Source organism: Saccostrea echinata, unplaced genomic scaffold (assembly GCF_033153115.1).
Source record: "Saccostrea echinata isolate AGI-Se365-2 ecotype Australia unplaced genomic scaffold, CSIRO_AGI_Sech_v1 ptg000042l, whole genome shotgun sequence".
In the NCBI taxonomy this organism is placed as follows: Eukaryota; Metazoa; Mollusca; class Bivalvia; order Ostreida; family Ostreidae; genus Saccostrea; species Saccostrea echinata.
The window spans coordinates 4,463,818-4,742,500 of NW_026889791.1; the positions used below are offsets into that span (position 1 = coordinate 4,463,818).

At 34.0% G+C, this 278,683-nt stretch overlaps 7 protein-coding genes and 1 pseudogene across 8 annotated transcripts in view; 4 read left to right on the forward strand and 4 right to left on the reverse strand.

Annotated features, from left to right (window-relative positions):
* The first annotated feature begins 1,544 nt into the window (after window positions 1-1,544).
* On the forward strand, window positions 1,545-50,041 carry LOC133201200 (dynein axonemal heavy chain 2-like). Its single transcript, XM_061336996.1, has 79 exons — window positions 1,545-1,631; window positions 2,122-2,332; window positions 2,553-2,677; window positions 3,866-4,214; window positions 4,373-4,537; window positions 5,042-5,280; window positions 5,554-5,745; window positions 5,950-6,087; window positions 6,325-6,638; window positions 7,066-7,195; window positions 10,145-10,327; window positions 10,735-10,869; window positions 11,130-11,209; window positions 11,383-11,529; window positions 12,959-13,250; window positions 13,790-13,894; window positions 14,360-14,530; window positions 14,738-14,866; window positions 14,967-15,178; window positions 15,649-15,849; window positions 17,312-17,558; window positions 17,931-18,179; window positions 19,200-19,361; window positions 19,482-19,604; window positions 19,789-19,926; window positions 20,014-20,096; window positions 20,963-21,143; window positions 21,606-21,744; window positions 22,279-22,496; window positions 22,602-22,694; window positions 22,922-23,353; window positions 23,503-23,799; window positions 23,981-24,161; window positions 24,491-24,618; window positions 24,747-24,899; window positions 26,592-26,717; window positions 27,264-27,479; window positions 27,776-27,893; window positions 27,976-28,256; window positions 28,757-28,915; window positions 29,904-30,148; window positions 30,340-30,538; window positions 30,668-30,892; window positions 30,984-31,088; window positions 31,768-31,956; window positions 32,069-32,154; window positions 32,303-32,433; window positions 32,659-32,808; window positions 33,645-33,812; window positions 34,194-34,354; window positions 36,068-36,207; window positions 36,400-36,532; window positions 37,308-37,453; window positions 37,883-38,093; window positions 38,642-38,758; window positions 38,910-39,051; window positions 39,141-39,427; window positions 39,838-40,002; window positions 40,205-40,330; window positions 40,457-40,672; window positions 40,769-40,919; window positions 41,048-41,197; window positions 41,839-41,971; window positions 42,132-42,276; window positions 42,370-42,569; window positions 42,935-43,061; window positions 43,250-43,436; window positions 43,657-43,862; window positions 45,296-45,421; window positions 45,534-45,725; window positions 46,633-46,824; window positions 47,125-47,309; window positions 47,511-47,736; window positions 47,890-48,006; window positions 48,093-48,242; window positions 48,346-48,522; window positions 49,059-49,133; window positions 49,351-49,501; window positions 49,582-50,041. Exons 2-79 carry the CDS (start codon window positions 2,146-2,148, stop codon window positions 49,734-49,736), a joined length of 13,605 nt encoding a protein of 4,534 aa, XP_061192980.1. The 5' UTR covers window positions 1,545-1,631; window positions 2,122-2,145; the 3' UTR covers window positions 49,737-50,041.
* A 5,526-nt stretch (window positions 50,042-55,567) lies between these two features.
* Window positions 55,568-62,814, reverse strand: LOC133201048 (serine/threonine-protein kinase Nek3-like). Its single transcript, XM_061336851.1, has 9 exons — window positions 62,521-62,814; window positions 61,338-61,390; window positions 60,955-61,027; window positions 60,215-60,368; window positions 59,232-59,369; window positions 58,710-58,959; window positions 58,503-58,625; window positions 57,530-58,346; window positions 55,568-55,896 (listed from the first exon to the last, which is right to left on the reverse strand). Exons 1-9 carry the CDS (start codon window positions 62,777-62,779, stop codon window positions 55,610-55,612), a joined length of 2,154 nt encoding a protein of 717 aa, XP_061192835.1. The 5' UTR covers window positions 62,780-62,814; the 3' UTR covers window positions 55,568-55,609.
* Window positions 62,815-67,962: 5,148 nt separating this feature from the next.
* LOC133201202 (uveal autoantigen with coiled-coil domains and ankyrin repeats-like) lies at window positions 67,963-87,004 on the forward strand. Of its 2 annotated transcripts, none has more exons than XM_061336997.1 (13): window positions 67,963-68,059; window positions 72,749-72,944; window positions 73,284-73,322; window positions 73,578-73,694; window positions 74,441-74,505; window positions 77,732-77,812; window positions 78,305-78,902; window positions 80,647-80,826; window positions 81,774-81,908; window positions 82,468-82,539; window positions 83,818-83,935; window positions 84,905-84,998; window positions 86,684-87,004. In XM_061336997.1, the coding sequence occupies exons 2-13, from the start codon at window positions 72,798-72,800 to the stop codon at window positions 86,712-86,714; spliced, it is 1,677 nt and encodes a 558-aa protein (XP_061192981.1). In that variant the 5' UTR covers window positions 67,963-68,059; window positions 72,749-72,797; the 3' UTR covers window positions 86,715-87,004. The 2 variants fall into 2 exon arrangements, with proteins under 2 accessions (XP_061192981.1, XP_061192982.1); XM_061336998.1 differs by having other exon boundaries at window positions 81,792-81,908.
* Window positions 71,156-72,074, reverse strand: LOC133201049 (uncharacterized; annotated as a pseudogene).
* An 11,470-nt stretch (window positions 87,005-98,474) lies between the features above and the next one.
* Window positions 98,475-142,139, forward strand: LOC133201203 (myosin-VIIa-like). Its single transcript, XM_061336999.1, has 45 exons — window positions 98,475-98,626; window positions 101,665-101,708; window positions 101,956-102,216; window positions 102,779-102,963; window positions 104,368-104,489; window positions 104,725-104,981; window positions 105,590-105,743; window positions 106,227-106,303; window positions 108,189-108,445; window positions 109,644-109,722; window positions 109,949-110,080; window positions 112,027-112,162; window positions 113,022-113,128; window positions 113,990-114,127; window positions 119,501-119,746; window positions 120,129-120,308; window positions 120,497-120,592; window positions 123,979-124,101; window positions 125,290-125,397; window positions 125,550-125,681; window positions 125,937-126,008; window positions 126,158-126,370; window positions 126,608-126,694; window positions 127,889-127,984; window positions 128,444-128,685; window positions 129,092-129,209; window positions 129,499-129,801; window positions 129,914-130,141; window positions 130,316-130,731; window positions 131,835-132,004; window positions 132,085-132,272; window positions 132,879-132,994; window positions 133,146-133,306; window positions 133,501-133,592; window positions 133,726-133,787; window positions 133,945-134,097; window positions 135,487-135,592; window positions 135,963-136,077; window positions 136,914-137,000; window positions 137,584-137,690; window positions 138,229-138,347; window positions 138,604-138,670; window positions 138,775-138,975; window positions 139,157-139,276; window positions 141,052-142,139. The coding sequence occupies exons 2-45, from the start codon at window positions 101,691-101,693 to the stop codon at window positions 141,133-141,135; spliced, it is 6,531 nt and encodes a 2,176-aa protein (XP_061192983.1). The 5' UTR covers window positions 98,475-98,626; window positions 101,665-101,690; the 3' UTR covers window positions 141,136-142,139.
* Window positions 142,140-147,146: 5,007 nt separating this feature from the next.
* LOC133201204 (kidney mitochondrial carrier protein 1-like) lies at window positions 147,147-158,596 on the forward strand. Its single transcript, XM_061337002.1, has 11 exons — window positions 147,147-147,221; window positions 149,193-149,315; window positions 149,901-150,048; window positions 150,930-151,024; window positions 151,456-151,541; window positions 151,785-151,883; window positions 152,092-152,213; window positions 152,471-152,531; window positions 156,648-156,746; window positions 156,907-156,987; window positions 157,779-158,596. Exons 2-11 carry the CDS (start codon window positions 149,258-149,260, stop codon window positions 157,815-157,817), a joined length of 888 nt encoding a protein of 295 aa, XP_061192986.1. The 5' UTR covers window positions 147,147-147,221; window positions 149,193-149,257; the 3' UTR covers window positions 157,818-158,596.
* A 4,481-nt stretch (window positions 158,597-163,077) lies between these two features.
* Window positions 163,078-220,189, reverse strand: LOC133200985 (adhesion G protein-coupled receptor A3-like). The gene is made up of 17 exons (XM_061336791.1): window positions 219,433-220,189; window positions 211,047-211,118; window positions 203,251-203,322; window positions 201,524-201,595; window positions 196,397-196,468; window positions 187,396-187,559; window positions 186,182-186,732; window positions 185,710-185,859; window positions 183,601-183,692; window positions 183,272-183,449; window positions 173,870-174,074; window positions 170,229-170,330; window positions 168,362-168,465; window positions 167,933-168,060; window positions 167,119-167,304; window positions 166,722-166,901; window positions 163,078-166,282 (listed from the first exon to the last, which is right to left on the reverse strand). Exons 1-17 carry the CDS (start codon window positions 219,732-219,734, stop codon window positions 164,011-164,013), a joined length of 4,902 nt encoding a protein of 1,633 aa, XP_061192775.1. The 5' UTR covers window positions 219,735-220,189; the 3' UTR covers window positions 163,078-164,010.
* Window positions 220,190-236,157: 15,968 nt separating this feature from the next.
* The window catches only part of LOC133200987 (ankyrin repeat and MYND domain-containing protein 1-like), a 64,874-nt gene continuing 22,348 nt past the window's right edge, over window positions 236,158-278,683 (reverse strand). Inside the window, exons 4-18 of the mRNA XM_061336794.1 lie at window positions 275,634-276,311; window positions 275,248-275,375; window positions 274,253-274,744; window positions 273,293-273,464; window positions 271,485-271,625; window positions 266,580-266,681; window positions 265,973-266,080; window positions 263,021-263,155; window positions 262,799-262,906; window positions 262,038-262,203; window positions 258,503-258,692; window positions 249,880-250,034; window positions 246,101-246,193; window positions 242,812-242,936; window positions 236,158-236,434 (exon numbers count right to left, since the gene is read on the reverse strand). Of these exons, the coding sequence (XP_061192778.1) occupies window positions 236,291-236,434; window positions 242,812-242,936; window positions 246,101-246,193; window positions 249,880-250,034; window positions 258,503-258,692; window positions 262,038-262,203; window positions 262,799-262,906; window positions 263,021-263,155; window positions 265,973-266,080; window positions 266,580-266,681; window positions 271,485-271,625; window positions 273,293-273,464; window positions 274,253-274,744; window positions 275,248-275,375; window positions 275,634-276,311 (2,937 nt within the window). The 3' untranslated portion in view covers window positions 236,158-236,290. The remainder of the gene's footprint in view (window positions 236,435-242,811; window positions 242,937-246,100; window positions 246,194-249,879; window positions 250,035-258,502; window positions 258,693-262,037; window positions 262,204-262,798; window positions 262,907-263,020; window positions 263,156-265,972; window positions 266,081-266,579; window positions 266,682-271,484; window positions 271,626-273,292; window positions 273,465-274,252; window positions 274,745-275,247; window positions 275,376-275,633; window positions 276,312-278,683) is intronic.

A 278,683-nucleotide genomic window follows, 5' to 3' on the forward strand; every position in this document is an offset into this window, starting at 1 on the left:
ATGATTTTCTGTGAAGTTGATACATCTATGGATCAACCTCATGAGAGGCCTATATTTGTACAATATATTAGGAAATACCTTGAAAATGTGGGATACGAGACATTTTTAAAATCAGTTTTAATAGATAAATGTATTTGCAATATCATGGGAGAAATGGTTTCCTTAATTGTTGATTTCACAATAACTATAAAAACCTGCCATTGGCTACTTAATACTATAATTTTTTTTTTTTTTTTTTTTTTTTTTTTTTACATTTTAGTAATTTGTCAGTATAATTGTCTCCGAATTTTTTTTTAATGCCTTCATTTTTTTGAATGCTCATATATTTAAATAATTAAACCGTTCTTTTTCAATGCTGCTTTCATTTTTATGTGTAAAGCGCAATGATTTTATCAACTTTTCTAATATGACTCCACGGGCGAATAAAACGGGGCGTGGGAATACCCCCTTAAAATAATTTTTGTATACTTGTAAAGAACGAGGAAAGACTTAATGCTTTAGGTCTAGATACCAATGACCTTTGAACAGCTGTTGAAATTAAATTTTAAATTGTGCTTCCCGAGGGTAGGGAACGTCTACCCTAGAGAACCGCCTCAGTCATGTGTGTTTCAGTCATTCTGAAGACCCTGCTAAATTTATAGTGTCTGTTTCCCCATATTTTCGCAGCGTTTTTCAAACTATTTTCTCTAACATCAAAAGGAAGGACCTAGCTTGTACTTTTTGTTGAAAATAAACTGAGTAAACGTTTATCGACTTCGTGTAAAAAAAAATTAATAAAAACGTATAAGAGAGATCATAATCAGATAATTTAAACATTTAATTCACACTAATGCAGCTATACTTTGCTAATTACAATTAAAATCCTTTTTAAAGAACGAAGGGACCTCCAAGGTCTTTGAGGGGATGGACTCACTGGGCCTCGAGGCGGTCCAAGATACATTTTGTATACACTGAAAATTTTCACCTGCCTCTGACCTTCACAATCCTAAAAGGAAAAAGATATAACAAGATAAAAACGGATGAAAAGGAAAATTATCCAAGCTGGAAAATCTTGTTATTTCGTAGGGGGAGGGGATGAATACATTAATATTCGAGGTTTTGTCTAGACTGCAATACTGGGGGGGGGGGGGGGGCTTTTCAATGAACATGTTGTTCTTTATCCTCTGAATATGCGAAATCTATAAGCAGAATTTCTTTGTTTTGAAATCCTAAGCGATAGCACATTTTGATATTATTCACTATAGTGGCACATTTTTTCCATTTACAAAACCAAACGCTTCTATTCATAGTTTGTGGTACTCGGTTCTATCAGGGACCTATATACTCCGTATATAGGTCGCTGGTTCTATATTCACATTTTTTCTCTTAATTACGAGATAATTATCTCATTATAATTTTCTCGTATTTACGAGATAGTGGGACGTATTTTTTTTAATTGATACTAATGGGCTTTCGTAATTTCTGGTAATTAATAGATATAATATTTTTTCTATCGATAGGAATGGCATTGGTGAATGAAAAAATATTCGGAATGTTTATATCTTCGTTTCTGCTGTCTGACTTTTACAGTATGCCGTTGCTCTATCACGTGACCTCAGAAAACGCTAAAACAGGAGCAGGTGGTCGCTAAGGTAAACGGTGCAGATATATCTGGATATTTTGAACTGTTTTAAGGCTTTGTTGTTGTCAAATTTCAGTGAATTGAATCTTTATGGAATTTGTCTGTACTGTAGGCTAATTTACTGGAATTTGTATTTTAAATTACACATAACCTTTCTGCCTACATGAAGCAACAAACACCGCCATTAAATATGAGAATCAACTTACATTATTCGAATCTATTGGTCAAGTTTGCGTAGCTACACAATATTATATGTAGAAACTTGTTTTAGATCTATCACACGAGTAGAATGGTGTGTGAGTCAAACAAAGCTTAGAATATAACTTTAAGGCAAAGAAGTCAAAGCATTAGCTATATAGTCAGAGACATATAAACGTACCATGGTTTTTATGCCTCTGCTAGAGTTCTTTTAAAATCATATGCATATAAACTTGTAAGACTTCCACATCAGAGTCACTGGCTTTTAGTTTTTAATTCATTAACCGTTTTTATTTCAACAGACTTGCTGATGCTCTGGATGTAAAATGTCAGATAAAGGTTCTCGAACAGGAACCCCAAAAGGGGGTTCTAGGAAAAGCTCAAAAGCTGGGACCCCACGTGGTTCTAAAAGTGGAACGCCAAAAGGCTCTAAAAGCAATACTCCATTGCCAACAGATCCTCCACCTGTAACTCAGGAAATCACAGAGGAGGAATCCCAGGCTGCTGGTGCTTGTAAGTCTGTGTCTCAGTGTGTCATTGCCACATTTAAGTTTACTTTGTACATATACTATATATTTTATTCATCAACCTACAGAAAAAAAAAAATGATAACAAAATTACAAATCTAATGAAAACTAAAATAACTTTTAAATAAAATCTAGCCAAAATAGAAATCTAAATTTCTGACTACTTTCACAATAGTATTCACTTTATATACACTACATTTCACCAGCAAATGGTGCCTTACAACCAACTGAAGTTGATATAACAGCTGCAGGTACATCTAATGGGACAGTAGAAACCGAGCCAGAGACTGAACAAGAAGAAGTAGAGGAAGAAGACAAGGGACCCAGTGTGGTGAGTCTAAAACAGAAAGTTTACAGTAACAGAGAATGTAAAGTACAATAACACACAAATATACAGTAACACAGAGTATAGTATCAGAGAGTATATAGTAACACAGAGTGTACTATAACACAGAATGTACAGTAATATGGAGTAGAGTAATGGCACAGAATGTACAGTAAAATTGAGTACAGTAACACTGAGTACTACGTCAGTAACATAAAGTGTACAGAAACACAGAGAACAGTAACACAGAATGTACAGTATCACAGAGAACAGTAACACACACTGTACAGTAACACAGAGTACAGAAACAAAGAATGTACAGTAACACAGAGTGTACAGTAACAATAGAGTATAGTAACACAGGTGAATACTAAGACAGAAAGTAAAGTGACACAGAATGTACAGTAACACAGAGTACAATAACATAGTGCATACAGTAATACCTAGCATACAGTAACAAAAAAGTGCACATTGAATAGCACAGTGCAGACAGTAATACCTAGCATACAGTAACAAAAAAGTGCACAATAGCACAGTGCAGATAGTAATACCTAGCAAAGAGTAACAAAAAGTGCACAATAGCACAGTGCAGACAGTAATATCTAGCATACAGTAACAAAAAAGTGCACAATAGCACAGTGCAGACAGTAATACTTAGCATAAAGTAACAAAAAAGTGCACAATAGTGCAGTGCAGACAGTCATACATGTACCTAGCATACAGTAACAAAAAAGTGCCCAATAGCGCAGTGCAGACAGTAATACCTAGCATACAGTAACAAAAAAGTGCACAATAGCACAGTGCAGACAGTAATACCTAGCAGTAACAGAGAGAGTATATAAATCATAGAGAGGGTTGTAAAACATAATATACAGACTCAGTACAATAGAAAGGGCACTATAGCAATACAGTATGAAATATAAATGTAAAAGCAACTGCACAGTAACAAATTGACTTTGTAACAACTTATGATGTATAGAGGAATATTTCTTTAAGTGAAATTGTTATCAAGGAAAAATAATTATTTTAAACTTTTTTATGTGCTTAATGATAATGTTAGAGATTGTACTAGGTGTAATTTCCTTAAAGAATTTGTTATGTTACAGTATTGACACTTCTGCAGAAATTGATGGTGATATAAGGTCATTCATAACATTTTCCAAATGATCAAAATATTTCTTTCCCTTTTTTCAGCTTTCATTGATCAAAGAAAGAATCACAGTTCAAGGCTTGACAGAGGAGTTATGGAAGGAAATTCATGATGATGCAATAAATCAATTCATCAATGACCCGGGTACTAAAATGATGGTAGCTTACATGGACCCATACAAAGGATTTCTGATAGAACATGCAATCCCAGCCTATTTAGTAGACCAGCTGACTTATTTCATCAAAGCCAGCAGCATTAAAGAACTCAATGCAGAAACCTTTCTCAACAAAGTACAGTATGGCACTATCAAAGGAAATCAGATTGAGAGCTTGCTCAGAATGATGATGGGCATCTATGCTCCAATTTTCTTTGAGAACACAACATGGCCAGACAGTATCCTTTACAAAATATATTTTTTTTTATTAAAATACCGTCTTTGTAGATCAGGTGGATGGAACAAGTAGACTTATTTGTACAACCATATTAATTGTGCTCAGATTTTTATTCAGCTTTTAATCTGTGATATGTTTTGATCCTTAACAGAATCTAAGGTATAAAAAATGATTTCTCAGCACAGCTGCATAAGTTTCTGGCAAATCTGACCGACACCAGGTGGAAGTTGGAGGGGAAGACTGTTCTGTACATCCCCACAGAGGGTCTGAAACTCCCCGCTGAGGAAGCGGCCAAGAATAAAGACCTCGTACAGAGACTGGAGAGTAAGCCAGTAGCCTCTGTTTAATTTCAAAGATTGGAGCTCAGAAAAAAATGTAGAATGTAATATTGTATGCTTGAATATGGTATTATACTGGTGTAGGTGTCTCTTGCATAAATTGTGGTGAAGATGCCAGTGACTCTTTGTATATTATTTAAATTATGGAGGACTGTTTAGTCTTGAAGCTGTAGAATAAATCTTTTGGAGCTCAATTGCAACTCTATGTTTGCATAATTTAAAAGCAATAGTTAAGCAAAAATTTATAATTTTTTTTCTATCATAGAGAGGATGCCAAGGTGCTTGTCTCTTTGACAAATTGATTAGATTATGCAGTACAGTTTTCATACCTAATTCATCTGAATAGTTGTTTGCTGTTATAGAGTTCAATTAAGTGCAAATGTTCATGGGGAACTTCGTGCATGTTGTTTGTAGTTCTTAAATATGGAATGATATGTTCATTGTTGTGGATAAAAAATACTTTTGTTATATTGTAAATTATTCTCTGCAGCTGCAATGATACACTGGGCCAGACAGATAAAAGAAGTTCTCAGTAATCAGGACGCTTTTGAAATGGCGGAAAACTCAGGTCCATTAGATGAGATCGAATTCTGGAAAAATCGCTGTGCAGATTTGACTGGCATTAGTACTCAGCTGGACAAACCAGGTGTCAAAAAAATCACGGAGATCCTGACTCTGGCTAAATCCTCTTATGTAGGACCCTTCCTTAAACTGTCCAGTGAAATCAAGGTAAGGTCACAGAGACACTGGAGAAGAAATCACAAAGCACATAGACAGATCCATTCAGATAGGTGTTGCATAATCAATAACAGAATTAAAATATCCACATGTACAGTAGTTTATATGTTTGACTTCTACTAGTTATGGTTAAATTGCAATTACAGGAAAACAGAGTTATACTGTTTGTATACCTTAAAGTATATGGATTAAAACTATCTTTACTTTTGCTTATTTTATTTTACTTTTACTTTAAGTTATAAAGATGTCTGTTGTCTTTAACAGGAGGGGTCTCGCCAGGCAGAAAGCAATCTGAAATTTCTTTTGGTTCTCAAAGATCCTTGTTATGAATTGTCTGAAGCCAAACCAAAGGATATACCAGCTATGTTACCCAAAATTTTGAATACCATCAGATTTATCTGGGTGAATTCTGAATTCTACAAAACAAGGGAGAGACTTACAGGAATTCTAAAAAAGGTAAATTTTGAGTCAGTAAAAAACACTCTCTGCAATTTAAGACACCAATCTACAGTGTATGTGATGACTTTATGCCAGCATTATGCAATGATATATTCAATGAAATTTAATACTTTTAATTCGTTACTATATATGCATGTATTACATTACATGAAGACAGGATTCAGATGCAGATAAGAATTATTATAATTTGTGTTTATACAGATCAGCAATGAAGTAATCCGGAGGTGTTGTAGGGACATCAATCTAGATAAAATATTTGATGGTTATGTCCAAACAGGACTTAAGTCACTCAATGACAGCATTGACTGCTGTGAACAGTGGAAGGAAATCTACAGAAAAGTAAGATAAATCAGAATGGACTTCACAAGCAGGCTTCATGTAAATCTCATGAGTAATTTCACATTTGAAAAATTATTATTTCATAGTAGTGTAATGTTTCTTTGAAATTATGTCTGATGTTAGAGTCAAATTCTACTTGTTTGTTGTTATATATTTTGTGTGTTGTACAAGAATTTTTTTTTTAATTATTATTTACTACACGTGATATATCAGTGTTACTTAATTGTTATATTCCAGACAGCCAGATTGCATCACAAATTCTCTCCTGTTGGATGGGTGTTGGACAAAAGCAGCATTTTTGCACAAATTGATGCATTCATTCAAAGATGCAAAGACTTGATTGAAGTTTGTGAGGCTCAAATTCATTTTGCTCGTCGTGAAGATGGTGAGAAAATGGAAATGCCCCATTTTGCTGGACAGAAGGGACCAGAGATTGCACGAGGCCTGATGGAGATCGAGGCAGCTTTTGAGCGAAACCTCAACCAGTTGAGATCAGTAAAGAGTACAATACTGGATGTAAAGGCAACATCCTGGCATGATGACTATAACAGGTAAATTTACTATTATCATTACAAATTTACCAGAAATTGTTAACTCGTAGTCACTTAAATTGTTATATACATGATATACTTGTATTTCACAATATTTACAGAAATCAAACTTAGCTAAGATTTTAAGAGAATTTTACAGGTTTATAAAACTTTGAGTAAGACTTACTGGGTATTTATGATATAGTTAATGTAAAGTTACTGTAATGAAAACTTATTTTTACTTATTCAAATTTTAATGTAAATACAGGTCATGAACTGTTTGGCACATACATGTACATACATGATTAACCACATCAGTTTTACTATTTATTTTTATATTTAAGTAAAAAAAAAAAATTGGTAGTATTCAACTTATGATTTTGTGAAAACATCCAAAACATGATCCTTTATTATCCATATACAGACATTGAATGAATTGTTTCAATAGGTTCCGAGCCGGAATAAAGGATCTAGAGGTGATGATGACTAATGTGATCACATCTGCATTTGACACTGTCACGACTGTGGAACAAGGAGTTGAGTTACTGGACATCTTCATGCATTTATCTTCACGAGAGGTAATGTCTTTTAAAAGTAGATTGATTGTTAGGTTTTTTGCTATCTGTAAATTAATCAAACTTAGAACTGTATTGGACCTTTGTCTATTTTTGATCTCAGAATCTTCAAAATCTGCACTATCAATTATCTGATAAAGCAGTACTGTTCCTGGTCACAGATTTTCTAGGGCTAGATCTTTAAAATTTTGTAAACAAGCAGGTGTCGAAAGGTTGATGATAGCTTTCTTGAGATCTGCTTGGACCAACCTCCAGATCTGCACTCCATATTAACACTGAATTCCACAATGCTATTGTAGATTTTTATTTTGGTGTCACGGCTGCGTTTCCATATATATTGCTTTGCTTACTTGTATGTACATATTCCATGTTACTTATACATTGCAGTGATGTTCTTGTCCTCTTCAATGTTGCTTCTCCTTGTTATTTCCTGTATATGGCATTGCTGATAACTGTCATAACTCTTGTTTTCTCCTTTATTGATGTGTAGGCCAATGCTTGGTGCTACTTTATAAAGTTTGTCTGATTTTCTTTGCCTACACTTTCTGTTACTTGATATTAGGCAGATGTCATTTATTTTGATGTTGAAGTTAAAAATGTAAGTATGATATGAATTGTTTCTGTGGAATGACAGAATATTAATAAAATATGCAAGCTCACTCATGAGATTGTGAACAATTTTTATTAGCTAATGCTCTATGTGCTATATTAAGTTTCCTTTTTTCCCCCAAGAAAATTAGAATAGGTTTAAAAACTGTTAATATACCAAGAAAGTAATGCTCTCACTAATGGAAAAATTGACAAGCAAATATGTGTTGTGAATCAATCAAGGTAATGCTTTAATCAATAAAAGTAGAATTATTTCATTTTTTTAAAGGAAGTATTTTAATGTTTCATATAAAATGTACTGAAAATTCATTCTGAAAATATTAAGAAATTTTAAAGCTAACAAGCTCAAGCAGAACTGTGTGCTGAATTCTAATGGTCTAATACATAAAGTTCTTCTGTTTACATGTATTTGAACTTTAATGAAATAAATTTGATGAAAATTCCTATTGCATGGTACAAAAGATGAAAGGCTTAGAAACATGCATGCGTGTGCTATTAAATCTGGTTGATTCTTCAATGAGAATAACTTTATTTTTTGCCAGATTGCAGAGTTGTCCACCTTTTTGTTCATATGAACCCTTTAAGATTGACCAGGATTTTAATATTTGATCTTGAAATCGATGAATTATAAGTGAAGAGTTCTTTTTTGTGACCTTTTATGATGATTAACTTAATCATCATTTCTATAAAGTAAAAAAGTTAAAATGTAATCAGTACCATCCACATTGTAACATTCTCGGATAAATATCGTGTACTGTTTAAATGACTTGTATTTTTAAAAAAAAAATTTGCATTTAGCTCACCTGAGCTGAAAGCTCGAGTGAGCTTTTCTGATCACCCATTGTCAGGCATCTATCTGTTTGTCCATAAAGCTGTACATCAGTCCAAATGTATAGATTTTACACATTTTATAACTTCTCCTTAAGAACCAATAAGCCAATTTTAACCAAAGTTGGCATAAAGTATCCTTAGGTAAAGGGGATTCAGAATTATTCAAATGAAGGGTCAAACCTTTTTTCAAAGGGAGGTAATCAAGAAAATGTAAAAATAGGGTGGGGTCATAAAAAATCTAAAGTACCACTGAGTGAGAAGAAAAGATAAAACCTTAGATTCAGTTTTTAAAGTCATCTTAAAATTTCATGTAAGTAAATTACAGTCCAATTTTAACTTCATTTGGAATTTGAATGGGACTTTGGCAATGACCTAGGTGACTGGCAGAGCTTTTTTTCATTTCATTAAATAGAACTGCATGATCATAAAGAACTTAATCAATTCTATCTGTTTTATTCAAGAATACTTTGCAGTCTGACCATATCATCTCTAAATGCTTATTATTCCATTTATATATGCATTGAATTTCAAAATACTGTAGTTATAAATCACTGCCTGTTTTAGAACCAATATATTTGAAAGTGTGCCAAACATTAATTCTATCTATGGACATGTTCCAATTGCCAAATTCTGACTAAATCAAATCTTTAAATGACTTTAATTTTCAGTTCGATATCTATATTAAGTTCTTTACAATGAATTCATTACAATGAATCATTACTGAAATCCTCCTAAGAATTAAGTTTTGAAATTATTTGAAAATTTTATAGTACTTTTTTCATTCCTCCATTATTCAATTGCATGCAGTATCTAACATTAGGAACTTTGAGATTTAATAAAAGAAATAGTTGTTTCATGATACAAAGCATAAAAATCTTAAATGATTAACTGATTTAATTTTCACATTTATCAGTTCTAGTGTACACATCAATATATCTTTGTGAAATTGTCACTGTGACATTAAATTTGAACCAGGTGTTTATTAAGTTTTGAATTAAAATTTACAACAGAATTGGAATACTGGTAATCAGACAAGCTAGAGTATATGTTGTGATTTTCAATTGTCTAAATGTGGATTCCACTTTTCCCAGGCAATACCATTAATATCTATAACTATCTTCTAATAGTACGACCTACCCCTCACCCAGGGGATGATGAAGCCACAAAAGAGTATAAATAAAATTGAAAGAACTATAAATGGAAATCTTAAATCTGAAAATTCTTTCCATATTGCAATGATAATGAATTTTTTTTTATAAGGAACATAAAAGTATGAGTAGATAATGTATTTTGTAATATCTAAATTTGTACCTTTGTCTGACTTTGAGGCTAAAAGATGATCAAACAGTTAAGAATAGAAAATTATCTCAGGTTAACTGTGTGGTCCACAGGCCTCTTGTTGATGTATATTTTGCACAAAACATTTTTTTCCTTTGATCCCAGTGTTTGTAGGGTTTTTATATTTCAGAAAAGCACTGTTTTTAAGGACACTTTTTAATTTGTTTTGGACAGGCTATAAGGAGAACCATTGATAAGAAGAATGTAGATGTCTACCTGATGTTTAACGATGAACTGAATGCTGTGAAGAAGGAACTCACCAACAAAGCCAAGTCTGCCATTCCCTGGCATCCAAAGTTTGCCGGACAAGCTCTGTGGGCCAGGCAGCTAAAGAGGAGGATTGAGAGGGTCATGATGGTTCGTAATGTTCTCCTGAAATCTGTCATGTTTTAATGACTTTGCTCGACTAGAATGATTGTTGAGATCTGATTACATTTTTTATGGTCCTGTTCTGATACTGTAAACATGGAAACTTTGACGATATAGAAACATCAGTATTCTAAATCTCTTCCAGTTTCTCATCATCAATAAAAAGATATTTTTATTTAATACTAGAAATTAACAAGTTTTCAGCCCATCATTTAATCATGTTGAAAGAATATTTTCCTCTTAAACTTTTTGTTTTGCCGTATAGGGTACAATGATGAGCTATATAATTCAAGTAAATATATTAATACCGTAATACATGTACCCTTGAATAACAGAATACTTTGCTGACATGACAGGTAAAGTTAACAGCTCTAATGAGTGATGTTTTGTTACAGGTTCTGGACAGAGCATTCTTTCTACCTCCCACAGGGAAGAGTGAAGAAGTGAGGACCCAGTACCAGCAGCTATGTCAGGCTCTGGACGAGTACATCAGAAAAACATTCCACGAGTGGACGCTGACTGTCGACAAGGTGCAGTACTGGATCATTGTTTAGTTAAATATCAAAGATCATTTGAACAAAAGAGTAAATAAATATTCATCTTTAATGTGAGTTTTTTTAAGCCAACAAATTTAATTGTGCTCAAATATAAATAATATAAATTGTAATGAAATATTATTTGGTATTGTTGGTAGCAATTCTATATGCTTGGTGTACAAACATATTACTTTGCAGTATATGTAGAAAAAGTCAATTGAATAAAAAAAAAACATTGGGTAAACTTATTGCAGGAGCCTGAGAAGTTATTGGAAGTACCGCTAATGTGTAGAAGCTCTGAGAGACCCCCAATGTTGGATATCAACTTTAATAGGTAAGTGTTAGCAGATTGGATGAATAACTTTAGTACTTTGCTAGGAAGCATAGATGTTAGACTTATTTAAAATCATTATCATAAGTGTTCAAAACTAAAATGTATCAAACACAAAAATATACAAATCCCACTGAAGATGCCTATATTTAGGGTGTATGTTTTGTGTTTGATAGAGGCTTGCTGAAGATGTTCCAGGAGATCCACTACTGGGAGAGGCTGATGTTTGAGATTCCTCATTATGCTACAAATGTGTACAACAAACGGGAGGATCTAAGATCTCTCCGAGAACATGTCCTCCTTGTTGTAAGGGACTACAACAGGTCAGTATGAGAATGCACAAGACATCTTAAAAATTGTACTCCTGAAAAATCAAATTTTCATGGTAAAGTAAGGGTGTGGTAGATATAGCTTCACTACTTATTCCTTTAGTCTGTGACCTGTAGGGGATTTTTGTCCTTTTTGGGCATAATGACTCATAGTACTCATTATGATTAAAAAGGAACTTATAAACAATTGCTTCTTATTCATTTTTAGCTCACCTGAGCCGAAGGCTCAAGTGAGCTTTTCTGATTGAAATTTGTCCATTGTCTGTCGTCGTTGTCATAAACTTTTCACATTTTCATCTTCTTCTCAAGAACCATTGGGCCAATTTCAACCAAACTTGCCACAAAGTATCCTTGGGTAAAGGGGATTCAAGTTTGTAAAAATGAAGGGCCACACCTTCTTCCAAGGGGAGATAATTATGAATTCATGAAAAATTAATGGCATCATTTAAAAATCTTCTTCTCAAAAACCACTGTGCTTGAAAATATGAAACTTATATGGAAGCATCCTCAGGAAGTGGAGATTCAAGTTTGTTCAAATCATGACCCCTGGGGGTAGGGTGGGGCCACAATGGGGGATCAAAGTTTTACATAGGAATACATAGGAAAAATCTTTAAAAATCTTCTTCTCAAGAACAGCAAAGCCATGATGGGTCATATTTATATGGAAGCCTCCTCAGGTAGTGTAGATTCAAGTTTGTTCCAGTCATGACCTCCAGGGGTAGGGTGGGGCCACAATGGGTGATCAAAATTTTACATAGGAATATATAGGAAAAATCTTTAAAAATCTTCTTCTTAAGAACAGCAAACCCATGATGGGTCATATTTATAGGAAAGCATCCTCAGGTAGTGTAGATTAAAGTTTGTTCCAGTCATGACCCCCGGGGGTAGGGTGGGGCCACAATGGGCGATCAAAGTTTTACATAAGAAAATGTAGGAAAAATCTGTAAAGATCTTCTTCTCAAGAAAAGCAAAGCCATGATTGGTCATATTTATATGGAAGCATCCTCAGGTAGTATAGATTCAAGTTTGTTCAAATCATGACCCCCAGGGGTAGGGTGGGGCCACAATGGGTGATCAAAGTTTTATATAGGAATATATAGGGAACATCTTTAAAAATCTTCTTCTCAAGAACGGCAAAGCCATGATTAGTCATATTTAAATGGAAGCATCATCAGGTAATGTAGATTCAAATTTGTGCAAAATGATCCCCCCCCCCCCAAACCAGTTTTATATTTGAACTTTTCCTGACTGAACTGATTTCTGCTTTTTCCTAGCCAGAGTGCTCAGGTGAGTGATGTGGCCCCTGGGCCTCTTGTTGAATAAATACAACAATAAAAAAATCTCCATTGATTTTAATGGTAGTCATTTCTTATCCAAAGTGCCATATCTTATATGACATCCTGCAATCTTTTGTTTCTTTTAGGATCATAGCTGCATTATCCTTGGAAGAAAGAGGATTATTCAGAGAGAGAATCCGATTCCTGGACAAGAAAATACACCCAGGACTTACAAAATTGACTTGGGCTTCCAAGGGAATTTCGGACTATTTTGTGACAGATTGTCGGATTAATGCAGCCAAAATCCAAGCAATGGTGGATGACTACAAGGGAGCTAACCAGGAGATCTCTACAATGTGTGTCAAAATTAGTGAACTGTCCCTGATCAAGATTGACAACAGAAAAGTCTATGAGAATCTGGAGTTTGATGAGGAACAGGTGAGAACTGAGAATCAGTAATCAGGTCAAAGAAATCATAAAATATAAATCAGGGGAACTTTTTTTCTTGATTTGTATCAAGGTATAGTAATAAAAATGTAAAATTGATGAAAGAAGATTTGTTAGTATGGCTTTTAGTTCTGTCAGTTTGTCCAGATGCACACAGAGGGTGGACATCAATAAATGTAAATTGTCAAAGACAGAGGTTCCAAACCCAGAGTCTTCAAGTGTTTTAGTTGTAGATTTTATTTACCTTTTAGTTTATATGATAAAATGTATATTTGGTCTGTTTCTTGCATATGAAGTAATTTTCTATTTGAACAGAAACTTGCTGCAATCTGGTTTGAATCAAACCCTGAAATTTCATTGTAGAAATAAATTATTTCTACCTTTATTATTTCTGCCTTATATCACAGATGACAAGGGTGATAACGAGGATCTTCATATTAATTCTTTTTGTGGCCTGAAGTGTGCAGAAGAATTGTTTTATGATATTACAGTATTTCTTATAATATTATTTCATGTTTTATGTAATTAAGGCAAAACATCGAGAATTCACCACTGAAAAGCTGAAGACTATGCATATGGAAATAGTTCGAGTCATGAAGAAAACATTTGAAATCTTCAAAACAGATGGACAAGAGGTAAGACAAACTCAATGAGAGTAGATTATAATGTAATTATTTTCATGAGATAATTCAAACTCAATAAGAGTGGGTGATATTAAACTATATTTATTTAAGGGAGATAATTCAAACTCAATGAGATAAGATTATTAATGTACAGTGAAATGTACTGTAAGGGAGATAACTCAACAATTGATAGTAGATTTAAATGTATTTTATGGAGAACAACTCTGTGCTCACTAAAATGCCTTTTCTTTTGGTAATTAGGACAATTTTCTTGCAGAGGATGGCAACAAAAAATTAGCAAACATCAAGGGATTAAATTTGAGATGAATGTTAAAACTTTAAAAAGAAATTAGTGATTTTAAAATTTTTGAGTTGCCTTCGGTATTTCATTGTTGTATTTCCTTAATTCACAATATCCATTGTAGAAGTCTGAAGTATTTTAGAATAGATAGCATTATGTTTTGTGTATATGTTAAGGTACAACAACATTGGGTGCGGTACTTGGAGAAGATGGACAGAATGGTAGAGGAGGCATTTAGACTGAATGTGAAATGGTCGCTACAAGAATTATCCAAGGCAATCAATGGTGACGGCAAGTCAGCTCCCAACCCGCTGTTCCGTGTGAAAGTCTGCTTGCAGGGAGACAAGGTAACGTTTTGCATAACTATCAAGTACGTTTTTCTTCAATAATCAGATACATTTTTCTTCTGTAATCAAGTACATTTTTCTTCTATAATCAAGTGCATTTTTCTTCAATAATCAAGTTTGTTTTTCTTCAACACTTGTTTAAGCATTTCTAAGTGCTACTTCTTATGTGTGTATTTGTGTGATTGAATTATTATCTGTATGTTGTAGGTTGAGTTTCAGCCCACACTAAAGCAGTTGGCCGCTGTGATTGGAGGAATTGGCAGTCAGCTGACTAATTCTATCAAAGGAATCAACAGACTCCCACTAATACTGGCCAAAAAGAAGTCAACAAAGGAGGTATGTTATCTAGTGACAATTGTTTGGTCTGTTTGCTTATTTAACACATCTCTTTCTTTGCAAATATAAAAACAAATCATGCTTTATATGTTACTTGCAGCCTATATTTGCGGTAATAGCATCTGATGAAGAAACCAAAAAGATACAAACTGTCATCAATCAAGGTATGGCAACAAATGCTCAGAACCTGCAGAATTACCTCAGCACTTGGGACAACTACAGAGAGATTTGGGAGATCAATAAAGATGCCTTCATTAGGAGATATCAGAACCTCAACCCACAGGTGGCTTCCTTTGATGCTGATATTGCTAGGTCAGTCACTTTATATAGTCCTTTTTGTGTCAGTTAAAAATTGTTTGGCTAGGTTCCAAAATTGTCTGGCCAGGTTCCAGGCAAAGACTGGTGAACAAAAAGTGTGTGAAGAAATTCTTTTTGTTTTATTGACTTCTTTAGTTATTTTATTGTCAGAGTGCTACTTTTCACATATATGCCCAAGGGCCTGTTCAGGTCATCTGATACACTCTGTCAACATCACTGTTCATCTATACATTTGTCACAAACTTTGTTGTAACTTGAATAGAAAGGTGTAAGCAATGCTTACACTTAATGCAATAATGTTTTTTTAACTGAAGGTCTGTGGACAAGATTAGCATAAACAGGTGGAAAATTCATAAGTTCGTAAATTGTTTGATTTATGCTACATTAAATAAGCTTTTTATTAGCTAACCTGAGCCAAGTCAGTTTTTATTTTTGTAACAATATACACTTTTGGATTGGATTAGGTATGATGAGGTGGCCAATAATGTCCAGACCCAGGAGACCATTTTAAACATACAGTTTGTTCTTCTGGACTGCTCTCCTTTGAAGTATGCCATTCTTAGTCACTGCACTGAGTGGCAAAACAAATTTACCACTTTACTCAGTACCATCGCCACTACTCGACTCAAGGAGCTACACACATTCCTTAAAGAAAATGGAGAGAAGTAAGATATTTTATCATTAATCAATATTCTTAAATCTGATTAATAATGACTTTTAATTAGATTTCATACTGAGTAGGTGCAAAGTTCTGTATAATCGCATTTTATTCGCTCACCTGAGCTGAAAGCTCAATTGAGCTTTTCCGATCACCAATTGTCCGACTTTCTTACCAGAATTGGTGCAATGCATCCCTGGGTAAAGAGGATTCTAAATTATTAAAATCAAGGGGCATACCTCCTTCCAAGGGGAGATAATCAAGAAAAGGCAAAAAGTAGGAAGGTATCATTAAAAATTCTTCTGAAGACCCACTGGACCAGAAGAGCTGAAACTTATATGAAAGTTTCCTGAGGTAGGGTAGATTGTACGTTGTTCAAATCATGCCACTTGGGGGTAGGGTGGGGGCACAATAGGGAATTAAAGTTTTACATTGAAATACATGTAATTATATAGGAAAAATCTTTAAAAATCTTCTCAAGAACCACTGGACCAGTAAAGCTGAAACTTATATAGAAGCTTCCTGAGGTAGTGTAGATTGTAAATTGTTCAGATCATGATCCCTGGAGGGTAAGGTGGGGCCACAATGGGGATTATATGGGGGAAAATGTTTAAAACTCCTCAAGTACAGGAAAGCCATGATGAATCATATTAAGGCCATAATAAAATAATCCTAGATTCTTAACCAAATTTTTTTTTAAAAATTAAGGCGGGCAGAATTTATTTTATATTTTTATTTTCTCCAATGTCCAAATTTTTTGTTGACCTGATCAATCCATGCAGATTTATCTATATTATGCCGATTAAAAGTCATAGTAGAGGTCCATTTAAATATGCATATCTCTTTACTACACAACATCACCAATCTTTACAACCAATGATCCTTATTAAATGCATATTACAGCAATTACCATCTGTCAGCTGTCCCAATCACACTGACAATCATGGGATTTAAAAAGAAAGCTGAACGGTAGTTGAATAATCCCAATCAGAATCAAGACAAAGAAAAAAAAAAAAATAAAGGCAAGGGTAAAAAAAAATCAGGGTGGGCGGGGACGAGAATCTAGGATTTTTTAAATTATGGCCTAATATAGAAGCATCCTCTGGTAATGTAGATTCATTTTTGTTCAAATCAGGGCCCCTTTGTATAGGATGGGGCCACAAAAGGTGATCAAAATTTTACATAGAAATACATGTATTGGGAAAAAATTTGATGCAGAACTGGGTGCCAAAGTAAGTCAGGTAAGCATTTTGGCCCATGGGCCTCTTGTTTGTGAAATCTTTCGATATTTCATGATATTATCTGAATATGTAAATAAAGTTCTGGTATGTAATAGTAAAAACTGACTCTTTTTACTGACTATAAAGTGGAGATCAGAAAATTACCTTTTAAAATAAATGCAAAAAAAATAAAGTCGCACAAAGCTTTAATAGTGATTTGCAGTATTTAAAGGGTGTCTGTCAATTTAGTGTCAGCAAACCACCACAGACATTGGATGAGCTAGGAGAAAGTCTTACCTTGTGGGAGAAGTTGAATGGTGGTTTAGCAGAGACAGAGGCCAAATTCCCACCTCTTCATGATCAATTCAGCATCCTGGAAAAATATGAAGTTGCAATCAAAGAGGATGTGACAACTATGTTATCTGAGCTCAGCAATGATTGGGTAGAATTCCAGCAGAAATTAATTGATTCTGAACAGATGCTTAAAAAACACAAGGTGAGGTTGCTATTCTTCATAATATACAAAATCAATATTTTATGAATCTAATTCATTAACTGAGGAAGTATAGAAGAAAAATTTATTAACAGAAGGTTAATTTATTTTGCCAGCTAGGCTGTAGTACAATGTTAAATGTAATGTTTTGAAATTCATTACAATACAAAAATTTGAAATAAAGCACAGTCAAACCTCGTTATCTCGAACTTAATGGAACCGAGAAAAAACTTAGAGATATCTGAGGATTCGAGATATCGAGGGTAAAATACTTAAAGGATAAGTGGATAAGTGGACTTCCAAGTCACTTCAACATATCAATGGTATTCAAGATACCAAAGTTCAACTGTTATTTCATAAATTCTTTGTCTTCAGGAAAAATTCAGAAGTGGATTGCTGGCCCAGTCTGAAGAATTCAAGAAACAAGTTCACAATTTGGTTGATGAATTCCAAACCAAAGGACCATTCACCAGTAGCATCGCCACAGCAGAGGCTCTGGAGAACATCAACAACATCCGATCTCAGATGGAGGCTCTAAAGAAACAAGAACAAGAGATTCGGAAAGGACTTAACATCTTCAAGATTGATCAACCACCATCAAAGGAGATTGCAAATCTAGAGAAAGTAAGAATGCCTAGTAAAAGAGGTTAACCCTTGACAGTACATGGAAGATTGGAACATAATTATAATGTGAGAAGGAGAAGTGTTTTACAGAATAGTGATGGGAAATTAGGAATTGGTACAGTGTTGATTGGAAAATTTGTTGCTTGTTTGTTTTTATGTCCCTTTTCTTGAATTTTTCACTCATAACTTGAGACACCACCTTTTACCAATGAAGGGCTGTAAAATTTAGGCCTTTACTCTGCACTCAGGGTCATTGAGCAATGAGGGATCTTTTTCGTGACAGCACATACTGTGACACGGGACCTCTGTTTATACAGTTTCATCCAAAGGACCGGTCTCCATGTCCTGCAGTGGGATTCGAACACGCGATGTAAGGATCAACTCCTTACTCTGCGACTCTAGAGCAAATGCTCTAACCACTGTGCCATGCGGGTGACGGAAATTTGTTGTACAGAGTGATGATGGGGAGTTGTTGTATAGAGTGTTGATGGGGAAATTTGTTGTACAGAGTGATGATGGGGAGTTGTTGTACAGAGTGATGATGGGAAGTTGTTGTTGTATAGAGTGGTGATGGGAGATGGGGAGAAGTTATTATAAATAGAAGATGGGGGGTGGGGAAGAGTGATCATGGAAAGTGGAGATAAGTTGTTATACAGAGTGGTGATAGGAAGTTGGAGAAGCTGTTGAAAGGAGTGAATCTGCATGGATAGGTGAATGATCCAATTGTTGGTTTTTGGCAATTGGAATATATATTACTTGAAATTCATGTAACTAAGTTGTGCTCTTTTTGGCTTTTTGGTTATAAATCCAAGGTTGAATTGTAAAAGCAGATCCAAAAGAGTTTAAAGAAGTCAAAATGAAGTTTTGAGGGATGTTTTAATATGTATTCATACAACCTTTCATTATATTGATATGATTACACTTCTCTCACATTTTAATGTAAAATATATAGAGTTGACCATGGATTAAGAATTGAAATACTATTATGTCAAATTGATTGTTATAACTGCTGTATTGAAGGATCTGGAGGTAATTGAGACTATTTGGAACCTGAACAAAGAATGGGAAGGCCTCTGGGGAGATTGGAAAGGGAATCAGTTTACTCAGCTTCAGACTGAAAATATGGAGACTTCCTCACAGACAATATACAAGAAACTGAACAGGATGAGCAAAGAATTAAAGGTAAACCTATCACTTATAGAATGGGGCTTAGTTTACCTATGGATGACTGTTTTTTGTGATAACCCTTTTAATGGTAAAAAAAAATGTGATGGAAACAACGCATTTTTCCTTCTCCTGTAGGATAAGAATTGGGAAGTTGTGGAAACAAGCAGGAACCGTGTGGATCAGTTTAAGAGAACAATGCCACTGATTACTGATCTAAAGAACAAAGCTATGCGGCCACGTCACTGGGACAAAATCCAGGTAAATCACATTCAATTGTACACAACATGAAGGAATAATATGTGTGTAATCAATTTATGATGCCTTTTTAAATAGAAAAAGACTTCCTCAAGATTTTTTTTTTTAAATTAAGTTTCAATTCTTGTAGGTTCTAATCCACCTATATTAATATTGATTATTGTATGTTAATTATTTCTTCTTTCAGACTGAGATGCAGCGTCAATTTGATCACAAATCAGAAGACTTCACTTTGGAAAAGATCATAGAATTTGGATTTGATCAGTATGCTGAAACCATTGGTGACATATCTGGTGCTGCAACCAAGGAATTGGCAATTGAACAGGTGAAAATATCATCTGCTTTGAAAATCGTATCTTTTAAGGTAATTGAGATGTTTTTCAATCAGAATTCCATCGTTTTTTATCTTTAGGGTCTGGAAGCTATTGCCAGAACATGGGAGAGTACAGAACTGGATATAACATCGTACAAAGACAGGGGTCATTTCAAAGTCAGGTGAGGGTTGTTTGTATATTCTACTGATTATGATTCCTCTACTACACATATTACCTGGCTCCTACTTCCACATGTAGAATTACTGTGATCATTTTTATACCCTACCATGAATATGTATGTATATAATGGTACTTTGTATTTGTCATTTCCATCTTCAGTCCTTCTGTCTGTCCTTCCTTCACACTTTGCATTTAGCTCAGTTTCAAAGAAACTATACAAGATATTTTATCAAACTTCATTTGCTGATACATATTGATGAGAGCTATTCAAGTGCATCAACATTTTTTTACCTTGACCTTTTCTTTGACCATGACCTTTTCTTTGACCTTGACCCACTTTCTCAAATTTGTGTATAGCTCAGTTTTAAAGACACTTTTCTAGATATTTTTTTATGTAAGCTTATGCATTGATACATTATTTGGTGAAAATTTATCAGTTGTCCAATTTTTTTTTTACCTTAACCTTCCCAATGACCTTTGACTCTACTATTCATTGTGTATTAAACTCTGTTTTAAAGAAACTATTCAAGGTATTTTCATAAAACTTTATACACATAGTCTAATACAAATTTTTATGTTGCTTTACTAATGAACCCTGGTGGGGCATTCATGTCCTATGGACATATTTCTAGTTTTAATTATGAGAATCTATGGGTAGGTATACCCCTGATTTTTTTTTTTTTTTTTTTTTTTGTTCTTTCTGAGTTTTTAAATCTGAGAAATTTATAATATTTTTGAGTAAATTCTGTAAATTATAATTGCAAAGTCAGTAAAATATGTTAGTGCCTTTTGAGTGAGGGGTCTAATTTATTTTTTGCTGGGAAATATCAGTACAGAAAAATAATGGCCACAAACTTTGATTTACAGGAGTACAGATGATGTGTTCACAGCTCTGGAGGACAATCAAGTCCAACTCTCCACAATGAAAGCCTCAAGATTTGTCAAGGCCTTTGAACAGGAAGTTGATAAATGGGAAAGGACTCTGTCTCACATCCTGGAAGTAGTAGAGATGCTGCTTACTGTTCAGCGACAATGGATGTATCTCGAGGTATGTTAAACGGTTCACTGGGATTGTATATGTCTTAAAGAGTTCATAGGTAATACATGTATATCTATCTTAAGGTATGTTAAGTGGCTCATAGGTATTATATTATGTATTATATTAAATGATTCCTTCAGAGGTATATGAAAGATCTTAAGTTGAGGTGGTTAAAGAGGTTCATAGGCATTAATGTATCTTGATTATATTTTCATGGTTCATAAGCTTTGAATGTATCTTGACATTTATTAAGTGATTCATTTCATACATTTTTAAATTATTCATAGTCGATGAATGTATTAAGAAATACATTATCTTATGTTCAGTGAAATCAGCTGTAATATTCCGTGTGTCTTTTGAAATGTGTAGTTTTATAGTCAGATGTAGTCAAGGCATAATTCATCACTATTTTTTTTGTTTGTTTTAATGTTCATTTTATAAAATGTTTCTACCATATTTAAATAATTACAGAATATCTTCCTGGGAGAAGACATCAGGAAACAGTTACCACGGGAGTCGGCAGACTTTGATGACGTTAATGCCAAGTGGAAAGTCATTATGACTAGGCTGAACAAGGACCGGAATGCCCTGAGAGGAACTCATCATGAAGGTAAAAAAATCACCAAGATTCTAGTAGAAATGTCAAGTACTAGTTGTATAATTTCCCTGTTTCTGCCCTCATTTTCAGAATTATTGTAGAAACTCACATTTAATGTATATTTTAGTTAAATCAGGAAATGTCTGTAAGTCTTGTATAAAGGAAAACAAATTGATAATTAATCTAGACACCTCTATCCCAAACAAATATATAATTAATTTAGACACCTCTGTCCCAAACGAATTCTTTTGAATAAATGAATCTCTTCAGGAAGTCTCAAAATGTACACATAAAACAACCACACATACAGAGAAAAACAAACATCTTGGAAACTGTAGATAACAAAGTTTGATTTGCCATTGCCTTCATGCTACATTTTATATTTATGATAGATCACCAGAAATCTTTCATTATCATTCCTGATCTTCACCTTGACAAAATTTAAATTCTCTATCTTAAAAATTTGAAAAGCTATATGGATATATTGAAAGTTGTGTCAGCACCCACATGTTTTTGTAACTGTTATTTTGTGTTATTTTGGGACAGGTTTGCTTGAGGAACTGAATGACATGAATGTGAAGCTGGAGGAGATTCAGAAATCACTGGACATGTATCTGGAAACCAAGCGTCAGATCTTCCCACGATTCTACTTCCTGTCTAACGATGACTTATTAGAAATTCTAGGACAGTCCAAAAATCCCAAAGCAGTTCAGCCTCACCTCAAAAAATGCTTTGACAACATCAAGAGCTTAGATATGAACAAGGTAAAGCTGACTAAGTTTGTAGAGACAATGTAGTCACAGATTTATAATTTGTATCACAGATATAGATATAAATTTGATCTGACAAAGTGTTGCTTTGTATTATAGCCTGGACTGAAATGGGAGGCTAATGCTATGATATCCTCAGATGGAGAAGTGGTGCCCTATGAGAGGCCTGTTTACTTGGATGGCCCGGTTGAGGTAGGAAAAAAGTCTTCAGTGGCATCAAAGCAGTGTCTCAATTGTATTGTGCATTCTTTAAGGGAATGTATCTACTGAAGGCAGTACTGGAAATAAACAACATTTTTGCTATACCCACTTAATGCTATCTTTCCAATCAGTTTTAGGTGATTGCTATTATATTTCACTCCATTCAATGTCTATCAGGTATTTAACAACATATCAGTGTTTACCGGTATTTGTTTTAGTCTTGGTTATGTGACGTGGAGAAGACAATGAGATGGACTTTACAAGATGAACTTAAGAAATGTAAAGGAAATTTAAAACAAAAGCATGGAATGACAAAGAGAGACAAGTGGATTAAGGACCATCCTGGTCAGTTGTGTATTACAGCCAGTCAGATTCAGTGGACAGCTGATGTCGAGAAAGCCCTGAGGCTGACCAAAGACAGAGGAGACAAGAAAGCACTCAAAACCATGAAAAAGAAACAAGTAGCCATGTTGAACAAGCTGTCTGAAGCCATCCGAGGAAAACTTGAAAAAATGCAGCGTTTGAAAATTGTGGCTCTTGTGACCATTGAGATTCATGCTAGAGACATTATTGAGAAACTAATTAAAGGGGGTGTGTCTGATGAAAATGCCTTTGAATGGCTGAGCCAGCTGAGACTTTACTGGGAAAAGGTGATTATTGCCGATATGGCAAACATGCAAAGTATTGATGTATCATTCGTGTAAGCACTGGTTGTGGTAGCTTTAACATTAGAGAGCAAAGAGCATACAAATCAAGGGTACCTTGTTCATTTACTATCTATTTCTATATTTTGTTATAGCCCCCAATCGATAACTGTGTTGTGAAGCAGACTAATACACAGTTCCCTTATGGCTATGAGTACCTGGGAAATTCTGGTCGTCTAGTCATCACCCCACTCACTGACAGATGTTACGTTACCCTGACAACAGCACTTCACCTCCATCGAGGAGGGAGTCCTAAAGGCCCCGCAGGAACAGGAAAAACAGAGACTGTCAAAGATTTGGGCAAATCCCTGGGCATGTACGTCATTGTTGTCAACTGCTCCGAGGGTTTGGATTACAAATCTATGGGCAAAATGTTCTCAGGTCTAGCCCAGGTATGTTTATGTGAATGTGTACTTTGTGATACACAGATTGACTTTTTTAAGATCTCCATCAAAGCCATTATATATCTGGTTGTCAGTTGCTAATTGGTGACAAGACTTTTCTTTAAGTAACCATTCATCATTTATGTTCAAGTTATTTTAGAAATAGATTGAATGAACATATTTCTTACAGACTGGTGCATGGGGTTGCTTTGACGAGTTTAACAGAATCAATATTGAGGTGCTGTCTGTAGTTGCCCAGCAGATCCTGGCCATTTTACTGGCCTTGTCAACTGGACAAGCCAGATTTGTGTTTGAGGGAAGAGAAATTGATCTGGTGTGGTCTTGTGGAATCTTCATCACAATGAATCCAGGTGAGACACCTATTTATATGATATACAGCATCACTGGTCATTTTTGCGGGTTTCCTGTTTTTACAGAATTTTGAACTTTTATCAAAATTACAACAACAACAAAAAAAATAAAATTGCAAAATATTCAAATCTATCTTTCTGGTATTCCATTTTGAATGAAATCGCATAAAGTGCAAACTTGAAAATTAGAATGGTAAATTTGAATTATTGAGAATTGCAAAAAAAATTGAACCCCAGCCATGATTCATTAAACCGATTTTTCTACAGTGTGTTTTGATATGACATGTTGTGACACTGGCTGATTGACCTGACTAATCTGTGTTTTCTAGGATATGCCGGTAGAACAGAATTACCAGACAACTTGAAATCCATGTTCCGTCCCATTGCTATGGTTGTTCCAGACTCTGCCATGATCTCTGAAATCATTCTGTTTGGAGAAGGCTTTGGAAATACCAGGGTACAAGATATTCTCTTATGTTGAATAAAAAAGAAATTGAATTTCCTTCCCTCTGATTTCAAAAATAATTCTCTATGCAATAGTAGAGCACAAGGAAATACACAAATCCTTAAAATTTTTCTTTGCAGGTTCTTGCCAAGAAAGTGTACACTCTGTATTCCTTGGCCGAGCAGCAGTTGTCCAAACAGGATCACTATGACTTTGGTTTACGTGCCTTAGTGTCCGTGTTGAGATACGCAGGTGCCAAGAAGAGGTCCAATCCCAACATGCCTGATGAAGAGGTTTGTTAATGAAATTTGGAACATTTTGGAACATAGTTCGAAATTTTTTAGCTCACCAGAGCTGAAAGCTCAAGTGAGCTTTTCTGATCACCCGTTGTCCGTCGTCCGTCCGTCTGTCCGTCTGTCCGTCCGTCTGTAAACTTTTCACATTTTCAACTTCTTCTCAAGAACCACTGGGCCAATTTTAACCAAACTTGGTACAAAGTATCCTTGGGGGAAGGGGAGTTTAAATTGTTAAAATAAAGGGCCAAGTCCCCTTACAAGGGGAGATAATCAAGAAAAGACAAAAATAGGGTGGGGTCATAAAAAAATCTTCTTCTCAAGAACCACTGGGCCAGAAAAGCTGAAACTTATATGGAAGCATCCTGGGATAGTGTAGATTCTAAATTGTTAAAATCATGACCCCCGGGGGTAGGGCGGGGCCACAATAGGGAATCCAAGTTTTACATTGAAATATATAGGAGAAATCTTTAAAAATCTTCTTCTCAAGAACCACTGGGCCAGAAAAGCTGAAACTTATGTGGAAGCATCCTGGGGTAGTGTAGATTCTAAATTGTTCAAATCATGACCCCCGGGGGTAGGGCGGGGCCACAATAGGGAATCCAAGTTTTACATTGAAATATATAGGAGAAATCTTTAAAAATCTTCTTCTCAAGAACCACTGGGCCAGAAAAGCTGAAACTTATGTGGAAGCATCCTGGGGTAATGTAGATTCTAAATTGTAAAAATCATGACCCCCGGGGGTAGGGCGGGGCCACAATAGGGAATCCAAGTTTTACATTGAAATATATAGGAGAAATCTTTAAAAATCTTCTTCTCAAGAACCACTGGGCCAGAGAAGCTGAAACTTATGTGGAAGCATCCTTGTGTAGTGTAGATTCTAAATTGTTCAAATCGTGACCCTCGGGGGTAGGGTGGGGCCACAATAGGGAATCCAAGTTTTACATTGAAATATATAGGAGAAATCTTTAAAAATCTTCTTCTCAAGAACCACTGAGCCAGAAAAGCTGAAACTTATGTGGAAGCATCCTGAGGTAGTGTAAATTCTAATTTTTTCAAATCATGACCCCCGGGGTTAGGGCGGGGCCATAATAGGGAATACAAGTTTTACATTGAAATATATAGGAAAAATCTTTAAAAATCTTCTTTTCAAGAACCACTGAGCCAGAAAAGCTGAAACTTACGTGGAAACATCCTCAAGTAGTGTACACTCTAAATTGTTCAAATCATGACCCCGGGGATGGGGGGGGGGGCACAACAGGGAAACAGGGAATCCCAAGTTTTACATTGAAATATATAGGAAAAATCTTTAAAAACCTTCTCAAGAACCACTGGACCAGAAAAACTGAAACTTATGTGGAAGCATCCTGGGGTAGTGTAGATTCTAAATTGTTCAAATCATGGCCCCTGGGGGTAGGGCGGGGCCACAATAGGTATTACATGGGGGGAAGTCTGGTAATAAACAGCATGGCCAAAGTTACTCAGGTGAGCGATGTGGCCCATGGGCCTCTTGTTAAACAAATTAGTTTAGTGCTTTTGTTTTCTTTGTGTGTTTGAATTAATAAAGATTAGCTTTACTTCAAACTTTACTGCAGATATGAAAATTTAGAATTTTTTCATTGAATGGAATACTCTGATTAGCTGCAAAAAGGAATGTAGCACTTTAAACAAAGTACGTGGCATGTTTTACAGATCTTACTCCTGTCCATGAAGGATATGAATGTGGCTAAGCTTACATCCACAGATCTGCCACTGTTTAATGGCATTATGTCGGACCTTTTCCCAGGAATAGAAACTCCCACCATTGACTACTCGGAGGTAACCTACTTCGTTTCAACAAGAAGATAGTTCAATTTTCAACATAGAACTGTGTTAATTCAACTTTCAAAAATTGCATATGTATGGAATTCAGAGCCTTCTGTCTCCAGTGTGAGATCTACATATATAATTTCATTGTTTCTTATGTTTTAAATGATTTTCTTCCTGCAAATTTTTGACAAGTCTCAAGACATTTTCTTAAATTTTAACGATGGATCAAAAACATGTCTTGATCTAGATTGGTGATTATTCTTACCTGATAGTTTGGGAATTTTTTGTGAATTGGTTTAAATTTCACTATTAAATAAAATCAAATACTGGTAGTGAATAAAGTTATCAGATCATAGAGTAAAATATCTGTCAGAAGGCTCACATCTATAATGTGAAACTAAAACCATTGTGATTGATACCCTAATGTAACAAATCATGAAATTTTGGACCCTGGAATAATATTGATGTACAGCATATCATGTGACATCCCCCCCCCCCCCCCCCCCCCCAAAAAAAAGGAAAAAAATTCTTATCGTGTTTACATTATGACTTCAGATGAAGAAAGCTATTCAGGCGGAGCTAAAGAATAACAGTCTGCAGGTCAACACCCATACAGTAACAAAGATCATACAGCTGTACGAGACAAAGAGCTCTCGTCACTCTGTGATGATTGTGGGTGGTACCCAGTCAGGAAAAACAGTTAGCTGGCGAATGTTACAGTCGGCCATGACAAGACTGAACAAAGAGGGAGCGGCTTATCAGGCAGTCAAGGTAAATCTTACTCTAGGCCTGTAGAAAGGGGGAAGTTCAGAAGGGGGGAGGGAGAGGCATTCTGTCTCGGAAGTTACTGATACTTTGGTAATGGACTATCCTATAGAAAGCTCAGAATTTTGCATTGTGCCACTTGAATAGTTTAAAGGTTGAAGTTTATGAAATTTGATTGAGTCTAAATATCTCTTTTATTTTTGATTTAATTCAGCATATGATTAGATGAGCATTGAAGATTCATTTATGTTTTTTTTTAAATGTTAATTCATTTATCCTTATATAGAGGTTAATTATTTCAGGACTTTCCTCTGAATCCCAAGTCTCTGTCTCTAGGAGAGCTTTATGGTGAATTTGACATCAATACAAATGAGTGGACAGACGGTGTACTGTCAAGTGTGATGAGGCAGACCTGTGCAGGTTAATATCTAACATTCACAGATTTCACTGTATACGGCTGGCATTTTAAAGTAATTTTAATAATTAAGTGTTTGTTGATTAGATGAGAAGCCAGATGAGAAGTGGCTGGTCTTTGATGGACCAGTGGACACTCTTTGGATAGAAAGCATGAACTCAGTGATGGACGACAATAAAATTCTGACCCTGATCAATGGCGAGCGCATTGCTATGCCTGAACAAGTGTCTCTTCTGTTCGAGGTGGAGGATCTAGCAGTGGCTTCCCCTGCCACCGTGTCTCGATGTGGTATGGTGTACGCAGATTACCAAGACATAGGCTGGCAGCCATATGTAGAATCCTGGTTGGAAAAGAAAAAGGAGAATAAGGTAATAGACTATTTAGAAAAGATTTTCTTCCTCCTTATAAAATTTTTGGCCCTTATCAAAGTAATATTACCTTATATTTACATTTCCAAATATTTTTCCTTAAGATTCTTTGCAAATTAGAAAAAGTTCATATTCTCATGAACTACTGTTGGATAAGTAAGAAAATTACCATTGTGATGTGATTGAAGACAAAAAAGAGTGCAAACTTTTTCAAAAGTGATCATTGAATGACAAAAATATGTGGCAAGTCATCAGAAAAATAATGTAAATAAATATAAGATATGAATTTAATTTTTGAGACTTCATGAGGTGCATGAACTACAACGCTTCACATCCTGCATATTTATCATGAAGCGCTAATGCGCTTCATGAAATATGCAGGCGTGAAGTGTCGTAGTTCATGTCCTCATGAATTCTCAAAAATAAAATTCATCTCTTAAATTAGCAATGTAAGTAACAAGAAATGAATATTAATGGATTTTTTTTTTTACTATTATCAGCCTTTGGTGGAAGAACTCCGTAGACTGTTTGATAAGTACCTGGTTAAGATCCTGGAATTCAAGCGTGCAAACTGCAAGGAGTTGATTCCAATTGCACAGCTTAATGGTGTCTCATCTCTCTGTAAATTATTTGATGCCCTTGGAACAGTAGAAAATGGGGTAAGTTTGCTGTTCATCTTATTTTCCTCTTTCAAATTAACTTTTATGCTTCTTGTATACAAGCTGATATGGAACATTGTATGATTTTAAAAAAAAAACATGAGTTGACTGTATGCATCTTGTCATATTTTTATAAAGCAATTATTACATTTCCAATGGGACTTCTGATGGGAAAGTTTCACATTCATGTTTCAACTGAAGACTGCAGGGTCATATGTTGTATTTATATTTTAAAAAGTAAACAGCTAAAATCATGTTAAATGTTAGATTTCTTATGTGGTTAAGCTTTCAGCTTTGTTCCAGATCTAGGTCAAGGTCATACTAAGATACCAAGTTTCTTATATTTTAAAGTAAAATGGTAGTTTAAAGTTGGAATATAAATTATTTGTCACTGAATGCTAAAGTGAATGTTTCAAATATTTTATTTTAATAATAATAATGCAAGCTTAGTTTGCTTTATGTTTTTTTTTTTTATGAACTTGTGTTTGATTGCATTTGTACCTCTTATAAAAAAATCAGTACAGTAAAACTTGGTTATAGCAAAGTCCTTGGGACCTGTGAATTTACTTTGCTATATCTGTAATTCATTATATCCGTATAACGAATTTGTTAAAGTATATATATAACAAATTCGCAATATGCATCTTTTCCTTCAAGTAAGACTACCAAATATGTACTGGATGGTATTAAATAAAAATTTTCCTTGGGGTACTAAAGATTTCTGATGAATTGAATTTCAAATCTATATGGTTATGAAAAATAATGTCAGTCTAATTTTTCTGAATTTTAAGATTTTGATAATTCGCTTTAAGAGTTTGATTTTCTTTATTTTTAATCTCTATGTGACACAAAATCAGTTCGCTTTATTCGCAATTCGTTATATCAGAGTTCATTATAACGGTAATATTTTCCTAGGATTTGTTAAGAATTTGCTGGGGATTCCAAAAAACTTCGCTTTTACTGTATTTTCTAATCATTCCTCCTTCAGGTGGACCCCAATGACAGTGAAAATTTTGTCAGGATGGTGGAGCTGTGGTTCCAGTTCTGCATGATCTGGTCTATCTGTGGCTCTGTTGATGAAGATGGACGTAAAAAAATTGACAATTACATTCGTGAAATGGAGGGGACATTCCCCAACAAAGACATGATTTATGAATACTTTGTTGATCCTAAGGGCAAGACCTGGGTCCACTGGGAAGATAAGTTAAAGGCAGGGTGGAAATACCAGCCAAAGTAAGAAATTTAGGCTTCTGTATGGTGTTGAGAAGTTATTTCAATGCATGTTCAGAAAGGCATATTTCAAATCTAGCTTGTAGCAAACCATATTAAGTTTTTGTAACATATTGAATTTTTCAGATTGAGTGTTACTCAGAGGGATAATGTCTGCTGTAATCCACAGTGACAATTTCTTTTTTTTATTTCAGTGTGCCTTTCTTCAAATTGATAGTACCTACTGTAGACACAGTGCGTTATCAGTACTTGGTGTCCACACTTGTGCGCTCCTTTAACCCAGTCATGGTAGTAGGACCCGTGGGAACAGGAAAGACTTCCATGGTAGAAAACACTCTCTCCAAACTTGATCCAAAGACCTACAGCTTCCTTACAGTCAACATGTCTGCTCAGGTATAAAGCTTACCTTTTAATCAGGGATCCTGTTTTTATTGGATATTCTCAGAATTGTGAATGGAATGATCAATCTCAGACATCACATAGTTGTTATCAGTTTTGCTATGATCCTTTTGTTGTGTTTAGACCTCCTCCAACAATGTACAAGACATCATTGAGAGTCGTGTAGAGAAGAGAACTAAGGGTGTGTATGTCCCCATTGGTGGAAAGAAACTGTTGACTTTTATGGATGACTTCAACATGCCAGCTAAGGACACATTTGGCTCTCAGCCACCTCTAGAACTGATGAGACTTTGGTTAGATTATGGCTTCTGGTATGACAGAGAAAAACAAACCCAGAAATACATCAAGGTAAATTATTATTGTTAGATCTGAAAATTTTCATGCATAAAAGATTTCAGAATAATGTGCCTGAGAGTCTATTTTTATACTTGCTTTCTAGGACATGTTCCTATTGGCTGGTATGGGACCCCCCGGGGGTGGCAGAATGGTCATCTCAAGACGACTCCAGAGTCGCTTCAATCTCATCAACATGACATTCCCACATGTAAGTTAGACTGTTTACATTGACATTCCCACATGTAAGTTAGACTGTTTACATTGACATTCCCACATGTAAGTTAGATTGTTTACATTGACATTCCCACATGTAAGTTAGATTGTTTACAATGATGTTTCCACATGTACGTTAGATTGTTTCCAATGACATTCCCACATTAAGTTAGATTGTTTCCAATGACATTCCCACATGTAAGTTAGATTGCTTACAATGACTCTCCCATATGTAAGTTAGATTACAAGTTAGTTTTATTTAATATTACTGGGATATTTTTACTCTGCAATTTTTTCACTCTATTTACCTGTTGATATGGTGGATAGGCAAACACAATCTGGTCCTGACCAATATATCAAACCCAAGAATCTAAGGGAGCAAAAATTGCTCCAGACAAATTTTCAATAGGAAGATTTATAATATGATTGGAGAAAATTTCCTGATGCACACTTGTGGAATTGATGTAAATGGAATATTTTGCAGTTAGTAAAAAAAAAAACAATATTTGTAATAATGCATTGTCGCAAGCCACGGGTTTTGTGTCCATTCTATTTCCACAAACCCGTGGGTTTGTGGAAATAGAATGGACACAAAACCTGTGGCTTGCAACGATGGTAATAATGACCTGTGATTAAATAGCGATTTACTGTATCCTAATGGATTTTGTTATTAGGAGTCCCAGATCAAGAGAATTTTTGGAAGCATGATAAACCAAAAGCTGCAGGACTTTGAGGAGGAGGTGAAGCCTATTGGGGACATAATGACCCAGGCCACCATTGAGATGTACGAGGCAGTGGTTCAGAAGTTCCTCCCCACTCCAACAAAGATTCACTACCTCTTCAACTTACGGGATATATCCAAGGTTGCCTTGTCCTTCTATGGATTAGAGAACTTTTAAAACTATACATATACTTTTTCATTCATTTTGCTAATACTGTGATGAAAGCAAATAAATAAGACCATTTGAATTTCAGATTTTCCAAGGGCTTCTCAGAGCTCATAAGGATTTCCATGACACGAAACATGCCATGACGAGACTTTGGATTCATGAATGCTTCAGGTAATGTTCAAGGTGGTATCACATTGACCCAGCATGTTTTACAAAGATACTAATCCCCCCCCCCCCCCCCAAATAAATAAATTTCAATCTTCATTCTTCAATCTTCATTTAAGAAAGTATTTGTAATACTTGTGATTGTATTTTACAGGGTGTTTTCTGATCGTCTGGTAGAAGAGAGGGACACTGAGACATTTGTTAACTTGATGACAGAGAAGCTGGGAACACTGTTTGATCAGACTTACCATAATATATGTCCCAACAAGCAACCACCTATTTTTGGTGGGTGATATTTGAATTACTTATTCCAATTCAATTAAAATTGAAAAATTTGCAAAGAAAACAATTCCAGCTCATAAATATTTTTAGTTACAAAACAGGTTACAGACTTTTAAAGGTGTATTAAACAGGAAACCTTATGTTACTGGTTTCTTTTGTATGTAGGAGGTTACTTGAATCCAGACAATATCAGTCATTACTGAGTTTCCTGGATTATTTTGTTTGTAGGGGATTACATGAATCCAGACAATGTGTATGAAGACATTCAGGATATAAATCAGCTGAAGAAACAGATGACGGACTTTCTGGAGGAATATAACAGTACCCCCGGAGTGGTCAACATGGATCTGGTGCTCTTCAGGGATGCTATAGAACATGGTAAGGAGCTCTGTTTCATTTGTTTATAAATGATTGGGAATTATAGTATTCTTTAATTGGTCAAGTTTATCTTTACTATGGTGCATCTCAAAGTGAATTTGCCCCATTAATCATTAATCTGGTTTTGATTAATTGATATTGACTGGAGATATGGGTGTTCTCAAACAATATGTTTCAAATCTATGAAACTGAGTAGCATTTCACAAGCCCATATAGGGGAGAGGGTCATTTCCTATCAGCTTATTGTAGAAAATGATGATGGAAATTCTACAAAAAAAAAAAAACATTCTTACGCGGTAATAGCAATGCACATTTGCTTTAAAAAATATATTTATATGTATTCTAACTGCCACAGGATTTATAGTTGATTAAAATTTTGCCTGATTGTTTAAAGTAGATGGTACTGAGTTTTGATTTTGGTCTACTTGTAACATAATGGACCTTAACAGACATTGCTCAACCCTGGCCTTTGGTCTAACAGACCAGGGCCATATTGTCACAAGTAGATCAAAGTCAGTAGTAATATGTATAAAGTACTAGTTTCAAAAACAAGTTTCTTTTTATGGAAATGCCAATAAAGATGTTTCAAGATATATGAAATTTAACCTAGATGCTGGAATTAAAAGAGATGTTCAGACTAGGGTATAATGTAACATCTTTTGTGTCAGCAGTACCAACAGAAATGAATTTAAATCAATTTAATTCACAAAAAATGTATATCATTACTAATATGCAAGAATTCAAAACTTCAGAATCTTCATGTTTAATGCATAGATTTGGAATTTTTCCACTTCTGAGTTCTTTTAAGTGAATTAACTGAGTTGTTTGTTATACAGTGTCTAAGATTGTTCGAGTGATCCGTCAGCCCCGTGGCAACATGCTGTTGATAGGAATTGGAGGGAGTGGTCGACAGAGTCTAACCAGACTGGCAGCCTACATCTGTGAATATACATCATTCCAGATCGAGGTCACCAAACATTACCGCTCCACAGAATTCAGAGATGGTCAGTATTTGTTGACTTGCAGAGACCTATATTTTTGATAAATTTTAGGGCATATGTTTTTCACATTTTGATAGTAGTTTTCACACCACAATATACCATTTAATTCCCTTACCCTTAATCTTCAAAAGGTGAAAGTTTGAATGATAAAAAGTGTGATTACATGCACATTTAAACACATTTGATAGGAACTTCTCAATGGATATATTTTATCAAATTCTGATTATTTAGAACACATGGCCATCACTTTAAATTTTGGTAAAGGTTCAGATGATGATTGGAAACTTTTTTCTTTTTAACTTGTAATAAAGTTTATAATTTAATTTACCTTTTATCTAGAATTGTTACTCAGATAAATATATATAAACAAATTCTGTTGTGTAGATCTGAAGAGACTGTACTGGCAGGCAGGAGTGGACAATAAGACATCAGTGTTTATTTTTAATGACACCCAAGTGGTGGAGGAGGGATTTTTGGAGGATATTAATAATATCCTCAGTAGTGGGGAGGTGCCCAACCTCTACAAACCGGATGAATTTGAGGAGGTAACCCAGCACTGTGTCACCTGAACCTCAGTCACTGTGTTCTGTGTTTAGCTTGGCAGTCAAAACATAATCTTCTTGCATTGGTTTTATCAAGGAAGTCAGTTTATGTAATCTAGCATAGTTTTAAAAAACTGTGTGATGAAAATATATTGATAGTTTTGAACCATGTTAGCTGAGTTTACTGGTAATGTAAGCACTTCATGTTTTATAGAAGATGGGTTCCTGAATAAGCTTCCGTTGTTTGTGTGTTTTTCTGTGCACAGTGTTACATGTACCCATTGCCTTAACTATTATATGAGATGACTTACCTTTTCAAAATTCAGGATAGGTGAATGGAAGAGCACAGTGATTGAAGTCAATTATTATTTTTTTTAAAACATGCATTGAGGTGATGAATGTGAAAGCTTTTGTACCTACACATTATAGCTGTTGTGATGAATGTATCTGTTCACAATGTTGTAATTGGTGTGTGTTGGTAGACTAGAAATTTGGAGTGATGGAGATTAAGAATTGACCAATAACTGATGCACATTCAGAGCTCAACATTAACATTTGTCTGATTGGTACAAAAGTGGAAAATTTTCACAGGCAGGTGAATATTGCTTGGCACTTGTTGACAAGTGATTTTCAGTTAAGCCAACTTGTAGTAATGATTTTTTATCCTGGTTGTCAAACTCATTTGGAATCAAAGTTTTTGTTTTGCTCATTACTTTTGATTTTGAATAGTAGCCTGAAACTGACTCACGTATCCCAGACCATATCGAAAACTGAATATCATAAAGATCACATTTCTATTACATTCAAATTTCTTTGCATTAATTGATATTAAGTTCAAATTTACTTGCATTAATTGATATTTACTAATCAGAGGCTTTTATTCCTGCTCAAAGTTCCAGAGTAAGTTTTGTTTCAATTTTCATCAGGAAACCCCGGAAAATAAGAATGATGCCTGGTAAATGCCTCTTCTACTCAGATATATAAATTTCAGAATTGTCTATACTTCATGTACGCTCAGAATTGCAAATTTCTGCCAGATTCCACTAGTATTCTGTGTGGAATCTGACTTAAAAATTGTACAGGGACTCCTATATTAAAAAACAGGAGCCCCTATATTAAGAAATTCTCAGGCAAGTCAAAATCAAGTCTGGACAAATAAATTCCATGGACACTTGCCCAATTAAATAAATAGGAAAAAGTTAAATGTTGAGCTCTGACATTGCAGAAACATTGCTAACTACCTGGAACTCTACCGGAGACCATGTATATCCAAAATCTTAGTTGTTTAGAGTGAGGTAATACTGAGATATCTTTGGATATGCATGTAGTGGAGTACATTTTAATTATCAATACACTAGTTTCTTTCTCTTTGCTCATGGCTCAGTCAGCGGTGCAATCAACTTACTACACAAACATTGATAAAAGACAGTAAAAACTAATTGTATTTATAACTATATTAACATGTCAAGAAAGTAATGAAAGAGCTTGAGATAAATTTTTTTAAAAGGTATTCTATAGTGACATTATGGGGAAAGTGATAAAGCTGTAACACTTCTTGCTGTTGTGAACTAACAAATAAAACATTCACTTGAGCAAAGAGAAAGTAATCAGAAACACATAAGAGCAACCACATGATGTACATGTTTAGCAATGTATCACACAGTGTACATGCTATATGTTATTTGATCTTGTGCATCTTGTGTTTGACAATACCAGGTGCGAAATGCTCTGAGTGACATTGCCAAGAAAGAAGGGATCGATGACAGCCCTCAGAGCATTTTTGCATTCTTGATCGAGCGTGTACGAGCCAACATGCACATTGTGTTGTGTATGAGCCCAGTGGGAGAGCCTTTTAGGTAAGTGAGAAATCCTGGCATTTCTTAAAAAGTACAGGATTAAGTATATTGTTATAATTTATTTCAAACAATCAGCTTTTATCTATTAAGGTTCAAAAGATTCTTTGATTGCAAACCTAAAGATTATCATGATAAATAAGATAAACTGATTAAGACTATTCATTGCTACTGTATACCACCGTTTTCCCCCAGAAACCGGATTCGTATGTATCCCGCCTTTGTCAACTGTACAACCATTGACTGGTTCAGTGAGTGGCCTGCTGATGCCTTACTGGAAGTAGCAGACAAATATCTCAGTGAGATCACACTAGGCTCAGAGGAAGAGGTCAGTATAGACCCCCTCATGTTTATTAATCTCCTGATAGCTTGATATAATAAGGTGAATACAGGTAAGTAAGGTTGAGTTGGAGAACTTTAGAAAGGTGCCAATTTGAAATTTGAAGATCACTTAGTTTAAAGTCAAGATTATAATATGTTTGACCACTTGAATGTAAAACCATCAGTCTTTCAGTTTATTGACATGATCACTTGAATGTAAAACCATCAGTCTTTCAGTTTATTGACTTGATCACTTGAATGTAAAACCATCAGTCTTTCAGTTTATTGACATGATCACTTGAATGTAAAACCATCAGTCTTTCAGTTTATTGACATGATCACTTGAATGTAAAACCATCAGTCTTTCAGTTTATTGACTTGACCACTTGAATGTAAAACCATCAGTCTTTCAGTTTATTGACTTGACCACTTGAATGTAAAACCGTCAGTCTTTCAGTTTATTGACTTGACCACTTGAATGTAAAACCTTCAGTCTTTCAGTTTAATGATTTGAGAAGACAATAGATACAAAGAGATATTTCTAGCTTTTATATTCATTCTGTCACAGACCAAGGCCAAGGTTATCAATATGACAGAATCTACATGTAATGCTCAGATTGAACTTGACATTTTTAATATTATATGAATACATTTCATTTCAATTTCAGAATTCTCTAGCAGATTTTATTTGGTTAGATCTGATTATTTCCAGTCCAAAGATTCAGCCATTACAAATCCACATAAGTACACTTGGTAATAAATGGTCTTCCATGCAATTTCAGGACAAGTTGAAGCCATCCCTTGCCAAAATGTTCTCTGTGATGCATAAATCTGTGTCAGACTACTCAAAGAAGATGCTGGCTGAGCTCAGAAGGCACAATTATGTCACTCCCACCAACTACTTGGAGTTAGTGTCAGGATACAAAAAGTAAGTGCCTCACTCTCATGTTAAATACTGGATTGCCTCACACAGATTCTTTGTTCTCTTTTTACACTGAACAAAGGTAAGTTTCTGCAAAATGAGCAGTTATTTACTGTATACAGGGTTATTTTTGCATCATGTTTTTTTCGCCCTTTCACACTTGCAAATAATTTTGCCCCATTTTAAATTCGCCCAATCACAGTTTTGTTTAAGAAAATATACTGTGTTTTTTCAAATCGCCCCGTTTTAAATTTGCCCACTTGTGAGTAGGGCGAAAGGGGCAAAAATAAAACGGGGGCAAAAATTTCCCTGTATACAGTATATTGCCTCTCTCCTTATAGTTTTGATGACTTTTTTGTGTAAATAAAGCAGATATTTTCACTTTACTCCTTAGAAACAAGATTTTCAACTTTCTACTATTCTTTTGATGTTTAGACTTCTATTCGACAAGAAAAAAGAAATGGGAGGGGCGGCAGATAAGCTGCGTAATGGTTTGAGTAAGATTGACGACACAAGACAGAAAGTAGAGAAGATGTCTATAGAGCTGGAAGACGCCAAGACAAAGGTGGCTCAGTTCCAGAAGCAGTGCGACGAGTACCTGGTGATCATTGTACAACAGAAACGAGAGGCTGACGAACAGCAGAAGGTAAGATCAATACCTGGTGATCATTGTACAACAGAAACGAGAGGCTGACAAACTGCAGAAGGTAAAATCAAAACCTGGTGATCATTGTACAACAGAAACGAGAGGAAAATAAACAGCAGAGGGTAAGATCTATACCTGGTGATCATTGTACAATAGAAACAAGAGGCTGACGAGGTAAGATCAATACCTGGTGATCATTGTACAACAGAAACGAGAGGCTGACGAACAGCAAAAGGTATGATCAATACCTGGTGATCATTGTACAACAGAAACGAGAGGAAGACATGAATTGAAATTATAACTACCACAAGACAAATTGATACTGATTGCATATATATGTATATTTTGTGAAAAATGATTGATGTATAAGAACAATTCCTAAAAAAACAAAGGAAGTCACATCTTGTTATGTGTAGTAAAGTCTGATTACCTGTAAATGAATATAGCGATTATTCTAATGCCAGATTTGGTACACTGTCAATTCTTTGAAAAATGAGAGTTCTGAAAGTTTTTGGTGCCCACATCAATATGTGTGATTTATATTACAGTCTGTGGCCCAGAAAGGAGAGAGAATTGCTGAAGAGGAGAGTAAATGTCAACATATGGCTGATTTAGCTCAACACGATCTAGATGAGGCTCTTCCTGCCCTGAACGAGGCCATTGCTGTAAGAAATAATTATTTCCCAAATCAAATTCAAAGTAGAAAAATTGTAATGAGACTGTGCATCGGTTTACATTGGCTTTTCTTCGCCAAATCATGCTCAAAGTATTTTTTCTTCCATTCATAGATTATATTAATGTTGTACCTTGTTCTAGGCTCTTGATTCTCTGAACAAAAAAGACATGACAGAAATCCGATCCTACGGTCGCCCTCCCATGCTGGTGGAGAAAGTGATGGAGGCTGTGATGATCCTGCGAGGCAGTGAGCCAACATGGGCCGAGGCAAAGAGGCAGCTTGGTGAGTCTCAGGCTCCAGTAACAAGTTATAAAGAGAGAATCTACTGGTCACTGATCAATACTATAATTAATTGTTTCTTTTATTCACAGGTGAGCAAAATTTTATCAAGCAACTGATGAATTTTGAGAAGGACAACATCTCAGATCGTGTCCTGAAGAAGATTGGAGGCTACTGTGCACAGTCAGACTTCCAGCCTGACATCATTGGTCGTGTATCAGGTGCTGCCAAGTCATTGTGCATGTGGGTACGAGCAATGGAAGTTTACGGCCGAATCTATCGAGTTGTGGAGCCAAAGAAACAGAGACTGAATGCAGCCATGTCACAGCTCAAAGAAAAGCAAGAGGCTCTTGCTGATGCTAAAGCAAAGCTGGCTGAGGTAACTTTGAAATTTAGAGACAAACTACACATGGGATAGTAATCCTAAATTTACTACAGGTGTATGATTTTAATTAATTCTAGTTTCACACTGTGAGACTTGAATTTGAAATGTTTTAGATCGGTCATCTAGGGTTTAAATCATAGAGTTGTCAGCAAGTACCCAATAGGTGATCTATCACTTTTTAATCGTCAAAAATAAAAATTTTATTTTATTGATTATTTTGAAATTTGAAGCATGGAATGCTCTTTAAATTTTTTTTTTAAACAGTTAAATATTTTATGTGACAAGATGTTTTAATGATAAAAAAATGTAATTTCAAAGCAAAAGAAAACTAAATGAAATTTTGATAAGTAAAATTTTACTGCACTGAATGTTACAGCAGTAATAGTAACATATTATCTAAACAGGTTGAAGCAAAAATGGCTGAGTTGAAAAAGCAGTATGATGAAAAGTTGGCTCAGAAAGAGGAGCTGAAGAGAAAAGCAGAGTACACAGAACTTATGTTGGAGAGAGCTACTAAACTCATGTCAGGACTGGCTGGGGAGAAGGAACGATGGCAGGAAACTGTCAAGGTATGGGGTATAAATAATACATAAAGGGAGAGGGGTTGGGGGGGGGGGGGACAAGCAATGAGAGGTAACTGAATGGGGGGTGTGCTGGACAGGAGCAGTGGCCTAAAGAATATTCTTAATGAGATGAGGGGATTCTGTTTAAAACAAAGGATCAAATACATTGACATAGCCATTGTAATTGACTTGGTACTCAACTTTGCAGGACCTTGAGGAGAGGATGGGATACCTTGCTGGAGATTGTTTAATGGCAGCAGCATTTATGTCCTATATGGGTCCTTTCCTGTCTAACTACAGAGATGAACTGGTACAAAAGAAATGGATTGAAGAGGTACCTGTGTTGATAATCTAGGAATTTCCTGTCATTTTATAGATAGTGCCTATCAATTTTTTAATTCATATAACATGAATTAACCGGTTTGTATCAATAGAGTTATTTTCATACTGTATTTGTCAGGTGAGAAAACTTGGTATACCATGTGCTCCAAATTTCAACTTTTGTGAATTTATGGCCAAACCAACTCAAGTTAGAGACTGGAATATTCAAGGATTGCCCAGTGATGCCTTCTCTACAGAGAATGGTGTTATTGTGACCTCCTCTAACAGGTGGCCACTAATGGTGGATCCTCAAGGACAGGCCATCAAATGGATCAAAAACATGGAGGCATCAAGGGTAAATGACTTGTAATTAAAACTTTCCAACAAATAATTTAATGTAGACATAAGTATAAGATTACTGACATCCTGTGTTACCATGTTTTGTTTACAGGGTCTGAAAGTGATAGATCTACAGCAGACAGATTACATGAGAACTTTGGAATCGGCAATCCAGTTTGGTCTGCCAGTTGTTTTGCAGAATGTGCAAGAAAAATTGGATCCTTCCCTAGATCCTGTGCTGAACAAATCATTGATGAGAATTGGTAGGCAGACAGTAGTACAGTCAGACCTCATTATTTTGTAATAAAATGTGTATGTGTATGTAAATATTAAAATGTGCATTTGATGGTTGAAATCTGCAATTTTATGAAATGTACGATTTTGTTTGTAGGTGGTGCCTATATGATTAAGCTGGGAGACAAAGAGATTGAGTACAACCCTGAATTCAGATTCTATATTACAACCAAACTGAGTAACCCTCACTACACCCCCGAGATCTCCACAAAGACCACCATTGTCAACTTTGCTGTCAAGGAACAGGGTATCTATTTCTAATGCATTAAGTATAAAAAGATGATTCAGCATGTACCAGTTGTGAATGATCAGGAAGGAAAATGGAATGATTTGTAATTATAGTAAAGCATGATTATAAAGAACTACTAAGAAATCTTAACAAATCTGGTAGAAGACTTTCCACTTTGTTCCTTATACAGATATTAAGAATCTCAGCTATAAGGAAGCAAAATGTGACGTCCTAGTGACTTCCTTAAAACTGAATTTTACTGTATATAATGCTTAATTAAGGTACTGAGTGTTGTGGTCAGTAATTATATGATGCTTGTTTAGGTTTGGAAGCTCAGTTACTGGGTATTGTGATCAGTAATTATTTGATCCTTGTTTAGGTTTGGAAGCTCAGTTACTGTGTATTGTGGTCAGTAATTATTTGATGCTTGTTTAGGTTTGGAAGCTCAGTTACTGGGTATTGCGGTCAGTAATTATATGATGCTTGTTTAGGTTTGGAAGCTCAGTTACTGGGTATTGTGGTCAGTAATTATTTGATCCTTGTTTAGGTTTGGAAGCTCAGTTACTGTGTATTGTGGTCAGTAATTATTTGATGCTTGTTTAGGTTTGGAAGCTCAGTTACTGGGTATTGCGGTCAGTAATTATATGATGCTTGTTTAGGTTTGGAAGCTCAGTTACTGGGTATTGTGGTCAGGAAAGAGCGTCCAGACCTGGAGGAACAGAAGGACAGTTTAGTCAGGAGCATTGCAGCAGGCAAAAAGAAACTAGTGGAGCTGGAAGACGAAATTCTGAGGTCAGACAACAACAACAAAATCCACCAAACCTTTTTTACAGTTTTTCAAGTTTCTTTAAATGTCTTCAATATATGTTCAATGTATGGTTAGGTATTAATCTGTCAGATACTCTTTATATATCTTCATTATTTTCACTGGCTGGATTATGTTTGATTTCAGGCTGTTGAATGAAACAAAAGGCTCATTACTTGATGATGAACAGCTGGTAAACACACTGCAGACTTCCAAAATCACATCTCAGGAAGTAACAGAACAGTTACAGATATCCGAGACCACGGAGGTTAAGATTGATGCTGCTAGGGAGGTGAGCTGACCCACACAGGATAATTAATACTAATGGTTTTTACTGGATTATAATTAGATATAGTACTTACTGTATGAGGGATCTCGTTTGTAGGGCTACAGACCTTCAGCACAGCGAGCCTCCATCCTGTTCTTCGTTCTGAATGACATGGGACGTATTGACCCTATGTACCAGTTCTCTCTAGACTCCTATATTGAACTGTTCATCATGTCCATTGAGAAGAGTCAGCGAAGCTCCAAACTGGAGGAGAGAATTCAGAATCTGAATGAATACCACACCTATGCTGTATACAGGTATAATCCTAACATGTCCCTCTGTACTTACTGTGTAATTTAACTGACAGTTTCACTGGGGCCTTTTTTAAAAAAAAATTTTTGCTTGCCCACTCCTGACTCGGGATAAAAAAAATTGGATAGGTAGGTACATGTAGGGGGAAAAATTTTTTTATTCAAAAACTTTTGCCAAAATGAAGTTGAAATAGTTGTTAATGGGATGAGAAAACTCCAGAATGAATAAAAAAAAATTATTGTTTCCTGGAGTTAGAAAAGTTTTGAGTCGTGCCATTTTTAGTCAGTCGGCCGGGAGAGGGCACACAACAATTTTTTAAAGATGGCCTGGACTGAATCAGTTTGTAAATCTTCAATAAATTTTATTATAGATACACTTGTCGTGGTCTGTTTGAGCGACATAAGCTACTCTTCTCCTTCCAAATGTGTGCCAAGATCCTGGAGGCAGCCAGCAAGATCAACATGGATGAGTACAATTTCTTCCTCAGAGGGGGAGTGGTCAGTATCAGTAGTGATCTTCTAGAACATGTTTTGTTATTTTGCTTAAAACACAGGTTTTTGCAGTCAAGTGTGTTCTTAATAATGTAACTCATACTTTTACTTTGAATTTGTTCTGGTGTAAAAGCTTGTGAAGTCATTTCTATTTCAGTGACCTAATATGACAAATGACTGTTTGTTTGTTCTAGGTGTTGGACCGTGAGAACCAGATGGACAATCCCTGCTCAGGCTGGCTCGGTGATGTGGCCTGGGACAACATAACAGAACTTGAGAAGCTGACTAACTTCCACGGTATCATTACAGCATTTGAGCAGTATCCGAGAGACTGGAATATTTGGTATACCTCTGCTCAGCCTGAGGTGGCTCCATTACCAGGTCGGTACTAGGCAGGATTTGTGGGAGAAAAAAACTGTGATCTGTTACACTTACAACTAGTACTGAGTATAATTTCAAATGTTACATGTGAAATCATGTTGAAAGTTGTCGTCTTTTGCATTCCATTACTATTGTCTGTTGTCTGTCTCTGTTAAAGCACCTGTGATTTTTATTATTGACACTATTGGGTAGTAAGGTTTGGAATGTTGTCGTTTATCAGGTGAGTGGGATAATGCCTGTAATGAGCTACAGAGGATGTTACTGGTGCGCTCTCTACGTCCAGACAGGGTGTCATTCTGTGCCACATCCTTCATCATAAACAACCTAGGCTCTAAGTTCACAGAACCACCGGTCCTAGACATGCAGCAGGTGGTAGAGGACTCCACCACAAGGACACCCCTCATCTTTGTCCTGTCCCCCGGAGTGGTTAGTAGCCTCAAAAATCTTAGTTTGCTTACTCAAGTCAATTTTGGATCCAAAATTGCTTTAAATCCAAAAGGATTTCATTAAAACCAAAGGATTTTATTCATATTTGCCTATATACTCCTTTTTCTAGCCAGTATCTCTTAATATTGAGTTTCTGCTTATACATCTTTTAATTCATTGACTTGTATGGTCATCATTTGAATGAAATAGTATGGATATTCAAATTGTATACACATACATGTAACTCGTTGGGTTGATTGAAAAAGTTTTTGTTTCTTTTAGGGATGGCAATCGAATACAGAATTGCTAATCGGTTAACGGCAAGACGTTCCGACCGATTAACCGGTTAACCGTATCAAAAATATACATTTTCTTGATATACCCCCCCCCCCCCCCCCCCGTATCTCTATTCATAGTATACACAAGAAGAAGACTAACAAAGTTACTAGAAGTTAAATCATTCTATTTGTCTTGATTCTTGATAAGAAAACTACATGCATATATATTTTATTTCTGTTTCAATAGACAAGGAAAAATAAAAGAAAAACACGAATCATGTCTGAGAAATCAGATATATCCAGAGCAGATGTCACATAAGTTCATTCTGCATTGTCACCATAATTAAAACTAAGTCTGAACTACATGAATGAATATACAATGTTTGTTTAGTAATTTATTCGATGGACAACTGCAAAAGACAAACATACTAACGGGGATTTAATGTCATTAAAGAATAACATGACAGTCGGGGTAACGACATGGTGTTTTAACAGTAATTAACACCTCAAACACAAAATGACCAATTACCCCACAATCTCAATCCGAAGAACCATAATTACATGCACGTCAGCTTGGATATGTGAGAACGTTGAATTATCAAAGTTAATGCAGAGATTTCTCTTTTTCCAAAAATGAATTATAAGAAATTTGCGTTAAAATACACAAGTTATTATTTTTTTTCGACTAACCGATTACAGATTTTCTAACCGATTGCCATCGTTCCGACCAAGTAATCGGTTAACCGGTTACAAATTGCCATTTCTAGTTTCTTTTATAACAATTAAATCAAACGAAATATTTGGACCAAATACAATAAAACAAGTCTATAGCAAAGTGCCAGGGACAAACAATTATGATTTCTTATGGGTGTAATTCATCATCTCCTTAATTTGTTGTATCCATTATGTTCACAATAGGCATATGTTATAAAACTGCAGGGAAAGAAAGTTACTTCACTGTAGGCAAAAATTTACTATAAGTTTACTGTAGCCATGTTTCCCATAAAAGCATTTTCATATGATTAAGTGCAGACCAGTAGAACTAGTCTCATCAGAGATTTGTGGTTTGTAAACATCAGACGTAAATTATTGTCAGTTCAGTATGACTAAGCTATTAATGTCTGCAAGTATAAATTGATCTTTGTTTATTTTCAGGATCCCACAAGCTCTCTGATTCAGCTGTCTGAGGCAAGTGGAATGGCCCAGAGGTTCTATTCCTTATCTCTGGGGCAAGGTCAAGCTCCTATAGCAACTAGAATGATCAAGCAAGGTGTTAGAGAGGTAAGGTATCAGTCATAAAACATATTGGATACATCATTCAATTCCTCTATATACACTCTGAACACCTGAGTACATTTTCTGTGAATGTGAATGACACTTTTTTTATCTGTAGGGTAACTGGGTGTTCCTGGCTAATTGTCACCTGTCCCTGTCCTGGATGCCTCAGTTAGATAAGCTGGTGGAGCAGCTCCAGGTGGAGGATCCCCACCCTGAGTTCCGTCTATGGCTCAGTAGCAGTCCCCACCCTGACTTCCCCATCTCCATCTTACAGACCGGAATCAAAATGACAACAGAACCACCAAAGGTAAACAGTATGCTTACAGGATTGTAGCCAGAGATATTGAGCTTAGCTTAATTTTGAAAAAAGAGATAAAATTAGGTGTGTATAAGTGATGCAAAGACTTTTTAGCTTTAGTGACCAAAGGTAACATGTAGTTACCAAAGGCTCAAGTGAGCTTTTTTTGAGCCATTATTGCCCATTGTCTTTCTGTCTGTTTTCTGTCTGTTTATTAACTTTCACATTTTTTAATTCTTCTCCAGAATCACTGGACCATTTTCAAACTTGCTATAAAAATATCCTTGGGTAAAGGGGATTAACAATTTTTTTTCAAATGAAGCACTGTGCCCTTTAGAAAGGGGAGATACATACGGCACCCTCAGGCAATACAGATTTTATTTTGTTCAAATCATAGGGGTAGGTTAGGGCAACAATAGGGGATCAAAATTTAGGAAAAAGAAAAATCTTTTCAAGAAAAGCAGGGCCACACTAAATCATTTTGATAGGCAAACATTTCTAATTTGTGTGGATTTTTTTTTTTAATAAATTAAGGACCCTTGGGTTAAGTTGGAGCTAAAAGTACATAATGCATGTATTTTTTCGAAAAATCTCCAGAACAGCAAAGCCATGTTAACCATATTGATATTGAAGTACCAACATGTTTTGTGGATTCAAGTTAGGTAATATCATAACCCCTTTATTCAAGGGTGGGGCCACAAAATGGAATCAAAATTTTACATGGGAATGAAAAGGGGAAAAATCTGAAGAAGTACAGAGGGTCAAGGTGACTCGTGAGTTGTGCCTCATAGGCCTCTCGTTTACTGAATATTGAAGCATACAGTCTCTGGCTACGACAATTATCACCTTAAATACAAATAAGAGTTATAAATTTTACTATGTACACATTTTAATAGTGATTGTTATTAATTTCTAGGGATTGAAAGCCAACATGAAACGTCTGTACAACCTGATCACTGAGCCTCAGTTCCAGCGATGCACGAAGCAAGATAAATACAAAAAGCTGCTGTTTTGTCTGTGTTTCTTCCATTCTGTCCTGTTGGAGAGGAGAAAGTTCCTCATGCTTGGCTGGAACATTGCCTATGAATTTAATGACTCAGACTTTGAGGTAACAAGAATTTTCATTAATGTGTAGCCAAATTCAGGTCAGTTTAACTGGTACAGTGTACTACCACATTAGTGCCAGTAGCACTAAAATTGAATATTAATGACATTTCCAACTGTTTTGAGGAGATAACAGTTATTTTTCTTGATTGTTATTAGCAACACTAAATTTAAAAAAAAAATGTTTAAATGAAGTACTGCATTTAGTATATAATTTCCTGGGATATTCTGTAGGTAGAAATAAAATCATATAATATTCACTATTAAATACTTAAGTTGTATGGTGAATATGATATTTTGACAGGTATCAGAGAGCATCTTAAGCATTTACCTGGACGAATATGAGGAAACCCCATGGGAAGCCTTGAAATACCTGATTGCAGGCATAAGCTATGGAGGCCATGTTACTGATGATTGGGACAGGAGACTGCTCATGACCTACGTTTCAGAATTGTTCCAGGACCAAGTGCTCTCTACTCCTTTCTACAAGTATGTTGTTCTTCAGTTTCAAAACTGTTTCTTTAAAATATTGTTTGTTTCATGCAAGATTTAATATAGTACAGATTACAGAAATTATGTTAGCTTTACATGAGGATAAGTGCTAAGAAATGAAATCAGTCATAAAACCTTGGCCCTAAGTATATTAACCCGGGCATTTCCACAGCATTTTAAGGTTGATTTTCTTTACAGGGTGTCCTCTGTGTCCACCTACTATGTACCAAAGGATGGACCCTTATCATCTTATAAGGAGTATGTCAGCATGCTTCCTAATGTAGATCCACCAGAGGCCTTTGGACAGCACCCTAATGCCGACATTCAGTCCCAGATTCAGGAGACGAGGATGTTGTTTAACACACTTCTATCTCTACAGCCACAGGTGTCGGCAGCTAGTGGAGGAGAAAGTCGGGAGGATAAGGTAACAACTGCTGGGACTCTCCATCATTCTTTCTGTGATGCTTTAGTTTTCAGATGATATCTCTAAGCTTTTGCAATGAAATTTAATGTCAAATTTTTTGTTTGAGAAAAAGAAGTTTGTGCATAATTTTGAATGATCATTTTGTTCTTTTAGGTTCTAGATCTGGCAGCTAACATCTTTAAACAGATTCCTGAGAATATTGACTATGAGAACACAGCCAAAATCTTGTCCATCGACCCATCCCCTCTGAATGTGGTACTGTTACAAGAGGTCGGTACAAGCTGTTATCCCACTATTGATGATCTGAGAATGTTCACAATGTAAATGTTTATTGATGGTAACATCCATGTTTACAGATTCAGCGATACAATGCCTTGTTGGTAGAGATCCGACACTCCTTGACAGACTTGGAGAAAGGAATTCAGGGATTGGTCGTCATGACTGTAGAACTAGAGAATATATTCCAATGTATTTTTGATGGCAATGTTCCTCCATCATGGTTGAAGGTATTCAAAATCTCACTAAAAAAGAGTTGCATCGTAAGACCAGAAAATTAGATTTTTTTTTATATGTTGGCCCAGTGGATCCTATTGAGATTGTCTGTTGTAGGCTTATCCATCTCTGAAACCATTGGCAGCGTGGACTAGAGATCTGGTCCAGAGGGTGGAACAGTTTGAGAAGTGGGCACTCACAGCTCATCCTCCGACTATATTCTGGATGTCCGGCTTTACATTCCCCACGGGTTTCCTTACTGCTGTACTGCAGACATCAGCTCGTTTGAACAGCGTAAGTGTCTGTTGTGTCTATGATGTTGGTCATTGTGTTATCATTCCAATTATTATTCTCCCTAAATACTCGAATATAATTTTTTTTTTAATTGTGAGAATATTTTTAGCATTTAGTTATATTTTACCTGTCACTTTAGCCAAAATCAAAAAAACATGCACAACTTTTTTTTTTCTTCCATATGCAAACATGACTACCCTTAATACCATGTGTTTTAATGATTGTGGTTGTAAACATCCTAGGTGGCTCCTATGTCTCAAAAAATAGTTCCTTTGAGAAATATTCATCAGCTTATGAAGTACACAAAATATCCTTACCACAGATACCAAAATTGTTTCAAAATACTTTAAATAGAATGGGGGGATGTAAAGTTTAACGCAACAAATTTAAAATAATTAGTTTGTATACATGGAACTAAGATTGATTAAATTCATTCAGAAAAATTGATCTTCTACGTATGGAGCTATCAGACACAATTAACAGAGTGGTATCTTGAAAGCAGACCTTATCGGGATTGTTGTTTTGGTTTATTTTAGGTTTCTGTGGACTCACTGTCCTGGGAATTCAGTGTGATGACTGTTGATGACTCCAATATCACTGGACCTCCTAAGGTACCCATGTTCTGACAATTACTCTGATAAATGGATTCTGAATTTTCATTGTCATTGAAAAATCTGACATTTAAAACATTGTGATTTTTTCAATGTCAATATACTGGATTGCTATGCTTACAAGAACCAGCAGTGTCGGATATTAAAGGAAATATGGATAACATTAATACATGTACAATTTTCAAGAAATTGTTTTCATGATTGTTCCAAATTTCAGGATGGTGTATACATAAAAGGCCTTTTCCTACAAGGAGCAGGCTGGGATAAGAAGAACTCTCACTTGGTGGAGGCCAATCCAATGCAGTTGGTGTGCCTGATGCCAACCATTCATTTCAAACCAGTAGAAAACAAGAAGAAAACTGCTAAAGGTATGTCTTCATGAAATTTTGTTTCAAGCTTAAGTTTTCTGTTCTGCGTGTGCTGGGATTAACTCTTGCTTTGTTTGTAGGTATGTATATGGCACCGTGTTACTACTATCCTAACCGTGCGGGAGGAATGGGCAGGCCGTCCTTCGTGGTGGCAGTGGAACTGAAGGCCGGAGAGAAGGCCCCCGATCACTGGGTGAAGAGGGGAACTGCTCTACTGATGAGCTTGGACTACTAACTGTGATAAAAAAAACTATGATACAACATGTCAAGTGAAAACCTTTAGAGTTTAAAGATGATATACAAGGAGATTCAATATCATAAAGCACTTATGATAAATAAGAGGACTGATACTGAACACTCTTTTGATGAAAAAATGAAAAGACATAAGTCTGCTTTAAAAAGAACCATTAATTATGTTGGTAAAACAAATGAACCAATTGATTTTTGATTGGGATTTTGTCTTGTGTTATTTTTGTCATTCTTATGATTGCATTGTTTTGTTTTTTATACCAGTATTTTGACTAATTTATTGATAAAACTGTTGACCTATTATATTTGAATTTGCATTTTTCCTTTAATCTTGAAAGTATTTCTGTGCTGGGATCTACCTGCAAAAAGGTATCTCTTCGTTTGACAAAAAAACAAGAGCTGAAGTGAGTCAACTAACAAAATTTGATGATTCTAAGACTTAGTATCATAAATATGAAATTCCAGCAGTAGGTCACTGTGACATACTTTTTAGTTGACAACCGTCCAAGGAGCCAAGATGCATAACCTGACAAAATTTAATGATTTTAAGCCTGTTATTATCCTAAATTTTGAGGTAAAAGTGTGAAATTCCAAAAATAGGTAACAATGAATGACCTTCTTTTAACTGAAACACTTCCAGGACCCAAGACGCATCAACTGCCAAATTTTAACTTTTTTTTATCTGATATATTTAGATACAAGCATGAAATTCCACAAGTACTTCATTGTGACCTACTTTATGGATGTCACAATGTGAGGATCCTAGTGACTCAACAAAGCCTCTTAGTATCTTAAATGTTGAGATACAACTATGAAATTCCAAAAGTACATCACTGCAACATACTTTTTAGCTCTTCTGAGCCAAAGGCTCAAAGAGCTAATGCTATGGTCATTTGTGTGGTGTGCGTAAACTTTTTAGAATATGGGCCATAACTCAAGAACCCCCTGGCCAATAATTGTCAAATTTGTCACAGGGTATCCTTGGCCCAAGGGCTCCCTTTTATACTAAAACTAGAGTTGTGACCCTTAAACAAGGGGAGATAATTAGGGAAATAGAAACAAAAGTACTGGTTGCTAAAACATCTTCTCAAGAACCACTGGGCAGATTATCACCAAACTTACACAAAAGGATGAGGATGTGTTGTAGATTAAAATTTGCATGGGGATTTACCCTGGGGCAAAGGGCGTGGTCTCAAGGTCACTTCAAAGTTGACCAAAAATTACATTATATTAAAATGTTGATATTTTGCTTACTATAAGGACTAGGATCATCAAATCTTGTCAGTTGATGCATCTAAGGACTTCATATCATGTTGACTCAAAAGTAGGTCACGGTGACCTACTTTTTAAATTTTGCGGCCATTCTTTTTCAAAATGATTTAGAGGCATATTTTGAACAATTTAAGGCCTGTAATCATCAAAGTTTGTCAGTTGATGTATCTTGGGTCCTCAAAGTACGTCAACTAAAAAGTAGGTCACCTTGACCTACTTTTTGAACTTTATGGCTAATGTTTTTCAAATCAATTAAGGTCATTAATTCAAAAATCGAGAGGTTTAGAATCATTAAATCTTGTAAGATGATGCATCTTAGGACCATAAAACATATTTATTAAAAAGTACGTCACAATGACCTACTTTTTGAACTTTGCAGGCATTCGATTTCAAAGCGTTTTAGAGGCATAATTTGGACATTTTAAGGCCTATGATCATAAAACTTTGTTAGTTGATGCATCTTGGGTCCTCAACAAAGGTCAACTGAAAAGTAGGTCACCATGACCTACTTTTAAATTTATATGACTATAATTAAATATTTCAGGTACTATTTGGCTTAGAATCATCAAACTTTGTCAGTTGATGCATCTTGGGTCCTCAGAGTAGGTTGACTAAAAAGTAGGTCACTGTGACCTACTTTTGAAAATTTATGGCTTTAATTAATATTTTCGGTACTAATTGGCTTAGAATCATCAAACTTTGTCAGTCGATGCATCTTGGGTCTTCAGAGTAGGTCAATTGAAAAGTAGGTCACTTTGACCTATTTTTGAAAATTTATGGCTTTAATTAAATATTTCAGATACTAATTGCCTTAGAATCATCAAACTTTATCAGTTGATGCATCTTGGGTCTTCGGAGTAAGTGGACTGAAAAGTAGGTCACCATGACCTACTTTTGAAAATTTATGGCTTTAATTAAATATTTCAGGTACTATATAATTGGCTTAGAATCATCAAACTTTGTCAGTTGATGCGTCTTTGGTCTTCGGAGTAAGTCGACTAAAAAGTAGGTCACTGTGACCCACTTTTGAAAATTTATGGCTTTGATTATATATTATCAGGTACTAATTGGCTTAGTATCATCAAACTTTATCAGTTGATGCATCTTGGGTCCTCGGTGTACAACAACTGAAAAGTAGGTCACTGTGACCTACTTTTGAAAATTTATGGCTTTAATTAAATATTTTGGGTACTTGTTGGCTTAGAATCATCAATCTTTGTCAGTTAATGCATCTTGGGTCCTTGGAGTACGACAGCTGAAAAGTAGGTCACAGTGACCTACTTTTTAAATTTTATGGCTGTATTTGATATTTTCAGGTACTATTTGGCTTAGAATCGTCAAAATTTGTCAGTTGATGCATCTTGGGTCCTAGGAGTAGGTTGACTGAAAAGTAGGTCACCGTGACCTACTTTTGAAAATTTATGGCTTTAATTAAATATTCTGGGTACTAATTGGCTTAGAATCATCAAACTTTGTCAGTCGATGTATCTTGGGTCCTCTGAGTACAACAACTGAAAAGTAGGTCACCGTGACCTATTTTTGATAATTTATGGCTTTAATTAATTATTTCAGGTACTAATTGGCTTAGAATCATCAAACTTTGTCAGTTGATGCATCTTGGGTCCTTGGAGTACAACAATTGAAAAGTAGGTCACTTTGACCTACATTTTATGGTTATAATTTTAAAAAATATTTTAGGTATTAATTGACTTAGAATCATCAAACTTAGTTGATGGGTCCAAAGAGAATGACAGGTGATAAGTAGGTCACCATGACCAACTCTCAGGTACTAATTGGCTTAGAATCATGTGGGTTCTCAGAGTGTGAATTGGAATTTCAAGGGTTTATCTCAAATATACAGGATACTTAGAGGCTTCAGATAGAAGTGATAGGTTGTACAGTTTATCAGAAGCGCAATTCAAGGTCCTTGGGCCTCTTGTTAGTTGACACAGTCAGATCAATATGTTATACAATGTATTATCTTCTTTAGTTATAGAGGTCCCATGATACATCACCTGACAAAATAACATGATTTCAAGCCTCTTTAAAATATTCTGAATATTGAGGTAAAAGTGTGAAATTCCAAAAAAAAGATCACTGACCTACTTTTTGATTGACACACTTTTGGACCAATATGCATTAACTGACAAAGTCTGAGGATTCCAAGTCACATGGTATCTGAAAAATTAAAATATAGCAGTGAAATTCCAAAAGTAAGTCACTCTGACCCACTTTTTGATAAACACTCTCTGAGAACCCAAGATGCATCATCTGACAAAATCTGATGATTCTAAATTAAATTTAGATATAGCCTTGAAATTCCAAAAGTAGGGCATGGTGACCTGCTTTGGGGTTGACTCACTTCACAAACCCAAAATACATTAACTGATAAAGTTTGATGATTCTAAGCTACTTAGTATATCAAATATTAAAATATAGAGATGAAATTCCAAAAGTAGGTCACTGTGACCTACTTTTCAGTAGACACAGTCAACTCAACTATGAGTTAATCTCTGATTCCACACAACATGGGTATTCTTCAGTACAATGTTTCAATATGACTAACATGGCCTTGCAGTTTAGGAGAAGAAAATTCTTTACCTGTATACATGCATTATGTACATGTAAAATATGGCCCCATCCTACCCAGGGGGGAGGGGGGGGGGGCAAGATTTAGAAATTCAGTTTAGAATCTACATTATGTCAGGAAGCTTTCAAATAAGATTCATCTTTTCTAGTCAAGTGTTTTTAAGAAAATTTTCTGTATATTTCTATGTAAAACATACTGTGGCCACACCCTACCCCTGGGGACCTTGATTTGAATGATTTAGAAGCTACACAACCTTAGAATACTTTCACTGGATCTGGTTCATAAGAACATTTCTGATCCCACCTCAGATGTTTATGGAGGTTTGCTCTGCTTCTGATTTGTGTTGTTTCAATGGACTTTAAGCTTGAAAACTATTTGCATCTCTGTATTTCATTCTAAAGAATTTTCCTACATACGTAAGTGTACTCTTTTTCACAGCCTGGGTCATAATTCCACAGAACCACACTATCTGTTCCATATGCCAGTAGTAAATTTGGCCAATTTTTGGGTTGTTTTTGTATGTCTTATATGAAGTTTGAGTATGCTGTGACAAATTTCTGTGAAAAAATTTGTGACCTTGTACATAGCATAAATTAATCCTACAGGGAAAAAGTATGTCATTACCTCAGAAAGCTTCCATCTAAGTTTTATCTTTTCTAGCACAGTGGTTCTTGTGAAAAAGATTTTTTAATGACCCAACTCAACTTTTGTCTTCATGAGGGCTTGGGCTTGGAAAAATTTAGAATCTCTTTTACCTATGAATGCTATGTGCCAACTTTGTTAAAGAATTGCCCCAGTGGTTCTTGAGATGAAAACATAAATATTGCATGTAGTTGAGAGTAATGGTGGAAATTTTCATCCCAAGTAATGGTGGAAATTTTCACCCCAAGTAAACCATTGTCAACCAATTTGCATTTTGACATATCCTCTGTGATATTTTAAAAATTTGAATTAGAATATTCATTGTAAGCAATTTAAGTTATTTGAGTGACCCCCAAAAAAGAGAGGGGTTTTCAAAAAATACTTTAGTGAACATTTATCTTTCTTTTTCAATTTAGAGCAAAGGTCAATTAGTGCCAATTTGAATAAGTGCTAAAGTATTTCTTTACATTCTATTAAAGATTTATGTATTAAAATTATATTTTGCTGGTAATCATAAATCAGTCCACAGAACTTTATGCTGTGACAGGAAAGGAGAAAATGTACGACTGGACCGGGAATCGAACCCTGGACCCCTGTGGTCTACCTACTGAGCTACCCAGGCCAATATCCACAGCCCAAACCATTATATTCCTCACTCCTTGAATTGTCTTCACCTTCAAAGACACAGCCCAAGTTCTTATTGCCCCTGGCAGGACTTTGACCTGTAAGTTCAGGGGTGGTCTTTGGCACCAAATTATGTAATGGGAAAGGAGAAAAATGCAACAGACCAGACCGGGATTTGAGCCTGAGGCCCCCTGAATCTCCAATCAGGTGCACTACCATCTGAGCTATCCAACAACTGGCGATTGAACCCATCTGACTGCCATTGTCTCCCTCCCTGAAGGTCTTCACCCCAGAAGATACCAACTCAGGCTCTTCCCTGGCAGGTCTTTTATCTGTCACTTCCAGGACATGGCACGGCACCAAATGTAATGGGAGAGGAGAAAAATGCAACGGACCAGACGGGGATTGGAACCCCTGCCCCCTGAATCTCTAGTCAGGGGCTCTACCGACTACCCAGTCCAGTATCCATGGCCCAAACCATTACAGTGCAAAAGGCATCAAATGTGACACCCCCACCCTAACATCCTCCCACCAATTCCTTTTTTAAATGACGTCACATCCATGTACAGAATTTATGACATAAACTCAAATTCAGTGGAACTTATTTAATTTATAACTCTATTTTCATCTGTCTACATCATTCTTCAATAGAAAAAATAAATTAAATTCAAATGAATATTCAATTACATATTTTGTGCCCTGTGTAAACTGCAGGGAATATTAATTCAGCATCAATATGACATTTGTATGTAACACAACACAAGGGGAAGAAATTCCCTCTTATTTTCTGGAATGATCCGTTCTACTTCCTGGAAGGGTTTTTGTTCAATCATGCTCTCTGTTATTTTGCTGATGTACTTATCTGCTTCTCTCTTCCCAAAAGCCCTGATAATTACTGCAGACAAAAACTCTATTCCCTTACTCCTGTCTGTTATAAAGCTACACACAGAGTTATATAAGATACTTGGTACACTATTCAACAATTCCTGATTGAAGTCCATTTTGCCTTGGTCTGTATCTGGAAAGAGAAAAAAAAAGGTTAATAAACAATTCTATAATTGTAAAATAGGAAATTTCTTCTTTTCCCATTTTTGTGAAACTCTTCTTTTTAATCAAAATGCAAAAATTAATTAAAATTGCAAAAAATCTTCCATTTGCAATCTCTAGAGCATGTGATTGAGAAGAACCATAATTAGAGGCTCCCAGTGCCTCACTTTGTTCCTGAGCTGAATTCAACTCTGTACAATGATTGGATATGAAGCAAATACATCTGAAAAGTGCAATAAAACAGCAAACTCCTTCAGATAGTAATCATGAGGTTTCAAAAATTCACAACTTAACTGATGCCTGAAATCATGTTTGTTGCAGTCAGTCATAAATAACTACTAAACAAACAAACCAGAGGCAAACCAACAAAATCATTCTTTAAGGTCAAAGGATACTTAGTCCATTACAAAGGCAGTATTATATAAATTTACTGCATGTAGTTGAGGGTATCACTGAAAATTTTCAATGTTACCCTCAACTACATGCCCTATTTATTACATTATACCTAATTCTTATACAAATATAGGTAGAATTGCATGTGCAGATTCCACCCAGTCAATAATTTTTTGGAATAACACCCATCATCAAGCAATATTGACTGTTGCTATGTTCTATGCCATGGGTTAAGTTCAGGACAAGCAACCTTTATGTCAGATATAAGCTTCTAATGATTCTCCATTTGGTTACAACAAAAAATAATTGCTTTTGTACATTGTGATCTTGATCTCCTTCAAATGACCTTGGTATAGATCAATGAAGGATGATTCTGACTAGGCTATTTTCAGTAACAAAAAAAATTAACAGTAATATGATGCAAGAAGTAATAAATTGATGGGCAAATGTTAATTTTTTGGAGTCAACTGCAGTGTTGGGTCAGTTTCAAAAAAAAAAAAGAAAACTAAAAGAGGAGTGGCATTTTGAAATGATTATGGGATTGTCTCAATTCTTAACAGTGCCAACAACATTCATCAAAATTGAAGCAAAAAAATCCTAACATAGTCCAGCATTGTAAAGTCAGAATTTTATTAAATTGAACAAAAACTGTTAGGAGGTGTAGAAGGTGGAGATAATGAACAGTGATCAATCCCATGAGTCCAGTGAAGAATGTGAAGAATGTGAATCATATGGGCAAGGCAAAACCAAGGACCTCCAGAAACACCAGAGGTGGAATCAGGTACGTAGGAGGAATACGCATCCACTTATTAAAGAGATTGTTCTATTTCAGTAGCACCTGCAATATTCTGCATTATAATTGAAAGAGATGGAGAGGGGTTCAGATCTTTATAGTTAGCTTGGTACCATTATGCAGATTCAAAAAAAAAAATGTAGGGAGCAGCATTTTGAAGAATTGTTTCCATACAGACAAACATAGAGATAACAGACCCATTACCACACAAATGCACAGCTCTTCATTCACTCACCTTTAGAGCTACAGTCCTACTATACTGATTCATTGACCTTTAGAGCTACAGTCCTACTATACTGATTCATTGACCTTTAGAGCTACAGTCCTACAATACTGATTCATTGACCTTTAGAGCTACAATCCATTGACCTTTAGAGCTACAGTCCTACTATTCTGATGATGATGACAAGGTTTATACCTTTGTTCCCTGAAGGCATAAGAGATGATGAGATATTGTAGGTATATCCATCTGTCGACAGCCTTTTGATGCTTCCTGCTGACTTTGCTCTTGGGATTGAACCGTCATTATGGTTCTGTTTTTTGTCCACAAATACACAGTCATAGGAACTTGATCTTCTTACTTTCTTGGGGCTGTTGATATTGTCAGCAACAGTTGTAGGTTTGATTTCACTTTCAGTTACACCCTGATCCAAAAATACTTCATTTTCTGTTTCTGATTGGTCAGGTTCATCATTACTGGCACGGCATGATGGGTATTTGTGTCTTGAGAAAAGTTTTTTGGTCACACTTGAACTTTCAGACCCAATAGGAGTAGGTCTTCTGTCAGAGGTTCTGTGTTCCATGCTAGGAGTCTTAAACCTTGGTTTTGCCTGACATTCACTGCTGTGTATCCCAGAGCTTCTCCTCTCACTGTTAACTCTCTTCATCTGATTGGACTCTGCTGCGTGTCCTCTGAAATTATTACCTCCTTCCTTCTGAAATGCTTGAAGACTCTGAGGCTTGGAATCCAGACTTTTGCGTCCTGATGGTGGTTTGCCAATGTTTTCACATGATTCAACACTTTGTTGTCTTCTTGAATCCTGATCTCTTTTTTCAAGTTTCTGTCTGGGTATTATATCATTAGACTGCCAGTTTTCTTTATTGTTGATATCAGTTTGGAAATCAACATTTTTTGTGGATTTTTTTCTTTCAATCACTGGCTTGTTTTCAGTGTTAGTGTTGGATGAACTTCTTTCCACTCTGCAGAACAGAGCTGCCCTTGAAATGGACTCTTCCTACAAAAAAAACAAGTCTGTCAGATACCATGCTCCACAAAGCTCCATGTTCTTCTAAATGGAGAAATTGGCTGATAATCATTGTAATTTATCATATTTAAGTGTATTTGAATGATAATGCAATGAACAAACTTAACATGAAGACAGATAAATTACCTGACTGTCAGATTGCCTCTTCCTTTGCTTGGCCACAATATGTGAGATATTTGGAGTATTTGCCAGTTGCTTAAATTTTGGGTTCTTAACCAAGTATGTCTTTCCTGCCATCTTTGGGTCCAACTATGAATGAGAATTAAGTCAAATACCCAAGTTCCAGTCAAATTTTGGATTCAGTGTCTTTGCTGATAAGACAATTTTACCTACATTTTCTTTGTCGACTGAAGCTATGCTGTTTTTTCTTTCTTTTTCTTCCTTATGCTTTGTTGGTATGTTTGGGAGACTAAATCGTCGCTCCTTTGACTGAAGCTGTCTGAGTTGTCGGCTCTTTGGGTCATGTTTCTGTATATATGGTTTAAGTGCAGACAGAGACAGGATATAATCTGCTGAGGGACGATTCTCAGGGTTTTTATCTAGGAGCTTTTTAATCAGAAGACTCAAGGTTGATCCCAAAAATCTGTAATTCACATAGTATTTTTTTCTTTTGAAGTACAAGATAAATCATTAATTTCTGCTATGAAAAAAAATGGAAATATTCTTTAAAGAAATGTTTCTAATTTGATATGGAGATACACACTAACATTCAGCTTCCAAAGTGAGGATATCCAGATACTGATCAACTAATGACAGCTAATTTCTTCAGAGTCATCTTTTTATTGTTACATTTATAATTACTGTAATAGATATTTATAACTATCTTATTTTTATTTTATGATAACTAAGAATAACCTTGGAATAGCTTTGTAATTTTCCTGCAGGATTTTTAAGATGAGTTCCTGTAGATCTTCAGCATTAAATGGTACACTCAGACAACACATCTCATACAAGACACAGCCCAGGGCCCACATGTCACTCTTGTGGTTATAGCTAGGAGTTCAGGTAAGGAATTCAAAAATAGGTCTCAAAAATGATCAACACACTCTCAAAAAGATTTGCTTATACATATTCATTGTATCGGTACATTCTAAAATAATGTTAATTCCCATCTGCCCTAATCTAATACTGCATACTGGAATATACTGTTCTTGCAAATTTTTGATTCTGGCAAATTTGTACAGTAAATGTTGAAGCAAGCACGATTTCATGTACATAATTATATTAGTAAAGTGAACTCATGACTACTCACAAACAAAAAAGACATATTCTGTCATCAACTAACAGAATAAAATAAAATATTTTTAAGTTACAGCTAGGCTTCTAATAAATATATTTTCACTGCCCTTGGAGGCTTGAAATGACCCAGTTTTATTGTACAAGTTATATTTACAATATAGTGCACCATCACGATACAATATACCCTGCATTTGTATGGATTACCTCCCCTATAAACATAATTTGTTTTTTAATACTTGGCTTTTTTTAAGTTTTAATGTTACAACTCAAATTTCTTAAAAATGCATCTACTGACTAAGTTTGGTGATTCTAGGCTTCAAAACTGCACAAGCACCAAAAGAGTTTTGCCATATATGGCCATATCATCTTAATTAAAGGTCAGTGATGTAACTTTAAAGTGCAACACACTGTAGTTGAATCAGCTGACAAAGTTTGATGATTTTCGGCCTCAAAGTATTCAAGTTATGAGCCTAACAAGAAAATGTTAAAAGACAGTTGGATGGACAGATGCCATACCATAATAAGTCCCATCTTAGACCCATGAATTTTATTCAAACATATTTCTGAGATCACTCTGAGCTGACACTTGTGAAGGATACGGCTTTTTCTGGCATATTTCTGGACTGAGATAGAAGGGTGTACCTATGGTGGTCACAGCCAAATCCGAACTGTCCTTGAGTACTCGAGCTATTCCAAAGTCTCCAACTTTTACAATGGATTTTGAGGTTAAAAATATGTTCTGAGACTTTAGATCTATGGAAATCAAATAGATTCATGGTTAAGGAGCCTCATCTTATCCACACCAGTATATCATAAGCAGACAAGCTACTGGGCCATAAAGCTCACCTGGTTCTGCTCATGAACTGCTCTTTTGAGTCATTCTCCACAATATAAAATTTTTCATTTTCTTTGAAAAATTGATAACCATGTATACAGTATATATAAAGCTTTGAATGGTTCTTATATCCCAAACAAGACCTTTTGGCCGATTATGCAAATCATGGCAATAGGAACTGGGAAGGGAGGGCATGAGGGGGACACGTCCCCTCCCCAATAATTTTGCTGATATATGGTACACTATAGAAAACAAAATACTTTATGGAGAAGCCCCCTCAATAATTATGCCTGATGACCCTTTTTTTTTAACTTGTCAAGAAATGTTTACTTGTAAAAAATTCTTTCATCAAAAAGAAAACAAAAGGCTCCTGGGATGCAATGCCCACCTGAGTCACTGTGCTAATAATAATGTCCCAACCAGATTCAAATCATTGTTTTTAATAAGGGGATGACTGTGGTGAGCAGCATGGCCCAATGTGCCTCATGTATATAATACATGTACCTCTGTGTAGTATGTTCTGTTTGTGGATGTACTGAAGTGCCATGCACATCTGAACAAACCAATCCATGATCACCTACAACACAAACAAACAATAAGATTACTACAATATTAAAACTCTAAACCAACCAAGCAGAACCCATGAGCACTTACATCACAAACAAATTAAGAATTAATGATACAAAAGTTATATCTCTAAACATGTAGAGAAAAAAAAATAATAAAACTGAAGATGAAGATCCAAACAAATTCATAATTGGCCTACAGAGAGAGAGCGATCATTGCTTCTAAAATAAAAATTGCAGACAATGTAGGTTTCTTGACATCTGAGGTCCAATTTGACAGATACATGTAAATATGTCCCAATTCAATCTTTAGATACACACCTCTTTGTTGAACGAAACTCCTTTTTGGTCACAAATCTTCTTATGAAGATCACCTGAAATGAATGAAATATTAACATCATCAACTTCACTGTAAAAGTAATTTTATCTACACCTTGAGACTAGAAGATAAAAGTGGAATATTAATTACGACATAGAGAGGGAAAGTTGATGGTGGAAAAGTTGAAGTCATCCCGTTTTGTTGAAAAGTTAACTTTTCAATTGGCCATTAACGTCTACAGTCAGCAAAATAACCAAAGATGTGCCAGACTCTGTAGTGCCTTTTAGGCCAAGGTCACTGGGATATACTGAGTTGACATATGAATGAAGATTACTATAATTATTTATTGATAAAATGTCATTAACATATTGAAATGTTGAATTGAAAGCCTCATGAGAATATAAAAACTCTTATATCCAAATGGAAGAGGCAATATGCCCAGCTTTTTGCTCCAAATGACATAAACATGTGCTGTGTGGAGTGTAAGTGGACCTAGTTCAATTTTATTTAAAAACAAATGGAAGAAACATTTACTGATAATTATATTTTTGCAATCCAACTACAGCATCTCATTGACTGGCTTGGGCAAATTAGATGGAAATGGAAATACAGTTGACCTTTGATATCTTGAACAGGGATATCAAGAATTTCATAGATAATGGTCAAAATTTAGCTTCTTCTCTTCTTCTTCTTCCCTTAATGGAGTGATCTCAATTTGAGTGTTAATACTCCAGCTGAAAGTCTTTTGACCATTTTTTTTATGTATTTTAGCCTCAATATCTCCATGTAATCCTTAGATATTTCGAAGTTTTTTCTCTGCCCCATCAAGTTTGAGATAACAAGGTTTGACTGTACTTCAACCAGTCCTTGACAAGGAATCCCAAGTTACAATGTGGATTGCACTCTGTTGCAAATGTCCATAAGATGTACTGAGTAAGACCTAAAGACCTATGGTTAAACGGGAATTGGAAGAAAGGGGTTAAGGGTGAGGAAAGAGAGACAAAGGCATAATATTTATTTAATATCTCATTTGGGATTTTATATCCCAAAACGGGCCATTTTAATTTTATCCCATTTGGCCATTGGGAAAATTTGGTCCCAACCTATGGTCCCCATCTTCGTAGTATTGGATCGTTAACCATACAACTAGTTTAGTTAACTAACATTAAAATTGAATACACATACCACCATCAGCATATTCCATTGCAATATTTAAAGCCCCGTCGTGAACATAGGCGTCCAAATACCGCACAATATTCACATGGTGCATTCGCCCCAGAACGGATACTTCGGTCAAAGCCTGGTCAAGTTCCCGCTCGGATAATCGGAGAATATTTATCACTTTCACCACACATCTCATTTCATGTTTTCTTGACTTTGCAATCCATGCCTCTCCAAATGTTCCCGTTCCTAATAATGTCAACAGCTGGAAATTATCGGCCATTTTACTGGACAGTCTCTCACCTTGACCTTGTCAAGGGCAATAAGCATGACAAGCGACAGTGAAGGTCAGATTATTTATTTCTAAGGCGAATGGGCACAGATTCTTTATTTCCTAAAGTCTGACAAGCAAAAAAAAAAGGAAGAATGCCAAACACCAAAGCTCTATTTTAGGGGAAGGGGATAATAGGCAAGGACAGATTATTTGCCCCCCCCCCCTTCAGAATGAAATGGTCGCCCCCCCCCCCTTATCAGCTGCTTATCATGCCAGCAAATCATAATGTATGTGCTAGGAAAAATGAACAATCTATAACTTTAAAAAAAAACTGGCTTAAGGGTTCACACTAAAAAAAGAATAAATGTTTACTGTGGTCAGGCAGTATGTTGACAGTCTCTCTCTCTCTCTCTGAAAAACTCAAGTTTGATGCTTACCAAGACACGCATAAGCGTCGGAACCGGGGTGGGGGGCTAAGGGGTACTTACTCCCCCCAACTTTTTGGGGCGTAGGTTTAGCCCCCCCCCCCCCCATTTCAGCAGGCACATTGCAGTGTAATCAAAGAGCACTAGAAAGTGGTAGCGTTTGAAAAAAAATTGATACTGAAAGAAGTCTGATCCCCCCCCCCCCCCGGGTTTGGATTTTCCTTTTTTTTTCTTCCTTTTTGTTGTTGTTGTTGTTGTTTTTTTCTTTTTTGTTTTTTATTTGTTTTTTGCCTGTCAAGTTTTTTTCAGGTTTGAATTCCCTCCCCCCCCCCCAAATTGGCTAACAAATCACAATTTGTTATTCTATAATTTACCCCACGGCTAAGTGTACAATCCTCTTCCATTCTGGAGACAGCAATATGCGGACTCCGGATTAATTCGTGTATATAAATATATACATGATCAAACTGAGAATAAATGCTCAGGTGAGCATGAGGCCCATGGGTCTCTGATGTTAGTTCATATATATCATTAATTTGAGCTGTAAATTAAATTCTATATTTTGCATGAAATCTAATTAAATGTTATTTTCTGACAAGACTCGGGTGCATGTATTTCTGTTCAAAATCTACTGATTCATACCAAAATCACCCATATATATACTAGTATTGCGAATATCGTTTTGGAATCACCGATCGGATAAATATATTGACCGTCAAATACCAATTCTGGGTCAACTGTGAGTTGTCATCTTATTGTTGAACCCAGATTCATAAAACCTCAAACAAACTAACACGCATTATAATTTTTGTACTTTTATATAGAATCAGCAAGGAATCATCCTCACAATGTCAAGGTTTTGTGATTTCGGAACTCCACACAAACCCTTGACATAAGTCGCTATTTAAAAGTTGGGCTAGAAAGCTACTATTTCATTTGTTCCTGGTCTAAGACTGGAACCAATCAGAAAACAGCTTTTATTGTTGGTAAGTTCTGTAAAATGGAAAGTGTCGATATTGTAGAATTTGTGACTAGTTACATTATACGGTGGTACATTTAGGACACGTAATAATTTTTTTTTAAGATACCAGGAAATATTTATCTCGTGAAAACGAAAAACTATCTCGTGAAAACGACATAATATCTCGTGAAAACGACATATTATCTCGTGAAAACGACATAATATCTCGGGAAAACGACTTATTTTCTCGTTTTAACGACATAATATCTCGTGAAAACGAGATATTATGTCGTGAAAACGACATAATATATCGTGAAAACGACTTATTTTCTCGTTTTCACGACATAATATGTCGTTTTCACGAGATATTATCTCGTGAAAACGAGATATTATCTCGTGAAAACGACATATTATCTCGTGAAAACGAAATAATATTTCGTAAAACGACTTATTATCTCCCGGAAACGAGAAATTATCTCGTGAAAACGAGATATAATCTTGTGTGAAATAAATTTTAGAAAATCATATTTACCAAAATTGATTATTTTTCCCCAATTTCACTTACATACTTATTATATATGGATCATGCTTTCTTTCATAACCAAGTAGTTTTCTGCTAGATTTGAGAAACTTTTTCTTCTGGTATATTGTATTGTGAGCTATATTAATTAATGTCCTTCTGACAAGACAATGTGCTTTCCTGAAATACTTATTATTGCCTTTTCAAATCTATTTGTCAGTGATTGAGATAGATGACAATAAATATGTTAATATAATATTATATTTTATTAAATAAAAGTTGCATTGAGCATGTATACTAAGTTATACATCCATAGTTACATTATAATTATACATTATATTGTGTAACCCTGTGCAATTTCAATCAAAATGTCCCCTATAACTGAGCTTAAGATACAGATCAAGTTTGAGTTTCATTCCTGTTGATCGAATTAAAAAGAGTTATGACCATATTTGCCATTTTTTCCAAACTGTTTTACATAACATATATTTGCTGAATATCAACGTTGGTTTGGATCTAGTCTCCTTAATGCGACATTTTTTTTTATCTAGGAGCTGTAGTATTTGTATTCTGAAATTTCTTAATATTTTTTTAATGATCTTTGAAACCAAAATGAAAGCATTCCTTAATGACTTCCTCTCTTGTACACTCTTCAACCCTATTTGACAACGAATAGCAAAATACTAAATCAGGTTGTTCAATGTATGTAACAAAATTTAACGTCGAAAAAATATGTCGTTTTCACGAGATAAGTCGTTTTCACGACATATTATGTCGTTTTCACGACATATTATCTCGTTTTCACGAGATAATATGTCGTTTTCACGAGATATTATCTCGTTTTTACGAGATAATATGTCGTTTTCACGAGATAATATCTCGTTTTTACGAGATATTATCTCGTGAAAACGAGAAAGTAAGTCGTTTTCACGAGAAAATATCTCGTGAAAACGAGATATTATGTCGTGAAAACGAGATAATATGTCGTTTTCACGAGATAATATGTCGTTTTCACGAGATATTATGTCGTTTTCACGAGATAATATGTCGTTTTCACGAGATAATATGTCGTTTTCACGAGATAAATATTTTTCCTGGTATATTAAAAAAAATAATTACGTGTCCTAAAAGTACCACCGTAACATTAAACGAAACATCGAGGATAAATTTTTGGAAGATTGTCCTCCTAAAAATCACAAAAGATATGCTCTGGAGTTGGGCCATTTGAAAACGACGGATTTGAAAAAATATATGCTAATTGGTTAGTTTATAATTACCCATTACGTCATGTACAAACCCAACTTTTAAATAGCGACTTATGTCAAGGGTTTGTGTGGAGTTCCGAAATCACAAAACCTTGACATTGTGAGGATGGCAAAGGAATATACTTTTACATAAGTTTGGGATGTATCAGCACCGAAGGTCTGATTCCAACTAACAACAAAACATACATACTGAACAACATGAACAAAGAAAGAGTAAAATAAAAGGATTAACAAAAAGTATAAAGAAATCAAGTATCAAACAATTTTTGAGCGAATGATGACATTTCAGCGGCATGTTTAAAATAGAATTAAAGTAGATGAAAGATTAAGTGTCAATAAATATAAACAGAAGTCAATTAAGGGATTAAGTGTCCATCTCTGACTGTGCCTCGGGTGGGATTACGGCTGTGTGGAATTTATAAAATTTAACACATTTGTGGAAATATACGAAAGTTTTAATAACAATTTAAATAAAGTCCGAAAAGTTAATTCACATAGTAATTTATGATAATTCCAAAAAGGTCGTATTTTACACCGTAACAAATAGTTCTGGTACTAAAATTGTGAGATGGCACCAACATCGCGCATAACGTCATAACAATGGGGGAGGGGAGGGGGGTGGGGTACCGTAAGGTTTTTAAACTTAAGACTTAGATAGACTTTGAAATAAAAATGATGTAATTTTTGTGCTTCATAATATTAAGGCAGACATCATGATATAAGTTGTGACTTGAGACAAATTATTTTCTGATGTTAAATTCATAAATATATCTTTAGGATATTAAGTTCTATTTGAAATTTGTATTGATCAAATATAAATTGATTAGTACATAACTGGTGAGTTCAATATTTTCTTTCACAAGAAATTTTCTTTCCCATCCGTAATCATGACAGAATTTGACCTTACTACAAAAAAGTGGAGATAGAGCAACCTGCCTTCCAATGAACATTTCATACTAAATTAACTGTAAAACATAATGTTCAGCAAAAAAGTGTGGGGCCAGCCCCCCCCCCCCCCGTCCATATGTACACTGTACGTGCCTCAGTGCTACCACAATAATCAAGTCCATACAGTCACTTCGTGGTAAAAACAAATTCTGAAAGCCATATTTGAAACGAACTTGTTTGAGTTTAATTCAACAAAAAGTTGTAGGGTCTTATAAATGTGGCAAAGAAAACCCAGTTTTGAAGGTGAGTGAAAAACGTGTTTGAATTGACTACAGCTAGAATAATAGCTACGACTTCCTCTCAACTCAATAGAGTTCCTGAGTAAAAGAGGATCCAATCCCTATACCTACCCATTGACTTCTCCTGTCTATTTATAGTTATCACTGAGACACTGAGACATTTTATGCTTGTTGTTAGTTTTGGTATTTATCATTAACGAAGAAATGACAATACCTTGCAAATGGAGGAGGGACATATTGTATACATTTTCAGTTGGGAGGGGGTGACTATCAAATACCAAAATTCCTTGACAAGCAAAAAAAAAAGGTCATCAGACGTTATTATTGAGGGGGCACAAGCATATAGTAGCTATGTTTTCTATAGTATTCTATATATCGGCAAAATTATGCCCGCCCCCCCCCCCCGTTCCTACGACTATGTCTAGTGGAGATATTAAGGGGGGGGGGGGGGCTTTTGCTGATGACTTTGAGAATTTGGAGAAACGCAGAAATATTAGCCATTTGGGGCTGATTTTTTTTTTCATAATTTTGAGAGCCCTGGCCCCGGGATCATGAAACATCTTAAGCTTAAGTCAAAATCTTTATGATGGCACCAACATCTTGTAGAAGTCAAGCAAACCAAAATAAAAATATATTTCAGTATTGCTTCACAGAAGTGTTGTTATCTATAAATTTAGAAATTAATACAATAATTAATAAACATTTTACAGGTGATTGAAAAATTGACTTAATTAAGTCTAAGTCTATTTCATGATCCTGGGGCCTGGTTTTTTCCCCTTATCTACAGTATTTATGTCGGGATCAAGATTCCTAATTTTCCAGACTATTACTAGACAGGGGCTTGGGGGCTGAGAAGGGACTCGGAATCGGAGGGACAGAGCTTTTGCTTGTTTTAGTCGTAACTTAAGCTTTCTATGTGATACAGGACCATGTAAGTACTATACATTGAAATGATTGAAAAATCGTGTGATTTTCGCTGGGATGGTCTAGCATGACAAACGAAAAGTTGCACTATCTGTAAATTGATCTGTAAAATTATGTCGCTACAAACTTACCAGGTCCGTTACAATCATTAGATTTAGCTACATAGCTTGAATTACCTACATAGCTTTATTTACCTTCCTGAAGTAGCTTTATTTAGCTACTAAATCAAACTTATTTCTTAAATTAGCATTTTTCCCAGAAAGTGCAGAAAATTGCATTTTGATGCAGTGATAATTTTCTACTTTGAACTCATCTGAAAACAATTCATGAAAAAATCACCCTTGGAAATGTGTCTTTTTCTGTGCAATTGCAGTCAAAGTTCTAGAAGTTTTGGGGCTATATCCAACAGTTAATTTGTGACCTAACAGTTACTTCTCGAGTGAAATAACAAAGAAAACCAGTTTTGGTCAAGATGAGCACAATGTGAAGTAATCATACTTATCCATGCCTCATCGCACACAAGGTGGTTACAGTTACTCAAACAATGGAAATACATATTTTCCTTAAAAGTGTTCAAACGCAGCAATGTTAAAACTATCTCTGCTTTAGATTGCTTTTTAAATAATACATAGAATAAATATTAGTAGTCATTTACTTGCGACTTTTTGTCTTTTAAAATAAAAAGCAAAATTGTGAAAAGTTGCTTTGAAATAGTTAAATAAAGCTACCTGAGGTAGGTAAATAAAGCTACAGTAGGTAATTTTAGCTATGTAGCTATATGTACTGATTGTACTGGACCGGCCTGCTTACCTCACAAGTCTTCTGGTGTTTTTTCAAGTAAAAAAAAAATAAAACGAATTGTTTGTCACATCTGTTTGATAACTTAAGCCTGTATTGCCTAATATTGAATCTAAAAACATGTCTTGTATCGTATACGTTCATCACGTTGTAGAACCCAATTATGTTTTTTTTTTATTGTACAATCACTAGATTTAGCTATGTAGCTTGGATTACCTTCATAGCATTATTTACCTACCTAAATAACTTTGTTTAGCTACTTTATCATACTTTTTTTCTTAAATTAGTTTTTTTTTTCCAGGATATGCAGAAAATTGCACTTTTCAACTTTGAACTGATTGAAAACAATCCATGAAAAAAAATCACTCTTGAAGATGTGTATATTTGCCTTGGATTGCATTTTTAAAACTCCCTAGTATAAATATTAGTAGTCATATTAAATAAGAAGCAAAATTGTGAAAAGTTACATTGAAATAGCTAAGTAAAGCTACATCAAGTAGGTAAATAAAGCTTCATAAGGTAATTAAAGCTACATAGCTAACTCTAGTGATTGTACCAGACCTAATATACACAGGCAGCCTTAGAGCAAGTAGAAAAATGAGCAGTGGAGATTACAGAATGGTCCCTTACACATAGAGGAGATTTCAATATGGTCTAAATTTGCCGTTTAGTTGTGGAGATGTAAAATAAAGAGTATTTATTACATTTTTAACAGTGAAATACTATCCAATTATTGCTGTTTCTAAAGTTAATACAATGATTTAGCTACCTGAGGAGTACATTATTGTGAGATATGGGATTGTTTTTATATTTTTAAAAATAATTATATTGACCTAATTACAGAAGTAGAACAAAACTATACTAAAGCTGTCAAATTAATGTCTGCATGGAATCATGAAGATAGGGTCTCATTTATACATATTCATTTGGCAGAGAGATAGAGGGGGGGGGGGATCTGTATGACTTAAATAATAATTTAGCCATTAACCAACAATTATAAAATCTCAAAAGTATTTTTTTAATCTTCAATCGATGCTTTATGGGGGCTGACCTTTTTATTTTTAGGGACCGTCTCAAAATACAATTACATTTATTATAGGATTGTATGGGGAATGCTTTTTTCACACTTCAAAGCAAATTATAAAAAAATTTACAATAGAATTTTTGCTCCAATTAAAATATGTGATGATTAATACTATATTGTACATTATATGTAAAAAGCATACCGTCTGGTTACCACACATACATGTATATAGATATAAGCTTTCACATATGAAGTGCTCTTTATACCGGATTGATTTGGGCAGGGTCTTTTATGTTAAATTAGATGGAGTTCAAATCAGAGATAAAATTTTTTAGAGTTGCTGACTTAATTGATTTAGCATGATGTGAATTATTCAGATTAACCTACTTACAATGTGCCTATGTTGTGAGAAAAGCTTAATATTTATTTTCTTTGAGAGATATTAGATAAAATGTATAAATTCTTTATTATATAGTGGAATGCTTTATATGTTTAGTGAGTTCTTAGTTGCTTTGATTAAAAAACTAAAAAGAAATGCCTCCTTCATTATAACCAGTAAACCTTACATACACTCTGAAGATTTTTTTTCCCAGTCAAAACTTAAGCAAAACGTCTAAAAATAAAACTGTAATTTTTATTAAAAAAAATCTTATACTTTTTATATGAGAAAATTAATGCTAATAACCATTCTGGAAGAGTTGAGACATGTAATTGTTTAATCTTAAATTTTTTTAAATGACCAGTCAGGGTGTCAACTTCCACCTATTCTGACTTTCTGATAATCTAATTCCTTCTACTCATCGATTAATTAATTTGTTTTTTATAGCATTGAAGGTTAATTACAAATCACCTTAGCGTGAACTGTATTTTGGAAATCTTGGAAATATTTTTCATAACATTTCTATGTACCCCTGGTAATATTTTTTTTTCTGTAAGGAAATAAAAAAAGTAAAAAAAAAAAAATGGATAAATAAATTTTTAAAAAATAATTTAAAACTAAAAAAAAAAATTCAGCTGAAAATGTAAACTTTAACAATTTCATCTGATAAATCATTTTAATAAGATTTTTCATGTCAAGAAAAATGGTACTGAAAATTCTCAGCATATATTTTATTGTTGATAGACTATGAAAGGGAAATCTGAATCTGCTTATCATATCTCAAATGAAGATTAATCAATAATAAAACAATTATGTGTATGTAAGAGATTGTTTAATTTTACCTGCATGAGAAGATTATTTCATGCTCATAAAAGTTATTTCAACTACAGAAGGGGAGGCAATTATTGAAACCCTGCAATCGTTAAATTAATTAATCTGACAAGAAGTCCTGTTCCACATAGAAACTTACTTTTTTCAGGATTTAATTCAACATACTTGTGGAATGACTGGCAGTGATATATCATTAAATGGAAGTGCAATTTCATTGAGTGGCAGTGAAATATCATTGAATGGTAATGTGATCTCAATGAATGGTAGATTTATCTCATTGAATGATAGATTTATCTCATAGAATGGTAGATTTATCTCATAGAATTGTAGATTTATCTCAATAAATGGTAGATTTATCTCAATAAATGGTAGATTATCTCATTGAATGGTAGATTTATCTTATTGAATGGTAGATTTATCTCATTGAATGGTAGATTTATCTCATAAAATGGTAGATTTATCTCATTGAACGGTAGATTTATCTCATTGAATGGTAGATTTGTCTCAATGAATGGTAGATTTATCTCATAGAATGGTAGAGAATGATAGATTTATCTCAATGAATGGTAGATTATCTCATTGAATGGTAGATTTATCTCATAGAATGGTAGATTTATCTCATAGAATGATAGATTTATCTCAATGAATGGTAGATTATCTCATTGAATGGTAGATTTATCTCATAGAATGGTAGATTTATCTCATAGAATGGTAGATTTATCTCATAGAATGGTAGAGAATGATAGATTTATCTCAATAAATGGTAGATTATCTCATTGAATGATAGATTTATCTCATTGAATGGTAGATTTATCTCAATGAATGGTGGATTATCTCATTGAATGGTAGATTTATTTCATTGAATGGTAGATTATCTCATTGAATGGCAGATTTATCTCATAGAATGGTAGATTTATCTCAATGAATGGTAGATTTATCTCAATGAATGGTAGATTATCTCACTGAATGGTAGATTTATCTCATTGAATGGTAGATTTATCTCATTGAATGGCAGACTGAGTGTAATTGAATTGATTGGCATGATTGTAATGTCACTTAATTGCCATGTACTAGTAATTATATTTACAGGCAGAGATAGGTTTCTTTTTTCATTCCTTCAAGAATTTTTCAGTTGGAAGCATTGCTATGTCATTATAATCTATGAATTTCAGTGTGATTTATTTAATGGCAGTGTAATCTCATTGAATTTTAGTGTAATTTATTTAATGGCAGTGTAATCTCATTGAATTTCAGTGTAATTTCATTTGAATCTCAGTGTGATCTTATTAAATGGCAGTGCAATTTCATTGAATGACATCTTGTTAAATGGCAGTGTCATCTCCTAGAAAAGTTTCATGATATCATGTGGTCATCATTATATATGTAACAATTATACAGCAGATCACATACACAAACATGTTTATTCAGATGTACAGGATTTGCAGTACATGAAGGTGCTTGACAAGGGTATTGGTAATGTTATGAAAACATGAATTCTTAGATTTTATGGAGCAGGAATAGCTGGCCTGTCAATCAAACTGGAATTATTGGTAATGATCTCAAAGCAAGTGCACTTTATGGATGATAAAGTTTTAACTCTAACACTGAACAGTAATAAATGTACATGTAGCAATAAAATTTACAGTAATTTTTTCCTATTTCAGGTCTTAAAGAATATTTCAGAGCTTATGAAAGTGATGTGCATGTGTAAAAATGGAAACATCTCAAAAACATCCAGATGACGCTCAGGATTTTCTCTCCCAATTAATGAATGCAGAGGAAAAATGTTCAACTCTGGAGGATATAGATCCCAATAAAATCCGCAATGATCGACATGAGAGAAATTTACAAACCATGATGGTAAGTTATTTATAATTTCAATTGTTTTCAGGATTAATATCTCTAAGGTATGGCAAATTTTATTACAGAGTGGTTTGATTTGCATTTTGTTTCATCTTGTTCATATCAGATCCATTTTTGTTGCATTTTTTTTAAGAGTTTGTGAAACATTTTTAATTTTCCTGGCTACCTTAAGGCACTGAAATATTTGCTCCCACACTTCACATAGCCTTAAATGATAAGAGTTCTGATGATATACTACACCATCAAATATTGTTGGTAATTAACACAAAGGTTTCTGTGATGTTTACAGTGCATGGTCTCAATTTGATGTGATGAATTGTGCTTTTTTTCTTATAGGCTGCTGATTCTGAAATTGCAAAGAAGATGTTTCCACAAGTAAGAGCCAATTGTTACAGTAAAACACAGCTACATACATGCTTAATATAATGAATTCCTGCTTACAGCAATGTGATTTTTAATTTTTATTCCTAGTAGTTTTAAGGTTTTTCACTATTCCATTACTAAGCAAGCATCTTCATGAGGAAAAAAATGTCTGTTTTGATAAGGTCCAGGTTGGATTCATAATTACCAATTTCTTTATAGGTGTTTCAGGTGTGCATTGTGGGCCTCATGTTTTGATTTTTATTCTAGGATTTTTGTAAACCCAATAGTCAGACAGAAAAAGCAGCTGTAACTATACAAAAGTATGCAAGAGGTTATCTTGGAAGGAAGAAATATGTGGAGTTGCTATGTGATCAATTTGAAAAAGTATGAGTTGATCTGTTCAGGTTCTATTGTTATTGTAGAGGAATTTTATTTCAAAAAATAAGTTTTCCTTTCACAGTGTGTCTCTGATCAAATGTTCAAACAAATTCTCCCAGTTTGCTGTCCTGTACTAAAGACAAATCATATATGTTAACAATTGGATTTTCATTCTTCTACACCTGCTTCTTTTAACAACAAGACCTGTGGGGCTTCTAGGTTCTCCTGATAATACCTGCAGCTTTTAATTCATAGTGATATACAGTAAAACATACTTATAGCAAACACGCTTTTAACAAAGTGATGTTCATTCCCCATGACTTTAAAATATATTATAAACTTATTGAATATAATGAATTACACTTACAAAGATGCAAAATCGCCCTGGCACTTCATTATAAGCATGTTTTACTGTACATGTATGAAGAAAAAAGTCTTTTTGCTCCCTCCCCCAACTTTGAGAGATGTTGCTATGGGCCTGCTTAATGCCAAGTTTGAAATTGGCTAAGTGGTACTAATCAAAAACATAAAAAGTTAAGAATGACAAATGACAGACAGACAGAAGGCCATGGAACATTTTGGTCAGAAAAGTACATCTCTTGAGTCTTTGGCTTAGTTAAACTAAATGGAATTAGGACAACAAAAATTCAGAGAAAGAAAAAACATGAAGGGAAAAAAACATTCTCAGTGTGTTTGCAAATGAGAAGTAGGGGAAATGATTGCTGGTATATGTATTTCAAATTCTGTTGTAGGATCAATCAATTATGCAGCTTAAAATAAAGGAACAGGTTGAAGAAGGAGAACTCCTAGTAGAAAAGTAAGAAAATTTATATTCTTTCGTTTTTCTCAATACTGTATACAGGGTTATTTTCACCCATTTTATTTTTTGCCCTTTATCACTTGTAAACAATTTTACCCCATCTTAAATTCACCCAGAAAAAGTTTTGCTTAAGAGATTATGCTGTCTTTTTTGATTCGCCCCATTTTGAATTTGCCCACTACAGGCCTCTAAGTGTCCTCTAAAATTTAGGCGCCAGCTGGCGCCTAATCAAAAATATTTAGTCGCCAATGCAAATTTTTAGTCGCCAGGCAATTTTTTTTAAGGTGCCAACTTTAAAAGCTAATATAGGGACCCATGACGTGACTAAGAAAACACAACATGTCCATTGCTAAAAATAATATCCTCTTCTTTTTAATTTCTTTTCGCTTTTTTAGAAAAATTGTTAAAAATGTTAAAATTTCTGGAATCCGGTGATCCCCAAGTCAATTTAAAATGGTCTCCAATTTGGCGACTTATGGAAAATTTTTAGGCGCCAATCAAAAATTTTAGGCGCCATGGCGACTAAATTAGTCGCCAATTAGAGCCCTGCACTAGCAACGAGGGCTTCATTGAATGCAAAAATTTTTCATGTCTACAAAGAGGGAACATATTTTAAATCTCCTTCTCAACTGTGACTCAGTTGAGTGTTGTGGCCCAAGGACCTCTAGTTTTTAGGTCACCTGAGTCACTCAGGTGACCTATTGCTATCTGTTTTCGTCCGTAGTCGTCCGTCATGCGTCGTCCGTCGGTCGTAAACTTTTGAACATTTTCAGCATCTTCTCTTGAACCACTGAACCAATTTCAACCAATTTTGGCATATAGCATCAATGGGTGAAGGGGTACAAAAATTGTGAATTTCATGGTCCCTGCCCCCCTGAGGCCTGAGGGGTGGGGCTAAAACCATCAAAATTAGTGCTATCTTTAAAAATCTTCTTCTTTACTCCTGGGCATCAAGCAGTCAAACTGTTGGCATGATTGTAATAAGCATTGAGCCCTCTACCAAAATTGTGAAATTTGTGGCCCCAGAGTCAGGGGTTCTGGTGCTAGGGCGGGGCTATATAGATCATATAGTGAAAGTGCATTATTTCTTTGAAAATCTTCTTCTCTGCTCCTGAGTATTATTGAAACAAATTGAATACATAGTTATGATAAGCAAGGGTGATACTACCAAAATTGTGAAATTCATGGCCCCAGGGTCAGGGGTTCTGGTGCTAGGGTGGGGCTATATAGATCATATAGTGAAAGTGCATTATTTCTTTGAAAATCTTCTTCTCTAATCTTGGGTATTATTTAAACAAATTAAATACATAGTTATTATAAGCAAGAGTGACTCTACCAAAATTGTGAAATTCATAGCCCCAGGGTCAGGGGTTCTGGTGCTAGGGTGGGGCTATATAGGTCATATAGTGAAAATGCATTATTTCTTTGAAAATCTTCTTCTCTACTCCTGGGTATTATTGAAACAAATTAAATATATAGTTATGATAAGCAAGAATGACTCTGTCAAAATTGTGAAATTCATGGCCCCAGGGTCAGGGGTTCTGGTGCTAGGGCGGGGCTATATAGATCATATAGTGAAAGTGCATTATTTCTTTGAAAATCTTCTTCTCTACTCCTGGGTATTATTGAAACAAATTAAATATATAGTTATGATAAGCAAGAATGACTCTGTCAAAATTGTGAAACTCATGGCCCCAGGGTCAGGGGTTCTGGTGCTAGGGTGGGGCTATATAGATCATATAGTGAAAGTGCATTATTTCTTTGAAAATCTTCTTCTCTACTCCTGGGTATTATTGAAACAAATTAAATACATAGTTATGATAAGCAAGAGTGACTTCCAAAATTGTGAAATCCATAGCCCCAGGGTCAAGGGTTCTGGTGCTAGGGCGGGGCTTTATAGATCATATAGTGAAAGTGCATTATTTCTTTGAAAATCTTCTTCTCTACTCCTTGGTATTATTTAAACAAATTAAATACATAGTTATGATAAGCAAGAGTGCCTCTTCCAAAATTGTGAAATTCATGACCCCAGGATTACGGGTTCTGGTGCTAGGGCGAGGCTATATAGATCTTATATTTAAAGTGCATTATTTCTTTGAAAATTTTCTTCGCTACTCTTCGGTATTATTTAAACAAATTAAATACGTAGTTATGATAAGCAAGGATGCCTCTTCCAAAATTAAGAATTTCATGTCCCCTGGATCAGGAGTTCTGGTATTAGGGCGGGGCTCTATTTATTATAGAGTGAAAATGCATTTATGTTTAAAAATCTTCTTCTCTGCTCCTGGGTATTATTTAAACAAACTAAGTAAATTGTTATGATGAGCAAGGATGCCTCTTCCAAAATTGTGAAATTCATGGCCCAAGGATCAGGGGTTCTGGTGTTAGGGTGGGGCTATATAGATCCTAAAGTGAAGGTGAATTATTTCTTTGATAATCTTCTTCTCTGCCCCTGGGTATTATTTTAACAAATTAAGTACATTGTTATGATACACAAGGATGCCTCTTCAAAAATTGTGAATTTCATGGCCCCAGGGTCAAGGGTTCTGGTGAAAAGGGGGGGGGGGCTCTATTGATTATATAGTGAAAAAGCAAAATTTCTTTGAAAATATTCTTTTCTTCTCCTGGTTAAAAAGCAAAGAAGCTAAGTGTATAGTTATGATGAGCAAGAGTGCTTCTTCCAGAGTAGTGAATTGCATGACCCCTGGGTCAGATGTGCTGGAATAAGGGTGGGGCTCTTGATAATATAGTGAAAATGCATTAATTCTATTAAATAATCCTGTCTGCTCTTAGTGGTAAGCAGATAAACAAAGTGATTACTTATGATGGGCAAACTTCTGGTCCCAGGGTGAGAGGCTCTGGTGTTTCTTGCCGGGGGAGAAGAGGAGGGGGGGCTCTATTGATAAGTTTGTTAATATACTGTATGGTGATAGTGATAAATGGGGAACAGATTAGAACCTAATTTATGAACTGTTAATGAATACTAGATTAATTATTTTGTTGATCCTGATCACTCTATTTTTCTTGCTTTTGGGTAACAAAGCTTCACCTTTCAGTTCATTTTATACTCTATGGATCCTCTAAATTGTTGCATTATACTCAGGTGACCGTTAAGGCCTTGGGCCTCTTGTTATTCTGATCCTGTATCATAAGAGTAAAAAGTTACTTCAATACAATAAAATATATAGCAATTATTAAGTAATTAAAAAAAAAATCCTTGCAGTCATCGTCTTGAAGTTTTGCTGGATGATAACCTGACAAGAAGACGAAATAAATCCAGACAGTATATAACCGATATAATAACGTGAGTATAAATCCAGACAGTATATAACATATATACATGTAATAACTTAGGTATAAATCCAGACAGTCCGATATAAAATCAAATATAAATCCAGACAGTAAATGACCAATATAATAATGTGAGTAGACAGTATATAAATGATGTACATGTAATAACTTAATTTTTCTGTTGAATTAAATTCCGATCAGATATAATACATTGTACTTATGAAAAATAATGTCAGTTCAATATTTTCAATTTTGAGAACTAAAAGATTTGATATAAATGATGTAAATTTCATTATTTATTACCTCTAGGAGACACAAAATCAGTTTTGCTATATTCGTAAATTCATTTTATCAGAGTTTGTTGTAACCTTAAAATTTTACAAGGAATTGATAAGAATTTGCTGGGGATCCCAAAAATCCTCACTATATCCATAATTTCCCTTTATCTGTGTTTATACAAAACGAGTTTTACTGTATATGGTTATTTTTTATTTTTGTCATCTAGTATACAGCGAGCATGGCGTTCATATCTAAGAAGAAAAAACAGAGATCATGAAGATGACACTAAGAAAGATAACTCTACAGAAAAAGGTAAACAACATCTACCAGAGGCTGTCCAACAAACTCTTACAACTGTGGAGGAAAGTGACTCCATGTCATCGTCTTACTCTGAGGTGTCTTTAGCAGATAGCAGACAGTTCAGACATGTGGAAAGTGGAAGGACTGAAAATAATCCAAATATTGTACAAAACCCAGGAGAGAGTGAGGAGGACTTCAACAGACGCCGACGTAAAGTCAATTATCTTAGTCTGGCTCAGGAGTTTGCTGAACTCCAGAGGACAAACTCTGATTTTGTTGCACCTGAAAATGGACAGACTGAAGGAGTATCTGTTGGTTGTAAAAATATCTGTGATGAAAACTCAGGTGGTGAAGATTCTAGGAATAAAGCACAGTCAAAACAGGAGGTGAAATCTAGGTCAAATTTTAATTCTGGGGAGACGGAGGATTTTGAAGTGTATAATATGGATACTGCCCTACCCTCTTTTGACTGGGAGGATTTAGAACAGAAGCTACAGCAAGCTACACAAACCAGTAACAAAATGGTAAGCAATAGTATATGATGCTGCTAGTTTCTAATTCTACTAAGGTTATCGAAAAGATCAAAGAGATGCAGTGGCCCTTATTTAAACAATAAAATGCTTTCTTTGGTTTTTAGTAGAGGAATTAATCTTGCAGCTGTTGCAGAAAAAAATACATACTCGTGTAAGCGGGTTATGTAATTTTTTTCTGCAATAGCTGCAATGTTAATTCCCAAACTAACAAAGCAAAGAAAGACATTTTATTGTTTGTATTTATATCTGTACAAATAATCAGTTAAAGTAGGATTAAGAAGATTAGACATTGTTCGTTTAATGGAGGGAAAAACCACTGCTCAAGAAATCTGTATGGGTGATATGCTTAGTGGTGTTTACTGACTGATAAACGACAATGGTTTTCTTAAGAAATAAAAGAGATAATATTTAGTGGATGTAAATATTTTCCAATATATCATGAACGTCAGCAAATTATCAACAAATTTAAATCAATATCCTCCAATACTGACTTTATTTACTAGAGAAGGATAGAGGTATCTTGATTGTGACGCAAATTGATGGGGAAAAAATTAACTTTGGGTTCTGATTACATCACACTTTTTCTAAAGCTTAAGGTACAAACCAATGACGAGTAGGATTCATTGTGATGTCAAAAGACACTTTTGATTCTTCTGTTGAGGTGGCAGGCAATTCCAATCAAACAATAATTTTTAATTCTGATCACATTTTGTCTGGCATTCGTCTGTCTGTCTGTAAACTTTTCACATCTTCAACTTCTTCTCAAGAACCACTGGGCCAATTTCAACCAAACTTGCCACAAAGTGTCCTTAGGTAAAGGGGATTCAATTTTATTCAAATGAAGGGCCACACCCTTTTTCAAGGGGATACTGTATGTGTACTTAAAAAAGCGGGCATCATATTTTAGCGGCTTTGGCACAGACAACGATGCGCTAATTCATGAATACCGCTAAGAAATCATTTTAAAATACAATATACGTCATGGACATGTATAGCGCTAATTCATGATTTTGTCAACAACTTCATACCCAGTGATTGTGCTAAATTTTAAATACGCCAATTTATGTACAAGTATACAGTAATTAACAATTAGTGAAAATTTGGTGGCATCATTTAGAAATCTTCCTCTCAAGAACCACTGGGCCAGAAAAGCTGACACTTATGTGAAACCTTCATTATATAGTGTAGATTAAATTTTTTTTCAAATCATGACCCTGAGGGGTAGGGTGGGACCACAGTGGGGGATCTAAGTTTTACATAGGAATATATAGGAAAAAATATTTTAAAATCTCCTTCTCAAGAACAACAAAGCCATGATTAGTCATATTGATATGGAAGCATCCTCAGGTAGTGTAGAATCAAATTTGTTCAAATCATGACCCCTGGGGATAGGGTGGGGCCACAATGAGGGATCAAAGTTTTAGACAGGAATACAGTGTATGTAGCAAAAAAACATTTAAAATCTTTTCAAGAACAACAATGAGGGATAAAAGTTTTACACAGGAATATATAGCAAAAAAAACCACATTAAAAATCTTTTTTTCAAGAGCAACAAAGCCATGATTAGTCATATTGATACAGAAGAATCCTCAGGTAGTGTAAATTCAAGTTTGTACAAATCAGGGCTCCTGAGGGTAGGTTGGGGCCATAATGGGGGATATATATATATATTATATATATACTTTGAATTTATCATTCAAGCAGTTCAAACTACTCATGTCTCTTTTTTTTTAAGGCACAAAGAAATGATAGAGAAGCAATACGCAAGAAATTAGCCATGGATGCTGGAGTTGATGATGATTGTAACACTCAGAAATTTTACAAGAAACCATCAGTAACAAAGTCGTCTAATACAAACCTACAAATCTGCTTCATGAATGAAGAACAGGAGATGGCCGATCCTCCATCTCATCAGGTAACTTACTGTGTCTGTTCTGATCTACTGGGTTATTACCGTCATATATAATAACTTATTGTATACTTGGGAATATCCACACAAGGTAACTTACTTTGTATTTAAGAATATCAAAACAAGGTAACTTACTGTATATTTGGGATTATCCACACAAGGTAACTTACTGTATATTTGGGAATATCCAGACAAGGTAACTTATTGTATACTTTGGAGTATCTACACAAGGTAACAAACAGTATACTTGGGAATATTCACATAAGTTTACTTATTGTATACTTGGGAATATCCTCAGAAAATTACTTATTATAAACTTGACAATATCCACACAAGGTAACTTGCAGTATACTTGTGAGCATCCACACAATGTTACTTATTGTATACTTGGGATATACAAGGTAACTTAGTACACTTGGAAATGTCCAAACAAGGTAACTTACTGCATACTTGGGATTATCCACACAAGGTAACTTAATGTATACTTGGGATTATCCACACAAGGTTACTTACTGTATACATGTACTTGGGATTATCCACACAAGGTTACTTACTGTATACTTTGGATTATCCACAAAAGGTTACTTACTGTACACTTGGGAATAACCACACAAAGTTACTAACTGTGGATAAGCCAACAAGACACAATTATCAAACTGCTGAAATTTATTTGGGGTATAGAATATTTTCATTTTTGACAATTCAACAATGAACTTCTGATGAACATCCAGACATTGCCTTTAAATTCCTTGTTTGATTTTTCTCATAGCTTGCTACATGAATTAAGCCTTCACACTTACATAAAATATAATTGAGATGATTTTTTGAGGCATATAGTAAGAGATTTATGAAATATTTGAAAAAGTGAGAATATATTTCTTTGATGAATTGGGTAAAAGGTTTATAAAATATTTGTCACGACAAAAAAGACCTCAATTTTTGTTTAAATATAGGATTTTGTCTTGCCTAAGCTTAATCCTCAAGAGACTCAAAATGGAAGAGAACACGGCAGAGAAAAGAAAAAGGATGGAGATTTTTTAGTTCAACAAGCCAAGCTACAGCAAGAGGTCAAAATAGCCCTTGTACAAGTGAGTACATTGTCACAACATGTGTAATGTTAAAACTAGCCAACATGTGTAATGTTAAAACTAGCCACCTCAGATCCCGTGGAAAATTGCCCTTAATGAATCGGCTTCAGTATAGAGCAAATCATAAATGTATGAGTGAAAAGTATCAGTGCACAACTTCTTGAGCATTAAAACTGAAATACATGTATTTTTTTAATTGATATAAATAAAGATTTTTAAGTGACTTGGATGGTCCAAGCATATTGTCCAAAGGATGAAATATTACATCACTGTTACAGAGAAGAGTTAAAAGAATGTGTGTTTAATTCCTGTAAATCACTTTTTCTTTGTGAGAACTTTGTTTCTGCATAATTATGTGAGATGGCCTGCCTGCAAAAAATTTCATTCTCATTTAAAATTCTACTATTTAACATTATATAGAGCAGTAACCAGAATTAGTGAAAATTTTGTTTCGCTTATAAATGCCAAAATAAAACCTTATGAAAATACAATTAAAGTGTCATGAAAATTTAATTATCTACAGTATTTCTCTTTTTGACATTATATTCTATTTTCTTAGGCAGGAACCATGGCCCATATGCAGTTAGAAGTAGAGAAACAAATCAAAAAGAAATCCCCTAGTGCAGATTCAGTAAGTGTGTTGTTATAGGTGAATCTATTACTTCATGTTAATTTGTCAAATTTATCTGACAGCCAAAAAAAAAACATCAACATTTACTCTGTGTCAAAGCAGTCTAAAAGCAGCAAAGCACAGAATATGCCCAGCATACACTGTTCAGTGACGGTATGCTGGTCCAGCATTTACAGCATTGTTGCTTGCAGTTACATGTATTACCTGTCACCCTATCTTGAAAATCAAGTGAGATTTTCTGATCAAAGTTTGCTCTTTGTCTGTTATCAGACATCTTTTAAGGAATCACTTTGTGACTTTCAACCAGGCTCAGCTTAAAGGAACTCAATGAGAAAAAAAAAAGGGGGGGGGGTAGATTTAGGCTTTAATAGGGGATCAAAGTTTTGCATGGGAATATACAGGGGGGAAAATCTACAAAAATCCAATCCAATACAGATTCAAATATGTTCTAATCATTGCCATGAGGCATTAGGGTAACATTTAATAACCAGTAAGTCTGGCAAATATAGGTAGTGCAGTTTGTTTAAATCATGACACAGAGGCCATGATTTGGCTAATACAGGGATTCAGTTTTACATAAGAATATCTAGAAAAAAATTTAAGCAATTTGTTTAAAGAAGAAAAGGACAATTCTTAGCCTTTTGTTATGCAAACTTTTTCAAGTTGTGCAATACAGAGCATGTCAAATCAATTAACTTGTACCGTACATAGTTTAGACTTAGTAGAACAATATTCTCGTTATGTCAGAGACAAAGTTCAACCAACTATAAAATAATGAAAACATTTCTGTTTATATGTTCTTTGTTACAACACAAAGTTGCAGTGTGTCTGGAGTTACTATGAAGCTAAAATCAGTGTCTGATCAAATTTTACAAAATGCATGTACACATATATAAAGGGGAAAAAATCTTCTCTGAAAAAACAAGGCCACATTAGTCATATTGATAATGAGAGATCCCCATGTTGTGTGAATTCAGATTTGGTTAAATCATGACCCCATGGGGCTGTGGGTGGGACCATGGGTATAAATTTTTTCAAGAGAATTTATATCCAGTAGGGATAAATCTTTTAAAATCTTCTGATGAAGAACATTAGGGCCAAGGTGACTCAGACAAGCCTCTTGATTTTATTCTTTTGTTTTATTGGCTACATTCAGGAGAGCAATTCTGGCTCCTGGAAGTTTGTCTACAATATATTTTTCTATTCTAATAGAACTATAAATTAAAGGAATGACTAAGGAGAGTTTTCTGGCTTACTGACCTCTTCTTTCTGTTACAGGTCAAAGTTTCATTTCTTGAGTCAATTCATCAGAGTAGAGTGGGAAAGCAAGATCTGTTTGTGATGAATTTAGGACAGCTTCAAGTCTTAGTGAATGATCTTCACACACAAATTGAAAGTAAGTTAAGAGATAAGTACATTACCATCATCACAAAAAGCTTACAATAATTATCCTGATTTCAATATTTTTGTTCAAGAGTTTGTAATAAATTGTTGAAATAAAACTTCAACACTCAGGTGATTCTTGAAAACTTGGAAATACTTTAGGAGATAAGCTCTGGTATTAACTTTAGAGAGATCCTGTATTAACATATGACTTAATATGTACAGCATTGTGCCAAAAGTATTCATGAAAAAATGGCAGACTTGAAATTTTCACAATTTTTAAAATATTCACAATTTAAAATTTTGTCATAAATTTTCATTTTATATCTATACATTGAAACTGAGTCAGATCAAAGGTTATTGTGATGTCATGATTGAAATCTGGCCCTCGCTGACAGATCAAGTAAATAGAAATGAGAATTTGAGAGTAGAATATAGAATGAAATGTAAAGATAAAAAACAGTAATCATGATCAAAAGTCAAATTAAACAATACAAATTGTGAGTAGAGCAAACATGGACCTCTGAAAACAGATGTGGGATCAGGTGCCATGGAGGATTGAGCATTCCCTGTTGACAGGGCACACCCTGTCAACAGTGTCATGATCAGGCAAACGAAAAATCCATAGACAATTTAGTGTGGAAATAATGTAACAATTTCACCAGTCAAAATTTGACCTAAAAATAAATTGTATCAGCAAACTAGGTCATTTTATTTACCGTAGAATTTGTAAATTTTCGACTTCAAACGAGATTGTTGTTACTGTTATATCATCAACTTATTTGTCAGTAGCCTGTAGAACATGTTCTTGCCCATCAAATCAACTGGGAGACATAAACCATATGCAGGTGATAATGGTATATTGCTACATAAATAAGGGAAGTTGATGATAGAAGTGTCGTAGTCATCATGATTATCATAAAGATTAGTTGTTAGTTTGCCATCAATGTTTTTCTCTAGTAGAACTTTTTTAAAAAAACAGATTTAAATGAGGAATTGATGAATCTCCTTATGGAGAGAGATGAGTTACACATGAGCCAGGACTCCATGCTTGTGGATATAGAAGACCTCACCAGGTATCTGTATTGGTTTCTTTATACCCGTGTGTTGCACTGTAAGAATTATATGGAATAGATTTAGCTCACCTGAGTCAAAGGCTGAACTTCGCTTTTCTGATCAAGGAGTGTCTGGCATGTCTGCTATGTGTAGTGTGTTGTCTATAAACTTTTTTCATTGTCAACTTCTTCTCCTCCAGAACCACTTCCCATAAATCACCCTATGATGAAGGAACTCAGTATTATCTTTTTTAATTAAGGACCACACCCTCTTTCAAGGGGAAATAATGTAGAAATAGTGATTTGGTGGCATCATTGAAAAATCTTTTTTAGATAAACCATTTATGAAGTCTTCTTGAATAGTGGAGATCAAATTTTTACTTGGGAATATGTAGGAAAAAATTTTAAAATCTTCTCTTCAAGAAAAGCATGGTCATGGCAGTTTATGCTGCCGTATTAAATTTTGCTATATATTCTTACCAAAAATGCACAACTTTGAGTAGTTGGTCTTAATTTAAAACACACTTTGGAGAGGTTTCCTTTGAGATCTTGTTAAGCAATTCTTTATAAACATTTTAGTACCAAAAAAAAAACACATCCTGCAAGGCACGCAAGTTTATTTCAGTTGAAGTCTAGCTGGTGCTTGAAAATCAAGTGCATTGGCCTAATCACTCCCCCACTCTCCTTCCCTCTCAAATACAGTGTACAAAAAATTAGAGTGAAAAAACTTGGAGGGAAGATTCAGGAATTATTGCATCAGCCATGTTTTGATGTGAACCTCAACCAAATTACTGTTATGACACCTGCATTAATCACATTATTGCACAAGCATCCCAAGGAAGTGCAGATTCAAGTTTGTTTAAATGAAAGCTGCCTGGGTATTCAGGAAAAAAATCTTTAAAACTCTTCAACTCAAAAACAGCATGGCCATGATTATAGTCATGTTTTAAAAAGGCATGCATCCTCAGATAGTGCAGATTCATGTCTATTCTAACCTGGGGTAGAGTGTGGCCACAATTAGGGATCAAAGTTTTATTTTGTAATAATATTAACTTCAAAATAAAGATTTCTCATGACAATGAAGCTATGAATGACAAAAATATTTTTCTTGGGAAGTGTTTAAAAGAGGGAAGAGAATTACTAGTATTTTGAAATTGCCATTCAATCACTCTCTAAAGAAACTTTACTAAGGTCAATCACTCTCTAAAGAAACTTTACTAAGGAAATGTTTTTGCCTAATGTGACTGGGTTTGACCATGAAAAGTGCTTGAATTTTTTTACTCATGCAGTCCTTAAAAAAGGGCTTGAAATGTTTAAGCAGCAAAAAGTCAAGGAAAAGGGCTTAAATTTGCATGCCAAGTGCTTGAAATTTTTTTCTGTGGAGCTTGAATTCTGATCTTGAGTAGCTATATATGCAAACAAATTTCAAAAAAAGGAAAAAAAATTGTATTGATACCTTTTTATAGCAGAACCCATTACAAAATGTTGAAAAAAACATAAATAAGAGTTTAATGAGCTAAAAAAATTAATACAATCCCAATAAATATATTGTGTCCATTTTTTTTATTTGTGTGATTGTATTGTCCAAAAGTGCTTAAAAATGCTTGAAAAATGGTCTAAAAATGCTGGAAAAGTGCTCAAAAATAATGTTGCTGGGTCTTTACTAACCCTGTCTGATATATTTATGTAGATATTATAATTTGCAGGAGAGCAGAAGAAACAGCAAAAAAGCATTAGGAAGTTCCTCTCCAATGGTTACTGATGTCTCCCCAACAAGCCACAAAATGCCTGAATATTAACTGAGGTGTGTCCCAGTGATTCTCCTAGAGACAGTTTCAGTTTATGTTATGATGTATTTACATTTAACCGCCATGTTCTACAGAGACCTGATCAGCTGTATTGGTTTAACATGCTTGCATTGTGATGTCACCAATATATAGAGATTAACTGCTTTACAGTCCAGGTTATTGTATTGTATAATTTATTGTATAATGCATTTATTAATAATTATATCATAAAATATGTAATATATTGGTGTGGCTGATTATTGACCCCTACTTTTGCTAAAAATTTTATATTTAAATATTGATTTGGATCTGTCCATCTGTCAGTCTAAAACTTAAGCTTCTAGGTGATATCTTTGAATGGCCTTTAATTTTTTTGCAGTGAAATTTTTGCAGTGAAATATTATATAACCCCTACAACTGAGGAGCAAGATCAAAATTTTGATGCCTGACAAAAAAAAACAAACAAACTAAAGTTACATAGTTTTACTCAATTCCAGCCAAACTCTACCCTTAAAACTTAATTTGAGGGATGTTGATCCTTTGTTTATCAAGTACCTAGCATTTATTACACTATATTTCTTTTGTTAACTCATAAGCAGAAACATTTCAATTGCCAATAATGTAATGAAGTCCCATGTACAATATGCACATTTTTGATGTCATTACTGGTGTGGGATGACAAAAACTTGAGGCTCTTTACCCCCTCCCTCTAACTGTATAAATTTAGTTTTTTATCAGACATTGATCTTTTGATCTTACCCTGATTTTGAGGTCAAAGGTCAAGGGTCAGAAATTCATAATATTGCATAAAATGGTTCTCGGATTGATAACTGCAGTTCTTGAACTTTTGATATGAAGTGTTGTAACTATGACTAAAGAAGGCACCAAATGATTTTGAGGTCAATGGTCAAAGACGGGGGTAAGAAATTCTACATTCATATATCCATTATATTGCATTAAATGGTTTCAAGGTGATAGATTTTGTTCCCCTATAGCTTTTGCATTGAAACCTTTATAGATATTGAGGCCAAAAGGTGAAAGGTTAAGGTCAATTTTACTTTCTCTCACCATCTGCAATTATTAGTCTTTGATAAACTTGTTCTGTCCTTAAGCTGGGGTCAAATATTCCCTGAATAAGTTTGTATTAATTCACTTGGTTATAATTTACTAGTAAAATCAATCATGCATCTACTTCAGAATTATCTAACTTCTTGAGATTTAATCTCTATGATTGCTGATAATGTACAGGTTTGTTTGGAAGACTTTACCCATTTATCAATACAGTGTATTCATTGAGAATGTAAATTAATACATGATGAAAAAGCACCCTTTTATCATGAAACAGACACAGAGTATTATGAAACTGCACTATTTTAACTTGAAACAAATAACATGAGACAGATATGGTGTTCCAAGTTTGGTTGAAATTGGTCAGGTGGTTCTTGAAAAATGAAAATGTGAAAAGTTTACTTAACAAGACATATTTGACAAACTTTGATCAAAGGAGCTCATTTGAGCCTTTGTTGAACTATTACAAACAAGACAGACAAACAGACAAAACAAACTCAACATTTCTGATGAGACTGTTACTGGTCTGTACATATAATAAAGGAAGACAAAAGTATCACCTCAATATGAACTACTTCTTTTAGATTTGCTATTATTTATTATATGTCTTGATGCTTTCTAAAGTTGTACCAAATTTGTGAAATCATTATAAGTGCCAAATTCAAGTCTTTTATATATATTTAAAAATGAAAGTAAAAGAGTTTGGCCATGTAAAAAGGGGAGATAAATAGGGAAATATAAAAAAAAAAGTAGTGGTTGCTTAAAAATCTCAACAAGAACCACTGGACAGATTATCAATAATCTTATATACTGTAGCATTTTGTGTGTCTGTCCCATGGTACATCTTACCATCGATACATAATGTCAGATGGTGGGATAGCTGCAAAGGCCTCTTCTACATTTGGATGCCAGAGAGAGTGGAAGTGCTATGAACAGCAGCAGGAGTCAGTCCGTGGCCAGAATCCACAGATACTGATTGTGTTTGTATTTATATTGTGTAAATAAATTAGTAGTCTTATTCCAGACAAAGACTTCAGTACATAAGGATGAGGATAAATTGTAGATTAAAATTTGTTCAAGACATCACCCTAAGACAAAGGAAGCTGGTCACAGATCCTTTGATCCACTTACATACTGGTCACAGTGACCTATTTACTTAATTTGGAAGCTTGTCATTTTCAAATGAGCTAAAGTTAGAGGTGTGACAATTTACACATATATTGGTATACCGTGATACACAAACAAATTGTATCTTATCGCAGTACGTAAAAAGTATACCTGCATATCCCAATCTGTCACATTTTCTGAAGGACTGTAATGAAATTAAAGTTATAGCCTGGTGATGCATGTATTGCTATAGACGCTTGTAATGATGAAGTGTTTGTGGGACCTTATATTACTTGTTCACAAAAATGGTGTCTGATGAGCCTACGGCATTATTTCTTTTTATTTGAACCTAAATAAAGCGTTTTTCTTAATAAATTGTGCCTTGTTAATCCCGATACTTGTGTTCCCGAGCATATTGTCTCCAGATTAGTGAATCGTCCAGATTACAGAAACGTACTTGGTGTATCTAACTTAAATTGTTCCCCATACATTGTCATCAGGAAGGTGAAGTATACAGATTATTGGTGTCCAGATTACTAGTAACTAGGTTCCACTGTAAATTACTCTTTATTCCTTTGTTTCCGAGTTAATAGATTTTTTTATGCTTGAAAAATTATTTATATCTTTTATCTTTTAACATTGTGATAAATTAGTTTCCCATTTCAGAGCAGAAGGACACAATTCATTTAAAACTGTATGAGATGTGAAATATCTGGTACATGAATTATCGGTATATATGGAGATAACGTACATGCAGTATTCAAGCTCAAAAGTCCAAACCTCTAAAACATCAGAGGTGGGATCAGGGGCCATGGAGGAGTGAGTATCCCCTGCAGATCAGTCACACCCGCCGTGTGCTCCTTGTCATGATCGGGAAATAACGGAAAAATCCGTCGACAATTCAGTGTGTAAATAATGGCCTAACAATTAGTATGAAAAACGTCAGTCATGCAGCATTTGATTTAGTGATAAATTGTATTTGCTGACAAGGTCATTGTATCGATCATAGAACTTACGAAATGACGACTTTAAACATATCATACTAAGTATTTATCATATCATATTTACGTCACGATAAAGTTGGCAGTGTATCACAGTATATCATGATACGCTTCAGCTGTATTGTTACACCCCTAAATAGAGTATCAAAAGAGAATGGGGAGAGAGAATTAACAAAGTATCTTGGAGATTGTGACACTTAGGATTAACAAACCTTGTCAATTAATTGGGTTTTGGAGTGTGTCAACTAAAAATCAGTTATAGTATTATACTTTCACAATTCAACAGCTATTCTGAGGTTTATTATCATCAAACCTGATGCATCTTGGGCCCTGGGATTAGCCAACTAATTAAGAGTAAATAGGTCAAGGTGACCTACTTTCTGAATTTTAAGCTCATTGTTTATATATACATCGTCTATACTTTACTATTAGCCTTCTATCCCAAACACTTTATGTCTTATGTCTCCTTTTACAGTCTCATCCCTCCAACTTCCGGAACCCACTCTCTTCTCTGCCCAGAGACCTTTTCCTTGTCACTGTCTATTCTCTGTTTAATTATCCATTCTGTCTCTTTCTACTCTCCTCTCCCTGCACTGTCCCCACACCCTCTCCTTTCCATCCTCACACTCACTTTCCCCATTCTGCATACCCTCAATCTGTCTCCCCTCTCTCTTTTACTCGCTGTCCTCTCACACTTCAAGCTCTCCAATTTCACACGTGCCTTGTGTTGTATTAATGTAATGATTCCATTATTAACTTCCTAACAATACATATGAAATTTTAATTTAAAAATTAGGCGGGACTGAAATCCTACTTCGGACACGAATTTCACAATTAAATATAGGGCTAATTTCTCAAAAAAATAATTTAAACATATTGTAATTAGATTTCCAGGAAAAAGATTTTTAAATGTGTAATACATTTTCAATGTATAACCAACTTAGTCCTTCTCTGATGCCAGACACCTCTACCAAGGGTCATTGATTTCACAAATCTGGTTGAAATCTAATTGCTCGTTATACCCATGCAAATAGTTTCCCTGTTTTTTTCCACGAGAAGGGAAAAACATTTTAAAATTTGACATGAATTTTTAATACATGGCCAGCAAAGCCCCAAGCTGCATCTGCCTATATAAATCTCACAGAGTGTTGAATTCTCTTAATACGCATGCAAACAGTTGTCTGGGAGATGTGCATTAATATAGAAATTCCTTTTAAATATTACATAAATAAAGATGGCTTTGATTCAATCTTTCGTATATTTATTAATATAAAATGACGCCTGTCCATTTTCGGATATGACGCCTTTTCAAACAGGACGAGGGGGGGGGGGGGTTCCCCACTCCACTTTTTGGGAGAATAGTCTTGCTATACTTTAAATATAAAAATTTTGTTGCATTATGGTTAAACTATAGCAAAATATTGCATTTTTGAAAAGTTTTACCGAAAAGTTAGAAAAAGATCCCCCTCGAGTTTAGGCAGTTTAGTTTTTTCCGGGGGGGGGATTTCTTGTTTGGGGGAGGCTGTCCCACCCCCCCTTCAAAAGCACGGGCCTGTCAAGGACATAATGATGGCTCCTTTTGGAAAGGAGTTATAACGCCTTTAATTTTTCTCTATAGATTGATCCTAATAGACTTTCGTAGGGTACATAGCTTATGCCTGTACGTTTTTCTTTTTTTTAGGTGGGAAGTGTAAATTGATGAATGATTGAACTAATCTATTGCAGAACCCTCAAACCATTTTCATAATTTCTGAAGTTGATGAGAAAACTGATATCAACGTTTTTTGGTTTATTTATTTATTTATTATTTTGTTTTACGGGATTTTTAGAAGGGAAAAAAATGTGAAGGGGGGGGGGGCAACGAAAACTCGGTCGACCATAGAGAAAATAAAACTATGACGATATTTTTTGTGGTGAACTTCAATTACTTGGTATTTAGTTTACAGAGGCTATTTGACATAATATTAAATTTTATCAACATTCGAACGCGTCTTCTTTCAATTTTTATCTTTCTCACTTCCTAAAAATTATCAAAGAAATGTACATGTAAATAGCAACGGATTAAACTTGACATTCCTGTAATTCTGCTAAAATCTTGGTGACGTGTTTTCGTTTGTCATTGCCTGATAATAATTTTCGTCAGATTTTGCTATCTGACATGGTTACATGGTTATGACAATATGCCCTGTAGCAACCGCTAATGATAAAACGCCGCTTAGTGATAGAAATATTGTTAAGCGTTGCAATTGCAATAATTTATGGCGTTAAGGTCTGTTTGTTTGTTCGTTTATTGTTTAACGTCCCTCTCGAGAATTTTTCACTCATATGGAGACGCCACCACTTGCCGGTAGAGAGCTGCAAATTTTGACCTATGCCATTGAGCAGGGAGGGATCTTTTTCGTGCCAGCCTCTACTACGACACGGGACCTCGGTTTATACAGTCTCATCCGAAGGACCGGTCTCCACATCTCACAGTGGGATTCGAACCCGCGACGTAAGGATCAACTCCTTGCTCCGCGACTTTAGAGCGAACGCTCTAACTACTGCGCCACGCGGGCGACTATGGCATTAAACGTTGCATTTCAACGCTTAATGATATTTCTATAAATAAGCGGCGTTTTATTATCATTAGCGGTTGCTACAATGTCCTAATGGTTTAACAATAACAATTAAGCAACAATGTAGAAAAGTGGCAAAGACTGTATCCAAAAGTTGAAAACTTGATGTCTAATTGGACAGATGACAATATTTGGTAAAACGATTATTACATACGTTACCATGGAAAGAAAATACTGGTATTGAAATGCAATAATTTATTCACTTGATTTGATCACACATGCATTAAAACGATAGGGACAATTATAAGGTGAAATGTATTCAGGTAATATAGAAAGGTGCTATAATAACACATTATAAGGGGAAAAAATTGTTGCTGTGGCAATAAATCCTTTACGTAGGGGATAGGATAGGGATGGGGGTCGGAATATGCTGCAACATAAAGTGAAAAGGACAGCAAGAGAAAACTCTTTTAAAAATGTGGTGGGGAGAGCCCCCCCCCCCCGCCCCCGATACTGCGTGCTTGGTTCTATCGGATATGTACAATTTTAGGTTATAAAGAGGCATTATATATATACATTGTTACAAAATCCATGAAGTAGCAAGAAATCGTAACTTTCGACCACAGATACAATGGTAGCAGTAACTTTATTTATTCTTTATGGTATCTGTGTTATAAATATGTGTCAGTATTGATTCTCCATGTCTAAAGATGGGACTTATATAGCTACAAAATGTGTGTAGCTAAGCTGTGTTACCATGGCAACCGTGCATTATCTAATTCAAAAGATCAAATGTAAGATCAAATATCTTTATTGTTTATCTACAATTTGCAATTGAGTTTGGTCATGTTTGACGTCTGATTTATTATAAATAACGATCTTTTTTTTAAACTTAACTGAGCTGAAAGCTCCAGTGAGCTTTTCTGATCACATTTTGTCCGTCAATATGTATATTCCTTCGTACACTTTTCACACTTTTAACTTCTTCTCAAGAACCACTGGACCACTTTAGCTAGAAAGTCCTATTGACATGCAAGCATCCTCACGTATTTAAGATTCAAGTTTGGTCAGGCCAGGGCCCTCAGGAATAAGTTGAGGCTACAACAGGGGATCGAGTTTACAAAGGAGTAATCATTTCAAGTTGCAATTTCAATTTCAATTTCAAGACCACACTAAATCATCTAGTAGCTAAGGCCGTGGTAAATATTAACTTTAATTGTTTTACTCCCCTTAATTTTTTTAAGAGGTTCCAGCCCGACCAAAATATAAACATGTTTAACCCCCCCCCCCCGAAAAAAAGATTTTCAATAATTAGGGAAAAAAATGATTTATAAATCCCACATTAGCATTGATATGATAGAAAACATTTGAATTTGTTTAAATTTCTGTTTTCCGACCTAGGATTTTTTTATTTATTTCTTTTTCTCTCAAAGATTAAGAAAATTGTATAGTCTTCTTCTAAAACAAGTTTGGATAAACAAAACATCTAGAACATGTGTTTAGCAATCTTTGTATATTTTTCTTTGAATTATTCAAGAATTTGCATCAATTAACATTTTTTAAACCCCTGGTAATGCATGTCGATTTTTTGTCTACGAACAACTGATGGCGCTATAATCTTAAATTAAGAACATCTTGAACAATTATCAGTAGGTACGGTGTGTTGCGTATAACCTTAAAATACACTAGATTAGATCCGAAAAATACAGAGAGGAATTGTTAAAAATATCACATGACTGTTTGTTTGTTTTTTATGCCCCCGTATCGAAGATTTTGCCCTGTCCGTCCGTCCGTCTGTCTGTCTGTCTGTTTAACATTGCCCTTAACAGTTATGGCTTTCATATTTCACATGTGTATTCCTTGTGACAAGACCTTTCTTTGGGTACCATCATATTTGACATTTTGACCTTGACCTTGGAGTTTGACCCAGTTTTGCAAAATTTTGCCGAACTTTAACCTTGGTCATAACTTTTGAACGGTTGGTGCTAGGGCTTTCATACTTCACATATGTAATCCTTTTGACAAGACCTTTCTTTGCATACTACAATTTTACATGTCCATTCCTTGTGACAAGACCTTGCTTTTGATGCCAACATTTGTAATCCATTGACCTACTTTTGAAAAACGTTTAGGCCTACCTTGGCCATAACTTTTGAACGATTTGTGCTAGGGATTTTATATTTCACATGTGTATTTCTTGTGAGAAGGCCTTTCCTTGGGCACCATTAATTTTGACCATTTGACCTTGACCTTGATGTTTGACTTACTTTTGAAAAACTTTAACCTTTTCCATACCTATTCAACGGTTGCTGCTAGGGCTTTCATATTTCACAAGTATATTTCTCGAGACGAGACCTTACTTTGGGTAGCAACGTATTTGATTTGCATTTTAAAAAGTTTAACCTTTGCTATAAGTTGCCATACGGGGGCATCAGTGTTTCACAAACACATCTTGTTTTTTACCAGATTCTCCTGAAAACTTACCCACCGGGGACGCAAAACAAAGAAATAATCTACGATGGCCTGGCATAAATTTTGCATGATTCATGGGGTTAGGCTTGGGTCGAAATCGGAGATTAATGCATGTGTACGAGGGTGGGGGGGTCTTCTGGACTCCAGAACAGCAGCGCCGTGTTGATACTGAATTATCCTAATGGTGTGTGGATTCAACTTTGATTAAATCATACCTCCTTTAGAACTAGATTTTGGTTCACAATATGGAGTCATTTTAAGCTCACCTCAACGAAGGGAGGGGGGGGGGGGGAGTTATGTAATACCCTCGGCGTCGGTGTCGGCATCCCAGGTTAAAGTGTTTATAGCAGATTTCTTTTCAAGTACTTCTATTGGGATTAATCAGAGATGCATGGACGATACTTCTAGTATGTTTCATTGTACCAATCAAGGTTTCAGATGCTGCAATTTCAGCTAAAGAATGACCAGGTGAAGTTTTTTGGAGCAGGTTAAAGTTTGAGGAGCAGGTCTCATTTCCAAGTAACTATAAGCCTTATGTTGATCAGACTTGAATGATAGATCTAAGGATACATCTTACCAGGCTTGCTTCAGATGCTGGATCTGACCTACATTTTCCGGATGAGTGATAAGCTTAAAATTTCTTAAGCAGGTTCATTTTGAATTAACTATAAGCACTATGTTGATCAAACTTGCATGGATGATACATCTAAGGATGCACATTACAGATGCAGGATTTGACCTACATCATTTCCAGATTATCGACTGGGTTTAAGTTTTTGGAGCAGGTCCATTATTAAGAAACTACAATTAAGGCATATCTTAACCAAACTTGCATGCATGGATGATGGCATCAATGAATGCACACTACCAGAGTTGCTTTAGACGCTGGATTTGCCCTACATTTTCCGAATGAGTGACCAGATAAACCTTTTCGGAGCAGACTCATTCCAGTGTAACTTCGAATTCAAGCCCTACCTAGACCAAACTTGCATGGATCATGCATCAAAGGAGATGAACTCTCTCAAATGCTTCAGATGCTGGATTTGACTTAATTACATTCGCTGTATGAGTGAGTAGTTTAAAGTTTTTTGATCAAGTCCATTCCCAAGTAACTGCAAGGCAAGCCCTATCAGACCACAATTATATAAATGTTGCATCCAGGGATGCACACTACTAGATTATTAATTATGTGTGGGACTTTGCCTTACTTAAAGATAAGATTCGTTGAGGTGAGTTCTGTAATCTTTGATTACCTATGTTTAGAGGGAAAGCCCCCCCCCCCTAAAAAAGGGAGCTGATGAAGAGCAGAAGGACTAAAGTAATCAGGTAACCAGGTGAGTGCTGTGACCCAATGGCCCCTTGTTTTAGCATTAAACTTTTATGTCAGATAAATCTTGTAAAGGTCTAGCAAAATATTTAGTGAAGATAAAAATCTCATTTATTCCAATTGTGCTGTCTGAACCAAGAGACAGTAGAAACCAATTTTTTTATACTTGCAAGTTAATAATGATAGCAAAGTTTCACCAAAATCGGTGACAGTGCAAGCGAAAAAGATCTTCTTTTAAAGCAATATGTATAACAGATTTCATAAGACAGACTCGTAGTATGTGTGTGTGTGTGTGGGGGGGGGGGGGGGGCTTTTTTCCAAATATCTTGTTTGACTGTCAATATAATGTAGTATAAAAATGTACATTGAAAGGCCGGTCCAACCCACCCACCCACGCCATTTTTGTAGTATAGTCAGATCCTCCTATGATAATGTATTGGAAATTTTGTTCTTATGAAAAATGTTGGATGGAACTTACCCCCGCCCCCTTTACTTAGTCGTCCAATTTTCATCGATATTGTGAATCTTCCGTGCCCATGTATCTACATGTACAACAAACAAACTTTGTTGTTCTGTATTAATACACGTGTACATATATAATATGACAGTTGTGTTGTTTGTATAAACAGTTAGCTGTAAAACCATTGTCGGAACTAGCATAAAAGTATAGAACTAAAAGGAAAAAGACATGGAATAGCAGATACCTATATACTATATAGATCCCTGGGAATAGTAAAAAAAAAAAACTAATAAAACGACAGTATTCAGTCTAGACGAACTCCAAAAACAGCGTTTCCGGAAGTAAGAAATTGAGACAGAAAAAGACTCCGAAAAAAGAGTCCGCGCATGCGCACACGCACAAAAAATGGCGATTTTTCGGCAAAAATGATGGGTCTACAAAAACTGTCTGTGCAACGTTTTGGAAAGTATGGCAATTATGCCAGTACTCAGAAATGCTAAATAAAAGACTTTGGAAGAGATCGTATTTGTCAGATTTTTAATTTTATTTGCAGAAAAGGAGATATTTACTTTCAAAGTTGACGTTTGAAGTCAGGTCAATTACAGAGAAAATGACACGTTTAAGAAGTAAATATGCATAGTAAAAGGGATATATATGCAAAATGGGATAATATATATTGTAACTGTTAAAAACTTGACTGAATTTTACACATAAATTAGCAATCCGGTATTTTTATTTGTGCACGACATCTGAATTGAACGCGTAAGTTCTTACCATCGTTATTTACCGATTTTTTATCACAAACGAACAGATATTATTAATAATATGAAAACATTTTTAAAACTATTGGCTAGCATATTTCAATATGAAATCTTTAAAAACCCCTCTTCTAGAAATTAAGGTCACAACAAGTCTTCTAAAAATGAACCTGTGAATATCTCTGCTCCGTACGTGGTGAAAAATACGCATTTTCTAATTAAAATAAATACAAGATGGGTGTCTTCAAAAACGAATAAAAGCACCTATATTGTAGGAACAACATAAAATTTAAATCAAGGAGACAATAAATCAAATAAGAAAATAATTCTTACCGGCAGTATTGAATTCAATGTCGTATATCCAATTTACTACTATGCAAGAGTTTGAAGCAATAAATTAGTCAATATCCACAAAATAATTTAATAGATATAATTATCCATTCAACAAAAATTAAAATGAAGTCACAATGCACTAAAATACAGCCATCATGCACCCGTATATTGGGAGAAAGCGAACGACAATCCATCATTTGTTTACATCGGACGCCATTTTGCCGCAATGCATGATGGAGCCAAAGACTTCGTTTTCGGAGTTCACGCCGTTTTTAGAGTTCGTCTAGACTGGTATTGTGAGGTAATCATCGCTGAATTAATACATAACAATCTGGTTGCTACTTATAATGAAATAAACACAGTAATTTTTTTTCTTTTCTTTTTTTTGTTTGTTTTTTGTTTGTTTGTTTGTTTGTTTGCCTAGAGACAATTTTATAAAAGACAACGAAATGAGATTACAGGATTTTTTGGCATGATTTAAAAACTTCATTTCAGAAAAGAAGCTGAAAATGTCCAAGGTTTAATGTCCCTCTTGTAAATTTCTTATGTGCTCGGGTTCGGAATGCTATTCAATTGACACAGGTAGTTGTACAGGTGAGATAACAAAAAACAGGGGTCACGTGACGTGTGCCGTCTAAAAGTATAGTGTATAGACAGGTTTTAATTCAAGGGTGTGTCCATTTTGGAAGCTTGACAGAACATACAAAATGTGGAATATATGTTAACAATGGAATATCCAAACAATCACCAAGTTTATGCGTTTTTGAAATTAATTAAGGTAAATCTATAACGCTGATATATTATTAATAGAGTGAACTTTATGGTGGATTTGGCATCCGGGTAGATCAGGCTATTTTTATGCCACTGTACATTAAAAACGAGTGTGTTAGATAATATAGACCGTATTCTACATTTATTTTAACATTTTGGATATACACTGTGCTATTAGACGTATACTACGTACATGTAATAATACAGATGTCTGAGAATATTCAACCTAGGCTGTCGTGAATTGATGAAAAAAAAAATCATAATACACAATTTTACTTCGTACACCTGGCATCGTTCAATGAAATATTTTTGTTCAATTCGGCCAATTTTTACCTGTATGTAGTATAATTGTAAAAATCAATGGGTAAAGTCATTCCTCCCTGGACCCCACCCCCCTCCCACAGTCGTCTTGCAGTAAGGATTATTAATCCATATAAATGTGATGAATTGAAGAAGCAGTTGCAGTTAAAAACAACTAAATATACATATCTTAAGTTGGGGTTTCAGGGGTACGGCTGTGGAAATTGAGACAGTTTGAGCATGTTGAGTGACACATCAAAGGGAGGGTCAGAATTGGTGTAAACCTTTCATAATGAGTATATACAGGCCTATGTTGTAATGAATTTCAATTTGGATGCAGTTTATTGATGGTAATCAGACATCTTACATTCACATTTCGGCACAACTGACCACTGAATGGAGCTGATTAAGCTTTAATTCACGTGAGCTAGCTATTTTATGTATATTAACACTGTAGGTGTTCTTGTCTGGTGGGGTGCAATATTGCTTAAACCAATGCAATCCAAGTTTCATCCTTGAATTAACAACCTGGGTTGTTTGTCAAAGGGCAAGGTGGTGGCCCACTTCAACTTGATGGCTCTCTCTGGGTATTCTGTCTTCCACATTGATGAGTACTGAACACTTCCCTTAATCTGCCATTTATATTATGTGTTATTAAAATTGTAGGAATTTTTTAAACAGTCATTAGGGGATGACCATGGGGGAGGGGGGGGGGGTTGCAAAATTTTTTGAGTCAGATTATTTATTTTCATGTCAATCAAGGACAGATTATTTATTTTCAAAATGACAAGCAAACATCAAATAAAAAAAAACGAAAGCACCCAAACTCTATTTTGTGTGTGTGTGTGTGTGGTGGTGGTGGTGGTGGGGGGGGGGGGGGGGGTAAGTAGCACTTGTCAAGGACAGATTATTTATTTTTTGGTTGGTTGAGGGCAGATTATTTATTTCCAAAATCTGCTACCCCCCCCCCCCCCATGGTTATTATTTTTTAAAAAAGTTTATCAAGGTTTTTTGTTCATAATTTAATTAAAAACTAAGTCTTATCAGGGTTTTTCAAACCATAATCTTAATTATTTATTCTTTTTTATTTTACCACAAGGCTATACTAGTACTTAAGGCCATTCCAAGTTTTTTCTCTAAGGTCCTCGAACGGAGTGGTTTTTGGGTATGAAAATAAAAAAAAAACACTATCAAAATCCAGACTGATAAGAGTTTGTATGGCTCTTTAATCAATTGGAAAAGATTATTGACATATCATTCTTATTGTATATTATTTTGTCTTGTTTTATATTCTTTTACAATTTTATGTCAAAGATTGGGATTACAATATTTAAAAAAATCTCGATTGATAGGAAATTTAATCAATATTGTTATTTTTTTCTGTTCTTTTTTTTTCCTGATAGAAAGATTATAGGTTTTTGAGTTTTCGGATGCTAACCATGAGAAAAAACTTGAAATGGCCTAATCAAGCTTTTGTTAATATATTTTTTATATGTGATGATTTATTTCATTCATACCAAATAAAGCATAGGGACTGCACATTTTCGAAAGAAATACTAGTATTGATTAAAAAGTGGTTGAGATGAGCTCATTATAAAGTCTTATCATTTGGAATTATCTATTGTAAGGGACATAACTAGTGAATCAGAAAAGGACAGCTCCTGGGTTACCTTATCTTAATAGGCATTTTTTTTAGGTTCTGCTTATTCCTAGATAAGTATAATTTATTTCCCTGTCAATCTTACAAGAATGTCAGGCATCTAAAAGTACAGTACTAGTCATGTGTCATATAATTCAGATGCTTTGAACAGTTTGGTCAATGAAACAAACTAAATTTTAACTAAGTGATTGAAAGGACTTGTCCACATTTTATAGATTTTGCCATTTATTGCAAGTTATGTAATATTTGAATATCTGTGTTCCATTAAATCTTGGTTACAGTGAAGTAATGGAGATCTGTAAATATACTTCCTTATATCCATAACTCATGAAAGTATACAGAAAAACACTCTTATAGCAAAGTGCCCGGGACGAACAATTTTGCTTTGTTATAAATGTATTTCACAATATCTGTTAAGTTTACAATGTGTTTTAAAACCAAGGAAAATAAAAATCACTTCGCTGAGAGTGTGAATTCATCATACGCAAGTATATAGTGAATTCGCAATATACACATTTCCTTCAAGTATGACTACCGAATATTTTCAAAGAAGTGTAAAATACAAAATTCATTTTTCTGTAGAAATAATTTTCAAATATAAATACTTACGCAAAATTAAGTATCAATAAATGTCAGTTAATTCTTAATTTATTATAAAAATTGTAAATGTCATTGTTTTTAAGTTCTATGGGATACAAAATCAATTCGCTATATATATATATATATATATATATATATATATATATATATATATATATATATATATATATATATATATATATATATATATATATATATTTGTATGTATATATATATATATATATATATATATATATATATATATATATATATATATATATATATATATACATCATCATCATCATAAATTTGTTATATCACAGATCATTGTAAGTGTCAGATTTTACAAAGAATTGTTAAGAATTTTGACAGGTATATCAAAGAACTTTGGTTTGTTTATACTTTGCTATATCCGTGTTGTACTAGTCAACTTTTATTGTACATACATAATTGCTATTCAAGAGAATTACTTGACCTTGACAATTAACGTCTTCTTTCAATTTTAGTGACACCTCAACATCAAAAAGTAATCATGGTGATCTTAACAAAGGTAATATAATCTATTTATCAATAAATGAACTTATGATGTAAATACATTTGAATTTTGTATGATTTTCATGAAGGAGACTTATGAATAGATAAATGAACTTGTGAACAAATAAATGAAATTATGAATAAATAAATAAAATTATGAATAAATATATGATATATGAACTTATTATTTTGTATGAAATCCTTGAATGAGACTTGGTGTACAATCAGGTTCACTTCATATAAATGTAATTACTGCATTTAAGGGAGATCATATTTGGCTTGAGCCAGCAACCAGAGGAGAATTTGCCGTCTCCATTGGTGCCCGTGTGAAGCTCCATGACAAAAGTCGCATCAACGTTGTGGACGATGATGGCAAGGAACACTGGATCGACCTTAATCGTCCAATGCGACACATGCACACAACGTCCGTGGAAGGTGTGGAGGACATGATCCTCCTGGGTGACCTTAACGAGTCCGGAATCCTGAGAAATCTCTTCATCCGATACATGGACAACCTTATCTATGTAAAGATTTATTCATGTTGATTATAATATTAAAAAACTCCAAAAAGCTCTTTTCTTTCTGAAATATGGAAAAGGGTTTAAGTTATTAAAAAAAGACACTTTTTAAGTGATAAAATTTGGTATTTTTGCAGTAATTTAATGTTTTGGTTGTATTTACAATCTGCAGTTGATGTCTGAAAATCATTAGTTTCTAGTGATAAATATTCATGTGATAATCTACCAAAAAATGTGAAAATTTATTCCACAAAAATTAATCACAATTGGGAGAATTTTTAAAGAATCTTAAAGAATTTTAAGTAGAGGAGACGGAAAGAAAGAAAAAAATATTTATAGATCAGCAGAATTGTTGACAGTTGGGTCAGACTTTTAGAATTTGGAAAAATTGTTTCAAATTTAAAATAAGTTTGGGAATAACCATAATTTATTTTGAGTATTGCTTTTACAACGGAGAACTATCTGATTGTTTTAAATGTAAATATAAAAGTGGTGTTTATAGATATATTTTTTAATTTTTTCAAACTTCAGTTTGTTAATGTTTAATATCATCCTTGCTTTACTGTAGACATACACTGGATCCATTCTTGTGGCCGTCAATCCATATCAAATCCTTCCCATCTACACTGCGGAGCAAATTCAACTGTATCGAGACAAAAAGATTGGTGAATTGCCTCCCCACATATTTGCCATTGCTGACAATGCATATTACAACATGCAGCGTTATAACAATGACCAGTGTGTTATAATAAGGTAATCCAAAGGACTGCAGACTGGTATAGCTAACTGTCATCATAGTACTAATATCTAAGTAATCTTAATTGCAGTCTAATTATAGCTACAAAAGCTGATTTTAATCAGATTGTCAAAATGGGTTCTTTTACCAACCTTACATTACTTTTAATCTAAAAGAGTCATGTTTAAACACATGTAGCTGGCATTGTGCTGGAATTTAAGCTGAACAGTTCTATTATTGTAAGTACTAGATAGATTGGACATTTTAAACAATGTAATGTAGCAACACAGTCTAGTCAAGTTAGTGAAAAGGTAGGCCTAATGTCAATCTAATTGCATTGAACAGAAATTATTTTGTGGTGAAAGAAATCTAACATATACAAAATGTATGAAATAAAAAATTTAAGAAAATCTTACCAAATGAAAGCATAATTTTGACGAGAATTCATTACCTATGGGAATTACTATTGATAAGGGGCATAAATCTGTATATCCTTCAAATGTGTTGCTGAAGTAAAAGAAAATTCCCTTTTTTTCATGATGGTGTCATTTAATAAAAGTGATTTAAACATTTTTGATAACAGTTTAACAGATCATTACTTCACACAGATAATATAAATTTCAAATGGATGTTTTTTGAATTTAACTGCATACTTTTTAACATTATTTTGGAAATGTGAGCATTTTTAATAGTAAATGCAGAGTTTAAAAGAAAAAAATAATAAAAATAGATATTAAATTTACTTTAAATTGTGATTTAGTATGCCATGATCATTTCATTTAGTTTATAAATACTTAATGGAAAAAAATTATGTATAAAGATTTAGACTTTTTAGAGACAAAACTTGCCCTATGTTATGGTAAACTATACCCTAAAATTTCATCATCATGAGGCAAGAAAATGCAACATGTAATTTGAAACAGGCCTACACATCTAATAATTTTTTTGCTGGGCAAAAAAAAAAAGGTTTTACTCATCTATAAATGTCATTATACCCAGTTTAATTCACTCCTTCTTTCTTCAAGGTAGAAAATGCACCAAAATTTTAAACAAATGTACCATAATGAGAAGAGTTATGCCCCTTTTCTGTAGTAATTTTCATAGAAAATTTATGTGGGGGGGGGGGGGGGTGAATAATGCTTTCCCTTCATTTGATTTTGCTAGGATGAACTCTACTGCATTGTAGAGTTTATTTTTAACACAAAAAATTCCATTGCAATTAGATTGATGTTTAATGTTAAATTGAGTGGCCTATATAATAGTTCCATAGAAAACAAAAGTTGCCTTCAATGACTTAACAACATTTCATTAGGATAATTTCATGTTGTACTGTAGAAAAGAAATATGTGGTTGAAATTAAATCATACTAGCTGAAAGTGACACACAATGAATGCTTCTGACTGTATGAGTTGATGTTTTAGTGGAGAATCTGGAGCTGGTAAAACAGAAAGCACTAAGCTGATCCTCCAGTTCCTGGCAGCTGTCTCTGGACAACACTCCTGGATAGAACAGCAGATTCTAGAGGCAAACCCAATCATGGAAGGTATACTACCATACTTATCTCGGCCCTTGTCGAGGGAAGTAAAAGTCTGTAGTGGGTATATAAAGGGCAGGCATTGTGGCCTTAATAAATGTGTATGTTCTTCTGGGTCTATTCTCAGAAGATATTGAAATGTAGTTTTAAAACATATTGTAGAATGAAATTCATGTACATATTTGATCTATGTTTTTAGCACTACAGTTCTTGGATACTTATAAACAATGAATTAATTTTGCAGCTTTTGGAAATGCCAAAACCATCAGAAATGACAATTCCAGTAGATTTGGAAAATACATAGACATTCACTTCAATCAGAAGGGATCTATAGAAGGAGCCAAAATTGAACAATATCTTTTAGAAAAATCTCGAATAGTTACACAAGCTCATGATGAACGTAATTACCATATATTTTACTGCATGTTAGCTGGAATGACAGCTGAAGAGAAGAAAAAACTAGATGTAACAGATGCCACAAGTTACTGGTACCTCACTCAGGTAAAATAACCTATAACAGATCCATTCAGGGTTACTGATATCTCACAAACCATACACAGAGTTACTGATATCTCACAAACCATACACAGAGTTACTAATATCTCACAAACCATGCACAGAGTTACTGATATCTCACAAACCATACACAGAGTTACTGATATCTCACAAACCATGCACAGAGTTACTGATATCTCACAAACCATACACAGAGTTACTGATATCTCACAAACCATGCACAGAGTTACTGATATCTCACAAACCATGCACAGAGTTACTAATATCTCACAAACCATGCACAGAGTTACTGATATCTCACAAACCATGCACAGAGTTACTGATATCTCACATACCATGCACAGAGTTACTGATATCTAACCCAGGTAAAAAATCTTACTGGTATTATAAATTCACGCAAGGTTAATGATATTTCATACGTACAAGGCTACTGATATCTCAGAAATCAGATTTCTGATATCTAAGGTAAACTTATTTACCACACTTGGTTTAATACTGATATCTCATATTAATAAACCATTTTTTACAAATAAAAATGACTGCTACATCACACAGATAAGCATTAAGTAATGACTGAGGGGTGTCTTTTGTAGGGTGGTTCCATTACTTGTGAGGGACGAGATGACGTGAAGGAATTTGCTGACATTAGATCTGCCATGAAGGTTCTGTTGTTCAAGGATTCAGAAGTATGGGATATTCTCAAAGTTCTAGCTGCACTTCTTCATGTTGGAAACATTAAATACAATGGTATTATTTTTATTTTTTTAACTAAAGATACAATAAACCAAGATTTATTTGCAAAAGAGAAAAATCAAAGCAAAATTGAGGGTACCTTTCAGTCATTGCAAAACCAAGTTTTTAATGTTGATAATTTTTTGATGGTTTTAAGTCATTTTGCATTTTTTCCCTTCATTTTGCCTAAGACTTCTCATTATTATGCTTATGACCCATGTTCATTTGACCTTTTGCCATTTGTAGCTATAGAGATGGAATGTTCATTTGACCTTTTGAAATTTGCAGCTATAGAGATGGAATATTCATTTGACCTTTTGCCATTTGAAGCTATAGAAATGAAATATTCATTTGACCTTTTGCCATTTGTAGCTATAGAGATGGAATATTCATTTGACCTTTTGCCATTTGTAGCTATAGAGATGGAATATTCATTTGACCTTTTGCCATTTGTAGCTATAGAAATGGAATATTCATTTGACCTTTTGCCATTTGTAGCTATAGAGATGGACAATATAGAGGCCAGTGAGGTCCAGGACATTCAATACATCAACAAGACAGCCAGACTGTTTGAGGTCAGTTTTGTAAAGTGGAAACTTTGACGATGAGGAAACGTTGACTAAATTGATGAATTACGAATAATTGTCAAAGTTTCCACCCGTCAACTTTCATATTCTTGTTAAAGAGCACTGTTAAATACTAGTTGATTGTAAAAGTTTCCACTTGCCATATTTGTAAGATACTGAAATTGTCAAACTTTCAACCCTTCAATATGACCATGTTTACAGTACTATATACACATGGACCTTCACATCAAGTAGAAAACATTGTCTTGATAAATTTTATTGGATATATGAAGCATGTGCTATATTTAAAGTTGTATCCATATTGTTTCCATAGTACGTAAATTTTTTGCATTCATTTCAAAATAAACATATAGGTACTGCTTTTGAGAGTTTTTCTGTCAGCAGGTACACTGTGTTAGAATCCTGTTCAGATCACAGTGGGATTACATTTGTCTGTATATGCGATACAACATGCATAAGATGCAAGTCTTTACCTACTTTATATTGATGACAAAACATAATTATTTTAAATATAAAGAGATAATTTGTCAGATCTCATGATTATCTAACAAATTATAAAATTGAGCATTCACTCAAAGTTGTATATTAGATAAATTTAGAACTGATGTGTCATCCAGTGAGCTGTTAAGGTGTTCTTTGGGGGTGGGGGTGGGATGGGGTTTGGGTTATAGCTTAAAGGTTGTAGATATGTTGCTTTGGCATGTTTGATTGCTTAAATTTGTGCTCAAAGTAAGCAGACTCTTAGAGAGACAATTTATATGCAGATCAAGGTCATACACAGAGGTCAAATGTCATATCAGAATTTACTACCTTGGTTCAATCAGTGCCTTTTGAAATTTTCTTCTTCAAATATACAGCATTGTTGAGAGATCAGCAATATGTGCTTCTACTCTACATACCAGGGTTGGCAAAAAACTGGGAAATACTCATATTTCCAAGGACGGTGGGAAATACTGGTAATTAGGAAGTACTGGTATTTCCCGGGAAATACTGGGAAATAAGTAATAGCTGCATATTTCATTCATATTGACATGTAGTACACCTTATTGGCTAAGATATCTACCTGGTACTACTGTCCCTGATTTAAAAATTCTGGTTTCCTAGTAATTCGTTTTATTTAATCATAACACAGTGTATTCATGTACCAGACATGAGTGTCATTTGTTTCATGCTTGAGTCTGATGTAGTCTATAAAGGTCCAATAAACCCAAATATCCCAACTGTGTTTTTTATGTAACTAAAGAAGGATCTAAGAAAATCTTAAATGTAGACTATGGTATAAATATCAAACCTAAGAAGAAGCCTTTCAGTTCTACTCAAGGTAATTATCTCTCAAAACAGGGTGCACAAAACTGTCCAGAGCAATTTGTTAAAACAACATGATTGATTGTAATAACTACAGTGTTTATAGAAGGATTAAAACAAGTTTGTTTTGTTCTTGGATTTATAATTAAAACTTAATATTAAAAAACTGAAAAGAAACTTGAATTGGAAAACTTTTATACAGGCAGGGAGATGTTTCAGAATGCTTATGGTATGGAACCTGGAGTAGTGATACATTCTGAAAATGTTAAATTGCAATTTGAGACATATTCAATATTATTCATCTTCTGTTTTTATATTTATTTTATTTTTGAATTTAGTACAAGATTGAATGAATTAAAGAAATAAAAAAAACTTTAACTATGTATCTCCCAGTATTTCCCACTTAAGAGAGAATTTGTAGTATTTCCCAGGATGGGAAATACCGGTATTTACCACTGGTAATTCCCACCAGTGGTATTTCCTGGCCAACCCTGCTACATACAGGTGTAAAGTAAAGGAATTTTTTTTTTTTTTTCACAGTATTCACAATCTTTGATGTTTTTAACAGGTCAGAGCTCAAGACTTGATAGATGTCCTGACAACACGAACAATTGTGACGAGGGGGGAGAGTGTCACGGTTACCATGGGGAAGGAAAATGCAGGAGATGTACGTGATGCTTTTGTGAAAGGAATCTATGGTCGCATGTTTATTTGGATTGTTAATAAAATTAATGTTGCAATCTACAAACCAGCAAAGGCAAACCAGTTTAGGACTTCAATAGGAGTTCTGGACATCTTTGGTTTTGAGAGCTTTGATGTGAATAGGTATGTATATTGAGTTATCTTCCACCTCTGTCTTGTGAATTGGCATGATCTTTGTTCCAGTTGATGAGAGGCTGTTTTGAGCTTGCTACATTATTTTAGCTCACTTCAATAAAGCTCGGGGAGCTTAAGTTATACCCATGACATTCCATGTTAAAAGTTTGCAGAGCAGATTTCTTTTCTATGCCCTATATTGATCCTCAACAAACAAGAAAGGTCTCTCTTCTAATTAACAATAAAAACCTGAACCAAACTTTCATGGTGATGCATCTAGGGATTCACACTGCCAGACTTGCTTCAGATGCTGAATCTGACACAGATGATTGGCCAGGTTAGAATTTTTGGAGCAGGTCCATTCCCTAGTAACTAAAAGCCTTATATGTGTCAAATCTTTCATGGATGGTTTTGAAGAATATCATTTCCAGGTTACTATAAGCTCTTTAAGACCAAACATGCGTGGGTGATTTATTTAGGGGTGCACACTAACAGATTTGGTTCAATATCTAAGTGCTTATTACATTTTCCAGGTGATTGAACAGAATTTTTTTTGGATCAAGTTCATGCATTTATTCCCAAGTAACTAAAATTTCTACCCAGACCAAACTTGCATAAATATTGCATCTAGGGATGCACAGTACCAGAATATTCATTTAGTTTGAGACTTGCTTCAAGACACCATTCATTGAAGTGAGCTATGCAATCTTTGATTACCTATATTTCAGTTGCTTCTGAAGCCATTGGGTGTATGCTAAAGATAACTGGAATGTGTCCCAAGAATCTTTATGTATGAACTTGCAAGAGGCTTGTTATAGATGAAATAAAGGACATATTATACTGAATTTCCATAATATTAAATCTTGAAAATGATAGAAAGTATTAAACAAATTTGAAATCATTTGAGTACCTTTCATACTAAGGATATACTTTTAACTCAGTTTCCCCAAGACTAATAGATTCTGAGGCTTGAATATGTAATGTTCACAGAGTTAACTTAATCTTCTGAGTTCTCAGCTGTTTTTTTTTTTTATTTCTGTAGTCAGCTACAGTACTTGCTTTATGTACCATATACATGTATAATATTATTCTCCTCTTGTAAGGACAAGCAATTATATACATGTATTTAGTTTCTTATAGCTACAAAAGAGTAAAATAATGAGTTCCACTGTGAGTTCTACAGTAAAACTAATATTTGTTGTTGTAGCTTTGAACAACTCTGCATCAATTATGCCAATGAAAATCTTCAGCAGTTTTTTGTCCAACACATTTTCAAATTAGAGCAGGTTTGTATTCTTTGTTTCATTATTTGTTGAAATAATTTTTTTAATCTGTGATTATCATAGTAATTCATCATGTTCTTTATCAATAATTATTATTTTAGGAAAAATTACATTGATTTCTTTGTCTTATGAGTGCACATCACTATTTCACATTAAAGGGAAATACCATTTTGTCACACAGACTTATTGTAACAGAGATACCATTTTGAGTTTATTCTGTCTTATGCAGGAAGAGTATGACAATGAAGGAATCAACTGGAAACACATTGAGTTTGTTGACAACCAAGACACACTGGATTTAATCGGAGCACGACCAATGAACCTGATTTCATTGGTGGATGAAGAAAGCAAATTTCCGAGGGTACACATATAAAACAATGAATTTTTAATATAAGTAGATAAAATTACTAGATAAAACCCAGTGCAAGCCCTGAAAAGTAAATTTTAACAGGTGATAGAACAATTCCAATGTATCTTAACTCTTATTATATACCCAAATGTTTCTTACTCAGTTTTACTGTTGAATTTATGCAATCATATGACGGTGTGATCCAACGTTCTGGATCACCACACTGTGGTTTTCTGAATCCATATCACCCCTCTCTGAAACTGATGATGTAGTACAAAGATAAATGACGTTTTTATTCTCACATATCAAAAAGTTCCTTGGGAAAATGATTTGTTAAATGGATAAAAGTTATGTAATTGATCCAAAAAGTTTCCTTTTATTACGTTTTACTAGTTGTAAAGGGGTATATAATAAATTTATCATTATAACAGTAACCTGATCCGAAGAGCTGTATTGAGTCTCATTGACAGGGGCGGATCATCAGATCAAACTCGAGGCTTTGCGTCTCGTTTACCCTTGTGATAAGGGTTAAGCGTTTCTCCTGACCTTTAATGAAAGTCTTACAGCAAGAAGAAATTAACTACAAAATTAACTCCAAATTGTCCTTTGTTCAAAATCCTGCAGTTCTGTAGGAGTGGAATTAGATTCATTTACCCTGGTTTTTTGTTTGTTGGTTGTTTTTTTTAATTTGTTTGTTTGTTTTTTTGGCTTTTATTTTTATTTTTTATTATTCTGTGAATTTACAGATTTATTTTTCACTCTCACTGTTTGTATAATATCTAATTCTAGTGGTAAATATTCAGAAAACACCAGATTTTACTGGGTAAAGCATAATTTTGTATAGCTTTAGTAAAATATCAGAACATACTGAACTATGAACATACTTTTTTCCACATGGTCGTAACTCCACGGAATTATTTCTGTTCCATCCACATGGTCATAATTCCACGGAATTATTTCTGTTCCATCCACATGGTAATAATTCCACGGAATTATTTCTGTTCCATCCACAAGTACAAAATTGTGCGGATTTCTTGGATTACCATTGTTTGTCTGAACTTTGAACTTTATGTACGCTGTGACAAGTATCCACAGTAAATTTGTGACCACGTACAGAGCATAAATTAATCCCATGTGGATAAAAGTACATCTACATTATGCATGTGAGCCGCTTTTACTGCACATTATATTTGAACAATAACATTTTCATTTATCAACATTTTCTCCATACCTATTACAAGCTTTAAATTATTTTTAATATCAGTTGTTGAAATGTAAATTGTACTTCAGGTTTGTTGCTGCGATGCTCTGAAATTTTCATTTTCATCAGAGACTTAGATCAGGGATATGCACATTTTACTACTAAATCAATTATCACACTTAAATTTTCTTCATCTTGATAAATGTGTGTAATATTTGTAGTTTTATCAAATTCTCATTTTTATTGACTGATTGTTGCTTTTTTTTTAACATGGCACTCAAAAATTTTCTATCAATATTAAGATTGAGAGCTGAGGAAAAGAAATGCACATATTGTTTATTAATCAGTTGTCACAACTTATTTCTTTTATGTCACTGAAATCAAGTTTTGATTAAAGTAATCATTAATGACAGATTATGAAATATTAAATCATTGTTAGCTGTTAGTTTCAAGAAAAATTGCCAGTAAGTTAAATCCATTAACTGTATCCACCACCATACTGTCTTGTACTATTTTGTGGCTGATTATCTAAAATGAAGTAGACTTTTAATTAAACTTAAAATAATTACCATGCAAGTAAAATCTGAATGTGGTTAACAGGTATAACCATACACTTAGTATAATATTAAAGGAGTAACAATGAACTTTGTTGCAGATATTTTGGAATTCATTTGCAAAATTATTAATTTGAAATTAATGATCTAATGATTGAGATGTTTTGATAAAGATATTATTAAAAATATGATTTTTTTTATAGGGAACAGATCGCAGCATGCTGGACAAATTCAACAACAACCACAGAAGTAACAAGAATTACCTCCAGCCAAAGTCTGACATCAATCTACAGTTTGGTCTCAATCACTTTGCTGGTGTTGTATTCTATGACTGTAAAGGTAATAACCATTTGTAAATAGACAGTAAATGTAACAATAGCTATGTAAAGGGTAAAAACAGCTCTGTAAATAGACAGTAAATGTAATAATAGCTATATAAAGGGTAAAAACAGCTCTGTAAATAGACAGTAAATGTAACAATAGCTATGTAAAGGGTAAAAACAGCTCTGTAAATAGACAGTAAATGTAACAATAGCTATGTAAAGGGTAAAAACAGCTCTGTAAATAGACAGTAAATGTAACAATAGCTATGTAAAGGGTAAAAACAGCTCTGTAAATGACTGTAAAGGTAATAAAACAGTCGTGTTATCAAAGTATTAAGGTAAAAACACAGTTCTGTTATTGACTGTAAAGATAATAACTTAGTTCTATTACTGACTGTAAAGGTAATAATACTGAGTTCTGTAATTGGGTGTAAAAGTAATAACACAGTTCTGTAACTGACTGTAAAGATAATACCACAGTTCTGTTACTGATTGTAAAGATAATAACACAGTTCTGTTATTGACTGTAAAAGTAATAGAACAGTTCTGTTATTGAGTGTAGAGGTAACAACACAGTTCTGTTATTGGGTGTAAAGGTAACAACACATTTCTGTTACTGGGTGTAAAGACAATAAAACAGTTCTGTTATTGACTGTAAAGACAATAACAAATTCTGTTATTGACTGTAAAGACAATAACACAGTTCTGTTATTAACTGACTTGTAAGATCAGCCAAGTCAGTCACTTTTATTTTGCAGTTTTCTTTGATTACCTTTGTAATTAAATATTTGCAGTTTTGTCATGGATATTGATATTTATAATGCTCTGAATTAAGATAAGATAGATTTGAAGATGTCTTTTTTGTAATTTTACAGGTTTTCTGGAGAAGAACAGAGACACGTTTAGTCCAGATTTACTAGGACTTATCCAGGCCTCCTCCAACAAGTTCCTGGTCAACCTGTTTACCCAGGACATAAACATGGTAGGGAATTAGTACATATAATTCAGTATACATTCAATGTAAATATATTGCAGACCTGTTTACTCTTATGATTTCGCCGTATTTTGTACGGAATTTGAGTCAGAAATACGCCTCATGTTTTGCTATTATGAAAATACGGAAATCGAAAATCCGTTCGTTTGGATTTTAGCAGTTAGTTTTCGTTATGATCTCTCTCAGTTTGACAATTTTAATTGCTAAAAAAGAGATAGATTTCAAACACGCAAGTGATGTCGTGTTACCAAAACGGGGTGGTTTTAAAAAAATGACAGAAAACCCTCGAAAGAAAGCAAGGTATGATGTTTTTCTTTGTAATTAAACCATGTTTTGGTAATTAAAAATGTTGTTTTTCTCTAGTAATATATGTAAAATCGATGGAAAGTGAAATCTTAGTGGCAAATGCCAAATCTCACTGACAAGTCTAATAAAAAATACTGAGAGACAACAATATGGGTAAACAGGTCTGATATTGTAAACTAAATTTTGTGTACAGCAAGTTTCATTTATACGTACACAAAGATTGATGCAATATAATGCAAATTCCAGTAACAAATCAAATACTCGTTTAAGGGTTTCTCTACTCATGTTAGAGGACAAAAAAGAACCAGTGTAGCAGTGATGAAACAAATATAGCAGCAATAAGAGAAATATAGGTGTATATAGAAGTATTAGTTTTGAAAATTCTCGTGAAATATTTCTGCTATTATCAGATTTTTAGCCTCTTCTTTCAGGTAGGCAATACACCTTAATTTTAAAAAATAGATAAGAGTTTTTAAAATACCATAAAGCATAACAAGGAAGAGTGTGTTGTTTGTACATAACCTATACTGATTTCCATTCCAGGGATTGGACACAAAGAAGAGAGCCCCCACTCTGGGGTCACAATTTAAGAAATCTCTGGAGCTGCTCATGAAGACCCTGGGAGCTTGTCAACCATTTTTTGTCAGATGTGTCAAGCCAAATGAGTACAAGAAACCTCTGGTAACTCAAGTTTGGATTTTTTTTTTATGATAGACTATGTATTTATAGAGTAGTTATTTCTTGTTTATCATAGGGGCACCTTAATCATATGTCCTTATGTGAGTACAAACAAAATCATACATAATCAGTTAAATAAATGTAATTTTGATTTTACATGAACATCATTGCATAAACAATCATAAAATAATGTACATATATCACTGCATCTAAAGAAATGGAAGGCAAAATGCTTATATGATATTGAAATAAGAACAGAACTTTGTCTAAAACAAGTACACTACAGTATGCTGGGAATAATGCCCCAAAACAGTTTGTAGTGCTTATTGTACATGTATGTACATTGTATAATTAAGCATTGTTTCAAATATACATGTATCCACAGTGATTGGGAAGGCCAAGAAGGTCGGTGGGACTATGGCTCAAACGTCAAAATTTAAATGGGCCATTTTGAAAATGAATGGACCATCAATATATTACAAGGGGCCATTAAAAAAAAAATCAAAATGACAAACAAATATGAAATACGACAGAAAACACGTTTTTTATTAACCAAATGTAATTTTTCACATATGCAAAGCAGCAAAGAGCTAAAGCCACGAACCATCATATTTGGCCCTGTGTTTTTCACAAAAATAAAGTTTCGGTTCAAGAAGAGTACTATACGTTAAATATTAGAGGACAACATTCTTCTTTTCCATACATAACTTATATCGTTATATAATGCGCCATTAAACACGTGCGACGGTTGGAAAATGCGACGGTTTCATAAAAACGTTAAAAAATGCCGTTTTTTCGACAGATTTTCCCAAAGTTAGATGTGGCCACAGTCAAGAACAACTTTTATACTTCCCATAGATATAGATATTACCGATACAAATCTTTATGTTTAATATCGTTGTTGTTCGTGGCTGTGGCCAATATGAAATTTGATTTTATATTTAAATTTTGATGGATCAAATAATCATTAATTTGTAGATCAATCGTTTACATTCAATTCATGTAATAATAAAAAAATATAAATTTCACAAAATATGCTAGAAAATCAGTAAATTGTTCATTTAAAACGCTAAATGTGAAAAATAGTCAACTACATACATTTTCTGAAGTAAATGTCTGGAAAAACTTTGTGGTTTTTACTATGACTAGGTCATTATGTATGACGTTACTAGTAATACGTCAGTTGTGACGTCATAAAGGTTGTAAATTATTTGGGATGTTGCTGAAAAGCTTTTAACGCTCTAGATAGTGCCCCTACATGTATTTACATGTATATGATTTAATTACATGTAAACCCAACTGGATGATACCATCAAATTATAAGTCATCAGAAATTCCCTCCCCTCCCTGAAATAATTCAAAATACTGTTGTTAATAGTGTTATCAGGCATGACTTAAATTGTAAACAAATTAATAGAGAGTGTAGCAGAGATATCACGCTATACCTTTTTAAAACAAGCGAAATAATAATGATATGGGTTGCTGTCCAAAGTGAAAATTAAAAAAAAAAATGAAAAAAAAGGAATGAAAAAAAATACGCATTAAGATAATCATCTGCATTTCCGCACCGAAATCCACCTTTTTTATGTACATGCAGAAGAATCATCTCTGTTGATTAACAAAATTCAGTTATATCCATGGCTTATACATGCTGATACGAAATAATGTATAGTTATAGTATACAGTTATGTGAGCACCGATATCGGGTTTCGTCAAAACACTTGCACATGACGATCCCGCGCCCGTGATCAAAAACAGAAGAATATATCGGTATATTTTTAATATGTCTGTATTTATTAAAATTGAAGTGAGGCTATTGATGCATATGTACATAAAACATATACCCGATCTTGTCATCCACTGTGAAACATAATTCAAATATACCCCCAGTGAGTAAAATTGCATTAAATGCATGTCGTATGTCTTAGACATCAGTATAAAATGTTTATGCATTTTTTGTACTGTGCTCCAAATATTTCATTGTAACTAACACAATTTAATTATTAGTATAGTTATGCTTCAGATCGTCAGTCAGTGAAAGGGTAGTGATTATAGGTCTATTTAGACGAAACATAAATTAAATAAATAAGTACACTACATATAATTTACCCAAAGTTTTTATCCGTCATCATCTCTTCATTGCAACTTTATTAGTATACGGTTTTATCTAAGAATTCAGTGATGTGAAAACACATGGAGAGAGAGAGAGAGAGAGAGAGAGAGAGAGAGATATCTTAGAATGTTTTAAAAAACAAATCAATAAAACGGAAATATGTTCTTTAAAACGTATGGCCGTAAGTTGTTTATAGCTAGATTTTTTTAAACCCAACGAAGTAGATTTTTTTTTTTGGATAATAATTTTTACTCTTTTTTTTAATCTATTGTCAGCTTATTCTGGTTAGTACACTTGTACCTCCTCCCTCAGTATAAACTATTTGTATCATGATATGTAGAATGGTAGATCCAAGACTTCCAGTTGAGATTGAAAAAAAAGAGGGGGGGGGGGGGTGTTACAAACTAATGGCAACAAAATTTTCATCTAATGTAGTTATTTTTATTTTATTCTCTTAGGTTGTCTTGAATTTAACTTTCTTTATTGTTAATTAATAGAAATCAATCTAGAAATTGAAAATTGTTAAAGACTTTCCTACTCCTCTTATTTTTTCCTCAATGAGAAGGGGGGTGGGGACTGGTTTGGCAGCGCCTCTTTTCACGAAAAAAAAAATCATAAAGAAAATTGAAAAAAAAATATGTACGGACAACTCTTATTGCTTCTCCGACTAAAATATTTTTAAGCAAGCTTTTGTTGATTAAAATCAATCTTGTGCTGATTGTGAGACAATAAAACAAGGATAAATGAACACCTGTACATGTATTTCAATTATGATAGTGATCCACATATCAGCAATATCAGTGTAGCTCTACTCTTTTTATAAACCATAAAAACCATAATGTGCAAATGAAATCGAAAGTGTGGATTTTACACAATGGTTACGTGTGATAATAACGAAAAATTCCTCCTGCTTAATCTTTTGATACATTTACATGGAAAATAATCATAGAATTTTCGCAGACTCTACCTTTACAAAATCCCTGCAGATATTAAGGTATTTGGAAAAAAAAAATTCGAATATTTTGCAAAAAAAAAAAAAAAAAAAATGGGGGGTCGGGGGTTCTAGCAAATACTGTTAAATATAATAATGGACAGTGACGAGTGATTTTTTAACGAATTTATTTTTCTTAAGAATATTTTTTGAAGTGTACTCTACTGTTTTCCATATTACTCCAAAGAAACTTACATTTAGGGCTAGAATGTTTTGATGAGTTCTGTTTACTAATTAAACCATTCTGATAAATTGCGAAATCCCTTTCCAATTAATCTAAAATTTTCCCTGTTTCTGTATCGAAAACAACGTTCAAATTATTGTTACAAATGAATGAATGGATTAGAAACAAGTCCTTCCAACTTTTTCCTTCTTCCTCTTGTCCAAATAATTTAGATCTTTTATACGTTAAAATACTCGCAATATCAGGATCTAAGAATTTTGCATTGAAAGTCTCTTTCAATTTAAACAAAACCTTTTTGCAATTAAACTTTTACCTACACTGTAGTTATAGAATTAGCTCTTCAGTTCAGAAACATTCGTTTCAAGATCATTTCAGGTATGTTGTCAATTATTTTTTTTTCCGACTGCCCACTTCCCAACTTTGAAAAACGATACTACGTGCCTGGACGCACATGCCAAAGATCAGCTTAATATCTGCTGGCCTGTAGGGGAAAATCCGGAAAACTTAGTTGGTCAGACTATCGGCATTTGAAGCATGTCGTATATTGTTTATGATGATCTATAACAATACTTCACTAGGAGCGAAGCACCGTTCAAAAATGTGTTGAAGGGATATAAATAGAATGTTCCTTTTTAATAGTATCATAGGGACCAGGTAGAATGAAAATATTCCAAGACAGTCTCACAGATTATATTCCCGCTTGAAAAGTTGGGGTATATAGTGATGGGGGTGTCCTTTCCGTCCGTCTGTGTGTCCGTCCATTACGCTTTGGGGTACACATCTCTTATCCGCAACTCCTCCTATACCACTCAATAAAATTTAATGATACTTTCGCAGAATCTTTGTAGATAGTGCCATTGTGCACCTCCTATTTCACTTTTTGATCGGACACATATTTCAGGTTTCCAATAGCAAAACATAGACACTGCCATTCTTTAAATAATATTTAGGGTACCCATCTCTTATCCGCAACTCCTCTTATACGCCTGAATAAATTAAAGATTTAATGATACTTTCACAGAATCTTTTTACATTGTGCCATTGTGCACCTCCTATTTCACTTTTGATCAGGCACATATTTCGGGTCTCCCATAGCAAAACATGGACTTTGCCATTATAAATATATGATAGGCGGGGTATCATTTTGTGAGCTCAGTGCTCACAGTACCTCTAGTTTTTACTTCATGTATCTATATAATTCAATCAGTTAAACACGAGGTTACCATAAAGACGGCAAGTTAAATCAAGTTCCAAATGCTTTTAATCGTCTTGAATTAATTATGATGTTTATTATATTATTAATACTAGTTTTAATTCAAAGTCACATATTCATACATGCAAAATCGATCAAGGAAATTTTTCCGCCCTACGACGTTACGTTACAGAAAATGACGTTCTACTAGCATTTTTCTTTTAAAACACCACCATACTTCAAACTCTCTTTTTCAAAAAATATAATCGATATCGAAAAAAGAAAAACGGCAAAGCAAAGCTAAAGGTCTTCACTATCAATTGACAAAAAACCGTTAATTTTTGACACAGGGCCGTTTTTGATGGTTCGTGGCTCTTGCTCTTTAAAGGAACCCGCATAGAATATAATTTACCCATATTTTGGATAAATAACGTCAAAATTTGGATTGAGCATCACACTAGAAATGAGTGAGGTAATGTACCTAATGTAAGTGCTTCATATAACTGGAAGCAGTTTTTGACTGGGTTTAACCAAGAAGATCTGTTGTTTTAAAAATGACTGCATTTAAAACTAAAGTAAAACAAGGAAGAGAGTCGTTCGCAAAATATTTCCAACTAACATTGCTAAAGATAGAGTGCGCACCTTTGCGCCACCATTGATTTATTTAATGCACCATTTTTCACTTCAGTGTGACTATGGTGCGTGGCGCAAGTCATGATACAGTATATTTACAGTAACCATACTTCTTTTCATCATGTAGTCTATTGTAAATTCAATCAGCTGCCATGTCCATGTGACCTCCCTTCAGTCCCAATTACAAAGATGTAGCACAGACTTGATACAGGTGTTTTCACTAAAAAATGTTATGGTGTACTTACAAAAGAATTGTATTTTAGGAATTTGACAGGGAACTGTGTTGTAAACAGCTAAGATACTCTGGAATGATGGAGACAATCCGAATCCGACGTGCAGGTTATCCAATCCGACACAAGTTTACAGACTTTGTGGATCGCTATAGAATCTTGGCCCCAGGGATAGGGCCATCTCACAAGGAAGACTGTAGAGCTGCCTCTAACAAAATCTGTTCAACTGTTTTTGTTGGTGGTGATTACCAGATAGGAAAAACCAAAGTGTTTCTCAAGGTAATTTATATCTGTTGTTTGAATCACATATCTAGCCTCCTGCATTTTATTTTGTTGCTGAATCTGAATACAGCAAAACATGCTTATAGTGAATTACCAGGAACCAACAATTTTGATTCATTATATTAAACATAATTAACTATATCCTTTAAGTTCACAATACATTTTAAAACGCAAGGGACTAGAAGCTTGAATTATAAATTAACAAGTTTGTTTGCTTTAGCTGTGTTTTACTGTAACCATTACCTCATCCATTGTCTACCAGTAATTGAAAAAAATGTCCCAAGTTTAATGACTTCACAAAGAAAATAAAACATATTCATAATTCTGAATGTGCAGTGTAGGCATTGATTTATTTCTTAATAATAAACCACAAATTCAGGATGCACAAGATGTTTATTTGGAGCAATGTCGAGAAAAGGAGTTGACAAAGAAGATACTGATCCTTCAAAAGACAATCCGCGCCTGGCATTGTCGACAACGATTTTTAAAAATGAAGGACAGTTGTATTACAATGCAGACTGCGTGGAGGGCTTATATTGCCAGAAAGAGGTTCTTAGTGGTAAGGGACAATGTTAGGTGACTCCTTATCAATGATCCTTTGATTTCATGTTTTATTCTAAATTGTAAGATTTTGAAGAAAGATTTTACTTTTAAATTTTTCTTACGACCTTGAAAAAAGCTGTAGATTTGGAAGCAATCTAAAACTACACAGAAAATTACTAAAAGTGAGTCGTTCATGTTTTACAGATCAAGAAAGGCTACCAGAGGCTACAGGCCATCATCAGATCTAGGATTCTGACCGCCAGATTTAACGCCGTCAGAAGTTTGATGACCAATCTCCAGGTATGAAATTGTCGTTTAAGGAGGAGAAGGACCTTGAGCTGAAAAAATACTTGTCATTCAATTTTTTTCATATTTTGTATATTTCTTATTAAGTATGTCCCACATATCATAAAGCAGTTATATCATTAGGTTTCTTACCTTATTTTGGAGATATTGATTGACAAATACTATGCCCTACAGTATCTAAGTGGAGTTTTAATTTTCCATGTTTCCGGACTCATCACTCTGTCCATAATGGGATTTTTTAAGCATATATAAAAAAATATTAAAGTGGACATGTATCTTTTAAAATAATACAGAGTATAAATAGATTGAAAATTCGAAAAAGCAAGTTTTGTCTATCACACTGCATCTGGATATGGAAAATTACGCACTTTTTAAGACAGCTTAAACAATAAAAAACGTAATTTACAAAAAATTCTATCATTCAATATTTTTTTATTTACGTTGAAATGCAAATCCTTCAAATTATTGATGAACTGTAAAAATTTCGAATGATGAAGCTGACCTCAATATTTCACAGGACATCGTTAAAGAGGACATAAGCATGACAAAAAACGTGTCATGTTACATTTCTCGAGTACGGGAAAAACCAACTGTGACGTCACACGTAAGCTAAATAAGCGAAATAAGATATACCTACATAAGATATCCGTCATCAGCCATGCAAAAATAATTTTTGTGTTCCCCGTTTCTCGAAATATTTCATCATATACCGATTATGACCTGTTTTTACATAATAATACCGCCCCTGTGTTCACCGAGTATGATCTTGCTATACTAACAGATCGTGTATGACGTCACCGACTTGTTGGACGCGCAGTTTTGGAAACAGAGAAGTGGATCAATCTTTTTCATAATTTGTTAATGTTTACCAGAATGTTGAGACTTTTTACTTTTTTTTAAATAAGATGGTAAGTAAAGTTAAAACATTGTCAAAAATTTATACAAGAACTGACGCTTTACACATTTTGCACTTATATAAACGGAGACTATGACGTAGTTAAACAGAATCATGTGACCATGTGTCCTTCTCCTCCTTAAGCTCCTAGTGATGGAATAGATCAAGTTTTTTTTCCATAAAATGCTAATATTTGAAATATGGATTTATGTATTTTGTTAATTGCATGAATTGATAGCAGAGACAATATGCTTGGGTATTACTCTTTCAATACTAACATGATGTATCATAAACACTGACTATATAAAAAGGCATTGGTAGGCAATCAATGTCTACTTGCTTGGCAATTAGCATAAATTATGATCCTGTATCAATGCAATACCCATGTTTACAGAACATTATTTACTTTGAAATCAAAGAAATAAGTGTGATTTTCCAAATTAAAATACAGTCAAACCTCGTTATCTCAAATGCGATGGGACCGAGAAAAAACTTTGAGATATCCAAGTATTCGAGATATCAGGGTAAATTGCTTAAAGAATAAGAGGTTGGGACTTCTAAATCACTTCGAAATAGCCATGGTATTCGAGATATCAGTGTTCGAGATACCAAAGTTCAACTGTATGTCAAATTGTAATTTGATTTCGACAAGTATTTTGAGAATGTATAAATTTTAACCATGAAAAATATAGGGATTATTGGTTATCAAAGATTTTTAAGCATTGAATCATTATTTTTTTAAAGATATAGTCTCATAACTGCAACGGTGTGTGCATACAAATTGAGTAACGCGTGTTAGCGCATTATGAAAATCTGATTTTTATTTCAAAATCCCTATATTATCCTTCAGGTAAGTTTTAATTAATGGAAGAGCCGTTGCAACAGCTTCTATTCAATGTGAGCGTGAATTTAGTTTTTCGCTGATGACGTTGCACTTCCAAGGCGTTCAACGTTTGCGACATCAAAATAAAACGCATACTTTAACCTTTTGACCCTCTTTCTGTGTTATGGTGTTTTGAAAGCTGTAGCTTTCCTCAAACTTTATTAGCAAAATACATGCTGAATGTAAATATTGTGTATTAAGGGGACCGACTGGGGTTTTCATTGCGCAATACTTCGCGCAGCATAGTAAAACAAGGCGTATTTACTCTTTTAAAGCAACTATTTTTACATAATTTATAAAAATTAACAAATTTAGGAAATCTAAGGTTAAAAAATCTAATTACGTTTTTAAATAACTGATTTTTTGAACGATTTTTCAAATAATGGGTATACAGACGTCGTAATAGTGTGTTTTTGATGTTATGAATAACCGAAGTTCTTTAAGCGGGGTCATTAATTATGCCATAAAATAAAAAGTATAAAATACATGCTCTTGAAATTTTAAACATAGGAAATTGAGAATCTAGCAATCATTTTTATTATTTTTTGTGTAAATCTGTGGTATCTATCATGTTTTGTTGTACTCCATAAAAACAGGAAAATATCATGAATTTTGACATTTTGAGATGCTCCCTCTGGAAACCAGACGGTAGAATTTTGTGTTTCATGCACAAAATGTATAATATAGTATTACCCATCAAATAGTATAATTTGAGCAAAAAGTCTATCGTAGCATTTGTATAATTTGCTTCGAAGTGCGAAAAAATGGTATTTTCCTATATAATCCTATAGTAAATGTACCTGTATTTTGAGATGGTCCCTAAAAAATAACCAGACAGTAGATTTCACTAAACTTAGCATGTATACCGAAGTCAATGTAAGGTACATATGGTATAAAATTAAAGAGTTTCTCTATAGTAGTTTTCACACAATAAAACCCCAGTCGGCTCCCTTAAATGATTTGAAAACCAAAGAAGCCCTGGGTAAGTGACTATAAGGACAAGATAGGCTAAGACCCCTTTTTAGCCCCTGGTTTGGGATGTCTTTTAGAATGATGCAACAGTTTATCAATAGGAATCTGTTGTTACCCCTGCCACAAAATGAGTATTGGTTTCTAATTTATGGAAGACACAGAGGTCACAGGAAGGTCGGAAAATATGACAATTTCCGAATTTTCTCATTTTTATGCAAATTTTCATCGATTTTTCTGTACATTTTGTTCAGAAAACATAGAGCACAAGCTTGCCTATCTACCAAATTTATATATTTCAAACACTAGTATTAGATGCATCTTATGTATAAAAATCTCAGATAGGCAAGCTTGTGCTCTATGTTTCCCAAAGTGAAAAGTATCTCAAATTTGATGAAATTCCTCCAGAATTGAGGAAATTTGGGAAAATGTCCTACTTCTGCACCCTCTTGTGGCCTCCGTGTAAGCTTTGAATCAAATTAGTGCTGGTTTTAAAACAAGCAGTATATTAAGTTCTTAACTACAAACTATCACAATTTTAACTGTGTTCTGATTTTTACATCAAATAAGGGGCCAGATTCGGCCGTTACCATACCTTGTCCTTTATAAGTTGTACATCTTGCCTTTCTGTAGAGGTACTGCCGAGGCTTTTTAGTGAGACAGTGGGCATCCAAGAGAATGACGTCAATTGTCAAACTTCAGGCCTGCATTAGAACCCTGATAGCCAAGAAGAAGTACAGGAGGCAGAAGATTGAGGTTAGTTATTAGATCTCACCTCGTACAATACATGTCTGAGTAGTAATACAGGCAAATCTCATCTCGTACAATAGATGTCTGAGTAGTAATACAGGCAAATCTCATCTCCTACAATAGATGTCTGAGTAGTAATACAGGCAAATCTCATCTCATACAATACATGTCTGAGTAGTAATACAGGCAAATCTCATCTCCTACAATAGATGTATGAGTAGTAATGCAGGCAAATCTCATCTCATACAATACATGTCTGAGTAGTAATACAGGCAAATCTCATACAATACATGTCTGAGTAGTAATACAGGCAAATCTCATACAATACATGTCTGAGTAGTAATACAGGCAAATCTCATACAATACATGTCTGAGTAGTAATACAGGCAAATCTCATACAATACCTGTCTGAGTAGTAATACAGGCAAATCTCATACAATACATGTCTGAGTAGTAATACAGGCAAATCTCATACAATACATGTCTGAGTATTAAAACAGGCAAATCTCATACAATACATGTCTGAGTAGTAAAACTGGCAAATCTCATCTCATACAATAGATGTCTGAGTAGTGAAACAGGCAAATCTCATCTCACAATAGATGACTGAGTAGTAAAACAGGCAAATCTCATCTCGTACAATAGATGTCTGAGTAGTAAAACAGGCAAATCTCATCTCTGATAATAGATGTTTGAGTAGTTATACAGGAAATCTCAATATATGAAAGGGGACTGATCTGAGTAGTAATACAAGATCAAACGGGAATATCAAAAAGCTTTCAGAAACCAGAAGGTTTGAGATATCAAACTTTGTATTTGAGTAAATATATGTTACAGAATCAGGACACATTACTGCAGATTGATGTCTATTATTAAGAAGCTCTCCTAAATAGGCATTCAGTCTGTATTCACTTCTAGAAGCTTTTGTTGATTGGTATAGCCTAAGAGGCTCCAGCTAAATGAACAATTTTAAGTTTGCTCTAAGAAGTAACTACTGAGTGGAATATCCAACAATCACATGGGCATGCTTCTGAGTTTCTTCCACCTAGTGTCAAAGTTCATATTCATTGCATTCTAAGTACCCCCTGTTATTGATTGTTTATAAAATAAGGACCACAGACCTGAATGCATTAATATACTGTTAGTAGAAGTGGGAAGCATTATAACTGAGTTTTTTGTACATGATATTTACAGTATCAGAAAATCCAGGAAGCAGAAAGACTTAGACTTGAGGAAGAACATAGACTGAAGAAGAAAATGAATGACAAGAAAGCTAAACAAGAGGCAGAGAGACTTTACAAGGTAGGGACAAAATCAAGCTTATCATTGAAGAGGCTCACAAATAGGCCTCAATCAATGATAAAGAGGCTCAAAATGGACCTCTTTTATTTGGCACTTTTTAAAGAAAAGAAACTATTGAATTTATGATCAAGTGATGTTTGTTTTTTATTTAGGAACGACTGGCAAAGATGGAGCAAGAGGTTACAGAAGAGGAACAGAAACAGAAGTCGGAGATACTGCATAAGAGGGAACAGATCGATCTGGCCGAGCGAAAAAAGAATGAGACAGTCAGCGACTCCAAACTGGTAAGAGGCCTCCATTGTTTACTTTATACGGCTTGTTCATTGGCAAACTTTGGCAATGTTTCCTTCTTTGTAAATCTTGTGAAGGTTAGTTGCATGGGAAGGCGAGCTGGTTTACAGACAAACAGTATTAAGATGAAAACTTGTAAAAGCATGTTTCAGTTTTAAGGTACTACTTAAATATATATTTGAAACAACATTGAATGAAAGATTTCTAGTAGATGTTGCAAAATAAGTAAAGAGTCTGAATGGTTTCAGGTGGAAGAAATATTCAACATTTTTGATGATGAAGGAAATGAACAACAAGGAGATGCTCCTTACCCATTCATGGTGAGTTAAAAAGTGTAGTTTATATTTTTCATCAGTGTCTTGAAATGATAGGACTATCATATAACATACTCCAAGGTGTCCAAGAATTTGAGATATTGAAGTTCCAGTACATATTTATCTGTATTGACTTATGGTGAATTTTAATACAGGACCTGGAGGAGAAACGAAGGAAAATGATGTCTGAGAACGGGCTTGATTTAGATGAGATGGCCATCCCTCTACCTGATGATGAGGAAGATTTATCAGAGTACAAGTTCTCCAAGTTTGCGGCCATGTATTTCAAGAATAATGCCTCACATACTTATATTCGTCGAGTCCTTCGAGAACCATTGCTTCCCTTGGCCAGTGATGGTGATAAACTGGTAGTTATTTGATTATGCTAATTTTAAACATTATTTTTATTATGTGTACATTTATTTAACAGGCAAATAAAATTCGTAGCTATTACTAAAAAATGTTAATGCATTTATATCTGAAAAATCAGTGATTAACAAAAACAGAGTTTTACTGTCGGAATGCAAAGACAGACACAGACATTGAGATCTGACTGTGATTGTAATTTTGACGACATATCGATTTTCTTGTGTACTTTATTTTAGGCTGCCTTGGCTGTTTGGATTACAATTCTAAGATTTATGGGGGATTTACCAGAACCCAAATACCATACAGCCACAGCAGAAACAAGAGTAAGTCTATTCTATCTGATTCAGTTTTATACCCAGAAACCTAACAAGATGTTTTTAATACATTGTTATGAAGGGTTCTTGTAAAAATTTTAGCACAGTATAGTAGAAATTCAATATTTTTTCAAAATCTTGTTGTTTCTTGAAACTGAACAAAAAATTAAGGCTGTACAAGGCAAAGACACCCCCCCCCTTTCTGAGACAATATATTTCTCCATTTTCAAAGTGCATGGAAAAATTATGTTTTTGAAAAAAATATGCTGTAATTTCATCTTTAACACATTTGGTTCATTTATTTTATTGAATAACTTATGATTGATAATTTGTTTTTGAAGTTGAGAATTAAGCACATTTGTTAGAAAATGGGTTTGTTGGAGCCAATAAAAATATTTTGAATATGAATGGGTCTAGTCGCCATTCTACATTAATGTTTAATGTTTAAATGACAGAAAAATGAATGTAAAATTTATTTTAAGTGTTAAAAATGGAGTCTGAACCCTTTCTATATGAAAGTTGGATATTTCTGGAAAAAATGATATGCTTCTTCAACCACACCAAGATACTTTGATAATAAGAAAAATAGTGGTTTATGTGTTTAACATTACGCCTTACCGCTGACTTTGGAGAAATTCAAATTATATGTGAGACTATTTTTTCTTTTCTATTCACATACCTTAAAAACAAAGCTGAAAAATAAATGATTTATCAATAAATAACTCAATAAATAAAGGAATCAAATTGTGTAAAAGATAATACTGACAACACAATTTTTTAAATACATGTATATAACTTTTTATGAACTTTAAGAATTGAGAAATACAACATGTACATTGCATCTTATCTCAAAGTAGGGGATTGTCCTTGCCTTTTACACCTCCATTCTTTAAAAATTCCAAATCATTGGTGTTTAGTAATTGTCAACATAGTTTGAAAAATTCTGGGATTATACAAAAATGATTGCCAACCATTCATTGGAGTGTAGCTTAAGAATTCTGTCAGTTTGTAAAATATTGCCTTCAAGTTACTGTAATACAGATACAGTTTCCATCACTAATAATCAGCTGTCATTTGCTGAGTGCTCCTGTTAACATTTTTCCTTACAAGCTAATTTGTATATTGTTAATTTCACTAGGATAGGAAAATCTTCATGTTGTGCATGGCAGTTGGATTTTTTCATTGCATTCTATCTATTTTTAGGATACAACACCAGTTATGACAAAAATCTATTCAACCCTGGGACGCAAATTTAACAAAAAAGATCTGGAGGAAGCCATGAGAATGGGAATAGATATTGTAAGTTTCACAAGTATTTAAAGCGGTCTTTAGATCTTAGTTTTTTAAACTTTTAAATTCATGAGATATGAAAAAAGAAACATTCTCTGACTAATCTCAGGAAACATAATTTTTGTTTGCTGTTATGCTACACCATTTTGATAAGTGCCTCACTGAGATAAAAGCTCAAACAGCTTTCTGTGTTCTGTTTTAGCTTCAGACATGACATGTTTCTAACAACAATTCTGTTGTGGCACCCCCCCCCCCCCCTTCAAGAAAATGACATTTAATGTGCCTTGTATTTGCCTTAATATGTGGTGCAGCATGTTTTGTCTTAAGAATTATCATTGAGAGTAATATTTTCTCAGAACATTCATCATAGATCTATGATAATCATTATTCCATTTACTTTTCTACATACTGTATATTTCAATAAGACCTGATTTATATAGTCAATTAAATTTAGAACTGGTTTTGTAGGAAAAAGAGCCAATTCCCGGGATCCGTGGATCTGGTAAGAGGAGTGTAAGGAAGAAGCTGGTGTCCCTTACCCTAAAGAAAAAGTCCAAACTGACGGAGGAGGTGACCCGCAAACTACAGCAGGAGCTGGACAGCAGCTTCTCCTCAACAGGAAGTAATGCTCTCCTTGAGGATCGCCCCTCCTCAAACCTGGAGAAACTTCACTTTATCATTGGACATGGCATCCTCAGGCCTGATCTACGGTGAGGAAATAATCAGTGTTAACAGTACATCATAAATAATCTAAATAAATAATCTAAACGAGTTATATACATGTCATTCAGAGGGTACTTGTTTGTCAGTATTAGCAATACACAAAGTAATCTAAATGAGTTTATATACAGGTCATACTGTGGAATCATTTTAATTAGTGGGGATCAAAGTTCGTGGACAAGGAGAAATTTAATTGGTTCGTAGATGGATATACAAAAATTTAATGAGTTATTGTGATAACAAAATAATTGTTTGTGGGATGTAAATTCGAGGGTAAGGGTGACCCATGAAATCCATGAACATTGATCCCCCACTAACAAAGATTCCACAGCAGTCTATGAAATGGCAACAGACTGTTTCTATATGTAACATTATTTGACTCCTGGTGTTTTATAGAGATGAGATATACTGCCAGATCTGTAAACAACTGACTCAGAACCCCACCAAGAGCAGCCACGCTCGCGGCTGGATCCTTCTGTCTCTCTGTGTCGGATGTTTTGCACCAACTGACAAGGTCAGTGTCATTCTTAAAGCTTTGACTTTAGCTTGAGAAAAAAGTACCTTCTATAGAACTTTTCTCTCAACTTCTGCTCAAGATAGTTTGTGAAAGGTAGTATATAAAAACAGTCTATTTGTTACAAAATTCATTTAGTTGTTATTTATAAACTGTATATATCAGTTTAACATACCATATGCAACTCCCTTTCAGGTTCATTTTGTGAATATAAAATGAGTTAAAAAAAAAAAACGAAAAAAAGATTTCAGACTTAGATTAATAATTATGCAATATTTCAATTATGCAGTTCATAAAATATCTGAGGAACTTTATCCATGAAGGACCTCCAGGCTACGCTCCATACTGCGAGGAAAGATTACGGAGGACATTCGCAAACGGAACCCGAAATCAACCCCCGAGCTGGCTGGAATTACAGGCAACCAAATCCAAGAAACCTCTCATGCTGCCAATCACTTTCATGGATGGAAACACAAAGACGCTGCTGGCTGATTCAGCTACAACAGCCAGGGAGCTGTGTCAACAGTTGTCAGAAAAAATCGGTCTGCGGGATCAGTTTGGATTTTCTCTGTACATCGCATTATTTGACAAGGCATGTTGGATTTAAACAACAGGAAATGGAATTAAATTTTAATGTGACCTTGACTCTAGTCTTTGTTATCAGAGTTTCTGGGTAACAGTGAGAGTGGTTGGTCTTTTTTCAGGTGTCATCTCTAGGCAGTGGAGGGGACCATGTAATGGATGCAATCTCCCAGTGTGAGCAGTATGCCAAAGAGCAGGGGGCACAGGAGCGAAATGCTCCCTGGAGGCTTTTCTTCAGGAAAGAAATTTTTGCTCCCTGGCATGACCCCCAAGAGGATCCAACTGCTACCAATCTCATTTACCAGCAGGTTGTGCGGGGCATCAAGTTTGGTGAATATAGATGTGATAAGGTATGATAAAGAACATAATAGGCAAATAACTTCCAAATCTATCTGTAGACGTATTTTTTTTATTTGCTTTTATCTGAAAATTTTTGTCACAGTATAAGTCATCACAATTTCAAAATGACAATTTCTACATGCACTTAACAGATTAAAAATGTTTTGGATTTATTTTTTCCACAGGAGGATGATCTGGGTATGATTGCTGCCCAACAGTATTATATTGAGTATGGCACCAGTCCCTCCCCAGAGCGACTGCAGTCATTGCTGCCCTCATACATTCCAGACCATGCTTTAAGTCGACCAAATGCCATTGAATTCTGGCTGTCAACAATATTAAACAAAATGAAGATACCGTACTTCACCAATGAAAAAGTCCGAGCACAAAAAGTGAAAGAGGATATTGTTAGTTATGCCAAATACAAATGGCCGCTACTGTTTTCTCGTTTTTATGAAGCATACAAGTTTGCAGGACCTAGTTTGCCAAAGAATGATGTGATTATCGCTGTGAATTGGACTGGTGTGTATGTAGTTGACGATCAGGAACAGGTTCTCCTGGAGTTGTCTTTCCCAGAAATTACAGCTGTATCCAGCAGTAGGTAAGGAAAACATCATGGTTCTTCTTAATACTTTCCAAATTAAAAGTTGCAGCTGTCTCAGGTACTTTATAATGGATTACATGTACATGGGTAAAATGAAATGTAAATGTAATGAAAACTAATTGATCTCAAAGTCCACAAACAGTTGACCTTTTCCTGTGGCATCTTTTTGACAGAAATGTAAAGAAAATGAACAGTGATCATGCTCTAAAGTCCATTTAAATACAATACAAATTGGAACATAGCCAACACGAACCTCTGAAAACAGCAGTGGGATCAGGTGCCTTGGAGGCAGTGTTGACTGATTACACCCTCCATGTGCTCCTTGTCATGATTGAGTAAACAGAAAAATCTGTAGACAATTCAGTGTGAAAAATAAAGGCCTAACAATCTGTATGAAAGACATTGGACAGCATTCCACCTATCTACAGATAGTATTTGCAGACCATAGAATTTGCCAAATGTTGACTGTAAATGAGATTGTTGATAACCTTGTATTATCAACTTTTGTCAATAGCCTGCCTCATTTTAGAAATTGTTCCTATGTAGATCTTGCTCTTACAAATCAACTGGGAGACATAAACTCTTTATGCAGGTGATTATAATATAATGCTAAATAAATAAGGGAAGTTGACAATAGAAAAGTTGAATCATCATTTGTTTCAACTTGCACAAATATTAAGTATGTCTTCAATATGCATTGAAATACCATTTAACACAAAATTTATTCACTTTGATTATTTTGAATTTGGGACTTTACCAAGAGTAGTAATACAGTTGCGTTATCTTGAATACCAGGGATGTATCAAAGTGATTTTTCCTCAGAAAAGTTTTGTTTATCGTAATTTTGTAAATTTCAATAATGAGAACTTTACTCTAAATATTAAATTCACAAATTGAAATGATTTTTACATATCTGACGCTATAGGCTTTCTGCACGCTATGTTCGCCCATCTCCTTTGATCTTTTTTTGTCCATTTTATGGGACAATTTAATACACTAACAATCTTTGTAGAGTCTGTAGGTTTTTACTCTTAAGTCAGTTCAGAAATTTGCAGCAAAGTGAATGATGTTACTTAATTTATAATTTGATGAACTTTCAGAACTGGAAAAATGCATGGCCAAAGCTTTACTCTTGCCACAGTTAAGGGAGATGAATACACATTTACCTCCCCTAACGCTGAAGACATCAGGGATTTAGTGGTTACATTCCTGGAGGGCTTGAAGAAACGCTCGAAATTTGTGATAGCTTTACAAGATTACTCCTCGCCAGGTAAGCTGAGTGGTTAATTAATTATTCTCATTTTAATTGTTTCTTAACTTGAATGTATTCCAAGCCAATTTATCTTGCAGGAGAAGGCTCTTCTTTCCTGTCCTTCAATAAGGGAGATCTCATTGTTCTGGATCAACAGAATGGAGAGACAGTAATGAACTCTGGCTGGTGTATTGGCGAGTGTGTACGTACCAAGAAAAAAGGGGACTTCCCAGCTGAATGTGTTTATGTCCTTCCTACCATTACCCGACCACCACAAGAAATATTGGTAAGTCACAGTTCTACCACCACAAGATATACTGTAAATCACAGTTCTACCACCACAGGAAATACTGTAAGTCACAGTTCTACCACCACAGGAAATACTGTAAGTCACAGTTCTACCACCACAGGAAATACTGGTAAGTCACAGTTCTACCACCACAAGAAATACTGTAAGTCACAGTTCTACCACCACCAGAAATACTGGTAAGTCACAGTTCTGTGAAATTGTTCAAGTGTAGAAGCCATTGGTTCATTTAAAAGCTTGCTGTATCTAAGGGATGTAGACTATGAATATTAAAACATATTCAATTGCAAATAAATATATCTGTTACATTAGTTACACAATTTCTTGTAATACACTAAATGTAGACTTAAAATATCTTAAAAATCAAAATTATGAAGTATGATAGGAAAGTAGACTGTGATTGTATTGTTATTAGGTGTATGCTAAATAGAAAAGATTTAAAACAAGTTTAGGAGAGTTCATTTAAGTAAAAAAAAATAAATTTCACAAGAAATGATGGGAGATGTGTCAAACATAGCTAGAAACTGCAATTAAGTCTAGAAAAACGTTGTTGATCAGAATTTTGCTGGTTGATGTGTTTTGTAGAATCTGTTTGTCCAGTCCAATGACCAGACACTGGCCCCCACCCATCAGGAGGTTCCAGAGGACATGACAGCAGAGAAAACCTACACACTGGAGGAGTATGCTTTGGACCACTTCAGGTAGTTTAAATAGAGTTACAAGAACCTTGATACCATGACACAAAATTTAATCTCATAACGTGAATGTCTATTGTGATATCATCATCCTCCATTTAAGATAATGTCTTGCAACAGCAGAGCAAGGATAACAACTAATATTTTTTGACTTCAGACCTCCTCCAAAACGTACCCTAAGCAAGACCTTGTCCACAGCTAGGCGAAGAAGACCTGATGAACTCTGGCGGTATTCAAAAGAACCGCTGAAACAGCCATTGCTGAAAAAACTTCTTGGACGTGAAGAAATGAGTTCGGAAGCATGCATGGCATTTTTGGATATCCTTTTGACAGAACCATATAGACTGATTTATAAGTTTCTTTGCATTTATAAAATAGTTTTCCAACCCTTAGTGTTGTATACAATTTAGAGCTTTTGATTAACAGAAAATCATCAGTATTGAGCATATAATGCTGAGAAACCTCTGTAATATGTAATTTGTATATTTCTTTTGCTCCTTAACCTTTGATACCTATTCTGAAATATATGGGAGATCACCCATCTCGTAGAGGTAGAACAGCCAATGAACTCACTGATCAAATATTTGAGCCACCACTCAGAAGTGTAAGATTTTCTGTTTCTCATTAAAATCTATTGGAGGGAATCTACTGTGCAGTGAAAAAAATTATCTCTAGAGAAAAAAAAAAAGATTCCAGTTTTTTTGATTGATTTCATTGCCGTTGATTGTCTTTTCCAGGAGATTCTTAGAGATGAGATTTACTGCCAGATTATCAAGCAACTTACCGACAACAGAAATGAGTAAGTGTCTGATGTTTTTTTCGCAGATTTCTCACTGCTCCACTAATATTCTGACTGTTCTTTCATTTTTCTTTTTAAAATACCTTTATTACACATGATCTCTCCTTTTAGTTAATATAAACCTGAAATTGTTAATGTTTAATGATGGCTGTTGCAGCACAAGTGAGAGAAGAGGTTGGGAGCTGATGTGGCTGGCTACTGGATGCTTCACCCCCAGCACAAACCTCCTCAAAGAAGTCATGCAGTTTTTACGCTCCAAGAGGAACCAGATAGCCACTGACTGTGTAAACAGGATGCAAAAGACTCTCAGGTATGTCACAGGATGTCACAGGAAACATAGCGCTTCAGTCTGGTCACACACTCAGGAAAGTCACAGGAAACATAGCGCTTCAATATGGACATGAACTCAGGTATGTCAAAGAAAACACAGGGCTTCAGTCTGGACATGAACTCAGGTATGTCACAGGAAACACAGTGCTTCAGTCTGGACACCAACTCAGGTATGTCACAGGAAACACAGTGCTTCAGTCTGGACGTGAACTCAGGTATGTCACAGGAAACACAGTGCTTCAGTCTGGACACCAACTCAGGTATGTCACAGGAAACACAGTGCTTCAGTCTGGACACCAACTCAGGTATGTTACAGGAAACACAGTGCTTCAGTCTGGACACGAACTCAGGTATGTCACAGGAAACACAGTGCTTCAGTCTGGACACGAACTCAGGTATGTCACAGGAAACACAGTGCTTCAGTCTGGACACAAACTCAGGTATGTCACAGGAAACACAGTACTTCAGTCTGGACACAAACTCAGGTATGTCACAGGAAACACAGGGCTTCAGTCTGGACATGAACATAAGGTCAACATCAAAGTCAAGAGCTTATGCTATACTCCTGGCATTGTTGTTGGTGTCCAGGTTAAAGTTTTATGGGCAAGTCTATTCCCAAGTAACTATAAGTTCTATCTGGACCAAACTTGCAGTGATAATGCATCTAGGGATGCACTTTACCACATTTGCTTCGGATGCTGAATCTGACTTACATTATCCTGAAGAGTGACCAGGTTAAAGTTTTGGGGGCAAGTCTATTACCAAGTAATTTTAAGTCCTTTAATGACCAAACTTGCATGGATGATGCATCTAAGGATGCACACCAAGCTTGCTTCAGATGTTGAATCTTACCTACTTTTCAAAGCATGTCCATTCTCTAGTAACTAAAAGCTCTACATGGACCAAAGGTTGCATGGATGATGCATCTAGGGATACACACTTCCAGAATGCTTCGATTGCTGGCTCTGACCTTTATTCTGGAGCAGGTCCATTCTCAAGTAACAATAAATCCTACCTTTACCAAAGTTTATGAATGATGCAACTAGGGATGCACACTTCCAGGCTTGCTTTAGGAGCTGGATCTCACCTTCATTTTAAAGCAGGTCCATTCCCAAGTAATTATAATCTATACTTGGACCAAAGTTGCATAGATGATGCATCTAAGGATGCACACTATTAGACTGGATTCAGATGTTGAATATTATCTACTTTTCAAAGCTGGCTCCATTCCCAAATAACTACATGTATAAGCTCTACTCAGTCCAAAGTTGCATGGATGATGCAGCTAGGGATAAACACTACCAGAAATTAATCCTCATAATTTGTGCATTGTCATTGGTTTCATTTGTGCATTGTCATTTGGTTTCAGAAATGGAACAAGGAAATACCCCCCACATCAGGTGGAGGTAGAGGCCATCCAACACAAGACCACCCAGATCCTCCACAAGGTTTACTTCCCCGACGACACAGATGAGGTATAAATAAACATCAGTCAGTGGAAATAAACACTAGAAATTGTAAAAAGACGCAATCATATTACACTTTTCAGTGGCAGTTTAGTAAATAAGACATATGTCGAATGGTTAGAGGAGGAATAAACTTGGCATCATGGACACTTGTGTCTGATTGGTTCAGTTCTGCTAGGTCGACCAATCAATTTGCTGCTGGACACTTTTCTGATACTAATAAATTGGAGTAAAATATTGGAAAAAACATAACTACCTAAACATTTTCAAATAAATGGATATTCTGTCGAATATTGATTAATTTTTTGTTTGATTAGGGTTCTTAGATCTTAACAGAAGATGTGACAGAGCTTTTGCTGACTGTGTATTTGTTTTGTAGGCATTTGAAGTTGAATCCAGCACAAGAGCCAAGGATTTCTGCCTTAACATTGCCAGTAAACTGCTGTTAAAGTCCTCAGAGGGCTTCAGTCTTTTTGTAAAGATTGCTGACAAAGGTGAGATTTACACCACATTCACAGAGCTAGTGCTGATTAATCTTTAATCATACTTATTTTTTACATCTCAATGACTTCAATACTGTATACAATCAGGGTTATTTTCACCCCATGTTATTTTTGCCATTTCACACTTGCAAACAATTTTGCCCCATTTTAAATTCACCCAGTCACAATTTTGTTTAAGAAATTATACTTTGTTTTTTGAATTCGCCCCCTTTTAAACTTACCCACATGTGAGGAGAGTGAAAATAAAACGGGGTCGAAATTATCCCTGTATACAGTATTTAGAAGAATCTTTTCAATATTATGCAGCTTTGGGTAAAAGAATTTCTTTTGAGTGTGCTGCTTTCTTTGTTTTAGTGGATACCTCTTATGAATTTTATTATTGATAAAATTTTATGATCAAGCTTTAAAATGTTCATTTGATAAAGCTGCCAAACTGATGGAAATCTTAGGAGTATATTCATAACAGAGATTAATGTGTGGGAATATTGTTCAGATTGTACAGTTACTGTACTACCTTTATGTCATTTTTCATGTCAAATTTTCATTCAAATCTATTAGGTATTGTTTCCACTTGGTGTTTATTAGCTCACCTGAGCCAAAGGCTCAATTGAGTTTTCTCAATTTCTGATCAAAATTAGTCTGTTGTCTGTCATGAATTAATGACCATACAGGTGATTTGTGTAGAAAGAACTTATATTCTATCAATTCCTAAAGATTTTAATTAAAGAAGATTGATTTTGTTTGAAATATAGTCTTGTAGTGTAATTATAGAGATATACATCTGCAGTTATTTAGTATCTTTGATTTTGATTAATTTTCTTTTGCAGTGATTAGTGTACCCGAGGGGGATTTCTTCTTTGACTTTGTCAGACATCTTACAGACTGGATCAGAAAAGCCAGGCCTACACGAGATGGTCTGTACAATTTAACATACAATTCTATTTATGAATGAAAATTTAACAGAAGTTTAAAAATGTCCTTAGAAATGAGAAGGGGTCACCATTGTGTGTATGAATAGTATCACGTTAAGGACTTATTAATAAGAATTTTTGGGGTGTTTTGAGGATTAAATTATCTTCAGTTTATATCAGCTTTAAATTAGCTACAGTTATTTTCACTTTGTGTTCATAAATTAATCCAAATGAATGTTTTTACTATATACCAATCTGTGTATGTATCATTCAATTTTACTGTTGATTTCACTCAATTGTGTGATGATGTGATCTGACTTTCTGGATCACCAAAATATGGTTTTCTTTTCTGAATCCATATTACCACTCTCTGAAACCGATGTTATCACGTAGTACACATTTTATTCTTGTGTATCAAAAAATATATACTCACTTACTTAACATTCATATTGATATTATTTAATTTTGCTGCATTAACTAAAACTATAAATTGCACCATACAAAATTTTTGTTTGCAATTTGTCTCTCTACAGTTTTATTTTTGGCATTTGGGACTTGATTTAGAAGCTTTTGGTTAAAATTGTAGGAAGTGTTCCATCCTTCACCTATCAGGTCTTTTTCATGAAGAAATTATGGACAAACACAGTACCTGGAAAAGACCCTCACGCTGATCAGATATTCCATTATCATCAGGTAAGTGAAGCAGATCCAATATTTCAAGTCCACTGAAGTGGTTGATGCCTTGGGGAGGGTTTATGTCATTAATTGATTAGTAACTCCAAGAAAGAAGGCTATGACGTTTGATTTAAGGATCCTATATAAACTGCACACTATAGAGTTCTAATTCCATGGTATTTTCATTCAGTTAGAGTGATCTGCCCTTGGATCTTAAATAAAATAAATTGAAATCTGTAATATAATTCAAGCATTCTTAGCATTTTATTAAGCCATGATAAATTAACTGAACTTTTCTGCACCTCTTTCCCCGGTGATGTTATGTTCATCAGTACTTGGTTGTCTGAGAACATTTTTCCTGGAGTCAAATGGCTGGTACCATGTGTTGAAAGTGAAATATTACACATTAATATATTTTTTTCAACGTCCAAACGCCTTTTTTATTAGTGTAAAGATAATAAAATATTTTCAGTTTATAGAATACAGAATTTTGGCCTATAGCTTTCAGCTCTTTAACACCTGTAGGAAGTGTATTCTATTTAAATTTCTGATTCAGGAATTACCCAAACTTCTACGAGGTTACCACAAATGTAGTAAGGAAGAGGCTGCACAGCTAGCTGCTCTCATCTATCGCGTCAAGTTTGGGGAAAATAAATCTGGCCTCGCAAACATCCCGTAAGTTGTAACACTGGTTGTTTTATTTGTTCTTTAGATTTTCGAATAGGTATATATGCAATTCAAACTGTAATTACTTCTGTCTATGAATTTATAAGAGGCTGGTCTTGAATTTACTAATATTTGTCTGTCTGCTTGCAAGATATCTGACATTTGAGTTGCTTTGAATGAAATAGATGAGGAAAATCATATATTTAGCCTCAAAAGCCTATTGTCAAATTGTCCTCTGGATAATTGTATATAAATTTGTTTTCAGTCGAATGCTGCGTGAGCTTGTGCCAAGTGACCTGATCAAGTCTTATTCCCCTGATGACTGGAAGAGAGTGAGTATTACTGTATACAGATAGTGTGGCTTAATCAGTAAATTGTAGAGAGTGGTCATTAAACTGGACTATTTGTAAAAAGGGATTTTTGTTATCCATTCCAGCACATCATTGCATATATCAATAAAATTGCTGGTATGTCACCAGAGGAGGCCAAGGTCGAGTTTCTGAAGATCATCTATAAATGGCCGACCTTTGGATCAGCTTTCTTTGAAGTCAAGCAGACTACAGAGCCTAATTACCCAGAAATCCTGCTGATAGCAATCAACAAACATGGTGTTAATTTGATACACCCAAGCACCAAGGTAATCTAATAGTGCTTGTTAACACCTCTCAAGTGGAATTACTTCCCCTCCCTCAAGTGAAATTGCTAGATTTTAGCCAAGCTGATCTTCATCAAATGATTGGTTAATTACACAAAAGCAACAGCAGAGAAGAAAACTACTTGTTTTATGCCTCAAGTTTTTAAATGCATTTCTTTTTTAGGACATACTTGCTACACACCCATTCACAAAGATCTCCAACTGGAGCAGTGGAAACACGTATTTCCACATGACAATTGGTAACCTTGTACGTGGAAGTAAACTACTGTGTGAAACTTCTTTGGTAAGCAGCTTATTAGTACTTAACTTGGATATAGTGAAATACAATATAACTAAACAGGGTTTTAGTTAAAACTGGAGAGTAATCAAACATGGTTATACAGTTGTAGTAAAACCTCAGAGTAGTGATGACCTTGACCTTGAACTATGGCTTACTTTTGAAAAACATTAACATTGGTCATAAGTTTCGAATGGGTGGAGCTTAGGCATTTATGTTTCATGTGTGTTCCTTGTAACAATACCTTCCCTTGAATACCAACAATTTTGATCATTTGACAGTGACCTTGGAGTTTGACCTATTTTGGAAATAGTTTAACCTTGGCCACCATAACTTTTAAATGGTTGTTGCTAGGGCTTTAATATTTCACATGTATGTTTCTTGTGAGAATATATAACAATACTGACCTTCACCATGAGCTGCCATACACAGACATCAGTGTTTCACATCTTGTTTTTTTGGGGGGTGTTAAAATCAGTTACTTGTACATGAATAATTGTCCCCTTAAATGTACCAAAGATAGGCAATACATACATTTGTATGACAAAATTATATTTTGCTGTAAATCACAGTTTCCATGTGTTAAACTTAGATAGTGTATAAAAAGGGAACATTTGTTTACTGCACTTGACCTTTAGCTGTCTCTGCAAAGGGAAATAACCTGATGTCTCTGTGAATTCATGTATTAGGTATAACATACATTTAAGCAGGAATTCACCTTAACTGTGTAGATGAAAAGTTTTACTGCTTATCTCAACTCTAATGACAACTCTTCTACAGAGTATAACAATTAGAGATATCAAAGAGTACCCGGTTAACTGGGTACTCGGTCAAACGTCCGAGTATCGAATACTATAATTGGTATTTGGTTACGTGAATGTATATTTTTTCATATTTCAAAGTACATATACATGTACATATATTTATGAAAAAACATGTCCAAAAAATGTAACTTAAATATGCATTGCCTATGTTTATATATAGTAATTAGCTTCACCTACGCTAGTAAATACCTGTTATCGCCTGTGGCTGCATTATTACAGTGTATAATTACAGTAATTACCATGACCAGTCACCTGGTACAGCTATTTTCACCTCTTGTTGTGGTCCTTAATTTTTGGATGCCTTCGTATGTTTTCAATGGACATTTAATTATGGTCTATTATCTTTAAATTATTTAGTTGGTACACAGCTGTGAAATCGGAAAAATGTAGAAATATCGCTACACACTTCAAATTTTAAAATAACTGAAGTTTCAACAAATGTCAAAATTCAGTTGTGGAGAGTAAATTTAGTGTATATGGGGGAAACAACCAACATATTAAATTATGTACGAATAGCAATCCCAACAACCTCTATTGCTTTGTAGATATTCTCTTTTCGCTAGTCTAATCATTACAAAACTGTGTAACATATTGTTCTCCTCTTGTGTTGATCAAATCCCCCTACTAAGCAAGCATTGTAAACCATTTGTTATTATGTATTAATTGATGTCTTTTGTCTTTATTTGATAAATAAATTAAATACAAAAAATCCTTTTTTCGTTAGGCACAATGTTTATATACATACATACATTACGTTAAAAAAAACATCAGTGGAGGTTAACAAGGCTTATAACTGGTCTCAATAGAATTTTGAACACATGTATGAAATTTGTAGAATACCCAGGCACTCAATCGGAAAATCATCCGAGTAACCCATTATCAAATATTGACTGATTTGACATCCCTGATAACAATCGAATCATTTTTTCACTTTAAGGATTTATGAATATGTTTCAGGGATACAAGATGGATGATCTTCTGACGTCATACATCAGTATGATGCTGACCAGCATGAACAAACAGAAAAGTGCCAAGAAGTGATGACAAATCCTAATGCTTTACAAAGACAGATATGCAATAAGGACAACAGAGTGACTTCTTATGTCCCTATATAACCTGTGATAAATTATTCTTTTATTCATGAAAATAGGCTTTTTTTTCAAAAAAGTTTTTAAAATGCTTTTCAAAACCCATATGGTTTCATTCAATGTCATGTGTTTAGTTAGAAGTAATGGTACAGTTTATAAGATCCATTGTTAGGGTAATTAATATGTATAATTTCATGTGATTTGTTAGGGAAAAAATCAGAGAGAGATTAGACATGTATTTCTGTGTTTTATTTGTTTTACAGGTACATTAAGAATTGATGAACTGTTGTAAATATTCATTGTGAGAAGCAATGTTATGAATTGAAAGAGTGCACATTAATGGAACTTTATATAATTATAATGTACTTACAATATCAGATGTTTATTATATCATGTACATTGTACAGTCCTTCATATCATCTCTATATATAGAATACAAGACATATCGCAGGGGATATGGAGAAATCTAATTACAACATAATGCTTTTTCCAACTTTTTCATTCCTTAATTTGCCTGTTTTAAGTGTATAGCTTGCCTGAATTTGTTATTTATTAAATTGTATTGTTGAATATAATGTATTTATGTATGCTTTAACAATTTTGTACACAGGGTGTAACAAGATCTATATATATTCCTTATCATCTGCTGAATTCCATGGCTAAGAACATTTTACAGCTCTGTCTCAGCAAGTCATCTCCTCTGCTTTGTAAGTTAGTACCCATGGTAAATGCTAGTGGTATATAAGTGCTTAGATTATATTGACATAGATTCTGAAATGAAGTCCATCCCTATGGCAGGGGACCATTAAGATACAAACAATTTGTGTAATTGGACTTTTTTTATGCAGTTCATAGAAAATCATTTTCATTTCCAGAATGACATAATGATACAAGGAATCCAATGTTCAAAATCAAAATATATGACAGACAGAATAAAATGATGCAGTTATAAATTTGTGTCAGTTATGTGATTTTTATGGAAGGCACGGCTCTTATGTAGCTTTCATTATATTGTATACTCAATAAAATGTAGGTTTTCTTGAGAAATAATGGAGACTTATTTAGTGAATGAAAACATTGTATGTTAAACATGTGAACTTTGTAATATATACTCAGGTTACTAAATTCTAAAATTAAAAATTTTATCACCATGGATCACTCTTGACAACAGTGTGATTTCAGAAGCATGTTTGTCAGAAGTATGCTCCCTATACATTTCATACACAGTCTGGTGCCACATCCATTCATTAGAAACATTTTTATACCATATTACATTTAGTTTTCTAATAATCGAGTTATATTTTTTTCTACATAGAAGAAACGAAAAAAAAAAAGACCTTGGAAACCCCCCCCCCCAGTATTTTTTAGAGGAAAATGTACCAATGATGAAAATTCTACATCTGGTACATGATAAATTACTTTCGCATTTAAAAAAAATTGACAGATAGAAATATCTTAAATTTAACAGTTTTAAAAGAACTGAGTGCAAATGTTTTAGATAAAATATTATAAGTAACTGTCATAAATATTGGCAAAAGAAAATAAAAGTTAATAATTATTTGTAAAATAGCAGACCCCAGGCGGGGATCCAGAAATTTTTTCCAGGGGGTCCATCCCAGTCAAAATAATTCTAATTTAAAAATTTCTTGACAAGCAAAAAAAAGAAAACAAAAACAAAAAACAAAACAAAAAAAAGATGAAAGAAACAAAATCTAGATCCGCGCATGGACTTGATTGAATTGACTATAATTAAACTCTGGTAAGACAATTTACGGACAGCTTGGAAAGTTATCTTTCTTATCATGGGCATTTCACCTTAGTTTACAGCTTACAATTTGCCCTAATACGCTACACGTTGGAGATAACGTTAGCGTGATGTTATTATTTTTTTCTGTTGTTGATACTTTTCCTAAAATACAAGTTAAATATTATTTAAATCTTTAAAACTAATTTTCTACGTTTACAAGTTTAAGAAGAAGGGAGAAAAAACTAAACTTTAAAAAAATTCTAATTAATACATTGACATGTTGTAGAGGGCCCTGGTGACGGAGTTAGGGTTCATTGGACGTAATGTACACGGATGTGATATGCGTTCTATTTATATAATAGTTTTGTATAAGCCCAATAACTATGGTACGCCAAATTAACATATATTCAAATATTTGAACCTATCTTTGATTAATTGTACCTATCTTCAAATCATTTGTACCTATCTTCAAGTCAATTAAAGATAGGTTTAATTCAATTTTACCTATCTTTAATTCATTCGAAGATACGTACAATTGATTTGAAGATGGGTACAATTGATTTGAAGATTAGGTACAAATGCCATGAATTAAAGATAGATATAATGGATTTAAAGATAGGTGCAATTGAATTGAACCTATCTTTAATTATAAAGACACTGACAACTACATCTACTCCCTATAAAATGCTTTGCGCAGTTCCCTCCTTGTTCAAGACGCTGTTAGAGGGAGCTTTCATTATTTTCAATAACAGAAAAAGAATTGAACCTAGGTATAATTGACTTGTACCTATCTTCACATCCTTTGCAGATATGTTTCAATCGTACATATCTTTAAATCAATTGTACCTATCTATAAATCAGTTGTACCTATCTTCAAATCAATTGTACCTATCTTCAAATGAATTGAAGATAGGTATAATTCAATTGAACCTATCTTTAATTGAATTGAAGATAGGTATAATTCTATTGAACCTATCTTTAATTGAATTGAAGATAGGTGTAATTATTTAGAGATAAGTATAATTATTTACACCTATCTTTAATTCATTTAGACCTATCTTTAATTCAATTGTACCTATCTTCAATTCATTTAGAGATAGGTTCAATTATTTGAAGATAGGTAAAATTATTTGAAGATAGGTTCAAATATTTGAATATATGTTAATTTAGCGTTCCATAAATAACTGATTTTTTAAAAATAGTTCTAAAAACAATGTTTAAGTTCATTATTACGTGTAGCAAAATAAGAAACAAATCAAAAAATAATTCAGAGATGTCCGCTTATGGTGACGGATTTGAATTCGGCCTATCAAATAACAGAATAAAAAGACGTTATAAAAATTAGACACAATAATTTGAATTTCTAGTTCAAAAATATACAAATACATTCTATTTATCCCATGTTTACCCCTTTATCCCGTGGATATGACTCATTGGATAAATTTTTCATAATCCACAGTTGTGACGTCACAATGGTTTTTGCGTTAGCGCGATGAAGTAAAATAAAGTGGAGTCCTATATAAAACAGTGTAAAACATTGGTTGTGAAGTATTAAACATGGGATAAAAAGAATCTCCCATGATTTGTAGTTGGATATGATTTTTATCCAACTCGTTGTGTGTTTTTATCCCCTCGCCAAGGCTCGGGGATAAAAAACACACAACTCGTTGGATAAAAATCATATCCAACTACAAATCATGGGAGATCCTATATATATAGGATCTCCCATGATTTGTAGTTGGACTCCACTATTAACGTAGGTCGCGGGTTTGCAGGCCATTTAAAAGTGTCCGAAAACATACCATGAAAATTAGTTATATGAATCGTCTACCTTCGTTTTATATTCTCTGAAAATTTTATAAAATTCGTCTGCACCGTTTTTGTGTAATTAAATCTCAAACATGCCATTGTTGTCGTAACATTTTTGACGGTATTCTATTGAATTATATAAGAAAAACGTCGTTTTCGGCTCTTTTTGAGGCAAGATTTTGTTTAAAAATGTTTCAATAACTTTTAAATGGTGCAGACGAAATTGTTTCCCCTTTGGTATTTTAACAAAGAATTGATTTGAAATAAATTAATGTGATAAAATTAATATGTCTTCGGGTTAGTTTTCGCGTTATTTAATGTGGATAATTGCTTTTATATCGCAAAATGTAACATTTTTAAGAACGACGTCATAAAATATCGCGACGTCATGCTTGACGTCGTGAATATCTATCCGGTATTCAGTGCAGAAAAATAAGACAAAATAATTTTTATAAAAAAGAAATTCACGTCTATCTGCTTTCAAGTGACCCGTGAATCGTATCATAATAATTCAATATCAATGGAATGATTATTAGACATGTTTCTCCTCAGATTAGGTTTTTTGTACTTCTTATATATTAGTGAATTCTCGCAAGGGACGTAAAACAACAGTAGATTAAACTTATCCTTACATTTGGCTGTGTATTTTTCTTTTCCAGCGTGCTAGCAGAAAACGGTATCCCCTAATCTAAGTAATTCAAGTATATAAAATGTTTTTATTTAGACCAGCAAGGCCTTCAAATTTACGAATTTCTGCCAAATATCGTCCCGGCTAAGTACAGTATATTTTCAGTATATATTTAAACAAAATATTTATTTTACATACCACATTTTCAGAGGGGTAAATGGGACAAGAATTTAAAATTAATTTTATCTGACGTAATCAACAGCCAGTTTTTTTTAGAACTTTAATTCTACTAGTTTGACATGGAAAGCAGAGTGAATAAAATCTGTAGGTAAGAGCATTACAAGCTGTTGCTTAGGGGACGAACATTTCATTCGGGGATGGTATGGGGTGGGGGTGGGGCTTGCAGATTTTGGAAATAAATAATCTGTCATCGAATGTGTTGAAAATAAATAATCTGTCCTCGACTGGGCAAGAAAAAAAATCTGTCTCTGACTAGTTCTAGCACCCCCCCCCCCCAGAATGGGAGTTTTCAACTTTGATGTTTTTCTTTCTTTCTTTTTTTTTTCTTATTGCTTGTCAGACTTTTTTCAGTGAAGAAGAAATAAATAATCTGTCCTTGTTTTTTTTCTTTTTGGAAATAGATAATCTTTCCTTCACCGACATGAAAATAAACAATCTGACTCGGTAAAATTTACCAACCCTCTTTCCCTCAGAAATAAATAGTTGTCCCCTTACAGGAGGTCAGTGTCGCTAAAAAATTGTCTGTATGTTTCATCGTACCTTAGCAGTATTTAATTTGTAATAAATTTGTAGAGCTATATAATTTAAAAATGTCCTTTTGAAAAATAAAGTTTAATCTTTGGATGTAACAGATGTATTTGCATTTTTTTTTAAATAATGGCTTCTTTATTAATAAAAAAAAAAACCCTGTTACATGTAATTCAAATACGATCAAAGGAAAAAAAAAAAGGTCAGTTGAGCCTTGTGTCCACATCGTTTCGCGATACCAAGTGAAAACAAATCGATCGCAATTTCTCGGGCCTTTCCGACAAGCCGAAAAACAATTACTTGTTTTTACAAGCTTGCAGGAAAGGCCCGAGAAGATATGCGATTGATAACAAATAATTAAACGTTTTTTAATACTTCCAGTGTCGATCATTCGAATCGTAATAAGCCTTATTCACTAAATTACCAATTCCAACAAAAGTTATATCTAAGTATTGTATCGACTATACAAATCGTTAAAAGCCTTCATTATTTGTGATAAGTCGATGCTTAAATAATATAACACTAAACTACCAATTCCAAGAAAAGTTATAGCTATATTATGATATACTGAAGAATTAATAAAACAAAAATCATCGCGGATTTCTTTTTCATTGTGACGTCATAATCAAATGTGCACAAGAAAGTCGCCCAAATCATATAAATTGCGTACCCAGTTTCAACGACGTCAGCAAACCCGCGACCTACGTTAATTTTACTTCATCACGCTAACGCAAAAACCATTGTGACGTCACAACTGCACTTAACTGTGGGATCTGAAAAAAAAATATCCAATGAGTCATATCCACGGGATAAAGGGGTAAACATGGGATAAAAATGAATAACTATATTCCTGAATGCATTGCCATGGTGTGGCGACGGTATCCTATGTTACAAATGGACCTAGCCTCTAATCATAACTAGGCTAGGCTTAATATTCTCAATAATCCTCGACACGTGAGCTAATCGGACTTGAACATTTCACCAGAAGAGTGCGCATGTCTGACTGAATTTACATATTGATCAACATTTGCCGGGTCTAGACAGACAAAATATTGTAGAGGAACGTCTGTGTTTGTTGTTAACCGTGGTGAGTAAAGCTATGGCTCAAATTGATCATAAATTTGTATATTTTTATTTAAATACTTTAAAAAGTAGCAAGAATCGTGTTCTGAACAGCAAATTTACAAAACATGTTTATCACGTGAACAGGACATGTTGGCCAAGGTCAACACCAAAAACTACAGATAGTGATATAAAGATGAATATTTAAAATATTAGACATGAAATATTTTAAAATATCTATTTTTGTTATATATGATAGTTAATGGATCTATAGAATGATCATGACACACAGTAATAAAAATGCTAAATTGGCGGAATGCCAAAGACATGCATCGTAACTGGTTAGAAAAGAACAAAAACAATGTATTGTGTTTTTAAATATATCTAAAGGGTTTTAATGTTCAGTGTTTGAGAATATTTATAATCTCTTTTATGGCACATAGGATCTATTTAAAATCCCGCTCTTTTGACAGGTACAGTACGTGGCCATAAGTGAGTTTCCACTATATATTTCTTTGGGGAAAAAAACAACATTTTTTGTAAAATATGATTGCAGTGCTCATTTTTTATGACTAAACACCATTATTGCAGTGCTCATTTTTGATTACTAAACACCAAAAAATGTAGAATTCTCTACAGTTTTTTTTTCTCATGATATTCCTTTCTTTGAGGGAAAAGTTCAAACTCAATCCACAAAATCAGAGTTTTTTGTGGTATTTCAGTATTTCATGGCTGATTAGCTGTGCACTTTATTAAATTGCTAAAACTTTTTAAACAGAAATGGAGCAGTTAAAAGATATGGCAGAGTTGGAGTTAGAATTGCATAGCATTAACATTTATACTCTCTGTTAAAGTTAGAAGTTTTACACAAAGCAGAAAAAAGGCTCTGCTTTTTAATGATCTTGATGGAAAGTTTTGAAAAGATAAAATTTTATGTTGTGTAACCTGAGAAATTCTATGCATCATAAATTTCTTTAAACTCTGAACAGGATCTGGAACCCACATGAATTGTAAGGAAAAGTAGGATACTCCTAGTATGCATATTACTCCTGAAACATTTCTAAAACTAAATTTTTGAATTTTAAATGCTTAAAAAAACAAAGCAGAAATTTCCTGTAAATTTAAAACAGACTATTGGGAATGCCTTAGATTGGTACTAAAACATGGAAAATTTGCTTTAAATATGAGTGTCATTTTCATTTTGAATATGATTTTTGTAGAAAACTGTCAAGAATTTAAATGGTATGATAATTTGCTGAAATTATCATGAATTTTTAACATTGTCTGTCAAACCTGTGAGATGTGAGTTGTATAGATTATAGTTTGTTTTCTTATCAGTGTAAATATAACTAGTATGGTTTAGGTGTTCATAACGTTCTCTCATGGCATATGCCTGACCATACATTTATTCACTAGGGTCAACCAGTGCTTCACCTGTACCTCTCTAGAACACTCCCACTAAGTAAATGATCAGTTTTTGACCTTTAATATAGCTTGCCCATACTCATTTAGTTAACTAAAAAAGTCACAAAATGGTACAAGTTACACAAGTTTCAAAGGGGGGTTCTGGAAAGTTGCACATTATGCACAAATTTCAATCATCTTATTGCAACATATGGATAAGAAAAAGCAGAATAGAGTTATACATACATATTAAAATTAAGCTTTAAAAAAAGGTAGTGCAGATAAAGAAATATATAACAACAAAAGTTACTCTTTCGTTACAAAAAAGTCGTAATAAAGTTTTATAAAAGTCACATTTTAGTTCATATGCATGATGTATGGGGATGATTACTGATCAGTTGGCTAGACTTGAGGGTCAAAGGTATATTTAAGGGTAGTACTCATCTATAAATCTGGGTATTTAAGGGTAGTACTCGTCTATAATACAGGTATTTAAGGGTAGTACTCATCTTTAAATTTGGGAAAATTTACTGAGGGAAATAGGCCAGATGATCAGAGTGAACAGAAATTTAGTCTATTTTTATCACTGTAGATTCTTGAAATTTCGTTTGGCTACAAGAAGAAAATTTGTCCCCCAGTTTCCAAGTCTTTAAAGGAATGAATGATTGGCGTCCTTTCATTTATGGAGGAATTGCATCCGTTGCTGCTGAAAGTGGTAAGCGTGTTTTCTTTTTAGCTCACCTGAACTGAAGGTCTGATCACTAATTATCTGGTACTGAAAATTCAGACAATATCTAATTACATCCATCAGTTGTTAAATTTTGTCAACATTTCAAGGCCAATGATCATACAAATCCACTTAGCTTCTGTTAATAGAAGTTGTATATGATGGAAATTATCGCATAAGAACAGCGTGACAAAACACACTTCAGAAATCACCCAGCAGGGTCTTTGGACCATTTGAGTTTTTAATGATTCGTTCTACATGACTGGTACTTTCATGACCACTTCAAAGAAAACTTACAAGAAACTTCTTACCAATCTTCAAAATGATAGCAGTGGAGTGAAAACCAAGATTTTTTTTTTTTGCCTAATTTACATACTGTACGACTCTTTTTGAACCATGTTTCAAATTACTTCAGAATATGAAGTGTCTGGCATAATTATTTGAAGCTTGGAAGGAAGAGGTACATTTAGAATTAGTGATTTGAAGAGCATTGGTATGGTTCAAATTACAGTATCCACTACTTGAAAAATTAGGAGTTAAATTATGTAGATCTCTTGATTTTTCTTTTTATAGGTACTTTTCCAATTGATACAACAAAAACTCGTCTTCAAGTTCAAGGCCAGACAATTGATGTCCGCCTGAAGGAGATCAAGTATCGAGGCATGACCCATGCCCTAAAACGCATTTATTTTGAAGAGGGCATCAGGGCATTATACTCGGGGTAAAGTGTATTTCAACTTGCATTGTTAGAGCCTCCCTCTGTGGATGCCTTGAAGTGACTAGTTTTTTTTTCATTATGCTTTTTCAGTTTGTCAGATATTGCGTGTCTGTAGAGAACATTTTCTTCTCTTTCCAATCATTTGTGTACATCACAGTCTTATACATGGATTAAGGGTTAGCAGTGACTTTGAACCAAGTTATTAAATCAAAAGTCAAATCATTCCTCATCCAAGTATAATTTGGCTATCCCCCCTCCCACACCCTACTGGATAAAGATATGATATTCTGGCTTTTAACATAAGTATTTAATTTATCTGTCTAGAGTAATAATTATACCACTGTTTATTCTTCCTTATTATTCTGTCTTCCTTGTTTCATGCACGTAGTATGATTATTCTGGACCTTTGCCAAATAAGTGTATTTCATTTTACTGAACCTTTGTTTTTAAAATGCAAAGTCTGTTAAATGAACAAATACTTAAATTTTAGCAAAGTTACATGTACATTTAAAATAGTTTACATGTACGAGAGGTGCTAAATATTTTAGTGTCGCAAAAGTTGGCACATTTATATTTATGTCAGTTGGCTCATTCCCAGTAATTATGTGTCGCTACTTACCAAATATAGACATTTTCTTTTTAATAAGAGGAAGAATGTCCCCGCTGGCTGATTTCCATTTAATTGTAGAATGCTGTTTTACATTGATTAAAAAGCCCATTCAGATAGAACTGGCAACATGCCAGGAATCTGTGAAATGTTTTAGCTCACCAGGAGCACATAATAATGAGCCTTTTTTTTTTTTGAGAATAAAGGAAAATGCAAAAATACCATGTAAAAGGTATAAAGATTTTAAGTTTTATATTTTTTTCTCTTAATTTTACAGATTAGTACCTGCATTGTTCAGGCAATCAGCCTATGGAACTATAAAGATTGGTGTGTACTATTCATTAAAAGGCTTTATTGTTCCAAATCCAAAAGGTAAATAATTGTATTTAGCCATTTGAATTGTTAAATACAAAGACTTAGACAGAAAGTGAAAATGTAAATCATGTTTGCATATTTATTTGCAGAATAGAAATGTTTTCAGAGCTACTAGTGTTTGGTTTATTTACAGTTAAAAGCTTGTTATCTTGAACACTGATATCTCGAATATGAATATGTCAAAGTGAGTTGGCATTCCAAACCACATATTTGTTTTTTTTTTTTTTAACCCTGGTTATCTAGAATCATTGGATATATCTAAAAGTTAAATTTTTGTCCTGTCCAGTTCAAGATAACAAGGCTAAACTCTATTTAATACATGGACATTAGTAATATAGTCATTGTTATGAATTCACACAAGTTTTGTGAATCGTTAAAAACTGTTTTTTTTAAAATTAAAACTTGATTTACCTATCTATCTTTTCCAGACGAGACATTACCTATCAATGTATTCTGTGGAGTGGTTGCAGGTGTTGTGGGAAGTGTCATATCAAACCCCACAGATGTACTCAAGGTTTGTGTCCTATTACTCAGGAGTAAATGACATAAAAAAAAAACAGCATAAATTTTATTGTATTACAACTTTGGTGTTTGTTAATTTTTAGCTCTACTGGTCAGAGAGCTTATGCGATAGCAAGGTGACCATTGTTCGTTTGTCTGTTTGTATAGAATTTTCAAAATGTTACTCCTCCTACATTTTTGGCCCGATTTCATTATAGCATGATAACATATTTAAAATGATCTCATTGCCTCACAGGTGCGTATGCAAGCTCAAACGGCGAATGGCAGCAGAGAAACTTTTACACAGGCATTTACCAAAATTTTCAAACAGGAAGGAATTCCAGGCCTTTGGAGGGTATTGAGTTTTATTGTGTTTAACAAACTAAAAGTATGAGGTCCATTGCATCAAAGTAAATTAAGTCATTTTCACATGGTCCATGGCAATAGAATCAGAAAAAAGTAGATTTTCATGTACCTGATTTTTAGTAATCAGAAATGTGAAAAATCTTATACAAATATAAAGGAAGCAAGGATTTTGATGATGTTTTTGTAATGATTGACAGGGAGTCAGTCCTACTGCCCAGCGGGCGGCCATCGTAGCCGGGGTCATTCTTCCTGCGTATGACATCAGTAAGTTACAGCTCCTTAACCTGAATATGGAGGACTGCATGGCTACACACTTTATGTAAGTGTTCTTAAGTATTGGCACCATCTTAGATATCCTTCCTGTAATGTATTCATATATGGCCCAAGCATTGGGCAAGCAATTTGTTATTTACAATAAGCAATTGTTAATTATTAGCTTGTTTAAAAAATAGATTTTTGATCAGTTAAATATCAATGATAGCTAGCTGTTATATGCAACCAGTTAATTCTTTGGAATTTTTTAATTAAATGTTGGAAATGGAACTGATATTTTAGTTCAATTTCAATTCCTTTTAGGGCAAGTTTTATTGCTGGTGTGATAGGAGCTGTGTTTTCGACACCAATTGATGTTGTCAAGGTAATCAGTTGGGGTAGTTTGGCTTTATTTACCATATTCCACTTCTTTTTTTGGTCCACCTAAGGTCCACACTGTGTCTAGATGATACACTAATATCAGTGATATTATTGCCAATAGATTTAGCTGCAATTAATGAATGAAATCAAATTCTATAAAGAATTGCTTTTTTTGAAGAATGCTTTTTTTAAAAAAAAAAAAAAAACATCATAATTTTGAGGTTTTTAGTTGTGAAGAAATGAATTAGTTATTCTGGAGAAAAAAAAAAAAAAAAAAAATGGGTTGTTTTCATTCTGAAACAGAACATTGGATTTAATACCTTGGATTGTAATTTTCATTTTATCTTTTTATGAAGTCTTGAATTCTCTGCTTGATTGTGTATCATCAAGGCATTAAAAATCCCTGCAGTGCTAATGAACATGTCTAAATTTTGTGTTAGGTCATTTTGACTTGTATATGGCGAAAAACTTGTCCACACACTAGCACACAATAGTTACAGTTGAGTTGTCTTTCTCCTACCATGCTCTCTGCTTATACACAATAGAAAAGCAGCTGTGATCTGATTTTCTGATTGGAAATTTGAACAATACAATTGGATGGTGTCATTATTGGCTAAGAGGACACTGGTGATCAGAAAACATGTTAAGGTGCCTTCTTGAAAGAAAAATTTTGAAACATGTTATGTACTGAATTTCCTGTATATCTTGTCTAATTGTTCCAGTGTTTTTAAAAAGGACAACAAAAAAAGTTTCAAGTTGTTTGGATTTAATGTGGCATTACAAAGTTGAAAGGAGGAGAAATTTGTCTTGCCAAGGGTCCAATGGACATAGGTTAATCTACGTGCTTTGGGATTGGCATAGCCTCTTCTATTACCTGTCCCTAAAGGTTGGATTGGCCTAATCTGTAGGATGCTAGGGTTGTTCCAAGATGATTTTGTACGGAGTTAAGTCTGTTGTTGGTGTGTTGGACACATTTTTCACCATGTTAAATTGTTCTTCATTGATAACTGAATTTCTTTAAAAGTTTCTAATGCTGCAAACTACTAGTAAGTCTGCATTGATTTAAAGATTTAATGTTTATTATAGAATGATATATAAAGTGCATATTAAATTTGGCAACATTTTTGATCAGTGTGTCTATGTGAACTGAATTTTGGAATTGCTCAACAGATCAAGTTTTACAAAGTATTTTGTTACATATGTTAAATCTTGAATTGTTTGTTATCTGCAAGATCTGATATCAATTTATTCATTTGTTTCCCCTAGACATATTGATCAAAATATTACAAAAATATACCAATACTTGTTATAATTGATTACTTGATGATTAGTATAGGAGAGTAGTGTAGAAGTTCTAATGCACTGTAGGGACCCCTTTCCTTACTGATGTCTACAATGTGTCCAAAATGCTTTTGAAATTTTTTTCTACTTTAAAATTACTGTGAAAAGCATCATTTTTTTTCTTCCTTGAAAGAGAAAATATTTTGTCTTTCAAGATGCTTTCTAATACAAGTACATGTTCATTTGAATTAAATTTTGTGGTTAAGAAGATGACACATCTGTAGACATCAGTGCATACAAAATGGTATGTATTCCAAAAAAAACTGAAATGTACCAAAAAATGTATCACCACTGGTAAACTTGTATACTTGTGCATGTGGTCTAGTCCGCTAGACCACATATCTTAACTCATCTAGTTGGATGGTTCATTGTTTTCAAGGTGCTCTAAGCTACAACATATGACTGATGCAGAGTGTCGACTAAATGGACGACATCACAGCAGATTGCCCCACTGTACGCGGAAGAAGCAGGGTGAAGGAGGGGCACAATGAGCGTTGCCGCCCTTTCCCACCCTCACTTTCATTAACATAGTGGGTTTACATAAGTCATGCGTATGTCATCTTGACCATTATTTCCCAAACACTGAACTTGTGTTCTTATTGATGTAATTCTTTCTCCTTTCTCTGTGGTTATGGTATTCTGTACAATGGTGTACAGACTGAGCATTTGTTTTTCCATTTAGAAGGTTGATATGGGGCAATGGAACATCCTGTAATATGTGAGGAATGTTTTGGCTGGAACATCTAACTACAGGGAAACATGGATACAGCAGAATTCATGCTTATAGCAAAGTGATTTTTATTCCTAGGGGTGGGGTGGGGATGTCACAGGGGTTTCTTGGTGGAATTTACATGGTAAAATTACTGGGGTGGGAATGGGGGGTGGGATGTCAAGCTGCAGGGTTTTTTATGTTTGGATGTACAGTATAATATGTCTAAATTGGATTTTGAGTACTCCAGAATTTTGTCTATTTTGGCCTTAAATTTAAGTCCCATGCATGTCTTTAACAATGTAATATAAAAAAAAATTGTGTAGTTGGATTCTGTCTTTTCCGTTTCCATACAGTTGTATTGATCCCAACTGCTCATTACAAATGGTAATTATTTCCTCTTATCCAGTTTCACTATATGATACCTGAGCACTAATTACAATTAACACCTAGCTGGCAGGGTAGTTGTACCAGCATGTGTTTACATAGTGACTTGAAGCAAACTGAAAGCTGATGGATACACATTCCACGTTAATAAAAAGTTAAGTCACTAGTAAATTAAAATACATTTAGCTTGTTTTTACTCATAATATTACACAGCATAGCATAAAATCATTCACAGTATACAAATCAAAATATAATTGGGAATCAATTTCAAAATGGGGCCTTAACATTTAAGGGAAGACATAAATGTTTATATAAATGAAATTTAATTTTATTTCAATAATAATCAAACCATAAATAATTATATTTATGCTAAATGTGCTATTTAACTTATGCTAGCAATATCTGCACTTTATAATTAACGCATCTGTAGAATTCAGCTCAGTGAGTTTGAAGCCTGAGACTTTGTGAATGAAAAAGAAAAATTGACAGTGGTCATGCATATACTCCTGATTAATTTCCTCTGTTTTCCAAGAATATGGAATGGTTTTATCATTTAATAATACAGACCTGTTTACTCTTACGATTTCGCCGTATTGTGTACGGATTTTGAGTCCAAAATATGTCTCATGTTTTGCTAATATGAAAATACGGAAATCGCATATCCATTCGTTTGGGTTTTAGCAGTTCGTTATCATCTGTCTCAGTTTGACGGTTTTTAATCGCTAAAATATGGGTAGAAATTGAAACACTTAACTGATATCGGGTTTCCAAAACGCAGTCGTTTAAAAATGACAGAAACCCTTCGAAAGAACGCAGGGTATAATGTTTTCCTTTGTTATTAAACCATGTTTTGGTAATCAGAAATGAAATTGTTTTCTAGTAATATATGTAAAATCGATGGAAAGTTAAATCTTACGGGTAAATGTCAAATCTCACTGACAAATCTAATAAAAAATACTGAGGGACAACAATATGGGTAAACATGTCTGATAATACTTTTCCATTGTACCTAATAATAAAACAAAGGGAAAAAATATTTCCCTGCATTCCAGATTCTGTGTACTGGTTATCCAGCCAATTTATCATAGAACCGGTGTTATCAGGTTAGGACAAATTATACTGTACATGGTGAATTATCTTGGGAGGAATGTCGGGGGGGGGGGGGGGGGGGTGTTCTTATTGGAATTTGCATATAAAATTACCACCCCATGATTATTTCTTATCGTCATTATTGATGTTGTCTTAGTGGTGTGTAGGTTTGAAAAATTGGAAGCACCAGCAGGTATTGTCAACATCGTCTATATTACTTCCCAAACCATATAAATTACTAGTTTTTTTTTTGATATATATAGAAACAGTTATTGAATATACAATGAAACAATAATAATCCAGACAGTTTCCAAAAAGGGCATTCGAAATTTGGGAGTTACAAATGCTCAGCTGGCACCATGCTACAGAAAAGAAGCTCACCGTAGTTACATAATATGTACTGATTTTGTAGTATTCAGTAAAAGATGTAATTGATAAAAAGATTTCTGTCTCATCTGTGTAGCCTTGTAAATATTTACATATTGTAATAAGCTTCTTTACATTTGAATATGTATTACACTGGATATAAATATGTGTTGATGTTGTTAGATTCTTAGATGACTAGATTGTTAACATTGTCTTTTCTTTTTTCAGACAAGAATGATGAACCAGAGAAGGTACAGGCCTTCAGTATTAAGATCTGGTGTTGAGATTTTCCCAATTTACAAATCTTCCATGGACTGCCTATTTCAGGTATTTCAAACTCATAGATTCAACTTTTCAAACTCATAGATACAACTTTTGATATTTTATGGAGAAGATAATTTTCTGTTGTTGGCTTTCTGTGTTTAGCATTTACCTTAAAATTATTTTAATTATCTTTCAGTGTATGTAATTATGTATTTGTTTTTAGACTGTTAAAACAGAGGGGCCATGTGCATTATACAAAGGCTTTTGTCCAACTTGGGTTCGACTTGGCCCATGGAATATTATTGTATCCTTTTTCTTATTTATGGCATTGATTAGAGGTTGAAAGCCATACAAGGGGTCATCTATTATCTACATAACCAAAGGTGTTGCTCGCTGCATCTGCGAAAGAAAATAGCACATCTAGATAGCACAATAGATAACTTGAAAATTAAATTGCATCCAGTACATTTGAAACTAATTCTATAACAATTAAAATACAGATACTGATTTTATTGTAACTAAAGAAAAAATGAGGAACTTAACTGATAGTTGCTTTGAATTACATGAATCATTGGTTTTTGACAGGAAACCTAAATGAAAAGAAAATAACCAACAGAGCAGTTAATGTACTACTTTAATAGGCAAACAAGAAGGTTGAAACATTGACTTTTAAAGTTCAAATTTTACTCTTACAATTTTAGAATCATTAAATTTTATCATAAACATGGAAGAGTTGAGCTCCATTGCTGGGTTTCATAGAATATAGAATACCACGCCGGATCATAATGCATAGCTTTGATGCAATCACTGAAAATATGTAAGCTAGAAATATTAAAAAGGCCATGCTTAGACATTGACAAGTAGAACAGTAATAAAATATTTCCTTCCTAGCTCTTCAACTAAGTGAAAAGAGATTAATTATTTAACACCACACCTATAATTGTGAGAATTTGCTTAATTTTATATTTAATTCTTTTTTATGTTTGATGCCATTGAAGCCTTTCAGGCTTTTGATTTTTTTTTATGTACACTTGTACAAATACATGTCAGACTTGAATGCGTATACTTTTATAGTTAACCTTGACCTGTATTCAGTTCTTTCTGATGTATGAACAACTGAAGAAGGTGTATTGATGGATGACCAAACAACTTTGATAGCATGTCCGGCATTGTCCACATCCACTGATGTCAATCGCTATACAACATGGTCAACATATACAATTAGTTGACAGTTGCTTAGTTGTTCTGATCTGTTGACTTCTATACCATCTAGAGTATATCTCAACTCTAACAGATGTCAGTATTTGGAACCTAAAAAAGCAATTCTGACCAGATGGAAGGCATCCCTCCAAAGCCATTAGCCAATTCCAACACTTGGAAGAACAACTTGATATCAGATATCATTTGATAATGCTTTGAAAGGACATTATCTTTAAGCTCAATTTCTGCACAATATTGAGAATTACTATTACCGTGGTATTCAGTTTTGGGGTACATTATGAAATTTGAAGTATTAGTCAATATGGACTACATTTTAAAATGAGTTTAAACTTTTATTCAAGGTTGAGCATGCAACCTCCTAAAGACACATAATGTTAGAATTTATGTACATACAAAGTTGTACTTGGTAAATTGCTTATGTTTGAATGCTGAACAATTGTCATTATACTTTGTTATGCTTTCCTGGCAAGATGTACAGTATATTCTTTCTACCACAGAGGTCTCATTTTACAAGTTACATGTATTCCAGTCCATATATTTTTAATTGCTCATTGTAAGTGATATACAGGGTACTTTTCATTCATACCCACTTTTTTTAAAAGTATTTTTGTTGTAGTTTTCGAGACGAATAGTACTCAACAAAATTGTTAAAGCAAAATTTGGCAAAATAATAAAAGGAGATAAAATATGAATACTGTGTTGTTTTGATGTTTTCATTCGTTATAAAGGTTCACTGACCCTCTGATAAGGGAGATAAATCTAACTGGGATAAATGACATTGCTTTATAAAAATGTCAAGTTAAACTGTTGAAGGGATGCTTTAATTTAAATTTCTTCTGGAAAATCATAGGAGTAAACAGGTGATGCATCATAAGGACAGATGCCACAAATTATTTTCAAAAGTCATGAAAATATATATTGATATCATTTAGTTTAGCCATGTAAAATGTCATATTTTCATTCAGAGTTTTAGATAAATTTTCTATAAAGAGATAATAATTTGTAAAGATTTATAGGGTAATGAAAAAAAGGAATTGCTATCAACATCATTGAAAATCTACCATTTCTTAATATTTTAGTTGATATACACCTCATGTATAACCGAGTAAGTCCTAAAATACGTACCAATCCATTCAATCAATTTTTAGCTCTACTGGTCGGAGACCAGAAGAGCTTATGCGATAGTAAGGTGTCCGTTGTCCATCCGTCTATAACTTAGCACACAAGTAGACTATACTGTGATACAAAATTGTCTCTATTGTTTTTTGATTTTGTTGAATGATGTTGCCATGGTTACTAAAAATAGAAATTTCCTTGAAATACTTTCAAAACGCTACTCCCCCCTACAGTTTTGATCTGATTTCAATATAACTTAGCACACAAGTAGACTAGACTATGATACATAAGTCTGTATGTCGATTTTTGATTTCGATGAACGGTGTTGCCATGGTTACTAAAAATAGAAATTTCTGTGAAACTCTTTTAAAACCCTATTCCTCCTACAGTTTTGGTCTGATTTCAGTATAAATTGCCACACAAGTAGACAACACTAAGATACATAATTCTGTGTATCCGTTTTTTATTACGATGAACTGTGTTGCCATGAATACTGAAAATAGCAATTTCCTTGAAATACTTTCAAAACGCTACTCCTCCTACAGTTTTGTTCTGATTTCATTATAACTTGGCACACAAGATGACTAGACTATGATACATAATTCTGTGTATCGATTTTTGATTTCGATGAACGGTGTTGCTATGGTTACTAAAAATAGAAATTTTTGTGAAACTCTTTAGAACCCTACTCCTCCTACAGTTTTGGTCTGATTTCAGTATAACTTGGCACACAAGTAGACTATACTAAGATACATAATTCTGTATATGAGTTTTTGATCTCGATGAACGGTGTAGCCATTGTTATTAAAAATAGCTGTGAAACTCTTTAGAACTCTACTCCTCCTACAGTTTTGGTCTGATTTCAGTATAACTTGGCACACAAGTAGACTATACTAAGATACATAATTCTGTGTATCGGTTTTTGATTTCGATGAACAGTGTTGCCATTATTACTAAAAAAAGAAATTTCTGTGAAACTCTTTAAAAGGCTACTCCTCCTACAGTGTTGATCTGATTTCAGTATAACTTGGCACACAAGATGACTAGACTATGATACATAATTCTGTATATCAGTTTTTGATTTCGATGAACAGTGTTGCCATTATTACTAAAAAAAGAAATTTCTGTGAAACTCTTTAAAAGGCTACTCCTCCTACAGTTTTGATCTGATTTCAGTATAACTTGGCACACAAGTAGACTATACTATGATACAGAATTGTCTCTATTGTTTTTTGATTTTGTTGAATGATGTTGCCATGGTTAGTAAAATTGAAATTTCTGTAAAATTCTTTTAAAAGGCTACTCCTCCTACAAATTTAGTCTGATTGCAATAAATCTTATTAATACAAAAATCTCAATAAAATAAAAAGAGACTACACCAAGGATCATTATTTATGTATTGCTGTTGCAAAGTTTCAAGTCCAAGTGCTACTTTTAAGTACAAACCAGTAGAGCTACAGTCTCATCAGAGACTTCTGGTTTTATTTGTAGCTTGTGTCCTTCATTTATACAACACCATTAAAGAATGGAGGTGTACAAGACTAAGACGATCTCCTGCTCCAAGATTTTTCTCATTTCTAATTATAAAAGTTCATAGAAAATGTATTTTTTTCAAAATGTATGTGGAAAGAAAAAAAACCTTGTACATGATTTCAACTCACTCCAAAGCTCCAATCCAAAATATTTAATTATAGTCATATAAGTTGAAAAAGTAGGTCACAGTGACCTACTTTTTCAGTCGACCTACTGCGAGGACCCAAGATATATCAACTGACAAATTTTGATGATTCTAAGCCAAAAAGTACCTGAAAATATCAAATACAGCAATAAAATTTCAAAAGTAGGTCACAATGACCTACTTTTCAGCTGTCTTTCTCTAAGGACCCAAGATGCATCAACTGACAAAGTTTGATGATTCTAAGCCAATTAGTTCCTGAAATATTTAATTATAGTCATATAAATTGAAAATAGGTCATGGTGACCTACTTTTCAGTCGACCTACTCTGAGGACCCAAGATGCATCAACTGACAAATTTTGATGATTCTTAGCCAAATAGTACCCGAAAAATATTAAATACTGCCATAAAATTTCAAAAGTAGGTCACGGTGACCTACTTTTCAGTTGTTGTACTCCGAGGACCCAAGATGCATCAACTGACAATTTTTGATGATTCTAAGCCAAATAGTACCCGAAAATATTAAATACAGCCATAAAATTTCAAAAGTAGGTCACACAGTGACCTACTTTTCAGTTGGCATTTTTTTGAGGACCCAAGATGCATCAGCTTACAAAGTTTTATGATCATAGGCCTCCTTAAAATGTCCAAATTATGCCTCTAAACCGCTTTGAAATCGAATGCCTGCAAAGTTCAAAAAGTAGGTCACTGTGACCTACTTTTTAATAAATATGTTTTATGGCCCCAAGATGCATCATCTTACAAGATTTAAGAACTTTCTATACACTGCACACTAAATAAAGAGTTCTGATTCTGTGGTATTTTTATGTAGTTAGAGTAATCTGCTGTTAAATCTGAAATAAAATAAATTGAAATTTACAGTTTATCAATCAATTTCTAATCAATTCAAGCATTCTCAACATTCTGATAGGCCAAGATGAATTAATTGAAAACCTCATCTATATGCTTTTTCCCCACTTCGGTAAACAACAGTGATTTCTGTTCATCAAAACTTTGTTGACTTTGAACATTTTTCTTGGGGGTAAAAGCCAGGCACCCTTTGTTGAAAATGATATAAATAAGCTCAATATTTACACCTTTATACAATATAATTTTCTCAATGTCCAAAAACATTTTTGCTTAGTGTAGAGTGGGTCCTTAATGATTCTAAACCTCTCAGTATTGGAATCAATTACCTTAATTGTTTTGAAAAAGATTAGCCATAAAATTCAAAAAGTAGGTCAATGTGACCTACTTTTTAGTCAACATACTCCGAGGACCCAAGATACATCAATTGACAAAGTTTGATTATCATAGGCCTTAAATTGCTCAAAATATGCCTCTAAATTATTTTGAAAAAGAATGGCTGCAAAATTTAAAAAGTAGTTCACTGTGACCTTCTTTTGAGTCAACATGATATGAGGTCCTTAGATGCATCAACTGACAAGATTTCATGATCCTAGTCCTTATAGTAAGCAAAATATCAATATTTTAATAAAATGTAATTTTTGGTCAACTTTGAAGTGACCTTGAGACCACACCCTTTGCCCCAGGGTAAATCCCCGTCCAAATTTTAATCTACAACATATCTCAATCCCTTTTTTTAAGTTTGGTGATAATCTGCCCATTGGATCTTGAGAAGAAGATTTTTTAGCAATCATTACTTTTGTTTCTATTTTCTTAATTATCTCCCCTTGTTTAAGGGTCACAACCCTAGTTTAAGTATAAATGGGAGCCCTTGGGCCAAGGATACCCTGTGACAAATTTGACAATTGGCCAAGGGGTTCTTGAGTTATGGCCCATATTCTAAAAAGTTTACTCACACCACACAAATGGCCATAGCATTAGCTCTTTGAGCCTTTGGCTCAGAAGAGCTAAAAATGTAGAAGTAGGTAGGCCTTTATGTTACTTGGGAATGGACCTGCTTCAAAAAATTTAATTTTTTTCACATCTGAAAAATGTACGTCAAATCCAGCATCCAAAACAAGTCGGGTAGTGTGCATCCCTAGATGCATCATTCATGCAAGTTTGGTCCAGGTAGGGCTTAATTATAGTTACTTGGGAATAGACTTGCCCCCAAAACTTTAATGTAATCACCTATATGGAAAATATACGTGGAATACAGCATCTGAATCAAGTCTATAGTAGTGTCCATCCCTAGATGTATCATCCGTGCAAATTTGGTCCAGGTAGGGCTTATAGTTACAATTGACTTGCTCCCAAAACTTTAGCTAGGATGCCAGCGCTGGGGGTAACGCACAGGCTCATCTTGACTTTATCTTGGTGAGGTAAAAACCACGTCCCTATTGAATCCTAGACTGTCATGGTATACATGCCATATAATGTAGTTTACCCGACTTGTTCAAATAGACCATAAAATATTTATTTTACAGTTAGGGCTTTTATTTCTTTAAAATACAAATGTATTTACAATCACATTTAAGGAGGAACATATACAAAACTACACAATTCAGCCTGAAGACCATATACTAACATTTAACATGTATATAAAATGGCAAATAAATAACACATAATAATGTGTACTCTATGTAAATACACAGATGTCAGCTAGCACCCAGGTTTAGCTACATGTAATATAGATAATGCCAAGAAAACAGGACAGAAAATGATATTTATATTGTAAGAAAAAATCTCCAAGCTCATAAGGATGATTCTTCTATAAACCAAATTATGTTTAAAATACACAATTAAGTCATTGATCTATTGTTCATTAATTCATATCCTGTCATTCAAAATGACTTGCGCATATTCAAGATCTAATATTAGTTCAGATTTAATTCACTTGTTTATGATCTCAGAGGATATTTCCTCTGTATATGTTGAAAAAAAATTCCTCCCTGTTTTTAGAATAATGGATATTAGCTTGCAAATATTCTAAAATCTTCATCAACCTTTCAATTGAGTAGACATTTCAACTTCATAAATATAATAGAAAATATAAAACAGTCTATAGGTGTACACTCACAATATAATAGTTACTGAAAAAAATCTCAATATTCATAAAAATAAATATATTACCAAAAGTATAAATAAAAGTTAATCATGTAACTTGTTGAATAAAAATACATAATTTAAAATTTCAAAAGATATTCAATACGACATATTTGCATCAAAAGTGGATAAAACTTTGGCCTTGTTTTTCACAATTAAAACAAAAAAAGACTCCATATATTGATCTTGTGACTGCAATCATGACGGCTACATCAAGGTAAAAAAAAAAAGACAATACTGGAATTGCACTGATAAGTAAGTTAAATAAATTGTCACAATAAGTTGCTGATAAATATACACAGTTATACACTTGTTTCTTTCTTGCGTTTCAGCTTCCTTTGGTTTTGTAGCACCCACACATTGTGATCAAAGCAGGCCTCATTTCCTGAGGAGGACGTACTATCCTCTTCCAAACTCGGGGAACCCCAGTCATTTTTGGCCTCCATTGGTGTTTGGATGTTCATTTTCTTTCTGACCCTTTCGGCATACTTATGATTTACATATGCGTAAGGAACAGACTTGGCTTTGCTAATATTTTTGTCCCACTCAAATTTTGTCCTTGCATTTCCCCGTGCTTGACGCGAGTTACCCCGGTAGTCGTGCGGCCTTCGATGATGACGAGAGGTGCTTGGCTCAGAGTTATGATCCGAGTCTTGAGTTTTTTTGTAATTAATACCACTATCACTGTCATGGGTACAAAGCTTACTCTGTTTTCCAACATTCATACTTGGACTCACGTAAGAACTGTTTTGTGATTGGTTCAGCTGACAAATGGGTGATCGACAATTGCTGTTTTTCATTTGGTTTGGCTGATGCATAGGAGATCTAAAGTTACTGTTTTGTGATTGATTCAGCTGATTTGTGGGTGACCGACACTGAATGATCATGAGAGGTTCCATATTTGGAACCCTCTGCTGCACGTCATGAATAAAACTTTCTTTTTTTCGGAGATTTTTTGCACCAGCATCAGAACTATATCCACCTGAATGTGAACGTGCTCTTTGAGAACGCTGCGGTTCACATGTAATATGATCATCCACTGATCCATACTGTGTATATGTACAGCCTTCCTGAGAACTAAGGGGCCCAGAAGGGGGATATATTAAATGAGGTTCACTGTGTAAACCTTGATTCCTTGGACTCTGACAACGAGAGTCACCCACTTGACTCCGTCCATCAAAATCACGTATTCTTGAAAGGGAACCATTTTTTATCAAATCATTGTAAGACGGGGGTAACTGTGGGATGTTCCCATCCGAGGTCTTATGAGGTTTAGGCAAAGTGTTATTCCTTGGAGTCACAGGAGTGAAGGCACTTGGATGTGACCTTGACCCTAGAGAACATGAACTAGGTGATCTTGTATGTTGGGACACAGCCTGTGATTCGCAAAAGGACACAGTGCTACAGCACGGGCTTGTAGCATTGACAGACCCTGATCCTGCCACTGTGGTTATATTGTTCTTATTCAGTGGAACCATAGAAAACACGGGGGTGTGGTGACCAGGCACTCCACTGTGAGGGACCACCATAGCATTGCTAAATTGTGGAGGAAGAGGTGATTTTCCATTCTGAGAATGGTTCAATACTCCTTTAGATTGAATCTGAATTTCAATACTAAGGTGAGATTTTCCATCACTTAGATTACCACTTGTCTGCTGACGATTATTGGCTTCTGATCCCGAAAAAGATGTAATACTTCCATTGAATTCTTTAGTTGCATCCCTGCTGATGTAACGGGAATTGTGTCTCTGTTTTTCCCAAAACTTTTTCGCAACACCATTTTGTCTTGGGTTATAGAATACTTTAATATTACTCTCATGAGCACCATTATTTACTGAATCTTCAATAAAAGAACTAGAATTGGCAGGGACTAGATTGATATTGGATTGTTTAACACTGTCAGTAGGCATCTCATGTGTTATATTGTAAGATTTCACATCTGGATCTAAGTCACCATTTTCCTGCATCACATGACCATTACTCAATGCACCGTGATTGGCTGCCTGGTAGTTTAAATCATATAAAGGGTGTTTTTCACACAGAAAAAATCGTTTCCAACTAGAACATGAATCCTTTCTTGACAAACAAAAATAGCACAACATAAATATTCCAAATATGGCACAGGTAATTCCATAGAGATAACTGAAAATTAACTCCTGCATAGGAATAATGAATTTAAAAGGTTCTGCCACAGCCACTGCTCCACAGACCCAGAATAAGATAAATAAAATTAGAATAGCTATGATTGCATATAACTGTGACTGAGGTCTCTTTTCCTGGTCAGCCACACTTGACACTAGAGATTTGATCTCCGAGTCGTCGCCTATTGATGGATCAATGTTACTGGGGTTATTATTAGTCTGAGTGAGAGCCTCAATTTCAGTGTTGTTGTTGTCCCCATTTTGAGTAAGCTCGATGTCGTTGATATCCTCTGTGCGATTAGATTCATTAAGATTGTTTGTGCTTCCTTGAATTATACATGAAATCCGCAGGAAGAACACCAGATTAAAGATCACGAGTAAAGCCACCGGGCCATAAAATGCTCCAAGGCTAGGATCCCAGGCCAAAAAGCAACTGAAATGGAACAAAATAATAAATATGTATCAATTGGAAAAGCCTACAGGCTTTACAGATATCACGAGATGTCAAGATTTGACCAAGTTCACCCCATATGGGAGTTAAACTCAGGGTTTGCTGCATTGATTCTCAAGGAAAAAGAATTGAAAATTTTAATGCAATTTTCAACATGCTTATCAATTCAATCCTACCTTGGGGCGTAAACCTTGCTGACACAATTTGGTAAGGGGTCATAGTTTATTATTATTATAAGGGTTGTCAAATCGATCAATTTTTTGGTAAACAGTTACTTTCTGATCAAGTCCAACAAATCTTATAATATTACTATCATTGTATAATTGTAAACTACAAGTATAAGCATGATAAAGTTGCATGTATAAATTACACTTAAAGATTAACATAATCATAAGATAATTCCTATTACAGCTATACTTACTATGCTGGCTCTGAGTAGTGATCGAGACTGACAGCAGCTGTGATGCCACAAATGATGGTAGGCACACCCCATCCCAGCAGGTAAAAGCGAATCATTGGCTTGGGGGGTAAAGGCATACCTGGCATATCTGGGGGTGGAGCTGGCGGCTTACTAGCCTTGGAAAATTTCTTCATCATATTGCTACAAAATAAAATATTTCTGAATAATTTAGTTCTATGCTGAAATTTATCTAGCAATTAATCTAAAACTTGTCATTAAGTGTTTGTTTTTCTTGTGGAGTTTGTGATTATTCTCAGGGATTCTATGTGTGAAAAATTTTTCATGCATATGGCACAAAGAAAATAAAAATTACCTATGGCTATTATCATGGTCAGCTTGTAAAATCTACAATACTTACAAGGAAGTGATTGTTATCCAGAAGATGGCACATAAAGTTAAATAATGCATGGAAATTCCAATGATCTGACATGCTAGCAGGTGATCTGTGCGTTTGACTCCCATGGTGAAGCCAATGATGAGCAGTAGGACACACACACTGATGTTAATCACAGAGTGCTTCATCTTGTTGGGCACATTAATGAATCTAAATGTTAAAATGTTTCTCTGATAAAACAAAATAATCAACCAGATTTTGTTCTGCATAATCAAAAGCATTAAATCAAAGCAAAAATCACATCTGTATACTTGAAAGTATTTTTTTTTCTCATACCAAAATAAATATATTTCTGAAAGTTATGTTTTAAATTTAAAAAAAAATGAACTGCTTTAATTTCAAAGTTATTGGCCTTAACCATAACAATATCAAAACAACAGATACAGACAGGAATTTGACATTAGGTGAAAGATAAAAAGATATAGCACTGAGTCAGCTGGCTCACTGTGATCTAATGTCAACTTTTGGTCATCTCTGTTTTTAATGATTTTATCACTCTGACAAATGCTTAGTGATTATGCCAAAAATTTTTTCTGGTATTTCCATTAAGTTGGAAATGGAAAATATTATAAAATGAAGACATGATCTAGTCTTCAAAATACATAAATATCAATTACCCACATGTATGTGCTGCAAAGAGAATTGCTCTAAATCTGATTATCTCAGAACTTTTTTATATTCCAGAATCCCTGTGACACCATGACATAACACATTAAGATTCTGTAAAAATAAGTTCCTAGTCCAAAGATTACAGACACATGAAGGAGATAAGTATTACCTGAAACAGGACACATAAGTTATAATGACAGCCATTAAACACAGGAGACAAACACAGCTTCCCACATATACTGCTACATGCATCAACTGGAACATCTTCAGTGAAAAGGCCTCAGTACCAGGAGATGTCTGCAATAGATCGTATCAAGAATATCAAAATATTCTTCTTCAAAATTAAAAAAAAAAAAGAAAACCATATTTATCTTATTCCATACTAAAATTGTAAACCTCAATCATCTGAATAACTCACAATATACTGCTAATTATTACCTGAACATTTTCATAACTTTTATACAATTTACATGAAATATACTACATGTATTGATACTAATTTTTCAAAAGACACTAAAAGTTCTAGTTGTATGAACTTCATCTCTGCTTTTCTGAAAATAATGCTCTTTATCTTTGAAAAGAAAAAAATTCTGTGTACCTCAATCACAGCAAATATGGAGAGATGCTGACATTGGACTGTGGTGTAGTTTTGGACAATTCCTTTGATAGAACAGCCATCAGTTTTCCAGTCTCCCAATCCACCTGTTAAAACAAAAACTCATTCAAAATGCTGAACAAAAAATCCTTTGTTCTCATGCACATTTCACATCTTCCTATAAATTAATGTTACACATCATATAAAAGAATAAACAAAACAAATATTTCCAAGTATTTTAATCCCCCTCCAATTTTTAGTGGATTTTTTTCTCACCATTTTCCCAACAGACTGCCTCTTCACTTCAATAAAACACAACAATCTCCTAAAATGTCTATGACCCAGTACTGACACAGATTTGTTTTGGTCCTTTAGATCAATATTTCCAGTTAGTGATTTCAGTTAGTAGCCTCAGGAAGTCAACAGACACTTATAGAAACCAAGTATTAATTCATATATCCTTCAGATATACATTTCAAATATTTGAAAATACTCTTGCCACCTTTTAAATGCTGCAGTATTTACATTGTCTATTAGTAGTTTTTCCTTTCCCTTTAACCTTATGTTGATTCTATGCTTTGAATCACCCAAATACCTTAACGTAACTAAACAGAATGTTTGCCTCAATGATCTAGCTTATAAACCAGAAGTCTCTGACAAGACTGCAGCTTCACTGATTCCTATTTATAGTAGGTGAAGAGAAAAGCAGCACTTGGACTTAGTATCTTTGGCAACACCAATAAATGAAATTTGATATAATCTCTGGTTTAGTCTACTTGTGTAATAAGTTTAATTGAATTTGACCAATAACATTAGTAGTTGCTAAGGTTTTAAAAGAATTTAAACATTTCAATTTCAGTAACCACTGATATACTGTTCATTTAAATGAAGAAAATGATGCAGAGAATTACGTATTTAAGTGTAGATTAACTGTGTTTGAAGTTTTATTGAAATCCAACTACAACTCTAGAATGAGTAGCATTTTCATAGAAACTTCTATTTCAAGTAACCATAATATTATTGATGGTCACAGTCAAAAGTTTGAAAAAGAATTATATGTCTTTATGTAGTTTAAATGTGTATTAAGTTTCTAAAAAAAAAAAATGGACAAAATCTATAGGAGTAGCATTTTGGTTGGTCAGTTGTTTCTTTAAGTCCCTTTGAAAATACTAGTATTTCATTCATGTTGTGACACCACCCATTGCTGTGGAAGGCTGCAAATTTACTCTTATGGCCACTGGGCAGTGAAGGATCTTATCTGTGCCAGCATCTACTGCGACATGGGGACCTTGGTTTTTATACAGTCTTGTATGAAGGACTGGTCTCTACCAACCACTGTGCCATGCAAGTAGCAGTTTGAAAGAATCCCACAGAAATTTTATTTTTAATAACCATAGCAATGCCAAAAACCAATACATATAATTAAGTATCTGTGTATCTACTTGTGCACCAAATTTTATTTAAATTGAACTCAAACTGTAAGAGGAGCATCGTTTTGTTTACAGACGACAGTGCAGACATCTTACCCTTGACGTGCAGAGCTAAAAATTTGAAAATTAGCTATATATGGGTCTGAATATACAGTAAAACATGGCTACAGTGAAGATGCTTATATCCAATTCATGCTTACAGTGCAGTAATTTTCATTTCCCATAATTTTAAACTGTATTATTAACTAATTGGATATAATGAATTACATTTATAATGAATCAATATTGCATCCCTGACACCTCACTATAAATGTGTTTTACTGTAGTATGTTATTCATGCTATGCTAAGATATTTAATCTTTATTTTTTTTTTTTTATTCCATCATCAACAAGTTTTTAAAGACAAGATAATTATTTCAGCACATGTATGCTATACATACCATTAGCTTCTGAATCCCAGTATACTGCCAGAAGATTTTCAGAGGTAGCCTTCACCTTGAAGGTCAAGGTTATTGGATTTGACAAGTTGACTACTACAGGAGCTGTAAATGAAAAACATTCAAATACTACAAGGTCATATCAACCATCCTGCCTGGATTGAAGCTCTCGACATAAACGTCTGAATTATTTACATCTAACAATAATGATTGCTGAGTTCTTCACTGATGAATTTTCATTAAATTAAAACTAAGAATGATAATCTACAAAATGAAATGGAAATTGGCCATAAAAACAAAGTTAAAATAGCATTACAAATTTCAAAAAATTGTTTGGAGGGAATGAATATTTTTTAGTAAAATAAAAAAAAAAGATGTTGCTGCATAAAGTATCCATTAGACATTCACCTATTTTTCATACAGTCATTTCACATTTCATAAGATATAAATTAGAGGGGATAGAATGCATAGCAATGATTTGAACTACTTTTAGTACATCAAAACAGTCAAACTTAGGTATGAACTGACAATACAGGTTCACTGTGTACATTAAGTACCAGCATAAACATCTAAGCCAAAAATACATCCATCAAGTTTGCTATTCAAGAAGTGTTAAGAAGGGAATTACGGGAAAGACAGAAAACAGGCAGGAGTACAGATTCATTAAACTGGCATTTATGAAAAAGAAAAGGGGATAAAAGTAGAGAAAGCATTTGGTGCCAATGCTTTAGAAATGAATTTAAAGACCACATGAACCATACTTATAAATCCTACCTGCTTTAACTGGGGTTAAGTGTTCTACTTGAAATATAGAATATCTTTTTGCTGTACCATATCACTTATATTTTACTGCAATCTTTATTGGATTTTAGAAATTAAGACTATTCCGAGATATTAATACTGAAGGATTTAACTACATCAAACCATTGACAATATCTGTAACATTCCTGACAATTCCCCACCATATAATACCAGTATATGTATCCTAGCATTTTGCACATGTATCCTGTTGTGCATGCATTTTTCACATTGTACATGCATTTTATATTATTGCATGTATCCTATTGCACTGTTTCCACCTGTTATAGGGTTTGTTAAAATGAATAATTATATATTATTATTGTGGTTCCCCTGTTTCTAAATTTCTGAATTATTTTTTTGTATTTTAATCATAATAAATTTTATAAATTCACATCCTAACATTATATTAGAATCTTAAAAGTGGTAAAACTCAAAAACAGGAGATCCACAATAATTTATATTTATTTTAACAAACCCTATAACAGGTGGAAACATTACAATATTGTGCATTCTATCATACATGTATTAAGCATGTATCCTAATGTATTTTGCATGTATTCTATCATATTGTGCATGCATCTTATCATATTGAACATGCATTATATCATATTTTGCATATATCCTATTGCATTGTGCATGCAATCCTCTCATATTGTGCAAGTATCTTATTGTATTGTGCATGTATTCTATCATATTGTGCATACATCCTATCATATTGCAGATGCATTGTATCATATTGTGCATGCATCCTGTTGCATGGTGCATACATCATATCGTTTTGTGCACACATTCTATCATTTTGTGCACACATTCTATCATATGTGCATTTATCCTACAATATTGCGTATGTTTCCTATTGTATTGTGGATGCATCCTATCATATTGTGCATATGCATCCTATCATATTGTGCATGTATCCTTTTGTATTGTGCATGCATTCTATCATATTGTGCATGTATCCTTATTTGTTTTGCCTCCAACTAGAATGAATTGAATTGAACATATTTTATTGACACAGAGTCAAAAGGATTAGACCCAAGTTCATAAACTTAGATAGTCTTCTCCTAAAATGATGTTTGGATAACAGACGCCCTGCCTAGTGTCTACATTTCTGTAGATGGCAAGTAACAAAATATAAATGGCAATATGGTGGACAAAAAGATGTTATGTCATGAATATTTACAAAAAAAAAAAAAAAAAAAAAAAAATAATAATAATAATGCCATATCATCAATATTTAAACCCCCCCCCCCCAAAAAAAGAAAATGCCATCATCATTTTTTCTTTACAAGAAACTAATGTATTCACATTACCTTTGCAATGCTAAGAATAAATTTAAACAAGCATCCATTTCAGTGATGTAATCAGTAAACAACAAGATGGAGATTTATACTTATGAGGAAATCCTTTAATTGTAATTGATCCCTAGGTTTGCTATTGGTCCACGACACTTTATAGGTTTGTTAATGACTGTCTACTGAAATATAACTGGTTAATCAGTTTCATAGATGGCTCAGCTTTGCCTCGATTGCTGTCTATGAGATTGACCAACCCAATATATTTCTGTAGAGAGTCACTAACAAACTTAATAAGTAACTATAGTATTGTGCATGCATCCTACTGTATTGAACATGTAATTCTATCATATTTTGTATTTATCAGGTTGTGTGTTTATCAGATTTCTACTTATCAGGTCCTATTGTATCATGATTTATGACATGTAAATACCATGCATTTAGAAAGTATCTATTTTACAGCCTGTTGTATGAATAGAGTGAAACTTGAATAACAGATCAAAAAAAGACAAAATGAATAATACATGTCTGCATTAAATGAATAATCAAATTGAAAAAAAGGCAAATAAATGAACAAATCCTACAATAAATCACATGAAATGATGTGTCTTATCGTAAATTATATGTTCGCAGGTCAGTGCATAATCAAGAAAACATTATCAATGCAGATTTCATTTTTTGATCAGTCCATTTCTTTTCTTTTTTTTTCTTGAAACATCTAATTTTAATATAAATAAATTTGATTTTGTACTAGTGAGTGAATTTAGATAACTTTTACTGCTATACCAGGTTATTTGTGTGAGTACCTCTGGAATAATTAAACATCTTTTATGAACAAGGTCATTTATTCCACTACATCTTGTTTGTTTCAAATTTTATTACATTTCAACAGTGAAATACTGTAATTTATCCATTGAATAAAAATGATATTTTTCACTGTGAAAATATCGAAAGTACGACAAAACTGTCTATTTTTATTCCCTTCACAAACAGTGTTATAGAGAAAATAATCCAGGTTATAAGATAGCAAAAGTAAATAAACCACCCTAACACAAACGAAAATTGCCAAAATTTCTCCAAATTAATGTTAATATCCATGTTTACTATTTTCAATCTCACAATCACTTAGCTAGGACGTCTCATAACCACTCAACTATGATGTCACAGCCTACCACACTGTGTTACAAAAAGATAAAGGCAAAAGGAAAATCAAAGAAAATTTAATAAACATCCTATACTTTTTCTACATGTAACCTATTGTCTCATGTCAAAGTATAATAAATGAAAAAAAAATTAAATAAAATTTCATTTGTATTCTGATTTTTACTTTTTCATATAACCCTTTAAAACATGTTTTTTTTTTTCATTTAGTTTATAAAATTTGTACTTATATAAATGTTCCTCATACAACAGTGCAAAGCAAACTGAAATAACAAAGGATACACATCTTTGTGAATTTATCACTCATTTCAAACCCCTTTCAAATCAATCTCTTTGTCTGCAACCCTCCAAACCACAACTCTTTCATCAGCCCCTCCTTTTACTTACATGAATTTACGGACAAGATGGCAGACACCACTGAGACTGTTTTGGTTCCAATCTGAGGGTCGTCATGTATGAGGGTCAAGGAGGGAAACAGCTGGGCATTTCTGTATAGGATGAACTGCAGTCTGGCAGTATTGGTACTGTTCTGGACGGAGCCTTCTGATGTGTTATAGAGAGTTGAAGGTAGGTGAACTGTTCCTAGCAAGTTCTGTAAGAGAAAAATTCTATATAACATGACAAAAGCCACACATTGAAAATTAAAACCACTCTTACACTAGTTTATGAATTATTCATAGAATGAAAAAAGTCCACCACTTTTATTTCTTTTTGATGCATTTATAATGGGCTGGACTTCACCTAGCACATTAGTTTTTTCCCCTTCAATTTTTATGTACTACTATATGCTCTTGATTTTTAGTGTGACCTTCACATTTCAGGTCTTCAACAGAGTTAATGAATGCAAATTTAACCCATACCTGTTAAAACATAAAATTCAATTATTTTGACATTAATAATTCTCAGGTACTAGGTAAGTTTCTGAGCTATATCACTGTCATATCTATTACACACAAACATATTTGTAAAATTTAACAATAACATAAAACTCATAATACACATCTTTAATCTGCTAAGTTGAACAAGAAAAAACTGTATAAAGCAAACTAGACCTCATTCCCATAACAGGGACAAAGACTACACTCTGCTTTGCTTTGATATTTAAAATTAGCCTTTGGTGTACATATTACAATCATCCAGACATAAGCCATCCAAGTAAATTCATCTAAAATTACATAATATTTCACATCATAAGTGATTAAGACAGACTATCAGATAGCTGATAAAATCCCTTTTAACTTAATATTACCTTAGCAAGGATCAGACATCAACAGAATTTTTTAAAGAAAGCAGAATGCACTTAAACAAACAGACGTGATCCTCTGTTACAACATGCCTGTCAGCAGGCAATATCCATCACTTCAAATATTACACAAACTCCCCACTGGCACACTACATTTCAATCATATATAACTGCCAATATACAAGTATAATACATTTTTGAAATCAATTTGTTTTAAACTTCTATAATTTGAAACTGTGTCAACTGCCAATATACAAGTATAAAACATTTTTGAAATCAATTTGTTTTAAACTTTTATAATTTGAAACTGTGTCAATGTAATTAGAATACTATAAATGTATTTATAATAATTCTAAAGTCTGTCAATGTAATTAGAACATCACATGTGTACTTAAATTCTAAACTGTCTAGCTGTGTCAATGTAATTAGAATACGTACTATATGACTGACAGTGTACTTATAATTCTAAACTGTGTCAAAGTAATTAGAAAACTATATATGTACTTATATACTGTGTCAATAATGTGATTAAAAATAAAATAAATGTACTTATAAACTATGTCAAAGTAATAAGAATACCATATATGTACTCATATTAATTCACTAAACTGTGTCAATGTAATTAGAATACTATATGACTATGTATATTTATAATAATTCTAAACTGTGTCAATGTAATTAGAATATCATATGTGTACTTATAATTATTCTTAACTGTGTCAATGTAATTAAAATACTATGTGCACATATTTAGCACATCAGAATCTAACAAGGGCACCGCAAAGTGGAGCATCCCCTCAAAAAAGAGCATATCAACCTGATATGAATTATTACTTGCTTAACTTTTGTTAACGAGCTCTCTCTCTCTCTCTCTCTCCCCCCCCCCCCCCCCCCAAACACACGAGCATTACTATGTCCTCTCCAACATTTTTTTTGCAAGGGAAACACAATTTTACTTTTTATATTTTCCTTGGAGAATACTTTTATAATACTAGGTAAATAAAAAAGTTGACACTTAATTGGTTCTGAATATTGAGCATGTTAAGTTTTGATATATGTCATGAGGTATGTGGTGGACCTCTGCTACAGTTTGATTTATTAATCAGTGTAAATTTATTTGAGCAGTGATCATTATGAATGCTTTCCGGGTTATAACTGAATGCAGTTGCCATATTTTGCAGCTATTATTGTTTACCGGTAACTTAAACTTTTGCCTTGCTGTGGTGAACAAAAACATTTATGTTGATTTTCGAAATTCTATTATTGATTACAGACAGAAAAATCAATTCTTGACCAGTGTGTTTATTCTGTGCTTCAATTTAAACAAAATGGCATAAAATACATATGAATGAATCGAATCTGAGACAACCCGTAATTGGCAACTTCACTGTATATAGGCAAGCTACATGTTCATGTATGTAGCTAAATATATAGTGATTGGGTAAGTGCTGTCAAGAAGTAAATGTTTACATGCTTAAAAAATACCAACAAAAAAATTGTGGATACAAAAACCTGTAATTGACGACTTCACTGTACTTGATAGGTAATTCAAGCTACGTAGCTAAATATGATGTTAACAAATATTTTAAACCCAATTGTACACAACTCAATTATAATTTTCACACCCACAAACACTATTGCATTACTATTGTTATTACCATTGCGAGGGATAACAAATATGTATGTCATTTAAAATTAAGCACAATGTATGTCATTAAAATTTAGCCAATATGTATGTAATATAATGCCCTGTTCACACGGAGAGTTTAATTCGAATTAAACGTAAGTTACTGCGAATTAAATTTGATCCGCGTTCACACGGAGAATTTAATGCGAATTAGTTTAATTCGAATTAGTTTACTGCGCATTAAATTACTTCGCATTAGCTCCGTGTGAACGCTTAGCGAAGCTAATTCGAATTAAATTTTGACGCATGCGTAAGGGCAGAATTAAGTCACATGCCACATGTCGGTGGTCAATTATAGGTATTTGCATTATTTTTGAGTGAAAAAAAAGGAAAACTATGTTAATCACTAAAAACTGTACAGACACTATGAAATTATGTCAAATGTATATCTGCTCTGCACAGTGTGACGTGACTTGCAAATGACGTCATAATAGCCTTACTGAATAGCCTTATAGTAGAAATAAAATTTTAATTCCCATTAGTTTACTTCGCATTAGCTGTCGTGTGAACGCAATTTAATTCGCATTAGTTTAATTCGCATCATTTTACTTCGCATTAATTTACTGCGAATTAAACTCTCCGTGTGAACAGGGCATAACATTTAACACATGGAAGTGATCCTCGACATTTAAAATTTAGCACTTACATGTATATAGTCATGTATGTACATTATATAAAACTTAGCATATAATATGTCATATAAATTTAGCATGTATTAAAAAAAATCGCACTGATGTAAGTAAAAAAAATCAATACATAATATGTATGTCATATAAAATTTAGCATGTATGTATGTCATACCAATTTTAGTACATATGTATGTCATGTAAAATTTAGCATGTTTGTCATATAAAATTAAGCACAACATGCAGTCATGAATGAGCACTGTTTGTTTACCTTCATCACACTATGTGAATTCCCATTTTGGCAGTGAACAAATTTGAATATGCATTACCTGAGGATGCTTCCATATTTGTATGACTAATCATGGCCTTGCTGTTCTTGAGAAGAAGATTTTTTCAAAGATTTTTCTTTATATTCCCTAAAGAAAAAAATTTAATCCCTTATTGTGGCCCCACCCCATCCCCCATAGGCCATGATTTGAAAAAAAAAATGTGAATCTGCACTATCTGAGGATGCTTCCATGTTATATGATTAATCATGGCCCTGCTGTTCTTGAGAAGGAGATTTTTAAATATATAACATGTCCCATGTAAACATTGATCCTCTTCTGTGGCCCCATCTACCCCCAGGGGTCATGATTTGAACAAACTTGAATCTTCACTATATCAGAAAGCTTTCACATAAGTTTCATCTTTTATGGCCTGGTGATTCTTAAGATTTTTGAAGACCCCAGCTAATCTTCACTTAATCATCTCCCCTTGGAAGAGTGTGTGGCCCTTCATTTGAACAAATTTGAATCTCCTTCTCCCAAGGATACTCTTTGTCAAATTTGGTTGGAATTAGCCCAGTGGTTCTGGAGAAGAAGATGAAAATATTAATTCCTTAGTCTAAGTATTAAAACAATGCCCTATTACAATTAATATGAAATGTCAGTCAAAATAACAAAATACTACACAACAATAATCAACAAATATCAATTATTTTCAAAAGATGTTTGTATGGAGACATTCATATTCAACAAGAACTTTGGAAGCTAGACTGAATGAAAACTTTTGCCATTAACACACATTTTATCATATCTTTATTTGTTTCATTCTTTGCAACATTTAAATAAAGTGAGATTTTAAAAAATCTCTTGCTTGTGATAGTCATGTACAATTTATGTAGAAGGGAGCATGAATGTTGGTTTTTTTTGTTTCTATTAAGGAAAAGTAATGAAGTTTTTAAATCTTCATTTTAGTGGAGCTAGATCTAAATATAAACATCCCAGGATTTCAGTGATGTATAAAACCTCATCACATTGTTACTTATACATATCCACGCACATTCTGGATGCAAAGAAAACAAGGCTTTCCTGAAAAATATTTAGGTTAATGAGGTATAAACTGAAATCATCTCCTAGTATGTAAACCAGATATATAACATCTCCAAGTATAATTTTGGGAAAGATGTTAAGTAAAAGTTGAATACAACCATGGAAATTTTAATACATTGTGGTTCACTCCGACTCTCTCTCTACTGATAACATGGGCAATATATTTTATATGAGAACTTCGCAGCATACATGCATTGGTATCAAATTCTGAAACACTAATTAATGTATATTAGATATTTACTGATGTAATTAATAACTTTATCTATTGCAAGCAAAATTTGCTGGCAATAAAATATATTATTATATTATAGCTTCACCGACATAACCTCCTCTGCATTTCCCCTCACCATCAGAACTATAAATGGGTTTGCAATCAAAATATACAGATGTTTTATCTCCTGCATGAGTTATGTCAGTCATAAATGGAAAAATTCAATCAATATTTTAAGGATGTGCTGTTTTAAAATCCAACAAATGTATCAAAACTGACATTTAATAATTTCAATAGTATAATAAAAATTTCCAAATTGTACATTTAATTATTGCTACAATGCCAAATCATATTGAAGACATGCATAACTGACACGTGAATTAATTCTTTACAAGTTTACCTTGAGACTGCACCCCTGACATATCCCTTGTTTGTTCTATAGTAGTCCAAAATCAGATGGAATCAAATAAGGATTGACCTTGTCCACTTACAATTAACACATGGCTAAATTCATCTCACTCTACCAACGAAAACTCCAAACACCTCATATCAAAATTACATTTTCCTCCTGGAATATAAACCTCCATCTACAGATCATTAGCTACATAGCGTGATTTTCCTCCCATTTTCTTGCTGTCAAGCTGTTAATAAATCCTTTCACCGAGAACAAAAACACACCACCACTGCCAGCTACTTTTCCCGTCCATTATCTTTTGATAAATCTGAACCATGTACCCCCGACAGGTAAAACGTCAAACTCAAAGGGTCATTCATGCTTGGCTGATCACATTCTAAGTGAAAAGGGCAAACAAAATGTCTCCTAATTCCTGTCTTTCCTGCCCTGTCATTCAACAACAATTACTTAAATAATTACCATGTCATTTTTCCTTGGTCTCCTTAAAATCTGAGGTGAATTTCTATATATGACTGTCACTCTAGTGAAGGGGGGGGGGTCATTAAATGAAGTTTGTCTATATCTGATATATTAGCTTGACAGAATTTGCAGAATTCTTTCACTACATTGAAAGAAAGGCCGAGTAAAATTCTCTTTCAATTTCCTGTGGAAGAATATGCAAATTAATTACATCTTTAATTATTTAACTTATATGTATATAGGTTCATAGTGTAATAGCATTTGGACAAGGTAATTCATCTAAACACTATCTGATTCATTTTAAGGTAGTCTGATCCTCAGGTTCATAAAATCAGCATTTAAATAATTAAAAATGCTCACAGAAATGTCTCTTAATTCACAAAGTAATGTGTATTTACCCATGGTATTTCTTCAAACTTAATCATTATAGCTAATCATGTTATATAGGGAAAATTATCAAATCTCAAAATGCGAATAAAAACACCAGCTATGTATTTTCTCATTGAAAATTGATCAACAAATATATTTTAAGATAAAAAAAAAACTATAGGTATTTAGGCATTCAGAGAAAATTGCATGTTTTTAAAATACTTTTTTGGTATTTTACTTCAATTATTATATAATACATAATGTAAAAAGCTTGTTCTATCATTTTAAGACGTCACAGATCACTTCTTATTTCATATCATGCTAATAAGAATTGGTATCTATTAAGGCTAAATTCAAGAAAATTCAATTTCTCTAAAACTGTACTTATTTTTGTACTTTTATAGGGTACAAATGTCAGGTTTTTCTAAGACCCTTTCTAAGACTTCAAAGAACTTTGTATCGTACTGAGCTGCATGAAATAACAAGAGGCCCATGGGCCACATCGCTCACCTGAGTACATTGGCTAGTCAAAAGCACAAATCAGTTCAGTATTGAAAAGATTACGGTGGGGTGGGGGGGGGGGGGATGCTTCCATGTCAATATAACAAATGGCTTTGTTGTACTTGAGAAGATTTTCAAAATTTTTTTTCCATATATTCCTTTGTAAAAATTTGATCCCCCATTGTGGCTCCTCCCTATCCCAGGGGTCATCATTTGAACAAACTTGAATCTACACTACCTGAGGATGCTTCCATATCAATATGACTAAACATAGCTTTTCTGTTCTTGAGAAGAAATATTTTTTCTATATGTTATTATGTAAAACTTTCGATCCCCCATTTGGGCCCCACCCTATCCTGGAGGTCATCATTTGAACAAAATTGAATTTACACTACCTGAGGATGCTTCCATATTAAAATGACTAAACATGATTTTCAATTCTTGAGAAGAAGATATTTTCCTATGTGTTCCTATGTAAAATTTTCAATCCCCCATTGTGGCCCTACCATATCCCTGGGGGTCATCATTTTAACAAACTTGAATCTACACTACCTGAGGATGCTTCAATATCAAAATGACTAATCATAGATTTGCAGTTCTTCTTCAGAAGATATTTTCCTATATAATTCTATTTAAGATTTTGATCCTCCATTGTGGCCCCACCCTACCCATGGGGGTCATGACTTGAACAAAATAGAATCTACACTACCTGAGAATGCTTCCACATAAATATGACTCATCATGTCTTTGCTGTTCTCAAGAAGATGATTTTTTAAAAGATTTCTATATATTTCTATGTAAAACTTTGATCCTCCATTGTGGCCCCGACCTACCCCTGGGGGTCATGATTTGAACAAACTTGAATCTACACTACTTGAGGATGCTTCCATATAAATATGACTCATCATGGCTTTGCTGTTCTTGAGAAGAAGATTTTTAAAGGTTTTTCCGATATATTTCTAAGTGAAACTTTGATCCTCCTTTGTGGCCCCGCCCTACCCCCAGGGGTCATGATTTGTTCAATCTTGAATCTACACTACCTGAGGATGCTTCCATATAAATATGACTCATCATGGCTTTGCTGTTCTTGAGAAGAAGATTTTTAAAGGTTTTTCCTATATATTTCTTTGTAAAACTTTGATCCTCCTTTGTGGCCCCGCCCAACCCCCAGGGGTCATGCTTTGTTCAAACTTGAATCTACACTACCTGAGAATGCTTCCACATGAGTTTCATCTTTCCTGGCCCTGTGGTTCTTGAGGAGAAGATTTTTAAAAGATGCTATTAATTTTTCACTAATTCTTTATTATCTCCCCTTGAAAGAGGGCGTGGCCCTTTTGGACAAACTTGAATCCCCTTCACTTAAGGATACTTTGTGGCAAGTTTGGTTGAAATTGGTCCAGTGGTTCTTGAGAAGAAGTTGAAAATGTTAAAAGTTTACAGATAGACAGACAGACGCCAGACAAAAGTGATCAGAAAAGCTCACTTGAGCCTTCGGCTCAGGTGAGCTAAAATTGCATAAAAAGATTTCAATTTCAAGTTTCATTTTGAGACTTTTTAAGGGGGCTGACTGAGGTTTTCATTGTGCAATATTTCATGCAGCATAGTAAAATCAAGTTTTTTTTACACTTTAAAAGCAATTTTTTTCACATAATTAACTAAACAAAATTAAAAAACTAGAGCTTAAAAATCTAACTTATCATAAACAAGGGGTCCATGGGCCACAATGCTCACCTGAATCAATATGGCCCTGTTCTTCATTGGCAGATTTTTTCCTATATATTCCTATGTAAAACTTTGATCCCCCATTGCACCCCCTCCCCCTGTTTGAACACTACCTGAGGATGCTTCCAAATCAATTTAACTATTCATGGCTTTCCTGTTCATGAGAAGAAGATTTTTCCCTATATATTGCTACGTAAAACTTTGATCTCCCATTGTGGCCCCATCCTACCCTGGGGGTCATGATTTGAACAAATTTGAATCTACACTACCTGAGCATGGTATGCTTCCATATCAATATAAAAAAAATCATGGCTTTCCTGTTCTGAAGAATTTTTTTCTAGATTTTATCCTATATAAAACTTTGACCCGCCAGCTGTGGCCCCACCCTACTCGCGGGGGTAATGTTTTGAACATACTGGAATCTATACTACCTGAAAATGCTTCCATATCAATATGACTTATCATGGCTTTCCTGTTCTTGAGAAGAAGAATTTTCCCGATTTTTTTTAACTTATATATTGCTTTGTTAAACTTTGATCCCCCATTGTGACCCCACCCTACCCCTGGGGGTCATAATATGAATAAACTTGAATCTACACTACCTGAGGATGCTTCCATATCGATATGACTATTCATGGTTTTGTTGTTCTTGAGAAGAAGATTTTCAAGATTTTTTCCTATGTATTCCTATGTAAAACTTTGATCACCCATTGTGGCCCCAACCTACCCCCAGGGGTCATGATTTGAACAAACTTGAATCTACACTACTTGAGGATGATTCCACTTAAGTGTTTCATATTTTCTAACCCAGTGGTTCTTGAGAAGAAATTTTTTAAAAGATGCCATTAACTTTTAGCTAATTCATAATTACCTCCCCTTGGAAGAAGGTGAACAAACTTATATACCCTTTACCCAAGGATACTTTGTGGCAAGTTTGGTTGAAATTGGCCCAATGGTTCTTGAGAAGAAGTCGAAAATGTGAAACTATGACAAATGCTATATATATACCTGGTCATTAATAGTGTGGTGGAGTGAAAGATCACCTTTATGTTTAATTTAATCATAACTCCAATAAGAAATCTTCAATTTGAACAAAAAAAAACCCCACTCCTGTCTATCAAGAGCCATCTTTGAATTTGTGAAGCTGATTAGAGAAACTGTTTGAAATTGTTTAGCAACAAACCTCTTCTGCAATAGTTTGATTGATGTATCTGTGTTGACAGCTAAAAATCTGGGAATAAGCCATGCAGGTCACACCCTGGAACTCTTCAATGCCCTGATTCATTGTTTCCATGACAATATTCTCTGTATAATCTGACACATTGACATGTTTGGGAATTTCTTCTATCGCATCAATTAACCTACAATTATAACAAAATGCATCAATAAAGGACAACACATTTTTAACTGTATGTAAACCCTGTAAGATCTTTAATGCAAATTAAATGTGCTTGATGTTGATATTCTAAATCTGTATGAGTTATCCCTCTCTAATTGATATCCATGTCTTGCCTGGAACAGGTTCTGTCTTGGAGTTGAGCCTTTTGTAATTTAGTGCTTCCTTCCTTCATCAGAGTACTAACTAACTTCAGCATGACCGCCACCTGTTTTTACAGAGGAGGAAAATCAATCTCAAAATAAGGCCAAAGAAAGGACAGCCACAGATTTACATGTAGGCACAAGCATTTCACAATGAAACATTTAGAGTCATCAAAAAAGCACAATTCTTTCATAAGTAGATGTGAACTCAGGCCAAAATAAAAAATACCTTTGTTTCCCCTAACGCGACCGACCCAATTAAATCGCGCCGACTGAAAAGTTTTTTAAATAAGATAATTCCAGAATTTTTTTTTAAATGTTTATCAATGAAAATACAATTTCATCAAAATCCGTTTTTATCAGCACGGCGGATTTTGTTAACTTTCATTTTCAAGCGTTTGTTGGAAACAAAATGGCGCCCACAACACCTAGTCAAAGAAGGTTAGTTCGAGTTAAAAATAACGGCGATGTATGAACCTTATGCCTTTAGTTAATATGTTTTACGGTGTGACCGTTGGGGTGAGCGCAGTTGTACCATCAAAAACATTTACACAGCTTACACTTGTATACTTTGATCCGCCTCTTCAAACTTCCAAACCGCACGAAACACAGTCTAGACTGTGACGTTATTTACAGAGACAGACGAGCGTCTGGTTGAAGGAGACTGCAGGCCTAGTGCAATTTTTAACGAAATACGTTGTAGAGTAAATCAATTATTTTTTGTTAATTTTAAGCTCTCAGCAAACAGCAGGCGTTTTATATTTTATTTTTATATTCGCCATTATCGCATGGAATCCTGGTAGTGAGGGGATTCTGGGAAGGTTTCACACTAAAATTTGCCTGATGTATATGTCATTCCGAATTTCCTCTGTTCTTACACATTAGTCTATTGAGCTCGCTGTGCTCGCTATTAGAATCCTACACTCTTCAAATATTTTGCTAATAAAATATATCACGACTAATTACGATTGTTTCTTTTGTATTTACTAACCTCTCTTTTAAAATTAAGGTATGTAGTATCCACGATACATGGTAAAGCCCATCTTCCTTGTGAACACATCAATCAATTTCACTGTATTTTATTTAATTTGAGTTTTGATCTAATAAACATTTCATCTCTTTTCCTATGTGTACTATATGGGACCATAGGAGTTGTTGTTAATATGTCTGCATATTTAATAAGTGATGAATACAATTTAGATGTTCCTTTCTTTCATGCCTTTTATTACTGGGTTAAACTTCGTGACTTTGACATTGTGTATGACATTTTTATCATTTTTAGATATGGTTCTGTTCCATTAAATATTATTTACTTACTCTTTCCAAATATTTTGAAATCATGATACAGCTTCTTGAGACGTCCAGTGCATTTTATCTTTAATTAGCGCCTTGAAGATTGGTTGTTTCTTTGCTTTAAATTCCTTTGAGAATTGTTGAACATTAGCCCGGTGAAGGGCTTCAAATTTAGTCTTGTACTCGGCACTTTTAGCCATTAATGGTGAGGGACCTTTTTCGTGCCAACATCTACTGCGACACTGGACCTAATCTTTACGGTCTCATTCGAAAGACTGGTCTCAAAGTCCCGCATTCGGATTTGAACCTACCACTTGGAATTTAAATTAGCTCCTTACTTTGGGACTCCAAAAGGAAATGCTCTAGACCACTGCACAATTCGAAGCCCTTGATATTATGTACATTGCATGTGTAAGCACTGGAACCCGACAGTAGGTTTGAAAAATATACTAAGATTTCCAGTCCTTGTGTATCCAAGAATCTTGTCTTTTAAATATTTGATTTCAATAAATTTACACTGGTGTCAGATATTTTACAAGTTCAATCGAACAATAGTTGTAAATTAATTCACCTTATATTTTGCTTTTAAACGGCGTTTGTATGAAATTCTGTTTACAAATTGCTTTCTTTTGTACTTTTCTTATTTATAAAGGTATTATTCCATTAAATTTCAAAATATATTTTCAAAGCTGCTGTCAGAAAAAAAAATTATTTACCTACCTACCTACCCAACTTGAGATTTTAGGGTCGGGTTAGGGGAAACAAAGATATTTTTAATGATGGCCTCACCTGATTCTTTTCTGGAAAGTTTTTGGCCAGATTTTCCACAATTTGAGCTGACAGAATCAAATGGGTCAAATCTTTCAAATTCTCTGACACAGAAATGATTCTCATCAAATCATCTGCTATCCTTGTAAACTGGGACTGGTTCATGGGCTTCTGAGAAAAAAAAAGCCATAATTCCATTGAGTTCATTGGAAAAAAGTCAACTTAATAGGAAAACACCAAGACTCAAAAGATTAGGCTTTGCCTGCTGTCCCATTGGGTGGATAATTGTTTATACTATGTATAAATATACTGAATTGAATATTGTTTAAATTAAATTAAATCTATCACTTGCAAAAGTATTTGCATTTTACATAAAGAAAGATGATGTCATACTTCAATGAATACTCCTAATCCTCTAGCTTTAATCTCTTACCAATATGTCAGTAATATAGTATTATTAGTCCTAATTATATTATTTTTTTCTGTCACTCACATTTTTCAAATGGGCATAAGCCTCAAGTTTTCTGGTCAAGTCTTCCAGGTATTCACACTGGTTTACATTCAGCTTCTCCCATTGACTGCTCTCACTACATCGGTGGGTGGCCCTCCCCCTCCCCCTCTTACATGGCTGATCACTGATAACCCCTGCCACAGTTCGTGGCCATTTGTACACACCCTTCTTTGTTTTGGAGGTTTTGGAGTGACATGTAGCTGCATTGTTGGAAATCACCAGGATGTTGATATTGGTGGAGACATTTCCCTGAGGGGTAGTCACCATACATTGCCACACCCCAGAATCCCCTTCTGTCAAGTGTTGGAGCATCAGTGTGTGGATCATAGTTGTCTGATCTGGAGTTTTCTCTGTAATGACAAAGATCCCTATGCTGCGGTTGGTGGATACTACCTCTCCACGGCGCATCCATACCATACGCGTTTTCCTATTGATGATGGAAGCACGGCAGATCAAGGGGATTTTGTCCCCCTCGAACACCACTTGGCTCTTGTTAGGGAGGATCTCAAACTCTGGTAGCTCTAAGGGACGATCTAAAAATATAAACGTAGGTACTATTTATAACAAATATTTTGTCTCACTGTATATAGTCTTTATACATGACAGTATTTAACACAATTCATGAGTAGAAATCTGGGTAAGTTATACAGTGCCTTGCAGAAAGCGTATATCAATAATGTTGTTTTTTTTTATATTGTATCTTTGACCTAGTGATTCTAAACTCTAAAGATGTCTTTTCCAAAAGCACAATTCTCTTCCCATCTAGTGAGTAAGAAATCCATAAGTTACAAAATATTCAAGTTATTGCATCACAATGGCCATATCAATAATCTTAACCTCCAACCTTGATCCTTGACCAAGTGACCAAAAAATCTTCATGAAGTTTATAGGCAAAAAAAAAAAAAATCTGCAGATACAATGAGACATACTCTACAAATTTTATATATAAAATCTAGAACAACATCATTTCAATGATAAAACACAATGTGTTTATGTTGTGCCCCCCCCCCCCTTACTCCTGAGGGTCATGATTTGAATAAACTTGAATCTACACTACCTGAGGATGCTGCTATACTAATATGACTAATTATGGCTTGGGTGTTCTTGAGAAAATTTTGAAGATATTTCCTATATATTCCTTGAGAAGTTTTTGAAGACACATAAGTTCCTTCGAACAGTCTTATTTTCTTACTAACCACAGTGAAGATCCTTTTTCTTTAGGCTTCTGAGGGAGACCCCTTTCAGGTCTTTAGGCACACCACAGGTGGTTGATTGTTGTATTTTGACGTTTTTGTCGCGGGACCATTTGACGATCCACTGAAGATGGCAATCACATCTCAGAAAGTCAGACTGGAAATCACTGTTAAATTATAAGAAATAAACTTACCAAAACCATACAAGGCATTTGAAAATTTTTTTGTTTTTATGCACAAATAACTTTCATCGATTACTCATTATGTAACATTTGAAAAGGAAATATCACTAAGGTTTGTAGAAGAGCTGGTAAAACAAAATTCTGATAAAATCAAGAGGCCCATGGGCCACAACGCTAATATAATAATAAAAGAAAAAAATTTCACAATTAAAACTATTTTACAAAGGTTTGTGGATGTGTCGCATAAATACACATACTTTCTAAAAATTTTACGCAATAATATATACATGTATGTGACATTTCTATTTTAATCCTTCCATCACTGTAACTATATAGGTTAGCCAATTGATATTATTAAGACCTAGAGCACTATCGGTAAACACATTTCATTCCCCCTAGCATTGCACGGCCTCCCTTGCTCTTTAAAGATTATTTATTGTTCAAAGATTTTGGCCTTTTTGTACCATTTTCATTTATCTATTATTTAAAACTTTTCCCGACTATTAAAAGCTATGAATGTGCTTTTATATTAAATATTATAAAAATTTCTTGTATAATTCTGTTATTCAATTGACATTTTAAGTTACATTATTTACAGTGATGATCTATTATAGGTGAATAACAAAGGGGAATAACTTCTTTCAGTAGAAATTAATAAATTGACCAAAGGGTACAGAATTTCAAAATCTGGTAAAAACATCCCTGCTTATTACAACTTTTTATACTCTATTTGCCTCCTAGATGCCCAGGAGCAGAGAAGATTTTCAAGGAAACAATCCATTTTCACTATAGATTCAATATAGCCCCACCCTAATACCAATGCCCCCGACCCAGGGGCCAAGATTTTGAAAGAGTTGCCCATGCTCATCTTAAGTATATACTTGGTTTATCTGCTAATACCCAGGAACAGACAAGTAGATTTCAAATAAATAATGCACTTTCACTATATAATCAATAGAGCCCTCCCTTTCCCAGAGAACCCCTCACCCTGGGGCCACAAATTTCACAATCTTGTAAGAGGCACCACTGATGATCATAACCATGCAATTAGTTTATCTGCTTTATATGCAGGGAGAGAGAAGAAGATTTTTAAAGAATTAATACATTTTCATTATATGATCAATAGAGCCCCACCCTAACACCAGAACCCTTGACCCAGAGGCTATAATATTCATAATTCTGGAAGAGGTACCCTTGCTCATCATAACTAGGAGCAGAGAATATTTTTAAAGAAATAATGCACTTTCACTATAAAATCAATATGATAGACCCCCCCCCCCCCCCCCCCCACACACACACACAGAACCCCTCACCTTGGGGCCAGAAATGTAACAATTTTGGAAGAGGCACCCTTGATCATCATAACAATGCACCCAATTTATCTTATTTTCATACAGAGGGAGAGGAAAGATTTTTAAAGAATTTATGCATTTTCACTATATGATCAATAGAGCCCCGCCCTAACACCAGAACCCCTGACCCAGGGGCCATGAAATACACAATTTTGGAAGAGGCACCCTTGATCATCATAATCATGCACCTAGTTTATCTTCTTTATATACAAGGGTAGAGAAGAAGATTTTCAAAGAATAAATGCATTTTCACAATATAATCATTAGAGCCCCATCCTAACACTGGACCCCGACTCAGGGGCCATGAAATTCATAATTTTAGAAGAGGCCCCCCTCCACATCATAACTATTACTTGGTTCATCAGCTTAATACCCAGGAGCAGATTTTCAAAGAATTAATAAATTTTCACTATGTATAATCATTAAAGCCCCGCCCTAACACTAGAACCCCTGACCCAGGGGCCATGAAATTCATATTTTTGGAAGAGGCAACCCTTCTCATCATAACTATGCATTTAGTTTGTTTGCATAATACCCAGGAGCAGAGGAGAAGATTTTTAAAGAAATAATGCATTTTGACTATATATTCAATAGAGCCCCACCTTAGCACCAGAACCCCTGACCCTGGGGCCATGAATTTCATACAGTACCCGCATCGTTATTCTTTACAATTCTATCGTGTCCAATCGTGCGTTTATCCTATCGTATCGTGCATGTATCCTATCGTATCGTGCGTGTATCCTATCGTATCCTATCGTGTCGTGTTTCCCGTTTATCAGGTTTTGCGTTTTCTATCGTGTTTTCCGTTTATCAGGTTTTGCGTTTATCATGAAGATCGTTTATCAGGTTCTATCGTGTATCGTGTTTTGCATTTCTCGTGTGCATTCGGAAACCCTCGCTTCTTATCTTTACCTTGAGAAGAAACACCCGAGGTATCCCGAGTTCATTTTTCGTTTTGTTAATTTATTAAGGATTAATTTAACTGTTGAACAGAAACACAAATTAATACTCTAACTCTGATATATTTGTTTAAGAAAATGAATAAATAGATAAATAAATAAATATTAAATAAATAAAAGTTAATTAATTAATAAACGTCAAGAACCGTGACCAAGCAGAGAGTGTAAATCGAAAGTCAAATTCTATTTTTGGAAATGAAATAATCCTTCTACAGTGTACTATTCATTCGTTATTTTTTTTCTTGAATTTTTTCGATTTATAATACCCTTACACAGTCAGAGTCACAAAAGCAAGACCTTTATTAACTTTGTTTTGATAATTATAGAAACATAAAGCTGTAAGTGTCTGTGCAAAAATAAATTATAAATAAAAAAATATCAGCATCATTATTACATGTAAGTCATTTCAAGAATCCACCCCCTATCCCCCTACATGACTGGCCTGTGTGTATTCAACGTCGACATACCTGAACTCCTCTCTCACCTGGTGTCAGGTATTTACCTTGAATCCTACTAGGTTTCAATGAAATGCATCTTCTTATTTTCTGGATATCGTTTGAACAACACTTAATTACAGTTAAAGATTTTGTACTAAGAAAATTGGTAAATGTACACTTCCGTTACAGATAAAAAATTTAATAAATGAATCAAATAAAATATAGGTGAGTTTTGTCCCCCAAACTCCGTTGATTTAGTTCATTTGTATACTTTTATATAATTGTTATAGGTTTACAGTATTAAACATTATTGGTGTGATCAAATAAAAAAGATGCGCTTGTGGTACTTCCGGATCTTCAGGTTTTCTATGTAAAATAAAAAAGAAACATTCTACTAATCGAAGAATATGCTAAATAATTCTTAGCAGAAAAATATGAACTTTGCTTCGCACGATTTTTTTCTTATTAAAGGCGCCTCAAAGATACATGTAAAAAAATTAAAAGAAATCGCCCGGATCTGCCGTGATACACAAGACGAGTAAATACCCTGAATTTAATACTTGTATTAGTGTTTATCGATTGTATTTAATATTTGACTATATTCAAGAAGTCAATATATATTTTTATTTATTTATTTATTTATCTATTTATTTATTTATTTGATGCTCTTTGAATCGGATCTTTTTTTTTGAGTGGTTATGGACCCCCCCCACCCCCCCACCCCCCCTTCTTCCCCGCTGACTATGCCTCAAGTGGGATTAAGACTTTCATAATCTATTACAAAGTTTTGTCTAATTTTGCCGATGTAGTTCTATATAAGATAAATTTTGTAACAATTAATAGAAAGTCTAATAGCAATAATTTACAATTATTCAGTCCGAAAATCCTCTTTTCGTATTGTGGAAATTAATTTATATTTTTTTTTTTTTTGTGTATGTTCTAATATGTTGTATACAAGAGTATGTAATAATTCAATGTTATTTATTTAATACAAAGTTTAAGTACCCAATAAATATATACACATACATTGTAAGTTTAGCATACACGCGTCTATAGTAGATACAAATTCTGTTATTGTAAATGGTTATAACACAGGCATGCATAGTAAGCAATTTCATTTCTTTGGGGGCAGGGGTCTAAAAAGAAATGTTTTGAAAAGCAAACAAAAGAGGCTAAAGACATTATTAATGTTGATGGGCAATATTATCATTATATTTCTACTGTATACTACACATCTTGGTACACTGTAACTTTTTTAGATATACGACTGCATGCTCCCTTCTTAATCTTACATGCCTATAGTATTAGAAATACCAGAGAATAAATACAAAAGAATGGAAATGCGGTATTTTTTTTTCCAGATACTAGATGATGACAGATCTAGTGACGTTTATTAATTTTACTGAATTCGATTTGTTTCGGCCGGTCTCCTTCCACATATATGCATAATTTTATACAATGTATGTACTTGGAATATGTAAATACTTTTTATGTGCACGGGATATGTGTAACATATATATTTATATATAGGAGAGATTATTTAATCACAGTCCAGTGCTCAGTCTGTGTCAAAGCAACTAGTAATTTCAGCAAGTCATGTGTTTAAAACGTAATAAAAATAGAATTAATTTATATAAAATATAAATTTAAACAAGTTCCTAAAAACTTTGAGGAGAAAGCATTAACATTAAATAATAATGATGATTTTTTTTTTTCGAATCCCCCCCCCCCATTATAACAAGTATTTTTTTTGGTAAGATTTGAATTATTAAATACAGATTATTAAAGGTGATTTTGGATACATCTCAGACTTCTAGCACAAGATGTTGAATCTAAATATTTCACTTTTTACATGGAGTTCTTCCATAAAAATAATCAATGTTTGTTATGAATTTCATAAGGTTTCATTTGTTAAAATAATGAATATATTTATAGCGTTTCGTGAATCTATTGCACATAGGTGTAAAACTTTGCTTGTCTACCGAAGTTTTGAGCCACCTATAAATTAAAATCTCCGTAATTAAACGATTCAAAATTCAAATTTAACGATTCGATGGAATTTCGACATTTGCATAATTACACAAACAATCGCCTTATTAGCATCATAGATTGGAATTAATCTTAAATAATTACAGTTTGAATTTGATGACGACCAGTTTTATTGACGGAAAAAACGTACATGTATCTTTTACAAAGCACCATTACCTCAAATGTTTTATCACGATAAAATTAATATATTTTATCATTTAGATTTGCGGCTTTGTAAGTAATTAAAATTATTAAACTACTAAAAGGAAACTTTTCGTCTTGTCAAAAACCGTTTCGCATTTTGAAACAATCCTATCAGGTTTTGCGTTTATCCTATCGTGAAGATCGTTTATCAGGTCTATCGTGTTTTGCGTTTATCGTATTTTGCGTTTATCGTGTTTTGCGTTTATCGTGTTTTGCGTTTATCCTATCGTGCGTGTATCCTGTCCTATCGTGCGTGTATCCTATCGTATCGTGCGTTTATCCTATCGTATCGTGCGTGTATCCTATCGTATCGTGTATCCTGTAAAGAATAACGATGCGGGTACTGTAATTTTGGGAGAGAGCTCAATCCTTATTACAATCATGGCAACAGTTTGACTGCTTGATGTCCAGGAGTAAAGAAGGAGATTTTTAAAAATTGCATTATTTTTAGTGGTTTTGGCCCCACCCCTCAGACCCCAGGGGGCAGGGTCCATGAAATTCATAACTTTTGTTCCCCTTCACCCATAGATGCTATATGCTATAATTGATTGAAATTGGTTGAGCGGTTTCATAGAAGAAGCTAAAAATGTTCAAATATAAACACACCGCACAACAACGGACGAACACAGATACTATTAGCAATAGGTCACCTGAGCGCCTGAAGTATCCGTATGTTGCCGTATTTAAATTTAATTTTTTAGCATTGCACTAAATAAATATATATCTGACAACATTGATTTATTTTTAAGATTAATTTAATAAATAACCTAACAGTTAAGTTAAAAAAATTAGTTACAGTTACACTATAGATATTAATTGGCTAATTAATTGTGAGTGTATTGGTAAATACACTCACAGTTTTTCATTCACGAGGGGCGGAGCCCCGAGTGAATAAAAACTGTGAGTGTATTTACCGATAGCCAATTAATATCTACTGTGTAAGTTACTTGTACCAGAGGACCAATGAGAGAAAAGCAAGTTGATAATTAGCACCGCCTACTACATGGTATCAAGCCACGGTCCGGAGTCTGTAGTATAAATACCCGTCTCCATCTGCAAGGATCATATTTTGCTACGGCGCTGCTTCAAATCACTGATAAAAATTCGGAATGGGTGCATGTCATGATGTTGTACTTTCGAAATGTTGAAGACACAGAAGACATGATTTTTTGGTCAGGTACAGGGGTAAGGATTGTAAACTACATGTATTATACTGATGCCATCAACTCTGAAAGAATATTCATCTTTCGAGATCGTTATTTTTCAAGGGGGGGGGGGGTGTGTCAATGGAAAACATCGCCGTTGAAATTTTTATATATGGCAATTGACGTATAGAAACAGGGACATATATACTGTCTAGTACATGTATATAGGTCCCTGATAGACACTATGAAATGATTTCTGACATTTTAATGAAAGTTTGAAATGCTTTATGGAGTAAAAAAAAAAAAGCAGGGACTTCTGATGTTAAATTGTTACATGTACTTGGAGAAAGAAAATAGAAAAACAGAATTCGAGATAGAACGTATCATTTACTAAATAAACGCATAGAAAAAATACGGAAAAAATTACGAGGCGAATTTTGGCAAGTTAATGTTAGTATTTTTTAAATTTAAAATGTTGACTTCATTCATTCATCAGCCATTGCCAAGGAAATTAACATCATTCATTCATCAGTCAAGGTCTTGTCACAGTATGGCTTGATGCCAAAAAGTGGGCGTGACTTAAAAAACTGTGATTCTTCTGGCAAATACACCACAGCAACATGAAAGCAAAATCTAAATTTACTGCCAGTCCTATGGTACAAGTTATAGTTACACTATAGATATTAATTGGTTAGCTGTAAATACACTCACAGTTTTTCATTCACGAGGGGCGGAGCCCCGAGTGAATAAAAACTGTGAGTGTATTTACAGCTAACCAATTAATATCTATTGTGTAAGTTACTTGTACCAGAGGACCAATGAGAGAAAAGCGAGTTGATAAATAGCACCGCCTACTACGAGGTGTCAAGACACGGTACGGAGTCTGTATAAATAGCTGTCTCCATCTGCAAGGATCATACTTTACTGCGACACTGCTACTACAAGTTGTTGATAAAAAAAATCGGAATTGGTACGTGTGAAGATATTGTACCTTTGAAATGTTGAAGACGCAGAAAACATGATTTTTGTCAGGTACAGGTATAGGGGTAGCGATTATGTTCAAGCCGTCAACTCTGAAAGAAAAGTTATCTTTCTAGATCGTTTTTTTTTTTTTTTTTTTTTTTGAAAAAAGGGGGGATGGATATGGGAAACATCGGCATTGAACTTTTTCTTTATGGCAATCGGCGTACAGAAAAAAATGAAATGTTTTGTGACATTTTAATGAAAGTTTGAAATGGTATTGGAAGTAAAAAAAAATGCGGGGACTTCTGATGTGAAATTGCTATATGTATTTGGAGACGGGAAAGAAAATGACGAGAATTTGAGATAGGACGTATCATTTACTGATTAAGGATACGCGGAGAAAACATACAGAACCATTTATGAAGCGGACACCGACAAGCTAAATAATGTTATTATTTTTGAAATTTAAAATGTTGACTTAATTCATTCATCAGCCATTGCCTTGGTCTTGAAATTGACATCATTCATTCATTAGTCAAGGTCTTGACACAGTATGGCTTGATGCCAAAAGGTGGGCGTGACTTAAAAAAACTGTGATTCTTCTGGCAAATACACCACAGCAACATGAAAGCAAAATCTAAATTTACCGCCAGTCCTATGGTACAAATAAATATTGGATATAATTTTGTTTACTATAAAATATTGATTCTTTAAACACGATATGTTTATTATTAAATTTCAAAACAGTAATCCCTACTTTCATGTTCTTTTTCCCTTAAAAAAGATAACTCCTTTCACCTCAGAGTTCCGAATAACAATGAAGACTGAATGATGAGTGAATGCTGAATGCAAAGTGAAAGAATGATAAGCAAACACTGAACGCTTTGTGAACAGTAAATGCGAGTGCATGGTGAATGCTGAACGCAAAACTGTGAATGCTGAGTGCATGGTGAATGCTGAACGCTGAGTGAATGCACGCTGAATGAACACTGAATGGTAAATGAACGATGAGTGAATGGAAAAATGGGAAAGTAGAACATTTCAAGGACTCTATCTGGTAAGTTTCATCCTTTCTAGCCCAGTGGTTCCTGAGAAGAAGCCATGGCACATCATATATGTAAATGCATCAAATGAACAAGTTAGGTTTTCCCTAGGTATGACAGAATTCAATAGATAATCTGGACATGATTTGGCCCTAGTGAAGTATCTCAATTGTGTCACCATATACCCCCCAATCACCCCCCCCCCCCCCCCCCCCCCCCACGTATCAACTAATCTGATGGTCACAGGCCTCTCAGTGTGCAAGACACTACTGGGACACAATCTGACTTGGTATAAACTTAACAAAATGAGGCCCTAGAAGCTTACTTTTGGGTCACAACATCCCCCCCCCCCAAATAAGGCCCTAGTGACCTACATTTGGGTCATGACACACCTTTCACCAAAGATGCATTAAGTGGGTCCTAGGCCTTACAGAGTTCTAGATATGACCTGGATATGAAAAAGGATGAAGGAACAGGCAGACATACAGAAATCCTATACCATAATGAAGACCGTCAAAAGACAGGAGTATAGAATTATAGAATGTGTGTTTTCCCAGTGTAATCAAGTAGTTTTTCTCATTTGTGTTCAAGTGTGCCTGCTGTACTACTATAAAGCGAGTTCACTAGAAACGGAGTACATGTAGTCCTCAGCAAGATAACAAGGTCTCTCATCCTTTCTTGGTTTACTTACATTTTCTTGAGAGCATGTAGATTGTTGAATGTTCCATCTGGAATGGTGTTAAGCCGATTATTGGAGAAATTCCTATAAAAATAAGGAAATCTTTAGAGGAAACACATTAATTTATGAAATCCCACTGATATATACTATATACTTGAAATGTGTACTTTTAAATACTGATTCTATCTACAAGAATATCATGATATCTGCAGATGCAATCAGCTTAATTAGCTAATAAATTCATGCACAAGAACAAAATAAAAATCAAGGAATTGACACATGTTTCTCAATTTAAGTATATTTTTAATTTGTTCCACTTACAATCCAATATATTAATATTGAATTAATTAGCTTTTTCTTAGTATTGATATTTCATGGTAGCTCAGTTGGTAGAGTACTCACTCATTGATCAGAAAGTCGTGTGTTTCAAGCCCAATCATTATATGTTCAGATGTATATTGCATTAATAATAATACACATGTCAACATATGCTAAGTATTTGAAGAAAATTATATTACCAATGTTCCCAAAGAATTACTTTTCATTGTGTATTGTCTGTAATTAAATGTTAAATGATATGCCATTCAAGAACTTTGAAAGATCACAGTCTGAGCCATCAAGAGTTTCCCATATCTAATATAAATTTCAAGTGAACATTTCAATCACACAAGATGTTTAGAAAGAAATTTATCTGGATTTTACAAAAATTTGGTTATTTCAGTGTGATATTAACCAGTTTCAAGTAACATGCTTGGACACTCAAACAGGGAGATACAAAAACAATGACAATAGGCCAAGGATTTATTTCTTTGACCCCCTACCAAACAATAAATAAAACCAAAAATTATGAAAGCAATATAAATCTTTTCAATCAAAGTCAAAAATCCCTAAAATTGGGTTCTTTTTAATATCTTTATAAAATACTCAGTATCAAGTCGGTGGATCTTAAAGGAAACAGATTTCTGACAAACAATATCAAACTTCTTTACAAGCAGGCATCTGGCAAAACTTTCCACAGTGTACAATAGTGTTTGTAAGTAACTGTGCACAGAGAGACTGTGAATGGAATTCTGTTCTGGAACACATACATCTGTTTTGATTCACCTATACAAAATCTCTCATTATCTTATAACCTTTTAATTATTTTCATCTCCCTATCATTTTTGGAGGATCAAAGATTTCCCTATAGGTGTGTACCATACAAGATTTTTCACCAATATCAATGATATACTGCTCTGTTAATGTGAGGGTAATTAATTGAGACATTTGATGAGGGCTTATTAACTTACAACATATTTCATACTAAAAAAAAGTTTTATGATTCAAAGAATTCTGCTTTGTTTGTGTCATAGGCATAAATGAAATCTACCGGTAATCACAAAAGACAGAGGTATTTAGCTATTTTTAATCAAGATGGACTGCTTTTATTGGTTGATTGTAAATGTTTTACATTCTATTGGAAAATTTTTTCACTCATGACATCACCAGCTTTCAATTTTGACCTATGCATGGTGCTGAAGGCTGTAAGCAGTCAAGGTTCTTTATCATTTGAATGCCTACCATGACACTTGACATTATTTTTAAAAAGTCTCAAATCTGCTAATAACAGTCACTACCCATGTTAAATGTCTTAGAATCAAACCTGGACCTGCTGGCTACAAAGTGAGTGCCCAACCACTAGGCTACCAGGTTCTGCGACCATAAAGCTTAGGTGAGCTCACTTTTGATATTAGTCTCACTTTTACAAAAAGGAATATGTATAGTGGGAAAATCAATTTAGTAAATAAAAATGTAATTTGACTGTTTTACTGTAAAATCACATATTTTCGTGGGGTCAAATTTTCATGGTTTGATGATAAAGTTTGGGTTCGTGGGGATTTGATTTCGTGGATGAAGAATTGTTGAAAAGTAATCTATGTAAAAAATTATATTTCATGGTGGACATGAATTTGTGGGTCTCTTCATACCTTGAAAACAATGAAAATTAAACCCCAATGAAAATTAGTGATTTCACAGTATTTATTTATTTATTTTTTGCATCCATTATTTTTAACTTTACAAACAGCTTTTTTATGTTAGTGATTATTGCAGACAAAATCTGGGATATTAACAGAGTTGATCAATATTAAAACTAACTAAACACAGTGATGACCTATGATATTTACTGATTAAAATAAATTAGCTGACTAATCGAATTAGTGACTCAGGTGACCTAAAAATCAACTCATTACTGTAACAAAAGAAATTATCAAAGTCCAAGGGCCTTAACTTTCATAACCAGAAGTCTCTGGTGAGACTGTAGCTCTACTGGTCTATACGTATAACAAAGGAAAAGTAGCACTTGCATTTGAAACTTTGCAGCATGCAGCAAAAAACAGAATAATGTATCTTAATGTAGTCTAATTGTGTGCCAAGTTATATTGAAATCAAACAAAAACTGAAGGAGGAGTAGCGTTTTGAAAGTATTTCACAAAAATTTCTATTTTTAGTAACCATGGCAACAAAATTCACTGGAATCAAAAACTGATGTACACTATTATGTATCAAAGTGTAGTCTAATTGTGTGCCATATTTGATTGAAATCAAACCAAAACTGTAGCAGGAGTAATGTTTTAAAGAAATTTTGCAGAAATTTCTATTTTTAGTAACCATGGCAAAACCGTTCATCAAAAATCAAAAACCACTTCATCAAATTATGTATCTTAGTGTAGTCTACTTGGGTGCCAAGTTACATTAAAATCAGACTAAAACTTTAGGAGGATCGAATGGCATTTTCAAGGAATTTCACAGATGTCTATTTTTAGTAACTATGGCAAGATCGTTCATCGAAATCAAATACTGATGCACTAAATTATGTATCATAGTGTAATCTACTTGTATGCCAAATAATATTGAAATCAGACCAAAACTTTAGCAGGAGTAGCTTTTTAAAGTAATTTCACAGAAATTTCCATTTTTAGTAACCATGGCAACACAGTTCATTGAAATCAAAAACCGATTCATTATCTTATGTATCTCCGTGTAGTCTACTTGTGTGTCTAGTTATATTGAAATCAGACCAAAACTTTAGGAGGAGTAGGGTTTTGTAAAATTGTTTACAGACAGATGGACAGATGATGGACACCTTACTATCACATAAGCTCTTCTGGTCTCTGACCACTAGAGCTAAAAATGGGGCAATCAATACCAGACTTGAACTTTAAGTCATCAGCAAGAAAACACATACTTAAAATCAGCTCATTATCTACATAGCAAAAACATAGGTAATCAAAGATTACGAAGCTCACCTTGACGAATGTTATCTATAAGTAAGGCAAATTTCACATCAAATTTTTTTTCTAGTTAGGGTACATCCCAAGATCAGTATCCATGCAAGTTTGGTTTAAGTAGGACTTATAGTTACTTGGAAATAGACCTGCTCAAAAAACTTTTAACCTGTTTACTAATCAAGAAAATTTTGGTCAGTTCCAACATCCAAAGCAAGTCTGGAAGTTTCATCCTTAAATGCACCATCTATGCAAGTTTCATCATAACAGGCCATAATATTATATAGCTACTCCAAAAAAAATTGTCCTGGTCACTCATCTGGAAAATGTAAGTCAGATTCAGAATCCAAAGAAAGTCTGGAAGTGTCCATCCCTAGATACATCATCCATGCTAATTTGGTTAAAATATGGCTAAAATTCACTCATGTGGAAAATCTAGGTCTGATCCAGCATCTGAAGCAGGTTGGTTAGTGTACATTCCTAGATGCATCATCCATGAAAGTTTGGTCCAGGTAGGGCCTATAGTCACTTGGGAATGAGACTGCTCCAAAATCTAAACCTGGTCTCACATGTGGAAAATCTAAATCAGATCCAGCATCCGAATCAAGTGTGGTAATGTCCATTCCTAGATGCATCATCCATGCAAGTTTGGTCCAGGTAGGGCTTATAGTTACTTGGGAATGGACCTGCTCCAAAAACTTTAACCTGGTAACTCATCTGGAAAACCTAGGTCAGATCCAGCATCCAAATCAAGCGTGGTATAGTGTCCATCCCTAAATGCATCATTCATGCAAGTTCGGTCAAGGTACGGCTTATAGTTACTTGGGAATGGACCTGCTCCAAAAACTTTAACCTGGTCACTCGTCTGGAAAATCTAGGTCAGATCCAGCATCCAAAGCAGGCGTGGTAGTGTCCATCCCTACATGCATCATCCATGTAAGTTTGGTCCAGATAGGGCTTATAGTTACTTGGGAATGGGACTTGCTCCTAAAACTTTAACCGGGACGCCGACGTCGTCGAGGTAAGCTAAAAAGTGTGGAAAATTATGACGGATTGACAATGACAGAATGACGGAGTGACGGAGGTAAAGGAGAAACACTATAAGCCCCGGCCATTTCGTGGGGTAACGGGTGGGTTCCACCCTATTACATGTTCGTTCTGAGTGTTTTTGCCTTGAGTAGTTTGGTCCAGAGGAATACCTGTTATTAGTAATTAAAGGTGTCAAATTTTTGCATGTGTGGATTTTGGTAGTTTGCAATGGCAAATGGCTTATGTTTTTTGTGTGTGTGCTATGGGGAAAATTTTAGATGTATTCAAAGCAATCTACACAGTTATACACCTTGTTTGACTTATATTAACTTTTTAATAGAGTAAATCTTTATTCAAAATATCACAAAAAGATGAGATTTTTGGCATAGAATTTATGTGGCTAAATTTATTTATTTACTTATAAAAGTAGATGAAATTGTTAATTTCATGATTTTTGAAAAATAAAGTTTGCTTGTATCTTCTGATCTTAATTTTTTTTTAAAATCGAAAATAATTATTTGGTATTGATCAGCAACTTATTATTGAATTTAATTAAAGTGCTCATTAATTATGTTAATCTTAACACCCATTGAGCAATCAACTTTTGCTTACATAAACACCAAGTACACTGCATGTTTGAAGAAAACCACATGGGTGGAGTCCACTAACGCTAACATGGAATAGGGGTGAAACCACTCAATGCGAACAGGTAACCAGGGCAAAACCACTCAGTATAATAAAAAACATCATACAACGTTGCAGCATATTACTGGTGAGCATAAATGTTGTTTTGCTTTAATCATGTTTATACAAAAAAAAAAAACAAAAAAAAAAACACACTTACAGTTTTTCTAGGTTGATCAGACCTTCAAACATGGCACTGGAGATGCTTCCAATCTTATTGTGTGAAAGATCCCTGAAATTGAAACATCAATAGTGAACAATGTATTTGCATGCAGTTTATACAATATGGATAAAAAATAAATTGTGAATTTTGTGAAATATTGGCTGGCCAGCAGTTATCTGACCATACTCTTTTTGCTCTGCGAATGACAAACATCTTGACCAAATCCAGCTATGACAATCAGGAGGCCCACGGGCCAAAATGCTCACCTGAGTACTTTTGTGTTTGGGTCCAGTACCTGAGAAAAAGATTTTTTGAAAATTTTCCTATTTATTTCCATTTAAAACTTCTCTGGGGTCATGATTTATAGAGAATCTATACTACCCGATGAAGCTTTCACAGAAGTTCAACTTTTTTTTGGCCCAGTGGTTCTTAAGAAGACAATTTTTTAATGATCCCGACCTTTTTGCCTTTTTTTTTTTAAAAAATTACCCCTTGAAAGGGGGCCTAGCCCTTCATTTATAGAATTCAGAATCCCCTTTGCCAAAAGATGCTTTGTGAAAACTTTGGTAAAATTAGCCAAGTGGTACTTCAGATGTCAAAAATGTGAAAAATTTACAAATGGATCAATGGACGTACAGATTCCAGAAAACGGGTGATCAGAAAAGCTCACACGAGCTTTCAGCTCAGCTGAGCTTACAATAAGTCCATGGGCCACAATGCTAACCTGTATCACCTTGGCCCTGATGGGTGATCAGAAAAACTCACAAGATATTTCAGCTCAGCTGAGCTAACAATAACTTCATGGGCCACAATGCTAACCTGTATCACCTTGGCCCTGATGGGTGATCAGAAAAACTCACATGATCTTTCAGCTCAGCTGAGCTAACAATAAGTCCATGGGCCACAATGCTAACCTATATCACCTTGGCCCTGATGGGTGATCAGAAAAGCTCACATGATCTTTCAGCTCAGCTGAGTCAACAATAAGTCCATGGGCCACAATGCTAACCTGTATCACCTTGGCCCTGATGGGTGATCGGAAAAGCTCACATGATCTTTCAGCTCAGCTGAGCCAACAATAAGTCCATGGGCCACAATGCTAACCTGTATCACCTTGGCCCTGATGGGTGATCAGAAAAGCTCACATGATCTTTCAGCTCAGCTGAGCCAACAATAAGTCCATGGGCCACAATGCTAACCTGTATCACCTTGGCCCTGATGTTGTTCAAAAGAAGATTTTAAAAAAGATTTTCCCCTCTTTATTTAACCCTTAATCGTGGCTCCACCCAGCCCTAAGGGATTATGATTTAACCTTGGATTCACAAAAGATGGGAATGCTTCAATATCAGTATGACTTTCATGGCCTTGCTGTTATTAAGAAGAAGATTTTTCCTCCTTTTTATCAAATAAAACTTTCACACCTTACTGTGGCCCCATTCTATCCCTTGGGACCATGATGTGAACAAATTGGAATTTACATGTCAGGAAACTTCAGAGTAAATTTTACCTTTCTGGTCCAGTGGTTCTTGAAAAGAATATTTTTTATGATACCCATCCTATTTTTTGTTTTTTTTTGTTTTTTTTTTAAAAATCATCTCCTTTTTCAAGAGGACATGGTCCTTCTTTTGAACAAATATGAATCACTTTGACCCAAAAAAGCTTTGTGGCAAGTTTTAAAATTGGTCCAGCGGTTTTGGAGCTTTAACTTTCAGGTGTGTACTTACAGTCTTACAAGTTCTTTCAAGCCCAGGAAAGCACCTTTTTTAATCATTGTTATCTTGTTGTGACTGAGGTCCCTGAAAAAAAAATGTTATAATTTAAGGCTTCTATACCATAAAAATAAATTGTAATTAAAAGCAAGAGGCCCATGGGACACAATGCTCACCCAAGTCACAAATAAATCATATAGTAGAGGTTGTCTTCCAGGCTGCTTCTTGTCCATTATTTCATGTACACAATAACATATGATTAGAACTAGTACTATTTGTAACACTCAAGTGTGCTAATTTATAATTGCATTAATCAGTTGAAAAGTTTAGAGTAAACATGTATATAAATGAAACCCCTAACTCTATTTTTAGTCATCAACTTGAAGTCTATGGTTAAATTTTAATTTACAGTATATTGAGGTTTAATTGTGATCAAGTTTATGTAGTTTTGTTGATCCTTGGGAAACTGAATCTTGACCTTTCTTCCCCTCTTTAACAGCAAAAAGAGAAATCATGCAAGAAATATTCTTATCTTAAATTTAATATAGGACCTTAAATACATTGCATACATTACAGTTTTATCACAAATCTCGCTTGAAAGTATACACTACAATTGAAATATCTGAAATATCGATGTGTTGAGTGTTGACACAATTGCAGTACCATCATATTTGACCTTTTTAACTTGACCTTCGAGTTTGACCCAGTTTTACAAAATTTTATCCAGCTTTAACCTTGGCCATAACTTTTGAACAGTTGGTGCTAGGACTTTCATACTTCACATGTTCATTGTATAGTCCTTGTGACAAGACCTTCCTTTGGATACCAACAAATTTGACCCTAGGAGTTTGACCTACTTTTGAAAAATTTTAACCTTGGCCATAACTTTTGAACGGTTGGTGTGAGGGCTTTCATACTTCACATGTATAATTCTTGTGACAAGACCTTCCTTCTGATACCAACAAATTTGACCCTTTGACCTTGACCTAGGAGTTTGACCTACTTTTGGAAAACTTTAACCTTGGCCATAACTTTTGAACGGTTGGTGCTAGGACTTTCATACTTCATATTTGTAATCCATGTGACAAGACCTTCCTAATAGGATACCAACAACATTGACCTTTAGATCTGGACCTTGGAGTTTGACCTAATTTTGGAAACTTTAACCTTGGCCATAACTTCTGAACGGTTGGTGCTAGGGTTTTCATACTTCACATATGTAATCCTTGTGACAAGACCTTACTTTGGATACCAACACTAGTAATGGGACATCAGTTAATTTTTATAATCCATCATCGGTTGGAATCGGTTACTGCTTCCAATGCGATTTTACCGATTATAATTTGGATGTCATAGTTTTGTATATAAAAAACAGACTATTACAAGTATGTTATATTTCTTTAACATGAATATATTAAATATATAATATATTGTTTTCTTTGTTGTTTTGCTTCTTTTACACTGTCTATATATGCACCTTTTGGTTCTTAATCACCTCTGCTTTGTGTTAGTTGGCTTTGTAATGGCCATTTTCTTTCATTACGAAGAAATAAATTTCAAACTGAGAATGTATATTTCCAGAATGCAATTAAAAGAAGTAAGTTTCCGATGATCGATTATGAAAAATAATAATCGATGATCGGAATCGGTAGCATTTTTTCGTTGACAATCAATGTTTTCTGACTATCGGTACAACACTAACCAACACTTTGACCCTTTGACCTTGACCTAGGAGTTTGACCTACTTTTGAAAATCTTTAACCTTGGCCATATCTTTTAAATGGTTGGTGCTAGGGCTTTCATAATTCATATGTGTATTTCTTGTGAGAAGGCCTTTCCTTTGGCACCATTAATTTTGAACATTTGACCTTGACCTTTATGTGTTTGACCTACATTTGAAAACTTTAACCTTTTCCATATCTTTTCAATTGTTGCTGCTAGGGCTTTCATATTTTGCAGGTAAAATCCATTTGGACAAGACCTTACTTTGGGTACCAACATATTTGATTTGCATTTGAGAAAGTTTAACCTTCGCTTTAAGTTGCCATATGAGGGCATCAGTGTTTCAAAAACACATCTTGTTTATTTTATTGATGGGGTACTGATGAAGAAAATTGGGGGGAAAATGGCCATGTTTTTCAATTGTAGAAATATGCCCAGCACAGGTTTGCCAGACCATTTTACAATTTACCAACACTCACAATAATTTAACAAGCTATTGCATTGGCTCACTGTTCACCAAGGGTCAATACATTTTACTTAACCCCGTAAGCAAGCTTTATTACCCATTTTCTATCTTCCTTGGAATATATTCCACATTTTTGGTAACACATTTGAGGATGAAGGCAGACCTATAAAATTGCACCAATCAGATTCTTTGTTGCAACTCACAAATGTATTACAGTCTGAGTTTCCATCACTCAACATATCACTATTTCAGTTGTAGTGTACATTTCAAGCTAGATTTGCAATAATAATGTGGTACATATATTTGCAGCATGATCTTCCCTAATAAGATAAATTGAAATCTTTAGTGTATCAGGTAACATGTTTTTAATTAAATGGTTAGGGGATTTTTTTTTTCAAAAAAATTGAAGGGGGAGGAGGGCATTAAAAGAGGCCAATGGGCCACAATGCTTACCTGAGTCACTTTGGTCTAGCAGATTTTTTTTTAATTTTCCCTCTTAAACCAAAAAATATAATGTTAAATCAACGCAACATTGAGATGCTAAAATAACAATACAATCAACACATCCTGATGTTTTGTAGATCTCTTTCCTGTACAAAATTCGGATCTCTGATTTCAGCTCAGCTCTAACCCTAGGGCTCATATTAAACTCTACTGGACACACCTTAGGTATGTTTAGCTTAGTAATAAGATTTAGTGTGGTCTTGCAATTCTTTGTAAAGATTTCTTAAAAAAAAGATCATCATCAGACTTAACAGGATAAAAGTGCTAAGGAACTGGTAAATCTTAAAAATGTGCAACATCAACTATTAAATAGATATTTTAGATACCCTGTTTTGCAAAATGACAATACCAAACATGACGGGAACAAAATATTGAATGTACATGTATAAAGAAAGTGGAAATCTTTGATATTTTCACACACACAAAAAGAAGTTGTTGGTCAGACTGAAAGGTACATGTATTTGGAAAAAGGCCTATGAGAAGTGGTGACTACCACGTACAACAACAGCATGTGCAATTTATTGGCATCCGTGTCCCATTTTACAGCAGCAGTAGCATGTGGAGTGTGCCTTATGTGTGTACTAACATTGTGAATAAGATTCTTCTAAAAATATTTAAAAGAATAATTTAAAATAAAATCTAGCAATATTGTCATTAACAATGTGAAAATTATGTGTAAGAAGAGATTTATGTAGATATTTTTAATAATGAATAAAAAAAAAAATAAAATCTGCCCACCTGCCCCAATTTTTAAACAAATTAGGATGAGAATCTAAAGCTTAAATTTATGTGGCCTTATCTCAGTAGTTCTTGAGAAAAAGTCGATAATGTAAAATGTTTACAAATGGACAGACAGACAGACAGCTGGTCAAAAGGACAAACTCCAGACAAAATGTGATCATTTATGTCCTCAGAATACAGCTTGGAGTGTTATTTTATTTGATATTTTCATATGTTGACTCAAATAATACAGGCATGAGTTGAGCAAACAATTGAATATTTAAAGTTTTAAAGGTTTAATATTTGACAAGTTCCAGTAGATCATTACCCTTTTTTTCTTTCACTTTTAACATATATATCATGCACTTGCTTACATGCAGACAGATTCATAGAGCAACATGGCTTTGATGCATGTTTTGTTATTTCAAACACACCTCTGGAACTTTCTGTGGTTTGAATTTTATTTATAAGGTCGTTAATAGGGAAAAAAAAAGTTTGAGCTGGTGTATTTAATGCCTACTTATACATGTGTCATATTAAGTTCTCCCTGCAATAAAAACAAAGAAACAAAAAACAAAACAAAACAAAACAAATATACAAAAAAATAAAAAATAAATCAAATTTGGATCTACACATAAATCAAAAGGATAAGAAGGAAATAATGGGCCAAAAAACTTGTTCTGGACTACCTGAAATACTTATGTAGTAAGATAGAACAGATCACATTACATTATCAATCAAACAGTACTTAGTCATGCTTGATTGATTCCTGAAAAAAAAAAAACCAAAGGTAGTCTGCTGTGTAAAGCATTCTGTGGGTGGGCTATGTCAATCATACAATCATTACACTACCACAAGCTGAATTCACCATCAATCTTATTTCACCTAGCCCATTGGAGCTTTAGGTGCACTGCATTCAACAAATATTCCTCCTTTGTAATGTGATTTTATCAATGATTTCTGATAAAGGTTCTGGTGATCTGACCCTAGAACTCACAACAATGGAGTTTTCAGTGTGCATTTACTGTTTGTTTAATTTACAATCCTCACGCAAACCACATTATTTTTTTATATTCTTCCCCCCTGTTTTTTTACCATTGTATAAATTTCAAACTATGTACGTTAATATGAGGATTACTTTTTTCACTTATTTCGCTGTTTTTTTTTTTAATGTTCTCATATAATTATCAATTGAATTGAAAAAAAAGTGTATGTGCACTTAGAGGTGTTTAAGGATAAATAATAGATAGAGGCATCATACCAGAGATTCAAAATTCAGCATTATAATTTATAAATTGAGATCATACCAGAGACTCAAAATTCAGCTTTATAGATACAGGATCCTACCAGGGGCCCTCTGTTTGGTCGACAAACTTCAGGGCCCCATGATGCATCAAATGATAAGTTTTGATGACCACAGGCTTCACAGTATCCATGATGTATGTTGAATTCAAATTGAAAATGAATACTTGTAAAATTCAAAAAGTAGGTCACCATGACCTACATGTACTACAGAGTCAATGAAACCAGGTCCTTGGATGCATTAACTGACAAGATTTGATGATCCTAGTCCTCTAAGTGTGGGAAGTATCAAAGTCTTCACAAAATATCATTTTAGGTCAATTTTAAAGTGACCTTGAGACCACACCCTTTGCTCTAGGGTGATGCCTTGAACAATCTACAATGTATCCTTATTCTTATGTGTAAGTTTGGAGCTAATCTGCCCAGTGATTCATGATGAGATTTTTTAGCAATCACTACTTTTTTGGTATTTCCCCAATTACCTACCCTTGCTTCAGGGTCACATTCCTATTATGAGTATAAATGAAAGCCCTTGGCCCAAGGATACTTTGTAACAAATTTGATAAAAATTGGTTTAAAGGTTCCTGAAATATCACCACATTCCAAGAAGTTCAAGAACACTGCATGCCAGGCCATGGCATTCTAAAGCTCTTTAAGCTTTCGGCTCAGAAGAACTAAAAATGTGGAAATAAATATAATAAAACAAACTCTTTTTCACACTGCACCCAGTCCTGATATTCATGTCTCAGGCTGATACAGGGTGTGATATGTTACAGTTAGTGTCATGTCATATAACAGCCGAGGCAATCAGAAAACTGAATGGAAAAATCAAATTTGGATGGTATTCAAGTGAATTCATAATTGGTACCTGTTTGGTACAGGCAAAACATTATTTGAAAACACTCAATGTTCTCCATTGTATTACCACACAATCTCTGATCTTCAGAGCTTGATTACTTTGCATGACTAGGTTTCATTTATTTGGATTTCTTCAAATGTATTTCACATCATAATGAAAGAAATTCAGTTAATACAATCCATGCCATCATTCAGTAAAATTTAAGATTAGTTCAAATCTAATCATGTTTTCTGATCATAGCAGAAAAATAAGGATCAGCGATGTAGTAAAGATTTCACACTTTCACTTTCAAATTGGTTTTGATATACAGAGCACTGATGCATTATGATTTATCAGAAAGTTTCCTTCATTATTTACATCATACTATTGTACTTAATTAAATATATCTTGGAATTTGTCACTGTGAAGTTAATTTATCACTAAGTTTTAGTTCTATACAGGGAATCTGGATATTTTTTATGGTGATTTATTTTAGTGATTTTAGGTCAAAATTCTATATATTAATTTTTACATAAATTCTAAATTTTTCAAATTCACATCATCGTTAACATTAAAAAGCTATAAATTTTAATACATTTTACTAATCAAGCACATACACTTCAATTTTGGCATGGAGTATATAATCCTTTGACTAATTAAAAGATATTTGAAATTATACAGGTAAGTATTTCTGAATATAATTAAAGAATTCTTCTTCAACCTAAATACATTATGTACCAAATCTTTTTATAAAATCAATTCTAAACTTTATTTCAAGATAAGATTTGAGCATCAACAACTGTTTTGACCAAAATATCATTCAATAGGAGAGAAAATGTCAAAAATCACAGATTAAACAAATTTGTTTAAAAATAAAATCATGAGCAATTTAAGCACAGCTGACACGTATCTCCATCAATCCTGGATCTTTATAGCATCCTTTACATGCAGTGCCTAACTATGCAACACAAAGTTTCAAACAGACTTCAAGGTAAACCACTTAAAACATGACTTCTGAGAAGAAGGAAGAATTTCCATGGTAACCATAACAGAGAGCTGCTTTTGCTAAAAAATGATTAAAGGCAACAATACCAGGTGGTAAGGTCGGCTCATTAACAAGTCAAATATTTAAAACACTAAAATATCTATCTGGAAAGTAAGCTCTACTAAGTACCCAATTTCTTTAATTCATTAATTCCATTAATGACATTACATCTACAGGCCTTTCCATGAAAATTAAGAAACCACCATCAGGACGTGAAAATGATGAAAAACATTAGTTTCCCATCCTAATGGTTTCTCATGACTTCTCTGTAATCTGTATGTGACTTAATTTCCAAACAGTTTACTAAGCTGTTTTTTCCCCCTCTTTGTAATCATAGAGCTGTGACATATATTAAAAGCATTTTTGAAATAATAGTCTTTGGAGTTGGAATAGAAATAATTTTGATAGATAAAACATGGAAAATTTTATCTTATATTGATGGATATAAAATGAAATCCCAGACTGAAAGAAACCCACTTCTCTATGTGATTTTTTTTTTTTTTAACTGAATATATAAATATGCACACAACTGACTGCCTTGTCCTTCATTGATATGAACCTTTTATCTTCAGAAAACTTACAAAGTACAGATTTTTCCTGAAAACTAATTATGTATTCCTGACATCCTTTGACATTAAATATTGGATATACAAATGTAGATTTATCAATATTTGCTGCATACAAATATTTGGTTTTAGATTCTTTTCAATAATAATATTGACTTTACTTTTTCCACTTAATTTATTTTGTAACATTTACAAAAAGACTGTACCATGTGTACTGAAGATAATGAACCATTTACTTTGAGGGACAAAGTGGTTCTTGACAATTGAAAATTTTGCATGCCCCACCCTATTTTTCTTTTTTTCTTTTTTTCTTTTTTTTTTTAAATTTTTGAATTATCCCGAGGTTTATTCATATTGTCATCTGGGATTTTCTGCTACATTAGTTAAATTGGCCCAGTATTTGAAAAGATGAAAAGTTAAGCAGGTGTTAAACAAAAAAACTTTATTTAAGAAAGCTCACTTTTAAACATTCAGCTAAAGTGAGCTTACCAACTACAAAAGTTCTTTACTCTAAAACATGCACCCACAACCAGTATATCTGTAGTTCAGAATTGGGTTTACCATACTCTCCCTAATCACTATCATTCACAATAAAGAGGTATTCACTTTATCCAGTGGTTGCTGTACATAGAGATAATGTGTACTTACAGTTTCTGTAGAGATGAGACTCTGTTAAATCCACCTTCCTCTAGTACCGTGATGGCATTCTTGCTAAGGTCCCTACAATGACAGAAATATCACATCAACTCTGTGGAGTGCAATTAATAACTAGAAAACTGACCAGTCATAGAGGGGCTAGACCCCTTGCTGAGGTATATACATGTGTATATTTAGATGAGATTATGTTAATCTTATAGAGAAAAAAAGAGATAATTTAAATGTATGCTACTTATTTTAACAGTAATCATATTTTAGCACCTTTTGCATTGTTTCTTGATCGCTAATTTATGTACATGCTTATACATTTATACGATTAAAACTAATACATGACATGTAAGACTATGTAGTATGTATGCTAATTTACTACTGCAGTTTAACAGCTGAAGACGACAACTGTGTAAATTTTGAGTGCACTTATTACAAATAAGTATGATTACGGTATTAAAAATAAAAATTGAAAACAAGAGGTACCATGAGCAAGCTCTTACCAATTAATACCTCCTGCTGCAAATTTTTCAAAGAGCCTATTTGAACTTGCCAAAAAGACCTTGGTTAAAAAAATGACATCCTCTGGTTACAACTCATTAGTAATCTTCTAGTGAATTATGGACATCAAATAGCCCAGACAAGAATTTTATACTTTTTCTGCCAATGACCTTGAACTTGCCAAAATGAACTTGGGTCAAGGTCACAACACACCCTCAGATCATAAACAATCTCTGTATGAAGTATGGGCTTCCAATTATTCTCCATTACAAAGTTAAAGCCCAGACAAGATAGCATGGAAAGACGGACAAGGTGATTCCTATACACCCCACAAACTTCGTTTGCAGGGGGTATAACAAAGGAAGAAGAAAATATTTCCTACATATAAATACATGTATGTAATAGAATTAGTTTCAGGGTAAAGAGGTATTGTCAAATTGAATGCTTGTAAATTAATATAAGGTTAGAAGTTTGGATAATATGAATTTGAAAGTCCCTGTAAATATACCATATTGGGTCAGTATAACTGTCTTAGGCCTTTTGTACAAAATTCAAGGAACTATGAAGCAAAATAAATATCACCATTATAAGCAACTGGAATAATATAGTCAATAAACATGTTATCATAATATTTATCACATGGTTCCTTGTATGTGCTCACTGACTCCTAAAATTGGCCATAAAATTATTGATCCCCAGAATAATCTGCAGTGGTCTTTTTTTTCATGTATTAAATAAGAGTCTTTGCATGTTGTCTTTTGAAAAAATGAACATATGAAAGCATTGTTTTTCTAATTCAATTAAAAAAAGGGAGATGCACATCTTTACTGGTGAAAACAGTCAAGTGAAATTAAGCCCACAAAGTAAGAGATAACACAAACTTTGAACTGTCTATACCAGTAACCATTTAAAATGTAAAAATGACAAATATCAAGAACTAAGAAGTCATCATCATCTTTTTGTCCCCCTCTTTCGTGAAAGCGAGGGGACATTCAATCTCATTCGTCTGTCTGTCAGTCTGTCTGTCATAAAAACTTTAACCTTGGTCATAACTTCTGAATGAGAAGAGATAGGGCTTTTATATTTCCCAAGTACATTACCTGTGATAAAATCTTTCCAAATATACCATCAATTCTGACCCCACTACCTTGACCTTGAAATTCGACGAACTTTTCAAAAATTTTATCATTACTTTAAATTGGTCATAACTTTTGAATGAGAAAAGATAGGGTTTCATATTATATATGTATATTACCTGTGACAAGTCCTTTCCAAATATACTATGATTTTTGACCCCATGACCTTGACGTTTGACCTATTTTTCAAAAATTTTATCTTTTCTTATAACTTTTGATTGAGAAGGGATAGGGCTTTCATATTTTACATGTCCAATACCTGTGACAAGACCTTTCAAAAACATACTATGATTTTTGACCCCCTTGACCCCATGACCTTGAAGTTTGACTTACTTTTCGAAATTTATATCTTTGCTTATAACTTTTGATTGAGAATAGATAGGGCTTTCATATTTGACGTGTGCATTACCAGTGAGAAAGTGTTTCTGAGCATACTATGATTTTTTACCCCTTGACCTTGACCTTCATGTATGGCCTAATTTTCAAAAATGTTAACTTTGGTGATTTCTCTTGAATGACATAAGATAGGGCTTTTATATTTTACAAGTGCATTACCTGTGTCAAAGGTTTCCAAATGTGCTATGATATTTGACCTTCAAGTTTGACCTATTTTTAAACATTTCATCAGTGTTGCTAACTTTTGAAGGAGCGAAGATAGGGCATTCATATTTGACATGTGCATTACCTGTGACAAGCATTTTCAAATGTACTATGTTTTTTTAATCCCATGACCTTGACCTTGAAGTGTGACCTACTTTTCAAAAATTTTAACACTGCTAACAACTTTTGATTGAGAGAAGATATGGCATTTACATTTGACATGTGCATTACTGCTTCAAGGCCTTTCCAGTTGTATACTCTGGTTTCTGATTTTTTTTTTCACATGTGCATTACTTGTGACAAGACATTTTGGATTTTATTATATGACCACATGACCTTGATCTTGAAGTTTAATGTAGTTTTGAGAAGCTATAATCTTTGCCATAATTGTTATTAATTCAATAATGTATGTCTTTTTGTATAATACACAGACAAGACAGGACACATAAACAAGACAGTTACAATATGCCATAAATAATGGCATCCCATCCACTAAGACACTGAAAGTGGGGACCACAATTCTTTGAATTTGCTTGTTTAAACTTAATCTGAGATAGGAAGTGCACATCTTTATTGTGCTTTGCAAAGTTTCACTATTATTATTAACAACAGAAACTGGGTGAAATTACAGATTAATCAACTATGTGTACTATTCATACCAAGAGGCTTGAAAACAATGACAAATTCAGCAGCAGAAAATGATATTTTTCTGAATTAATCTTAAATAATAGGTGCATCTTCATTGTGTACAATCACTGTGCAAAGTTTTAACTATGTGGAATGATTGGAATCAAAATGTTCAGAGGTACAGATTAGCACAAGGAAATACCCCCCCCCCCCCCCTTCAGTGTGACAAAGTGAATATTAGGCCTGCAGTCACCATTGGTGATTGGTGACATGGATAAAAAAATCAACTTAAGACTGCATGAACAATGACAGATAGTTGCAGACATTCAAATTAATGTGGATTTTTATGAGTTGTTCACCTGAGTTGCCATCCTTAAGTTGAAACATATACACAAAAATAAAGTTCTAAAAGTAATCATGGTACCGGTAATAAACTGGTATTCTTGTTATATTTCTTTCCCTCATTTTTGTTTTTGGTTAGCCTTACACTAAGAGTTGAATCCCTTATCCAGGGATGTAATTTTCCCAATTTTTAATTAATAGAGAAGATTTTGCTCATTTTAGTCAAATAGGTTTTCTGCTAAGAAGTTTCAAGATACATTTTCAGCATATGACCAAATTAGCCCCACTCTGAGACCTCAACCTCTAAGATAATGAAATTCTCAGTTTTTACAGACTCTCTATGACATACTGGTGATGCATAATGCCCAACAGTCCTATTGGGTTCAAATTATTATCATGCAAACAGTTGTCTTGTAGTTTTCAAAAAGAATTTCCAAGATCCAACACATTTTCAATATATTACACAGCTGGGATCTGAACCAGAACTATGGGTCATGAATTTCACAATTTTGATAGATAACTCTTTGCTCAATGTAATCGTGCAAACAGTTTGCTGGCTTAATGCCCAGGAGTAAAACAGAATTTCCTATGATTTTAAAGCATTTTCATTTTACAATGGCCAGTACCATTACCTAGCCCTTCCTTGGGGTTTGATACAAAACCAGGGCCCATGAATTTTAAAATTTTAGGATTGTTAAGACTTGTTGCTTATCATAAAACAGCTTGCTTGATTGATGCCTTAAATATTCATTATAGAAAGCACATTTAATTTGAAATACTATTGTTTCCCTTCGTGTTATTTATTTTCTAATTTTAAGTGTCTGTTTAAGATAAATATTCATTTCATGAATGACTGAAATTTTGACTTCATGATCCTGGGGCCTGACCAAAATCCAAGATTTAAGGCTCATTGATACTCCGATAAGAGAGATAACTCTTAATGAGATAAATGTTTATATTATTCCTTTATAAATTTGTCAAGTTAAAATATGTCTTTATTGTCCAATTCTGCCATAATTGTTTGTATTTTACGTAAATACATTTCTTTTGGAAATCATAAGAATTAAAGAAACATTTTATATGAGTCAGCAGAGGGTTTATGAACCTTAAAGACTTTCTCATTATCTATTTAGCCCATCCCTGGGGCAGAATCCAGAAATTAAACTTCACAATTTTGGTATAAAGCATGTCAATCATGCACATGATGCATGCACACAATTGTCCAAGGTCAAGAAAAAATTCTAAAATACCATGTTTCTTCAGTTTAATCCAATTCAACCTGGAACCTAACACTATACTCAAGTGTTGCAATAAATGTTCAAAGATATACTGGTATTTCATTTTAACCATACCCAGCCTAGACCCATTCTGGGGCTTGAAAATTCCATATAGGCAAAAATGCTGTAACCTACACATCATTTTATCAAGGTATAACATGTATAAACTTGATATAAAAATTTCAAAAATTATATGGTTGAAAAGAAAACGGTTTGTCTCAGCATGCTCAGTAGTCACAATGCTTTTTAATTTTGTGCTTAGCCTTACTGTATTATCATAGTCACTGGTTATATGAAAATCATTATGTCTTCAAGTTTGCAGGAAAATCTTGAAATTTTGATGAAAGCAAAAAAAAAAAAAAAATTTTTCCTGATGGTACTAAAACAAGACGTACATATACCAGTAAAATATAAATTATAGCAAATCCACAAACCAATGTGCAACTTTTTAAAAAATCTTTTCCATAAAAGCCTGCATTGAGGTATTCTTTTCAAATCTGGTGGCTATGTGACCCCAAACAGGAGGGGGAGGACCTCCAACACTCCCCCTCCGATTCAGTCCTTTGACTTCACATTTTTGAACAGTAAGGACTATACGCCACTGTTATCATACCAACTGTTTTACTATCCTACAATTTTGAAAGATGCAGTAATTTTGTTGATTTTTTCCACTTCCTAAGGCCCCAGAAAGGACCAGGTGATTCATACCCTTCAACCATAGATTATATAAACCAAATGGTTAAAAATGTTCAAAAGTTTAAGATCAATACAAGCATCAATGACAAGAATGGATTGCTCATTAGCAATAAGTCACTAAAGAGTACTGTAAATGTATTGCATTTGGCTGTGTATTCTTTTTAGCGCCTTTGGCGGAAAGCAACTTCCGCTAATTTAAGTACATCACTAAATGTCTTGCACAGATACACATAAATAAGAACACTAAGAAATGTGCTAAATCAAATCTACGCTAACTTGTTCAAAAATCAATTTAACTGTCACGGTAGCTCAGTCGGTAGAGCGCTTGCTCCATGATTGGAAGGTTGTGTGTTTGAATCACGGTTGCGACTGACCTAAGTTGATAAAAAATAAGTAGCAACTGTTTCTTCTCCAAGCGCTTGGCACTTTGAAGTGAAAGTTGCGGGTCCTTCCCATGAGACCTTCAAAACTGAGGCCCCGTGTCACGTTGGGTGTTAGCAAGATAAAGAACCCTCACTGCTCAATGGCCCTGAGTGCCGAGTAAAGGTCTAAATTTGGTGACGTCTCTCTACGAGTGAAAAATTCTCGAACGGGATGTAAAACAACATAATCAATCAATCAAAAATCAATTTCCGCCAAATATCATATACGCTAAATATAATACATTTACAGTATCCTCTGACTATGCATATCATATAGAAAGACTGTCTAGTATGAGGAGTACTACACTAACACATAGTTGAAGTGGGGATGAAATACAGAGTTCAGGTCTACTTTAAATGAAGGAGAACCTAATTTTTTTTTTTAAAAGCTTTCAACACTCTTAAAAGGGCACAAGCAAAATAACAGGAGCTATAATTTGAACAAATCTGTATAGATATGATAGATATACAATAGTAACACCATTAAAGATGCTTGCAAATCACTATAGATGAATAATTGTGACCGGCTGTTTTCTCGCACTTTTCATACTTTCCTTTCTCCCAAATATTCCCATGTAAAACATTAAATGGTATTTGGCTCCATCCTAGCCCCATGCAGGGGCCATGATTTGAATGATTTACAGGTAGTCAACTTGTACACAAACCAACTCATTTACAAACCAACTCCTACACTAAAAGTCCATCAATCCATATACAAAACTGAAAAGTCAGCTGGTACATAAGATTTTTATCTCTTGTGTATAAATATAAGGAGGAAGTCAAATTATATGCAAAAGTGAAAAGTCATCTCATAAACAAGTTATTATTTTCTTTTGTTCATTTGGAGATCTACATATAATGAGAATGAAATAATGAAAATATTAAAACATATTTAGTGTTGTTTTCTGTTAGTTGTCTTTGGGACATCTCAACAAATACCCGGCTTATTAGAAATTAAATAATTATTATTAAAACAACATAAACTCAGTGGCGACTTGGATCTGCAGCAAATGCTGCTTATCATGAAATGCTTCTAATTTGGTATTACTGACAACTAGTTGACATATTATATAAAATAATTGGAAAAAAAATCAAAATTTTGTAGAGGACAGCATAAAGGTAACATCTAACACAATAAAGATTTAGATATTTTTACTTATCATGTTTATGACAAACAAAAATCTTAAATTTTCCAATTTCTGTAAGAATATATCATACCGTAATTATATTAAGTAGAAACAGTCTTTGTACCTATACTTTTGTCAAATAAAGAAAATGTGCTGCTTCTTGTGGGCAGTAGTCAATACCTTATGGTTAACTTAGTGTTTAAATCCAATTTTTGAATTAGATCTGCAGTTTGATTAATTCATGGTCCTACTATTCTTAATTTAGAGAGTATCTTTAGGAATCCTTCTCTATAAAACAATAAACCTTATTCTATATTTGGCCCAACCTACTCCAGGGGGTCATGATTTGAACAAACCTGATTCTACACTACATAAAGATTTAAGATGCTTATAAACTAGCTTGTATGTATGTTAAAACAACTTACATGAACTCAAAAATGTTAAAAGTTATGCATGTATGCACGAACATACTGTAGGTTCTAAGAAGACATTTTAATCAATTAAACGAAAATAATGTGGAATAAAAGTGTATTGGCTTAATTATACAACATTATGATGTTAATCTTAAAAATTATCTAGAATATTAATGTTGTGTCACTCCATGAGTTTTCCCAAAATTTTCATAATTCATGTATTATTTTCTGAGGACACACAACACATCCCAATGATCTATGATTCCCAATACTTAAAAAAAGGACATATAATGGTTAATACATGTACAATTTAATTATTATCAATTATCTGATTAAGAGATAAATAGAGTCAGTTGACATTTATTCATCTGACAGAGATGAAAAGTTACGTCATTTACACAGGGTTGTCCTCAAGACCCGGGGAATTTCCTCCGCCTATAATGACATTATCTCCCGGCTACTCTGGTATTCCTCAACCCCTTGTTAGGGGAGGAACCCCAGATCCCCATTCTACTTTTTCAATTTCAATTCTTATGGACAACCCTGCATTTATGTGCAATGTAATAGTAACCATTTCCCCCTCTTTTATTGGGACAGATGTGAATCTTGATAACCCCTTCTAATATAATTCTCCTATATAGCTCCTGTAAAGGAATCTTGTTCCCCCATAGGCTAAGATACATTCCCTGAAGGTACAGTTGTATATTATGTGAGGTGTACATATGTTGATGAGAATTAATACACTGTTGCAGTCATGTATGTATAATGCCAAACACAAGACAAACTAACTGTAATTGTCATCTCAGATCAAGTGATATTGATAAGGCTGTGTGACTTTGTGGTCTTCATTTAAACTGAGAAACAATAAATGTCCCAAGCCAGTGTCTTCTTGGGTGGTGCGTAATATCATTAATCAATCACAGGGAACGTCTCAAAAGTCTTTCACTGGTTTCCAACACATGCTGCATGGTTTCTTTGATTAATATTTGTGTAGTTTACCTATGTTTTTCCCTCTTACAGCCATTACACGTTGGCATTACAACAGTAAAAATTCGTTTAAACATTCATTTGTGCAGCCAAATATTGACAAGATCTGGCATTTAAAAACCTTAAGCTTGTTTATTATTGAACTCCACTCTTGTACTCTTGAGTACTTTTGTATTTACTCTCTTACCCTTAGAAGAAAAAAAATCATTCACAATTTTTTAAGCATCAGCAACTTATTTGTGTTTTATCACCATAACTTACAGAATGACAGTGTCTAGTGGCAAACTGCTGATCATTGCTACAGAAGTAATGACTGACAGACTACCAGCACACACCACCTTCCTTCCCCTAGTTCCAATCTGAGGGCTCCCACTCTTTGTTTGCCCTTCAGAGTCCATGGAGCTGAGTTTGCTCCCTTTGGACCCATCCCGAGGTTTCCTTGTAGTACACGTACACAAAGGGGGGCAGGCCTCAACAAGAAGGGCTGATACAAGGAGAAGGAGGAGGAATCTAATCCACTGTACTGGTCGTTCAACACCAGGCCCCATACTTCTGCACAACATTTCATTCCACAGAGAAAAACATCCTCATATCATAATCTAGGAGTTCCATGTACAATGCCGATGGGTTCCATTACATTCACAAATTTTCACAAAATTATGCACGTGTGTCACATATGACTGATATGTTACAGGTTTTAGTGTTGATACCTGCTCCTAATCCATTTTGAAATATTCAAAATAAATCTCCAGTAAGAATCCCGGCTTTAATTTTACGTACGCATTGTAATCACAGAGAGAATGCTTATCTCACAAGCTCAGGCATTCCGTACAGAAAATAAACCAGACACGGCGAATGCGATCCTGCTGTCGAAAGTGTTTTCTTCTCATCTTTGAACTGCTGAATTTTAAAACACCTCAATTTTCAATCCGTGATTCATTTATAGGATAAATTCCTGTGTTTGTTATCTTTTTAATATGTCACAGACTTTAATAAAAGGTAAAGAGCATCCCAATAATCAAATCTTAATCCCTGCACAACCTACAGCTTCGAGGGCCATCTTGGTTTTTACAGTTATTGTGACGTCACGATTTCTATTTTCGGCGCAAGACATAAGGTAACGAAGGGATTTCCTTCTTTTCGTGGCAATACGCTTTAGCCTAGGTGAGAACTGATTTTTTTTTTTAAGTCTAATATTTAACGGTAATTAAAACTATACTAACTAATTCAAATTCACTCAATGTATATACATGTAGACATGTTACAAATATTAAATTATCAAGAAGAAATAGGTCTTTTTCTTTGTTTTACAGTGCGAATATAGTTAAGTACCATGTTCACCTGAAACCAAATAAATTAATAATAATAAAAATAAATCAACGTGGATTTTTTAAAGTTTGTTTCCCCCTCCACTGTTCAAGTAGCGTGCCACCAAATACTGTACTCAGACCATGCAGAAAAAAGTATTAGAATTCCGAGAAAATTAGGAATAGAATTTTAAAAGATTATTTCAAATGAAAAACCACAAGATAACATTTAATTAGTGAATTTTTCATACCACTTGCAGGTTAGATGTGCCTCGGGACCGGCCCTTCACCACATATAAAGACATATCCAGTTAGAGTATACTACATGTATGTGCTACAAGAAAAGATGATGAAGATGATGAAAACCGTCTATCTAGCTGATATTTCAGTATTTACACCTTTTTTCAAATATCATTAATGATATTTTTTGTTAAATAAGGTACTAAAATAAAACTTTTTTCAAGGGAATCGCTATCCCGGGTCCATATGACGGTGTGATTTTAACGATAGAATATTCCAGGTACTAAGTATATAAAAATAAAGGTATTACAAATACCTATGAAATCTGTTTTAACTAATTTCTTATAAGAACACAAGGAAAAAAAAGAATAATATCACTAAAATGTCAATAATCAATGATCTTTGTAAGGAAATTAATAACCTGTGACATGCTTTTGCCATATTAAATACAACAAATCAGAGATTCCTATATATTGGTCATTCGAGAGCCTATACATTTTAGAATGTGTTTTATGTCATCCACATGCGATATGACAGTCTGTTGTGAAATGCAAAGTAACTTTTGATCCATTTATAGTAGAGAGCTGATATTTAAAGGAGTCTCCATTTTTTATGCACAATAAAGGTCAAGGTCATATTCAGAGGTCAAATATTTCTATAAAAAAAAATAAAAAAATAAAAAGGAAAAGTTGACCTCATTGTACACGTACATGTAGTATTTATGTACTTACAATATAAAAAGGAATGAAAACAGATATTGACATTGTAGCAGGAAGAAGCTAACAGGAGATGAGGGCTTTAAATTGAAAGAGAGGAAGAAATGAGGGTAGAGGAAAGCATTCTAACAACCGTGTCTTGTGTGTGGAAGTCAAGGTAATATAATCTAACAGCCATGGTACAACAAATATTGTATTTTCCCTTTCAAAACCAAATGCTCATACAATGGACCAGCAGAGAAACACAGCATATGCTAAATTTAAGATATTTCAATATAATAATGTAATAAATATTGTCATAATGATTTCAGTTGTAGATATTAGTAAACTATTTCCACAAGAGGAAGCATTTTCCTACAGTATTCCATGTATGTAGTAATATAATTCCAATGCACATACTTCTAGACCTAATTGGAAGACACTTTTCTGCACATCAGATCTACATTGTGTGCTCACAAAAGGATGCATGTGTTATGAGGAAAAACCTTTTACTTGTGTAATGCAAAACTAAATTAGATATCAAATCTAATACTTTAATTACTTAGAAGTGTTTTTTTTATGTACTGAATAGGTTAATTTTAAGAAATAAATATTTGTTTGAAATTTTTGTCTGTTTATTTTTTTCCTCCCTGCCTCATAGGTTTTGAAATTTATAGGTGACATTAAACGTAGAATTAACTTTGGACAGCCTTATTGTTATTTACAGGCCCATAGGAGGCAATTTCAGTTGTGTGTGTGTGTGTGGGGGGGGGGGGGGGGGGGAGGGCACAGCCATACATTTTCAGTTGGGGGGCACTATCAACTACCAAAAATTCCTTGACAGGCAAAAAAAAAAAATAAATAAATAAATAAAAAATAAAAAATAAAAATCAGACGTTTTTATTGAGGGGGCACAAGCATGTAGTTACTATGTTTTCTATAAGATTCTATATATATCGACACCCCCCCCCCCGTTTCCTACGGCCATGATATATTTACATTCCACATGTATTTTGCTTGTAAAGTGTGTGGAAAGCTACGATAACACGGACGGGTAGGTCTATAGGTTAAATGATGATTTTTATTCTGACGTCACAACGTTGAACGCCATGCAAGTGCAACCTCATAAGCGAAAATCAAAATTTCACTTTCACAATCGTAACACATTACGATTGACTTTCACATTGAACGTGGCTGTTGCAATGGCTCTTCTATTAATTTTAAAGCTGAACACGATTTGTAAAAGGAATTTGTCCGCCATATTCGATTGGTCTCTCGCTATATCTGAGAGCCCTATATAAAGCCGTTCACTTGTGTTCTGTGTATTCAATCGTCACCAGTGTAGACGGACGTATGCTTTACAGCACTCGGTAACGACAAAAATAACTGTGTACTTCTTCTAAATAATGCAGGAGAGTAAGATACCAAAGAAACTTACAACAGCTGTACAGGTCAGTGCAGTATACGAACAAACACAAATACACGTAACTGCAATAAAATGTAAACAAAGGCAATGCAAGTTAACCAGCACGAACACAGGTTGCCATTCCAAGCCGATACCCGTGACAATAAAGCAGTCAGGTGAAACGAATGCTGAGAGTATACCCCGATTTTGAAATAAACACTCAGGAAATAATTAAGACTGTTATATTCCCATACGAAAACATTTTCATGTTAGGCGCTAAAAACTGAAAATCTGTTGTATTTATATCAAATTTCTTAACACAAGTTAATCTTTTGGGATTACTACCTCGTAGTGACAGATATTTAATCCCACTTAAAATTTATTCTAAGCTAATTCTAATTCTATTCTAATTCTAATCGTGTTTGACCACGGTAGAATTGTCATATATTCTATATCATTCCTAAATGTGCATAAAGTTTACAAAAAGTTTGTTCTAAAAAAAATCTTCTGAGGAAAAAAACTTTAAAACCACGTGTTTTATTTATTTTCTCATTGGTTTGTCCAAATGCATTTATTTGATTGGTCAGAAGGATTAACACTTTGTTTATAGTGTATTTGTAGCAATTCACGGTTATCGCTCTTGACTTCCATATTTGGGAAATCGTCCAGACCTCCTAGTATTATCGAAAAAGGCGAAAATAAATGAATAAATTAATTAATTAAAAATCTTTATGGTTAAGAAAGAAAAGAAATGAATTAATAAATTAAGAAATGATTAATTTAGTTATTCCTCTATCATTGATTATATTTTGTATAAAGTTTTATCAAGTGGAAGATGTATGGTTTGAGGCGCTAGAGCACAATGACGATGATAACCAAGATGTCTTGCGTTTCAAAGACTATGTTACCGAGACTTGGGTCGAAGGCCATCTGATGACCTGGAACCATTTTGACAATGAAGGGCCAAGGACAACAAATGCAGTGGAAGGATGGCATCATAAATTCAACAGGATGTGTCGACGCCCCCATCCAAATTTGTTCATGTTTGTCTAGTTAATTCAGAAGGAACAAGCAGTCATTGAAGCCAAGATGATTTAGCTTGCTGCTAGTGGTGTTGTCCGCCCCAAGAAAAGAAAATATCGACAAATAGACCGTCGCATTCAAGACTTGAAGGAAAGACTATACCATGGACATAATAATGTCCAGATAATGCTGCCTCCCATCTACTGCATTTGGAGTGATGTGTCTTCGAGTTTACATAAAAAGTGTTTATGACTGTATGGTACATGTAAATTTATGTTATTTTTGCCATAAAAGTATTAATTACTTAAATGTTATGATGGTGACTGTTATGATGCTTTTATGTATTAGATATGAATATTATTTATCAGAATGATTATATTTAGTAAGAATGACTACTTTTGCATTGCTGTTAATGTTACTAATCATCCTAGAACAGAATTAATAATTAAAATAAATTGTCAATACAATAAACTATGCTTCTTTATTTATTTATTAATATTTCTCATTTTCATACATTTATACAAATTAAAATATTTTCAATTTTTCAATAGAAAAAGTAAAATAAAATAAAAAAAATAAGATAAAATAAAATATATAAATTGAGAATAAAATAATTTATGCTTCTTTATTTATTAAAATTTCTCATTTTCATTCATTTATTAGAAATAATAAAATTTTCATTTTTTGTTTTCAATAAAAAAAGGTTTGAAAAAATATTTTAAATTAAAACATATGATTAAAGTTAGAAAAAAAAAATAAAACAACATTTATTTCACGTCAATTCAAAATATATTTAAAAAAAATTAATAAACGAATAAGTAAATAGAATAAATAAATAATTTAAAATCATTCATAATACTGGTCATTCTAAAACAGATTATAGGATACCTGTAATTGATTTCTTTTGTTCTCTCCCTCCCCTTACCTGTACACCATTCCCATCTAGCCAAAACCAGTCACCTGTACAAATTTCAGAATTTTGGCTAAGTGGGAAGACACCTGCCTATTTAAGAGTCGTGTTCAGCTTTAACTAATACAGGGATTTTGAAATACGAATCACATCTGCAGACAAGACAGGGAATTATAAAATAATTGAATTATTATTTTTTGAAAGACGTAGTCGCATAACTGCAACGGTTTGTGCAATATTTTTATCTCGCTCGCACGACTTATTACGTGATTGTCGTTCACGCGACTTATTTTGTCGTTCGCTCGAGATACATGTATTATCTCGTCTGCATGACATATATCTTGTCTGCATTTCTCTTTGTCATGAGGTAATATGACATAGCTCGTTAGTGCGACCTTTAACACGAGATATTTTAAATATGTCATTTGCACGAGGTATTATCTCGTTCGCTTTGCGATGCTCTTGCAAAAGAATAGTTCCCATCTTTCTTTTATATTTAGGACATGATTGCAAATATTTTTTTTACCTCTTATGTTGGAAAACATTATATCAGTCGCATGGGATATGATGTCGTTCGCACTACTTATTATTTCGTTCGAACCAGATATTATTATCATGCAACCAACATTATCATATAATTATCTCTCGTGCGAACAAAATTATGTCATGCAAACGAGATATTATGTCGTGCAATAATAAGTTGTGCAAACGAGATACTATGTCGTGCAAAATTCGACTCACCATGAATCTCGGACAGAGAGCAAATCTAAGATTGAGTGGGTTGAAAAATTCAATTCCGGTGTTACATCGAATAAATAAAATTTACGTTTTATTTTCAAAAAAACAAAACAACAAAAAAACAAAAATTTTACGATATTTTTCCGATGTATTTTTAGCCATTCAGAATTCAAGAACATATTCCGCCAGAGATTAGTACATACCATTTCATGGTATGAGACGAATTTTTCCGTCGGCGAGCAGAGTTTTGACGCTGTTTATTGAGATAAAAGGAAATAAAGACAAGCACACTGCATATTACGGAAGCATGCCATACATGATCGTGTAAAAAATAATTGTAGAAGAAAATGGTAATAATCAGTTTGAAATGCAGTGCATTTTCTCTAAAAGTGCAATTAAATGACTTCGATTCAGGAGAAGGGATACTCCATGTAATTCGGAGCTATACACCATGTGTTATTATTATACTGTGCTAATATATAAATACTGCATGTAGTTGAGTGTAACATTTTCACCCCAAGAAAACCATTGTCAACCGAGGCGCAATATAAATCGGGAGCATAGCAAACACTGACCTCCAAAAACATCAGAGATGGGATCAGGTGCCATGGAGGAGTGATCGAGCATCCCCTGCTGACCGGTAACACCCGCCGTGTACTCCTTGTAATGATCGGTAAATAACGGAAAAATCAGTGTGTAAACATGGCCATAGGAACCGGGGGGGGGGGGGGCATGCCAATAATTTTGCCGATTTATAGAATACTATAGAAAACATAGCTATTACATGCTTGTGCCCCCTCAATAATAACGTCTGATGACCTTTTTTCTGCTTGTCAAGGAATTTTGGTAGTTGATAGTGCCCCCTCAACTGAAAATGTATGGTTGTGCCCCTCAAAGTGAAATTGCTTCCTACGGGCCTGGTAAATAATGACCTAACAATTAGTATGAAAAACGCCAGTAAGCATATGACTTAATGATATATTGTATTTGCTGACAAGGTCATTGTATCGACCAAATAACTTACGAAATGATGACTTTAAACGAGACTGTTGATATTCGTTTCATCAACTTGTTTGTCAATAACGTACCTCGTTTTAGAAATTGTTCATACATGTACATAGAGCATGCTCTTGTGTATCGAATCAACTGAGAGGTATACACACGATATGCAGGTGATAAGGGTATATTGCTGCATAAGTAAGGGAGGTTGACGATTGAAAAGTTAAAATCTTTACTTTTATCATAAAGCTTTGTTGTTAGATTACCATTAAGGTTGTTTTCTAGTAAAATATCCAAATATGAAACATATGTGTCAGACTCCGTGGTATCTTTTATTTCAAGCTCACTGGGATATATCGTGTCGACATATGTATGGAAATAACTATCGTTAATTGATAATACGGCGTCGATATATCTAAATGTCGAATTTGAATGAATTCTGCTTCATACGAATACAAAAATAGGTCTGCTAACAACGGGGCGCAATTGGTACCCATGGAATTTCCAACAGATTGTTGGATGACCTGTCTCCAATAGCCACATAGATATTGTCAATCAGAAACTCAGGCATCTTTTTAATATCAGCGTCAGAGTACTTGTGTGTACAATCAGAATTTTTTTAACAAAATAATTTTGCAAATGACCAATGACAAGGTAAGAAAATTTACGAGTTCCATTTTTATTGGAAAAAACAGCTCTCAATGATGTCAAAAAGCCTGGACTTTAATTTATAGTGGGGAATGGTTGTAAACAGAGTTGAAAAGTCGTAAGTTTTTATGTTATTGATTTGGGTAAAATTTTGTGATTTCAAATTTTCCAAAAGTTCCTTGGAATTTCCTTGTAAGTTTTTGCTGTAAGTTTTTGCAATAAAACTTTTGGTCTTGAATTTCTTTAACGTTAAAAAGACTCTTATTAACTTAAAGGTTGAAAGGTCAAGGTTGACCTTTTCTTTCCTTTCTCCATCTGCAAAATTTTTCGAGTTCTTTCCACCCTCTTGTTTTTTCTTTAGATGGGGACACAAATTATCTGAATTACCTTGTCAGTTTGAAATAAGTTTTATAATTGGTTCGTTTCATATCACATATCAAAGTATAAATATGCGGATTTCTAAATATAAGCACAAACAAAAGGTCCATAGGCCACAACGCTCACCTGTGTCAATATGGCCCTGTTCTTCTTCAGCAGATTATTTCCTATATACAGTGTATTCTTTGTAAAACTTTGATCCCACCTTGTGATTCCACCCTACCCCCGGGGGTCATGGTTTCAACAAACTTGAATCAACACTACCTGAAAATGTTTCCATATCAGCACGACTAATCATGACTTTTCTGTCCTTGATCAGAAGATTTTTCAATATGTTTTATATATATATATATATATATATATATATATATATATATATATATATATATATATATATATATATATATATATATATATATATATATTCCTATGTAAAACCTTGATGGACCATTGTGGCTCTACCCAACCTCCGGGGTCATGATTTGAACAAACTTGAATCTACACTACTTGAGGATGCTTCCATATCTGTATGAATAATCATGGCTTTGCTGTTTTTGAGAAGATTCTTAAAGTTTTTCCCCTATATACATGTATTATTAAAAAGGTATAATGGCGTTGTCTTCTCGGAGTAGGATGGGTAAATACGGTGTAATAAAAATAAACCGTATATGGCCAATTTTTAAACCTCAACAAAAGTACAAACCAATTGCACAGAATGACATACAGATAGAATCGACGGAGAAATCACAAATTTTCGAGAAAATAAAGACTCCTTTTATCTCATTAGTTAGTTGAAGGAGAGGGGGGGGGGGGTGATCCACGCTTCGGGTGCCTGAGGTGAAAGTTACCTTAACAGTTTCACGGAAGATATTACATCTCTTAAACAGCAGTACGAGAAGGCAATCTTCCAATCGGTGGTGACTTTAATAACGCACCAGATGATGTACTTAGCACAAATGATATCTACCCAAAATATGTAAGTGAGTGAATTCCAGTGAAGATCCAGGATTGGAACAAGTGATAACCAGTAAGACGAGAGAGATAACATCATAGACCTACTATTTACATTCCATCCAACTCTGATAGAAAAAATCAGAAGTCTACCACCCATTGGTAAAGCTGATCATGATGTCATCTTACGTGATGCAGCAGTGGAAACAGAAAGATCGAAACTCCATTGTAGGGAGATCTTCCTATGGAAAAGGGTCAATATGGATGCCATCAGGGAAGCAATAAAGAACAGTTATCAGGAATATAATATAACATCAGGGATATCAATCTAAAGTGGTCCAAATTCAAGGGAATGATCAATGACTTGATGAGGAAACATGTACTATTAGTTTACTCGATCAAAGCCATCACATCCCTGGATCGATACCCACCTAAGCGATCCTACGTCAAAAACCATAAACAGGACTCCAGATGCATGTCTCCACTCAAAGGCCCCGATGGACTGCTTCACAGTGACACATTGTCAAAGGCAGAAATCTTAAATAACCAGTTCCATTCGGTTTATATATACAAAGGAAGACCTTTCAGATATGCCATCCAAAGGAGACAGCCCACATCCAACTATGAGCAACATCCACGTAGAAAGCAACGGTGTGTATATTGAGCTAGTGAAGGGCTGGCCTGAATGTACACAAAGCTGAGGACCAGATGCAATCCCAACAAAATTCCTTCATGACTTTGCTTCGGAACTCACACCAAACATGAAAAAACTATTCCAACTTTCGCCTGATATTGGAAAAGTGCCAGACGACTGGAGGGAAGCATTTTTTGTCCCCATATTTAAGAACGGAGAGACACCTAGCTTCAAACTACCGCCCAGTCTCCTTAACTTCCGTATATTGTAAGTTATTGGAACATATAGTGCACAGCCAAATTATGGATCATTATACTGGCAGATCAACAACACGGTTTCGGATCAAGACGATCATGTGAGTCGCAGTTATTGATAACAGTGGACGAGGTGGCCGAGTCACTGGCCCTTGGAGATCAGGTAGACAAAATGCTATTAGATTTTTCAAAGGCCTTTGACAGAGCCACATCAACGACTACTGCACTTTTATGGCGTCAGAGGAAACACATGGTATGGCGTCAGAGGAAACACATGGAACTGGGTCAAGGACTTTCTAGAAAAGGGACACAGCAAGTCACCCTAGAGGGTCAATCCTCAACCAGAGCTGATGTCATTTCCGGGGTCCCCCAGGGGACTGTGATGGGACCATTACTCTTTCTCACCTTTATCAATGACCTGCCGGAGTACACTTCATCAGATGTGAGATTATATCGAGACGTGTATAAGTTTTCCTTCTTCCCGACAACCATTTGGGACTAGAACAGCCAGCAAGATCATGTCAAGAAAACAGTACGATATATATATAGGGCTTCAAGAAGCAGCTAATTAACACCATGGCTGCCTCATATCACCCTTAACAGCTGCTTAAGAAACCTGCAGGGTATTAGTATTTAACTTGTAATTAAGTCTTTTAGCTGTGTTTGACGTGCTACTTACACTCAATACTGAGGTCAGCACAGGATGGGACGAAGAAGAAAATTGTTGAAGAATTAAATCTAAGCATTGGAGGATCTGGGGGTGTGGTGATTGGAAACCCCACCTTTATTTTTGCCACGTAGAGAGAATCCATTCCACTTACTAGAGATTATCGGGTATTTCCTGTCATCCGTTTATGCCAGTATTTTATGTTACTAAAAGGACCCCATGTGTTTGTATGTGTGTCTATGTTTGAGTGTGCGTGTTCCCCTTTTGAAACATTGCTGGATCTGCCCCTGTTTAGGATAAAGTGAGATAGAGATTATATGTGACTGAGCAAGTGTAAACCAATTATAAATAAATGAGCCAGCAGTTGAGACATACTGAGACAATTAAATACAGCCCTAGTGAAATGAGTTGAATTAAGAATTGGATTGTAGTCCTGTCCCAAAGTTTTTGTAAAAAACTTTTCAATGTTAGGTTCTCCTAAATTATCTTGGCTTTCCCAAGTATCACTTTTTGAGCAAGTAGCTCAGTTGAAATTGAGATGACTCCAAAGATGGATCAACCATGCAAGTTTGGTCCATGTAGGGCTTATGTTAGTTATTTGGGAACTGTCTTGCTCCAAATTATATATTTGCTCACCTTGATTTCATCAAGGTGAGCAAATTAAAAAAAAAAGAAAAGAAAAGAAATGAAACGAGGAATTAATTTCAAAAGAACCACACTTTATTTGTGGAAACAAATTTTTAAGTGAAATAGAGCATCAAAATAAATGTACAATATATCTTATCATAAAATATAAAATGTAAACATAAATGCAAATAAATAAATATCACAGTTCACAACTTTTTTGACACATTATCTACTAGTATGTATACAAAAAACTACAATCTTAAAATTGTACATAAAAATAAATACCATCTTTGTTCTACATCTATCTAATTGCTACTGAATTTACAGCATTATAGTACAAAGTTAACATAGTGAAAGTAAAAAAGTGAACATTTATAGACCAACCTTTGAAAACAATAGCCCTAGTTAAAAGCCAGGACTTTCATCATTGTGTACAAAAGTGTCATAAAACCAGAAAATTTAATTTGATTTTGCAAACATGTAAAAAAGGCACAGCTAGTGTAGATGTCAGTTAATGCTGAAAAAAGTAAGGCATTTTTTACATCATAGTTGCAAGCCACTAGTTTTGATTATACTCCCACCCCTATAAATCCAGTTTGTAGCAGTTGTTGGGGGCATTCTATGATTTATCTATTGAATATGAGCAAGAATCTGCAGAAGAGAGTTTGGCCAAATTGTACAAAACTGTTATCAGTTTAAAACTACCTAGACAATGATCCCCTCAATAAATTCCAAAACATAGGTAAAGATTACAGAGCTCACCTCTATATATATTATCTTTAGGTAAGGCAAAGTCCCACACTTAACTAATAATCTAGTAGAAGTAACACTCTGAGAGGACTTGCAGTTATTTGGAAATGGACTTGTTCTAAAAACTTTAAACTTAGTCACTCATCCAAGCAAGTTTGATCTAGGTAGGGCTTGAAGTTATACTCCCTTACAGAAAAAAAACCCATTGGAGACTAACACAGCACCTATAAGTTTTGAGATTCACCTATATGTGTACTATAAGTCAAAGTAAGTATAAATGAGGAACACATTTTAATATTTCACTTAAAAATGAAGATTAGCCAAGTGCCAGTCAATATTTCAACTATACTTCACTTATAATGAAGATCAGTATGGTATTAGCCAGAATAAATATGGATTGATAATTTTTACATTATACTAGCCTTCTCCTGAAGTGCATTCTGGGTTTTGCAAGTTAACCAATCAGGAATTTTGACACTGCAGAGATAAACAAGAATTTGAAACTAAATTAGTTTCTGTGAAAGGATGTCTTGTTGATCTCAGTTTCATTTTTTGAATGCCTTCACATCAGGTACAACAAGTAGGTTTTATTTACATTATCTTTTTATTTGAAATTCCTTTGCATGAAATTTTCAGTGATTTCAGATTTTATGAATTTAAAGAATGATAGAAAGTTCTCTTCTAAATCAACATCTTAAAGGCAGTGCTGTTCTACTTACAAGTCACTTATAAGTGAATCATACTTGCATAAAGCAGAAGTGGCTAATACTTGACTTATAAGTCACTTATATGTTATAAATATCAGTGAAGTATAAGTCCTCAATAAATGATGTGTAAGTAAAAAAGTAAGGTAATCACTTATAAGTCATCTATCAGAGAGTTCTGTGAGGGCTGAAATGAGTCTGCTCCAAAAACTTTAACCTGATCACTCATCTGGAAAATGTAGGTCAAATCCAGCATCTGAAGCAACTCTGAAGTGTGCATCCCTTACATGAAGTTTGGTTCCGATAGGCCTTATAGATTTTGTTAATGGATCTGCTCAAAAAACTTTAACCTGGTCACTCATATGGAAAATGTAGGTCAGATCCAGCATCCAAAGCAAGTTGAGTAGCATGTACCCTTTGATGTATCATTCATGCAAGTTTGGTCAAAATAGGCCTTAATATCTTTAGAATAAACCTACTTCAAAACTTAAACCTGATCACTCTTCTCGAAAATGTAGGTAAGATCTAGAATCCAAGCAAGTCCAGTAGATGTATTCTTGGATGTATCATTCATGCAAGTTGGGTCAATATAAGGCTTATAGTTACTTGGAAATGAGACCTACTCCAGAACTTTAACCTGGTCACTCGTCCAGAGAATATAGATAAGGTCTACCATCTGAAGCAAGTCCAGTAGTGTGCATCCTTAGATGCCTCATTCAAGCAAGCTTGGTCAATAGGGCTTATAGTTACTTAGGAATGAACCTGCTCCAAAAACTTAAACCTGGTCACTCATCAGGAAAATTTAGCATGTACAATACTAGTATTTAGCAGATATTGATTTTACAATAAGTTGGCGCAGATTTGATTAATTTTGTTGCTTTCTGAATGTGCTAGATATAAATATATACATAAAATTATAAGTAGGGATGTCAAAATATTTATTATATATTCGAAACTTTTTTCGGAAACTAAAATTTTATTTCAAACTTCACTGGTACTTGACATATTTAACCCGAAGTCCCCTTTTCTTAAATTTATTAAAAAGTTACCTCAAATGTTACACACAGATGTTTACATGGACCTAAAATGTATGATTTCCCCGTCAATCATGTTCATAAATCAATCTATCGATCTGTAAAGTCGTTTTTTTAGGAAGCATAAAAATGACAGTACGATATATTTTTTAAAGCTTATTAAAATGATGGGGGGGACACACACGATGAATCTGTGATAATGTATTTGAATATACTTTTTGTACCAACTATCAAAATGTCTTTGAAATATATAAAAGAATATTAATTTTATAATAATTATCTTAGTGTCAAAACATGTCATGGCTATAATGGGTACATGGTATGAGATCAAGTCCAATTAATAATTTTACAAAGAAAGCGCAGTATAACGAGAAATTTTTTTTTACAAAAACAACACATTAATTGACAAATAATACTCGCGGAAGTGAAGCATTTCTAATTACTGTACTTTCTACATATAAAACCAGCAGTTTTTAATGAGGAAAATTATCTTATTGACTGTGTCTGAGGAAAGACGGCCGGTTTCTCAATTTTAGGATGAGAATTCCATCTCTTTATCACTCTTTATTGAAATTTATTTATTCGAATGTCGTTTCATTATTCGATCGTCGGTCCATTCGACTGATGGTCAAATAGTCGACTATTCGTTGACATCCCTAATTATAAGACATTTTGGGACATACTTGATTTAGTGGAAGCTGCCTTCTGCAAAAGGTGCTAAATAGAATACACCACCATTGAACTGTAATATGTTTATAGTATATGATCCCTTACAGTGGTCCTACCCTACCCCTGGGGCACTGATTTGAACAAACTTGAATCTGCAGTACACGAGAATGCTTGCATATCATTAAGACTAATAATGGCTCTTAGTATAATGGTGTTCCTTAGAAGATTTTGTAAAAAAAAAAATTACTTTATATTCACATGTAAATCTTTGATCCCCAATTGTGGTCCCACATTACTCATGGGGGCCATGATTTTAAAAAATAAACTATCAAAGAAACTTTCACATAGAGTTCATCTTTTTAATACTGTTGTTCTTGAGAAGACGATTTCTAAATGACCTGTGTTTTGCCTTTTCTTGATTATTTCCCCTTGGAAGGAAGTGTGACCTTTCACATTCCCTTCACCATAGGACACTAGGTGCCAAGTTTGGTGGAAATTTGCCTAGTTTTTGAGAAGACAAAAATGTAAAAAGTTGAGAAATGAAGGATGGGCAAACTTTGATAAGAAAAGCTTCCGCAAGCCTTTGGCTCAGGTGAGCCAAAAAAGGTAATGATTTGTCAACAGTTTGTACATAATACATTATTTGTCAGCAGTTTGTTCACAATGCATTATTTGTCAGCAGTTTATTCATAATTCATAATATAGGTAGACAGCAGACTTTTCTGTGTATCAAAAGTATAAAAAAAAAATGAATTGATAACCCAAAAGTAAATAACGATGAGTACCTGATTTTTACATACATGTACATGAAAATTAGATACATGGAAAATAAAATATTGAAATCTTCATGCTAGAATTGTTTATCATAAATTCATCTATCAAATACCACGTATGCAAATGAATACCCCACCCCTTTTTTAAACTATAATGAATATTGAACATATGACTAACTATAGTGTTGTAGGAATTGATGCTGAGTAAGAAGTGAAGAGAATATACTCCTGCAGATCCAGCTGGAACTGACAAAAAGGAAAAATATCAACAGAAAGGCTATCAACATTCAGCACACATGAACAGAAATTTATAAACTATAAACAGGGTTGCAAATAACAAGGCACCCACTTGCAAATTGCAAGTAATTTTATCAGGACTTTTCCAGAACCCAACCATGGTTTAATTCTACTATTAAATGCACTTTTAATTTCACTGATTCATGAACCAACCATGGTTTGATTCTACTATTAAATGCAGGGTTGGCTAAAAAACCTAGAAATACTCATATTTCCCAGGATGGTGGGAAATACTAGTAATTCCCAAGAATTATTGGTATTTCCTGGGCAATACTGGGAAATAAGAATTAGCTACATATATAGCTTTATATTTCATAATTTTAATCACATTTGTTGGATGTAGTACACCTTATCGGTATCACTGTCCCTGATGAAAAATTTTCTTTCATATAATCATAACACACTTGTAGACCAGTCATGAGTGTCATTTGTTTCATGCTTGTCAGATGTTGTCTATAAAGGTCCATGAAATGAACCTAAAGATCCCATTTGATTTTTTATAGTTTCTTAAGAAGGATATAAGAAATTGTTAAATGTATAATACGGTATAAATATCAAACTTAATAAGTCTAGAAGCCTTTCAGTTCTACTCAAGGTAATTATGTCCCAAAGTAGGAGCACAAAACTGACAAGAGTAATTTGTTAAAACAACATGATTGATTGTAATAACTACAGTGTTTATAGAAGAATTAAAATAAGTTTATTTTGTTCTTGGATTTATAATTAATAAACTCAATAACTTTACAAAACTGAAAAGAAACTTGGATAAGTAAACTTGAGTTTTGTTCTTAAAATATAGCGGCTGCCAACCAAGGAAACATGTACTGCTCAAGAATGCTTGATATGGGTATGCGTCATGGCATAGAGATTCACTCTGAATATGTTAAATTGCAGTTTGAGACATATTCAATATTATTTGTCTTCTGTTTTTATGTATTATTTTTTCCCTGAATTTTGTATGATGTTGAATGAATGAAAGAAACAAAAACTTTTAACTTTGTATTTACCAGTTTAGATAAAATTTGTAGTATTTACCGGGACGGGAAATACCGCTATTTACCACTAGTAATTCCCACCACTAGTATTTCCCAGCCAACCCTGATTAAATGCACTTTCAACTTCACTATTTCCTACCTACAAAATGATTTCTAAACTCTGAATCATGTCAAAGTATGACTGTGACATCTTGAAGTGAAGGAAAAATGGCAATTTCCTACAACTGATGTTGAAATCTGCAGGAAAGTGAAAGTTTAAAGCAAAGTGAATTTCTCAGGGATTATGATGTGGGCTATTAAAACTTGTAAAGTTGGGGGCCCACATGGCCCCTAAGGTTCTATATGTTATTTGCAACTCTGTATAAATAAGGTGACGCTCGCATTAGGAGTTAAGTTTGAGATCTAATGATAAAACACAGCATCAGACATAACTATAGTTGTCCACTTTAACTCCAGGCGGGGGACTCCAGTGTCGGTAAAGTCTCTCAGACTGAACTCTTCTGTCCCCCTCTTTGTGTCCACCTCTTACTCCTTTAGCACTTTTACTGTTTCCTTTTACTGGCACCTGTGATAAAAAATAAATATTTATTAATGGTTATATCATCTTTCAACAAGAGAAAAAAAAATTCTGGTTTCTCTATAATCAAAGTTCCTTTACTGCTTGAACTTGCCTATAAAATGCTTTAAATTTGGTTATTTTGTTAAGATATCAAGATTCCTTGAAATCACTCCTCATTTCATAATTCTGCATCTATACTGTATCTGGAAACCAAGTCTCTCACAACGGGCAAAAGTACAAAATTTAATTGACATTGGAATAATTGGCTACTGCAAGTTCTACTTCCACAAGAGAAAAATTTAAGTGAGTAGTGCCTCAGATAAAAAAAAACCATCAATAATCCAGGCTGAATTCAAAATGCAAACAAATTTGTAAAACAATAAAGCCAATTTTTAAACAGAAACCACTCAAATAAAATTTTCAAATACTGTAAACAAATGGACATTTACATGTAGGTAGACTCAACAAACCCATATTTTATAGCATGGATCTTACCTCTGAAGGACTGATATTAAACTGATCCTGACTACATTTTTGAAAAAGGGGAAATATTTCAGAAAACTAGATTGTCTGGTTGTAATATGATTTACGAATTAATTAGACTAATTATTCCTCCTATCAAGCACCCTTGCCCCTTTAAGCAACCTATTTCACAAATAAGCCCCTCCCCCTCTTTCTTGGAATTGTTTGAGAATATACACCGATAGTCCTAAGATTTTGCTGGCAAATAAAAACAGTGCCCAAGGTTTTTATTTGCCAACAAAATCTTGAGACTGAGAAGTATATTCTCCAACAATTCCTCTGACAATGGAATTTTTTTCTATTCTGCTATGGCAAATTTTTAAATTCCTTAGTTTATAGATAAACAAAGAAGCTTGATTTCGACATCAACATAAGTGTCTTAATTATTACATCACAAATGAATGCCACTCTTTGTTTATTTGCACTTCATGCATTAGAAAAAGTACGAGGTAATCCGAATCCCAAGTAAACTTTTTTCTCCATTAATTTGCATCACAATCAAAAGAGGCCTCAGTTTTTTTCCTAGCTAGAGCAGTCAAAATTAGAAGAAAACAATTATTGATAATTTGTTGATGACATTTGTTATTTATTGGAGAATAATGGCCTCAGCATTACTTTGATCTTTGCAATAACTGCAGTAGAATAACAAATAAGTTTTTCATTGTCATGAATATCTTATTTTTCAAATCTAAAATTTAAACATATACCTAATGTCTTCTTGAATGCCATGTTGTACATGTATGATGCAACAATTAGCATCAAATTTTAATTAAGTTCTAAAAATCTCACATTTGCTAGCAAAACAAACTCTATTTCTTCTCTCTCTCTCTCCCCCCCCCCCCCCCCCCTAAAATGCTCTCTCTATAATTTGGAGCCTACATCGGCGTTTCAATAGTGAAATTGTAATAAAAATCCATTTCTTAAAATTTTTGTGAGTTACAAAAAATTGATTTCTGGCATTCATACTTGTGGGACAAATAAATATGCCATAACAGTCTTTCTATCACTGGAAAGTAAAATTTGAAGTGTTGAACCTGTATCATAATGTATAACTTTTTATAAATGACTTCATTTCTGACCTTGAAATAATATGCTTACAGCATCTGTGAGTACAAAACAAATGTATAACAGCATACATTATATTTAGTATAACAAGTAGCTATTAAATACATGCATGAATTATTACAACAATAATGATAAAATAATCTTGGCAGGGTTTTTTGCAAAATACAAAAATACAATTCCTAAAGCATTACTTCTTCAAAATACAAGCATAAATATTTTTGGCTATAGAAATATCCAACAAATTATTGATCTCCAGCACTAGATATTATGATATTTTCCATATTCTCTTTAATAAGTAAACATGCAAACAATTAATATTATTCTCTCTGTGACAATCAAATTTTGAAATGACTAAAACATCAGTCTTTGGGCTAGTGACGTGAAAGCAGATTGTGAAAGGGGTTCACTCAATATTGGTGTTGGGACGAATGAAAAATCGGATTGTAACACTGACCTGACTATTGTACCTGAAAACACATACAAACATTCTCAATTCTGACCAGTGTATAAATTATGCTTTTGATTTGTCTGATCTATTAAAACACTAGAGCTGAAATGAATACCAAAAATCAATATTAGAATATTTTTGACTATTATTCTATTCGTATAATTTTAAGTAATTTTTCCAAAATATTCACATACCTACCATTTGTACATCACTTGGAATTTTGTATACATGTACATATATATATTATCTGACATTAAACTGAGTGTCCTTAATTTGGTAAGATGCAGCTTTTTCTTTTAGCAAATGGAAATTAATAATTTGAAAATTTACAAGAGATGATTTTTTTCACTTCCTTTTTTTCTTGGAGTGTGAGACTGCCTGTTAGATAGTTAAAAAACTTAAGACTTTGTCAGTCTTATTTTCACAAGCATTTCTTTAATAAAACGAAAACAAACAAGATGTGTTTGTGAAGCACTGATGCCCACATATAGCAGCTTATGGCGAAGGTTAAAGTTTCTCAAATGCAAGTCAAAGTTCAAGGTCAAGAGATGAAAAATGTTGTTCCCTAAAGAAAGGACATGTGTCCATAGATATACCTGGTAAATATTAAAGCCCAAGCACCAACCATTCAAAAAATTATGGTCAAGGTTGATTTTTCTAAAAGTGGGCAAAACTCCAAGGTCAAGGTCAAAATTAATGTAACACAGTGGAAGACTTTGTCATAAGAAGTACACATGCAAAATATAAAGCCCTAACACAAACTGTTCAAAAGTTATGCTGAAGTTTAAAGTTTTTCAAAAGAAGGTCACACTCCAGGGTCAAAGTCAAAATTAATGGTACCAAGTGGAAGCCCTTGTCATAACAAAAAACACATGCAAAATATAAAAGCCCTTATTCTAACTGTTCAAAAGTTATGACCAAGGTTAAAGTTTTTATACCCCCACCCCGCGCAAATGAAGTTTGGGGGATATAATATAGGAATCACCTTGTCTGTCCATCTGTCTGTGCAAACATGTCTGGTCCATATCTTTCTTACAGAGGAACATTAAAATTAGGGCTGGGACGATATATCGAGATATCGATTCTTTGTGTAGACGATACGCATATCGATACATATGAAGAAATATCGAAATATCGCAAAAAAAATTCTGACTGCTGTTTTTCTCTGTTTATTTAACATTTGGCCAGGGGTTTAATATATAAAATAAATAAGCAAAATATAAATATAGATATGAAATAAATAATAATTAACACCACTTGAGTAAAATATTTTTGTTTTACAACATATAAAAAACTATTTTGAATAAATTATTTTTTTTGCAAAGAAATATTTTGTTTATTTCAATGCTAAAAAAGATTTTATAACCAATTACACATATCGTGATACATATCGTATCGTGGCTCAAATATCGTGATACATATCGATATAGAAAAAGTTGTATCGTCCCAGCCCTAATTAAAATCTACTACTTCACACAAAGATTGTTCATGACCTGAGAGTGTGTCATGACCTTGAATCAAGGTCATTTGGGGAAGTTCAAGTCACTGAAAGAAAAAGTTCATAATTCGTGTCCAGTCCATATCTTTCTTATGGATAAACTTGGTGAGTTCCCATTTTACACAAAGATTGCTTATGACCTGAGGGTGTGTCATGACCATGACCCAAGGTCATTTGGGCAAGGTCAAGGTCACTGAGAGAAAAAGTTCATAATTCATGTTTGGTCAGTATCTTTCTTATTGAGAATAATGTTGGGATGTTGGGAGTTTCAACTTCACCCAAAGATTGTTTATGACCCGAGTGTGTGTCATGAACTTGACTTATAGTCACTGTAGAAAAAATGGATCAATAATGCATCCATACTTTCCAAGACAGAAATACTTGAAAAATTATAGTTTACAGACGGACGGACAGACAGACAGACAGACGGACGATGGACAAAATGTGATCAGAAAAGCTCACTTGAGCCTTCGGCTCAGGTGAGCTAAAAATGAATCCCACCATATGGCATGCCTCAACAAAGAGTGTGCTAGAATTTCAAGCATCTGCAATGAGTAGTTGCTGAGAAAACTGTGACAAAGGAATAGAGATTAGAGTGAAATGTAGTGACCGCATGAAGACTAGAGGAATTGTAGTGACTGAGGACAAGCTATAAGAATGGGGAATTGAAGTGATTGGGGACTAGTATAAGAAAGGGGAATTGTAGTAACTGAGGACAGTCATTAAAGATAAGCTATAAGAATGGGGAATTGAAGTCACTGGAACAGGAAATTGTAGTTACTGAGGACTAGAGGAATTGTGGTGAATGAGGACAAGAATGGGGAATTGTAGTGACTAAGTAGTCACTGAAGATAAGCTATAAGAATGGGGAATGAAGTGACTGGAATAGGGAATTGTAGTGATTGAGGACTAGAGGACTTGAAGTGAATGAGGACAAGCTATAAGAATGGGGAATTGAATTGACTGGGGACTAGCTAAAATGAGATTAGTGGATATTATGATTTCATTAGCAGCAAGCTTGTCCTGTGATGTGATTACTTTTTTGAGTTATATATAGTACCATTTAGTTTTAAAGCAATGCTTTAATTAATAAAATCAATAGTAGCTAAATATTGGTAATGATATGATCATCTAAATATTTTTAAAGAAATTAAAATTGTTATAACTCTGAAAGACTAGACATCCATATGTGTATAATATCAATCCTTCAAGTAATTAATAAATTGATTAATAATATTTAATCACTGTTTATCAATGTTTTTGATGAAAGACAGAAAGACACCCTTTTATCATCAACTTATTTGTCAGTAGTCTGGTTCATTTTAGAAAGTATTGGTGCAAAGAACATGCTCTTGTATATTGAATCAACTGGGAGACATTAACCCCATATGCAGGTGATGATGATATATTGCTACAGAAAAACAAGAGGTCTAAGGGCCTTAACAGTCACCTGAGTATATCACTGTAAAGGATCCTGTAAAAAAAATAAACTGATGGATGAAAATATGTTGCCCAAAAGCAAGAGAAAAAGGGTGACCTGGGATCAACAAAATAATTATTTTAGTACTCATTAGCAAATACTTGCCAATGCTAATACACTTCCATTTGTTACTATCACCATGCAGACTTAACAATAGTGCTTGAGGTAGTTCATCTAGTAAATTAATCATGTTCCCTCTCAGAATGGCCTCTCTTGGTCTTTGAAGAATATTTAATGTATAAGATAAGGTATTTTTTCTCCTGTTTATTTATCTACTATTTTCAAGTCCATCTCATCCGTGAAAACTATGAAAGTTCTTTTTGTCCTATACATTAAAAATTCTTGTACAATTCTTTTATTTAATTGAAGTATCAATTGACATTATTTACAGTGATTAATTATCACAGGTGAATGAAAAAGGGAAGTAACTTCTATCAGTATAGTATAAATTTCCTTTAGTTACAAGATCACTAGAGCATAGTGCAGAATCGGTGTAGTTATAACATGTACTAAGTATATAATACAATGAAATTACTCCCACTCGAAACTCAAACATAAAATACACTCATACAAATTATTATAATCATAATTAAAAAGTCTTCCAGTAAACATGGTTGCTAACAACTTGTGCAGTGTTTTCAAGATATAACATGTGATTGATGGACAGACAGCTAGACAGGTACATTTGTATTGCAATATAAAGAAATGTACCTTACTTCTTTGGTTACAGGTAACAATAAAATATGATGAAACAAAGAATAATTTTCATACTTTTTCATGAACAAAATGCATACATTGCAAGTGACTTGTAACATGTAAACATCCAATTAACCCATTTACAATTAAACACCCAGGTAGGGGTTAACACACTGCTAATAGGGACTGACACACATGGATGGAAGTTTGGCACATAATTACTTTAGACCTTGATTGTTGTAAAAAGTAAAATATTTTTAACAAAAAAGGAACTTGGAAATACTTTCAATTATTTTATATTTCTTAAAAATGAAAATCTGCCAAAAAGAAAATGCCAATATTTCAAGATCCTTTTTATATCTATATATGCACCTTTGTATGATATTTGTTAAATTATCTTGATAAGAAATCAGTGTTGTTGGTTAGGAAGGGATAAGGTTGGAAAATCATGTCACATGATGATCCCACCAATACATTTCAGGGTATCAGTGAATGAATTTTTATAAAAATCTATTGAACAATTCTTCAGAAGCTGGGCTAAATGCAAAGTGTTGACAAACACTGTATGCCCTTGCCGTACATGCATTCATGGTAGGGAAAAATTCTGACAAGGTCAATGAATACACATATAAGAATGATTTACATGTATTAAATCACCATCTGATATTTCTTACATTAATTGCCTGTTTGGTCTTTGTGAGGTCTGCTACTGTAGTTTTTTTCCCCTTCACTTCAGTGGCTGGAGTAGGACTGTCTTTCCTGGCTACACGTCCTGATGGGCTGGGACTTCTTGACCTCCCTAATGAATAAACATTAGATATTTGTATATATTAATAAAAAAAATTCAGTGAAGTACAATAACTATTATCAGGAATTACATAAACACAAAAAAATATATCAGAAAACAAGATCTGGAAAAAAATCTGTAACAGTAAAAAAGTCAGACTTCTAACCTTTTCTGCTGAGACTATGCAAAAAAGTATTGAGAACACTGGTAGAAAATACACCCATAATCTTGTTCTCGCTTCAACAAATTTCTTCCCCCTTCACAATGTTTTGTAAATTTAATATCACAAGCTGAGTCTCTGTACAATGTAAAATTTCAAAGGGGCAGTCAGGTTGTTTTTTTTTTAAATTGTCCCCAATTCTATTTGGAATCTGTTTTCTTTAAAAAGAATCTCTTCAGTTTCAAGACATTATGATTCCAAAATATTGAGCCCCAAATTGACTTTAATAATTATTATTTCACATCCATTCCCTAAAATATTAAACTGTAGGGTTGTCAATATTTCATAATCATAGTATTTAATATTAACCCTCTCCTCTTAACTAATAAAGTCAATGGGGGTCAATATTTCATATCCATAAAATCTTGACCCCCACCAAATAAATCTGAAAGGAGGTTCAATATTTTGAAGTCATATCTTAACCCCCCCCCCCCCAAAAAAAAACCTACAAAAACTGTAGGGGGCTCAACATTACACAGCCTCCTATACCTCTTGATTACTGAAGACTACTGGAAATTGAATATTTCATAGCCATATATCCCCCCCCCCCCAAAAAAAAGAAAGAAAATTAAACTTTTCACAGTCATAATAATTTTAACCCCCTCCTCTTAGTTATTGAAATCTAATGGGGTTCAATAATAAATAAAATTGAAGAAGGATCAACATTTCACAGCTCAACCCTCACCCATCCCCCCCCCCCCCCCCCCCCCAAAAAAAAAGAGAAAAAAATGTAAGGTTTAATTTGTACATTACAATATAACATACATGTAATATAATAAGGAAAGGTTATATACTCTCAGACTATTATGTTAAGATGAGAAACTTTACCTATGGATGATTGAAACTTACAATCTTTTGCTTGATTTGAACAAGTACTTTAAATGCCTCTAACAATTATTATTAAGATGAATACATTCTACAGACCAAAATATTTTTTCTTCAAAAGCAACTAAAAAATCATACATATTTTTGAATCAAAATCATATCTATACATAATTAGCCATTCTGCATTGCCCTGTTTAAATATGAGGTTATAGTTTTAGAAGCAATCAGTACAATATTTACAATTACAATCATATTATATATCCTTTTATCAATGCAATTTTATTCTTTCTTTTAGTTTCACTGCAATTTTATTCTTTCTTTTAGTTTCAATGCAATTTTATTCTTTCGTTCAACATTACATAATTTTGGCAAGTAAGGTACTGTACGTGTACTTAAAAAAGCGGGCTTCATATTTTAGCGGCTTTGGTATGAACAATAATGTGCTAATTCATGAATACCGTTAATAAATCATTAATAATTACACTACATGAATTCATGACTACGCCAACCACTCAATACCCAGTGATTATGCTAAATTTTGAATATGTCAATTTATGTACATGTACAGTATATAGTTAGAACTATCAGTGTATGAAAAGTGATGTCAAAATACTGTATAGAAACACAATACATACACACAGTTGTTAATCAAGTGCAAATACATAAGGTTAAATTAATCTTAATAAAATAGAATCCAAATCTAAAAGCATTACTGAAGTTACACATATAGTTTATGAATACCAATTACTGGTACATACTGTAAAATCTTAAGTGCAGTTTAAAGTGCACTTTTTCAAAATCAATGTCAGCATATAATTTATAATATAATTGTAATATATTATTATTGGAATATTGATACCACCTGCAGTTCTGAAAGATATTATCCTAAATATTACAAATCTAAAATAAAACTAAATACAATATTGGTGCTTAAAACTGTATGTGACCTTATATTCAGCATGCAACACAGCAATGTGTAAATAATTAAACCTTTTTGATCCTTGAAACATCAGTGTTTGCAGCCAGGTAGTATATGGGGTTCAACCCAGTGATTGACAAATTGAAATTAAAAACTGATTTGATAAGGGCTCTGTCACACTTACTGGATAGTGCTAACAGACATCAAATGAATGAAAAACAGCAATACAGCATGGCTGGTTTTCTGGTAATGATAGTTATCCCATGCCCTGTAGCTTTATTTTATGCACTTGCAATCAATGTATGTAGGGTATAAAATGTACAAAAACCTAGTATTGATTATCAGACATGCACTATCCATGCAACAGTCAATTAACGGACTTCAACATTTCAGTAATGAATGAGTACCATGTAAAACGAATGCACAATAGATGAGAAACTGACAAAATGGTTTTCAAACGTTGGACTAATGGTTGTGCAGTCAGTGTCCAGAGCACGTCCAGTTTATCTATTTAACAACTGATGATTTTCCAGTTGTGAATTGGATCCAATGGACACCAGAATGCTAAAGTACAGGAGAAAAAGCGCACAAGTTCTGTATAAAATGTATTCCTACTGTGCTCTAAATGGACATACTGCACTTAAAGCAGACACCTTAGTCTGGCAGTTTCCATTCCAAGTTTTGACCATGCTCAAAATCTACCGTTGGATAAAATGAACTTCAAAAGACATCGAACATTAACTCACAGAAAAAGAAATGGACAATAAATGAATGCCAACGAAGATGAACAGATTGAAAAATTTGGCATCTTTTTGATGTCCATTAGCCCTATCTGGTAAGGTGTGACACTGAGCCCTAAATATTGATATTCTTATCATTTACTTACAACTGCAACGTGATGGTGACTGGTTTTTCTCATCAGTGACAATGACAAAAGCACACCTCTAACATCACAACTCAGCAGTTTATCATATCATTTAACTGAGAAACGAATATGTTTATATCACATTCAAATCATAAATTTTGAAATATTAATAATATTTAAGTAGCTTGTTCTTTCAGTATAATTAACAATTTAAGATTTTCAATTTTGCAATGTGTGTTAAAATGTAAGAACCTTTTCCATTAAAATTAGCCACTTAATTTGAAGCTTTTGTCATCTTCAAGTGTTTCTGTAACAAATCTGGCAAACCTTGGTGAAGTCAGACTTACGTTTGGCTGTCATCATGTTTACAGCAGAGGTTACAATGCCGACTCTCTTAAAGTCTGAGCGGAGTTCTAAATTGACAGGATTAGTAGGAGAACCTATAAGTTTACATTGAAATGCTCATCCTATATGTATTTCTTTGTACTGCTGTAAGTTAATTTTTTACATTGCAACACAATTTTCTTATACTAAAATGTATGCACTTAAATCCTAAGCTACTCTATTTACATGCCGTACTGTACATTTATTTGTGAGCACATACTTTTCTTATGTCCCCATTTCTTTTTGCCTGGAAACAAAAATTCCAAATCTAATGTAATGAAGTGAATTTAAACTTATTTAGGTGTACATCATTATTAGTAATAGAGAGAATGTATAAAAATTGGCTTGATGCCAGGAGGTGCAGTATTTTCATATGTGGTGAGTGGGCCCTCCACCACCACTGCACACAATAGCAGAGCAGTGTGACTACAATGAGAAGCAGAAGCTATAAGTCTACTGTGTTAGAGCCAGCTTGCCTTGGCCATTAGACGTCACCCAGCAGTTAATCTGAACATGCGGCTTTGTTCTACCTTCTTCCCATGACATACTTGTACTGTATGCAACACCTGGTAATTCACAAAGGTCAAATCTCAGGTTTTATCTCTCAGACTAGTCAACTGTGAAACCCACATGTCATTTAAAATGGTGCTAATATGACTTTAAACTTTCTACGTCATAAAATACGCTACAAACATTTGATAGAAAGATATTTTATGATATTATACTTTCTTGTAAATAAGTTGAATCTGATTCATCAAGAAACATTTGCTAAAAACACTATTACCCGATGAATAATGAAGCCACGCCCTCCAGCGTAGCAACAGTCAACATTGCTTGACGACAAGTGATATATAAAAAAAATAGTGACTGTGCAGAATTTATGCGCGCAAAGTTCACTGTTATATGTATTTGTATAAAACATTCAGTGTAATATAATAAATATTGCATGTAGTTGAGTGTAATATTGAAAATTTTCACCCCTCAAAAACCATTGTCAACCTTGGCTTCGCCTCAGTTGATAATGGTTTTCTTGGGGTGAAAATTTTCTATGGTACATGCAATATTTATATAATAGTTACTTCTAAGTTACTTGACTAAAATTGAAGGGCATATTGTTAAAATTCCAAGTAAATGATGCAGAATAAGCAAGTGAAGACTTACTGATTAATCATTTATCTCATACATTTGGTGGATATTATCCATTGGATAAAGCAAAGCTTTAATTATTCAATGGGTAATGTTTATTTCAGACTTCTGGTTCAGACTACTTTCGACATGATCCCTTGCTTAAGTTTTTAAAAGTGTATAGTCTTGCTGATCTTGCAAAGATGATTTTAAAGATTTTTTCCAATATTTTATCATCTAAAACTTCAATCCTCTATTGAGGTTCCACTCTATCCCATGGGGCCATGATTTAAACAACCTTCAATTTACAAGCATTAAGAAAGCTTTCACATATAATTCATCTTTTCTTACCCAGTGGTTCTTGAAAAGAAGATTGTTCAATGACCCCACCAAATTTTCCCTATTTCTCTATTATCTCCCCTTGGAAGAAGGCTTGGTTCTTCATATGAAAAAAAAATTGAATTCCCTTCTTCTAAAGAAGCTACATGTATGTGGTGAGTTTTGTTTTAATTGACCTGTTTTTTCATACAGACAAGGTTGACAATGCATCATGTTTACAGAAGAAACACAACAAATGACAGATATATACAGAGGGATAGAAAGACGCCAGACACTCTTTGATCAGAAAAGCTCAATGGAGCCTAATGGCCTAAAGTGAGCTTAAGGAACTACCGATATTTATATGTAAAGGATCTTAAAGAAATTATTCTGTGTTTACCTTTAATTCTTGAAAACAATTACAATAAGAAGATTGTTAAAACTTGTGATATTTTATGTTTAGAGATTCTTGCTAATGATAAGGTTCTAATTGTGTTTTGGTATGAAAGAGGAAGAGGAAAGCAGATACAAGGATTGTCCCAGAAAAAATATATATATATTTTCACTGCAGATTCAACACAACCCTACCCTAATACCAGAACCCATGACCCAGGGTCATGAACTTCACAAAGGAGATGGGTGAAGAAGGCGTGCAGAATGTCTATAGCTTCAGATATGTAAAAATCATATTCAATTTGTGAATTTAGTAACCATTTAGAGTAAAGTTCTCATTACTGAAATTCATGAAATTATGATAAACAAAACTTTTCTGAGGAAAATTTTCTTGGTAAAAATTATTTTGCTTTTTAAAAATTAAGTGGTATTCGTGGGGTTTGAACCCTAGCAAAAAAATCCTGAGTATCATTTTCCTTAGAGACAAACAAGCTAACCACTATGCTACACAACTCCTGATAAATAGCGGCATTTAAATCATGTTTGTGATATGTGATATTAATGTTGGATGACATAAGAAAGAAAATTTTGTCATAATTGAGATTTAATTTTTCACCTTGAGGTATGTTGCACTATAGGCTCGCCTTGTTCACCCATCTTCTTTGGAAGAGGTAACCTCATCATCATAACTATGCACTTAATTGAAGATTTTCAAAGAATTTAAAAAATTTTCACTATATTATCGATAGAGCCCCCCCCCCCCCCCCCCCAACCCCCAAGAAACACCAGAACCCTTGACCCTGGGATCACAAGTTTTAAAAACTTTGTAAGAAGCACCCTTGCTCGTCATAACTATGCACTTTGTGTTTCTGCTCAACACTAAGGAGCAGACAGGATTATTTAATACCATTAATGCATTTGTACTATATTATCAATAGAACCCCACCCTTACACCAGAACATCTGACCCAAGGGCCAAAAAATCTTCACTTTATTTGATCGATCAATGTAAAAATAGTAGAGGATGTGGATCAAATTAAAATTAACAAGACCAGAGATGTTTAAGAGTATCGAAATCAGTATCATCATTTTTGAATCAATACTAACAAAGTTGGTTTTTTTTCTTCAAAATTAAGCCTTTTAAAATTTCATCCATTACTTCGCATTGAAGCTAGATTGTCTTCAGGAAGACGTTTTTTTTAAAATAATACAAGATTGTTAAGCTTAATTTGAGCCAAAATTGATAAGGTGATATCACCTATTTGAATAGGTGATATCATTTATTCAAATAGGTGATATCACCAATTTGAATTGAATAGAATAATATCACCTATCTGAATAGGTGATATCACTTACATGAATTGGTGATATCACCTATTCATTTTGCATTGGTGATATCACTTATTAAAATGGGTGATACCAACAATTTACATATCAACTTGATTACGCGATATCACTTAATGGCTATAAATACCAAAACAATGCCTCATATTTATGAGCAAACCTATTTGAAGATATCTATACATGTACATACATATATTAATGGAAAATGCCTTGATTACTTACCTGGTTTCAAGTATTTTTCTTATACATTTTACTAGGAGCTATAGTAGATATTTACATACATTCAATTGTATAAATACCTTGCTTATCAGCAAATCAATGTTTTTACAAAAAGATTATGTTCAAACATTTTCTTTTCAATGCATAAAACTTGTATTTTAGGTTGCCAGTGACCTAGCTATCATACAACTTGCATAATATGTCCCTTTCTAAAATCATATGGCATAATGGATTACAACTCAATATCAACTGAGAGAAAAATCTAATTTTTCAAGGAATGAATATTTATAAACATCAATCGAATTTGCTTTTAAATGTGCATGAGCTTGACCTCTGATACTGACCTCCGACCCTTATGCACTCCTCACTGTGTCTGGCTTTCCATGCTGCCAGTTTACATGATTTTCCACAGTAGTAAACTTCTTTACACCTGGTACAGGCAGATAAACGAACCCCTACAGAGCGGCCACATTCATAACAGTATTTGAACAATGGCTTCCTATTATGAAAATAATAAATAATTATTTCAAAGATTGCAAATATGTGCAATCCAACATATATTTTAAAATGCATGTAAAATTATATTTTAAAAATTTATGGGTATGTATAAAAACATCACCATGAAATATTTTCTTTCCCCTAGATTTTAAAGATTCTAGGAAATACTTTAGCTTATAAAATGTTAGGAAAAAACTAAATCTAAGTGATACATGTATAGTTAATATAAACTTTCAGAATATTAAAGTAAACTAGCAAACAATACATGAAACATAAAAAATACAATGACATTACCAGAACAATTAATAATTAAAAAAACAAACACTTCATAATTATACTGCTCACTCAGTAGAGAGATTTGTCATTAATTACTATGAGGTGCCATTTTAATATTTTTGAGGTATATTCTGATGTCTATAAAAAGAATTTTTAGTATCAAAAATGTAAATTCTTGATATCAGACAAATATAGCCCCTGAATGAAGTCAATCCATGGATATGCATGTATAAACTTCACAGAAAAGCATATCCACTGAGCACGAAGTGCAAAGTGCTTAGTCGATGTTTTCCTGTAAAGTTGATTCATATAAGGATCAATCTCATAAAATGGCTACATTTGCTATATTATTTTCTTTGGAACAAATAAGGGACAAACAAATTCATAACAGAATTTTTTAAGAAGCTTTTAAGACTTTTCACATTTATAAGGCCAAACAAAAAAATATGTGTGGTTCCGGTTACACTTAAAAAAAAATTAGGGTAGGTAGGTAGGGATTTTTTTTTTTTTTTTTTTTTTTTTAAACAAAATGATTTTCTTAATTTTTTCTAAATAATACCTATCACTGATTTGCAAATGGCATTTAGATGTGGTGTGATAATATACTAGTCATTATTGGTAGGGGACACCTACATGCTAGCTTGCTTTGGATTTAACACTATTAAACACTTGCACTATGTTTTGCAAGGAGGCCTTCATTGCTGAAACTAAAACTTAAACTGGAGCCATTGATGGAAATCGGGGGAAATTCCGGAAAAAATATGAAAATTGCCAAAAAAAAAGTTTAGGGTCGGGGGTATAAAATAGGGAAGGTCGGGTAACCGGAACCACACATATTTTTTTATTTGGCCTAAACATATCCTTGGATTTTCTGTTTTATTTTTTGTACCGTAAAGTCGCGAGTATTGGCCGGCCATATGGTACATACCTTTAATAATTTGGTACATACCTTTAATAATTTTTAGAATTGGTAGGGGAAGAAAGTAGTGCACTAAAACAGAATAGTTCTTGAACTTGCAAGCAGTACACATCCATATATGGTAAAATAAATAGGTCATCTTAATTATCTTAAAGATGCCTAATATATGTGTTGAAGAACAGAAATTTCCACTTTTAAAACCATTTTCATTTTAGAGATATCTTTGAAAGGACAGGATTGAATTGTTTGATGTGAGCATACCCTAAATTTTGGAAATATCCTACTTTTACTTTCATGTTTTTGAGAATTGACTTGCCTCCTCAATTTTTTAACCAGTGAGAGATATTAATTTGACAACTTTCAGTTGAAAAGTACCCCATCCTTCAATGAAAATTAGAGAAGAAGCTATGTGAGAAAACGTTGTCAATGTGAAATGTATTAGTGGTCTGTTACTTACATTCATGGTGGGACATAAAAAATTCTATTTTTCTTGAACAATTTTTATTTTATTTAAAGTGATTCTACTTAAAAAGCTATTTTTTAGTTAACGTTATTTCTAATCAATGTTTTTAAATAAGATATCAGAAAATACTTCAATAATACTAGACAATGCCTCATATAAAACAAGAAACAAAATTCACTACTGGGTTAAGAAAGTCAAACTAAAAATTATTATATTTTTCATAACAGCATGACCCTGTTGATCAGATGAGGGTGAATACACAAACTCAGGTTAGGTTAGAGACAGGAAAAGTTACGTGCAGAGGATTCCAGTGAAAAGAGCTCTGAAGTGAAGTCAGTGAACCATGTCGGACAAATTCTAGGCTGAAACAAAATGCCTTGATTCTCAGTTAAATTTAAGTTCAACTCATTGCTGGCTCCATGCACTTCAGATTTAAGGAGGGATTCTTGTCTGGTTTCTGACTAGATGAAATATTCAAAGTTTATTTGCTTATATGATTTATATATTTATATGTAAGAGATTTAAAAGACCACATTTTTCTTTCCTCATCTCAATTGTACAACTTTAAATAGAAATGGTAAACTGAGTTTGAAATCTAGCAGGGACTGTATTTTTGGCAGAATGGTGGCGTATGAAAATATCTTCTTTTCTGCCTCCCAAAATAATTATAGAACAATGAATTTAGTTATAATTTTACACAATCAAAGACTTGGAGAAAATTTTTAAATGTAAGTTAAATTAATAATAATGGACTAAAGTTTTAAAATATATCAAATAAATATGATTTTCCAAACAAACCACAATTATGTTAGCTTTTAAAAGCTTCCAATCTAAGTTCAGATTTGAGCCAAAAATCCGTAAAAAGTGTTTTTTCTCTCTTAGTAAATGGTCAAAACTTTTTGTTTTTATATCATTTTGTATCTTTATGTGACAACTTTACCATATGTGAAAATGAGAAAAATTTAAATATAGGAAGCATATGAAAATAACTAAAATATCTTAAAATTTTAAGAAAAAAAGAGAAAATTCTGATTAGCCACTATCCATTTTAGTTAAATTATTTATGTCAATTTGGTAATATTATCTTATAGACCCTATATGGTAATATTTCTTTATGCAAAAAGGAAAACATTTAATTCATTGAAATAGAAGTAGGCATCGCATGATTGGCAACAGTAATTTTTTATTCTTAATGTCCAGGGAAAAGGCACTGACCTTGACCTGACCTTGCCTCTAATATAAAATGGTCAAATTTAATCTAACTGATACCATCACTTAGTGATATTGTCTTCTTGATTCTGTGAAAATTTCATTGATTTTTAAATATAAGCAATAAGTGAGAAGAATCCCTCTTTAACTAATTTATATACTCTATTATTGAAATCAAGAAGGAAAGTATACACTACATTAAGTTCCTACTAAATCATATCGCATTTATGACAAACTTTATTCTAGCTATTTAATTCACTATATATGCAAGAAGTTAAAAAAAAAAAAAAAAAAAAAAAAAAAAAAAAAAAAAACCAAAGCAAAACAAACAATCACTTCATCAGTGGAATAATAGGTAATATGAAATATATCTGCTAACTGTAACCAGACACTAATGAAATTTGTCTATTTATTCAAAATGATAAAAAGTCATGAGGCTCACCTGAGAAACATAAAATGAAAAAGGTGATGATAACAAACAGTGATCAACCTCATAAATCCAGTAAAATATCAAACAGGGAAAAAACACCAGAACTGGTGTCTAGGAGGAAAAGTAAACATTCCCTGTTGACCAGTCACACCCACTGTGTGCCCTATATATTGTTCAGGAATACGGAATACTTTGTAGTCAAATTTAGACAATGACCTAAGAAATGGTATGAAACATGTCAGACAAAAAATGACCAATGGTAAGTCATATTTACAAACAAGAATTCGGGAAAAGTATAAACAGGGTTGTTGACTATAAACCAGGTAGTTGAAATCCTTGTGACCTCAACTTATATGTCAATAGCTTGCCTTGGTTGAAAAATTCTGTTTTATGAAAAATTCATGGTACTCAGAGCACGCTCTTACATATTGAATCAGTTGGGAGACTTAAACACCAAATGCAGGTGATGTTCAAATATTACAACATAAATAACAGAAGGTGACGATTGAAAAGCTGAAGTCATCCTTTTTGTCATACAGTTTAGTAATTAGATAGTCATTATTGTTATATTCAATGAAACATCTAATAAAATATGAAACAGATGTGGGAGACCCTTTGGTGTCTTTTATTTCGGGTTTGCTGGGATATATTGAGTTGACATATGAATGAAATTAACAAGTGTTAATTGATAAATCATTGTAAGTATATCTAAATGTCCAATTGAAGGCCTTAGCAAGTGCTTTCTTCTTCTCATGTATAAGTTTTTGAATAAATTCTGCTTATAGGAATATAAAACAGGTTGGCTAATAAAGGAGCACAAATAGTGCTCACTGGAATTCAAACAGATTGTTGGAAGACCTGGTCTCCAAAGACTACATTGATATTGTCAATGAGGAAATCCAGCATCTTTTTAACATCAACTTCAGAGTACTTGTATGTAGAATCCGAGTGATTTTTAACAAAGTAATTTTGTGGATGACCAATCACAAGATATGAAGATTTATGGGTTCCATTTTTATTTAAGAAATGAATCTTATAATTTTTTCTTTGATCGAAGTATCAAAGGAACTTGGACAGAAAACTTTTTCATCAATGCGCTACACATTTTCTTTAATACATTGATAAAAAAAAATTATAAGATTTATTCCTTATCATTTAATATTTCTCTTTCAATGATGATATTTAACATGAGAATGAATGATTGCCCAACATGAAAATATATGACCTAAATTTTCAGATGCGGAGTAATACATAACAAACAACATTCTCAAATTACCAGCTGCTTCTAACAATAACACACAAAAAAACTCACAAGTTTCGTTATAATTTTTGCTATATCCCAATGGGTATGTATGTACTTTGAATTTTGCCTGGTAAGCTGATATCTTAAGGTTTGTAAATATAAAGGGAAGCTACTCAAATACTACCTTGACAACTCTTTCTAGGTCACCGAAATTTTTGATTTCATTTTCGCATCTCTTCATCTGAATTTCAAACCTAACATGTATAATTATATGTATATATGTATCACATCTGACCATGCATAACACCAGGCTGTAAAATCTGGAAGAGTCTGTTGACCACTGTTTAATATTGAAAGAATTCCGTCCTCACTCAGTGTCTAAAGCATTAGTTTCATAAGAATTGAGAAATTAACAGCAATTCTTTGGTAGCATAAAAACATTTCTTCACAGTTCTATTGTTCATACCAGTTATCTCAAAGACAAACATTTAACATATGTACAATAAGTTCTTTCCTTCTTTCCTGTAACTGCATTGTTGTCATGCAGACTATCTGCTTTGTTTAGCAAAGGGAGATAATATGAAAAGAAAGAAAGTAGAAAATAACTCAGGAATGTAACGGACAAGTTTTGAAATTCTTTAATTTATCATGCTGAATGATTGTATAAAGCACAGAGAAGTCATGTTTTGGTGCTACTGATGTTTGAAAAATTTTGAGATTTGAAATTATCCAAAAGAATTTTTGTGGTGTTTTTAAGGATCCACATTTAACTTACACCACTTTTTGAATATGACGTAACAATTGCACAAATGTCTGAAATTTCTCCTTCCCACTAGTTAATAACTTGGTGAGTAGTAAGGATAGGGGATTGGTGAGTATGTGTATAGATAACTGAAACCTTCCTTTTAATTTGAATTTATTGCCCATCTAGATCCCTGGGCTAGGACAAGCAGAGACTTAAATCTATAAAAGTTCATGAGTGTGCTTGAAAATAAAATGAATATATATATACCACTACCAAGAGAAATCTATTGTCTACAGATCACACTAAAAGAAAGTTTGTTCCATATTTTCCCTATACACCCACAACTTGGGTGCAAAGACTTTAGAGAAAGTGGATGACTTTGAAGTCAAATCTAATCCTATTTCCTGTTGTAACCAGACATATTGAGTAAAAGGAAGTCAAGTATTAATATAATTTCAATGAGAAACATCAATTCAATAAACTGATAATAACACCTAGCCCTTTCTCACACAGCTAGTATATGGTTCAGGATGACTTCAAATTCAATATGTCTGGCTAAGACAGAAACCTAGCTGTGATAGCATATTTGTGGCTTCAAACCTGACTAGGAATTTATTTTTTGACATGAGCTGATTTTTTGAGGCTGCCTTTCTTTTTGCAGAAGCACTGAAGCGTACCACATCAATTTCCTCCACATGAAAAAGGCTGGCATGTGAATGCAAAGCTGAGTGTTAAACTAATGTGCAAATATTCATGTGTACTTGGGAATATGGAAAGAGCTAGGTTTACTTTATGCACAAAATGGCCCTGTAGATATACCAATTTATTGACTAACACCTTATGTTCCATTTTAAACATCAAGATAAAGTAGAGACTTGGTGCTTTCATTTCCTATTAAATTTTTTCTCCTTAAAGTCAAGGTCTTCGAAAACAAGCTTTATGGAATTGCAATGTTCTTGAATTTTAAGGAAAAGAGGTATATTTAAGTACTTTCAGAGAAGAAAAATAATATGAGCGCACCCTCTGATCTAAAAAATAAAACATGTTTTGTAATCCTCAGAAACGGTTCTATCAGTAAATAATTGCATATTTTAGATCAGAGATTGCGCTCTATATTAAATATCGAAAAATAGCTTTAAAAATTGGCTGTTTTTGTAGAAATGTTCAGGATATGGGGAAAATGACGCATTTCATGACGTCATAATGCATTGACTAGCCAGAAAATTACGTCATTTTTGGTAGATTCGCAATCACCTAATGTCTAAATGAAATTTAATGCATTGTCAACTAAAGCTAAGCAGTTTCAGTTTTTCAGAAATTCACAGGGCCAAAAAAAGCCCTAAGTGAACCTTGTTCTTTCACTCATATAATTGAGCACAATTTCAAATACACATTCAGACAAAACATAAAACAAAACATATTAAGAAATACAATGTACAACATGTGGACTTGACAATCTTGCAGCTGGTTCAAATCCTCTGTTCATCAGCAGCCTCTTTGTTTACTATGTTCATTTATTATTCTAATATTACAATGCGATGTAGCCCAGAAAAGTAACTCAAAATCTTCTAACCTTAGTATCTCTTTCTAATGATCTAATATTGCTCAATATGACACAACCTTACACTGTAGGTTTATACAGGTCATGAGAAACCCTAGTTGTCTAACTTAATAACTAGGTTCCACATTAACAAGTTATTTAAAGCCCTGACAAGAATTTTAAAAATTAGAATCTTGACTTAATTTGACCTTGTTAAATGATGCTTCCATTTAGTGATTCAGGTTCATGATGTAAAAAAGGGCCAAGAGGAAACTTCATGTCAATTTGGAGCTTCTACGTTGCAAAGTTACGGTTTGGGCAAGAATTCATCCCTGTAGATGACTTCATTTATGTACTGGGCAATGAATGCAACAATCAAGAGCATTTACAATCTCCACATTGCAAAGTTTTGACCCTGCCAAAGATCTCATGATTTTTATCTTGTCCAAATTACCTTGGATCTGGATCAAGGAACAGAATATCATCGGCATCCCCTTTGCCCATTTAACAAAATTTTTGCTTGACAAGATCTTGTAATTATTTTAAAACTCTAGATCCTTATAACCTTGACCTTTTTAATGATTTATGTCAGGATCAATGCAAACTCTTAAGTCATAGGTAACCTTTTGCCAAGTGTGAGCTTCTGATGTTTTTCCATCTAAAACTAAAGCTTTGAATTGAAATGGGATGAACAAAAAAGATACAGATACATGATGATTTTCATATACCCCCATTTCCTCACAATTTGTTTGCTAAATGATATATAATGTTTGAAATTTCTTTAATCTGTGCAATCTAGATATAAACAGGTCCAGGTGGTCTCTGTTTTTGGAGGATGGAATTCATCTGAAATTGTCAGCATTGCCATCTGATGAACCTTTCAAAACAAAGGTCAGTAAACTCTTAACCAACCAAAGAACAGAAACTCTTGCATTTTTAAAACTGTATGCTGTTTTCTCAAATAACAGATAAGACCTTACAAAACAAATAAGAGAGATAACCACATGTAATGCTGGAAAACTGCTGGATAAATGCAGGTATTATATCAATATTACAATATTTGTGTAATATTGTATATATATATATATATACATGTATATATCTTGGCAAACGAGACTCAAACCCAGGCCTACCGATCATGGAGCAAATGCCCTACCATTAGGCTACCATGAAATTACAGGAAAAAATCAAAAGTAACATTTTTTTTCTTTTTGTAAGGAAAAAAGAATTTATAAAGCAAAAATTAAACATAGTAATAAATTAGTGCAAAAATTGCCAACTTTGAAAATAAATTACATGAGATCTAGACATTATAAGAATGTCAAAATGTCACATACAAGATTAATGTTTGAGCTTTCATTAATATGTGCACTACATAGCTTGCACTCTTCCACTAAAAGTAGGCACAAGTACCTGTATTCTCAGAATCAGAGGAAAATTTCACCCATAATGCATTGCAAATTTCCATACAAGGTAAAGTGTTTGAAGGCCATATCAAATTTGCCTATCCTCTAAAAACAGAGGCCACCTAGACTTGATAAAGGGTTCGTGCATTGCGGAAAGGGATCTCTAAATCAATGTGCTTTCCATAGAACATACAATATCAATACATGGGAAACAGCATCTCTTTGAGAGTAATATTACCTGGCTGGTAAATTTGCTGGTTCCCGTTCTGGATAACCTCGTCCCACAATGGGATTCTTGGACTCAAAGGTGACCTTAGACATTTCCCCTTCCCCTGTGTCAACTCTCTTGAGAGACTTTGGAATTTTAGCATCAGGTGGTAGAGGGGCACCTGCTCCAATATAGACAAACCCTGGGCTAGGACTTCTACCTATAATCAGCCAATGAAAAAGCTCCATATTATGATCAACTATACCAGAATCAATAAAAGTAATAGATAAAGTTTTAATTGGTTAAAATACATTTTCATAGTACTTTTGAATGAATTCAGATATCTAAAGTAAAATATTAAATGTTAAATTGTCATTAAACTTTGAAATACATGAAATTCTATCTATATTCAATGTATACTCGAAGAAAAAAAGAAACATAATATGTTTGATGGTATGACTGTTTGGTGTTTGATGGTACGACTGTTTGGTTGAGCTCAGTTGTATACTTAGTTGCATTTTTAGATTCATTCTTTCTTAAGATCCACCACATCTAAACTGTGATTTGACATGAACTCGTATGTTAGTTGCATTTTCATATAAGAGGCCCAAAGGCCTTAACAGTCACCTGAGTATAATACAACACTGTAAAGGATCCATAGAAGAATAAAATAAACTGATAGATGAAGCTATGCTGGCCAAAAGTAAGAAATAGGATGATCAGGGATCAACAAAATAGTCTAGTATTCAGTAATAAATTTTAAAGCAGCAAAATTTTAAATTTTACAGCCATCCTATTTACTTGCCTGTACTTGCACCCATTTGTCACTATCACCAGGCTGCCTAAACAAAACAATAGTGCTTGAGCAAACCCATCTTATTCCCACTCACATAGGCCTCTCTTGGTCTTTTAGGAACATTAAATGTACTAAAGATAAGGTATTTTTGTCTCAATTTTATTTATCTATTATTGACCATTAAATATTATGAAAGTACTTTTGCATGATATATTATAAAAATTCTTGTATAATTCTCTCATGCAATTGACATTTTAATTATATTACATAACAGTGATTAATTATCATAGGTGAATAGTAAAGTGCAATAACTTCTCTCAGTAGAATACAAATTAATAGAGCCCTGCCCAGCATTAGAAAACTTGACCCAGTGGTCCAGAATTTAACAAAACACTATATTCTGTAATGACCAATATTTGCCCCCAAAATCAAACTTTGCAGAGAAATATATAATTATGTTTAAAACTTGGCGGAGGGGGGGAGGGGGGGGGGTTATCTGCAGACTTCAAAACATGAAAAAAAATATTCATCAGTCATGACGTCATACATTAGATATGGCTTTTGGAAAATGACGTATGATGTATATTCAAAATTTCCGTGATTTATAGAGAAAAAGGTGTATTACATCGATATTTTGAGTAAAAGTCACCAAGCGCATGTCTGTTCTGACTCAATGTTTTGATATAATGTGTAGAATGATAATATCAATGAAATATGTGAATTATGTTGTGGAGCAAATCTGCCCTCTATGAATAATACGGTAAAAGTTGAACAAATTTTGTCCATTTTGTCCTCTTTCTGAAAAATGACACAAAATCCAAATAGTTTGTTATGTCAGAGAAACAAAAATTACCAATATCCTACTTCAAATCTGTAATATTTTTTGTTTATTCAGGTTTTTCAGACAATATATATAATTAAGTACATTTCAAGGTTTTTTCATAATTTGACTTTTGTGGGGGCAAAAACGTGCATATACCACATATAGCTCTTCGGTAAAAGTACACTTGCTCATTACAACTTTGTACTCTGTTTACCTCCTAGATGTCCAGGAGCAAAGAAATAATGTATTTTCACTATATAATCAATAGAACCCCACCCTCACACCAGAGTCCCTGACCCAGGGGCAAAGGAAATTCACAATTTTGGAAGAGGCACCCTTGCTCATCATAACTAAGTACTTAGTATGTTTGCTAAATACTCAGCTGGAGAGAAGGAGATTTTCAAAGAAATAATGCATTTTCAATGTACAGTGAAACTTGTTTAATCTGGATGTTGTGTATTCCAAAATCTTGTCTAATAGGATGTATACTTTAAGTCCCTTTCAGTAATTTCAATTGTTTAAAATGTTGTCTAATAAGGTATGTTGTCTAATCCAGCCAATTTGTTTGGAACCAATGGTGGCCAGATTAGACAAGTTTTACTGTATAATCAATAGAGTCCCTCCCCAACCAGAACTCACAACCCTTTTCACTATATGATCATAACTCCAGAAACTCAGACTCTGAGGCCATGAAATTCATAACTTTGGTAGAGAGTTAATGCTTATTACAATCACTCCAACAGTTTGACTGCTTGATGCCTAGGAGTAAAGAAGGTTTTTAAAGATAGCATTAATTTTGATTTTTTTTTTACCCCTTCACCCATTGATGCTATATGCCAAAATTGGTTGAAATTGGTTCTGTGGTTCAAGAAAAGAAGCTGAAAATGTTCAAAAAATTATGACTAAGAAAGGAAGCACAATGCACATCACATTACAATGGATGAAAACAGACCCTTAATAAATCAACTACACAGTATGGATGGTGGAAAATATGACATCAACAATATTCCTTTGGTAAAGGACGTTCAATCTTTTACATGTATGTATGAACCTCTTACAGATTTAAGTTCCTTATAACTAAGACGTCCTTATATTACAATTCCTCTGAAGTGAGTTATACTTTATTACATCTGATTGTATTTAGCTATCATTGTTTTGCAGAGTAATAATTGCTAACCTGGCTAATATATTTAGAAATGTGTTTCTTTTTTCTTTCAGTGTATATAGTCCTATTGTGATCTTTACCATCCATAATAAGGCCTAAAAAAATTAATAATTTGGTTCTTAGGCCAGTTTTGTCAAAAACAAATCTGAGAAGGAAGCTTTTTTTTCCCCTTTTTACCTCATAAAAAACAGATGCTGGATTTTTAAATTTTTTTTTTTAATTTCAAAAACCAGCAACTTTTAATCAACAATGCTTCAACATTGAGTTAGAAATCAAATTTTCATTTTTTTGCCCTGTATGAGTGCAGGACAGAAATTTTATTTTATTCAATTGAAGATAACAATGGGTAAAACGCATTGTTAAATGAGATCATGGCGGGCCTGAAAACCAAGTTATTAATTTTTTAAGGCCTTAATATATACAATTTAGAAATAGTTCAGTGTAACTTGTCAAAAATGAATCCCAGCACCAACTCTAATTATATCATTATAAAATAATAAAAGTGAATAATGAAAACTTGTCTATAAATCTGATTGTTGCATATCCTAATACCATGTAAACTTAAAAAGTTTTGTATTATTATGGTCATCCTTAAATATAAGTAGTAATATATAAAATGTTTTATTCTACAGAACTGAAAATGGACCAATGCTGAATGTTATTATCATTAAAAAAAGTTGACAATGAAATAAAGCAACAAATACTAATAAGATTCATAAGCTATCAACCTTTATAAAGTGAGAAATCTTAAGACACTTGATTTTCACAAAAACATTCTTACTTCTTCTTCCTGAACTGACTTCTTCATCCATGCGCATTTTCTCTCGCTCAACAGCCTTAGTTCTTAAAATGTTACCAATATGCTCCAGTAATTTTTTCCTTGCCTGATATGTGGCCCGCTCACTGTGTGAGAGAGCGTGAAACGGCATGTGCGAAATACGACGATCCTATATGTGAAGTGCACATAAATAAGTTTATTGCATACCAGTATAAATTGCATAAAATAAATTTAAAAGAAATAAAGATACAGAACAATATTAAATATTAAAGATTCTTGCTTGCAGCATAGTACATGTAGTAGAAAAAAAATAAAAATCATCATCCATGCTCTTATTACACATGCAAAATCATAATTACTGTACAACTCATGAATTAAAGCATTCCAATATAAAATACAGATGTATGAAGTAACATGAATTTTTTAAAAATTGGTAGTGTTCCATGGATGGCATGTGTCACCTGCTATAGCACCATTAAGAGTATAAATAAATCTAGGAGTGGTCGGCTATTTATATTTTATATGTATACTAGTATTATATCATTATAGTTCATACATATGCCTACAAAGAAAACAAACATTCCAGGATAGTAAGACTGCAGGGACAGAATAATTATAGTGCCCCCTCTTGGTTTTTAACCTTGTTGGATGCGCAGCACAATTAGAGCTAAAATACATTGTAATCAGGGGTAGAGAGTAAAATTGTGAGACTTGCTGTCATGCTCTATTGCACTTCTGATCTCTAGATAATTTCTCCATCTCACCTGATTAAACATGTAGTAAGCATAATCCACAGCAGTTCCTATTATTCTCTTGGGTCCTATAGGAATAGGGGACAAAATGTTGGCTCCAGCCTTCACTAATTTATCAATCTTAAAAAATAAACATAAATAAAACCATACTGCAGTACACATAACAGGCTAGCATTCTAAATACATTTCAATACATCTCAATACATTTCACAATAAATTCTACATTATACTTACAAGATGAAGTCTTTGATTTATATTTTTACGCCTGTATTCATACTCTGTAGATGTTGCAGCACATAAAGCACTTCCCACTCCATGTGTCAGAGCCAAACTCGGGTCACAGTAGTAAGCTAAAAGTTCATCAATAGCCTGGAACAAGAAAATATGAAACTAGATGTGTCAATATGACACAAATGCCTCTGCTGTTATGCAAGTTTTAAATATGTGAAAGTTTAAGAGTGTGAAAATAACAATGGATGGAGACCGACAAAAATGAAATACCATATTGCTGCTTTTAATTTCTTGAATCAGTTTTCTATACCACAACATATCATATAATGCTGCATAAAATGGTGATCACTTACGAATAAAGCAGTGAAAAAAACCTACTCAAGGTCTCTAACTAGACTGTAGCTCTACTGATTTTTACTTAACAAAGGTAGAGAAAAAGTAGCACTTGGACTTGAAAGTATGGCAACAGCAATAAATAACATAATGATCCTTGCTTGGTTTAGTCTCGTTTGTGTCAAGTTTAATTGCAATCAGACATATACTGTAGAAGAAATAGCCTTTTGAAAGAATTCACTGAAATTTCTATTATTAGTTACCATTATAACACTGTTTGTAAAAATCAAAAACCAATATACAGGATTATGTGTCTTAGTGAAGTCTACTTGTGTACCTAGCCAAGTCTTACTGAAATGGACCAAAACTAGAAGGAGTAGCATTTTGAAAGAAATTCTTTGAATGTCTATTTTAAGTAACAAAACATTGAATATCCTCTATATAGTCTACTTGTGTTGAAGATTTTATTAGAATTGGATCAAAACTGTAGGAAAAGTAGCTTTTTGAAAGAATTTGACAGAATTTTTTATAATAAGTACCCATGGCAATGCTGTTCATCCAAATCGAAAAATCCATCCAAAGATTTATGATATCGGACCACAACTGTAGGACAAGTAGCATTTTGAAAAATTGTTTACAGACAAACAGAACAGACCAGTAGACCTAAAAACAGTGAGGATTAAAATTTCAAAGGGTCACTTTTTTCAGTAAAAATGAATTAATCAATGCAAATCTCGTATATGATTTGTCAGTCATCAATATAAAGAGACAAACCAAATATCATTATCTACAAAAACATAATTTTTTTTTTTGGAAAATTCAAGTCTATAGGGCCATAACTTTTGTTAAAATGATTCAATCAGAGGGAAAATTGAACTTATTCTGTAAGACATCAATATCAAGATACATACCAAAAATCAGCTCATTATCTATGAGCATAGCATAAAAAGTCTGGAAAACTAACTATAATGGAATGAGAGAATGACTGGCGGTAAGGGGTAATGCTGCATGTGTATGCCCTGGCCATTTCATGGCAGGAGCATTAAAAAAGAACCAATATATTGGTCAACACTTCAACAGATGATCAACAAGCTCCAAACTGAGGGCCAAGTTCTTTATTCTAAGGACACACTCTTCTTGTTACAGGCCTCTCTAAGTGACCTCTAAAATTTAGGCGCCGTCTGATGCCTTATCAAAAAAATTTAGTTGCCATTGCAAATTTTTAGTCGCAAGATGATTTTTTTAGGCACCAACTTTAAAAGTTAATAGTACTAGCTGTAATCAATATATAGGGACCCATGACGGGGCACTCATGGGTAGAGAGTGTCTAGTGCCCCCTCTTCTTTTGAAAGTGGTTGTGACAAGAGTATCTCCCCTCCCCCCCAAAATGTTTGGAATGATAATATGCAGGAGATACATTAACTTGTTAATGTTCAATGTAGAATTGTAAAACAAGAAACAAGAAGACTGATTTTGCTTTTCAAATATTTATATTTGATTGAACACCTCTCCCCCATCTTTTAACTTACCACATGTAATTAATATAAATCTTTTTTAAAAATTATAAAGAAAAATAATTATCAAAAAATATAAGTCAATTAAATGCAATCTTTAACTTAAGCATGCATGTAAAACTCTGATATTCAAAAAAATTTAAATCGATCATTTATTTTTAAGAAACTTGGTTTGAATGAAATATTCTTTAAAACTATGATTATATTGAGAATTGTTTACACGTTTAACATTCTTGTCTGTACAAGAACGAACTATCACTTATATGTAGACGATATCTCTAATGAGTGAGAATTTAATTGGCAAACATTTAAATAACCACTTCACTGGTCCGTCTAATTATCGATTTTCTGAAGCCAACAATTATCTGGGGCAGTTATTGTCTTATCTAGTCTACCTGACCTCTGTGAGTACTGACGCGACGTGAAATCGACGTGAAAGGTATGACTTACCAGGTTCTAACTAAAGAACAAAAAGGTGACTAAGAAAACATGACATGTCCATTGCTAAAAATAATTCCCTCTTCTTTTAAATTTCTTTTCCCTTCTTCAGAAAAATAAAAATTGTTAAAAATGTTAAAACTTCTGGAATTTGATGATCACATATTTAATTAATTTAAAATGGTCACCAATTTGGTGACATGGAAAAATTTTAGGCGCAAATAAAAATTTTTAGGAGCCATGGCGACTAAATTAGTCGCCAATTAGAGCCCTGTGTTCATTATTACACTCAGTCTTCAAAACGATATCTAAAATTCAGGTGCTAGGTAAGTGCCAATGCAAATGTTTGTGGAGACAGGCCAATTCTTTTAGGTGCCAACTCTTTCAACTTGTTTTTAATACTAGTCAGTATAGTATTACATTTATTTCAACTGATCCCATGTTCAAAACTTTACGCATGACATGTACACTACACACAATGCAAAAGACACGGTACACATCGATGGACAAAAACAGATTGCAGCTGCATGGTCATCAATGTGACTCAGCTGACCAAAAAACAATAAAGTTAACAGACAGACAGGTGATAAGAAAAACTCACTTGGTGAGCTAATAATACAAACTGTTTACAGCGAGGATATTCAAAATGCATAATTTGGGTATGACTTACCAGGTCATTACCACTAGCAATGGACAGGGCCAGTGCAGAAAAACCATTACATAAAAGGTTTGGATTAGCTTTGTGATCCAAAAGCAGATGGACAACTCGGCATGCATTCTGTCAACAATAAAAAAAAAGGGCATTTTTGACAGTGTCATTAAACAATCAATAATGATTTTTAGCAAAATCTTAAGTCCGGTCAAGTCAAGAATACAATGACCATATTTCTAATTTTACAGGACTTCTAGAATTTTGTTACACAATATATCTTTATTCCCTCCCTATGTTAAAAATACAACCTTGACAAATTCTTAATCAAGATCAAACAATCTAACATAGATAGATAGATATGAACCGGATCATGATCTGAGTATATATGGCCATGAAATTTCAAAATGAAGTCACTACAGCCTATTTTTGGGTTATGACATACTTCCCCCCTCCTCCATCAACTGAGAAGAATTGACAGTCCTACGCCTCATACTGTGAAAGATATGACACAGATATGGAAAAACTAAAAGATAAACATCCAGATGGTTAAACATACCCATACCAGTTACAATACAATCTGACAAAGACCAGGTATAAAGAGCATAAATTTCTATATAAATCATACCTTATAATTGTCATCTCTGGCACATGCAATCTGTAAAGGTGTCCGTCCCCCTAACAATTCCTGACTCTCTGGTAGTATTACATCCTTAGACCATTCTTCCTCCTGTAAAACCAACCTCTGATCTGAATTATGATCAATATTTATTACATTCTGTCCCAGAATATCAAATTCATCACTTTTTGCATTATATCTCAAAATACATAAACACTTGTACTTTATGCTTAATTATCAAGGTTTAATCAATAATGTTACAAATTTTAGTCAAAGTTTTGTACCTCATCCCCCAAGTTTTAAGGTTTTGTATGTTTTATTTATAAAAGGGGGATAACTTTTAGAAAATGTACTTTTGCATCTTATTCTTCAAGCCCCCATGTTTCAATTTGTCTTTAAAGGGGGTTAACTCATATTAAATTTGTAATTGCAGAACAGTTGTATGCCCCCTGTTTTCCAAATTGAATGTTCATTAATTTTATAGTGTGTGGTTATTTTACTTGCTATCATCTAAGCAGTCAAGATCAAAACGTATCAGACAGATGACATTTTCTTTCAAGATACTGTGGTCAAAATTTATTTAATTTGCTATTGTCAAAATTGAGACGGAAGCGTTCATATGGGATAATAATTTAATTTTGGTTGTAAATCGTGATTGGATAAAAAAAATTAGAATAAATTGTATAACCTGGGTTGCCTACATCACAATGACTTACGTCAAAAATGTATCAATCCGCTTGACGTTACATTTAAAATATGTACAATTTGTAGGCATTTTTGAAGGAGATATTGTCTTATTTTTTACACCTAATGATGGAAAATTAAATTATAAGGAATGAATCTAATAGCTACCCAAGTTATACTGGTATAACCTGGGTTGGAACAGTTAACGCTTTTTTATAAACCGCTTCATGGTTTATAAAGCGTTAACTGTCCCAACCCAGGTTATACCAGCATAACTTGGGTAGCTATTAAATTTATTCCTTAATTAACATAATTGAAGAACTAGAAATATTTCCATAGGACATGAATGCCTCACTTAAGGTTCATTTGTAAAGCAACAGTAAAACAGAAATGTACCTTCCTTCTTTGGTCTGAAATTGATGAAGCCCATCTATTATGTAACAGCTAAATAAAGTCTCATTGTTTCAAGCTCAATTTGTCATATTTAGCAAATCTATGTATGATCTCTTAAGTATATGGTAAAAAGGCTCTTACAGAGAATATTGGTGTATGGAGTTTTCCAAAGTAATCCTTTACGGACTACCGGTAAGTGCAAAATGAGGAAAAAATGTCAAATTCAGGGTCATAAGCTTTGTCTGAAATAGCCATATGCCTGATTTCTTATGCCAGCAGACATTCAAATTGGCAGGGCTGACAACTTTTACTGGTAATCAGCCCTGCATGTCTAGCTTATCATATATAAAGGTGAATTTCAAACACTGGTCATAAGGAATGTCAAAAATTTATTGCCCTCCCATTAGTATTAGTATTCAAAGTTTGATGAAAATATCTAAAAACTTTTTTTTAAACTTAGATAACTGCAAAATGAAGGTATATAAGAGATCAAAGTCATTAGAAAGGTCAAGCTAGGAAAATAATAACAGAGTTGAATTCCTCTTACCAATATGTATCCTAATATATGAAGTTTGATTAAATCATCTTCAAAAATGAAGTTCAAGGTCATGGGAAGGTCAAAGTCTTAAGGAATGTCTAGGACAGAAAATTATGACACAGTAACTGTTAAATAGCTCTCACCAATTTGTATAAGTCTAAGAAGTTTGATGAAAATATTATGAACAGTTTCTTCTAAACTATGCTACATGCAAAATAGGTCCTAGAACATAAGTCAAGGTCAAAGGGAAGGTCAAGGTAAAAAAGGAAAAGAGTTGAATGCTCCCACCAATATGTATCAGTGTATGAGTTTTGATGAAAACATTTTGAATAGTTATTATTTAAGCATGCTCAACACAAACTCAACTCAAATTACCCGAAAACATGTGTGAAATTCAAGTGCCCCCCATTGCTTTGTCAGACCACTACCCTGTGTGTTTCACAAGAAAAACAAATAAATTCCTTATACGTAAAGGAAAGCACACTGAGATATCATATAGATGCTTTAAAAACTTCAATGAGATTGATTTCCTGAATGATTTAGATAGTGCTAATTTTACATCACTGGAAAGCATATGTGACCCAAATGAAATTTTGAAAAAACTTTTATACCCTTTTTAACAAAGTATTAGACAAACATGCAAAAATTCAAACTAAGCGAGTAGAAAACAATAATCGCCCTAAATGGTTAACACCAGAAATCACTAAGGCACAACATATGCGTGACAGTTTCCATCAAAGTGGTGATTTGAAAACTTCAGAATCTGGAGAAACAGATCACGGCACTTATAGACAGTGCAAAAGTCAACTATTATAGGTCAACCATAGAGCAAAGCAAAAATCCACAACAAATGCGGAACACATTGAACATACTAGCATCAAAATCACATAATTTTGTACCAATGTCTATATCTGACAATGATAGTACAACTGAGGACACGCAAGAAATTGTTGAGATTTTTAACAATCATTTTACAGGTATATCGAACAAACTTATTACAAACCAAGCTTGAACATGGTAATAAATTTAGTATTCCACTTATACGTGAAAACGACGTGTTAGCATTATTGAACAAACTTGATGTAAATAAATCGGCTGGTATTGATACCATAGGTCCACGTCTACTAAAACATGCTGCACCAGTCATATACAAATCTGTCACTCATTTAATCAATGTCAGTATCTCTACAGGAATATTTCCAAATGAACTAAAATTTGCAAAGGTAACGCCCATATACAAAGGAGATAGACTTGATCCTGGTAATTATAGGCCAATATCTATCCTCCCCACATTGTCAAAAATAATTGAAAAACATGTCGCTAATCATATCCGTAAATACTAATCAGATTTTGATTTACTATGCAAATCACAATCAGGTTTCAGAGAATCACACTCATGCCAAACTACTCTTACTAAACTAATTGATGAATGGTTACAAGCAATGGATAATGGTAAACTTGTCGGCATAACCTTTCTTGATTTCAGCAAGGCTTTTGATCTAGTGAATCATGATATTCTGATTAAAAAACTTCGTTGCTACAATTTTGACCCCAAAGCAGTACAATGGTTTGACTCATATTTAGACTGTAGATTTCAGAGTGTCCAACTTGGAAATATAAGATCTGAAAAACAGTTAGTCACAGCGGGAGTGCCACAGGGATCAATTTTAGGTCCACTTCTCTTCTTATTTTACATTAATGATCTCCCATTGTTCATTGAAAATTCAAGCATTGACTTATTTGCTGATGATGCTACTCTACACGTTTCTGACAGTGATGTTTCTTCCATTCAAAATGTGTTATCCTCTGATTTAAACACTATAGAAACATGGTGCTCTCAGAATCAGATGATTTTGAACACTGGTAAAACAAAATGCATGTTGTTTGGGACACATCAAAGACAGTCAAATCTGTCGAGCCAAAATCTAAATTTACAAATTTCAGACCACTTTCTTGAGAGTGTCACACATGAAAAACTACTTGGAATTCATATTGATAATTCACTCAATTTTAATACACATATTGATGCTGTTTGTAAATTAGTATCTAGAAAGATACCTGTATTACGCAAGATTAAGAAATATCTTCCAATCAATACAAGAAAGTTATTCTATAATGCTTATATAATGCCATCAATTGAATACTGTTTAACAATTTGGGGTAATGCATCAGCCTCTAGCCTTGAGAGGATTCATAAGTTACAGAAACGGGCAGCTCGCTGTATTCTAGATGCTGCCTATGACACGCCATCAAAACCTTTATTTGAAAAACTTGATTGGCTGTCAGTACATGAACAATTGGCTGTAAATAAGTTAGTGTTGTTGTATAAAACGCTTTACGGTGCAAGTCCGAACTACCTGTCTGAAATGTTCAATTACCAATCATCCAATTCCTACCATCTAAGATCTGAATCTAAGTTTGATTTGTGTGTTCCAAAACACAAAACTAAAATATTTCAAAATTCTTTTCAATATTCGGGTGCAGTATTGTGGAACAATTTACCTTTAAATGTAAAAATGTGCCCAACACTTCAAAATTTTAGAATCAAGACAAGAAAATTTATAATAGACCAACGATCAACTTAAATTTAAAAAATTGTATATCTGCGGACTGTATCATTAATTTAATATTGCATGTATTGTTAATGTATGTTGTGTTATATTACTGTCGAATGTATTATTTATCATTTGACGTGTATTATTGTAATTTTATAGAGGGCCTCGAGGAAGAATAGTGCTTGCACTAATTGAGTTACCCTCTTTAAATAAAGTATTATTATTATTATTATCATTATTAAAATAAGGACTAATGTGGTCAAGGTTACATGGAAGATGAAGGCAATTTTTAATTTTTTTTTTTTTCAGAAATATTAAAAGTTTCTTTGAAACTGAACTAAAAGCCAAGTGTGAAGTGTGGACAGAGAAAAGGATGGGTCATATTAGGTAAACGTTGGAGGAATGGCAGACAGATGTGACAAATACTATGTACCCATGCCATACTCATGAAAGGGCATTAATACATTTTACATTCTACAAAGTCCTAATTTGAGAGGATTGCACAAACCTGAATATGTCTCTCTCTTAATACAATTCATGAATACAGAGTGTCTCAATTAAATCTGGATATTATCTACTATCATTTTTGAATATACCTGTAAATACTTCAACATATACATGAAACTTATTAATACTAGATGGAATATGATGACCTATTAGTTTCATATAAATTTTTGTTGAATTGCATGTGCTCTATAAAGTAGATAATTGAGAAATAGATAGTAAAATGATAATAATTATTACTAGAGTTCTATTCAGGAATGAGTCATCCTCAGTGGCTCTGACATCAGGATCTGCTCCAGCCTCCAGAAGCAGCTCTGTGATCTCTACACCCTCCTCTCCTGGTATAGCCGCAGCAATGTGTAAGGGTGCTAGGCCACCTTTCTAAAGTAACAAACATGGAGAACATGTTAAAAAATGAGTTCCAATAATATCTCAAAAAAAGAAGAGGCCCGTGGGCCCCATCGCTCACCTGAACTCTGACCACTCATTGTGGCCCCTCCCTACCACCCCAAACTTCAACGGATTTGAATCTACACTACCTAAGGATGCTTCTATAATAATATGTCATCATGGCTTTAGGGTTCTTGAGCAGAAGAATTTTTTCAATTTGTGTGTAGTGTAAAACTTTGACCCTTTGTTGTCCACCCCCAATCCCTTGGGGGTCATAATTTGAACAAACTTGATTCTACAATACCTATGGTTGCTTCTGTATAAATATGACTACAAATAGCTTCATTGTTCTTGAGAAGAAGATTTTTAAAGATATTTCCTATGTAATGTGTATCATCAAGTTCTTACAAGGGATATATAGGTTTTCTTTTTTCTGAGTTAATGATTATAATGCTTATTAAGACCGCTCTGTCTGAGGGTAAATCACACAGTTCTTAAATTTTTCTCTTATCTAGAGATGGGGACTGGGTAAGGTACTACTTGCACTGTGTTTCTCCCCCTAGGTTCCCATTGATAGATAAGAACCGGGTGTCTCAATCTTCTGCAGGTTTACTACACACAGAACTTAACATCAATTTCTTAGGATACTTGCCACTGGTGCTTATAACTTTTATTTTACTCTTACCCTTAACTTCTTTATTGCTGATTCAACATCCAACTTCTTCAGCTAGTTTCTGAATGCCTGACTTTCCCAAAGCTTTGCCTTATATACCCTTTAGCTAGTCCATTCCAAGGGTTGTTGCGTCATTCCACTATTTGAAGTCTTCAATGCATTTTACACAATGCCCCTTAACCCTTACACCTACATGTATATATTCCTATGTAAAACTTTGACCCACTGTAGTGGCCCCGCTCTCCCCCCGGGGGACATGATTTGAACAAACTTGAAACTACACTACCTGAGGATACTTCTGTATTAATATGACTAATAATGCCTTAGCTGTTCTTGAGAAGAAGATTTTTAAAGATATATCCTATATATTCCTGTGGTAAACTTTGATCCCCTGTTGTGGCCCTGCCCTACCCCCATCGGTCATGTTTGAAACAAACATGAATCTACACTACTTGAGGATACTTCTTTAATAATATGACTAATAATGGCTTTGCTGTTCTCGAGAAGAAGATTTTTAAAGACATTTCTTATATATTCCTATGTAAAATTTCAACCCCCTCTTGTGGCCCTGCCTACCCCCGGGGGTTATGATATGAACAAACTTGAACCTAGAGTATGTAATGAAGCTTTCACAAAAGTTTCATCTTTTCTTGCCCAGTGGTTCTTCAGAAGAAGGTTTTTAAAAGATGCCACAAAATTTTCACAAATTCTTAATTATCTCCCCCTTGAAAGAGGACATGGCACTTCCTGTGAACAAACTTAAATCCCCTTCACCCAAGGATGCTCTGTGACAAGTTTGGTTGAAATTGGCCTAGTGGTTCTTGTGAAGAATTCGAAAATGTGAAAAATTTACAGATGACAGATGATGGACGCCAGACACTCTTTGATCAGAAAATCTCACTTGAGCCTTCGGCTCAGGTGAGCTAAAAAGCAAATGTCATACAATGGCTTAAATTTAAATTCAATAAAATAACTGTCCAAGTACCTCTTTTGGGAGGGTGATGGCAGTAGAAGCACCCTTTTCTAATAGTGTTTTCACCACCTCAACATCAGCTGATTTTATTGCAAAGAACAAAACTGGCATAGGCACCCCTGAAGCATTCGGATCTGCACCTCTCTTTAAAAGTAAATCTAAGGTACTCTTCATTCTTTCTCTCCTTCAAATGAAAATAAAACATACAACTAATTTTAAAACTATTAAACTCTTAAACAAAGTTTTGGAAATCCAATCAATTTTACTACATTATCTCTGTAATCAAGTTAAAATGTATCACGTAAAGAATTTTTCTGGTATATTTTAACTTGTGATTACATACAAAATATGGAGAAACCATAAAAGTAAACAGCTCTAGTATACTGTAAACCAAATACTACTGTAGATCAACAAATTTTAGCGACACCTATAAATGCATGATTAAATGAATGGTTCTGGGCAATAAATATTTACATCTGGTGAGTAAAAGAAGGTCTCAAAACTTGTAGATATTTCTCACACATGAAAAAAGTTCTTTTTACAGTAATCTTAAAATATTTTTCTCTGCTTTGGTTATATGGAGGAGTTTTTTTTTATTTCTAAAATCTGTGACCTTGATTGTTCACTCTGGAATATGATCAGGACACACTTTGGAGTTACAAGCAACCTCTACCTTAAATATATAAGCTTCTAATATTTCTCCTTTCAAAATTCTAGGTAAAACAATAATAATATTTTGGTATCATGTGACCTTTATCTTGTCTAAAATTACCTTGGTACAAGATCAAGATCTCATACAATTGGTCAAGCTCCATTTGTATCAAGTATGAGCCTCTAAAGTTTCTCATTTTCAAAGTTAAGTCTAGACAGAATTTATCTTGTATAAAAAGTGAGAGAGATGAAAGATGAGCCCAACAGACAACAGTAACAATACCAGAACTCTTCTCAGAGTGTCTTGTATTCATCTCTTACTCCTTTTTGATGACTGCAAGATTCCTAACTCTTCCTAGGTCTGCACTGTTGTTAGATCGCCTGCCCCCAACAATCATCTCGTTAGTACTAAGCTGTGTGGCACATCTTTCTATCATCCTGTCTGAAACCTCAATGTGATAATCATGTAACGTAGCAGTGGAATCAAAATCCACACTATCTGGATCTTCCTTTGTCTTCTGCTGGGTTTCGCTTACACCAAAGTCTGTAATTTCACCACTTTGATCACTAGGTGCCTGGCCCCCAGGTTCCATGATTCGGACCTGGGGCTTAGCTATTGGACTTGGACCTCTATCTTCTGCATTACTGACACCAGACAGAGGCTCATTAAGGGAGGACTTTGTTTTCTGTTTTGTTGGGCTGGCATTAGATTTGTTTCTACTGGTGGTTGCCTTACTGCGACTGATTGAGGACTTTTTCTCTTTCTCTGACAAAGTTGTTGGTACATCTAGATACCTCTCTGCTATATTATATCTATGGAGAAGAAATAGTAATGCAGTTTACAATTTCACATACAGGAAAATGTAACAATACAAAGATTACAGAAAATAAGGGTCATGACCACAAGAAAATGTAGTGTTTCTGTGTAGGGAAAAATTCAATCTGGTCAAATTAGCAATATTTCTACAGTGGCTTTTTATCAGGTCATAATACTTGTGTCGCCCGCGTGGTGCAGTGGTTAGAGCGTTCGCTCTAGAGTCGCAGAGTAAGGAGTTGATCCTTATGTCGCGGGTTCGAATCCCACTGTGGGATGTGGAGACCGGTCCTTCGGATGAGACTGTATAAACCGAGGTCCCGTGTCGAAGTAGGTGCTGGCATGAAAAAGATCCCTCACTGCTCAATGGCCCTGAGTGCTGAGTATAGGTCAAAATTTGTAGCTCTCCACCGGCAAGTGGTGGCATCTCCATATGAGTGAAAAATTCTCGAGAGGGACGTTAAACAATAAACAAACAAACAAACAAATACATAATACTTGCCTAAATCCCTCTATTGGATAGAAGAAAATTGTGCCTGCAGACAGCGCTGAGCATCCCTCATCATTCAACTGGTTCACATTGGCCCCATTGTTTAACAACACGTTGATAACATCTGTATGCCAATTAACCTGCAGAAAATTAGGCAAGAAATCAATAATTACTGAGACTGTTAACCTGCCATGACCTTGACCTTGAATGTGACTTTGAACTCTGTAGGAATTTGTATTGTGAAGAAATTTACTGTCATGTATATATTTGCTGTCCAGGGAACAAAATAAAATTCATTTCTAACAAAAAATTTTCTTTTTAATTTATATTATTTAAAATATTATTTCTTCAGATTTTTTTTTCAAATCTTTTAACTCAATTAATTATAATAAACTTACACTGGCACCAATGAGTGCAGTGTGGCCATTTCTGTCAGCAACATCAGGGTGAACTTTGCCAGAAGTCAAGAGATCTTCCACCTTTTTGACATCCCCATCGGTGGCTGCCATGATAAGTTCTTCAGATGCTGCCTCTATTGGCCCTCTCTTTAGAAAGTTCCCTCCCCTGTTTCCCTTCATAATCTCCTGAACATCAAATGAAACATTCTTGTCTCCATTTCTATGGCGGTAAACATGTCTTTGTATGTCAATCATTCCAGGAGTGCGATTAATGGCCAGAACTTTCTCATCTCCATCAGACTTCTCTCCATCCTGGTCTTCAAAGAATTTTTGACAGAATTCAGATCTGTTTATGGCCAGACTACCTGGATCTAAAGTCTCACTATACATATCAGTCACCTTGTCAGTTAACTGGTTCTCTGGTAATAGATCAAATATGTCCGGATTACAGACCTTGTCTGTAGATTCGGACTTCTTCTCTTCTTCATTCATGTTAATATAAAGAACATGTTCCTCTGGGCTGAACACAAACTGCTTGTGGTTTTGGATGGTGAATGCCTTACTTATGGGGGTACATATTTTGACTAGTTTCTCCTTGAGCCACAAACCAATATCTTGAGTATTGTCTGCATAGGTCATGACCCCTGGTCCCATTCTCTCATCATCTCTGTAAAGCCCCTGTCATAAAAGTATATATGCATTACTGTTATCCTTATTCAGTCTGCATCCGGTTATTAAGCTGAAAGATGCACAAAATTCCATTTTAAACATTAGTTTTAGTACCACTGAATGGAATAAAAAAGAAAATTAATTTAAGCCAAAGTGGACGAATGTATTACACTGTGCCTAATCTTTTAGAAATATTCAAATCTGAGTAACAAACAATACATGAACAATAAAACTATCAAAAGTGGACTAACCCCTGGCCCCCTCCTCCCATAAGAAAACCATGTCAAAGTAGTATCAAGCATATGCTTATAAAAACTCAATAATTTGACAAGAAATCTATCTTGACATTCCATGCAGCCTTGACTTTCTTCAAATGTAACTGCATGGTTTAAGATCTTGACAAATTCTTTGTCAACCTTTGTGCCAAGTATGATCATGAGCTGCATATTATGCCAATTATCCAGATGCAACCTTTTAAAACACTTTTGAAATCTGTGACCTTGTCGCTATTGCTTGGTTCAGAATAAAGCCATAACTCCTGGTCATTGTCAACATCATTTAAAAGTTTGAGCTTCCACTGTTCCTTCACTCCATAATAATGGTAAGTCCATTAATTTTGCACCTCCAAATCTTGTAACCTTGACCATTCCAAATAACACTAGTCACTAATAAGGTCATATTGTAAATCTGGAAATTTTTGTGTCAATTTATTTTTGCAAATTTGGGTCAAAGTACATTTTATTACATCTATATATACTCAGTGCTTGAACTGCCATTCACCATTTTCACCAATATGGTAATTTTATTTTCATAAGCAACTGAAATCTTTTCTTTTCTTTTTTCATTGCAATGAACTGTACGTCAAAACATATTTTAAGTTTTCCTTTATCACCTTTTGTTTATTCAGTTAGACTCTATTATTTCAATCAGTGCTCATACAACTTGAAATCTGGCATCGTTTCAGTGGACACAGGGATCAGGTAGACCAAATAAGAAACAAGAGGCCCATGGGCCACACTGCTTACCTGAGCATTTGGCTAGGAGTTCAGTATTTTATAAATGGTATCAACCTACACCTATGGGGAGGGGTATGATTTGAACAAAGTTGAATCTACACTAACAGAGGACAAATCATGGCTTAAGAAGATTTTTAAAGATTTTTTCCCTTAAGTTTTATCTTTTATTGTGGCAATGCCCTACCCCCTAGGTATCTTGAGAAGATTTTTAAAGATTTATCCAATGTATATCAATGTAAAATCTTGATCTTCAATTGTGGTTGCACCTTACCCCTGGGGGACATATGATTTGAACAAACTTGAATCTACACAACCTAAGGATGCTTCCATATATATGACAAATCATGGTTTTGCTGTTCTTGAGAAGAGGATTTTTCCTATGTATTCTCATGTAAAACTTTGATCATCCATTGTGGCCCCACACTACCCCTAGGGGTTATGATTTGAACAAACTTGAATCTTCACTTCCTGAGGATATTCCACATAATTTTCATCTTTCCTGACCCAGTGGTTCTGGAGAAGAAGATTCTTAAAGATATTTCCTATGTACAGTGTTCCCCCATTTTACTGCCAACATTTGTAGTTCAGCAATTTTGGAGTTAAAACAGGGGTGGCATTAAAAAGTGGAACTGTAACTTAGGCACTTTAAAGCAGAAGAAATTGCCCTTCATTGTTATTAAATCTGTAATATTTTTTAATACACATTTAATTTTAAAATTATTTATCCAATGTTGAATGTTTTTATTTTGTTGTTTAATACACAGATGCTTGGGGACAGGACTCCCCCCCCCCCCCCCCCCCCCACCATCCTGTGTTCCATACCCCAAGGGTTCTTTGACTTTTTTTTAAATAAAATATTTTTCTATGACACATTCACAAAGTATTACAACTGAAAAATCCAAAATATAACCTTAAACTAGCCTTTTATAAAAAAAAAATCACACTCTCTGATACTACAAGGCTGTAACTAGCCTCAAATTTTTAGTGAGGCAAGTAAAAAAAAGTAACAAAAGATGTTTGTGAAACACTTTTACACAAATCTGTATACCAAATTTCATTTCAGTATGTGCGACTCTGCAAAGAAAATGAATAGAAACTGTTGATGGACCGACAGACCGACCGACAGACAGCAGCAAAGCAATATGCCCTCCCTTCTTCAAAGGGAAGCATAAAAAGTAAAAAAAAAATCAACAAGAAATATGCCAGTTAAATGCCAAAAAGTTTCATCTTAAGCATGCATGTAAAACTCCATTTTCTGAAGCGACTGTCCGGATCGAGTCAGCATATACATGATATAGCTCTCTCCTAATGGAGAAAGGGAAAGGATCTTACAATTTGGGCATGGTTTGCGACAAGGGTAAAACC

What these genes read in the sequence shown, in the direction of transcription:
- LOC133201200 (XM_061336996.1), top strand. Translation starts at nt 2,146, where the DNA reads ATGTCAGATAAAGGTTCTCGAACAGGAACCCCAAAAGGGGGTTCTAGG. An exon ending in TGCATTTATCTTCACGAGAG is followed by an intron (nt 7,196 to 10,144) that starts GTAATGTCTTTT and finishes TGTTTTGGACAG; the next exon opens with GCTATAAGGAGAACCATTGA. An exon ending in TTGGATATCAACTTTAATAG is followed by an intron (nt 11,210 to 11,382) that starts GTAAGTGTTAGC and finishes TGTGTTTGATAG; the next exon opens with AGGCTTGCTGAAGATGTTCC.
- LOC133201048 (XM_061336851.1), bottom strand. Translation starts at nt 62,779, where the DNA reads ATGGCCGATAATTTCCAGCTGTTGACATTATTAGGAACGGGAACATTT. An exon ending in AATGGAATATGCTGATGGTG is followed by an intron (nt 61,391 to 62,520) that starts GTATGTGTATTC and finishes CATTCATTTCAG; the next exon opens with GTGATCTTCATAAGAAGATT. An exon ending in GAGTTTCGTTCAACAAAGAG is followed by an intron (nt 61,028 to 61,337) that starts GTGTGTATCTAA and finishes TTTGTGTTGTAG; the next exon opens with GTGATCATGGATTGGTTTGT.
- LOC133201202 (XM_061336997.1), top strand. Translation starts at nt 72,798, where the DNA reads ATGGAAACATCTCAAAAACATCCAGATGACGCTCAGGATTTTCTCTCC. An exon ending in CAAAGAAGATGTTTCCACAA is followed by an intron (nt 73,323 to 73,577) that starts GTAAGAGCCAAT and finishes TTTTTATTCTAG; the next exon opens with GATTTTTGTAAACCCAATAG. An exon ending in GATATAGAAGACCTCACCAG is followed by an intron (nt 84,999 to 86,683) that starts GTATCTGTATTG and finishes TATAATTTGCAG; the next exon opens with GAGAGCAGAAGAAACAGCAA.
- LOC133201203 (XM_061336999.1), top strand. An exon ending in ACAGGAGGCAGAAGATTGAG is followed by an intron (nt 124,102 to 125,289) that starts GTTAGTTATTAG and finishes TGATATTTACAG; the next exon opens with TATCAGAAAATCCAGGAAGC. An exon ending in ACATCGCATTATTTGACAAG is followed by an intron (nt 129,802 to 129,913) that starts GCATGTTGGATT and finishes GTCTTTTTTCAG; the next exon opens with GTGTCATCTCTAGGCAGTGG.
- LOC133201204 (XM_061337002.1), top strand. Translation starts at nt 149,258, where the DNA reads ATGAATGATTGGCGTCCTTTCATTTATGGAGGAATTGCATCCGTTGCT. An exon ending in GAATTCCAGGCCTTTGGAGG is followed by an intron (nt 151,884 to 152,091) that starts GTATTGAGTTTT and finishes AATGATTGACAG; the next exon opens with GGAGTCAGTCCTACTGCCCA. An exon ending in CACCAATTGATGTTGTCAAG is followed by an intron (nt 152,532 to 156,647) that starts GTAATCAGTTGG and finishes TTCTTTTTTCAG; the next exon opens with ACAAGAATGATGAACCAGAG.
- LOC133200985 (XM_061336791.1), bottom strand. Translation starts at nt 219,734, where the DNA reads ATGTTGTGCAGAAGTATGGGGCCTGGTGTTGAACGACCAGTACAGTGG. An exon ending in CAAGACAGAACCTGTTCCAG is followed by an intron (nt 183,450 to 183,600) that starts GCAAGACATGGA and finishes TTATAATTGTAG; the next exon opens with GTTAATTGATGCGATAGAAG. An exon ending in CCATATTTGCTGTGATTGAG is followed by an intron (nt 168,061 to 168,361) that starts GTACACAGAATT and finishes GATCTATTGCAG; the next exon opens with ACATCTCCTGGTACTGAGGC.